Raw genomic sequence first — 214564 nt, forward strand, 5'->3', positions numbered from 1 at the left:
GGTTGAAAGAGCCGGCAGGTATGCACGCGAGCAGCAGCACTGACATGTCAGCTTAAATGATGTGGGGAGAGGGAGGTATGTTCCTGTTGTATGACGCTTGATTTGACTTCCTGAATTAGCTCAAAGGCTTCGCTTTACGAACTGAAACTATGTGCTTACGTGATTCGGCTGTACTCAAATAGGACATATGACATGTACGCAAAATGTTTAAATTCTTAAGTTTGTCACTTTAAGCCAGTTGCTTTGATTTTTTTTGTTTACAGTGTGCGTCCCATTTATTGAGTGTCTTTGGCAGGGTGCCATTTTCATTTTCTAAAGGCAAATCAACCTTTTTTGATGCACAGATAGACATTTTCAAAGGGGAGTGTGTGTTTAAGATGAGCAAATATGAAAAGTGTGATGTTAAACTGTTAATATAAATAATGACACTGCAGCTAAACAGTGAAATAATTAACTGTTGATTTCAGAGAGAAATATCATATTTAGTAAATCATTTTTAGGCAGCCTTTTTCCCTGTTTACTTTTTTAAATCTATTTTTTGTGTTTGAAGTCCTGAAGGCCACAAAGTCCCCAAGGGAGGTCACCTTCAATTGTTTCCCATTAGATTTAAAATCCTGTTGTTTTGTCATCTTTGTCCTTTCCTGCTACTGTTCTCTAGTGCACACTGACTCCAGAGCCAGGAGGAATGTTGGAGTAAGACTGGCCAACAATGACCAAAAAAAACAACAATCACAAAAGCCAAAGGGCCAGATGCGACTTAGTCACCGCCCCTACATATACAATGCCCATACTTGCCTCAATGCTTCACCCTGCCCCGCCATTTCAACCCAATCCTTGCCCCCCTGCCAGGTCAGGAATGTTGAGGGACAGCAGCCCTTTCCCGCAGGAGTCCCACCTGGGTTTCTCAGGAAGATTAGGAGGTGGTAGAGGAACTGGGAGTGTCCCAGCGAAGCTCGCTGTTGTTCCCACTTAGAGAACCTTTTGGAGAAGGACCAAGTCTGGAATTCTCAGGTCTTGAATTTCATGCTGTATTGCAACAACCTTGTAGGCTTTTTTCCGCTTCACTGGTTTGGCGACCATTCAAAAATGCGAAACCAACGCAACTGCAACACAGCAGTTTTCTATTACTGAGCTTTCCATTATGAATAACTGAACACAGCCTCATTAAAGGGGCTTCTCCTCAGTGGCAGCAGACTGTTAGCAAACATAAAAGTGTGATTGCTGATTTTATGGGCTTTGCTTTCAAATTTGGTTTCCCTTGACTTCCGTGTTGGCGTTGGAGCGTTGCTCAAAACCAACGTTCCAGCCGTCTGCCAGACTCCCAGGAGAAAAGAACCACAGGGAGCACCATCAGGTGTGTTCACCGTGCTGAGGCACTCATCAGGTGGCCTGAGGCTCCACAACAGCTGTGTGGGTGGCAACACAGGGCCACCAACTGCTGACATTACATGAGCACTGCTGGTTACACAGGGAGCATGACAGCATATCCTCAGCCCCCGCAGACTGTGTGCTGAGCATGAAATGAGAACACACACACACACAGCGTGTATGGACAGCATGTACAGGAAAGTCAGTGTGTGAGAGTGCGTGGGTGTTTAATTCTTATTAACTTTAAAACCCACTTATATTTCCTTCCTTGTGACTATAAATTTCAAAATGCTCTACTGGATGTCATTGACTAGTAAAGTAAAAATTCTAGTTTGTCGAAAAAATGTTAAAAACAAAATGCCTTAATGTTAAAAGAGCAAAGGGGGGAAAAGTGCTGTAAGGAAATCTGCTTACATCTGCATGGCACATTTAAGGATTACCTCAACCATATAAAGTCTCACCATGTTACACACTGGCGAAAAGACAAACAACAGCAATAGTGGCAAGAAAAGCGAACTGAGCGAACTCCAGATTTTAAGATCGCTGCTACAGCTGGGTGTTACCTCAGCAAACCAAACCAAGGAGCCAAACTTCAGAGTTTTCCACAATTAAACTGCAATGTCTGAAATTCCAGCGCTGAGATAAAAAAGTAATCCACATCCTTCGCTCCCGATAGCAAAAGTGTTACCAGACCAGACAATGTGATCATCTGTTCTCACATCTTTGCACTTTAAGTTTTTTCATCTCACACTTTCCTCAGCAACTGAGTGTTATTCAGTTGGTAGCAGTTTGATCTGAATATGAAACTGGGTTCTGGTGTTTCCTAAGCATAGCTTCACATGAATACATTTCAGCTATATAATAATAACACTAAGTACATTTCAGTGATCAAGGGAGAAGCTCTGACTAGTAATTGTGCAATAGTCTGCACTTTTCTCAATCTTTCTGTGAACTGTAGGAAGATTTAAGGAATCTTTTTTAAGCTGAGATATAATCTTGCACTCCTACAAGTGAGCCACTGAACAGCATACATTATAATATAGAACATAAAGCAGTGAGATTCAATTTCACTCATTTGAAGGCTGTATGTGCATAATTATACATTTAAAAATGAGGTAAATAGCTGGAACATCATATACTTATTTTACAATAAAAGCATCAATTTTATTGCCTCTTTCAAGATTAATTGTGTTTCAACTTGTCTGATCATTAATAAAATGTGTCATAAATGTCCATGCTAAATTCCAGTAAGGTGCAGCTAGATTTACAAGCATGAAAAAGTATTTAGATTCAAAGCTTCACTGTACGGTAATAGACTGTAATAGACTTTAAGTCTATTAAAGTGATGCATTCATAACCTGTGTGCCAATAAATCATATCCAAGGGATACAATTTTAAGACCAATTAGTTAGAAAACCCAAACAATCAATAAAGGTTTTTAATTGTTTTCGCCACAAATGATTATACCATACTTGCTGCGTAAACAGATTAGTGATTCCACAGTGTAAAGCTCATCATGCAAATGAATTGCCAGTCAAAATCAATAACTCCTAAAGTTGCCAGATCTTATCCATTTAGACGTCTCTTTTCAGATATTGACCATGAACACAAGACGGGTTTTGGCTTAGGAAACTTAACATCATAATAGCTACCTTAAAAAGTTTAAGTAGTGTAATGCATTGCTCTCGAGTGGATATCTATTTTCTCCCAGTAAATGATTAATCTCAGCAGGACATAGCAAGTTTGTTTGCATCTAGGTGAAACGGAAACCCAATCCATCAGGGCAGGGTGAGGCCGGTGGGCCTGTGCTGTGTGACATAGTCCAGACTCCTTCCTGACAAATCTGGATTCACAGCTGACACATGTGTTACTAACAGCAGACACTGAGGGAAACAAGGGCACCAAGAAACCATCATAAATCAGGACTGACCATTATCTTACTCTGCTTTATTATAGCTAAAACAAATTAATAGCTAAATTGTTAATTTAGAAATTGAAACAAAGAGGGTATATATAACTATCCCAGCCTCTCATAATGTGTTTTATCATAAAGCTATTTAATAAAACTGGTTGAGAGCAGTTTATTAAAATGCTAATTTAATGACTTACTATTATGATTACTAATTGTAATTTAAAATGTTTGCAACAGCTCTCACTGCCTCTTTATCCAGGCACTGCTAATCCACAGGATCCTACTGCAATCAATCCTTTGTAAACTTTACAACTTAAGCAAGTTGGTGTCCTCTGCTGTTTTATCTCAACCTCTCTGTGACCACAAATAGGTCTAAATCAACCCAATTACTTACTGCTTCCTTAAATGCTTAAATGTATGCACTTACTTGCCGTAATCTTACATGTTTAATCTATATGCCTTTGTCACAAAACCAGCCATGTCTCCTTTGGCATCTATCCTACACCTCACTTGTCAAGGGTCACATTAAAATGTGTTGAACAAGCCTAATTTTTGAACATACTATTGTGAATGGGTTTGTCAAATTCCAGACCACAACCTTTTTTTAAACTTAACCAATTTGTTTTTGTTACCTACACCCCAAATATAACTAAACACCAACCAAATAAACTCTCAAACTGGAAACTGAACCAAGGTAGCTTAGTTGAAAAAAACGTACTCTAGACTTACTCTACTGTCCTCTCTGCAAATGGACTTTAACTGCATTTAAGCATGGGGATATTGTGTTAGGCCACCAACATAGACGGACACTTGTGCACATCTTTGAGATGCCGGATGTATTAATCTCTCAGTAACTCAGAGGTTCTACATTCTTTATAATGTTTATAAGATTCCATTTTCCACAAAACTTTCTATTTAAATCCTCACTGAAGATATTTTAGAACACGCTTGCACATAGTTACACCATGCAGTGCTGCATAAACAGAAAAAAACAGAGAGACAGTGAAGGTGACAGATGAGATTCTCCTCTCTGAGTGGGTTAACATATGGTAGCAATCAGAGAAAGTGAGGGTCTGCCGGCCCAACAGTAATTAGCACACGGCCTCATGTTCATGTTTCTTTTAATAGCTCAACATGGCCCACTGTGGACTAAAAATAAACAGGGCAATTAGAGGCGGCAAGGAAGGCCGTCATTTGAGGGTCTGACCTTTGAACCTGGGTCAGAACCCATATAGAGGTGTCCATGTGGACCACCTGCATCCCCTTGGGTCACTGGGGAAAGGAGCCCTGTAGTGTTTATGTTAAGGGTCAGACACAGAGGTAGGCCTTTGTTGGGTAAACTAGACGTGTGAGTAAATACTGTCTATTTATATCATATGAGGAATCTATAAAGCCTTGTTGTGCTTAGGATCCAAGATGCAACAGTTGCACCAGCTGTCTGCAAGTTCGAACTTGTCCAAGTTGTTTACTAAGTGAAGATATATGAATTATTAAATTAAACTATGCCATGCATTAATTATTTGTCACATGCACACAGGTGTAACTGCTGCACAGCCATCTGAACCACATAACACAGTTAATGTTAGATTGCTTGTGACCCAACAGTAAGAGGGCGTGGTCAACACTTCTGACCGGACTGTGGACCCTATTGCTAGAGGATATTTCACTGTATTAAAATAAAAAACAACAAAAACATTACCACTAGCCATTACATAAAGATCTGTTATAAAAATTCAATGTGTTCTCGTCAATGCAAGTAGTACTAACTCAATGAACACCAGCCTTTGCAGAATTTTGCATACATAAACCTGTACCTTGTTTTGCAAAATAGGTTTAAAGTTACAGTTAAGTAAGTTATTAGTTTGGAGTTTAGTTAGAAGTTTTGTAATGTAACTGCACATATTGTATCCTTTTATGTGATGCTTTTATTCACCCTGTGTGCTCTTTGCCTGTTTGAGGCCACACGTTTGACTGTCATGTGTCCTAGACTTGGTTTCTCTTATAAAGTGACACAGAATGTGAATGAATCCAGGCTCAGTTCATAGGCTATGAAACATCCCTGCAAGTAAGAGAATATGCATGAAGAGGGTGTTGGGCTTGGGTCCAATAATCAACAGAATACAATTCTTTAACAACCAACTATATCTCCTTCTTCCTTTCCAGCTCAGGACATGTCCAGACATTTGAACTAGTTTCACATATGAATTCCAGAAACTGTTCAGAGAATCAGGTCATGACATTGCCAGAAGTTGCCTTTTCTTAAATGCAGCACACAACAGGCAATGGCAAATGTGAGTCAGGTGCATTCACACTTCTGGAACTACTCAGCTTGGTTTGAGCAGCGGTGCTTCCTGGATGGGACGTACAGGAGGCAGCAAGCACGACGCCTGCTTGCACACTTTGAATTCAGAAGACACATATGTGCCCCGTTCTCATGTGGACTCAATCAGATATTACATTTGTACTCTGGAGCTGGCAAGGTAATGAGCGTCTTGTGTCCAGACCTCCTGCATCAGACATTTGCATTTTCACATGAAAGGAGGGAAACTTCTGGGAAAGGTCAGGGCTGCAGAGCATGTGTGAAAACAGCTTGGCAGTCCGGCAAAAGAACTTTAAAACAGATATCCTCGGTTAGAACAATGAGACAGAAAATTAGGAAAATATCAGCCAACATCCACAGCTCCTAGTATCGGCTGTTAAAAACCATGAAGTTGGTTGCTGTGCAAGTATTACTGCAGTAGGTAAATGTTTTTAAACATTAAATCAAATATTAGATTTTCATATTTGATATTTTTACTTGTCAGATTAAAGATCTAACGAGTGAAACACTTTTCTCATTTGGGCCTTAGTATTTGCTTTAGTGTGTATGGCCTCTGACAGTGGACTCATCTCTGTGCTTGTCCTGCTAGACCTTAGCGCAGCATTCGATACTGTTGACCATAATATTCTATTAGAGCGATTAGAACATGCTGTAGGTGTTACAGGTACTGCACTGCAGTGGTTTGTATCATATCTATCTAATAGACTCCAGTTTGTGCATGTAAATGGAGAGTCCTCTTCACACACTGAGGTTAATTATGGAGTTCCACGGGGTTCAATGCTAGGACCAATTCTGTTTACATTATACATGCTTCCCATAGGCAGCATCATTAGAAGACATAGCATACATTTTCACTGCTATGCTGATGACACCCAGCTCTATCTGTCCATGAAGCCAGATAACACACACCAATTAGTTAAACTGCAGGAATGTCTTAAAGACATAAAGACCTGGATGGCCGCTAACTTTCTGCTTCTTAATTCAGATAAAACTGAGGTTATTGTACTCGGCCCTGAAAATCTTAGAAATATGGTATCTAACCAGATTCTTACTCTGGATGGCATTACCTTGGCCTCCAGTAACGCTGTGAGGAACCTTGGAGTCATTTTTGACCAGGACATGTCCTTCAACGCACATATTAAACAAATATGTAAGACTGCTTTCTTCCATTTGCGCAACATCTTTAAAGTTAGAAATATCCTGTCTCAGAGTGACGCTGAAAAACTAGTTCATGCATTTATTACTTCCAGGCTGGACTACTGTAATTCATTATTATCAGGATGTCCAAAAAACTCGCTGAAAAGCCTTCAGCTAATCCAAAATGCTGCAGCAAGAGTGCTGACAGGGACTAGAAAGAGAGAGCAGATTTCTCCTGTTTTGGCTTCCTTTCATTGGCTTCCTGTTAAATCCAGAATTGAATTCAAAATCCTGCTCCTCACATACAAGGTCTTAAATAATCAGGCCCAATCTTATCTTAATGACCTTGTAGTACCATATCACCCTATTATAGCACTTCGCTCTCGCTCTGCAGGCCTACTTGTTGTTCCTAGAGTATTTAAAAGTAGAATGGGAGGGAGAGCCTTCAGTTTTCAGGCCCCTCTTCTGTGGAACCAGCTTCCAGTTTGGATTCGGGAGACAGACACTATCTCTACTTTTAAGATTAGGCTTCAAACTTTCCTTTTTGCTAAAGCATATAGTTAGGGCTGGACCAGGTGACCCTGAATCCTCCCTTAGTTATGCTGCAATAGACGTAGGCTGCCGGGGGATTCCCATGATGCATTGAGTTTTTCCTTTCCAGTCACCTTTCTTACTCACTATGTATTAACAGACCTCTCTGCATTGAATCATATCTGTTATTAACCTCTGTCTCTCTTCCACAGCATGTCTTTATCCTGTCTTCCTTCTCTCACCCCAACCGGTCGCAGCAGATGGCCGCCCCTCCCTGAGCCTGGTTCTGCCGGAGGTTTCTTCCTGTTAAAAGGGAGTTTTTCCATCCCACTGTTGCCAAAGTGCTTGCTCATAGGGGGTCATATGATTGTTGGGTTTTTCTCTGTATCTATGAAGCGCCTTGAGGCGACTTTTGTTGTGATTTGGCGTTATATAAATAAAATTGAATTGAATTGAAATTGTATCATTATGGTTATATCCTTTCAGGATAGGCGTGGACAGTATAAAGCTGACAGCAGATCGTCACACTGTACCCATCACAATTAACCAGTCATTTATCTAATGCCACTGGAGGACACAAACTCCTGTAGCTCACCAAAGGGCATCTCTATGTAGTTTATTCGATGCCTGTGAAGACTGCATTATGTGAAAGTGTCAAAAAGTACTTTAGCGAAGAAATGCAAAGAGGTTTAATTCCCTAGCCATTTCTCCACCCATAAGTGTATTTTCTCAAAATTACTGTGTGTTTAAGGGGATTTCAAAGTCTCGAGCTTCAGCGTGACTCTTATTCTCTGCACTGGCTAGTAGTCCGACGCAGATGTTCATAAAGGCCCAAGAACAACAAGAAAAGCTTCTCACACATGGCAACTCTCAGGCAAAACTTGGCACCAGAGAACATACAAGGTTGTCCCAGATTGACCTTTCACCTCTTGTGATGTCAATGATCCTCTCGACCAATTAGATGCTGGAACCTGCCCTTGGATTTGCCGGCTCCAGACACAAAGACAAATGATTCTATCAGATTAAATGTTTTTTAATGGCAGACAGAGAGGCCAAACGTGGGTCTTTCACTTGAAGCCATATGTGCATTTCTCGGGTTATCATTCAAAATGAGGCTCATTTGTAACCAATATGTGAATGAAAGGCTAAGTTCTGGCAGACATGCAGAGGAAAATTTCTTGTTTGTTAACTCAGAAGGGGACAGCACACAAAAACAGCAATGTAACAATTTATTTCCTTTGGTCAATATTGCTGCCTCATCTGCATGTTCTCAGATTTGATTGACTGTGAGAATAACTGGCAGGCTGTAGTGACACGGAATCATATTATGCAGCTTTGCATATGAAGCGGATTATGGGTAATATGCTCTGACCTCAATCTGCTAAGAGAAACAGTGAGAGCAAGCCACACATCACAGGCCTCTCTATTTTTAAACCCACATTTGGACTTGGCGCTCAGTTCCTACCACAGCAAAGGCTGCTGGAGCCATCATTGAACCCAAGACGAAAACATTGTCCCTGAGGCTGGAGCTTCAAAGGATCAGCAAGGTCAAACACTGTAGTTTTAATTGTTGGTTCTGGGCCGCGCTGTAGGGCCAACTGGACCTCACATTGATTTTCCATGTACACAGACGCAGACCTCTCGTCTCTCACTCATTGCGCTATTATGAGGGAGTAGGATTTGGGGTTCTTTACCTGAAGATGTGGTGACCCAGTCACTCTCATGGTCCTCTGTCAGTAGATTAGCTGCCCCTCCCCCTTTATGAGGAGTTTGTTCTTCCTTGTCAGCCTTCAATTGAGGATAATTGTGTCCTTTAGATCTTGAGCGCCTGTGATCAGCCATCCATTCAGCCCAAAAGGGGGTTATGTTTCACCTCAGGTTGGACAGGGTGCTATTGGAAGGCAGTGATTTCAAATTCAAACAGGAATGCCTTGATATTATTAAGAAAGCAGAGTCAACACCAATATGGCAAACCTGGAATGTTAAGAGAAAAGTTAACATCTGGGACTGATGATCCAAACATTGCACACGATCTTCAGAAGAGGGTGATTCATGGAATTATTCAGGTTGAAAGTCACCGGTACTTAGTAAAATGCACGTTTTATTGAGGTTTTAGTTTTCTTCCTTTTTATATTCTGTTTGTTTTATTGTTGCTCAGACACAGCCATATGCTTGCACACACATACAAACTACTTCCTTTCTACTCCTTCCCCAAGCTGAACATGCTCTGCATAGCAGTCAGTTAAAATTTACATTCCATGTCCAGGACTGCTGACATCAGAGAGGGTTTCCTGCTCTTCCTGCCTTTTCTCTTACACCTGCAGCTGCTCGGGTCACATAATCAACTCCCAATGGCAGTCCTGTAGCAGAACAGCTGTGCACCACTGTGGGAAATTAGCATAAGTTGAGCGTCTAAGATCATCTGTGCATCTGCACAACATAATAATTTTCAAACTCCAAGCGCAGCCTGAATGTTGCCTCAGCTGTCGTCATGCATGCACCCACACAACATATAAACACAACACCCCTCCTTTCTCTCTATCTCTCCATCGTCCTCTCTCTCTCTCTCTCTCTCTCTCTCACACACACACACACACACACACACACACACACACACACACACACACACACACACACACACACACACACACAAACACACACTACCTGAATTGCGGGGCAGTACCTCATGTGGTGACAATGTGTGCACTATGCTGTGGTGGTGGAGGCAGCAGCCAGTCTGCAAAAAGAGGAAGTGGTGCTGTATACCCTGGAGGAGTAGGGTCCTAGGGAAGAATGTTTATCCTGTCCACCTCCTTTGATCTTTTACTGTTAATCACTTCCTGCACACTGTATATGAACTAAACAGCCACCAGTGACAGGAAGTGGAGGATTTTTGGATATTCTCCACACTCACTTGTATACTTTGTTTAATATGTTAATTTTCATGCAGCACACTATGTACACAATGTACTTCCTTACATAGTGAATGAATTTCAACACGGTAGTGTTGTCTCAAATTAGACTTCAGTTTTGCACAATTTTTGACTGGGCCTGTCCCTAGTTGCTAATTTTGTGCAGCAGCTTTGTGAACATTTGGAAATTGAGTATTATGTGAGGTTGGACCACACATAACACTCAACTATTCTGTGGCAAAGATAAGATTTAAACCCTTGTAAATACTAAAAGAAATCCCACAACTAATATAGTCTATAGTTTTATCTGCAAAGCCTGAAAATAAATCTCCGGATGTTTGCTAGCTTGATAAAAGTACACCTAGACGAGCTGCTTGGCCATGGCATGAAGCTTCTAGCACAGTGTTTGCGCTGATGTTAATGCCAGAGGAGGTTTGTAATTCTACATTTATTGACTAAGCAAAGTGTTGGTGGCTTTTACTAGCTAGCTAGGCGCCTCAGAACTCAGTGGCTCTTTAACTTTGTGGCTGAGTTACTGGGCTAAATACTTTCATTTTGCAGTAATAACAGTTACAGTTGATCAGGAAATTTTAGAAGACACTTGTTGAATTCAAATTCCATGAGCTCTTTCAACTCATCTGTTCACAAATGTTTCTATTGGTAGACTTTGTTGCACAGTGTCCAATTTTATTATTGGAATTCAGGTGTTTGGGAGTGCAAACACCTGAATTCAAAGATGAAGAGGTGTGGCCCAATTTTCTATATAGTGAAGCATTGGCATCATCATCGGTGCTGAGGATGAATCATCCTCTTTTTCGCCCATGTCGCAAAGATAGCTCTGTTTAGAGGGCAAGAAGTGTATAGTGTTCCTCTTGTAGAATACCTCGTGTAGTTGTACATGTTAGCATGCAGTGAAAATTGCAAACAAAGAAAAATGTCTGACAGCAAAATAGTTAAAAGAGTGAAATATTTCTCTGTGTTGCTTTATAGACCACTAAGAACAAAATATATCAAAGTCCAGAGCTGCACAATTGTCTTTTAACATGTAACAGCACTCTGTGGGAGTTCCAGGAAGAGCAACCATGAAGAGTTACAGTAATTCTGCCGTGCTTGAGACTTACGAGGCCCTTATTTGCATCTACCAAACCGTGTGGTTTGACTGGTGGTGACAGTCTGTGGCAATTATAATCCAAAATCTCTGCCTGTGTTATGAAAGTCTCCAAGCCAATGCCACCAATCGCATGAGGAACAACTCAGACGTTCTCTCATGTACAGACTAGTGGCCTGGATTTTGCTTTCCATCTCTGTCTCTTGCTGTCTCACAGGACCCTGTGCAGCACATCCAACCCCCTGCCCATTTTAACCCCCAAGCATCTGAGAGCATTTATACAGCTTAGGAATTCAGAGGGTCTAAACCCCACACCTGGCAACTAAAATTAGGATCTGCAACCAAGGACATTCAGACTTAAATAACACCTTCCTGACCTCTTCAAAAGCCACAGCTTCATGTCTGACTTAAGCTGGGTAGGGCAGAAAAAGAAAACATTAGTTTGTGACAGGTTGAACAGCACCCATTGCCTGCTATGGCAGTTGCCAGTTGGTTGGCAATTGCCAGTGGGTGGATGCACCGCTGAGAGACAAGGCACGAAAGCCTTTGTCAAGTCGTGACCGCTGTGTATTGTGTGTTGCCATGGCAGACTGCATGTGTCATGAAATGCTGTGAACAAATAATTGTCATCGCAAGACGAGCCGACACCAAACAAGGTTGAATTGAGGTGAAGATTTGTAAGGATTTTGCTCTTATTTATTTTGGATAGCATGTGGCAGTGTATGTATTTATGTTTGTGCAGATGAGCGGGTGTGTCCGTGTAAACTGTGTCTGTGTTAGAGAGTGAGTGTGTGTTTGGAGCTTTGTTTTAAATGTGTCTCCTATCAGTCATTCAGCAATGCCCTGCAGCCTGTTCTGAAGCATGTATCCTGCTAGAACAGTCCCTCCTCTCTCACACTTTGTGCTTCTCACACATTTACTGAAACTATGCAGCACGCTCAGCGACGCTCCACAAGGGAAATCACAGTAGCAGTGTGTCGTTGTTACAGTACTTCCAGTAGATGTGTGAACTCAACTGCTCATGCAAATACACAAATCCTAATTATCCCCACACAGTTCTCACTTCTTCTCTGAGGCTGAGACAGCCAAGAAGTTCAGAAATACAAAAATCACGGCCACAGAGAATACGAGAATTTCCAAGAATTCCGCATAACCACACAAGCCACAAATATGGCCTTACACAGCATGTAAAACTACCATTCTGAGGTACTCCTTTGACTCATTTCATTTAAGTGTGAGGTTTTCGTCTGCGAGCTTTCCTGTGACTGTGCAAGTGTGCGTGCATGCACCTATCTCTGACAGGGCTTGCGTGACTAGTGAGGGAGTGTGAGCAGAGAGTGGAAAGGTTCCTCTTCTGCCTAAGGGAAATAGCAGTGTGTTGTGTGCATCTAACCTCATTTAATCCCACAGGAACTTTTAAAAGGCCATGTAAAACAGCGAGCCCCTCAGGTAGCTGCACACACATGCATTACCATAATGTTAACATGCGTGAACACTACAGCTCCCACAAAGCCTTTGAGCCACCATGTCACGTAAGTGTAACGGCAGTATTGTTCTTCAGTTTATAGTCTTAAAAACTCTGTTAAAATCCTGCAATTCTGCAAGTAAACTTTTACAGATTTAAAGCGTTGCGTGCAGCTCCGTACTTTTCAATAACAGGTTTCAGCAGCTCTCAGCTGCTTGGCACCGCGGCCGTGAGTCAGAGTCATGCTGTTCACGGTGACTCACTGCTTGTCATTTCTCCACCAAAACATTTATTTCCTTTTAAAAATAGTAGTTACTTAATGAAAATTAACCAAGCATGTTCACTTTTCCTTATTCAAATTATGTAATATTCATACCCTCAGGCCGCTCGCTATGTGACCTTTAGCTGATGCTGAAAGGTAGCATCCATCTACCAGAGCTGGCTGGATAATCTATACCCAACAATAGGAAAGAGTTGGTTTTGTTATAGAAATAATGTAGAAATGAGTTTTAAAGATGAGGAAAAAACGATATAGAGCGTTTCAGTAGCATGTTTGGTCACTCTGTGCTAAGGAACAGCTTCAGTACTTCTTGGTAATGAGTCTCCAAGTTTCTGGAACCCTATTGGTGAGATCTAACACCCTTCGTCCAAATGACAGTTTTGCATTTGGTGTGTATGGTAGCGAATGCAGTTCAACCCAAAAGCATAATTCATCCACTTGCTGCACACAATGCCACTTACTGCACATAGTGTCCCCCATGTATATTCACTTAATGTACATAATGTTCTTCTCTCCCCTTTTGCACATTCGAGGAGCGTGTCAGGATACATTTCACTGCGTGTTATAAAGAATAAAGAATCTTGAATCTTGAAGTTTCCAAAACTGGGTGTAGACTGCGAAGACCATGCATTATGATTCATACAATTTTCATATTGTACTATTTGATGACACCTAATCCCCTTCAGATGATGTCACTGGCATCCTAGAAAGGACTACTCCCATCAGGTTAGGAATATTTCACCATTGGGAAAGGTTATTTTCATTTGCAGTAGCCGTTCCCACCAAGCCAGTGGTTTCTTTCTGGCCCCACTTCAGAAAGCAAAAGAATTCATGCCCCACAATTTACTTTTTAAAAAGTAAATAATATAACGAGAAAAAAAGGTCCAAGATGACCAGCAACCACCTTCTTTGTTTATTTATTCATTCCACTTATTCTCCTGATCCCCTGGTCATCCACATCTAAACTGCAGTAGCTCCATACACCAGCCCTAAAGTTTGCAGAGAAATAATGGACCCAAGCCTTGCCAAACAACCCCCCACACACCACCACCAGCACCTCGACACATACACAAACCCGCACCTCCCTGCAATTAATACTACCACATTTTAGCCCCTGTTGGGCTAAGTAGCTGTAGTGTTTGTGTACTGCAGTTACTCAGAGATCACTTGCTAATCAAAGGCTGTGGGCAGGACTGCGGTGTCTTTTTGGGATTTGCTGTTAATGTTGTTTGTGTTTCTTTTATTTGTCTGTCCAAAAGTGGCAGATGTTGCTGCTCACGCTAACTGCACAGATCAAAACACTGCTGCTGCTTCTGGAAAAAGGAAGGAAAATGGTATACTTGCTGAGCAGACCGTGGACAGTTTTCAACAGCAGAAAGAAAACTCTGGGCACCTTCAGAAAGCTCTAAAGCTGGATGTCTGGAAGGCAGCAGTAAACTATAAAATTTACTATTAAATTAAAAGCCTGCAGAAGAACAAATAACAATTTATGGTAAAAAATAAAAATAAAAATTGCAGCGCAGCGAAGCAGTTGGCCTTATATGAGAATGGGTGGGTGTAACAGAGATGGAGTATGTAATAGAGGGTGGAAAGGGTGGAGGGAAGCACCCTGCTGGTTCTTAGTCCAAGTGACAGAGTGACAGGTGGAGCTGTGTGTGTTTGAATGCAACAAAACAAGAGCAGGCAGGGCCTTAGGGACGAGGAGGGGGGGCTCTTACCTGTTCTGCTCGTGTCCTGACAGGTAAGATCCCCTTTCTGCCAAAGACCCCACCCCCAGCTCAACTACTGCCAGACCCCACAGTTTCTTTTATTTCTTCTCAGGGTTCAGTTTGGTCAGCAAAGCCCCCCCTTATGTTCTGGTTCGTGGGCAGATGTTCTGAAGCATGTAGATGGCAGCTTAAGGATTCCCATCTGCTGTCCTTGACGCTGTGCCAGAGGAGCTGGGAACTGGCTGTCTCTGTTGCAGGAGGTACAGGGAATTGTTTTCTTACACAGGGTCAGCAAGGATTTCAGGACATTAATACAGCAGGATGATGAAAAACAAAAAATCAAGATGCTTGGAATATCTGATGTGTCTGTGATGAATGTATTGAGACATTAAAACCTGACAAAGTCAATAACACTTATCATTTTTGTTACAATAAGAAGCCTTTAAACAATGTTGCAAGCACACATAGCCGCATTACCAAAACTACACAGAAATGGCTTTGAGGAACTTGAAACTTAAAAAAGAGCCCAAACCCATGACCCAGCATCCAAACTGCCCAGGTCCATGAGATGCACAGGAATAAGCCTCATCCACCACAGCACCCAAAGGATCTTCCTGGTGCCAGACATCTAAAAAAGGATGTGCCCCAGAGGTCCTGTGTCCATGCCACAATGGGTCTGAGCTGTTTCAGCAGCACAACGGGGACATATTAGACAGATGGTTTTAATGTTTTGTCTATTCTGTCTCCACATCATTTTTTATTTTATTTTTTTAAGAGAGTGAAGGTCTGAAAATGCGGACCCAACCCTTCAGTTTGGATTAATGTCCCTGGGGTTGAAGTTAGATTAAACTTGATATGGTTTGGTTTTGGGTGGTTGTGGAGAGGTTTTGGACACAGTTTCACGTTTGGTCTTAAATGCCACCCTGGTGGAGCTGCTTTTTATATGTCATCCTATGAAAAACTTTCATCTTCTCACAAAGAAACTCTGGGATAGTCCTTGATGATAAGAAAACATCCTGACTTCTAGGTTCTCATGCCTTTCGAAGGTTGCTTTTCCCTTTAGTTGTTTTAGCAGTACCATGATACAATGACTGTTTTACTTTAATTGCTCTTTGTAGATACAGCAATTATAAGCAAACATCCAAATGGCATTATGACAAATAACCACAGCTACGTGCTTCTCTGTTATTCTGTCTGTTATATTTCTGTGTGTTCCCCCTGGGGTAGACAGGGAAGTGGTCACTTGGTGCCAGTAAACACAGAGCTTTTGTTTGTGGGAATCGGCCTCAGGTGCAGTTGACCCCTGACCTGTAAGCCTGTAGGTTGAACAAAGGGCCATTAAGGAGCGCTGGGTATGTCTCCACTCCAAAATGACTGAAACAGAGAGGTTTGTGGAGAGCATTCAAAGGGTCAAGGCTTCAGAAAGGCAGGTTAAAGACATTTTGGAATTTACTTTTTTAAGATTACAAAACAGTCATGCAGAGAAAAGGAAATGCCATGCAGAAAAGCCTCCTGTCTTGTTTGTAATATTTATCAGTTTACTGGCATTTTTGAGGGACACCCATCAAAGAAGTGCTGACAGCTGCCATCAACACTTGTGAATCCAGAGCAGGACACTTCATCATCAACCGATCTCTAAAACAAGGTTCCCTTGGAAGTATCTCCTTGTCCTCGTGTCACTGTTATAACAAATTAGAGACAGAGGCCCTCTTCTTAGGGCTATAGCTGGTGACAGGCAAGTCCCTCAGACCCAGCACTCACAATGCCTTCAGTCTCTTGCAGCCCCCGAGGAAACAACTGGGTCACTTAGGAATAAAAAAGTTTTGTGAGTAGGGTGGCCTGTCCTTACACCTGAAAATGAACAGGTGAACTACGGCTGAGAAATCATTTAATGAAAACAGAAAAAAGAAAAATAGGAAATCTAAAACAATTTCTCCCCGTAGAGTTGTTTTAATGAACTTATTGTTGCTTGTCAACATTCACATCTCGCCTTTTGAGAACATACTGTACTGTATGTGCTGTATGTGCATGGAGCCACAGTCCTCCTCTCATCTTTTCCCTCCTCCATCTTTCCCTCCATTTTGGCTCAACACTGCCACCCAGTGATCCAAACCAGCGGGCTTCAGTTCCAAGGTCTGTGGTTAGGCAGACAACATGACCTCACTGTCAGGGAAATACAGAGGACAGGACAGATTGGGATTTTCCATTTCACCCTGAAGGGAGTATGCTCAGACCCCTCTCAATCCTCAAATGATGAGCTAACGCAGAGAAGTGGTTGACACAGCCAGAAAAGTCTGCAGCAGACACCTATGAAGGTCTGAAAATGTGATTTACACCACAGAGCTGCTTTTTGTCTTGAAGCTGCTCTGATTTTCTTTCCCGTCCTTCTATCAGTCTTTAAAAAACAAAAAAACCCTTTCATCACAAAAGCCAAAATCAAGGTAGACATCTCCTTACGCTGCTTTCAGATTTATTCCAAGGCGCAGTGGAAGGTTTGTGTGTCTGTGCCAAGTGTGATATGCAACAAAAAAGTGCATCAGTGGCGCCAGCACCAGAAGGTTGAATGGCACGAAACATATATTTACATCTGTCATGTATACAAACAAACCACTCCAGGAAAATAGGTCATATCTCAGGGATGACTGTGCAAGTGACTGTTCCCTCCGAAGTAGACATACAACTAAATCACGGTGATGTGGATGAAAGGTTGTCATTAAAATTAAATATATAACATGCTAAGATGTTACTCCACACTGAAAGGTAATAACAGGCAATCTTCACTTTTAAACAGGCCAGTAAAGTAATTTGCGAGGCATTAACAAACTGTCCCCATACCCAAAGTGCTTTAGATTATCATCTTCTGCTATTATCCTAACAGGGAGCCTTTCAATAGTGGTTCCTCTGAGAAGACAAGGTATACCATGAAAATGTAGATGTAATTAGTGCTGTGGAAACAGGAGCTGACGGGGGGCATCGTACTTCCCGGAGATCAGCGGCAGTGTCTGTAAAGATGTTTAAATAATTCAAAGTACAGCAATAAAGCTGCTGCTCCCCATACCCCTGCCTAACTTGTTAGTCGATGAATGGGGACTCAAGCATGCAGGTCAGAAACGTGCATGCACAAATAGATGGGTGTTCTAACATTCACACGTTAAAGAACTTGACTGAACAGTAAGTTATACACTTTATTAACAATGGCGACATACAAAGTCATAAACTATTCTGAATACCATTGGGACAGCTGTCATTGTTGTTATCGGTAGTGGGAAGGTTGAATTCAAAAACCTACCTGTCGCTTTCTCGCTGTGAGTTTTATTTTCATACACCTACACTATCCTGTAAAGAGCCTTTTTGGATTAGAAAATAAATCCATAATAATTCACACAAATGACTTGGCGAAATAGAAGAAATTGTGAATATATAACTTTGCAATTATTTTGTTGAGTTTTTCTTTGTTATTTTTACTTCTTTTTTTTAACTATCAACCTTTTTCCGCAATTTCCATATGCAATATACACCAAATCTACAGGCCTGCATGCACAGATACTGAATGTTTGCATGTTTTGAACATTTAAAAACATATGAAATTCAGAGCGGCGTCATCCTCCTCCTGCTCGACACCTTGTAGGGATTACAGGTGTTGGTTTTCTTTCCACTGTGCAAGAAGAACCAAGGTCCTACTCCCCATGCACTGGAGGATTTGTATGTATACAAGAGCACCGGAAACCTGATCCTATTTAATAATTCATGACAACTCTGAAACCCCTTCACCTCCATCCATTAGTTCCTCTAAGACCTCTGGCCTAACACTACTTTGTAACTTTTGAGTGTGTCTTCCCACGGCTTTACATTTAGAGTGACTAATATCAGCTGTTGCTTGCAACTCTGGGTCCCACTCATCAGCTGTGTGATCTTGCAATGCACATTTTCAATGATATTTCCAATTAAACATGCACAATGGGGGGTAGAACGCCAGTATAAATCAAGTGCCATGCTGTCCAGCTACACTTTGTCTCCATTTCCCTAATTAATGTGCGCTTCTTGCTCCTGCCATGGACACCGGAGATATAAATCCTAGCTGTCACTGACAGTGCGCATGTGGTGATGCTCGCTAATAAATAATTCACACAGCATACCTAAGAGTGTGACTAATCCAAAGCTCTTGACACGAGATGGCCCAGGCTTAGCCGTGACAGCCGCTGACAACGTCCTGCGCTCTGGCGCCTCTTGGCCTTGGAAGTGCATGCGTATGTGCACCTTGTTCCAGAATAAGCAGAAAGAAAAAGAAAGCATAATAGATGAAATCACAAATCTCATTTTCAACATGGACTGAGTCCATCTGCAGTAACAAGCTGGCAGCACAACAAAGGAGAAGACTGTCACTGGAATTGTGCCCTGAGCGCTCTGTAAACTCACGAGTTCGTCTGAGGTGAATAGCTGATTACATTCATCGGTGCATTCGTTTTAATCCAGAGTGCCACCCTGTTCTTCTACTAACACCCTCAACACACCCTAAACAAACATCTTAAATATTAAATAACTTTCTCATGTAAAATCGACTATTAGAAACTCTTTTTTTTGCTCTAGAAAAAGCGAGAGGCACTTATTTAAATTGTTTTTCAGGGTAATCTAATAAGTGCAGTCATAACAGTCGGCAGATCCAGGCTCACGCTGCACCTGCTGGAATGCAGGTTTCCCTTGATAATTGGAGCAATTAGAGATTCCCCCTGCTTCAACTATCACTGGTCATGGAGGAACCCTGTTATTATTATTATTACACAAGTCAGCTAGGAAAGACTTACCTCAGGGTCTGTTACTAGTTCGTGCTAATTATCATATCAGCTTTCCTGTTAGCCAAATGTAAATTATTGACAAAAGGATGTGGGGCCATTAGCGCATAATGAGTGCTATTACGAGGTAAATGAGGTTGCAAATGTGTGAAACACTTATCTAATTTTAACTGGCAAGAGACTGGATATGGGGATACATTACATTAAGTTAGTCTAGGCGTAATCAGTGTACGTAACTTTTTTAATGGACTATATATTTTTGTTTTTTATGTTATTTTCACTGTTTAATCACCTTCTCACTGCCAGAGAAACTCTTGAATAAAAGTGTGTAACACTGAAAGTAAAGAACACTTTCGCTGCTGTTCATGAAGCCAAAAAGTGACAACTGAGATCACAAAGAAGGCAGCGTTTAGGTGTGGCTGTCCTAGAAGTGCAACTGTAGGAGTTGCTCTGGCATCTCTCTCTTGAGCAAGTGTTTCTTCTTGTACCTCGTGACAGCTGATGGCAATCATTCACTTTTATTTGCCAGCTATTACTTAAAGACCCCGCAAATTCTCACGCAGGACGGGCCTTTCCTCTCAACTGCCAAGTTAGATTAATATTCTTCACCCACCTTTTTCCACACATTTGAGGCCTTGTTGTTGTTGTGGCTTGGCTTTGGGAACGCTTCACAGAAAAGTCTGGGGGATGATATGGGAGAGAGAAAATACAAGAGGAATATTGTGAGTGATGGAGTTGTCGTTTCAACATGAGCAAAACCAAAAATAAACACGAGATATGTAACGAAAAGCTCAGGCCCAGGTAGGAGACCAGGGCTACCTGTCAGATCCACTGTCTCCACTAAAGCTCTTGTTTTACAATACACAGTGATGGAGACAGCAGACACAGTAAGTAAGTGTTTGTGTCGGGCAAGGCTAAGCCCCTTAGACTCCAATAGTCCCCTGACGTCTACTCAGGTTCCTCAGGTTCTCAGGGTTGGACCTGTGTTCTGTTCCCTGAGTGCTATCATGACACTGGCCCTCAATGCCCACAAACACAAACAGTAATTGTGATAAAGTCACACAAACAGGCACAGTAGCGCGCATGTACACAAACACACTCGGTGTACCACCCCTCCCTTTGGGCAAAAAAAGCATCCCAGTGGAATGTAGTGGTGTGTGCGTCTGACGCCACGCTAAGCCACCTCAGTCCTGCTGAGGAGTCTACTTTTGCAAGCCCTGTCGTCTGCGTCTGGCCATCACAATCATGAGAAAATCACTAGGTGCCTGCAGGGCACATCTCCCTGGTTACAGGTATGCCTGTTGACACATGCCAAATCCCCCTCTTTCTCCCAGCTTGGTGGTGAACGCGCTGGAACGCCCTGTCTAAACCGCAGACATCACATAGGCCGCTAAAGCAGGGCAGGACATGTCGGGTCACGTGATGGAACCGCTGCCTGCGTCGATGCCTTGTAAACATGCATGAGTGTAGACTTGTGTGCTGATCTTTACCTGCACAACAAACACACACACACACACACTTGCGCATGAGCATTCTAGCTGATTAACCAGGTAAGGTGCTGCTGCCCCGAAGGCTCTCTGGGGCCTACAGCGAGCCACGGCTCTGCCTGATCTAGTTGAGCTGCTGATGGATGGGAGTGCTGGCACATTCCTCTGACAGGTGACGGGACCGACTCCTATTTGATCTGCCACCGAGTGCAGAGAGAAGAGGAAGAGGCAGAGAAAATAAAGCTGGCCTGCATGCAAATCTAATGACAAACCTGTTGGGTGGTAGCATGTTGATCTTCAGTAGTTGTCGATGAAAGCTGATATGACATGTGAAATAGAACCCAGTTTCCCCCCCCAAAAAAATTGGGCTGCTGTATAAAATATTAAGAAAAACACAGCGGAGTGATTTGCAGATCATTTAAAAAGCCTCTGTGTGTTTGAAAATACGTAGCACTTGTTCTCGGAAAATGTCACGTCCTTTTGAAACTGATTCCAGTTGCATACTCGAAAAAAACAAAATAGTTGAAAGAGGAGCATGTTTATTAGAACCTGTTGGGACGCGTATATATATCAGTCAACTTTAGCGGGGCCTTCAAAGAGTTGCACCATTAATGTGCCCGCCCATGCTGTGCCACTCTGGCATCAGATTCAGAGCAAGCATTTATTTTTCAGATGTCTTCGACGTGTGATGTGACATATGCTGTCTAATTCTCTGGATTCCATGAATCTTTTCATCGTATTATGCAATGTAGATGGCCCGGAATGAGTTAAACAAGATATTTTCCCATTTTTGTCTTCAGTTTTAAAAGACCCAGCCTCTCCCCAAAGTTGTTTTTCACTAGCTGGCCTCACGTCCTCATTTTAGTTTTGACAGCGTCTTAGTAGGGAAAGGTGAATGCTTGGACATGCATTGAGCTGCGGTTTGGGGAAGGCCTCAAAAGGGACTGGCGACGGTTCCCGGGCCTGGTTTGGAGGCGTGGCCCCGCTACTGAAATTTTGATACATAATCTCCAATTATATCCAATTCATGCTAAGTGTGAGATGTTTCAATTTTGTTTTGTTTTTTTCTCTGCTATTTTATATTAAAAATTATATCCGTGCATCCATTGTCTTCTGCTTATCCAATTCAGGGTCGAGGCTTGGAGTCTACCCGAGCTGTCATAAAGCAAGAGGCAGAGTACACCCTGCACCAGAAGCCAGTTTTTCAGGGTGAAAACAGTGAGGAAGACAATCATTCAAACTCATGGCCAATTTTAGAATCACCAATTAACCTAACGAGCATGTCTTCGGCCTGTGGAAGAACACCAGAGTGGCTGGAAAGAACCATGCAGGCGCAGGGAGAACATGCAAAACTTCCACAGAAAGGCCTGAACCAGCTGAAACTAAAACCCAGAACCTTCTTGCTCTAAGCATTACTCACCACCACACGTCTGTATCCTGGCATTAAGTCATTAGTGGAGGAAAAAAAACAAAACAAAAAAACCCAAGTACATTCATTTACATATTATACTTTTAAATATGTAAATATATAGATATATAAATGACCTACAGATAAAAATGTGACAATTTATGTGCTATCTTTGTTATTCTAAAATCTTCCTACAGATTACATTACCCTATGAATGTTCCATTATGACCGCTCTGATCCCGTACAACAAAAATGTCTGCTTACATGGAACAATGGAACAGTTGTAATATATAATAACATACCTAAAATATAACCCAGAACTTGGTCTTTCAACATGAGTGCATTTATTCATTTTGCTGTTTATCTCCAGTTGCATTTTGAATACACCAGTACAATGACTGACTGGACATAAACACTTACAAGGTTGAAAACTGATCTAACAATTATATTTCCTCGTAGCCAGACGTGTGGGTACTTCTAGTCAGCTCACGTTTCAGAAAGTCATTTAACCAACTCTGCCAGCAGCATCTTAACATTTCACCGTGGCCGTGACATCACAAAATTCTCCCATTTATCGTCAGTTGTGCTTGAAACCGCACTGTGTACAGCACAATGCACTCTAAGTCCAACAACCACAAATGCAAGCAGTGCCACAATGCATTCTGTACACCTTAATGCACTATTGTCTCCGCTCGCAAACCATAACATCCTTTAATGTGGGTAAAAGACGCCGCTTTTGTGACTGAAATGCTACCTCTAATGCGAGTATTTGTTTTGCCGCCATAGTGACAGAATCTAGGCGTAGGAGGGAACATGAACAAGCATGGAAACAGGAACAGGGAGACTCAGGTGATCAGTTTGGCATTATATAAAAAACACAGGATCAGACTGTTATCATCACACACTGCAGAATATGCCTGGCACATTATGCCAAAGAGAGAAATGCCTATTTCACAGCACACACTGTCCTGTATGTGTTCCTATCAGCACCAGCTCTACTTGTTGGTTAGCCCCTTGCAGGTATCTGTCATTCTAGCACTAGAGACACAACAAGCTTGTTCACACCCCTGGCGAAGTATTGCATTTCAAAGCCAGGCTTGACATATAGGCAGGCAAGAGCAAGTCTGAAGCAAAATGAAATTCAGTGGTGAGCAAGGGGGGAAAATTTGATTAAAAGTGGATATCATCAAACAACTTATTCTTCTTTGAATGTGAAGTGTTTAATTAAATTTACTCTCTTGTGGCATCGGCCTCTCTGGTGCGTGTAGCTGCTGCCATCACGTGCTATCCTTGTAAATAAGGCTGGCTTGTATTTGCTGCTGCCTGGCTGGCACGCCATCTTTCTGCATCCACTGTGCTGAGGAACTTGTAAGAAGAGAGGAGGAGATGAAGTTGGTGAATTTGTGCAAGTGTGTGTGTACTCATGTGCTTTTCTGTGAAATGCGCTCACTCGTACGTGTGTTTGGGGAGTGGGCTGGATTGCGGAGGGAAGGTGGTTCAGCCACCGCCCTAACTGACTTCCAGGCTCCCGGCAGAACCGCAAAGCCCGCTTCCCCCCTCTCTGCTCACCCCTGCAGAGGCCGCTGCCAGATTCAACACAGCATCCACGAAACAAACACAAACTCCCACTGTTCTCCTCTACGTGGCTTGCAGCGGTTGTGCAAGACGTTTGGTAGAAAATCCTTGTTTATATCTCAACCATAAAACAGTAGATCTACAAAGAGAAACTCCGGCCCACGCCAGAACCACTCAAAACATTACTGACCACCTTTTAAACACTGAAATTGAGCCTCATTGCAATGTAAAGGTTTGGGGCTATGGAGGTTTGGCTCACCCTTGCACAAATTCTGTTCATACTTTTAAATGCGTAAAAATATTAAGACACACATTTTTAAGTTTAAAGTTTTTGAGAAATTTGTTGGAAAATATTAAAAAAGTCTTTGGGTATATGTCATATTTCTGCACCAAAGCGTGACATTTAAGACTATATACATCAGGTTGTAAGAGCCTCAGGAGGGCTGGTTACCTCACGTCCCCGCTCCTCCATGTCCCCCTCTATAAACCTCCAGCACGCCTCTCAGTCTAAGCACTGCCACTCTGTAATTGTGGGGAAACCACAGCACACAGCCCCATATATAAATACTCTATTCTCCCAGCCTTGTCAAAATAAAGGTTATGTGGGGAGAAAGAAATAGGGCTTTTTTGGTGGCCCTCTCCCCCACTTTGGAGCTATTTTGAGTAAACTAACTCTTTACCTTTGGGTGAAGCTGCACAGATTGAATATGATGCTTGAAGACAAAAGTGAGGAGGTTCCTTCCGTGTGCGAGTATTTTTAAAGCATAGCTCAGCATCAAAAGAGCTAAAAATAAAATTGCGTCCCTCTCTTGCAGTCGAAAAATTTTAACAGTTGCACGAGAAAGGTGACTGCATGTAAATATGTTGACACAGGCAGTTCAGAGTATGTGTCATGGTGCTTGTGGGACAACACACAGGTGAGCTGATGTGACAGGTTTATGAAAAAAAGGTATAAATCCTTTGACACAGTGACAAAGAAAGAAATACAGTGATTTGTAAGCCAAGGCCTGAACTATGTACACAGTGCAGCCTGTTGATGTGCAGCCAGCTTTGATCTACGTTTTCAGTGTGCCGAGACTTCCTCATTGTCTTTCCAGCCCACTCACCTGTCTGTGTCTACAGCAGGTCTCGTCTCTTCCAAACACTCTCTCAAAACCAAAACTTCTCCAAGAAACCTGTCCAATGTAGTCTCAGACCAGGTGTCTCAGAACTAAAACCACATTGTTTAACTTCTGCTGTAAAGCAAGTGGGGCGCAAACTTGCAGTCACTGTCTGTCACAAGCAGCAGGGTTCAGATTAAGATCAGAAAATTGCATGTTACACTAACAAGGCATTGTCTACACTGCATGACCTGCCAGCTCAGTATGGAAACCTGTTAACTTAGCACTTAAATGCAGACAGGTTGATGTTAAATGGTTAAAGTAGGCCTTGATAGATTTTAAGCACTTTCTTCCTTCTGTAATACAAACTCACACACTTTGATTAAAATGATAGAAACTGAAAATGTTTAAAAAAAAAAAGCTGTAAAATTGATGCTAATCACAATTACAGTTTATAATATGTCAAATATCAACGTACTTTATATTTCAGCTGCACTCGTTACACTTCTGGAAAAAAGTGGGATGCTAAGTAGTAAATAAAACAGCAAACAAAAAAAATGTATCGTTGTATAAATGATATAAAATTGTGCCAATAAAAAAGAATTTAGAATTGTATGCCAGCAACACATCTCGGAAAAGCTGCAACTGTGCCATATTTAACATCTGTTGCATCACCTTCTCTTTTAACAGCACTCTGTAAGCATTCAACAACTGAGGACATCAAATGTTGGGCGTGCTTGCACAATCTAGGACTTCTAGTCTTAAAGCCTCTATTCTCATATTTTTTATTCCATTTTGATTGAAATCAAGGTCTGGACTGCAGGAAGGCAAGTTTAGTACCCAGTTGAGTACTACTATGAGCCATGCTGTTGGAAGACATACAGAATGTGGTTTTGGCTTTTTTCTTTTCTTTTTTTTCCAAACAAGCAAGGCTTCACCTGGAAAGGCAACATCTGTATGGCAGCTATGCCAAAAACTACAAATGTATATTCATTTGGCCCTTAATATTATTTCCAGTGATTTAAATGATTTGCTGATACTCATATTATATTTATATTTCCATTCAGTGCCTTAATCTTAAGCTATATCATAAAATAAAGCCAAAATGCTATCACCAAGGACAGTTAAAATATAAATTATATGTTATTTACAAACGATTTTAAAAAGTAGGGGGAAAGATGAGGACAATTCTGAAAAGTATTTCAAACAACAGCCTTTCCTGTTCATTTACTTATCTAAGATTTTATATTAAAACTGCAATTTAAAACAAACATATAGGCATGGTGGCAGCAGCATTATGTGAAAGGGGCTTTCCAGATTTAACAATGTGTCTTAGTCTGTTAAATGTTAAATCTGCTAAATTAAAGCCCATGTTTCAGAGGATTCGTGATGCTACAAATTCATGTTTTCTGACTTCTGTCTTTAGCACAGTTTTTCATCCACTAAGAGTGAAACTAAACTGCTTTGCTTTAAATAAGTTGCACAATAATAGACTGCTTGGTCTAGTCAAAAACATTCAAGAGCAACTCATGTAAGTTTTCTAAAGATGTTTGTCTGTACAGTGGCTATTTAATCAAGTTGGTCTTCTCCTTCTCAGCCTCAGATATCACCACAGTTACTGCTTGTTGTCACTGATCTGGCCCTGTTTTTGCCTTTGCTGCACTATCCACTCAGCAAAAGATGTAAAACATGCACACATCCTGTGTACATATGTTTATGAACATGCAAACATATTGGATCTTTCACACATCTCCTTCCCTTGCTCTCTGTCTTATTCATATCCACACATACACATACAGGCAGGCAGGCAGCCATGGGAGGAGGGAATGTGAGGAATGCTCCAAACCCCGGGCTGGTGTTCTGACTCGTCCCAGACTTCATGCCGTCACCGCCGGGGTCTGTGGCCAGACCTCCCTGTGCCAGACCCACTGGCTCCAACACCCGCCCAGGCCAGCCGAGCAGCAGCTCGCGACCCATAATTAACCAGCAAGCCGCACTGCAGAGCATATCCCCGCCCCCTCCCCACACTAGTAAGCCAAGGGCCCCTTGGAAAATCAGAGGAAGACTATATGGACTCATACTGCAAGAAGGGGAGAAGAAGTGGAGGTATCCGTAATGCATATATGTGTATTAACATCCTTACACGGCAACAGTCTCAGTCATTTGCCTTCGGGTGTCACAAATTCCCTGGTTGTAATTTAGCCTCTGCTGCTTAACTCATAATTATAGCCAGCAATCTTGGCAGAGATCAAAGTCGCAAAGCTAAATGGTTTTCTGAAGAGTTTACCAACTGGAATCATGAGAAAACAAGAGTGTAGAACCTTTTGATACAGAAGAAGCAAGTGTGTGTGTATCTTAGCGTGTATTAGAGGTAATGCCAGGGTGCCTGTAATTCTCCTAGACTGGCATAATTATGACTGAGACGTCTGGAGTTGCACTTAAAGAGTAAGCAGTGATCATCTTCATTCTTCTAAAGGCTGATCTCTTGTTCAGGCAGGAAAGACCTTTATTCAGGGTGAGGTTTCTTTAAATCAGGGTTTTATTCACGAATCTCATACCAGCCAAGTTTGGTATGTACGAACATTTGCGCTAAACCGTGACAGAGGTGCTTGACGTGTCTGATTTATCGCTTTTTTTTTCTTTTGAACTCAGAGCCAAACTCAGTACTTTGATTACTTGCTCTGAATCTGATTAATAGACAGTAAAGATTTTTGAAAAGCAACAAGCTAGCTCCATCAAGCGCTAGACATCAAGTCATAAACCTCCATCCATGCCTCCTCTTCCCTGTCAGAGGAGTCTCCTTCCCGCTGATGTGGGGTCATGGCTTGTAAATTTAACAGGGCTTCCTCGAGGAATACCTCATCCTTTGAAAAAGAAACAGGAAAATTACACACTAGACAGCCCACTTGGTTTTTCACCCCCTTTCTTGCACTGTAATTTGCTGCTGGAGCGGGTCGGCCTAAAATAACCTTAACCTAATATTCACAACATAAGAAGACTTTGAGTGATGCTGGAGGTCTCCCCTTGGGTGGCAGTGCACTGTCCTCGTCCTGTGGGCGTCAAGAGATTGTTTACTTGCTTACCTATCTCAGATACATCATCAAAAGCACAAAGGCAAGGTACTCATTTGAACTACTGATTTATTACAAAAATCAAATGACTTTCCCACTTCTCAGTACAAGTCATGTTTGAAAGAAGTAGGCGTGATGTGATTTACTGCGAATACAGTATATCGCATTCTCTGCATCTCGGTGAATGGCTCCAAGGCTCCGTTTCAGCATTATTTCCCGAGTCTCAACCAGAAAACCACTAAACCAAAGTGATGGGCATCAAAAGAGAATGCCCATGATCTCACTTGAACCAAAGTTTCCTACAGGCAGGTTTCTCATTAATCTGAGGCTCCGCTCTTCTCCATATCCTCATCGTATTTCCATGCTCAGCAACCATGACGCCCCCAGATGTTTATGCAGGAAAGGTTAGAAAAGGATTGGCTCGATTGCAGCTCCAGTATTGTCTCTTTATATACAGTATCCATAAATTTGAGAGGGACTGATGATTTGTCATTCACAAAATACCAACTTGTAGCTCCTATATATTGCGTAGCATGTGCCACATGAATAAGTGAAGGTTACTGTTTTGTTTGTTTCAGGGTATAATTAAAGTGCAACGTAGACAAGGTGTAAAGTTTCTGATTATAGAATAGCATTGTTTTTTAACAACGCTTTAAATATAAATGCTTTTGAATGCTAAGCCACGCCACACATGCCAGCACATATAAGTGTAAAGCTAGCATTTCCTCATAAAAGTATTCACACACACAGGCACATACAAACTTGCCCCACCACCCCCTTCTATTCCTCAACCCCCAACACTCACATGTACCACAAGTCACCACACACACACTGATTCTCATATGGAATATCGTGGGTGGTGCTGGACCGGTAGAGGGCTCTGTAAATAGCTCGGGAGCAACCCCTCCATTTCAGCGACCCAAATTTCCTTTTCTGAGGTCGGCTGCCTGGGCTGGAAGTGCTGTGCAGCAAGCCTCCAGTCGCCACGGGAGACCACAACAGCCACGCTGACAGCACTTCACAGGGACCACGGCATGGCATGGGTGACCAGATGGCCCTCCATGCACATCACATGACAAAGGCGGCCTGAGCCCTCAAACACACCTCATGCGTGCATACGCTCCATGCTCCGGTGCTTTTAGCCATGCACTCATGCACCTTCATGTCTTCAATTCTTTAAACACTCATTAATTCTGATCTGTTGTTAAGCTTACTGGGAAATATGTGGGACATGCAACAGAGATCCATGCACAAAAGATATGCAACTACATTCTGTCTAAGACACTGTCAAGGAAACAGTGGGTGGGAAGATGGGAGGATGCATGTGGTGCATGTTTGTGTGTTTGGTTTGTATCTGTGAGTGTAGGAGGTGATTAGTTTGCTTTACTTTTTGACTCTAACTATTTTTGACATTGGTTTGTATTATATATGTGTGTTTGTTGTGAGGGTAAATCTCCACAGAGGAGAGATGGAAAAACATTGGAATGGAAGAGGTTCTTTCCACCACCACCACAGATTGCTTCAACTTTACGGTTATATGTTCACATTGCAGGTATGCTGAACACTGGTAAAACTGGTAACTCAACTCATTACTGGCACTTTAACTTTTTAAAGTCTGACAATGTTTTCAATTTTTTCTGGTTTCATATGTTTCATTTACACTGCTACTTTGAGCACTAAGCTTTGATTTGTTTACGCCCACTGGAGGGACTTCATAGTTTGCATTTACATGACCCTGAAAAGCAAAAACACCATTACAGCTAACTGGCCAATGCTGGATAGTAATTTTTCCAGCAGTTTCAAACAAGCATATTTAGACCACGTCTTGAAAGAAGAGCAACATTTAAGTATTTATAATCCACATACTGGATCTTCCAAAGCATTTCCATAGCTAAAAACAAATTTACTGCCAGAGGAGTGAAGAATCCCACTTCTTACACTGTCACTAAGATAAAAGCAAAGTACAAACAGTCATGCATATTTCTGTCAGGATGTGTCAATAATGTAAAAGCTAATTAGCTAAGCATAGCTAGTTATCAAATGTTCATCCATTTGTCATTCAGAGTGCTTGGGGTAGTAGTGACAAGATGCCAATATGACTTACTCCTATAATAATAGGATATGATAATACTTATTTCTTATGTAAGTATGACTCACCATTAACAAACTGGGATTCTCTGGAGAAGGAGAGATTTATGCTAGTATAACAGCATTCCTGCATATAATGTAATACTTGTAAATAAACGGTTTGGCTTATAAATGTATCTTATTGAACAACTATTCACCCATTTGAAAAGAAAGGCAGCAGAAGGAAGCCTTGATTTCCTCCTACAGGTAAGTAATCCTATAATAAATCACTGTAACGTAAAATCAAACCATAAACACTGCTTAACACAAACAGTTTTGATTAGGCACAGGTTCCAGTGGTGTTTCTGAGGGATGAAAGATAGTCATGAATTGTTTTACCCTCCATTATGGATGCTACTAAATTGCAATATCTCTCTATAAGAGAAGACAAATACTTGTGTCCTGTTTTTATGGAAAATATTAGTGGTAATTTTACAGAAAGGCAAATAGAGACAATGTCTGCCTTTCTGTAAAAAACAAAATAGAAAAATCTTTGTCACAGAGTACTCATTTACCGGCTAATGCTGGGCCAGTTTCCACACAATGTGCAGATTGTATTGTAACTGATCTCAGAGTGGTGAAAGCTGTGCCAGCAGCAGCTTGTCTAGCACGCTAGTCTCCCATGAATTTCACGTGAAAGACCAGAGGCTTATCCACAAAAACTTGTGTCTCTTTGGTAACCCATCAAATGACAAATATGATAGATTTTAGTGTGTCAGAGTCAAGCTCAGTTCCACAAACATTAGCCAACTACAGTGATACAAAAAATGGCAGTAGTTCAAATAATGAAACTAGAACTTTTATGACCAGATCATGTTTGAGCTCTAAGAAAGGAGATCATTTTTACTTAGGTTTTAATAGGTTTTAATTTGATGCCTTTTAGATTTCACTGGACAAGCACAGCTGACTTTGCTTGCCCTGACACAATGATACTGGTAAATAATATGTAATACTTTTTTGAGTTTGATCATTAGCATTTAACACCTGAAAAGCTTGGCTAAAGGAGCACCACGAAGCTACATCATTAATTTTTCCCAAACACATTTGGCTGTTATGCAAATAGTCTGGGTTTTATCATATACTTTTACTATATTTCCAACTGATATAAAACTGTTTAAAAAAAGCAATCACGTGGATTTCACAGACCAAATTTTATAAGTGATGATATTTCCAATAATTTGAAATCATTACTATACGGAGGTGATACTAAACAGTTAGAAGTACTATTCTTTGGGGTTATTAAACCATATCATGCACAATATCTCTGCAAGAAAGCACAGAGCACTTACTAACAACATAAAATGAACTATGAGAAAAGCAAAGCATAAGCGCCTGAGCAGCAAAGGAAGAAAAAATAACAATGACTACCCAGTGTCTGTACTTCAAAAACCCCTTTGTTTGTAGTGGAGAAACTGAATGTTGCCATTCACCTCGGCCATTTTTACCCGGGACAATATTTTATAAGCCCTTCAGAGAGAACCTTTTTGCTTCCTTTTCCTGTGGTTTGGCCTGGGCTGAGCTGTCGGTAGAGGGGAACAGCCAAACCCAAATGTAGATGCTCAACTTGGCAGGCTCTCCATGGAGTGTCCTGACCAGACAAAAGCAGAGAGAGAAATACAGCCATTTATTTATATTCACTGTGGTTTTGCGTGCTGCGTCCTAGACTTCCAGACCCCGGGTGGATATTCCGTCTGAAGACGAAGACAGATGGATAGCTTTCCATTGACATACTTAAAGGAACCTTGAGGATTAATGTCAGATCCATATGTGTTAATCGAGTGTGAGCATTTGATGTGTGGTCCACCCTCATCCACCAATGCCATCCTTTTTTTTTCTAAACAGAATGCTGTAGGTCTATCTTTAAGACAAGCTTATGGCTGACGACAGACTATCCTCTTGCTGTATGATGGTCTATAATAACAGCACTGCAAAAAGTATGAAATTTGAGCATTGTCAGAATCACTGGCTCTTTTTTTTCTGTGAGGGATGACCTCATCACTGTCAGCCTGTATGGAAGCAATTTAGAGGAGCTCCCCTGAATTGCCTGTGTTCATATTTGTCAAACTCCAGTACATCTGGGCTCACTTCCACTTAAGTTACATGCATACTTTACTATTGCGGAGACTGTGTGTATGGATTGGGGGTTATAACAAAAACTGAAAATTCTTCCAAAAGAAACTTTACTCGAGCCTCTCTGACTCACACCTGGGTACTGTGTCTATGTGGGAGAGCCCATAAACGAGGCAACCGTAGCTATTTCTATATAGTCTTAGAAGCTGGAAGGGGGAAAGGGTATATATGTTCACACACAAACACACACACATACACACACAGTGGCTGCGGCTAGCTAGACCTCTCTGGTCAGGAGTCGATGCCAAGACCAAGCCGAACAGTGGAACACTGGGAGTCTTGTGACTGATTTTGGAGCCTCTGGCTCTCTCCCGACCTTGCTTCAAAATACACTGCGGCTTCGAGGAACAGCACTCTCAGCAGTAGGGAGGCCAGGCATGGAAAATTTAGACGCAACAAGAAAGAAGGAGAGAAAAAAGAGGCCGGCAAAATTTATGTGCTCATTCACATTTGCGGCCACGGGCATTTTCTTAATGCTTTTAACACACTTACTGTAAAGAGAAAAGCTCACAGAGGAAATTTCAAATCTGAAAGTGAAAGAATAAAAGTGCACTGTAACAGCAGGCTGATTTGTGACTTTATCCAAACAATCAAGAGACTCTGTATATGCTGCAATGCGATGACAGGTTTCATAACTAGGCATTTCAAAATGTCATTTTGTATGAATTTTGATTTATCTTTGAATGTTTTATTCCAAAACCAACCATATTTTCTCCAGAAAATATCAACTAATCAAGCTATGAAAACAAAACATTACTTTTCATTTAGAAAAGATTTATATATTTGCCTCTTTGTTAATGTATTTCAGAGAGCAGGTTGACTCGTTACTCGTAAGTCTGCTGATCTAGCAATTGTAAGCATGACACACAGCCGCTGCTCTGACATCTCACCTGACACCAGAGGCATAATAACACCTTGTCTTGCTAATAGTGTGTGTTATTGCTGCTCTACCCTGTAATCTCTTCCCTTTCTGACGCTCGCAATGGCTTGAAATATCAAACTGGCCTGCAGTGAAACAATCCATACAAATGCATGTAAACACAAATAGTATGTCATTCAATGATATAAACACACACGCACACACACACATACATGTGAGTGTTTTAGCAGCAAGTGAGCTCATCTGATGAGAGAAGGCCACATATTTTGGTCAACAAGTGACGCCTATTTTGTTTTGTATCCTCGGGAGTGTTATTGTCGTAATCTAACTCTCAGTAGTTATCTGTTTTTTATTTTATTTCAGTATGTATAAAAGCATGTACTCAGATTTGCATGTTGACTAAAGAATCTGCATTAAAAGCACTTCACTTCAAAAGAATAAAACCAAATTTCAATCTTAGATCCAGTATATCTCAGTTGGTTATCTCAACTCACTTTTAAGATATGCAAATGGAAAATGTAGGGAAACAATGTATTTGTATTTGTTTTTTGAGATAATACTAATAATACGTTCTGTTAACAAGGTTGCCAAATTTGTGTGCACATGCCAGCATTTTGAAGCCATTTTCTTTCTTTGGAGCTCATTTAGATCAGATGAATTGTTATCAGGCTGCATTAGCTAGCTTGGTTAGCAAGCTACATCCATAGAACTGTGGGCTAATGCTAAAAAAACTAAAAATTCACTCACCAAAAGAGTTGCCAGGTACACTTATCAGCTCTAACTAGGGAGAAAACAATTTATTTATACATTTTTTGTGCTAGGTGGTTTAGTTCAATGCTGACGTTAGATATTTTAACACAATAGTCAATATGGATTTTGTAAGCCTCAAGTGGCCACTGGCGGAAATACAGTTTTGCTGCTTGGCATAATATATGGTGTTGCATATGGTCTGCAGAAAAACAGACTGTGAGTCACCACAAAGGAAATGCAGCATGATTTTAGACCTGACAAAATAGATAAAGATGATGCTTAATTTTATGAATGATGAGAGCCAAAAATGAAGCCACTGTAGCTGTCTGCATTATAATTTATCAAAGCATAATAGAGTCAGCTAGGGCTAAATGTAGTAAGAGCTACACTTAAAAATACAAACATACTAGTGAGTACACTGAGGCTCAACCAAAACACTCAGTAATTTTGGATAAATTTAAAAGCATGTCAGTGTCTCTTTGGGCACTAACCAGTAAATCTTTGATCACAGCTCAGACATTTTAAAACTCTGTCTGTGTTTTCATGTGTGCTTTACATGTGTAACTGATATGTCACTGCTTTGAAAGAGCACAGGTGAGAAGGCAGCCACAAGAGTGGTGGTGTGGTTGTTAGAAGCACATATCAAAGTTAGTGGGATTTTTTTAATGCCACGGTGAAGACTTCTGTCTTCCTTTCATCATTTTATTAGCTTGATTTGGAGAGTCACTGTGAGCGTCTTCTGTTTTCTCTGTGAAACAAACAAAGGCAAGACTACCTCTTTCATTCACCAGAGCATATCTGACAGGATGTTTGATCATTTGTGTGCGGCCCCATCCTGTCTACCTCAGTGCTAATCCCATTGCTCCGATACACATATTAGTACACAAACCACACATTCCTCCAGTGGGAATATAAACAGTTAAATACCTGAAAGCCCAGATCACATTTGCTGGTATTTTATTAGGATTTTGTTTTATTAGCCTTGCTCTGTGGGAATTTTACAGTTATTTTAATGGCACCGGCTTTGTGAAACATAGCATATTAAAATGCAGTGTAAGGCATGTATGGTAGCTATGTATTCATGGAAAAAAATACACCTAGATTTTTTTAAAGGAAAGATGAGTAATACCAAAATCAAACATGTTTTGTCTGCTAGTCACTGACAGTTTACACCTCAACACACCTCAACACACCTCAGCACACTTCAACACCAAGTGAGTTATGATGCACAGGCACGCCTGTGGGTGAGGAAGACAGACAAAGCGAAAGAAGGGGATGAAAAGGAAAAAAAAGACAGTTTACGAACAGAAACTTGGCCCTGAGAAGGGAGAGAAGAGGTGCAGAGAGGGAGGTGGAATAGGAAAGAGGAAAAAGGGGTGGCGAAGCGGGGAAGACATGAGGAGTGAGCGGAGAGCTAAAGGAGGGTAGGAGAGGATGAAGGGAGGAAGGAGGAGGGGTTGCTTCCTGTCGCCATTCCTGCCTGCCCACATAGACAGCCCGAGAAGGAGAGAGAGAGGGAGAGAAAGAGAATATCTGGGCGGACTGCAGGCCACATGACATTCTCTCTGGGTCCCTTGCTTTTCCTCCGCGCCGAGTGATGTGCTCCTTCCCTTCCCGTTCCCTCCCCCTCTCCCTCCCTTCCTCTGCCCTTCAAAGCTTCGACATGTCATCTCCCACCACAAAAACAGAGGTGGGAAGACTCGCTGGCGCTACCGCTGCCTCAGGGTGTCTGGCACTAAAGCTGACTGCAAATACAGCAGGGAGAGGAGGAGGAGTGGGAGGAGTGAAGAGACAGAGAAAGACAGAAGGAGGGAGGGAAAGAGGAAGAAGGAGATGGAGACAGAAAGCTAAAGAGAGAGAGAGAGACTGAGGCAGCAAGCAGGACAGTGTGAATTAAGCAGGACTCATAAAGCCGTGGGCATCAAAGTGTGTGTGTGAAGAGGAGCTGTTATTAAGGTGGAAAGACTGACATGAGTCCTGTCTGTTCTTTGTTTTTTAAAGTGACACTGTGACAACCGTGCTGGCTGCATCTTCTGTCTCGCACACAAACAGAGTGAAGTTTATGAAGAGGGATTTAGGGACACATCTCAAACTATGTGGTGGGAAACCTGTCAGACACAGAGCTGGGACACTTTTCTAGCTGTGTGGTCTCTCCCACTATCAGAACCGCAAAAACACAATGATGCCCTTAAAGGTTAACAAAAAGGATGAATTGTACTAAGGCTAATATGAAATGCATGGAAACCACAGGCTTATAATTGAATGTATCATCCCCAATTCACATGTAATTTCCTCCAGGACGCTGTAATATTTTCTGCGACTCTAAATGCATACTATGAACAGCTGTTCCTTGTGAATAAACGATTCCAGGCCAACTTGCCGCTCGGATACCACGAAATTTGCAGATTGATTTAAGGAGCAATTATGCACTTGGCTTTTGAACCTCTGAGGCTTTGGGAATGAATTGGTGATTGGCTCCCCGACAAAGTAAGCAGATCTGACCAAAAGAGGCCTTGCCATAGGCTGAGAGTGTCAAAGAAGCCACAAGAGCCCAGCAAACAAGAAGACCAGTAACGTTGTTTATTATGGGCCTCTGGAGACCAGTGGGCACTGATCGACCAACTGATGTTGGAGAATGCTAAAGAGAGGCTGGGAAAAGACAACAAATAATCACACTGAGACAGAGGAATCCAACATATAAATGACACAGACAAGTTCAGTACAAGTCTAAAGCCTTAATACTAAAAATGAAGCTATTCTGCATCCAGTTCATGTCAGAGTTAGCATAATTTCCAGTTCTCCCCACTGGTGAATGGGGAAACAGCTAGCATGCTTCAAGCCAGAGCTATATCATGAGCACACCTCTTTGTTTATATGAGTAAAACATGAAAAACATCAATTTTAGAGGTTCTAACATGTAGATTTAGTTGTCTCGGACCGAGCAGAGCTGAGGCTCAAAAATTAGGCTAATAGATACCAACCCAAATGCTAAAACTGCAGTTCATTGTGTGGCCACTTGGGGCTGGTGTCAAGAGAAGACAAATCTCATAGACTCTCATGTTCAAGTTTTACAGTATTAAAAAGTTAAAATGCTATATACATAGCCTGGTGCAAAGCTGTCACCAAATCTATGGCTCACAAGAAAACTTCATAAAAACTCTTCAGAGGTTAATGTTTTTCTAAAGAGCTGTTTAGAAACCTTTTCAGTGTGAATTAGAAGGTATCTGCATACCTGGGTTTATCTTCCTAATGAAGTGTGTTTATGTTAGCAACATCCCTCTGTTGTAGATAAACAGAACCAAGTAAACTGGTTCCCTTGTGTTTAACTAAGAGCTAAATTATACTTTCCACATCTGCAATTCCAATAAGGTCAGCTTGAGTCCAAGTGACATAAAATGTATTATCAATTAAAATCAATGAAGTATCTGTACTTTCACAATAAGCATACAGATGAGTGTGACATTTATCCTCTCTTCACAGGGCACAATTGACAAAATGTTAGCTTATCCCTTAAGGCAAAGGATGTGTAGTTAAATCCAGTGAACAGAGTAAAACAAACCGATTTTGAATGGAATCTAAATGATTTGACCTACCTCATATGGAAAAGAAATAGTAAAAACTTGTAAGAGACTTGCATAAGATGTGGCCTACTTCATATAGTGAATCATATAAGGCTTATATGATTTACTCATGAAAGTGGCCACTTTCTCATTGCTTTCATATATTGTTTTAGTAAAGTATCCAAAACATACAAGTTTGATTTATATAATTTTTCAAGGGATCTTATATCTGTTTTCACTCTTGTATGCTTTTCATACAAGTTTCACAAAAGACAGATACAAACTTTAAAAGATTTATATATATCTTTTCCATATGGGACACATCTGAAAACTAGTATTAAGAACACTTTGTTTCCAACAAAGGTTAATCATTATAATGATCAGAATAACCCAGTTGTGTAATGTTTATTTTTTAAAAATGTGAGGATTTTCATAATACTAAGGGAATGATGATTTCTTTTTTGATGATTTTATGCGGTAACACTGAAACACCTCTAGTTGTGATTTTGAGGAGCTCCAAAGTAAACAATCAGCTGCTTCCAGCACACGCCTCTCAGAGAGAACATGTTTCTGTCTTTGACAAAATTTCTCCACCTGACATCACTTCCAAAAAAGCGTGACCACTGCGATAAGATGTATGTGTGAGGCAGTGGAATGCCTTTATCATCTATCAAACAGGAAACGGCTCTTTATAATCTGTTTACATTGAAGACTGCTTACTTTTTAAGTTGTGTGAAATGCTGCCATCAATCATGGCAAAGGTATCTGTACTTTTATTTTTTTCCAATTTTTTCAAAAGAAAGTTGAGATGACAGTGCTGGAGCAGCTGGTGTGGTAGAATCAAACACATCTTATGCTTCTTTTGGTTCAATCCCATGACACCAGGCTGTCTCACACTACTGGAGAAAGCTAGAGCCACCACGATCAGCCTGAAGCCCCCAGTCTGAACATGCAAAGGCAGACAGTGGTATTTCATTCTCAGAGAGCCTTGAAGAGCCAAATTTATGCCTCTCTAGAGAAACCACAGTAAAGTGCCACAGGGCACCAAACGAGAAAAACAACTTAGGGAACAAGAGAGTTAAGAGAGGCGTTCAGACTAAGTGAAATAGTGAAATGTTTAATATTATTTATAGTTACGTGTATACTGCTTTGTAATGCCTAACGTATGAGTGGACTCTTTCACACAAAGGTTGTTCCTGTGTGATTCATGAAAATGATGGGCATCAGGTCTGTGTGGGAGTTACTGACAAAACCTGATCTCTCTTATATCTTAACAATATTTTTATATGCACTTGTGTTTTTGCTTTTAGTTGTGCCTTAGTGTGCTCAGAATCTGAGCGAAATATATAGAATAATTAGCATTATTACATAATTTCCTACCGGTGCCAGTTTTGAAACTTTCTGACTCGGAAAGTGTTGAAATGTGTTTCACATTTATCGACACTGCGGCCTGAGCAGATGCCATCACACAAAGTCTCAAGCATTTATTTATGCAAAATGGGTACTTTCGCAGCAGCAAAAGTTTCATGTTTTAATGGATGTGGTTTAATGCCACTTCACAGTGTACAACAACGCACAAGCAGATGTCTTTGTAGTGGTAAAATATTGTTTTCATTAAAAAATGAAAAAGGAAAAAAGACACAAAAAAAGACAAAAAAGAACCACAAAAATTAAAGACAAATCATAACATGTGTGATGATGCCCCTGACCAAAACAATACAATCACATTCTTTCATTTTTGACTATGTCATATAAATAGACAAAAACAAGCCCATGGGGAGGAAAATATACTCATCAAGCCTGGTCTCTCCAGTGAGGTTCTGGTGCTTTGAATTTATGTGTTAGACAACACTGACACCTGCTGGATAAGATGTTCACTGTATACAGGTACACATACGTTTATATAGATGTAACATGACTTCTTCAAATTCATACTTCTGCTTTCTAGTCAAATTGTTCCAAGTCCTAATGTATGATCATGATCATTTTGTAGGAGGTAGTTTGTAATAAACTAACCATCTTAATTCAATGAATTCAGTTTAATTACATCACTTTTTATGGAGCTACATGCTTCATGAAAAAAATACATTGTGATGTGCAGTACTGTGCAAAAAATTAGAAATAGGTGAAATGATTTATTGAAATATGCAAACATTCATGAAAGTCCAATTTATTTATATAGCACATTTAAAACAATAACTGCCCCTTGAGTTAAGTGCCTTTTTATACTTGAATGAATCATAGATCAGTGTTAAATGGCTTAACAAACAAGCACAAATCATTCCTTTGGAAATGATCAATGCAAGAACTGAACTGAAAATAAGTGAAAAAGCAGCCAAAGTCCAAAGAAAGAGAGAGAGTACCTTTGGAGAAGTCTGAAATGAGGGGCAGCCAAAGACTTTTGCACACTATTGTAGCTCCTACACATATTATACACTATTTTATTCCAGCACAGTGACCATGCTTTGCCACATTTTTTAAAAATGCATTCACTGGTTCATTCAGTTCAACAAAACCCACTTAGTTCCAAATGAATGGACCAACTTGTTAGTATTAAGACGGATTAAGATATGCAGATAAGAACTGTGACAACCATAAAACCACCCCAAGGCAGGAAGAGATAGTATCAGTCCTGATGACTAAAGTTACCACAGCGAGACATCTTACAATACAGTGTCTGTCAGCAGGATATTATGACCCCCAGCTCTAATGAGAGATCCGTAACTGGTGTTGTCAGGTTGCACCACCTTGTTTCATGTATTGGCATTTAGGTATGTGCCTATAGCCTTTTAAAGCCACTTTAAAGTCTATCTGAGCTGTCTCAGAAAGTACCATCCCTATTAAAAGAAGAGCGTGGTGACATGTGAACACCATATGAAACCAGTTATGTAATGGACTCAACAATACAAAAGAGTATGGTTTGCATTAGTTCAGACCACTGATAAATTATCCACAGACACAGCATATTGGTTTCTGTCATGCATAATTTCCCTGCCTGATGTTGATTAGTGTAATACAGTGGATGTGTTTCAGTGCTAATATAAGGAATAGCCCCCTCTGATTACTGCTTGAACTTTTTTGATTATTGAACAATGTTTACACATGTGAGGAAAGTTCTAGCAGTCTTTGTAATGCGGATAAAGAAGTAGATGAAGAGGATTTACTGGGAAATGCTGAATGCACAATTAGAGGCCTGGGTAAACATGACATCAGCATGGTTACTTGCTGTAGAAAGCTCCCACCAGAGACACAGAAGACATTAAAAATGGTTTTCAGAGGCTGCGTAGTACTAACAACAGTGTGTGTGTAAGTTGTAGTTGTATGTCTCTTTTAATATAATGAAAAGATAAGAACAATGAGAACAGTCCTAACCCATATTTCACTTATTTAAAGGTGAAATGGATCACAGGTGAAGTTCAAACTCAGCGCCCCGCAGTGAATCACTGTCAGAGCAGCGCAGATCCTGAAAAGGCCTCTACCACTGCGTCACATACAGCGTTCTGTCATTACGGGAGCTCTTTGTGACTCAACCATTTCATATGCAAATGCCGTGCCTCTGATTTCTTTTGATTCGCCTCTCCACGTTAGCCGTGGCTTAGACTACGTGCACACGAGGGCTTTTCAGGTGTAATTGCCTTTCAGGGATAATTGTCCTGGGCTCGTCTTCCTACAGAAGCACCTGTGTGTGGATCAAAGCATTTGATGTGTGTGTCAGCTTTGTTTCGAGTGGGTGTCTTTGGAGCACACAGATTGTCAAGTAATTGCCCCTCCAGAAATTTCTATGACCAGAGTGTGTGTGTGTGTGCGGGGGGGGGGGGGGGGGGGGGGGTCAGCTTTCATTAAAACAGAGCATTTAAATGGCTAAGTAAGTAAAGAGTATCAAAAGGTTTAATAACAGTGTAATTATCTCAGGAGATGGAAAATAAATCACCCTGCTGACATATCGCTTAATGGAAAAGTTACAAATATTGACATTGTCAGCATTTTCCACACATCTGAGGTCACAAATGTCATGTAACACAATTCATACAGTCTTCATTGCGCTTGAATTTCATCTGCGTTTTTGAGATTTCATCCATCACCTTGTCGTGTATGACTTCTGACCATCAGGTGCACTACACAACCTTCAGCGTTTCCACATGTGTTAAATCGTAATAAGTCAACGCACTTTTATTTCAGTCTACTTGACCTTTGAGGTCACCGCTGTGCTCTCCTGCTTAATAAATTCCCAGCTAAACATTCACCAAGTCAACTGGCAACCCAATAAAACCTTCAAAGTAGACGGGTATATTTACAAAGCATCACTCAAAGACCCGACACACCTGCCCTCTTCCTCTGTAATATCAAAGAAGCATGTGAACATCACAAGGTCACAAATGAGCAAGAGGAGAATATTTTTAGACCAACCACAATCTAGACGTCTAATAAAGATGGAAATGAAAGGCGACCTTCTCAAATGTAAATATTTGATATTGAAGAGGTGGGGTTTTTTTCTTAGAATTGACCCCTGCCTGTAAGTTTTTAGATGACGTCTTATAGGTCCAACTATTTCAAAAAAAAAAAAAGTTTAATTGTTAATTCAATCACATTTTCTCCCATTTAATGACTACAAAGTATGAGGGAAAGAATTTAAAAGCTTGATCTTTTACAAATACTCCAATACAATAAATTAGGGAGTTGTAATAAATTGAATGGTGGCAAGTGAATAGTCCTGTTTAGAGGGGAGGGGTCTAGTAGCAGGGGTTTAGAGGTATAAAGGCGCCATGGATGCAGTTCGCACAGACTGAATAATACGAAAACCCATCCTGCCAACATCATCTGTAATGTATTATTAGCTTTGCTGGGATAAACAATATATTTGATTAAAAAGAAGTAGAAGCAGAGCTTTTCTCTTTGAGATAGCAATGGATAACTGGAAGATCCAGCTGGTTATTGTGACTTTTTGTGCTTTGGTGCAAACCTATCAGAGATTCTCGTGCAGTGCAGAAGAGCAGAGAGGACTTCTGAAAGAGTGGAAGGTGAGAAGCACTATTGTTTTTATAATGGGTTGAGCAATGGACAAATTTAAATATCAAAGCATTGAGTTCATTCACTTATTCTGTTCAAGCTTAGGTGAAGAGGAGAAAATCTTAGATGATTGTTGAGATTTCTTGCTTATATACAAGAAAAAAATATACTTTCAAAGAAGTCTGAAAGCTGTGTGTTTTAAAATTCTGCATTTGTTTTTGTTTTTTACAAGAGGCAAAGTTCTGTAAGTAACACATATTATAATGGTGCATAAGTATTTTTAACATTTTTGCAAATAAATCTGTATTTCTTTTTTTTTTTACTAATTTGAAAGAAGATACAGAAAGAAAACTCAAAATGTTAGACGACCATTGCATTAACAATGCGTTTGCTTGTAGACTCTTGTAGATATACTTTTTAAATATAAAAACTGGTTTACTTTAAATAAAATAGTGAAATGTTTCTTGCAGGATGAATCACTGCAGACAAGCCTGACCAGTCCAATGTCCAGTGTAATAAAAAGATCCAAAGCCCTTCGATTCTACGGACTCATGGGGAAACGCTCAGGTAACCTTGAAACATATCCATGCATAACATAATGTCTCATTTTTGTGCTTATCACCATTTTTATGTCTCATAATAAGTATTAAAGCCTGTTGCATGACAATAAATTTATCTCTTCACAGATGCAAAAAAACCCTACCAAGTAAAAAGACGTGAGTGGCTTGATCTTATTGAAGCAGAACTCTTATCATACTAACGGTTTTGAAAACTAGTAGTTCCAGAAATTGGAATCTAATATTTAATCACAGCATCATTGCATATTTCTTATTCTTATAGGAAATAAAGGAGAAATGTTTGTGGGCCTGATGGGAAGAAGCATCTCCAGTGGTGGTAAGCATAAAATCATCAATAGACCGCATGTAAATTGTAGATATTTCAAAATATCAAGGCAGCTTTATTGATATTAAAAATATCAAAGTGCTAATACACATTACACAGCTATGATTCAAAGTACAAGCCGAAAACCATCCTAGTCAAACGTTTCCTGTTTATTACAGAATCTCTACCCAAAGTAAATCGTTCTGCAAAGACCACTGCGATCCATGATTCAGAGAACCCATACAAGCAAGGTACGATTGTACCAGTATAAAAACCTGAGGCTGTTTTGTTTCTATGTGCATTCATATAGTGGTGTTACATTTGTATTTTATATCCTCAGCAAATTAAAAATCTCCTCTTTCCCCTCATCATTGGCAGGTTCAGCAAAGGAATGGATCAGAATCCTGTATTGATGGAATTAGAAAAAAAAAAGACATTATGACGAAGATCTATACAATTTTATACCAACCAAAGGCGTGTTGCCATAAATCATACTCATTAAAAGTACACCCTGCTCAATTTCATGTTTCGATTCATGCTAACAGTTACTGTATTAACGCTCAAAAAGAATAACCACCATTGTCAAAAAGCACATTTCTCATAGTAAATAAAAATAACCTCTAAATGCACTCAAATGTAGCTATTCTAACATTAATGTTATCCATCACATTGGACCGTTCATCATTTAACATTCAGCACACAAAGGCAGTTTTAAAGCAAATCCTCGACACTCATTTTTCACAATGCTGACAAAAAGCATTTGACTTGGAACGTATGCTGGTTTGGCTAGAAATGACAGTAAAATATAAAAAGGTGTTTAAAAAATTCACATTACAGACAAGAAGAAATAAACAGGGTCAAAGGGATGAAAGAAAAAAAAACACTGATCTTTATTGACAGTTCATAGGTCTAGGCTACTTGTGGCTGGTGAGGCTAGAGGCGAGTGTTTTCAGTAGCCTGAGCTTCTCAGTGTTTATGTCCCTTTGGGAGGGGTCCATTTTAGCGAGCTTGGGTCGATGGTTTTGTTGCTATTGCCTCGCTTGATCTCCTTTGCTTTCCACTCATCAATCAGGTCCTGGGATGAGAAACAGGGTAACGAGCTAGGTTATCACATCTAATTTTTCCAGTAAGATAGAAATAGAAAGAAGGGCCTGGTATAAAACGTGTTTTACAGCATTAACGTAAAATTTTACTTCCAAAATTAATCAAAATATTAGAAATAGACAAGTAAATGATCTCAGTAACCCAAATAATTTGATACAAAAGCAATTATTTCAATAAATAAATACAAGCATAAATAAAATGGAGAGGAGCCAGCTTACCTGACGCTTCAGTACTAAGTGCTTTCCCTTCCAATACTTCAGCATCTGAAGAGACTGCAGGGTGCTCACAATGTCCACCGGGTTGACAGCAGTTTCCTGACTGATCTCTGTGCAGCACGCAAATATTAAAACAAATATTAATTGTATGCATTTGTCTTGTTTATTAAATGCATGAATCTTCTTGTGCGGATTCATTATGCTCTTCCTTTTATCTATCATCGATATACATATTCTGAGATCAGTGTATGTACAAGTAATCTTTAAGGGCCTAAAGCTCAAGCTTCAGACTTCTCTAAACACTCTGGTTTAGGCATTTTTTCCTGCTCTTGACTGTCAATGAGAGGGATTTTCTTTAATATGGTTATCTGAGGCACACAGCTCAGACTTTGAGCGCAGCACTCCCACCCAGCTGCTGCTGCGCAAATCTTTTACTTGCAAGGGACAGCCAAACAGAAAAAAACATAGCTTAAGAGGTGAGCTAAGAGGGAAAGAAGCTAAACTGTCTTGTTACTAGTCAGAAGATGGACTTTGGGACTTCACCAAGGCCAATATAAGCTAAAATTAAGATTATTTTAAACTGGTAATTGGTAACTGGTAACAAAGTACAGAGCCACTTTCAGCTTTTTTTGTAAACATATAATTTAAGCTGCCAAATTATAGGGTTTGTGCTTTCACTTACCTTTGATGGAGATCTCCTTGCCTTGAAAGTTGTACATGTATCTGAGTAAAACCTCCTTCCAGTAACTCCTGTAACTGATGAGGCCCAGATCAGAGAGAGGTCTCTCTGGCGAGCCCACCTTCTCCTCAACTTTTGACAACAGATAACCTAAATAAAGCACAGGACAGTCAGAATGAACGCTTTCAGAAGGAAGAGAGAATTATCTGTATTTCATTATGCAAAAAGACTAAAATGCAATTTAATGATTACATTGAGAATAGAATAAATTAACATATAAACATACTAAAGTCAATGAGCATCTTTCCAAAGCCTTGTCTCATGTACTGTGGCATTGTCAGGATACAGGATACATTGTAGTTCAGGAAGGAATTTTTCTCCTTAAAGAAATAAATAGAAGGAAAAAACACTTTTTAGACATTTCTGTTCTGGAACATAAATTCAATCATTGTGTGGGTAAAAACAATAACCTTGTTCTTCTTTACCTTTGAAAAATAGCCTACTAAATGGCAGCCAGTGTTGTCAGCTTCAGTCATGACATAGAAGAGAAAAGGCTCCACGTCATAGTAAAGTGTTTTGTGGTCCAGGAAAAGCTTGGCAAGTAAACACAAGTTCTGACAGTAGATCTGGGGATGATATGGCCCTTGATTACTTTAAAAGTGGCTTATATATTTGATTACAATTTAAAAAGAAAAGAAATGCCAGTGTTCACTAAGTAAGACTCTTACCTTATTCTTTTTGCCATCGACTTCAAAAACAGATATAGACCCCTTTCTGTACACCTCATCTCCTGGAGGATGCTTCCACACACATTTGGCCTGAAAAGACAAATTATATACAGTACTTCCAAACCAGTGAGTTCATAAAGATAAATTATTCTTATTTAAAGGCCACCGTGCAGTAAAAATATATAATGTAATAAGAGCAACGGCTGTTTGCCAAAACTGAACTTTAAAAAATGAATGTTTAGAATGTTTTTATAAAAATCATTTCTAAGTGTAGCACGACTCCAATGACTTGGGATTAGTCTCTCTCACCATGTGTCGCCTGAGGATGGTCTGGCTCTTCATGTATTTGAGGCAGAATTCACAGACGTACAGACGACCTAGACGCGCATACTCCTCAGGATAGGGCGAGTGGTACCAGGTGTCCAGCTCGTAGCGACCAAACAAGATAGTCTTGATCATGTTACTGCCCTCGGTGATCTGACCCTGGATGCGCAGCTTCTCCTGCAGGCATGAAGATGGGAAACATTAATGTCCAATGTGTGTGATGAGGTTATCAATCAAAAAACTAGAATGCTAACATACTGACAGTTTAAAAAATAAATAAATAAATAAATAAATAAAACAAAATAGTGACAACTCAGTTTTTAAAGAAAAATAATGTACCTGGAACAATGAAAGGCACCAGTTCTAGCTTCATTTCCTTTTATCTTATTCTAAAATGCTAAAAAGAAAGTACTTATGGAGATGTGAAACCCCATCATTACCAGGTCTTCAGATGCTCGGGCCTGTGCTTTCCTGAACAGCTCCAGGTCATATTCACTGGTGATGTTCTCCAGCAGAGGCTCTCTGGTGTTGCCGTGTGTTTGCCGATGCTCCTGTGGGCCACGAGAAAAGGCAAGCAGGAAATGAAGTAACACGCCAGCTATGAGGTGGAATAAGCTTAGAAATAGCAAAACAAAAGTACTGGTGACGTACCACATGCTTTTCTTTCTGCTCCTTCTGCAGGCCAGAGTTTCGACCCTTCCTTATCTCAGCCACTTGCTCCTTGTATCGAATCTGTTTCGGTGTTGGTGTCTACAAATAAGGATAAATAACCAATTCACTTTCCTGGTATGAGAAATTACTGACAATAGTTAAAATAATAAACAGATAATTAAGCAAAGTGTAAAATTCAATGTCATGCTCTCATTTCTAAAGCAGACCTACCTGGTGACGAGTTGCATGGCGCGAGTTGCTGTCCTCCTGTGCCTTTACCTCCTCCTCTTGTTTCTCACGGCTAATGGCTTTTACCTGACAAATAAATAAATAAATAAATAGATAAATAAATAAAGCATGGATTATATCTCTTCTTGGTCTCTCATTTCTCTCTGATACGGCTCAGGCAGCCAAATACTCATACCAGCCACTTCAACCTACAACATTAATAACATTTGCTGGGAACATCCCTGTTTAAGTGATGCAGTTTGTTACTTGTGGCTGTTTTTACTGATAGCAAAAGACATTGTGTACTTGTACTACAGCTGAAATTGTCATTTACTACACTCAACCTTTGGAGTATCAGTTATGTCCCAAAGAAAGTTGTACAGTCCAGCCACTGCCAGTGTTTCAGGTTAATAACTGTATAGATAAAGTAAATTCACATAATATTGTAAAGTATTCTGAACATGATTTATAATAATCACCTTGCATTCATCAGCAGAAAGATTGTGGTAAAGAGGACAGCCTGACACAGCAAAATGACGTTCATGCTTTCCTGTGAGGTGACCTAAGAAAAAAGAGAAAAATAAGGACAATGTTTGCTGATATGCCATATTTCCAATGTTCAAATTTTTAATAACACTTTTGACGTTTGGCAAAAAAAGTAATATATTTTACCAAGGGAATTGCACCCCGGGGTTGGACATTTCATGTTGAAATTATAGGTTTCGTGACAGCGGCGGCGTTTAGGTCGGTGGGAGAGATCTTTATCCGAATCTCTGTTGGCTTGGTCCTTGGCCTGGCTCTCATCATGTGAGGCATTGGGACTGGAGATGTCCAACTCTGATTCAGAGGAGGGTGCATTTCCAGTGGGCGTCAGTGGTGGAGATTCATCGTGATCCACAGCTCGCTTTAATTCCTGAGTATCTAAGGGAAAATAAAATAAAAGTAATCTTCAAATCACTGTAAAAGTATATATATACATATGTGTGTGTGTGTGTGCATATGTATAGGCTATGTTGCCAACCCTGAGAGCTTTGGCTAAGGCGAGTAGAGGCTCTGGTGAGGCGCTGTCTCTTGGGCACAGTCCCTTCACTTTCTGAGCTATTGGTCTGTTCTCTTTCAGCAGAGGAGTCAGAGTCTTCAGTTCCATCTGAACCACTCCCAGCCATGTGTCTCTGTCAGGGGAACAAACGGTAAATGAAAGGCACCTTTTACTAAATAATGTCAAATAGAGGTGCGGAAAAAAACAAGCATGGATAACACTGATGGTGTCCACAAGCCAAAAAGACAGAGTTGTTCTGGCGATAGCAACTACAGTTTTACAGAGCAGTTAATTCAGCATTCACAGTATATCTATTCATTGTTGAGTCATAAATCCACCAAATTAAAAGCGTAGCTGAGGTAACACTGTAAAAGTGCTGTTTGTGGACATTTTTCTTTTCGATTTCTGACTGGCTACAATCAAATGATAGCTCTCCATTAGCTGTTTAATTATTATTATCAGCATAAACAGGTCTTAACACCATCTACCCCTTACTAATACCAAAGCAATATATTCCGCCAAACTAGTGTTAAAAACTGGCCAAATACTGTCACACGTGTAGTAATTACCACGACAAAGTAACCAGTCTGCTTAGCACGTCAACTGTTATTGTTGTTAGCTTAGCGTTAACGGTTAGCTCTGCTCTTGGTTTTTAGTATTTGTTTTTTTCCCAGCCAATGTGGCACAACACTGTATTCACAAACAGCAATTTAAGCAGGACTGGTCTTGTTTTAGTCTTAGGGCAAAGCCTACATATACATGAACCGCAAAGCGCCGTTACATTTCACCAAACGTGAAGTAAAAGTTTTAGCTTCTTTTAGCTGCTTTTAACTGTACACTGGGTGTTTAATGAGCTCGAACAATACCGACACAAGCTGAATGTGGCAATGCAGTTAAAGTCAGTATGTTTAAATTATTCTGTGCAGATTTATCAGCTGATGCTAACACCGTGTTTTAGCGCGTTACACTGTCAGAATATTGAATGGAATATGGTGGAACCTCCTGGTTAACCATTAGCGCTAACTTAGCTAACGTTACCCTCTTGTGCGACCTACATGCACTCTTACCTGTCTTCTACGAGGCATGTTCTTCTTGATGGCTACTACTTCACGATGGTCTAAAGCAGCAAATGTAAACGTTACGTTTAAAAAATAAACTGTTTAATGATTTATAGATTTTTTACTTTATTAGTTTATATGTACACAGCGTTTAGTAGCTCGAGCTGCATTCCTCGCTCAGACAGAGCGAAGAAATGAATTTCCGGTAACCAGTAGACCAGCAGGGGGCGACTTCCGGATAAAATAAATGTATTACTAATGCCTGTCTAAAATCTGAAGTGGGCTGGGTGGGGGTTAATTTGAAATGCACTGTCGTAGTATCGTGTCTTTTTTTTCTTTAATAAAAATATGACTCCCAAGGAGCCAATCTTTATTGCCATTTTGAAAAAAGTGTTCTTGTTCAATAGATCCCAAGGCTTTCTCTGGGACATTTTCAGTTCAGTCCTTGTACCTCACCATTTTCAGAGGAATGCTTTTTTGTTTGTTAAATCACTGAAAATTGAGATTTACAGCAGATGAACAGTATCTGAAAAATCATGTGCTTAAGAAAAAGGGGGGGGGGGGGGGGGAATCCATCAAGGACCTGACACAAGACCTGATATATCTGTTACTTCAGCGGATCCATTTACTGTTGGCCTCAGAAATTGCTTTAGTGCTGTGGTGGCTGTCAAGAAGTTATTCTTAAGGAATAGTATTGGATAACAGCCTTTATCCAAAGAAGAAGCCTTTAAAAACCCCGGAGAACTCATCCTGAAGGTTACTTTAAGAAGTTACAAGATACAGTAGCTTGACTAGGAGAGTTCAGGCTGTGTTGGAGAATAAAGATGGCCATACCAAATATTGACTTTCAAACTCGTAAAAATTATCCAAGCTGCCTTTTAAACTTGTTGGATTTTTACCAACTCTGTTTTTGGCCTATCTATGTTTACACATGCTCCAGTCAGTTCCTGCACATAGTTCCAATTTCCTTACCAAAATATAAAAAAAAGGCTGACTCAAGACTTTTAAATTGTATCTATTAAATTTTGCTTTGTCGAATTTACTGATTTTACTGAGCTGTTTCACTTAGAAGAGCCACGTTCTTGTATATTCATATTTTGTTTGGTTAACTTCAATTTGGTCATATCGTTATTATCATATATTGTATTTTATCAACATGTTTACTTATTGAGCCCTGTTATTTCATTTGACTGTATTTTTCCTTTTTTTTTTTTTTTTTACTTTATTAAGTTATTGTGTATTTGACACATACTTTATTGAAATATTCTACTTTATTTAAACTTTTATATATATATATATGTAGTGGATGTTCTGGCTGGTCTACCACAGGATTTTTTTTAACTTTTGGAAAATAAATAAAGTATTTTATCTTTATTATATCTACCTTCCTATATATAAAGTTTACATTTACAATTCTACTCTTTAAACAATATTGATGGCCAAAATACTGATTTTAAGTAATTTAATTTTGTTGCATAACTAAGATTTAAACTTAATGAAACGCTGTCAAATGAAATTCACTTGATTATTCATGTATGTGTATGTTGGTAAATGATTCATAAATTCAGCAAAATCAATTTTAAAATTATCAATGTGTCAAGATTTTGTCCAAAATTCTTAAAGTTCCATTGCATCCCTCAGGCAATGTTGGTCAACAACCTCCCAAGTGTTGAAGTGGGTCCCATTAGGTAATTTTCTTGTTGGATTCTTCCTGCCCCCACCTCCATCCTCTTAAACAATCAATTAAAGGTGGCTGAACCACTTTGAGAACCCAGAAAATGCATCTGTTTTCCCGAGTGTTCCACAGTCAGGCTATAAAGGGCACGGAAGGGGCTGTGGCAGGCAAGTCTCCTAGCAGCTGATACCAGATGGTCTATATATAGCTTTTAGGGCCTGGCCGCTGCATCAGGGCACACTACTAACTCAGCTGGACACGTGTGAGTTAGCTTTCTCTTGGTAAAAAGGAATTGTATAGCAACTTCTCTTTTATTTAAAAACAACAACAAGAATGAACAAACCTAAAATTGTCAGACCAGAGGAAAGGTAAGTGCTGCCAAACTCACTGAGCAATAAAGCATGTTTTTTTCCTAAATCTTTCATTATGAAAAGGTTTCAGGTTTGATTCCTAAGCAGTTTCTTGGTGTTTTAACAGCAAGCCAGCACATGCGCTGTGGTTTGACAGGAAGAAATACGTCACCATCAACTTCATGGTTCAGAAACCTAAAGATGTCCAAGTTGATATCCAGCCAGACAAACTGATTCTGTGGTGAGTTTTTAAAGACGTTCCCTCTCTTGAAGTCACATGTGATTCAGTTTAGAAAATGTCTAAAATGGTTTCTTTGACAACCCCATTGCCTCTCTGCAACAGCTGCAAAAACGAAACAGATGATGTGTACTACAACGAGCTGCACTTCTATGACAAAGTCCAGATCCACGTAAGCATCCGCATTATATTCTGTATTCTTCAATGTACAGAAAGCAGGCTGTTAAACGCTCCTTTAACTTGTCATCACTTGAAAGGACTCCAGAGAAAGGGTCTATGACCGCACCATCAATGTCTTGCTAAGGAAGATGAAACCTGATTGTGCTTGGCCTCGTCTTCAGAAAGATCCAGCTAAGGTAAGCACACGTGTTTGTGTCTGTGTCCTTAAACCGATCAGTATCAAGGTATTCTATTCTTCTCATCTGGTATTTACTCAGGTTCATAAAAATAGCATGGCTCATGTTAAGACTGTTTTTATGAGGCTGAATAATTTTTTTTTTTACCAATGATACTTCCTCACTATTCATTTACCAGTTTCAATCACAAACCCTAAGTTGAAAAAGTCTTAGCTCACTGTTTCCGTCTCATAAAAATGCATTATATAAGCAAAGAGAAGCTTTATATAAGTATTAATAGAGTGCCTGAGGATATTACAACTAACTAAGTAGGATGTTCTGTAATTCTTGCAACTTTACTTTTAGTAAATAATACCTAAAATGGTGCTGTTATGTCTTCATTCCACAGGCCAGTTGGATTTCAGTTGACTTTGATAACTGGAGGGACTGGGAGCACGAAGACGATGAGGGAAAGGAGGAATATGACCGTTATGTGGATGTGAGTGAATTCAGTCTTCTTAGTAATAAGATCAATCAAATTCCAATATTGCTTCTGATCCCAGTGCATGTAATATGCAATACCTTCCATTATTTTTTTGTTTAAATGGCTTTCCTTTTACAGATGATCCGAGAGATGGCTAACAGTGACAAAGGAGAAGCTCCAGATATGGGGGATCTTAGTGATGTAAGTGAAGTGTTCTCCATATAAGTGAGGAGTGTACAATGTAAAATTGGGAATTGCTTCTGCAATAGTCTATATTTAAGTATTCTACAATCAACGCCGACTGAAAATCTGTAACTTATATTGATCATTTTATTGCGGAGACTGACCATTCATCCATTTTTTTCCCTTTCAACAGTCTGACTGATACTTTATCCTCTCTGGTGAAGCCTGCTGTAAATGTATAACTCAGGATACTGAGGACAACAGTTTGTTTACTGAAAGCTGTATTATATGCTAAAAATGGATGTGCTATTGTCCAAAATGCTGTTTTTAAATGTATGATGATATTTTATGTGAGATTATTTATTGCTCTGTAATTGTTTACTGTACACCGGCATGTGATTGATAATAAAAGTTTTATTAAACACAAAATTGCATTATGTTGCTTGAGGTAATAACACTAGCTGAATGAACTGGGGGATATAGAACATGATTGTGTCGGTAACTCCAGAAGATGGCAGTAACGTTGCAGTAAATTTAAAAGTCTCAATCAGTAGCCCAAATTTAGTTTACACTCGTAGTAATGCACTAAAAACACAGCCTCGCTTTTTATACGTAGTCATATTAGTGACCTGTTGCCGGTTAACATAACTAGTTGTAAAAAAAAAAACGTTTCCAGCCTTTTGTTGAAATGCTGTCTAATTTGAAATTACCCCATTTCCTCTTAAATCGGTTCATTTCATCACTTTCAACGTTTGGTATGTTGTCTGCGTTCTACTGAGAATCATTTATAGCTGTATCAGATTTAAAAAATCATTGCATTCTGGTTTTATTTACATTTTACAATTCGGGTTGCAATTTATTCGATTTTATAGAGCACATCCTAAGGTTTTCTCTTCCTCCTGTTAAAAAAAAGTGCATTTAAAAGATGATTAAATAATAGTGGCTTAATTAATCTTTTTCGCTTAAGTTAAAAAAGTTATGAAGCGAAAGTCGAAGTCATTAAGTTTGGGCTATTATGGTACCCGTAGGCGTCAGCTGACAGCTGTAGGCTTCACCTCCCCGTGCTCGTGCTACCGGCTGGCGCAGTTTTCCTTTCAAAAACAGGACAAAATGGCTTTTCAGTGTCAGCGAGACTGCTATATGAAAGAGGTGCGAAGCTTTTAAAAGCATCCGAAAAGACCTCCCGGAAATTTATCAGCAGTTCGGTGCAGAAGTGATTAGCATGCCTGCTAACTGATGCACCTGCTAGCTACCTTTGTAACCAGAGCAAGGGCTGGCAACTGATTTATAGGTCGTTTATATATAGTCTACGAGTCGCACTTTTATCTTACATAACCTTAGATTTATTCAGTTTTACTTTGTTAGAGGTTGTAATTGTGTAATTTCCACACTCTATATTTCAGATCGTATCATTTTTCTCCTTTAAAACGCCGCTTAAAAGTAATAAATCACCTTAAATGCTATGCATTTAGAGAATTTAGGATACTGTCTCCTTTTTTAAGTCTTCAGTCTTTGTACTTGCTGTCACATAAATTGTCCTTTACAAAGCCAGACCTTTATAAAGTCTTGTATGAGACTGAAATCTTGCACACACTTAAACAACTGCAGTCCTTTAAGAAGCATGTAATGTTTCTGGTTGTAAATTTTATATGACACGATTATTATCGTTATTTCTCTGGTCCCCTTCCAGTTTGTTACCTCTGTAGTCTCCTGCTGCCCGGCGGAACTAAAACAAGAAGTAAATGGAAAGAAAGAAACTATTAAAGGATTCCACATCAAGCTACAAGATACCATCTTGTTTCCTGAGGGAGGTGGCCAGGTAAGCATGTTCATTTTCTTTTTCTTTCAAGTTCTTACTCCATTATTTAAATGTGTACGTCACATGTTCCTTCATTGCAAATGTTTATGCAAATGCGAGACTGTACAATGTCACTTGCAAAATTTGCATGCTTTACGTTGTCCTCCTGCAGCCAGATGACCATGGATTCCTTGGAGATGTCCCAGTTTTGAGAGTGACAAGGCAGGGACCGGACGCCCTGCATTTTGTGGCCTCACCTCTGGAGGTGGGTCAGGAGGTTCAAGTGAAGGTAGACTGGGAAAGGAGATTTGATCATATGCAGCAGCACTCGGGTAATAATCACCACAGAGACAGGAAAAAACGCCATCGCGCATTTTGTTTTACCTGTTGCCTAAGCAGTAATTGTTTTCTTCTTGACTCTTAGGTCAGCATTTGATTACAGCTTTGGCAGACACAATGTTTGGATACAAGACCACATCCTGGTACTTTACCACTGCATATGTTCTTTTCCATGTAGCCACTAAGCCTTGTAGGATTACAGATTTTCTGGGTTTTTATCAGGGAACTGGGTCGTCAAAGAAGCACCATTGAGCTGGACACTCCCTGTGTGAAACCTGGCCAGCTTCAGGAACTGGAAGAATGTGTAAATGAGAAGATCAGAGCTCACATTCCTGTCATGGTTCAGCTTCTCTCTATAGATGACCCAGCTGTGGAGAAGGTACAGATATTGCACTTACTGGTTGTAAAAGAGACCTGTTGCCCTGTGTTAAGTGTATTACACAATATGTATTTGTACAAATCAGGTGAGAAGTCGAGGGCTGCCAGAGGACCACGCAGGACCCATTCGGATCATTGATATAGAGGGCATAGATGCCAACATGTGCTGTGGAACCCACGTCTCCAACCTCGGTCACTTACAGGTACAACATTGACACTTTCACAATTATATTTAGTGTTTGTGCCATTAACCGTTGTGTATCTAATTTCTTTGTATTCAAATTTAAGGTAATAAAGCTGCTGGGAACTGAGAAAGGAAAGAAAAACAAAACCAACCTAATTTTCCTGGCAGGAAAAAGGGTACTAAAGTATGCAGAGAAAAGCTACAACACAGAGCGTTCACTGGTGTCACTTCTAAAGTAAGTTCTAAATCTGAATAGTCAAAATTTAACTTTGAATCATTCAGAAATTTGAAGTGAAAACTCCTTTTGGTCATTTATCATCAGAACGGGACCAGATGAGCACGTTGAGGCAGTCGACAAGTTGCAGAAGTCTGTTAAGCTGCTACAGAAAGTAAGAACAGTTTCTTTCTAGATTACTGTTTGACAGATTTGGTAAAAAAAAATGGTATGGTAATAATAAATTAATAATAGTAGAATTAGATTTTTTTTACAGGGTAAATATGCTTCAGCTTAAGATATTGCATATAAGGCTCCTCAACTACTACAAAACTGTCTTTGGCAGACTAACCTGGGCCTGCTTCGTGATATGGCGGTTCTCATTGCTCAGAGCTTTAAGAATGATCCTCACAAAGACTTCTTCACCTTCCACAAGTAAGAGGTTCTGCTTAGAGATATCATGGCACACTGCACTAACCAGTTAACCATTTAAAAAAAACCCTCAGAAATGATCCATTCTTTACAACCTGGTGACGTTTTGGCATCAAGGTGAGTATGTCAATAACAAAACGGTGTTCTTGTTCTTCTTGTAGAAAAGAGGGAGACAATGAGTTTATGAATATCATTGCCAATGAAATAAACACTGAGGTAAGATCACAATTTCACTGCTTTACTGCTAGGCATTACCACGTCAGTATATTTATTTTCAATCCCTACTCTGGTTATAGGAAACACTGGTTTTCCTGACTGTTGGAGAGGAAAAGGGACCTGGTTTGTTTCTGCTGGCTGGACCCAGTGAACTAGTCACTGAGATGGGACCACAGTAAGAGTTTTCATATTTATGTAGCTTCTACTGTTAAAATCTTAATGTAGGTTGGCACTGTATCTGTGTGTTTACTTTCCAGAGTGTTAGAATTGCTCCAAGGGAAGGGAGCAGGGAAGAACGGGCGATTCCAAGGCAAAGCCAACAGCCTGGCACGGAGAGGAGAGGTGGAGGCTTTACTGAAGCAGCGCTGCAATCAACGCAGCTCACAGGAAGAATAAATTTTCATTAGAAAGAAACGTTTTATACTTCCAAAAGGGGAACATTAAGGTTGGCTTACATGGCTGTTTTATACACCCATAATCTGTGGTAATCACTAAATGATGTGTTGGGTTACACATCATGAGAAAGTGACCATTTTGTGAAAATGTATATAATTCAACTTCTGTACAACATGTGCTGTACATATTTCAATATTAAATGTAAAGTGCTGGCTTTATTCAGTCAAAATCCAAATTTTTGAACAATTTATTTTTTTAATCCCATCTTTTATCCAGGAAGGAAATCTCAGAAAGTTGTTTCTGTCTTTGTGGTTGTAGCATTTTCAGTGGGAGAAACGTTTCATCACTTGTTCAAGTGACTTCCAGCTGGATAATTGTCAAAGCTTGGAAGGTACCTAAAGAATGCTCCAGGCGATCCAGGAGGGGAAAAAAGAACAACTGCTGCCTTAGTAAAATCTGTAGTGAGTCCTCAAGTGTGAGGAGTATCAGAACATCTAAGACACATTTTCTCAAAACACAGCATCTCTGTGGCTTTTAAAACCCAAAACACACTACGCCCTAAGGATCAGGTCTCCATTGCGAGATGAGAAAGATGGAATTTTCCACATTGCAATTTTGCAATTTTTGAGCAGTCAAGTAATACAAATACACTTTAAGAAACTTTGAGCTATTAATTGTGATCCCATTTATATATAATATCCACAAATATGGAAACATTTTAATAAAAAGGAATATTCTGTTTAATAAAAGTAATCCCTAAATATCACCCAAACTGGGCTAATGGGAAACACCTTTTCCATATAGTGTCTTAAACAAAACCCTTTCAAAACTAGACTGTAATGGACTGTATTGTCACAGTTCGGTGGTGTAGAAAATGTGTTCATATGTTGAAATAGTGCAAATGTGCAAGCTCCCCTTCCCATTTGTTGAAAAAAACTAAAGTTAAAAAAAGGTACAAGTTGAGATAATCTGGCAGTATCTGTGTGGAGTTCGTTGCTCCTGGTGGTCCTTATTGCTAACTTAAGGGTTTCACGATCTTCATTGAGATGTAGTTCTGTAAAATGCAAGAAAGAACAATCAATCACACATTCACAAGTTTCCTATAAGTACAAAGATGATAAGACTGAACAATTTTATAATATGAGAAAACTTTGGTGTCCAGTGGTTCGCTTTTGTCTGTCCTTACCGGTAAAGAATACAACAGGATGGCGATGAAGAGGACCACTATGATGAGGATGATAAGTCCAATAAAGACCCACTTGAACCTTCTCCACACAATGAACTTCATGGTCTTACATGGGTTGGTGAACCAGAAGAAGGATGTTTCTGGGCGACTAGTAGTTGACAGAAAATGTATTTAGTAGACATCATAGCCTGTATACCTTTCAAAATTCAGCCCAGCTAATCTTGTAAAGCAGGCTCTTACTTTGGAAGGTCCAGTTTTGGATTCATGTTGGGTTCATCCCGACCTTTTCCTGCAGGTCGCTCGTCTGCATCCACTTCACTCACAATCTCCAGTGTCATCTCCACTTTGCCCTGAAAACCCAACACAAACAGAGTGACAAGACGACAAGGACCTGTGATATTTTTGGAATACTTCAACTAAATTAAGACCAATTTATCTGACAATCTTCTGCAGGTAACACATTTCCAATTTAGGAATTTAGGACTAGTCAATAGAAAATAAAGTAGAAGTATAATGTTGTTGTCCAAAGCTCTTAATCTTTTCTCTTCATGGTACTTTGGGAATATTGTATTTTAACTCTACATTTCCAAATGTCTTGTGGTTCCATCTTATCAAATGAAAACTGAAGTTTCTATTCATACTTACACCCAGGACCTTCTTCCCGTCTTGTTCAATAGAGCAAGGCCACCAGCCTCTGACTGACTGCTGAGCAAACAGAGACTTGTTCTGCTCTGCCTTGTGTGGACCTATTTCCACATTATCCATCATATCCAGAGAGCATTTCTCTGGGGTCTTCGCAGGAGCAACCAGGTTACGCAAATCCAGCTCCACAGTACCTGGGATCACAGCACATTGTACTCAGGTTTTATAAAGGTTAGGCATAGACACACAGGTTGGACTTGAAAGTTTCTTACCTAGGTAATCATCCAGTGAGAATTTGTCATTATCCCAAATCTGAACAATCAGTTTGGGAGGAATCCGGAACTCTGTTTTATCAAGACTCCAAAAGTGTTCCTGTTATAAAAAAGAAGAAGAAGAAGACATTCAAACATGCTTTAACTTAATTCCAACAATACCTGTGTTATTTTTTTTAAAAATGGTATTAAAATAATCTTTGATCTACAGTATGATAAACCAACTGTCAACAAGCCTCACCTTCTTGGATACAAGGCAGAGTTGTTCAGCTGGCAGGTAGTCAAGCCCAAAGACGAATCGCCAGTTAAAGTTACCATCGCCATCCAGAGACCTGTAGTGGACATCAGTCTTCTGCTTGTCCTCCTCCATTCCTGGCATCCAGCTAGCACATAAACAACAAGCATGAATAATCATTGGCCTTTGACAGTAACCCTCTAACACAAAGTGCTGCTACCTCCTAAAGGAAGATTTTGGAGAAAGTAAACAACAATAGATTTGGACAAACAAGGGCTTTGATGCAGAATTAACACACCCTTTAACATAGATGTCGCTCATGCGCTCTCCAGTGATACTGGTCTCATCCAGAGTCACATCTGTGGTGTTCCAGATGACAGCACGCAGGAAATACCTGAATATTTGAACACAGTCATTGTTAGCTCTCAGTGACATCCGCAGCGATGAAGTACTGAAGAGAAACACAGCACTTACTTCTTTGGTTTGCGTGGTGTGATGTCAAAGGGAGGCTCGGGGAGGCCTAAGCTTTTGGGAAAAACATCCACCCACATCTGAAGTTGTCCCTAAACCAATGCAATATATACATTTTACAAAAATAACTGAGCCTGAGTCATTGCAGCCAGAAACAGGTACAGTATGAGATGTCTAACCTGAGAGAGGTTGGGCTGAAAGGTGCTGTAAAGCGTCCTAGTTTCCACATGTTCAGGGACGAGACCCTGTGTTCTGAGCACGTGCAGACAGAGGCGTTCATAAGGTGGACCCAAGTGCTGATGAATTTCCTTGTTGCTCTCTTAATGTAGAAAAAGAAATCGATCACTAGATTGGTATTAAAACAATCTGGTGTTATAGGGGCAAAACAGTTCAGTCACAACAATATTGTGTTGTTGTTGCGACCTACGCATCTACTAATCAGAAGGTTGGTGGTTCGATGCCTGCAGTTGCATGGCAAAGTATTCTTGGGCAAGATGATGAACCCCAATTTCCTCCCAGTACATTCATCGGAGTGTGAAAGTTCGATATAAAGCCCTTAAATGTAGAATAAAGTGCTTGTGTGAATGTGTATGTGATTGGATGAATGAGACATGCTGTACAAAGCACTTTGGTAGCTGAAGTAGGATACTAATGTGCTGTATGATGATCAGTCATTTATCATTTAAACAGTAAGAGATTCAAATGAACTGATTCATCTTCTTGAAATCTGAAAGTTGGAGACACATCTGAATTTCAAAACAATTCTGCTGTTTTAGCTGCATTCAAATAAATTTTGTTTAATTAATAAAACATCTAGTATTAGATGTTTTAGGGAATTAAACTATAACAATATGTAGCAATGTGAAATGTGCTAAAGACAAAACGTACTGTTAATCTTTGCCAAACAATGAGGGCATGTAGACGGGCATAATAGGGCTTAATTGTTGCTCATTTTTCAACACAAAACATCTAAATCACTCATTTATACTATTATACTTCTAACCCCTTACCAAACTGAGCCAGTGTGTATTCTTTTCCATTGAAGGTGAGTGAATTTCCATTATCTTCCGTCCTGGGCTTGGAAAGTCCTTTAAGACGAGCCAGATTCTCAAGAATCTGAGATGGCTTCAGCTGGTCCCGCCACTGGTTGATGCCAGAACTAGATGACAGGACAGTTGGAATTAATATTTCCTCAGCTCTGACTCCATGTTTTCCAAAAAATATTAAAAGGTTTCCCACTCAGGCACATCTGCTTCCTTACATGCAGTAGCTTTGAGGCAAGCCGCAGTATGAATTATATCGAGACAGGAAGCGGTTCTCCAGGTCGATCACTGTCTCGCCGACCTTCTCGTCACGAGTAAGCAGATCATAGTCATAAACAGAGATCTTCAGGTCCTTGTCCTGGGGCAGGAAACACGTCATCTCAAACATCCTAAACAACAAAAAGGACAGTTATAGAAATCTTAAGATGTAATAAATTTTCTATTTATACCTGTTTGAATCCATTGACACATAAGGTTTACCTTCCAAACACAGGGTTGAGGGTGTTGGGTAGGTAGTGGTCTCTGTCATCGATCGTGTTTTTTCCCAGTGATATCTTTATGTATGGATCGCACTGAGCAGAAAAGACAAGAAACGGTACTGACCGTACTATGTTTGACAAGATTTGTATTACTGTAGGTAATGCAGATTAACACTCACACTGCCATTATTGTCTTTGGGCTGGAGGTCCATGCCCCGAACCACATAAATCCTAACCAGACACTCCTGAGGTCCGCTATCTGGGAGTTCTCTGAACTGACGCGGTGGAGGAGCTACACCTGGGTCATCTGGCAAGGGGTACACTTTGAACGAACCCTGCAGGTACAAGAGTAAACCCCACACTCAAACAAAGAAATCAAGTTCACTGTAGTCCCCCCGTTGTAGTTAATTAACGTTTTTCTCTATCTCCAAATATTATTGTTCTAAATGATGTTAGACAACCTTAAACTCTCCAACCACAGTGGGATCATCATCGCCATTGTCGTTCTTGCCTTGCTGGAGTTTGAAGGTGTCGCAGAAATCAGTAAGCCCTTTGAATTCTGGGACATCTTCCAGTTCGCAGTCATAGATCTGAAAATGAACAACACTCACATTCAAGTTGTCTGTAACAACCAAAGAGGAGCGTACGTACTATTTGAAATACATAGACCAAGATGAATGATTAGTTTATGAGTGTTGTGTGAGGAAATGGAGCTGGCTTACTTTGAGGGTATCGTATCCTTTCTTGAGGTAAGGACCACATTTCTCCTGGTCTCCTAGCGAGACGTAGAATTTACTCCACCAATCAACTGTCTCTTTTTCCTAAAGATGGAATTGTCCTGCATTTTAATCTCACTGCATTTGGGAAAAGAAGTTGATTTGTCTGCTATTAAATCTTATTTCATCAACTACTAATAAGTCTTACCTTCTCAGCAACCTTTGGCGATTGAAGATGCACCAAAAACAAAAATAAAAACAAGTCAAAAATATTTATAACAGTAACAAAAAAAGTAAGAAGACAAACATTAAATGGAACAAAACTGAAAAGATAGCAGAAAATCGAAATGCAAAGAAGTTGATAAAGTGCTTTCAGCCACAGTTTGATGACTGACAGTGATTCTGTGAAAGGGTGTAGCAACAACAATGAGCTTTTAACACAGCAGACATTTTGACATATCAAACTGAGATCTAAATGATTCATTTCATTTAGTGTATACCTTAATATTCGACATTGCTGTTTTAATATCTTGTGTTAACTTACTGAATCAATATTGATTTTATTTTTCATATATGCCCTTCATGCTATGCCAGTTTAAAATGTCTGCTGTGAAAAGGGTGCTAATAGCAGGTAGCGTGGCTCTGGTGGTGACTGACATCTGTTTTTAAATAAATCAAAGGACTAAATTTTCACGTCATTCATAGATTTCATTTTTCACTAAGTTTCTTTTGTGGTCAGAACAACAATTTATTTATTGGTCAACTAAAAAAAAGACATTTTGGGAAATACAGTATTGTCTAAATGTCTTGAGCCACCCCTCATTTCTGCATATTTTACTTCCAAGGATAATTGTCTGCGCTGTGTCCTTAAAGAAATTTAAGGACACAGGACGAGTGGAATACAAAACAAAACTAGGTGCAATGCCTCTTCTAGTATCCGAAGCCTCATTAGAAATGGTCTCGATGTAAGGATGGCTGTCAAGAAGCCATTCTTAAGGAAGGGAAACAGGGAGAAAACATTTGGTTCAAATCTTTGTCACCACAAACAAGAGAGAGGTACAACAGTGGCTGTCTACAGCCATCTGTAAAACATGGTTTGGAGCTGCATTTAAGCCAGTCAGGTTGAGCATCCTGTCAAAACTGATGGAATTATAAATGCAGAAATATAGCTTCTGATTTTGCTCCCATATAAAATAGCATGTGGAAAGCACTGAATCAGCAACAGCCTCATATATGAATGAGAGGTGGCTTTTGCACAATACTGTACCTTTATTTTCTTGAGTCACACGATTTAGATGCAAACAATCATTATGATTCCACACACGTCTATGTGCTAAATTTGAGTCTACTGCCACCACCCAGTTATCTCTGCATAAAGACTGCTGTTGTTAGTAGTATTTTTTTACAGATTTAATACTGGCTACTGTTTGAACTGTTGAATGAATTAATAATAGCACTTAGACTGTACCCACGGATAATCCCAGACTAGCTTTTTCTACCTAATTTGAGTCTGAACTTGAGTACTAGCAGTAGCATCACATTTAGCATTTAGAGCAGTTTCATTTTTAAACTCCATGCAGGAAAATATAGGAAAAATAAGGGTATTTCCCAAAGTATCAAACTTTCTTTAAGTAGGAAACTTGTAGGCATGTTCTTTTTGAGGTTTCAGTAGCAGCACTAGCTTCTAAGTTTAGATGCCTGAACATCTATGCTACAATCGATGCTACAATAACAATGTGCTCAATAAAATATGCCAGATAAGACTGCAGTTACTGTGGCAACTCCCCTGTAGATTCATGGCTTTGTGATAGGATTTTTGTTCAGCTTTCTTTAGCTCTGTGATTGTCAGCCATTCAGCATCATTGGAGCCCCGCCTTATGAATTAGAAAGCCATAATAAGTAACCATACATACAAAATGGGAGGTAGGGGATGCCATTTTGTCGACAGCAGCTGACATGCTGTACATAAACTGTAAGCCAGAGTAATCAGAGTAAGTTTGTCAGATTTGACTTGATAGTCAAATTCTGCTCTTAGGTGAACAGAGGAAACGTCTGAGTGTTAGGAAAGGTGGTGGGGCGTACCTGAGCTTCTAGCAGTGGCCTTGTCTCCTCCATGGTGATAGAGACATGTTTGTGAGGCGACGCCATCATCAGAGCCACTGTTAACATTGAGCAGTTACTTTTATCTCTGTGCATAAACTGTATCAAAGTTTGTACCTAGCGTTTCTCTATTAACATACTACAGGCTGTATAAACAACCCTAATTCAAAAAAGATGGGATGCCGGGAATAAAAAAGGATAAATAAAGATTCAGAAATCTCATAAGCCCAATAAAACATATCAAATGGTATAATTTAAGAAAGAAAATTAGTTCCTTTTGAATTTGGTGGCAGCACTGTTCACCACTGTATAGCATCCCATCTTCTTTTAACAAACAGATTGTAAACATCTGGGAACTAAGGAGACCAGTTGCTGAACTTTTGGGAGGGGAATGTGGTCCCACTCTTGTCTGATGTTAGATTCTAGTTGATCAACAGTTCTCAATCTTCTGTGTGGAATTTTTCATTTCATGATGTGTCAAATGTTTTTAACGTCTGGACTGCAGGCAGGCCACATCCAGACCCCAGATTCTTCTCCTAGGAATCCATGCTGTTGTTATAGCTGCAGAAAGTTGCTGCCATCAAAAGTAATTTTTTTCTGATAAACACTTGATAAGTTTTCTATTTTCTGTTGTGATGAGATTTTGAAATCATCACATTATTTTTCTATTACATGGTTGCACAGTGTCCCAGCTTAAGTGCCTTAAACTTAAATTCCTTCTAATGGCCGTAGGGACCAATTCCTCTGGTCGCAAAGCAAAAGTTAACTGCTAGTTTTTCAACATGACGTTCATTGCAGGTTGCTGCAGTCTATGATCTGCTCTTACTTTTAGATGACATTGCTCCTTCGGCGGTGATGACATATGGATCACATCTGAACTGCTCCAAAGAACTGATAGTGCACTGGCCTACCACGGGCTTCCTGCCAAATGGACGGTGGTCTATTACCTTCAGCACAATTGGAGGCGTGTACATCTCTTCCTTCGGAAGAAGCTGGATGGAGAGTAATGAGGAAATGGAATAAATAATCAGGGTTTAAATCAATAATAAATAATAATTGAATATTAAGTTGAATGATTCGGGTGTTGGTGTTTTTTTTAGACTTTTTCAGAGCAAGAGTAAAGTTTCCTTTTTTTGACAAAGCGTATAGTTGGTGCTTGATCGGGTGACCTCCCTTAGTTACACTGCAAGAGGTCTAGGCTGCTACGGGCTACCCATGATGCACTGGTTTTCTTCTTCACTCACTGAGTGTTTATACACAACTCTGCATTTAATCATTATTTACTTTTAATCTCTGGCTCTCTGCCATAGTATGTCTTTGTTTTGTCTTCCTCACCTCACCCACGACACATAATAGCAGATGTGCCTGGTTCTGCCCCAGGTTTCTTCCTGTTAAAAGGGAGTTTTCCCTCTCACGGTTGGAAAAGTGCTTACTAATAGCGGGTCTTCTTATCGTTGGGGTTTTCTCTGTTTTTTCTATTTTATTGTAGGGTCTTTACATTAAAATATAAAGTGTTTTGAAGAAACTGTTGTGCTTTTGGGCTATATAAACAAAACTAAACTGAAATGAATCGAAAAAAGTTTCAAAATTAAAAGTTAATTTAGTTAAATTATTCTTTCTTTCAGACACTTATTTTCCTAATTCTTATGCATAACATAGAGCTTGTGTAGTACTGCCATTACCACTTTGATGAAGAGGACAGAGCTCGGGAAGTTTGGATTCTTCTTCATGTTCTTGATGACGGCCGACTCTACCCTCTGCCCCCCACATTCCACCACGAGGCTGGGTGACGATATTGCTGCCAGTTGGTATGGCTTCATTTTCCTCAGGCCCCATGCAAGAATCTGAAATCAATTATAGATTGGGGAGTTTTAATGAGGTCAAATTCCATGCGTGTCCATCACTTTAGAAGGGAAAGTTATATATAAAGCTGTATTTTACCTCCACAGCAGTCAGCTGCACCACAGGCCGAATGCCCTGAGGTACCATGTAGATGTTCTCTCTCTTTGGGGGAACTAGTGGAAGATCTGAGTCTCCTGACTACAGAGACAGAGGCATTCATTAGGCTTTATTTTTTTCTTGTTATTTTTCCTACAAGATTACACTTGGTTCCATGGGAGTTATAAAGGAATGACGAAAACAACATTACACCTTACATTTCATATAAGAAATGTCAACAGTAATCACCAAAACTACATGGACATGATAAAAGGAGACGAAAAGATGAAAACATTGTTTAAGTTAAGGATTTATTACTCAGTATGTATGTATGACAGACTGCGTGCGACGGAGGTAACACAGTTTTGAGGACGTCTCACAGACCTGAAGGCCCAGAGAACAATTTTTAAACAATGCTATAAAACAGACTATTGTCCACTACTTTCTTTTCAAACCTTGTTTTTAAGAATGAGTTCAGCAGCCACAAGAGCCTCCCCGGCCACCTTCCCCTTCTGGATGATGGGATGCCACAACAGTTTTGGTGTCTGATCCATAGCAGAATTCAGTTTTACTATTGGGGTGCAAATACTGCGGCCCAGCATTTCGTCCTTCCCCTGAAACAGAAACTTCCAAGATTACCATGCATATTCTGATATGTGTGCATAATTAAATAAACATGAGTTTTACAGAGGATGTTGTAAGAGTAACAGATGAATGATGTATATTGCTTTAAAGACAATTAAAACTGTGTAAAGGAAGATGTCAAATGTTTTTTCTTATAATTTAAGCTGGAAAAGTAAAAAGTTTCACTGAAGTCAACTTCAGTGTGATTTCAAAATACAGTTTTACTGTAAGTATCTGCACAAAATCATCAATCAGGGATCTTACAACACTGTAAGCACTGAACAAACAGATTCATTGTGCAGAAGACTTCTCTATATACGCTCTATATCCCTCAGCGTACCACTTGGTCACTATCGTAGAACTCCAGGACAACATTGGGAGGGCGGTAAGCAATCTTCTGGGGGTCTCCGTAAATCTCTACATCATTAAAAATCAGAGTCTGGTCCCAGGTTGGGTTCAGAGTTGCTCTTAGCTTCTCTGTTGTCTTACTGACATGCAGGAAGGAGACATGTGCATATGGATCTGTGGTGGGAAAAAAAAGTAGTTTTACCATTTTATTTAACAAAGGGCTTTTGCAGTGATACTTATTTAAGTTCAAATCTAAATCCACTCGAAGTCTTAGGTTTTATATGCATTAAATTTCATTCTTGATTTAATCTTACCAGAGAAACTATCTTTGTCCATGGAGGTCATGTTGCGTGCCTGATGGACGTAGACACGGAGATGGTACATATATGACCCTAAAGAGGAACACAACATGAATGAAGCGGACAGTCAAAAATCCTTCTATGCAAATGCGAAATGCATTCATATGTTCACTTGTATGTGCATCACTCACTGTCAAAGGAGCAGGACACAGTAGGCGTGTTGGCACCAAATAGCTTGGTAGCGTCACCCTTGGAATCTTTCTCGTTCTCCTCTGTGTCAATACCCTGCCAAGAAAACCAGAGAGTTATTACACATTCATATTTCACACGCTCCCAGGAACAAAGAAAACACACACACACATGACAGCTCTGTAGATGGGGTTAATTCATAAACAAATATTTGGTGACTCAGCAAGATCAGGTTGACTTCCAGCTTTGTATAACATCCCATCCTCTCTGGCTTATTCTCGCACTATTACTACTATGCCATTTTCTCATTCTCACCAATGCTCCCTCCAGCTGGAAGATGGCAGCTGCTCCGAGGCGACTTTCCGGTGCCATTTTTCTCCTCCAGCGCCTTCGCCGAAACGTATCTGATGACCTCTCATTTCTGTGGAATTTCCAGCCAATCAGAGAAGAGAATTCCCAGCCCTCAGGGTTGCCTTGATCCCGTCTCTGCGTGCAAAAAGGGACTTGTAGTTAACAGGTAGAAACATTTGTTCTACCTGGATCTAAGAACTAAATTGAGCATAGCATTAGTTCAGCCACAGCCCTGGCAAATTATCTCATGTATGTGTCAATACGCATGGAAGTTGCAACTGTATTTTGCAAAATTAGAATCAATTATAAAAGAAATGGCAAAGCAGTACATAGTCCTGCCCTACTGTGCAGTGCTGACCTCCACAGCTGTTCCTCCGGGGACTTTACTCCTCTTGCGGGGTCGAATCAGCCTTCTTCTGCGGTGAACGTGGTACATCTTCTCTGCAGGAACCCAGGACCGAGGCTTGTCATCTGGAGGAATGGTGACTCCATATTCCCAGCCTTTAAACACCAAAAATGTCCTTAGTTATATGGTTTAAATTTTTTTTTTAATTATGCTGTGAGGTGAGTGTCTGCACCTTGATCATCCACAGCTCTGTTGATATCCACAGTCCACTCATCCTCCCAGTTCCAACCTGGGGGACAATCAAACTCTGTAGGGTTGCGACTTTTCTCTCCATTCTGCACAACCAAAAAGAGTCACTTAGTGGTATATATATGCTTATAAATGTATCTATATTAAGAGTGTGGGATTATTATCTATTCCAGGCATTTGGGTGAGTCAGCAGTTAACGTGTATGGTTACATTAATGCCTCGATATTTGTTTATCAAGAAGAAAAGAAAACTGTGTTCTCACCACATCAGTGAAGGGTTCAGAAGCAGCCTTCCAGTCTCCACCTGGGAAGCGGGTCTCATTCTGGAAAACCTCATCCATGAATTCAGTGTGTCCTGCATCAGCTTCTGTTAGCAGACTGAATATGAAATAAGACTAAATATGAAAAGAGAATTCAACAATGAGAATATCTACCGTTGCAAACGTCAGTATCAAAAACACAAAACACGCGGCAACATCAGTGCACTGTAGCGTGTGTGCGTGTGGTGTGAAACACAAGGAAGCGTTTCCATAGTTTGTCAAGCAGTGTTTACATGTTGGGAGTTTCCTAACCGATAAGTTAGCCTAACAAACCCTGTGCTCATCTTACTGAAAGTATGTGCTCCATATTATTACTGTTAGACTCACGTCTGACACCCTCCATCAAACAATGTTTGGGAGTTCTGTTTTTCCACTTTACTCTGCTTTTTTTGACAGCTAGAAGTTTGGGTATACAGTGAGAGGCAAAAATCGGCTGGTAACACTTGGAGTGCAGAATGAGTTCGCCTCTGAGTTTACAGATAGGTTAAAAAGATTACGTGAATGACTTCCGTCAGTTTGATACATTTCCATTAATTGACTGCTCTGTGGCATGAGGAGAATGTAAACATGAGAGAGTCCATGTGGCTTATTTCCTTCACACTGCACCACTCAGTGTTTACCAAGGTAAGGTAGTGGTGAAAACATCAAACAAATCCTGCTTAGATGACCAATTCCAATTACACTCACGCTTTCTCTGGATCAATGAACCACTCAGACTCCCACTCCCATCCTCTGGGTGGAATGAAGTACTCCTTTTTTAGCTTTAGTTTGCCGGTTACATCAGAAAACTTATGGCGCCCCACCAGTCCCGTAGTCCCCCACTTCCCGAACACCTGAGCCTGATTTTCGTACTGTAATACACAGGAAGACGGGCTTGGTTTTAGGAGCTGAGAACACTTGTAATAAGACACATGTATTACAATGTAATACTTGTGTGTGAATCCCAGGTATGTGTGGGAGAAACATACCAGTTCGGCAAACACACTGAAGCTTCCCTCGGAGTATGAGCTGAACTTTTTCTCATGTGCAGACAGACCCAGCCACATGTTAACTCTAATCTGAACTGGCACCTTTAAGCCCTTGTTCTTGTCCATGGGGTACTGTGGAGATGGAGAATAAAAAGCATAGAAAAGCAGCTGATTACTACATAACATTCAAACATTTCTTTTATTTATTTATTTAGTCTGTTTTTGACAGTTCATGTGTACCTGTAAATACACAGTCTGTGTCTTGCCGCAATGCTGCCCACAGGCCTGCTCACTGAATGTAGAGTAGAGGATCTGATGAGCTGGGATGCGACTGCAGGCCACTCTTTTCTCACCCCGTAGCATCCAGATGATCACATCAGGCATGCTGATCTGGGGCTGGACACAGTTAGAAAAACCATGTGAACTTATGCAGTGCTTATGGAAAGACTGTGTATCATGCCTTAGCACACAGATTTGTCCAATAATTAGGATGAATGTCTTGCATTCTTTTGACATGTTACTGCATCACGAGGCTTTTGCATGACACAGTGTATATAATCAATGCTGTACAGATTCCTACAAATACTATTTTTCCTACTAATGCAATTTTTTTTTAAATCAAAGAAGCATTTTTGCTGTGTTTATACCTCTTCAGCCAGCGTTTTGAGCTTTTCTACCCAGGACTCCAAATCGGACAAAGTGTCACGGATCTCTCCGGCCTCCTCTCTCATGCGTCTGGCTCCATCTTTGATGCTGGTCAAAGCCCTGTCTCGCAGCTTCTTGATTTGGATGTCCAGAGTTGTCAGGTTGGAGTGGCCCTCGAGCTCAGGTGTTGGGAAACTCAAGGAAAGCAGACACAATCTTACTCATTTCAGCGCGGCCAAAAAAGTTAAATAATTAAGCAGTTAACTCTTCATAACTGAAGCCGGTTCTTTCTCAGCCTACTATCATCTTATATACTCAAAATCCTCTCAAGCAAATATGTGGCATATCTCAACTGTTATGAATTGCTGTCAAATTAAGACAGTGTTTTATGTAAAATCCTTTCCCCCCCCCATTTTTACCTAATATATAAATCATGTACTCTCAATAGTTTGTGTACTTCATGTAGGAATCAGGCCGAGTAGTCATTATACACTGCATGTTTCTTAGGCAGTAGGTCACTCTAGAGTTAAAAAAGGACCATGATCTCTAAACAGTTGCTACACATTAGAGATATGACACAGAGAATTCATTCACAAATTAATCTAAGCTAGTGAGTCTAAAGGGAAACTTTTCAAGTGTATGTATCCATAAAATGTTACAATTTTTTTGAACAACCCTCCATGCTTATGTCTTATGACCAGTACTACCACATATCTAAGAGTGGCTATAGTAGAGGATAAATAAGACTTGAACTAAAAAATGCAATTCAAAACGGGTGAGATAAGTCACAGGTCCTTTGATAAATGGATTTTATATATATATATATATATATATATATATATATATATATGGAGGGTGAAGGTAACGGTGGTCCCCGTGGTAATCGGAGCACTAGGTGCGGTGACTCCCAAGCTAGGCGAGTGGCTCCAGCAGATCCCGGGAACAACATCGGAGATCTCTGTCCAGAAGAGCGCAGTCCTGGGAACAGCTAAGATACTGCGCAGGACCCTCAAGCTCCCAGGCCTCTGGTAGAGGACCTGAGCTTGAAGGATAAACTGCCCGCAGGGGCGTGCTGGGTGTTTTGGTTTTTTTTAATATATATATATATATATTTATTTATTTATTTCTATTCAAGGGATCCATCCCGTGAATCACCAGGATGTACTTGTGCTTCATTTATTTGTATTTCTCACAACGTGCTCCATTTACCTTTCTAGGTCTTCAATCAGCTGATTGAGTAACTTCAGCCACACCTCAGCTAGCTGGTTGTCTGAGACTTTTGCCAAGATTGCCGTTTTAAATTCCTCCAAGTTTGATTGCTGCAACAACAAAACAGTGGTGAGGATTATGTTGGATTATGCTCCCACCTCACGGAGTTACAAACACATGTCAAACATTAGCAGAGCCGTTTCAAAGCAGGCTCTGTACAGGCCATGAATCCTAAACTCAACTGAAAGCATTCATTGCAGTATTACCAAGTGGTGAGTAATGTAGAGGATGATGTTGACGGAGTCCAGACGGTGGCTGATGTCCTCCCAGTATGAGGTAACCACAACCACTGGCTTAGTGTTTGCCCAGGGCAGGTAGTAATAATGATTACCTGGAGAAACATTACATGCCATTAAAAATCATGTGGTCATTCAGTGCTTGAGAACATCATGTATTCAGTGCAGATTTCACCACTCACCATCAAATATAGCACAACTATATTGTGTGGTGGAGGCCAGCGGTTTGCAGGTGGTGTCCAGTTTGTTGCCATAATTACCGATGCTGACCTCAAACTGGATTGGTTCTCCAGGTTCCTGAATCATTGAGGCGCTGTGGAAGACTGCACAGAGGCAGTATTTTCTCCTCCTCTGGTATTTCTGATTAAGGAGGAGACGCAGAACAGAGAAAGAGAGGTAGAAAGTTGTTGACTATAGGCTGTATATAAAAGATGGCCATAGCTTCTGGTCTTAAAAACTGAACCCAGCGCTAAAGGTGCCTTAAAAATGCATTCTTCCTAATGGAAAGCAGGGGGTGACTATTGGTTCCAAAAAGAAACCCAATTCTATGTCCATGAGAAGTCTCTGACCAAATTAGTCAGCCTTCCACACGATTCATTGGCTCATTAAACTTTTTTCTAAAGATCTTATGATTTCAATAACTAGCTTATAATCTTGTTGTTTATTTTCTAACTTATGGGCTCATTCAGAATAACATGGAAGATAAAGCAGGGTACGCCTTAAGCCAAGATTGACAAGTCACTCATATAAGGGTGATATCCAAATATGCATCCATCTTTTATATACAGTCTATGGTTTTGACCTATGAAAAAAGTAACAGGAAAAGTGAAAATTGAAACCAGCCACACGACAGCCAATACCTGTACCACCAGGACGTCATCACTGTGGATTTTGTCTACTGCTTTGTCTGCTTTCCCCTCTAGCTTAGTGGACAGCTCGACCAGAATCCTGCCTCTGTACGCCACGCCTTCTCCCTTTACAAGGACAACATAATGAAATCTTAAAAACCCAACAAAGGCGGTTGAAGAAAAAGCATGAAAGAGAAATTCATAAGATAGCAGTTATCGTGTCTTCTCCACTACCTTGCCAAAATTGAGATCCTCATAGGGGTCTGGGAAGCCAGTGAACTCTCTGGGGCTGCCATACAAGTTGATATAACAGGGCCCAAACGCAGGCAGGAAGCCCACCTCAGACTCCCCTGAGTTACCTGGAGAGAGAAAATGGCAAAACAGTCAAGCTGATATAGTGAAGCAAAGTCAAGCTAAAGCGAAAGGTTTGATGCCACTAGGTGTTACTAGGTGACTATTGGAGGTGGCGGCTGGAGGCAGTGAATGGTGGGGCAAGCAGGTGCAGAGACTGTGACAGCAAAACATTCAATATGAAAACAGAGAAACGCACAGTTATATTGGCAACAGGGAACAAAGAAAGTTAGACATAATCAACATTGTAGCACGAGCGTCATGCGCTATGACCCATGCAACACAGAGCAAAAAGAGAAACCTTCATAAGACGCCGTTGCCCCATATTCTGGATGTTCCTCTATTCCAGGAGAAGAAAAGGACAAGTCGAGTACCATTTAGAAGGGAACACAATGAGGCACATTGGTATAATGCATTTTTCATACACTCATACAACAACATCTAGATATGTGAGATGAAGAAAAAATCAACTTCTCTGCTGACGTTTTAATTTAAAGCTAAAATGTTACGTCTTGGTCCTGTTTTCTGGGATAAAGTAGACATAAATAAATGATTACCTTCTATCTCTCCACCAGAGGAGGCTATGTTGGCCAGATTCAGGTATGTGGTGCCGATGGCATCATTTCCTGTCAAACGATCCCTGCAGTCACACATAATAACTTCAGGCCCAGTCCACACAAACATGCACACATAGACACATAGCCCGCACTCGTGCGATTAACTGTAAAATGACATGCAAATGTCACAGTGTATCTGCGGTGCTACGCTCTGCTTTGTCCACTACCACTATGAAGTAGGACATTGAACAATGGCTCACGTTTTATTGCTTTTTGTTGGAAGTTTTGGGATGTTTTCTGTTTTTTCTTCATTTTTTTCACAGTGGACTTTATGGCCCTCTCAGTATATTTTCAACACCTAACAGACTTTTTTCTAACCTTTTCCTCTGGCACTTTTTTTCTATCCAGCCTTCCTGGAGCCGAGTTATCTGACAGTTGCTTTTCTCAGAAACACACAATGATGACCCGAGAGTCAGTGCCAGCCGAGCATGTTATTCAGGGAAGGGTGTGGCTAGCACAGCATTATTCTCTTAAAGCTAGTATTAGGACAAGGATATGCACACACCTGCGTGCACACACACACTGACCACACTACACAAACTTTGTGCAATACTGTTTCAGCCAAAAGCAAGTGCCTCATATTTTCTTTAGTAATAATATAAAAAAAGAAGAAGAACAGAACATTACAGTTAAACCGTAATTGCATTTAACTTACCAATCAAACACCGTTAGTTTGACACGCTCACACATGGAGGGGAACTAGAGACACACGCACACACACACACACACACACACACACACACACACACACACACACACACACACACACACACAAAAAAAAAGCTTAAACACAGTAATTTCTCTGTTACTTTCTGCTATTTAGCTTTTATCTTAAGGAGCACTACCTTGACTTGAAGGTTCAGTACTTCGTTCCACTCTGGGTTGGCATTCGTCTCAATGATTTGTGTGCACAACTGGAGAGGCAGAATAACACACATCAGCATTTTTTTCTCTATAGGATAAGAATAAAAAATCTAATTTTCTTAATCTAACATTATAGCCCAAAAAAAAGGAGGAAAATCGAGAACCTTTCTGCCAGCAAAGCTAGCCTCCAAAAAGGGATCCACCAGGTTTTTCTTGTTTGCTTCTCCTCCAAAAAGTTCTTTCAAATTCTGGACAAATGCATCATCCACTGTAGCAAGAAAACAGTTGTTAGGTAATAAATATATAATCTTAAATGCTTATATGCTGATTATTATTGGTTTATATGAGAGAGACCCAGACTTCAGTGTAAAACTAGGTTACAGGCTGACCAGAAACTGCATGTTTTTGTAGAATATGAGCTCCAGACAGAGTGAAACTAAGTTCAGACAGAAGGGTGACAGGTTGCCCTCTCAACAGACTTTAGAAAGAGGAGGTTATTGCAAGCTGCACAGGAAGTTTTAGTGCACAGGCATATCAATAAAATCAGACACAGAAAAGAGGAACTGAATAGAAGAAGTGTTGTGTGTAATGAACAGAGATGGGCAGTAACGCGTTACTGTAATCTGATTACTTTTTTCAGGTAACGAGTAAAGTAAGGGATTACTATTGCAAAAACGGTAATTAGATTACCGTTACTTTCCCGTAGGAACGCTGCATTACTGCGTTACTAAAACCGTGATTTTTTTTGCGAGAATGTCTCACGACAGTGACGTAAGCGAGTGCGATGTTCGTGACAACAGCTGTCTGCAGATCAACAATGGATCATATATCAAGTGCGGGAGAGAGTATGAGCGTGCAGCGTTTAAAGCGTGAAAGTACTGACCTTACTTTAAGTTTGATTCCATAAAAAGTGACAAAAACATTAGTGTCCGTTGTGCGTGGGAAGAAAACTTCTTTTTACAGCGAAAAAAAACCCCTAAACTTCCAAGCAAGCACCGAGTGCGCTACGACGTAATGGGAAATTCACAGAGAAACTCGCGGATTCTTCCACTGACCGCTGCGGCACACCTGCACCAGGGTAAATCTCCGCCTACCTCACTCCTGCTTTACAGGTGAAAAGAGAGCAAAAGGACCGCTAGTCTTTGATTTTATTTATTCTCTGCTGTGTTTTACTTGCATCTATTTGAAAGACTGAGTGTAAACACTTTTTATGTGCTGGAATGTGCAGAAAATAGGTTTAAATATTAAACAAATTTCTTCCAGTCAGAGAGTGTTGCATATAATTAAATTTTTGCTTGATGCATAAAGTTAAAAGATTAAAACTAATAAAACAAGTTTTAAAAAGGGACTTTTCCATTTGATTACATTTTGTATGATGGATTGTAGAAAAAGTAGAATTGGGCTGAGAGATCTATCGCTTTATCACCTATTCAGGTTGTAAATCGTGTTTTTAAAAAGTAACTAAGTAACTAAGTGATTAATTACTTTTGAAAATAAGGAATCAGTAAAGTAACGGGATTACTTTTTTGGGGAAGTAATCAGTAATTAGTTACTGATTACTTTTTTCAAGTAACTTGACCAACACTGGTAATGAAACTGTGTGTGACGTATGTGACGTCGAGAGGTACATAAATAACCTGGCTTCCTGTTTTCTGTTTGAGATTGGCTGATGTGAGCAGGCGTTTCTGTGTGTGCTCAGTCTCCATATCCCGGGATATGTAAATAAAGATCATTTTTTAAAGTAAAAGACCACTTTTGAGCTGTGTCTTTTTGGCCCTAAGAATCAAAAGAACCGTTTTTAACACAGTGCAAGAAAGAATCAGTCTTAATTTATTTAAGACAATAAAAACATCAGTTTAATAGGGTTAACAAGGAGAACTAAACTTCATTTTATTATGATTTAAATGACCAGTCGGTTTGGTATAAATGCAGAGTGAATGCTGATCTAGATCTGCTCTTACTCTGGGGAATGTCCTCAGCTCTGAACACCTTCAGTGACAGCGTGGCCCATCTAAGAGTCACGCCCGCTGGAAGCAGCAGATTACTCTCTATGTCATCATGGTCATCATTGGACTCTCTCTTTTCCACCTGCAGCGTTTGAGGCAGAACAAAGAAAGAATGCATGAGAGAAAGCGAATCGTGTAAGCAGCCTATTTACATTGTGGAGGAGGAAGCAAAGAGCTGCAGTCAAAGTCCTCTGAGAGCTGCAGCTCATCGGTCATACCGGAGGATCATCGCCAGTCCCGACAACAAAGAGGCTGACTTTCAGGTAGCCTTTAGCCCCAGAGCTGGAGTCATCTAGGTCATTCAAAAGGATCCACTTCCTCATGACACAATGGGCTGTAAAAGGACCACACACATAAAAATACCACATAGGATAAACAGACTTTACTAGGGCACCATCAGGGAGAGTGTGTGGAGAAGTTAAAAAGCACTTCAGACTTTGTAACTTTGAAAAAATCTCAGAAAAAGTAAAAGAAAATTAGTTTTCAGCATTTTAGATGTGGAGACATTAAATAACATAGTGGTTACTAAATCTGGCACAAGCTTTTTGGCCCCTTGTTGGCACCAGTAACACAATACTGACATTTTGCCTACAAAGTTGTAATTGGTCTTAGTTTTTTGTCTTGATTTTGACCTTTAAACTGGTCACTTTGTCTAAGATTTTCTCCTCCACCATGCACCATGCGACACTGACAGCAGCCCACTGCATTATGATCTCCACAAAATAAACTAAAGTACCGTCTGTGTGGATGCAAATGACACTCAAATCTGTGGTTGAACCAGCTTACCTGGCTCATCATAAACATAACCAACGTCCACCTGTTTGAGAGAATAAGATGAGATTAGCCAGACTTGTTTGTCATTTTAGATGTTTCAGCATTTTGTATGGAGGAGAGTAGACCGGGTACCTTGAATTCTCCCATAAGACTGTCAGCCCTCAGTGAACAGGAGTTATACACCTGCAGAGAAGAGTGCAACCATCAGCAGGTGGTATAAATGCTAACAGAGGACTTCAACATTTCCTATTAATACTAACCCGAAAACTAATGTTCTCATCAAACAGATCGGACGGTAACATGTGGACATTGTAGAAGAATATCTGCAAAAAAGGAAAAAGGAAAAAAACATCATACAAGGTTCAAACAAAGCAAAACATTTCACATCTCTGTAGAATCTGGTGTGGCATGTTTGGATAGACTCGACTTTAATTAGTTATAATGAGATTGATAGAATAAGAAAAATATTTTTATCCATATCTGAGTTTTGTGTAGTCACTCTGTGCAAATAAATGGCAGTACCTCATCGAAGAAGGGGTTGTTTCCCCTCTTAATCCTGGTCCTGTGGGTGTGCCCACAAACGTAAACCTTGACTACTGGTTTGATGTTGTTGCCAGGCAACTGACGGGCCTCGATGATCCGGACTCGAATCTGAGAGACAGAATGAGGGAGGATAAATTTACAGGTACACCACACAAGAAGCCTTTTGACTTCAGACCTGCCTTAATTCTTCGTGGTACAGATTTAACAAGGTGCTGAAAATATTCCTCACAGATTTTTGTCTGAGGAATATATATCTTGTCTATAAACAATCTTCTCCCATGAACATAGAATCAATGCACTGTACAAATTTGTACACCACCAACTACATAAATATTTTAGTAACATCTCACTCATGAAGGGCTTAATTTAAAGTTCACGATCCTCGTGTTCTGATCCTCACCAGCACATCCAAAGTTTTTTTCTGCAGTTATTGATCTTTATTGATAATCAAACTGACCTGAAAGTCCTGAGGTTTATTTGCAAGTCGATATCGACTCTGTGCCCTGGCCACACCCCGACGAAGATTAACCGACTGACCACCGGATGGGGACGTCCCTGCAGGGCCGCTTTGGCTCCCATCTGGAAGAGTTCCATTGCCCTCCTCGCCGCCACCACCACCTCCTAAAAAGCACAAAGACAGGGCGATCACAGGTCAAATACCTGACAAACCTCTAAAAAAATGTAATACTCTCAGTAGACACATGCTCTATTGTGCAGTATTACTGGAAATTACATAAACATACCAGCATCCACTGTAGTTTCTCCTGACTGAGGATCATTGGGGTTTGGTACAGCGTTTGCTGGAGCATCATAGCCGACCAAAAGATTGATTGTTGCCTGAAAGGAAATTATTGGCTAGTCTTCTATTTTAAATATATATTTTTTATGAAATTATATTTTGCTTATATTTTTGAGTTCATATCAAAGGATGAAAACTTACTCCAATATTCTGTCCACTTTCACTGACCAGGGGAACATTTTTACACGGCAGTGATCTCGCTTGACCTGAAGCGAGGTCTTTCAAATAGATTTTAGCAGACCCGAGGAATCTATTGGAAAAAAACAAACAGTGTCAGACAGCATACTTTTCAATACATACAACACACACACAACTTGGAGGACTTTGCCGGGTGACCATTCTGTTTCAATGTCCTGATTGAATCGGGCAAAACATGTGCTACCATTTTAGTCGGCAAATTTACCAGTAATCAGATTACACAGATTACACAAAAATTAAAAGCTGCATGTGTGCACAGTGAAGTCTACATTCACACAAAAAGCCATGGAGAAGGTCACCACCCAGAGCTAACAAACCATACTTGTTCAGATGCACAAACACAACACTATGAGCTACCACACACTCAATACTACCAGCCTCTGTTTTAAACAGCAACAACTTTCTGCACCGAGGACGGAAATGAATTAACGCTTCCTATTTGGGAGACCTTTAAAAAGTGGGAGTGAAAAAGTTTAAACTTCCAAATAATAATAAATGAATAACACAATACAACTCTACAGTATTAAAATGTGCAAAACACCACTGCCATATGTATCATGCAATGATCGAATAAAACAGGTTTTCTGATAAATCTCATGCGTCTTTGAAGGCATCAAACATCTACTAAAAGTAATATTACTTACAGCATTACCCAATTATTTCATCTCCAAAGTCAAGTAATTATTAACCTGATTAATGTTCCTTGGGAAAAACAGAATTGTTTTCCTCAGTTAACGTGTCCTTTAATGTTTTAAAGAAAACAAATCAAATGAAACTATGTGAGCTGTGAGCTATGTGAGCTATGCCCAAAACACCAGTGTCACACAGTGTATCTCAGCATTTCCAGCATTGTCCTTTCATTGCTTATTGTGTCTGTGTCTGCCTTGGCGCGCAGTCAAAAACTACACTGTTTCCTGTTTATCTTGCTTATTCTTTCACAATTACAAGAAATTTGACAGCAACTACTAAAACTGCAAAACTTGCAACTAAATGTATAAAAGGCCAGAATTTCAAACCCATGTTTTCTCCTCCTGATATAGACAGAGAAAACATTACTGTGTCCAAAAGGAATACAGCTAACCCAATGGAGTGTTATGAACACCGTGTAAGTTGTCTCTCTTTGGGTGGACACTCATTTTATTTTGGCAGCATTCCTGGCGGAGGAATTCCTGCAACATAAACTTGCTGCTGACCTACATCTGACACCAAAGGCTACAGCATTTAAACATCTCGTGTGAAAGAGATTTAAATATACTACTATCCATGCACTATAATAGTGTACTCAAAAAACCTCAGCAGTGAGTGTGACATGGTGATACGATGAGCAGTAACTTAACTTGTCGAGATGACTTTAGGACACTGTACAAATACTTGGACAGAATTTATTGTGGGGAGGAGATCCAGTCATTATTCCACATGAGGAAGGAGACCAACACTGGTACTCCCTAGACATTCAGTGACTCATGAAACTGGCATTTAACCTCATATTAAACCAGCCCTTTTTGTGTATTTTATTACACAACAGAATTTAAAGCTCTATCAAATAGTGTTTCCAAGCAGGAAGAGCCTGTGTTAGAGCTTTTCCTTGCATAGCCTGACCAAAATCTCTTGACAAATGAAGGCCATTCAGCGGAGAGTTTGACATGGTTCAGCACATGACTTTGCATATCTGCTGTTTTTAGAACATTCAAATACTAAGTAGTGCCGTACTAACTGTGTTAGCGTCCTCACTGAGCAGTGGGAAAATCATTAGAGCCCTGGTGTAAGTGCAGAGTAGGGAAATTATACCTGGAGTGCCAACTTCCCATTTAAACAAATAACAACCAGCAGACTTTGTGACCATTGTCGAGGCTTGGTGATGTCATGTTCAAAATATTGCTCTCGCCTACATGCAGGATAAAATCTGAACTCATACTGAGTTATTATTGTAATAACTCAGGGTTTTTTTCCACTTTGTCAGGATGTTAAATTTTTCTAAGAATACAAATATACAAGGGTGCCTCTGACACAATGACGTTCTCACTTATATCAGTTCAATCACTATAATTAACTATGTGTTAACGGGAATGAGTGACTTACAGTACAAATAACCTTGAATGTCTGCCACCCACCCTCTGTCAACATTCATTTCCCTTTGCACGACTGCTCGGCTTTGAAATATTGCGGCTCATCTGAGATACATTTGTGACAAGAGTGTGAAAATCACCCATGTTGCACTTAAAAAGCTTAAAAGCCCAGAAATATCTTTCATCGGCAAGTGAAAAGTGGTTTGAAATATTTGCACAGACCAACAGGAAATGAGACTACTTAAGCGTTTGATATGAAAGAATTCCCTCAGCCAAAAACTGTGACAAACTGGAAATCTCTGCATTTCAAATATACAGTCAAATTTTATACGCTTACATTTTAATTTTTTTATTGTCGAGTCATGAACCATTCAGTGATTTCTAAAAGCCTACAGCTCTATTTGAGCCTCAACTGCATAACAGGGGAAATGAAAAGTTCTATCAGGGATGGATGCAAAGCAGGTAAAGGGAGGATAGTTAAGACCACAAGCTTTCAAATGGACTTCAAAGGTAAGTTATTAACCAGAAGCTGTGGAAAACAGTGTCGCAGTTACAACGAAATATGCTGTAGATATTCATTGTCTGCAGGGTATGAACTATGATGGCTGTTGATACTTGGACTCTTTTTTTCTTCAGTTTCATGTTAAAGACTGCATCGCTGTTTGCACTGGGAGACTTTATCCCACAATCTTCTGATTCCTCACAAAATCAAATTAGTCAGGAAGAATGCGTATTTTCCTCCCTCCTGTTGCTACAGCGACAGGGAATACCCATAACAGTATCTGCAAAGCTATCTGAGAAGGACAAATCCTCCTCTGCTTCCACTCTGTAGCTCTTTAGAGAGTGTGTCAGACGGCCAGCTCAGTGGAAAACTTTACTCTGTATGGAGACACATTTGCAAAGCCCCTCCTTCAGTTATGACTGTCCCATGCACAAGGGAAACTTTTACTCAGTTTAGCACATATGTGTGCATAAATCCACAGGAAATCCATCTCAGGACTGACATGTTTCATACAAAACAAGAACTTTTAGCATCATCGGTTTTCTTAGCATAAAAAAGACCTTGATCGTGATAATTAGTGATGTTGGGGAAACATTCCTTGTGGTTGGCCTGAATCAGTCCCATATGGGATTCTGGCTTTAGCTGGAAGTGAAAACCTTTTAGCGTATTTTTGGAGCAGGTTCAGGCTTTTTTTGGCATTACAGCACATCTCACTCAGACAGTATTAAAATAGCTCATACCACTACATCTACTACAACAACTCCACATTAGCTTTGAGAATTTGCTTTGTTCTCTATCACACTGTGCTACACAAATCTCAAAGACGGGGGAAAAAAAGACATCCATTGTTGCACAAGAAGGCATCCCACACAGCTCTGCAAGTCTCAGCATGGCAAGAAGGGTGTAGCAGGCCGAGGGGGTTGGAAAAAACGAACTACATAGCTGCAATATTGAGTTATTATGAACACATCAAACTTCTTTTTGTTTATATTGGTGTGTCCTTGTTCTGACACACACACACACACACACACACGCACACACAATATGTTGATGCTGTTATGTTGTTCTGATCCTGCTTCTAAGCAACTGGTAGTAGCAGCCTGTGACATGTGCAAATAGCAGGTAGCCCATGCACAGCTCAAGCTATGATGGCTCTGCAGTAAGCGAATAATCAGTTTCTTAAAAGCAACATAAAAGAAAACGGGACACACACCTCTACCTGTGTTGACTAATCTGCTACCTGACTAAACAGGCTCAATTCTTACAAGCTCCTGTTTCAGACAATACTAAGCTTGTATTGTAATTCAGTAAGGTGAGGCAAAGCTTTTCATGACTTGTTGCACAAAGCTGAGAGGGGATCTCAGTTTCCAGGCATGCAGTGTACTTACTTATCTTTCCCAATAGTTTCATAGTCTTTCACAATCACATCGATGAAGGAGCTGGAGTCCAGTGCCTTGCCTTTTAGATCAAATTCAACCAACTACAAGCGAACAAATGTGAGAAAAGCATGCCATCAGATACAGAACCTAAACTGCTGTCATGTCTTAAATAAGCACATTTTATCAAGGAACAACATATATATTACAGATAATCATATATGTGTGTATGTTAGCCATGTGGTGTGTGGGACTGCAATTGCAGTATGGAAAGTTTGCATTAAGTATTGCTACATTCCTGGCAATTCATCTTAAAAAATAATAAAAACAGGTAAAAGGGAGTGAAGTATTGCAGAGTGTTTCTTTGTCTGCGTGATTTACCTCATTCCACACTGGATTCAACTCTTTGTCAATCGATTTTGTTTTCTTCTTGTCATCTGAAAGGGGAACACATTTTTTTTCCTTAATGCTCCCTTTTTATTGAAAAGTTAAGAAAAGTAACATTCACATCTTATTGTTTTAAATCAAATGACACGGTACCTTTATAGCAACAGCAATGCTAGGATCAGTACTGTAAGTCAGTACTGTGTCTGCTCTGTCTTGTGCAGAACTGTCATATATGATTTTAATTCTGTGGCTGAAGCCAACTTTGAGTACAGACTCAAACTTGTCTGTTCACTTCTTTGCCCGAGTTCATTTCACTGTATCACACACATGCAAACAAGTCACTCCCCAGCTATGCGTCAGGAAATTAAATTATTCTTGGATTAAAAAAAAAAAAAAGCACTTTTGTTTTTTAACATTTGTAATCTGGCCAGTTCATCTGATGAGCTCAGCAGCACCTCTGTACCTCAGCTACCACAAACCAGATGAAAGAATATTAAATTAGATGCCTAAAAAACTTCAAGCCCTGCAACAATCACTATTACAAATTATTAGGCAACATTTACTTTTTACTGAAGACAAGAACACACCCAAACTGTTTTACGTGTAGAGAAAAGAGACCTACCTCTAAAAATCACAGTGGTAATTGGATCAGGAACTCCAAGGGTCTTTTTAGGTAGACCCTTAGCCGACTCTACTACAACCCGCAACATGACACCAAATGAGTTTAAATGAAAAGAAAACTAAACTAATCAGTTTAAAAGAAGAAATGTCCACGCAAGACCGACATCCTCACGGCCCCATCACAGAAGCTGTCAGGGCAGGGCTGACAAAGTCTAGCTCCAGGATTCAGGAACAAGGGCGGATCACGGGTCTATAATTATGCTGAGCAACAGCCTTAACTATTGCTGCCTTCTGTTGGTGTGAGTGGAAAAGAGAAAACGCAGCTGGAAAACGGTTCACTGGGAAATAGTTGTTTCATAGGCTACAAAAGTGTATTCACATTCCTGAAAAAGAAACGGATAATAACTTAAAAAATAAATCTTTAAAAACGTTTCGCAAGTGTCTTTTAAAAAATAAAATAAAATAAAAAAATCCAGCTCTTATAGCCAAGATCATCATTGCAACCGTGGTTGGCTCCATCTGGTGGCAGTACCCGGATGCACGACCTGGTCTCTCAGCAGTCCCTGAAATAGTCACGAAATGTCTATTGGACACGAATTTTCATGCATTTATGGATTTTAACCTAACTGAAAAAAAATCGGGATCAAACGTGTGAATACGTGAGTAGTTTTCATAGGTCAGTCCATCGTTGTTTTTGTTTTTTTTTTCAAATTATGGCTTTAACTACCATATTTGTGTTTTTGAGGTCTAAATTGCTATTTACAAGTTTGTAGTTAATTCTCCATGTCGATGTTTGTGTTAGTTTCAGAATCTTACGTGTGTGTGTGTGTGTGTGTGTGTGTGTGTGAACATCTTGTTGTTTAAGCCTTGTAGATAAAGGAACTACAAGGCGTACAACTGAAAGTTTCGGAGCGTCCAGGTGGTAGTTATGCAGGTATGCAGTTAGTGGGGTTGGGTTAATTGGTGATTCTTAAATTGGTGTGAATGTGTTAAGCTCCAGTCTCCCTGACAGGATGAGTGAGAGACAATGGATGAGTAGTTCTGGGTAGTTTTTAATAATGTCTACTAACAGTATATCATATTTTAAAATATATATAATACATATACATAATGTTTCCTCTAACAGTTTCTGCCTGTGCAGGTTATTCATTCTGGACACACCAAAACCAAAGTGGGGGTACTTAATAATATAATTATTAACATATGTGTTATCATTTCCACTTGTCCCTTTTTATTTTTACTTTTTACGTGCATTATAAAACACTCAGTGGGTCAGTTTGAGCTTATTCATTATTATTGACTTCTTGACTGTTATTGACTCTTTTATCAGATGGATAAAAGAAGGTTGCTTTAAATGACATTGCAAGCCTAAAAGGAGATCAAGTTCAAGGACTTGCTCAGCAGACTGTGAAACACTGGGACTTGAGTATATTCATTAAACATAGTAAGACAGCACTTTTGATAGCTCATTATAAGGAAGAAAACTGCTGCTGGTTGCCTGGCAATGATTAAACTACATCAGTTGAAGAACGGTAAGAATAGCTGAAAATATGCCACCATATCATGACTTTTCGCTTTTACCCTCTCTTAATTTTGAATATAGATGTTCCTGATTTAATATCTAGGATTTCTGGACAGTCCTACTTATGGTAGAAACTATATCCCATATACATAGATTCTTGATAAAGCTCAGAAAGCTCAGCCTTTTCTTGGTGGTGAATAACTTTGCTTCTTTAAATGATTAACCCACAGAGGTCTGTGGGGTTTGTGGCTCTGTTGCCCCAAATAGACTTTGGAAATTCTCAGGTCTCCTTGGCAGTCTCTTCAGAGATGTGTTGACTATCTTTTGTCGGTGTGGTCAAACATTTGCGACCGATAGCTTCTGTGGATGTGGACATTCCTTCCCTGTCTGAAGACAACAGGCTTTGTTTGAGGACTGCATGAAAAGCGAGAGGAGTGGACAGAAACAACGGCTGTGCATGGTTAGGCTCAAGGCACAGCCAGGATCGCGGAGTCGACTCAACTCATTTATACAGAAGTCTTGGCTTCTCTCTTCATTTCTTTTTTCATGCTCACCATAAAAGAAGAGTTTAAGGAGGAGTTCAGACTGTGATAAAGGTAGAATCGGGCTATCACTATGGATACTTTTAGAAACAAAAAAAATTTGTGGACACTTTATGAGAAAGAGGTGCCACACAGCAGGTTTTGGTAAGTTTTTTTCCCCTTGTTTGGTCTTGGCAAACATAAAATATTATTTTTAATTAGGGATTGCTTTATGTAGAAAATCTGTTTTATAAACTTTGCACATTGATATGGATTTTTGTCACCTCTGGATAGTAGTGCCTGCTAACACATTCTTATATCTGATTCTGTCCTATATTTTCTAATAAGCTAAAAAAAAAACAAAAAAAAACAAAAACATTTTAACTTTCATTATTTGTACTTCATTCCATTTTTCCACCTTAAACAATTCATGAAAAGTCAATAGAAGCTGAACACTGGTATCAAACTTTCAAATAACTTCTTAAATTCACACATTTCTCCATTCATTTCTCTTCCATCCACTCCACACAGTTTAAACTCAGAGACAACAGCTTCTTTATTACTTAATTATTTTATTGTTCCATTTGCTGATTGTAAGTAATGTGTATGATGTAAAGGACCACTCATGCATGCCCCAATGGACCAGGAAAATACCTCACAATGGTAAGACATGTGACTTATTGTTAGTTTCCCTTAGCAACAGGCCCACACCGGAGGTGCTGGTGGCAGGGAGCGCTTTTCTTAAAAACACATCCCCCTAACTTTACATATTCTTTCATTACTTATTCCCTTTATTTGAAAAAAAAAGTGTGTTATATCAAAACTACCACATGGGAGTGCTGCACTCATTCTGCAGTGAGCTTTTTACTAGCTGTCAGTGATGTAATGGCTTCAATAAAGAATCAGAAATAAAAAATAAAATAGGGGTTAGACACTGAACTTAACAGTTCTTTAATGCTTAAGAAATGATCATGTTTTTATGCTCAGTTAAGCTGGGGTGCTGCCTTATTGGCAATGTCCTCCACATTTTATTCTACTTCTGCTCTTTCGTTTCACTGATCATTGATGTGCTGCTTTCTGCAGTGATCCGGCCTGCGGTGTCAGTCCTGCAGAGAAACTGAGCCCAGAGCACCTACAGCTTCTGAGAAATGCTTTTACCTGTTCAAAGGCTGGACTTGAGACACAGGAACACAAGCTGAAGGGAAGCAATAGAGGTACAAGTGAAGAACGTGGATTGACGTTTGAGGAGTTTTGGGATGTTCTGAAGTCTGTCATCGGCCCAAATATTGAGGACACGTGGTGCAAGAGATTCTTTTATGAGGTAAAAAGTAATAAAGTTTTTTTATAAGTCTTGACAAAACTGGATGCGGGTTATATTGTAATCCACGATTTAAAAAAAAGTTTATAAAACAGCATCCTGTCAGTCTATTACTGGTTTGAAGTGACTGTCCTATTAAAAGACAACAGTGGTGTATTGCTGACTTGAGTCTTACATTCTTCATGTCTAGGTAGATATCAGCTGCACTGGACAAATAAAATGGCAGCAGCTGTGTTCCTACTTGCTTTTGGAGTACACTGAGCGACAGCGGGCCTCCAATCCCACAGCTGCTCTGCTGGAGGCCCAGCCTCAGATTAGACACTGCTCTCATAACAAGGTAACTCTGGTGCATCGTGGTCAGATGGTCTGATTTTTAGACAGTTTTTTTTAAATTACTTACCAGAATTAGGCAACTACCTAGTCAAAATTAACATTTAGAGAATTCAAGTTTCAAAAACCTCCCAAAAGCTGAGTGCAGCAGAAAAAAAAACTGTCTCAAAGCAAAATTGCTATCCAAATACTAAAATGAACAACATTATAATATGACTTAAACAAACTTGGGGAAAAGAAACTCAAATGGATTAGAGTATTTTGTATCTCTAAAGGAGAAACAGTTATAGAGAGTAAATGGTCAGTGACTCCAAGTTAGTATTTGGAAAAGGACATAAAACTTAAAACAATATGTAATCACTTTTTAAGAGTTTAATGGTATATTACAAAATGGAACATTTATATTTTACTACCCAGTAAAAAGAAATACAGAGGAAATGGAATTAACCATTAATAAATGATTTGTACAGTATAAATATATTAAAATCAATGACAACTTACAAGCACTCAATAAAAGTCTCTTTTGAAAACATTTTTCAATTAATTAGAAGTAAGATTTTTTTTAAAAGATTTATTTTTGAAAATGTAATTTAAAAGCGGCATACACATATACATTAATAGATATGATACCAAATATACTACTATTATTAATATAGGCTACTTTTTCTAATGTTAATGCTATATTTATTTCCTAAACGTTTGATGCTTTCTAATAGGTTGTTTATACTTTCATGTAAATAAAGTAGAAAATGTATCAAAATATTTTGGCATGCTGTGTATTTGTAGGAGATGAATATACAAGCTTCTTTACAAGAAAATCCAATACAGCAAGTCACTTTTACTTACTTTAAGCTAGTTTAACTAGTTTAGGCAAAATTTATTTGATGAATTAAATTACTACTTTTAATATAAAGATTATCACGCATATAAATAAAAAAAATCAACACTGCAGCACTACAAAGCCTTTGTCTATTTAAAGCTTGTTGGGTTTTTTTTTGTTTTTTTAAAAAAGGTTTTATGTCCCTTGACAACTGTGTAAACCTTTTCTTCATTTCAGCTAAGCTAACAGTCTCTAGTAAAAATAACAATGGCACAAAGATAAAGTTAGCAACTATAGAGTTAGCAACGAAAAAAGACAGAGCCATTGTTCATGGAAGATGACCAACAAAGGTAAGAGAATATAATAATGTTGGACTGTATTAATTTATTACCTGACTTCAGAGAAAAGTATTAGGTGGTCATATTTTTTATAGGTTATTTAGCTTGTTAGCCTAGCTTAAAGAGTTCTTCTGTGGCCAAAAATTGTGTCTTAGGGCTCTCTTTGGCTACGTTCACACTGCAGGCGAAAGTACATCAAATCTGACTTTTTTGACCCTATGCGACCCATATCCGATCATGGTATGACAGTGTGAAAAGCACAAATCCGATATTTTTAAAAGTGATCTGGGTCACTTTCGTATGTGGTACTGAATCTGATACATATCTGATGTTTTAGAAAGCCACTGCTGTTTGAACGGTCATGTCGCATTAAATCCGTCTTTTACGTCACCGACACAAGACAGATGTCTTGTTATTATCAGCGCCGGAGAAGACATTGCAAACGTAGATGTTAGTGAAACTGTTGGGAAGACAACGTTGGAGAAACGTGAACATTTTATTTGTACTGTATAATCTGTAGATTCTGACAGAAATCTGCAACTATACTTTGAAGCACCGCTCCTCTCTAAAACCGCAATAAGGATAATTATTAGGCCATTTGTAAATAACAAAATAACTTTATAACTTAAAGCAAAATTGGGAAAAGTAAAGTCTGAAACAAGTCTTTATATTAAGGGCCATCAGTCAAACAATATTGTTTGGTCTGGGTCTAAACAGAGCACGTTGTGTGTGACGCCTTCTTTTGCGCATGCGGGCCGCTTTGTGGGTGTTAGGTGACGGCTGTGTGCAAACAGGAATAGGACCCAAGATGCAGACTCCGGAGACAAACTTAAACCAAAACAGCTTTAATGCTGAACGCAAACATAACATAACTGGGAAAAACTGAAAATAAACTAACACCGGTGGACTGGCAAAACACACAGCAAAATAAACGGTAGATCACGACACAGACACAGAGAAACACAGGGCTTAAATACACAGAGGGAGCAATCAGGGAATGAGTAACAGGAGGGAAACACAGCTGGGACAAATCAGAACTGACGAGACCAAAGAAGCGTAAACTGAACACACTGAGATAAGACAGAGACCTTCAAAGTAAAACAGGAAACACATAACACAGACTCACATGCAGGCACTACAGAGGGAACAGAGACGTGGGACCAGGGCAGACACAAACACTGACTGGATGTGGGGATACAGCAGACAGGGAAGACAGCAACTATGGAACACAGACAGAAAACCAGAACACTAAAACTCTAACCAACCCCACCCAGAGAACCTAAACTAAGAATGATCCTAAAACCCATAAAGCAAAGCTAGAATATAATGAAATAACAAAATCAAAGAACCAAAAACACAAAACACTGGGTCAACGACCCAGGGACCCTAACAGTGGGTTCACACTAGAGCGCGTTTGCTGTCACATTTTATTTGTAGTGTGAACAAGCAGACAAAAAAATCGGATTTGATCAAAAAATGGGAATTGAGCTTTAAGACCTGCAGTGTGAATGTAGCCTTTGAGACATTTTGACTGGTTACAGTAGTGAAACACATGATTTGTGATGACTTTCTTGCCTCAGCCATAATGGTTACAGGCTAACTGTGCTGCACTAAATGGCTAAAGAAGCTAAACAGACCTTGGAACTCATTATTTTAATTATTTTCACCTGGCCTGTGAAGATATTCTCATATATTATTATAGTATCATTCGCTACTTTTGGATTTCACCCTGCAGGAGTTAAGCAGGGCAGTTTGCCAAACCTTTTTAATAACTCTAGGGTTCATCAGGGTCTGTTAAATCTAACCAATGTAAGTATAAAAGAGTGCACTCAGCTGCTCCTATAAATTATAATGAATAAAGTGTTCCATTACTATAATAGATGAAAGATGAAGCATCTTAATTTTTCTGCCCTGAGTTATATGTTATTTTCGACAACCATTACTTTTTTCCTCCTGTAACCTTTCTCTAATTGATTACACTTGTCTCATACTTATTGCTCTGCAGCGGGAGCCAACAGTTCGTGTGGTTGCTCTTTCCCATCCTCCTCCACTCCGCTATATTAGCGTCAGTAAGGGGGGTCAGATCACCGCCTGGAACAGCAGCCTACACACCCTCAAAACTTTAGGGGTGAGTGACATCATGTTGCTACTTTAATATCCACGTGGAATTACAGCACACTCACTCACGTTTTTCTATTTAAACCAGCTTGCTGGAGACCCAACAGAGGAAGTGGCAAACACAAGGAGATTCAGGGGTTGGACCACCGATGCGGTGTACATGGGCAACGTCCACAAGATTGCCATAGCAACTGACTGCAGGGACTTGCGCTTTGTTACTATTTCTTCAAACTGTTTGTTGGAGGAAATTCACTTATATGGTACTTTTATTCCTAACAAAAACCAACTAAACCACGTGAAGCCCGGAAATATTGTTAACTCTTTGTCCTATAATTGCTCCCAGGGTTTCGCAGTGTGCCGACCTGTCTGTGTTACTGGTATGATGTGCAGGTAGGACAACTGTTTGTGTGAGATGTTACTGTTTTAGCTGGATGTCTCCATTTGGAAAGCACTAAATGCATCACTTCAATCTAAAGGGTTTTCACTCCAAGAGTCTAGAACAGCCTCCTCTGCTGCTACTGGGGGATGAAAAAGGAGGAGTCCACCTGATGTGGTTCCTAAACTCATCCAAGGGACTTTTTAAGAAACCATCAAAGAGAGACAAAGGTCCACAAAGGATCTTTTTCCAAGTAGGTTTTCCCTCCTCTATTTACTGAATTCTGTTATAGAAGCATGGAAGCAAGAAGCTTTGAAGTGTTGCTGCTTACACTACAACTTTTCCTTAAACATCATTTGGACTCACTGTTTTTTCTTGTTTCACCCTCGTTCCTCACAGGATCTTGGTGAACACAGCGACATGGTGTCCTATCAACACATCCCCAGCATCCACCAGGAACCAATTACCAGAGTAATGTTTGAACCCAGTGCCAATGTCATCATGACATCGTCAGAAAGTAACACCACATCTGTGGTCTTTATGAATGTGTCATTGAAGCAGGAGCCTTACATTTGGAAATTTAACCAGGTAATTAACAAGGTAACAAGGTCAGTTTGATTGATAATACACTCATTGGCCACTTCAAAAATACATTTTTCCAGCACCAGGTTGGACCACTTTTGTGAGCATTATTTATTTATAATATTTCATAATTATTGTAGTACTGAACATGTAATATGTCATCTGCAGTGAAAACAGTTGCTATAGCTTTCATTTTAATGTGGCCTCTACATGCTAGAGTGAGCCAAGCCAGGGTCAACTCCGTTGATGTCAGGAGATAAGCTCATTAACATTACCTGTTTTATTTTGAATACATTTATTTTACCTGAAGAAATTAAATCAAATGTGTTCTTATCCTCCCCTTTGCCTTCTACATTTTAGTTGAATTGTTTTATTTATAAGATCTGGTAACATCACTGACTTCAAATCAACTTCTCATGTTGTGGCTTTTAGACTTTGTTGTGATTTTCATAGTTATCCACTTCTGATCTGGATCAATGTCAGTCAGACCTGTGTGTCACAGCACTGGGGACTGGGTGACACAGACCTACGAGGGCAGGTTGACATGTGAAAATAAACTCTGTTTAAGAGAGAAAGAGTTTTATATAGTATTAAATGTCCTAGTGTGACAGTGTTACAGTGTAGTAAATGCTGTTATAACTGGCCAGTTTTATCTAGAAGAGCAAACACAGCAGTATGCAGAAACAGACAGTGTCACCGGCTGCTGTGAAAGGAGTAAAACTGGGTGGTGATGCTTCCTGTCACTCACAATGGGTTTGTTTGTTTTTTGTTTGTTTTTTTGAAACCCAAGGTTTACTCTCCAAATAACTGTCTGAACATTGTAAAACAAAAATCTCAGTCATGTATCTTTGAAAGGAAAGAAGCATTTACCACCACTTCATTTATATTTTCACCTGCATAAAACACCATCTTCTGTATACTATACGATATTAATGCTTTTGCCTCATGTCAGGGAGCCAAGTGTTTCGACTACAACGCGTCCCTACAGTTGATGGTTACAGGAGGCTCTGACCGAAAAGTCAGACTGTGGTCACAATATGTGACTTCAAGTCCTGTGGCTACACTGCCGGGTCACCACACCACGGTACTAGATGTTGCAATTTACCAACATGTCGGGCAGATCTTCAGCTACTCTAGAGATGCTGTGAGTGAATTAGGATTTACCATAAATGCATACATAATTGTATATTTTATGTGAATATATGCTAGTAGAGCTTGTTTATGTTCGAATTAATGATGATGCATTTGTCTTCTTTTGCCAGGAACTGAGAGTTTGGGACATTTCTACCCATCAGTGTTTGAAAGTTCTCCGTCTGCAGTTTCCCTGTCTGCAACCAGGTCGCATCCCAGAACATGGAAATTTCCCCTTCCTGTTGCTTAGCCCTCCTCTTCCTGATGAGATGCAACCTCATTTAGTGGTGGCCTGCAAAGATTACCTGGCAGTGCTCAATCTGTCAGAAAAGAGAAGAGGAGGAGGTGGTTGGTTGACTGATGAGGAATTCAGGACAGAATTTAAACAGGGTCCATACCTCTCCTGCGCCTTGTACAACCCCACCCTGAGGCAGGTGGTGACTGGACATGCTGACTCATCAGTCTTTCTGTGGGATGTAGAGACAGGAAGGAGGCGGCTTTACATTTTAAATGCTCATGGAGAAGAGGTGCTCTCCTCTATGGCACTGGACTCCTCTCACAGAAGACTAATCACGGGAGCTCGTAATGGCACTATTAAGGTTCAATACATCTTATTACTTATTATTATATAGAGAAAGAAATTTGGCTGTAATGCATCAATGTGTAAAATACTTAAATCAGAGTGTTGGCCACTCCCCAAGCAGGTGTGGAATCTACTAAATGGCCTAAACTTACACAAGCTGGAGCCCGTCACCAACTCTGAAGTCACTGGGTTGACCTGCCTCCATGACAACCATTTACTGGCTGTGGGGTGGAACCAGTGCATCACTCAGTACAGCATTGCAGGAGACAAGGTAAAATCAAGGGTGCGTTAAAGTTATAATCCACACATAAATACAGTTTTAAGGGTTACTGAACACCAGGCTGGAAAACAATGTTTTTCTTCCCGCTCTAGTTTTGCAGAGAAGAAAGAAAACGTATTTTCAGGGAGGATTATAGTTTATCTTTCCATCCTAAAATATCCTAAAATTAAGATTGACTTGGTACTCTGGGTTTTACTATCCTTTTCGGCTCTGTCTTTTATCTAAAAAAAAGCTCCATGGATGCCATTTATACAGTCAACACCCATCCATCCATCCATCCATCCATCCTCTTTACTGTTTCAGGGTCAAAGAGCCTATCTCAGGTGTCATAGGATGAGAGAGGCCAGGTACACCTTGGACAGGTCACCAATCAATCACAAGGCAAACGGCAAAGAGAGACAAGCATTCACAAATGCACCTAAAATTATTATATTCAACGTAACTTATATGTAACGTGTATATTCAACACAGCAAGAAACCAGCTGGCCTGTGGTTTTGACAGGGATAACTGTAAGTTTTCCAAAAGCAGTAATGTCTAATCGTCACAGGAACACGCTGAATTTGTAGGCAAACAGCAGAATGTGAGCTACTGGAACTTTTCTGTTGTGGCTTGCAGTATTGACCAATCAGGTTTGATCAGGCATTGGTTAGGTGCAGATAAACAGTCCTGTAAAGAACAACAAGCACTGAGAGTTTGAAAGAAGAAGGCAGAATGTCCTATATCTTATGCTGCTTGTATGAATATATAGAAACATAGGTAAGGTGTGGTAGATGAAGCACGTAAGACAAACGTCACCCTCATCACCAAAATTCAACTGTACCGCGCACTAGTATTGCCCATTCTTCTCTATGGATCCGAGACCTGGGTCATCCTCAAGCATGACCTCAACAAGCTTGAGGTCTTCCACGTGCGCTGTTTGCATCAGATTATCCGGGTGTCCCCCCGTGACCGTCTCAGCAACAGCACAATGCGTAGTCAATGTCACCATCAGCCCTAGATGGAAGAGCTGATCCAGAAGCGACGACTGCAATGGTTTGGCCACACACTAGGGAATCAAGCATGACGCTCCCAAGAAGACTTGGATCAAGCAAACTGAAGACGATCTTCAACAATGACGTCTAATCCTCAAGCAAGAAAAGGTCAAGGCCAGATCGCAAGTCTTGGAAGTGCATCGCTGACAAAGATGAGAACCCTGCGGCACCCACAGCGACGTATTGGCTTGGTGGACGACCTTCCCTGCCGACCGCCAGCTAGGGACAAAAGAAAAATAGTTGAATCACGTGAGGGCTTTTCAAGCTCTCAAAACTACTGTGATCTGGATGACTGAGAACCTCCATAGGCAGCAAAAGACACGCTAAAATGTGTTCTCAGAACTATTTTGCTGTAACTTGATAATGATTAACTTTTATATTTGCTTTTTAAATTTACCTGCATTTGTAACACTGACCTTCATCTCCACACTCTTAGTCATCTGACAGTAGCTGCTGGTTCTCAGATTGGAAAGGCAGTGAAAAAAATTCATTAGCTGTGGGTCAAGAAAGAACAACATAACAAAGTATTAAATGCATTACATAAACTTTTGATTGACAGGGGATTCTGGGTAATGCAGTCCACCCAAGAAGCTCAGATATATTAAGATGCTATAAAATTAGTCTCACAGAGTTTTAGCCTTGACATATTTTTTTTTCTTGCTACAAGTTCTTTCCCAGATGTTTAAAGCAGCGTGATGAGTCCTACACAAACAGCTGTCACCATAGTGACTAATCTAGTACAGACTCAGAAAACATTTAAGTGTTTTTTTAAGAATGCCAACAACAACTTGGCCTTAAGAAGACTGTGGTCCAAATTAGGCTCAGAAAATATTTCCTCCAACTTGTCCCATCATATTCAGTATAATAATTCAGAAGTCTTGTGTTTTCCTGTCAGTAGTGAAGAAAGTCTCTAAAGTCTTTTCAGCGCATAAATACAAACCCACATCCACCTACAGCTATGCATGCTGCTGCACAGGTCTCAGTGTATAAATATATAACAGTCTGCATTTGCACATTATTCTCAAGCTTCAAATTCTTGTGTTACATTTTACCTTTCAACCTTCAGCTGCCATCTGCTCTGTGGCTGGAGTCATCTGTTAAAGCGAACAGTAGTAGCACTGAGTATTTATGCTTCTGCAGCAGATTCTTAATGCTGCTTTTTTAGTTTCCTCTGCCCAGTTACATAATGTTTCTCACTGTAAAGTCCCTCGCTTAAGCAGAACTTAGCTTGTCTGTTTCGTTATATATTTTTTTCATTTCCAAAACCTAGAGGGGCAATCACAAATCAGTAAATTGCACTTATATATATGCATACGTTATATACGCCCCTGGTAAGTTCAAATTCTTCACACAGCCATAATTTGTTTAAAAAAGTCTACTGCAACATGGTACACTTTTTTATGAGCAACCTGGGGAAGTAAGTAGAGCTTCTACAGAAGAGACAGGTTATTTCACCTCATTTATAAACACAGTTTATAAATGAGGTATATAGGTATATAGTTATCATCATTTCAACCAAAATGCTTGTGCACTAAGCTGTGCTTTATTTTTCTTTTACTCGTGCACTGAAGGACTTGAAGGTGAGAGCAGACATGTCCTGGAAGTCCAGCGGTGTCCACAAATCAGACATCTTGGCTGTGTGTCAGTGCTCCGCTCTGAGCGTTGTTGCTACAGCCAGTTATGATGGAGAGGTAGTGATCTGGAGCATGGAGACACAAGGACCGATGCTCCACCTGCAGAGAGGGACGCAGGCACGGTAAGGAGATGCAGCTCCGAGTGCTGTCTTGCAGTCAGTGAGGGTTTACTATTAAACTTGATGTGTATGACTTGCAGGTTTTGACACAAAACAAATCAGCATGGATCAGTTTACTAATGATTTATCTACTAATTTACATCGTGTTTCTTGTATCCCAGATCAAATTTTGTTGCTGGCGTGGTAAAAAATTATTTATCTTTGGCTCTCTGCAGTCTTTATTGACGATAACACACAATAAAAGCTTAGATTAACAAATGTTTAAATAACATGCAGATTATTATTGAAATATCAAATAGAAGTAAAATGTCAGAACTCAAAAAAGGTATTCCTTTTATCATCATGCATGAATGATAAAGGTATAAAAGAATAAGTAATTAAAGTAACGAAGACATAATCAAACTAATTTCTCATAAATTTTCCTGACAGTTAATTAAATGATGAATAAATGAAGTCAAGTATCTTGCATCCTTAGCTGATAGTGACATATTCATGATTGTGGTTTTCTTTCTGCTTGTGTGCGTCCAGGTCAGCTCTCCCCGTGGATAGCATCTTGTTCCTTCAGCATCGAGCTGGCAGGAAACAATTAAGAAACAAGGGTGTCCTAGTGTCATCCCAGGGTGGTTGGCTGTGCTTTTGGAGCATCACTGATGACAATCACAGTTATGGTGAGTGGGATGCACAAGAAAAAGCTTAAAGAAGAGATTGATGTGAGGTCCTTTAAAAAAAAAAGATGCTGCAGTAGAAAACATTAATCTAAGATAAAAACTCTTAATCATCCGTCACTTCTAATTCTCCTCCTCCCATAAGAAGGATTTACAAACAGCCCTTGCAAGCAGTGACAGTTAGGCTGAACTGTCGACTTGGCTGCCAGCCGGTACCATTCCTGGCAGCCCACAACTATGTCTCTTTCCAGATCCCATCTGTGTTTAGTGGTGTGGGATTCATGCACTGTAACCACTGCATATGGGTACAGGCTTGCATGAGTGCATTTGAGTGAACTGTATGTCTGTATAGATTTATATATGTATCTATGTGTCTGTGCATGCTTCCAGCAGAGAGGGGGATTTGAAATCATGACATAAGAGGAATGCAGGTGACAACTAAAATCTGTTGAAGAGTTTGCAGTTTGTCTCAGAAGTACTTTTGTTATTGAAGTGAAGAAAGAATTCTTGAAAATGGTACAAAAGCAGAATATAAATAGATTTGCTTGCATGCACTTTTGAGTGAACCAGCAGACTTTTTAACTGCCTATAAAGATATATCCAAGCCTATTGTTACAAGAAAATTTATTTTAGATTGTACTTAGTACTTTATGCTTGGATGAGTTTATGAGCACAAGTCTATTTTTTCTGTGTTTTTTCCCTCCAGGTCATTTCTACGCTCCAGAGCAGCCAGGTGAGCGTGTGCTTAGCCTGAACTCAGATCAGTCTAAAAACACCTTTCTGGTCTCAGGTGACACAACAGGCTCACTTCAGATTTGGGACATTTCTTCCTTTGCAGTGGACATCCAACCTGAGGTGTGCTGGGAATAAGATTGCACCTGGTGCACTGCACCTCATATCCCCATATACTTGACATATTTTTCTTCATACAGGCAACTTGTGAACAACCTCCACTGCTGCTGCAATCTTGGAGGGCTCACAAAAGGGCTTTGATATGTGTGGAAGTCCTTGAAGTGTTTGACAGACTGTTTGTCCTGACAGCATCAGTTGATGGTTCTGCTGGACTATGGACAGAGGACGGCAATCATGTGGGGTTTTTTGGGCAAGAGGTGACGTGGAATATCGCTGACCCAGGAACTTATCATAGGTAGGTAAACTGGCTTGTGTCTTCATTAATTATTAAAAAAAACACATAAAGAATTACAGAGAGCATTTTTGGATGATGGTTCTGGATCTGCTATTTGAGTTATTTTGGCTTGCATCCTCTGCAATCTACCTTGCAACCCACCTCCTCCATTTCATGCTGTTCATGCTGTATCCAACTTAATCAATGTCAGGTCTACCGTGCATTCCCATGCCCCTGCTCATTTCTGCATCTTTCCATGCTTGTGCATGGTATGGTGGAAGGTCCCAGCAGAGGGCCGTACATCCAGATATAAACAGCTGTAGATGGAAATAACATTTTTATTGTGACTAGTGGTCTTGACAGAAATGTGTTTAATACACACAGGGTAAGAGGTCAGTAGAGAGAAAATAAAATTGAGCCAAAACGTCACTCCTTGTTCATTAGAGGCAATAAATGCTAAAAGTGATTGCACACATAATAATTTGAAGCACAATTTTTATTATACATGCCAAGTTTCAAGATGAGGCTTGCAAACATGGCAGTCTTTTGAGATTAGATCATTCAAGAGTATCAACAACTAGAAGAGTGGCAAATTAAAGCTGCCAGTATCAAACAGAAGACAAGTCCAATAAGTGATAATATCAACAGTGCAGGGTTTGTACCAAATCTAATATAAGTATGAAATGTAAGAAATGTACGTCATGATTGAACATGTTCTCCAAAATAAACTTCCTTCACTGTTCCACAAACATTTGAGTCTTTAATAAAAACTTCATTTTGGTTAAAGGTCGTAAACTCTGGCTTGGCTCACATCTTTGCTCTCTGTATTTCTGTCACATGCTGGGTAACATGGACCATGAAGGAGAGAGCTGTCAGGAATAATTTAATTTCAGGGGATGGAAAAAGCACAGTTAAAGTTAAAGACAGAGTCAGCACATGCTTAGAAATATAAATAAATGTCTGCATAAACCTCACGAGGAGCAAAATCATGACAACAGTATTGTTTAACTTATGGAGAGTGTACATTTAATGTCTGTGTGAGGAAGAGAGTGACAGAGCCAAAGTGTAAATAGAGTGCTGCAGGGATGATGTTTTTTTCATTAGTCATTGTTTCATATAAAAAAGGAGACTTTTTTGTAGGTTTTTAAATTTAGAATAAGCTTTATGTGAAGTTTGTGACATTTACAACAAGATCATCTTTATGAATTATCACCAATATTAGGCTATAAATAAGCACATCTGGAGATAAAAAATCTTGGATGCAGTAAAACTTGCAGTTGCTCCAATAGTAGAAACAAACAAGCTCACAGCCTTTTTTCCCACCTTCATAAGATCCAAGGGGTGGGGGTGGGGGGGTTAGGAGTGAGGCCACTTTTAGTGATAAGTAGTGACCACCGACAATATAAAACCTGGATGTAACTTCCAGGTCTGTCTGAAGACCAACTATTAGATGTGGTTGCAAAAAACAGAATCAATGGGAAAATGGACTATTTTGGACAATTTTCTAGAAAGGTTCAGTCACTAATTTTGGGTCACATTGAATAAAAAAACAAAACAAAACCAAAAAAACTTGCTTTGTAAACACAGTACTAGCTTCTTGCCTGTCAATCGTTGTGATTGACAAGCGAGAAAATGGTACTGTGTTTACAAAGCATGCACAGACACATATACCAGGGCCAATGAGCGTGGAGTTCCACAGTTACACCCGCCCTTTCTAATCACATGTAGAAAACCAACACGGTGACAGAGGAAATGCTCATTATAGCAGTAATTACTAATAATTATTTGCGTATGTGCATTGTGAAATTTTTGTAGCAGCTTGCTACTATAACATTAAGTAATAACTTACCATGAGGCCATCTTTTATATATAGTCAATGACTGTGATGATGTTTAATAGGCCTAATAACATCCATAACCTCATTTAGCCACTTCTTTTTTTTTTCTTTTTTTTCTTTTTTAGCAAACTACAGGTTTGGGAAGTGTAAAAGATTTAAAATTGTGTTTGTTTTGTTTTTATAGATTTTATATTATAGAACAAAATTGGAAAATCTCCTACATTTTTATTAAAGACAGACCTTATTTCAGACAGAGAAATTAATAATAATAATAATAATAATAATAATAATAATAATAAAATCCCATTAACTTTGATACAACAGAACTTGAAGTGGAAAATAATAACTCAGTTCTGAGTTTTAGCACTCATTCAAGCAGCTTCTTGTCAGTTATACTCTTTATATGGATGGCACTTCACCACTCTCTGCTGCTGCCACTTTGGCTTCAAATTCTGTGGGTGGTTTAATCAGCAACCCACAGAGCACTAGACAACACGCAAGTGTCCTTTAGCATACTCTGGTTGTAAGGGCAGGTTCACAAAGCAGCTTACATGTTTGCTTACCAGGTTTTAACCCAGCAGTATGACCAGGATTTTTCCATTATTCCAGCCCAGCAAGCTCAACGAGGAAGTAATGTAACACACCATACCTCATTCAACCACAGTGCAGGTCATACTATGCATATAACTGCACAGACTGAGACCTAGGAAACAGTTTTCTTCCATTCGAGTCATCCTAGCTGACTAAACCTTTATAGCCCTAATTAATAGAGTTGGATTTTTAAAATGTAGTTCCCACCTCAGCAATGATTATAAACATGTACAGAAGTGACAACTACTGACATAAGGCACCATCCTTTGAACAACCGAATTCAAAACAACTCTTTAGGGCATTTTTACTGTGCAGCCATAAATCAAACACTGGCTCCCTAAATTGTCACTCAGTTATTGTAACTTTGAGAATTCATCTTTTATATCTGACACAGCAAGTGTAAACATCGTAACTTCACAATATAGCAGTTTTTCATGTATGTAACTGCGTCACAGATGGTACCAATTAACTTTTAAAGTATCTTTAGCCTCATTTTACCACTAATGTCAACTGCTTATCACAATAAAAATGCTCTGCCGGCACTTATTAGCTTGTAAAGTTGTGAAGTTGAAATCTTGCATATGTTGAAGTCATTATGTCAGTTTTAACTCATCCACTAAAGCAGCGCACGCACAAACGCACACACAGACACACACACACACAGAAGGAGCACACAGAGTACTCAAATGCTTCACCACAGAGATCGAGAGCAGTAACAGCTCTGGTTTGAATCAAATCTAACAACAAACATCCTCACAGATATCGGCCTCTGTGACAAATCTTCATCCAATAGGATCACTGACCCATGTCTTGTCTATCAGGAGCTTGACGTGCATGAAATTGGCAAACCCATATCTCAAGTAAACACTGGTATTGTTTTGCTCTGACACTCTCAGGAATACACGGAACAATCTGAGAGAAGAGAGGAGGACTGAAGATGAAAATATGGAAGGCAGTGACGTCCAAAATCAAGTACCTGACCCTACTAGCCGTGATCAGACTTCACAGGAAGAATGGTGTTCTGAAGGTAAACACACACACACATACAATCAAGGCCGTTTCCAGTAACATTTGGCTACCCCTTCCAGTAATTAGCCATTTCATCAGATAACCTTCTGCACACATATGTGAGTTTGCACAGCTGCTGCTGACAATGTTCATAAAAAGGGGTTAAACAGTGCAGGTCAGGATGACCTTCTAAGCTAATCTAACCTGATACTCAGATTCTATCATGTCCAATTTCTGCACATTATGAAGAGAAGAGTCAGAGCATTCTTCACATTCTCCTCCTGCAAAGTTTGGAGCTCGGCTCTGGAACATTTGGGCAATGTTCTCCTTTAGACACACAGGCCAGAATGTTTTTTCTTTAAAAAAACCCACAAATACTCAAGGTTGGTGTGTGAGGGTGTGTATCTGCGAGACGTTTCCTACACTTTCCTCTCACAGTCTGCCATTGCTCAGGACTTGCCAAAATAAGCGATTAGCTGTGCTTTTTCTGCACACACACCCAGGCAGACATACACATGTATGCTTTTACCCACTTTTCTTTGTCTTTTGTCATCCATCCTCTTTCAGCTTCATCCACCCAAGCAGGAGTGAATGACCACGAGCAACCTCAGCAACCTATGGTAACCTGGGAGGACAACATCAGCTGCTGCTGAGTGCATTTGTCATATTTAGCTCTATTGTTTAGCTACCCCTCCCTCATGCAAACACAGTTTTTCATCCTCCATCTGTACCTGTCTATGCGTGTCTCAGTATTCATGTGAGGACCTCTGCCAGACAGCAGCTTTGTGTTACGAGAGGAGAGGACTCTTTGAGGACATCGACCACAGCAATCGCTGCTGATTGGCTGTTTCTTGTCTCTTCAGACTCAGGTGGTCCTGCTGGTGAGATTTGTGCTGATTACTTGATCTTATCCCCTCTCTTCTGCTCCTGCTAGCTTCATGAATACCTTATTTTATGTTCTGTTGGTGTCTTGTGTCTGCAGTAAGAAATAACTCATCTTTTTCATCCTTTTTCTATCCACTCTGTCCCAGACAAATGCCAAAAATTCTGCAAATCGAACTTACAAGAATAGTTCCACATTTTTGGAAATTCATTGTTGCCAAATGTTCCATGAGATGATTAATATTGTCCATTGCTATTCTAAAAATATTAAGCTACAGCAACCAAATAGCTGAACTTTTCATAAAAGCTGTGTGAATTTGGAAGCTCTCTCCAAAGGTAACAAAATGTGCTCAATGAACCAATAATGCTCACTACTTAACACATCAGCTTGGTGATCTGTACCTTGGTTGGGGAATTACTAGAAAACTGCTGGTGTTTTGTTTGAGGGTTTGTTTGTTTTTTTCCAGTCTTTATGGTAAAAATAGTTTGGTATACTAGACTAGAATGAGGACAAATGATGCCCTGTCCAACCATGTCAAAGTCTGTAGTTCTTCAAAGCAGCCAAACCTCATGGTGTGGTGAAAGGCAGCAGTCATAAACAAGAAAGAATACGTGATATAGTTTAAATGCTGGAAATTTTTAAACACTCTCACCTGGAAAACATTCATAGTACTGCATTTGTTTTTGTTTTTAAATGGGACGATGTTCAAAATACAGATATAAAATATGTTCAAACCCTGGGTTCCTATATTTTACAATTATTTGACCATTCACTAATCACTAATCACGCCTGGCTGTTGCTTCTTGTTGTCATGGCAATATGACCACCACCCTCGCCCATGTCACGTGTGGCTTGCTTTTTGGAAAATGAGAATATACACTCATAGGGCATTTTATTAAATACACCTTGATAGTACTGGGTTGGACTCGTTTTGCCTTCAGAACTGCTGTAATTCAACAGGGTGCTGGAAACATTCCTCTGAGATTTTTGTCCATATCAACACGACAGCATCATGAAAGTGCTGCAGATTTCTTAGCTAAATATCTTTGATGTAAAACTCCTGTTCCACCACATCCTAAAGGTGCTCTGTTGGACTGGATCTGGTAAGTGTGGAAGCCATTTAAGTACAGGGAACTGACTGTCACATTCAAGAAACCAGTTTGAGATGATGTGAACTGACATGACATGTTATCCTGCTGGAAACAGCCTGGAGAAGATGGCTACTCTGTGATCATAAAGAGATGACCGTGTTCAGCAACAATATGGAGGATATTGGACCAAGAGGGGCCAAAAATTTGCCAATATTGATACGAGGCAGGATGAAGTTCTGACCCCACCATCTGAATGTCACAGCAGAAATCAAGACTCATCAGAGTCTCAGCTTCCTCTTCTGTGGTAACATCAGTGATATTTGGTGTAGTCTTCTGCTGCTGTAGCTCATTATGTCGTGTATTCAGGGACGCTCTTCTTACCTTGGTTGTAACAAGTGTTTTTTTGAGTTACTGTTGCTGTCCTATCAGCTTGAAGAAGTCTGGCTATTGTCCTCTGATCCTGCATCAACAGGACATCAAGTGTCGCTAAATGGATATTTTCTCTTTCTTGAAGCATCCTCTGTAAACCTGAGAGATGGTTGTGTTGGAAACTCCCAGTAGATCAGTAGTTTCTGAAACACTCAGAGCAGCCTGTCTGGCACACACAACCATGCCACGTTTATATTCACTTAAATCACCTTTCCTCTCCAGTCTGATGCTCGGTTTGAATTTCAGTATGTTGTCTTGACCATGTCTACATGCGTAAATGCAAAAAGTTGCTGCCATGTGATGACTAGATATTTGTATTAATTTATATTACAGCAGGTGAACAGACAAGGCTTCCAGATCTGAAAAGTAAGGCCAAAGTGGAAGTGGCATAAACGTGCATTCGTTGTCCAGCAGGGGGCGACTCCTCTTCTTTCTAATTGTCTTGAAGTTTATGAAAAAATGCACCCACTGTTCATGTTTCTCTAATTATGTTGTGCTTTCATTTGCTAGTTTCAAGTTGCATTGAACACGATGTGTAAATTATGGTTCCATGTAGAGCAAAACAGACAATAAAATGGGGTATATTATAGATCACAGCTACTGTAGCTTTGTAGTCTAGGTTTCTGGACAACACAGATATACTGGTCAGCACTGGTCAGCACATGCAGCTATAAAAGACTCGATCAATTTTGCAGGAATGCGACAGCTCGGTTTCACCTCCTTTTTAACCGAAGTCAGTCTAAAGTTTTCCAAAAGAGCTTGATTGATGGGAAAGTAAAATGGGACGGAAACAGAAGCAAGAAATGAGTTCTGCTACTCTGTTTAGGATGCATCTGGTGAGAAATTTGTCTTTTCTGATTTTCTTGCTTTTCTCCCTCTGTTGATCTTCTTCATCCTCTCTCGCCCTCTTCTTCTTCTGCCAGCCCTGTCCCTTTCATAAAACTACCACATTGTGCATTTGTGGCCTAGACATGGAGGATGTTTTTTCCTGTAGCTGCCAGTTCAGTTCATGTGGACTGACCGTTGAGAGGTCAAGAAGAAGGAGCCCTGCACTGATTAATCTAACGTCTTTATTTGTGATCTGAATTAAGAATGCTGAAAAATGTCTTCCCGATATCGATCTGTGAAGTCTTATATTTGTGTTTTCTGATATTGAAAAGTCTGGTTTTGATTTTTTCTTCTTTTCTTTCACTCATTCCTTCTCCAGGAGGCTTTATTGAAGATTTGCCCACAATCGGCTGTGTGTTTTATCAAAATAAGACTGGCAGCTCAAAGCTCAGCGTGCAGCGTCTGAAAGAAAAAAGTGAGTCAGATGTAGAAAGAGATTCAAACGTGAACATTGTTCCTTTGTGTTCCTTTTATGAAGTTATTTTGAAACAGCAAATTGAATATGTCCTTTTGAATATGCGATGAACTCACTGTGCTGGAAGGATTTTCAGTGTCACTGCACTGTCTCTTCTGCATTTCATATGCTGTATTATTTTTTTTGCCCTTTGTCCCTCGCTTTCAGCTTTCGTCTTATTCCACTTTAATGTTTGCAAACTAATGTCTGTTGTTTGGCCCATTTATTCATAATATACTTCTTTTATATGCAAAAAGAAAAAAATACACATTGGGAAATATCAACACTGTGATGGTGGTGTGCTAGCCTAGCATAGTAGAGTGTAAATTATGTAAATGGATTGCCTGGCTCTGTGCAACAGTATTGAAATTTGCCTAATCAGCACCTCTAAAAGCTCACAATGTGTAACAATGAGAAATAACTTTATGGAGGTTGGGGTGGGATTGTTCTCTGTGCTATTCTTGTTTTTGTTTTTTGAGTGGGTGCAACTTAGAGTCGTCCTCCCAGGAAATGACTATACTCTATTTCCATTTGTGTTTGTATCTATTTCCCATTTTCCTAGCAAAATATGAAGAAATTATGCGCTTTTGTACAGTATAGTGGGATGCTTAGCATTTTGTTACCTTTGGAAAAAGCTGAGCTGTTTCGCTGTAATTCCCCACTTTATGCTAAGCTATAGCAAAAAGAATGATATATAACTATGGAAGGACAGAGAGCTGAAGTAGTTTTAAATGAAGTCTAGCTGTCTGACTTGTTGCAGCTCTTTGCAGATAATTTGAAGCTTCCTGATATGATACTTCTAGGTCATCCAAACAGTCATCTAGACAGGAAAACATCAGAGCCATCGCATCGCTTTATCTCAACAAAAGCCACCCTGTACTTATCATCACAGTTTGGCTAAATTGCAGAAATTGGTGACACAAGACTCAATGTCCTATTTTCATGTGTTTTCTTCATACATTCGATTTTGAAACATCTTTGCACGCACTTTTCCTGTTATTGAAGAACTGGGTTAGTTTAAGTACCGGTATGGATGTTCAAGCGGGGGTGGAGGCATGCTCAGAGCTTCTTCCCTAGTGTGCTTCCCGGGGATAAATGCGAACAGACACAGCTTGGACAAACAGGGCAAGTCATCCGCAGAGCATTTTGCCCCCTCCAGCATCTTCAAGTCAACAGTGCATGAGTGAACTCCACCAAATGTGTTGTCAGAAATATCTCCAGCCTGCTCATGAACACGGATGGTTTGATTTTAAGTCATTACAACTTAACGTTCCTGTCTTTTTTATGCGTTGGCATAAAAGCATAAATATGGCTTGAATTTCGTTTTGTTGCCTTGAAAGCTTCCAATAAGACTGTTGCCTTAAAAGTTAAGTACAACCAGGAGAAACTTAAATAGATGATTTAGTCAGTTATGAAAAATGTGACCTCTCCTTGTACTCTTTACGCAAATACGTAATGTAAAAATACAATACTGTGCAAAAGTCTTGAGCCACTCTCATTTGTTTAGGAGGTGTTGCTTTTAGCAATAGTTCTCCAAATGTTCTGAAAGTCTTTTGAAGGTTTTATTTGGACATTGACTGCTTTTTCACTCATTTTCAGTTGAGTCCTAGTACCTGACCATCTTCAGAGTAACATAAAAAAAACATTTTTTTTCCTGACTCTGTAAAAATTGTCAAAGATAAAAAGAGTTTGATCAGTATAAAATAATATTATTACACCAACAAGATGATTTAAAGCATGGTGTGAAGTGTGTTCTTAAAAAATTTGAGGAGACTGGAGAAATGGAGGGCAAAAGAAGTAGTGGCAGAAAACACAAATGTTGAGTTTTCAGGGCAGTTTCTGTGGTATGAATACAAATAAACCCAGAATCATTTGTCTTATGGAGTCCATGCTTTCCTGGGTCAGGGCTGTTCTGGCAGCACAAGTTCATGTTTCTTGTAATTCTGCATACTACATACTGCATACATCTACTACAGATTAACAGTATCTGAAAGTCATGTTCTTAAAAAATAGAAAAACAAATCCAGCAAATGCCTGACACAGGCCCTGAGAGATGCATCTGGTCCTTCAGCTGATCCATCTACTGTTCATTGAAGACTCAGCAGAAATGGTCTCAGTGGAAGGGTGGCTGTCAAGAAGCCATTTTTAAGGAAGGAAAACGGGGAGAAAAGGCTGAGGGATGCCAAATTACACAAGAACAGAGTGTCTGCAGCCATCTCTAAGACACGACGGAGGCTCTGTTGTGGTTTGGGGCTCTATCTCAGGCAGTGGTGGAGATGTTAAAATTGATGGAATTATAGAATCGGAAAAGTACCATCAGATTTTGATCCACCATGCAATACCATTTGACTGGCAATGGCTTCGTTTTTCAGCATGACAATGATGCCAAGCACATCACCAGTGAAGAAAAGAAAAGAAACATGACATAAAATACAAGAACGCTTGCCTGAGAGACTTTAGGCTGTGTTGAAGAATAAATGTAGTCATGCCAAATCTTGGCTTTCAATGTTAGAATTGTACAAACTATATTTTTCCCTTAGATATTGTATTCCCATGCAAGTTTGTGTTGCACCTATTTCTCATTTTCCTTGCAAAACATAAAGGAATGAGTGGTTCTAGAAATGGTGGCACAAAACTTTTGCATAGTATTGTGTCTGCTTTTAGACAACAGCATCCCCTTTTCTTTGACTCGTAAAAAAGACCAAAAAAAAAAGGAAACTGTGGTTGTAGTGGCAAAGCTCATCTACAGTCTGGCTAATTGGCAGGTTAAAGCTTCCTGTCACTGATTTCCAACATCAGCAACAGCTTCTCTCGCCCTGCTTTCTCTTCTGAGAGGGTAAAACACCCTGGAGAGCTGCTCCCAGACATCAACACATCACTTTGCCAGAATTCCACACACACACAAACACATACAGCCAAGCAGACGACAGATGTTCCAAAATACCACAACAGTGCCGATGCAGGCTGGGAAAAGCCCTGTGAGGTTTACATTGCTTCACTATAAAGCTGCCTAGGGCTTTTACGGTTGACGTGAGCGACAAGCAGACTTTGTGAGTCAGGAATCAGGAAGACAAAGAATAAGGAAAAGTGTCCTAACACAGTGAGGTATTTGATTTCTTTTCATTTCCTCATTTCAAGTTGTGCAACAACTTCTTTTTTCCCTCCTGCGCTGCCTTTTATGAACGTTTGTATCAGTGTGGTTCAGGGCAAGAGAGGTGAAGGAGTCGTGTGTGGGAACTACAGCAGGAAGGAAAGCGCAGCTGGGAGTTTTTGCCTGGAGCGAGACAGACTGGAGGTCTGTAGCATAAAAGGAGGCAAAAATAGAGGCAACATAAAGAAGAAAAGGAGAGAGAAAGAAACGAGCAAGGAGCGCAGACGATGAAGAGAAGATGAGAGGACGTAATGAGCTTTGACAAGAAGTGAAAGTGGACTTCATGAGGAGGAGTAGGGTGGAGACAAGAAGATAAGATAGGGAAGGGAAACTTTCCTCCACACCCCTCTTGGGGGAAAAAAAGAAAAAGAAAGGATGGCAAGGCAAATAGCACAGTCACGCCACCTTAACTCATTTCTACACCTGTGCATTTTAAACATGTAGATTTAAATCTTCCTGTCAGAAATCACGCAGGAAGGCGGCCAGCTTAAACACACGATAATGAAAACCGGACCTGGACCTGCACACAAGCGCTGGCACTGCCTTAGACCCGCCACGCCAGCTGGACGGGGTTTTATTCAAATCTGTTGTAATAAGCAGAAGTGCGTTGTGTTGCTTCCGAGGACTTTGCTCTCCAACAGTGTGTGAGAGTTGTGCTTTCTGCACCCCCATCTGCACTCGCCACTCTCTCCCTCTGCTAACCTGTAATTTGATGTTTGTGTACATACCTGCACATGCACACCCACACGCTCTACTCTCTCTCTCTCTCTCTCTCTCTCTCTCTCGCTCTTGCTTATATGTACACTTGCACACGCTCTCTCTCGCTCTTCCTCTGAGCAGCAGGTCCCTGGAAGCAGCCAGACTGTCACTGACTGCTGCTAGCACATGCTCGCTCTCAGCTCGGCACTTTCTTCAGTAGCTGCCAAGAGAGGAGGAGGAGGAGGAGGAAAAGTGAGGCTGGAAGAAACAGACTGAAACACAGATAGAGAACAGAAAGAGAGAGAGAGAGAGACTTGGACCAACCTGTGACTGCTTGCCTCTGCCCGGCTGACTGTGTGTGTGTGTGTGTGTGTGTGTGTGTGTGTGTGTGTGTGTGTGTGTGTGTGTGTGTGTGTGTGTGTGTGCGAGACTGGAGGGAGACTACAAGTGATGCCTCACACAGTCCCGAGCAGCACATAGCCAGGACTTTGCTCAGCTTTCTTTGCCCCCCCTATACCCCCCTCCTTCTGTTTCAATGATGAGAAGAGATCGCATCTTATTAGCTGTGACCCTCACGGCCGTCTTCTCCGCCGACCTCTACTTCATCCTCTTGCCAAAGATGCGGAGCAAGGGCCTGACATCGGGACACTCCTGCTCATGTGGCCCCAACAAACTCACCCTCCCCCCCAGCCAGGGGGGTCTGGCCACGCCGCAGCTCTCCAACTGGACTTCTGCACCACTCCTGGACGGCACCACGTCTGAGCCTGCGTACGGAGGCTCAAAACTGGTGAGGCTTTTCTCTCACCCTCTATACAACATCCAGACTCCGGCTCTGGGGCCAGAAGAGAGACTGCTGCAGGTGGAACAGCTGATTGACTACTATAGGAGGAAAGTGTCGCACTGGGAAAGGTCAGTTTCTGGTGTCATGTTTCATCATTCTAAATTAAGATAATGTTTGTTGTGACAATAATGCCACTGATTTTGCAATGCGTGACTTGACGGAGTTACTTCACTTTATTGTTAAATTGCGTGTTCGTTTTGGCTCAGAGTTCCCACTGTGGTAGCACGTGTTGAGGCTTGACTGTGGTCAGGAGGCAGGGTCAGTGACACTGGGGCCAAACCCACCCGAGGCACACACACAAACACATATCCATGAACTTGGATGCACTTTGTTCGTGGTGACAGGCATACACCCACAGACAGACATCCGGATCTGTAGACAATTCTGTGCGTCATAAAAACTCCAGTGTCATGTGGGCTGGGTCAGAAAACCCTGACAAACACGTCACTTCTGAGAGCCAGCATCTGGAACGGTTTCTTTAAGGTAAACAAGGATTTTTAAAACTGCCGGGGCCCATCTCAATCTTTGGGAGTTGTAGCCGTCTTGGCTTGTGAGGCTGTCTGTCTGTCTCCCTCAGAGAGATATAGATATTGGGCTCTCACAGTGGAAAATAAGAAGAATTATGAGCAATGGATCTCCCCGCTGTGCTGCCTTACAAATGTGCACTAAAAAAAAAGGCAGCTCACAGGCTTGTTATTGCAAAATATTGCAACAGCGTCTAAACATCACATCTACTGCATTCGTTGTGTGCATTCGTGACTTATCTGTTTCCCACAGTGTGTGTTTGGATACACGCTCTGCTGTCTGCACTTGTCCAGCGGCCTGATTACTCTGTGTCACGTCAAATTAAATGAATGAGGTGGTAGGAATGACAGAAAAACAAACTTCTATTCTTAGCGCTTTGCTCCATTATCTCATTTTGTTATCCGGTCTGTGATGGAGTTTGTTTGGGTGGAGAAATGGCAATCCCACTCACTGTGGTCAGCCCTTGTCATGTGGTGCCCCTCTTACCACAGACAGTATTTCTTTTGGTATCAGTTTATTCTTATTCCTACTTGGAGGGGAAAGGGGGCTGGGCAGTTTAGATTTGTTAAAACTCAATTTAGAAACAGTAAAAAGCCTGTATATAAGAGACTAATAAAACTTGGCTGACTATAAATGACTAATGGAGGCAGGAGTAAAGTGGTAAATAGAACAAGTACTTTATAACACAACATGTTTTTCTTTCCTTTGCTTTAAGCATGTCATCTTAGGTTCAGTGTAAGCATCTCTTTAAATCAGCTACTCTGTTGTTTTAAATAACATAGGATTAACAATGGCTTTACAGAAAATTGATGTGTTTACATATGTTAACCATTTATTTAGGGCTCTGATAATAGGGAGTTGACAGCATCCTGTATCCCACAGCTAACATCTGTCCTATGTGTTATTCGTCTTCCTCAGACATATGAAGCTCTACAGTCTGGCAGCGGCTCTGGCTAACATCACTGTGACTAATCATGAGGTGACCTACGACCCTGATACCAGCTGGCTGAAGTTCCACCTGGGAATAAACCGCTATGCTCTGTACTCCCGTGATGACCCTACTGTCCTTCAACTTATCAAGGACATGCAGAGCATGACAGTCATCAGTGCAGGTGAAGGTCAGATGGGATTTGGAGCGTCTAGCTCGATGATGTCAGGGAAAGATTATCGGCTTCCTGTGTTTATGCTGTACTGTCATATCCCTCATGGGGTCTAATTTTGTGAACTGGGTGGAATTTTACATGTAGTGCAGTATAATTGAATAAATATGCAATGAAAAATGCTTCTGTTAATATAGGACAGATGTAGGAAAGATATAATATAATATCAGTACAAGAGCAACCAAACAGCTGATTGTATTGTATTGTAAAGCTCCTTTACAGCACAGGACTCTAATGTTTTTTACAGTAAGGACTGTTCAGCTAGCGTTTTATGCAGATGGCAAATCTAGCACCCATTACTTTTCTGGAATTAGACAGGTACATTCCCTGCACTAAGTGTGCTAATTTATTACCTAACAAGTTCATTGTCTTACAGATTACACTCAAGATGAGAAAGCCCTAAAAGGAGCGTGTGATTGCACCCAAGGTATGACAACGTCATCGCCACCTGTAATGAGCCTTTTATCCATTCGGGGATTTGGGCTTTTATTTTCTTTACCTCATATCTCATGTTGTGCAACCGCATGAGTCTGATTTCTCACTAGCCTCTTTGTTTCTCTTTTTGTTTGTCTGCCTCTCTCTCACTCTGCCTTTTCTGCTTGGCAGTACCATGAGAGACAAACACACTGTTGCCTTTGTGATAGTGAGGATTTTTGGTTTTTCTATTGGCACCAAAATCCAGATTTGTCTTTCTGTATAAGACACTTTGCTCTGGGGGCAAATAAAACCCAGGAATTAGTCTGCGTTCAAAGGCAGAGCTCCTAATTAAGCGTTTGATGTCTGCACGCGCCGAGGGAAGCCAGCGTTTCTTACCACCTACGCTGCCATCTCCTACTTTACTTCTGAGCAGCACGCAAACCAAAGCTACGGATGGATAATTGAAAGTTAGTGACGTGCCAAACAATAGATGCTACTGAGCTGTTCACTAAGCAAGTGCTGTAAAAGCGTCGCAGGTAGAAATGTAAACATTAAGGGGGAAAAATAGCTCATTATTGGTTTTATATGTTAAATTTTTCTCCCAGCTATGTTTCTTCTTCTTCCACGCTGACTTGTCTGACCTGTCTCGTCTGTGCTTTGTCAGCATCCCTGCGCAGTGAAGTGCATGGCCACACAAACATCACTCACTGCCAAGAAGAAACAAGCAACAAAACAATCGCTACCCCCCACAGTTTAAATTTAACCTTCTCATTATTTCACTCACCAAAGAGCGACGTAATTCATCGGCCACAGAAGCTGTTTGTGCCAGTTGGATTCGCGTTGAGTCATTTCCAGAAATGGTTTTATATTATAAACCTTGCTTGATTGTTAACTATTAAGAACCTGGAGTTTCACTGAGCACTGTGGGGAGGGGGGTGCTTGTATGTGCTGATCTGGACTACTGCTGTGACACAATATGGAGCCAGTCAGAGAAAGCGCAGGGTGCATCCAATTACCTTATTACTCGGGCGAGGCCAGACAATGATTCACATTTTGCAAATCTAAAATCTTAAAATAATGAGTCAGTTTGCATGCTGCTCACTGTTTGCTTTTCCCTGGCCAAAAACATTGAGATAAGTGTGGAGTGGAAGTCATGTAGGGCAAATGTTGTGGTACAAAAAAACGTCTCGATCTCGCACCACACATCATGTTTCTGTGTGTCTTCCCACAGTGGTGAAGCCCAGCGGACATCACCTGAAACTGGCCCTGAAAATGCGCAACCTAGCTAAAGCCATGTTTAAACCAATGAGGTGAGGAAATCTAGTTGGTTATTTTCAGTTGGTGAAATCAATGAAATCACACAAAAACATGAAATGCTGAGTTAGGTAACATAGACTGTGTACTGTAATAGCATGCTATGTCATGTTCTGTGTGAATTTATGTCAGTCAAAAGCCTCGAGTTGGCCACCTGTAATGTCTTGATTATATATTGCAGAGTGTTGGAACTGACAGTTTGATCGCTCTGTGCACGTGTGTGTGTGTGTGTGTGTGTGTGTGTGTGTGTGTGTGTGTGTGTGTGTGTGTGTGTGTGTGTGTGTGTGTGTCAGGCAGCAGAGGGACGAGGAGACTCCAGAAGACGTCTTCTATTTCGTTGACCTCCAGAGACACAATGCAGAGATTGCTGCTTTTCATCTGGACAGGTGCAGCCTCATTATCCCTCACTGTTTTCACGTCTTCTCGGTCATTGCTGTTAGACTGGGTAATTTTAGTGTCCTCTCACTGTGGTTATATGACTGCTTGGCTTGCTGGGGGTAATTTTAGTGTTGATTGCACACATGTTATTTTATTGATCTCAGTTACGTCCTTGTATATATAAAGGTACTATGACTGTTTTTGGAGGGAGGACGAATGCGACCAAATGGGAGGAAAAAAAGCTTATTTATCACTTTGATTCATTTTCTTTTTTTCTTAGTCAATTATCCAATTCATTTCTTGAGGGGAACGATAACATCTGATCCAGATTTCATTATAATCCATAAAAATGACCAAAAGCCAGCCCCAGCTTCCTCCCACAGTCAGAAGACTTGCATGTTAGGTTAATTAGTGAGTCTAAATAGCCAGAAGGTATGAATGTGAGTGACAGCTGTGGACAGATAGCCAGTCTATTGCAGTGCCAATACACTGCAATAGACTGGCTATCTGTCTGTGGTGTACCCTGCCTCTAGCTGTATGCCAGCTAGGCTCTGCCACCTCTGTGCCTCTAAATAACTTCAGTGACTGATGTCATCACAGCAGGCGGCATGGTGGTGCGATGATTTGCACTGTTGCCCCACACCAAGAAGTTCCTGGGTTTTAATCCACCATCTGGCCATGGCCTTTTTTGTGTGGACTTTCCACATTCTCACCATGTCTGTGTGGGTACTTCAGCTTCCTCCCACAGTCCAAAGAACATGCTATTAGTGGGGTTAGGTTAATTTGTGGTTCTAAATTGCCCATAGGTGTAAATGTGAGTGTCTGTGTTGGCCAGGATGTACCCCACCTCTTACCTTAAGACAGCTGGGGTAAGCTCCACCTTGGTTTGTGATTGGTTACACTAAGAATGTGAATATAGTAAACAAACAAGCTTAAAATCCGCATGGTTAGATGACAGTATTTGGACACTCAACGATAGACTGTATATAAAAGATGGATGCATGACATCACATTTTTTAACTTCTATTCTAAAGGCTCAATTTTGTTATTATGAAGCCAGAAAAAAATTGCATTTGAGGGAGGTGACAAAATTCTTAGTTATCCCAAATGCTAGCTAGCTAGGCTAGCAGATGTGTCTAGCAACTACAACTGCCGGTGTTAACATCAAAGTGTCATGTATCAATTTGTGGCTGGCAGTTTTGCGGACCCAAATTGCAGACATGCAGATGAAAATTAAAGAATTTGCCCCAAGTGACCTTTCACAAAATTCTTATTTTAGATTTTTCCATTTCCATGCTGAAGTTTACATCCTGATGTTAGGATCGGGTCTAAACTTTGTGAAACTCTTTCTAAAACGTATAAAACAAAAATCCTAAAATTGACCAAAAATGAATCCAATTTAATTCAGTTTTTTTCTATAGCGCCAAATCACTACAACAGTCATCTAAAGGCCCTTATGATTTTGTAAGGTCAAGACCCTATAATAATAATCCATTTTTAGATTTATGGATCCATCCATTATGTCTTAGAGAGAAAGTGATGAAATTAAAGAATCCTCAGAGACGATGTGGCAGCATTCTTGTAATAGCGAGATTCAAAAACATCCTTAAAATCCCAAACCGTCTCCAACAATTAAGTCTAAAAAAACAGGTCCCCCTGTGCGAACGAATGTATCATGGAGCCTCGAAAAAGATTGCGACATTTTGGCACACCCTCAGATTTCCCAACTTGCTGATCAGTTCGAACCACAGTGTTTGGACACAGATGAGGACCCACTTATCTTTATGCAATTACACATTAGCTGAGGCGAGGTGATTCACTCATCTGAACTAGACGGTATCATTAACAGACCCACACACACACAGTGTTAAGTCACAGACAGAAAACAACTCCAGCACCACGTCAACAGCTCGAACAATTACTGTAATTACTCTCAAACAGTGCCTTTTCTCCTTATCTGCTCATACTTTATCAGTTATTCTTTAAAAAGTGAGAATGTTGTACAACTCCTGTTCCTGTTTTCTTTTTTTAAATTTTAATTTGCTATGTGTGTAATCTGTGGCAGTGTGTTGCCTCTCTCTCTTCGTTGTGTCTCACTTGCCAGAAGCCCTCATCATTATCACTCGCAATCAGGGGCTGGGGAATGCCAACCATTTTAGAAACAGCAATTCGGCATGACACGCTGATTGTTGTTTGATTACTATTTGCGAGACATGACTAAAACTCTGCCTCTGGGGAGTACAAGCTCTCGATAGTTTATATGAACGCAGCCAGCTGGATTACACAGCACGGCGGCTGTCAAGCGGACTCATTCACTGATAAGAATCAGTAAAATCAGTGAAAGTGGAGCGTGGGCTCCTGTGAGATGAGGATTTAAAGTTAGATAAGACTACCATCACCTTTGGAAGGTTTACACTGCAATAATATTTATGCCAGCACGAGCTGTCTCCCTACACGAGTAAAAGGTTTTCCTCTGAATCACATCAATATATTTTCTAGGATCCTAGACTTCCGGAGAGTTCCTCCAGTGGTTGGCAGGCTGGTGAACATCACTAGTGAAGTCCTAAAAGTAACCCAGAATGAAGACCTACGAGCTGTGTTCTTCACCTCCCCGGGTAAAAAAAAACCCCACATCAGTTCCTCAAAGTAATACCTTTAGATTAGACTCAACGGTTATGCCTGTATGTTAAATATAAACTCCTTTACAATAGTTCAAATACTTGATTGACACATGAATAGTGTTTCTCAGTAGCTGTGCATCTGATTGGGAGCTTGTTTATCTCTGCCCTTTGCATATCTTTGCAAACAAGCATGTCTGCGTGAAGCTAAGATGATCCGCGAGTTATTTTTTACTCAGTTTGATGTTTGTTTGTGTTTTTCCTTGCTGTTGATATGGCATCCAGCTAGAGGGAAAGGCAGAGCTGATTGGAAAGCATGTAATCGGAAGTGAACAGAAAAACTCATTTTGCATTCTTCCGTTTTTGTTCTGCTTCCCAAACAGCAAACAACACTTGTTTCTTTGCCAAGTGCCTGTATGTGTGCAAGACAGAATATGCAGTGTGCGGGAGCCCCGACCTGCTGGAGGGCTCCCTGTCCGCCTACCTGCCGGGACTCAGCATTGCTCCCCGCATCTCCATCCCCAGCCCGTGGATCCGTTCCTACACCTTCACCGGACGGGAGGAGTAAGACCTCGTTTTTTTTAATGCAGCACAAAACTGTTTAACTGCCAGCAAGCATTCTGCAAAATGGTGAGCTGGCGGTTGTTGATGGCAGTTGTTCAGCTTGAGGCTGAAGGGATGAATTTTTCAGCAGTTTCAAGACAAGCTGGTTGATGCACGAGCCAAATTCTTAAATGATTTCAGCTTTACTGACACCAGTTATTATGCAGAATGCTTGTAAATTCACTGGTAAACAGTGCATTCAAGTTCATTCTTGGCACACAGTCCACTGTTGCCTGCAAGATTTTAGACTTAAAGTCTGTTTTCCAGTGACCAAGCCTGTCATCAACTTAGGTTAGGCCAAATCTTGCCAACAGAGAACCGGTCCAAACATCACTTTAGTTATGAGAGTCAGTTTCATTTAGTTTATCCAGACAGGAAGCAATAAATTCCACATTATTATTATTATTGTACATTATTGTACTTTATTGAGCCCCGTGGGGAAATTGCTCTCTGCATTTAACCCATTCACTCAGTGAAGCAGTGGGCAGCCATTGGGCGCCCGGGGAGCAGTGTGTAGGGACGGTACCTTGCTCAGGGGTACCTCAGGGTAGCTGTTAAGGGGAATCGAACCCCCGACCTTCCGATCATGGGGCAACCACTCTACCTACTGAGCTATCCCTGCCCCCTGCCCCCACATTTATCAGAAGCTCCTTAACCAACACACTCTTCCTGTCCTGCCTAGATTCCAATCAGTCAGCAATTTTTATGGACGATGATGTACTCTGTCACACTGCAAAGCAGCTAAAACCGCTCCCTTCAACCTGATAACGTTAAAATAATGAGACGCTTGTCTCAGAGTCTTTATCTTAATGCAGTCGAGAATCTGTGGAAGCTCACTGAGGACAAAATTAAGGCTCCATCCTGCAGGAACAGATGTCCTCAAGTCATTCCAAGAAAGTGGTGTCCATCACATCCTGCCGGTTTTTGAAAACTGGAACAATAATAATTTTCTGTATTTTGCTACTAATTGCTGCTGTGGTTACTGTTCTGTGACTCCGATCACAATTCTTTATAAAACTAACCATTTAAGTTTTTAATTCTGATATAGAATATTATAGTTTTGTTCACTTTAAACAGAAATAAGTAGTGGCGGTGGAATTCAGGAAAATATAATAATAATAAGACAACAATATTTCTGCTGTGTATATGCAGTTAATTTAATGGATATTTCTTGCTACTAAAACATGAGTGTCATTTTCCATAAATCAGAGTGCAAGATTTCAAAGACTCTTTTATTTACTATAGCATCCATTATTTTTAAGGCCTCCAAAGTCAGATTGCACAAGTCAAATGAAAACCACTTCCTGTTTTATATCATTAAAACACCTCAGTGACTTTGTCACACAAAATAAATGAGAGGCCTCCTGACTCTGTTATCTGGTTACATCATTGTAATAACATATTAACATTGTACTGTATAATGCATTTTAGAGCATCCTACATCCAGTTGATGCCTTTTAAAGGGAAGATTTTGCTTATTTTTGCAAGACTAACCAGATTCTGCAATTACCACAGGTCTGTAGAGTTATTACCAGTTAATTACATTTGGGGCCTTGTGAAATTAAAAAATGTGGCAAAGCAAGCACTAAACTGTTAAGATGTAAATAAAATAAAATACAGCATCTGTCTACTCAGTTCTGAATGCTTGCAGAGTGTTAAGAAATGAGGGAGGTAACACAGTGTTACACATCAACCCCTTTGTTTTGCTGGAGCATCACATTGAAAGTGAGCAATAAAAAGTTGTGGCTAATTTATTTTAATTGCTTCATTTTCCAAAGAATATTCTCCATCGGCTCCTTTTAATTTCCTCTCGTTTATGCTTCTTTCAAAAGGTGGGAAGTGAATCCTTTCTACTGCGACACAATAAAGCAGCAGTACCCCTATAACTCAGGAAACAGGCTCCTAAACATCATAGACATGTCCATCTTCGACTTTCTCATAGGTATTTCATTACCTCTGCATTATAAACTGTTCATGTAGCGTCAGATATTTTATATTGCGGAAATCTAGCTACACGTGTAGAGATTTGTTCCCCTCGTTAAAGTCACGCCTTCGTTACAGGGAACATGGACAGACACCACTATGAGATTTTTACCAAGTTTGGGGATGAAGGCTTCCTTCTTCACTTGGACAATGCCAGAGGGTGAGACAGAACCGCTGCTGAGCACTAAATGATGCTGCTTTTGTTCGCTGTCGGGGTTTAACGTGTGTTGTTTATGCACCAGGTTTGGGAAGCACGCTAAAGATGAGATGTCCATCCTGTCTCCACTGTCCCAGTGCTGCATGTGAGTATGACTCAGTCTATGGAAGTTGTGTACATAAGGGCATAAGTAAAAAAAATTTAATAAAATCTGTGAAGGAATTAAGGAAACTAATTTCTCTTCTCCTGTTGATCATGTGTTCTGCCCTGTCCTCTTACCCCCAGGATAAAGCAATCCACACTACTAAGGCTGCAGCTCCTGGCCCAATCAGAGTTCAGGCTCAGTGATGTGATGAGGGAGTCCCTGCAGGAAGACTCTTTAAGGCCCATCCTGACAGAGCCCCACCTCTTGGCCCTGGACCGCAGGTTGCACAAGGTCCTCCGAGTGGTCCACCGGTGCGTCCGGAGGCTGGGCAAAGACGAAGTGATCACTGAGGACTTTTTTAAATCCACAGTGACTCCCGAGGCTGCCACAGACGGGACGATGCAAAGGTAACAGAGGATGCGCTCGGCTTCTGGCTGCTCGGGAAGAGACTCGTATAAATAAGACTCGATAAATTTTTAGGAAAAAGCCGTGAGTCTTCATCACAGAAGGAAGGAATCTCTGACACCTTCACATTTTTAAATAAAGACCCTGTTTTTGTTTTTTTTTAATGAAATAAAATGAAGCTTTGTGAGTGGAAACTTACAGCATCTGATATGTAGAGCCACCACTGGATCAGCTTTTTTTTTTTAATGATTGTTGGTTTACACTGTGGATGTGGAAAGAGAGCTCTGCGTGTCCGTGACATATAATCAGAAAATAAAGTCTTTATGTGATGATTCTGCAAGTTCTGAGGAGAAGTTATCACCTTAGAGCGGCAGACTGTGTGTGTGCGCGCTCAGCCATATGTTTGTGAGAAAAGTGCTACCTATTAAACAGCCACTTAGTTTACTCCACCCTGTTTTCCAGACTTGTAATCCTCCGTCTCATCAGAGTGTTTAAACAGCTTCACAACGTCACCGTCAGCTCCGCCAGGCAAGGATACAGAAACAGCAAACCCAAAACAATTAGCAAATATGCATTTCGTTGCACCACAGTAATAACTCTCACCCAAGCGGACTTGTGTGAGGTTTTCGTCTGAACATGTCAGAGCTTTGACCCGTTCATTCCCTTTGTTCTCCTCCAACTAACCTGATAGTCTGCGTTGCTCTGTGATGTAGAGTAAGATAAATAACCACAACTATTTTTAAGAGACTTTAGAGCCAAGTGGAGTCAGACTTGAGCTTGACAAAGCAGAAAGAGTGGCTGATAAGGATCCTTTACTTAAAACAGGCCCTCGAGCACAGGTAAATCCCTTCATACCGAAGCATTTTTACAATACGCCTTCTCTAAAAGCTTTCAGTGAATGAATGTCTAAAATAAAAGATTTACCAAAGGAAAGCACAGAGAGGATTTGCAAATAACCAGTAGCTAAAGTTTAGAGAAATATAAATGTTGGGTCATAGTGCCAAATACAACTTTAAATGTGCTCATTTGAATAATATCTGCTAAAGACGGAGTTTTAAAAAGCTTGAGAAAAAAACAAATTTATTATAAACTGGACAAAATTCTCAAATGAGGAATGAAGAATTGTATCTGTTGTTTAAATTGTTTAATTTAGGCTTTTTCTTGTTGAGCAAATCAATGTTGTTTATTTTTCTGTGCAATACCTCCACCTAGTGTGCAAATTTGATATTACATCTTTTTGAAAATACAGGGACATGGCGGGCAGGTGCTTTTCTTAAACTTTACTATTAGATATTTCGAGGTGTTGAACTGCTGGTTGGGTATTTTATGAAATAAAGGACATTCAAAGCTCTTCTTTGACTGGCTTTTGTTCTGTTCTCTGTGTCAACATGATCCCACACTGCTTCAAAAATGTTGCAACCCATGCTTGAAGGAGGCCGGTCCATGACTGATAGTGCTGCACTGTGTGTTTGGTACGTTTTCCCAGCATCGTATGTTTAAAAATTAAACCACTGGCTATCAGATTCTGATATTGAATGGTGGATCAAAATCTGACAGTACTTTTCTAAGGTCATAATTCCATCAGTTTGGATAGGATCTCCCACACCACTGGCTGATAATGCAGCCACAAACCATGACAGCCTCCACTGCGATGGCTGTAGACACTCACTGTAGTACCTCTCTCCTGACTACTTCCAACACCTTTGAGATAATTTGAACCAAAAATTTTAAAGTTGGATTCATCACTCACATCAGAGCTATTGTCACTGATTTTAGTGCAGCACTTGTGTAGTTTGGGATGCCTCGGCTTTTTCTCTCTTTCTTAAGAACACCTTCTTGACAGCCACACTTCCACTGAGACCATTTCTGATGAGGCTTCAGTGAACAGTATGAGATACATATTTTTCTTCCTATTTCTTATTAGGACACGTGACGTTCAGATACTGTTCATCTGCCGTAGGTAGCTTTTGAGTCAGCAATGCCTTCTTCTGTCCTCTATTTGTCGAGTTTCCTCAATGTTTTAAACACATTTGACACCATGCTGAGATATAGCAAGTTTCTGGGTAAAAGCTCAGCTTGTTGGTGCAAAAATACTATTGTACACCCGTCAAACTGTGTTTTATCTTGGACATTTTTCATTCAGTGAACTAAAGAAATGAGAACAGATTAAAAACAAACAAAAACAGGCTGCTCGTAACAAAATGCCCAGAATCTACAAGATTTTGAAAGTTATGTTGTGTAGACACGACACTGGCCAATCCTTTTAGTTTCATAGGTCCATGTTAAGTGGCTTAAACAAAACCACTCTTCTGAAAATGGTCAGGTATGAGGACTGGACTGGAAATGAGTGATCAAGCAGCCAAGAAGAACCCTGCACAGTATTGAAAGTCTGCAAAGGAAGAAGTCTGAGACAAAGCAGAGTTTCTTTTTTACTATTTTATTGCTTAAACTGCCATCTGGAACAATCTATACCAAAAGGATAAACATCTTTGCACATACAGGAGGTCAAACTAAATACAGGACAGAATAGAAAAAGAATGGTCCTCTTATAATCTGCAGCTCTCTGTGCTGCAGGCCTAACAAACTCACTGAAGGTCGGGCTAGCAGGAGTGACTGACTTCTACTGTAAGCCCAGGTTAGGTAAGCTAAGGCAAACTGGGACGACTGCAGTGTGGCTAAAAACGTTTTGGACTCAAACCAATGATGCAGCTATTTACACGAAAACAATATTCTGACAGAAAGGTGAAACCCTCACCCCTAACGGAGCCATTTCCCAGATGTGTTGTCAGTGGACACAAATCCACAGGTAAGCCACATCCGCAAGGTTTAACCTGAGGGTTAGGGGCATGATGATCAGATTTAAGCGTGAAGAAACATACACTCACATCCATGAGGTCTTCTCACCAACCTGACTACCCTGCAATCGGCACATAAAACCAAACACACATCTCAGCTGTAAGAGAGTACAAACACTCTGAATGAGAACCAAAAGAAACATGATTACAGGTCATCTCTGCTAACAGACAGTGATGCAGGAATGTAGAGTCCAGAAGTCAACATCATGTGATTTGGTAAAGGTTTTTTTTTTTGTCCGTTTGTTTGTTTTTTTTAAAAAGAAATATTTCATTTTATTATGGCATCTAAATAGTTGTGAAGCAGTTCAGCTAAGGAGTAACAAACCAAATATTCGACAGGGTTCCTGCGTCTGCAGGACTTTTTTTCCTTTCTTTTTTTTTTTTTTAAATACACACTTCCATTCATACCAGATCACTGGATGCCTAAAACATCATGCCAGGTAAGCATAGAGAACAGGTCACAAGCTACTCTGATGAAAAGACAGCCACCTTTTCAAATAGGCAATAAGCAATGACACTAGTTTTAAATAAATATCCGCTCGCTCTGCCTGTCAACTCGCCTGTGCCGAGCTGTGAAACAGAAATACTTCAGATGTCCTGAAAAGTCCTTTAAAACCGCTTTGTACTCCCCGCTTCGATAAACCTTTAATTATCCCTTTGATCTATTTAAAAAAGTTTTTACCCATGACATTTTACACAATACAATTACATACTGTTTCATCAGTTGACAAGAAGAAGCATTTATTTTTACTTTGTGGCACTGGACACCTAAAATAGAATTTATGGAAAAATAAGTGTTTACAAAAAGACAAAGTTCAACATATTTTTTTTTAAACAATCACCATCACTCCAAACCATAAGTTTATCATTTAGTCAATGATAATAATATAACTAGGATCATTTTAACTATACTATAACATTTTGATTACAAACCATAGCAGAAGAGTGACCAAGTTATTTGGTATATACTAAAGAAACTGAATACTGAAATACACTTAATACTCTTTTTTTTGTCTTCCTTTCTTTTTATTTATTTATTTATTTTCCTCAGAGTAGTCAAGGCAGTTCTTGTATGGTCGTCCTATTGATTAAGATGACTACAGGGTGATAACTACTTCCTGTTTGGAACAGAGCACGCATTGCATTCCCACGGCTATGCATCTTTGCATTGAATGACAGTAATCAACATTTGGCACTAGCCTGGTAGCTGCACAATAAAAAATATTTGTTGTACAAGCTCTCTCGAACTAAAAGAGACATTGTTTTCTCGTCGTACCAATCAAACGGTAACCAAAGTCGAGCATTAGATCTTCACGCCCTCTACAGTTTCTCGGTTCTGCTCTCTCTCTGTGTAGTCAAGCTAATTGATGTCCAAAAAAAAAAAAAAAAGCCCGACAACAAAGGAAACTTTTCTTCACTTCAGTCTGCAACAAAAAAATAATAATTTTACTGAAAGCGCAATGTAAAGTCTGATTGTCTGTCTCATCAGTCTGAGAACCTTTCAGATCTCCCGCTTCGTATCGAAAAAAAAAGAAGCTTAATCAGCAAATATATATATATAACATAAGTTACATGTGGTGTAACTGTGCCTACAAGGTAGCATACAGCAGCTGGTACAAGCGCTGGTGAATGGCTTAAAAAAAAAAAAAACAACAAAAAAACAAAAACAGTCACAGCAGCGTGACCGGTGGGAACAATAAAATGATTTGTGTGTGAAATTAAGAGTGGGAATGGGGGAACTGAAATCAGAAGAAGGTGACAGAAAGCAAAAAAAAAAAAAAAAAAAACTAACAAAAAAAGAAAAGCACTGGTGGACCCCTGGGTCTGAAAGGAGAGAAGAAGAGGTGGAGAGGGTGCGGCGGGGGGCGGAGAAGTGAGTGTGAGGAGAAATGCTCCCTCAGACAGACAGCGACACAAAGCTGTTGTACTGTTGGATGTTGCGTTTGAGGATGTCTGAGCAGGGACCCAGGACACGCTCAAAGCGAGGCCGATCGAGCTTGACGCACTTCAGGGGGCCGCGGGCAACCACGGTGGCGGCGCGGGGGCGGTTCATCAGCAGAGCAATCTCACCTGGGGGAAAAAAAAAAACAAGTGTCACAGACTTAAAATTCAAAATTCATGAAAACATCCTTCAGTGTCACACACAGAGACATGTATACAGAAATAGTGTTGGTCATAGTCACAAAGATCTGTTTTTCCACCATTTTTAATGCTCCCTATCTTTTTTTTGTTACTTAAAATAAAAAACTACTGAGTTAATGGCATGACACATACTTACATACATGCATATGGGGCTGCTCGATTATGGCAAAAATGATAATCACGATTATTTTCACTGAAATTGAGATCTCGATTATTTGACGATATTTATTTAACAATAACAATGTATTGAATAATGACTTTAAAAATTGTCAAAAAATAATATAAAATAGTGTGCAAATACTGATAACAGTGCAAATGTTTGCAGTATAAAAAATAAATGAAAAATGTAAAGATCTATGTTTAGTGAACTTTGCAGTGTTGCTCTGTGGTGCAGCTACGACACTGTAGCAAAGTTTACACACTATGTCTACTTGATCCACGACTGACTCCGCGAACCCATAATGTTTCCACACCACTGAAGTTTTTTTTTTACCTCTCTTTTTAACCAGCAGCAGTCACTTTCCTCTCCAAATAACTTCTGCTTAGCTTTCCGAGCTTCCCTCGGGTCCTCTTAATCAGCTGTCCCCAACCCCCGGGCCTCGGACTAGTACCGGTCCGTGAGTCGTTTGGTACTGGGACGCGAGAGTTGAGGCTCAGGTGTGAAATGTATAGTTTTCAGGGTTTTTATCGGTTTTCAGCGTTATTTTGTTATTGTTTTTATCGTTTACTCGGTTTTCCTTGGTCTTTTCACTTGTGTTATGCATAAATTTTCTTTTTTTCGGTACCTGTACTAATTTTATTTTGTTGTATTTATCCGCGACATCTTAAAGGCTGGTCCATGAAAATATTGTCGGGCATAAACCGGTCCGTGGCGCAAAACAGGTTGGGGACCGCTGCTCTTAATTGTTGTGACACGTGTTCGAAATGCAGAGAGGTGCGCTCGATTTGCCACACGGAGCAGCGCGAGAGTAAAGCACGAGGGAGGGGCTAATAATCGGCTCAGTCATTTTTAATGATCGTTGAAAGCCCAGATCGTAATCGAGATTAAAATTCGATTAATTGAGCAGCCCTACATGCATATATATGTAAAAGACTCCTATGTAACACTTTAGTTCTTACCAAAGTAGTCTGATGGTCCTAATCTCCCAACTTCCACAAACTCCTCATTCTCTGAGCGACGCTGCAACACAGCTGCAGAGCCCTGAAAACACACAAACATCAGCTTATCATAAAAGTGCTTTTAATACATTGATGAATCAAGACTGCGACTAATGAGGGTTTCAGTTGTTTAAACCAATGCTTATTTTGTTCAGTGGTACATTTTTATAAAAACTACAGTAAAGAAAAAACAAAAACGTTGTAACAACTTCATAACAACCTTAAAGCTAAATATGTTCATGTTGGAATAATGCAGATAAAGAAAAACTAAGCTGGAACTGAAATATTCCACAGTGTGGGATTATTCCATTTTTTCCTGTGAATTAACTTTCTGACACTAACCGATCATCTGTCAATCACATGCATGACCACAAGAGGGAGTGTGTGGAAAACAGAGGTCAACAACTGTAGAGCAGCTTTGCATGATTCAGTTTAAAATTAGTCATATTTATGTTATTTTGTAGCTTTGTGCGGCTCATTAGTTTATGTAAATATGGCAGAAAACCAGGAAAAGCAGGAGCAGACAAGGTCATTCAACTCATTGACAAATGTTTGATAAAGTAGCCATTTACATTTACAGAAATGTAAAATATTGCTTGCTGCCAGCATTACAAGATCTAGAAACCAGGTAACCAAAGGAAGCTGAGCAAAAATTCACCTATGATCCTACCCTTTCGCTGCTGGCATGCTGCTAACACTAATGCTAAACATACTGGTGTGCACTACCAGCAGCAAGACATACTTTGGCCAAAAAAAAAAGAAAAGAAAAGAAAAAAAGATTTCAACTGCTGGATATATTTAAAGTGTTGTCTGGGCGTACGCTGCTGTCACACAGCTCTTTCTGAAGAGGAACTGAAGCCTCCATCTCTCTTAAAGTCGTCAGACTTTGATGAAAAAGAAAGCAGTAATTTAACACTGCTGAACACAAAGCTGCTGAAGTTTGTTTGTGTGACTTTAAGATATGAGCACAATTATTGAGTATCGCACTAAAAGCTGTTAAACATCAGAGCTGCACAGGAAGCCAGTGTTTGCCAAAGTTAGTTTGGGTCATTTCTGGAATCTGGTTGCTTAAAATAAAGAAAATATGAAAAAAGTCTGCGTGACACCAAGCAAAGCGTTGAAAATACAGCCCACAACTAACCAAACTAACACTTTCATGTATTCCTGTCACCTTAACAACTGAAAGCTCAGTGAATTACATTAGCCAATCATGTCACCATAGGAAAAGGAAATCCTGTTGTTTCCTAGGGAGGGCTCATGTGACCTAATTAGTACACGCACAGGTCAGAGGTCTGGGGGCAACATAACGATGAGAGACAACCACAGAGTGTAGAAAAAGGACTGATTCATAACCAACAGAGAAGTAGAGAAGTGCGTGTTCATGTCATTTTACGTGTTTCCGTTACATTCAAATGCTGAACAGAAATCCAGCTGAGTGTGTCTTCTCCTGTCCTGCACTTCACACTCATGTACATATTTATCTGTTTCCGTTTCCAGAAAACATTGTGATCAGAAAATATTGAGTTTAAAGACACTAACTACAAGGGGAAACTGCTAACATAGTAATGCACTGCACTGCTGAAATTTAGATTTTTATAGCTGCGAGGTAGTCGAACAAACTCTGCATTCACAAACACTGTGCTGAGAATTTAGCTCTATTCAAAAGTGAAATATCCACACACAAAGAAAGAAGCCACAGAGTGTCTCGTGCATGAGTGTCAGCAGCCGTGCACTCTGACCTCACTGAACTGAATGAGCGCCAAACCACAGATATACAAACGTGTGGCTCAAAAAACAAAATGACACTTTGAAACTTGAAATATTCTGGAGACAAGTGAGACTAATACTAATATGTCATAAAGCAGTACAACACGAGACCTTTAATGTGTGTAAAAGGAGACGAATGAATCAAGTGGATACCTCTAAGATGATGAAGAACTCATCTCCGGGCTCTCCTTGCACAACAATCTTTTGTCCATCCTCAAACTGGACAGGCTCCAAGGCATCGGCGACTGTCAGACGCTCCCATTTGTCAAGCGACTCTGAGGAAGGAGAGCAGAGCAAAATTTAATAATGAGACATAATGATGACAGAATAAAAAACAAACCAAAAAAGAAAAAAATCTTCTGAAGGCCTGAACCTGTTACTGTTTTTCTTTTAAAAGTGAGATATTTTTAAAGTTCTTTTCAGGTTATTTTAATCTCAGCAACAGACACAGGTAATGTGCTTCCCTTCCTCTGCTTTAATTTCTGATATGGTTAATTTAAAAACAAGTAACCCACCTAAAATGGAGACTTTTCTGAGGAATTCCTCATACATCTTCCTCTTTCTCAAAGTGCTTCCCTAAAAGAGAAGGACATTTTTTAAAAGTGTAAATGCTTAAAAAGAAAAAAAACAAACAAACATAGTGTCAAGAATATGCTGGTGGATTAGAAGTGTGAACATGAGAACGATGGCACACCTATAAGAAGAAATTAGCTCAATACAACAGCAACAGAAAAAAAGAGCAAACAGTGAATCTACAGTACAAGAATAGATCAAAAACATTTCAACTTCAAGCTTTAGAAACGCTGGTCTGCAGCCGCACATCTCCTCACCATAAGTATTCTCCTGTAGCTGTCTCTGTCGATGCCCCACAGTTTAACGTTGGTCTTGGCTCTGACAGTAGCCGCTCTTGGGGTGCCGTAGATCAGTGCCAGCTCTCCAAAGCTGCCACCTTCCCCTATGCTGGTCACCCATTCATTGTTCACATACACCTACCGGATTGGAAAAGGGACAAACCAAAATAAATACTTGCAAATGTTAAATGTGATTTTAAATGAGTCATTTAACAGAGCTACTTGACAATCCAAACACTCACATCCATCTCTCCTTGGTCGATGACGTAGAAATTGTCACCTTCGTCACCTGAGGGCATAAAGCCGAGTCAGTTAGCATGACAGAAAGCAGTGCTATGATTTTGGTTAATGCTTTTTTGTGATCAATGCTGACAAGCTGTAATCATACCCTGCAGAATAACTGTTTCCCCAGCAATGTAGGTGACTGGAAACATTGCATCAAATATGTCACTAAATAAAGAAAAGAAACAGAGAGGTGAGCCAGTCATCCAAATCATCCCCACGAATATACTTTTTGAAAATTATAAAAAATATTAAGTCTGGTACCTCCGCTCATTGTCATCCAGGTGTGAGAAGAGAACATTCTTTTCAATAGCTTTGGCCAAGGCAGCCATTGTTTTGTAGTCTTTTGGAATGACCTTAGGAATCAAAAAGAAAGCAATGTCAGGATGCTGGCACAAATAGAAATCATATGTGCCATAGCGTCGTATCTGCTGTATGCATTTACCTTTCTGACATATGAGGCGGCATCCTCCTCTGTGTAAACCTCTGCGCTGAAGGCGCCTCTCCGCCGGCGGCCCTTTACCACGGGGTTCATGGGCGGAGACACCTCTTCATCACGAGAGTCTGAACGGGAACTGCTGGCCTTCTGCTGGTTCTGAATCTGCTTGGCCTCCTCCTAAATAGGAGGGACAGGACTGAGTCAGTCAGGGAAACAAGATTTATACAGTCACAACTAATTGTATGATAGAAAGCAACGCATCCTACACTCAGGACTCATGGTAATGTTTTCCTCCAGCATGCATCAGATGGGTGTGTTCCTCTATTGCAGACACTACACTTTTGATTTATATGCAATTTATTTGGACAGCAGTTCACATGAGGTGAAATCAGTTTGTTGCATTTGGTTGAATCTGAGCACACAAAAAGCCACTGTGTACCCCTACACTCATCCTGTTGTTTCTATGAGCAGTGAAATGATCAATACGTTTTATTGTCCCAGTTCCACTGGCAGTCACATGTGCACAAGCCACACTTTCCCCTTTCCATCGTTCTGAGGTCGATTTTTGCTTCATCACTCCATATAACACTGTGAAATCTATGAGTTCCACTCTCGCCCTTTTGTTTTTGTAATCTGGACTGTAGCCTTTATGTTGTGATGATTTCACTGGGTCTGAAAATTTTAATAAATCCTGAGAGGTTTTGGTGCAGCCCATTATCCAGTTGTTCCTGTGTACGTAACAAGATTTTTAACGTTTTTTGTTACAGGCAGTACAACTTTGAAACATATGCATTTCAATAGGAAGTATGTTTCCTGTTTGCACCATGCATGCTGCTGAGACTCTTCAGAAGGAATTCATGAAACCACATTCTTTTTATAACAAACACTAAGTATTTGTATTGCCCAAAACTGAGGCCCCTAGTGTATAGAAACACACAAAAAAAACCAGACAAACAAATTGAGTTTAGAAAACCAACAAAAGTAATTAATATTGTAACTATTTTATGAAATTGTGTTGTCTGGTCTTATTTTAATCATGTGCTGGACAGAAATCTAGACTAGCCATGGAGTTATTTGAAAAAATAAACTAAAAAGAGTCGTCTTTCCCATGCAAATTACATCAACAGTTTCTCTTTTAGATCTAATAGTTTATTTGCATTTGGCTATCATTATTTTGTTACTCTTCATATTGCCAAGACAATTAAACTCATTCTAGGTCGAATAAATCATCTCTAAATCACCTCTGGGCTACTCCTGAGCTCTTTTCAGCAATGAAAACAATGAAATGACACGGCTCAAGAAACACTTTGGAGCCAAGCGTCCGATTACTTTTTAACCTTTTATAATTCAATATTGACAAAAGCCTCATGTGACAGACTGGCGACCTGTCCAGGGTGCACGCTGCCTCCCACCCTGTGGCAGCTGAAATAGTCCACAGCCACACTGCCATGGTGATTTGGATAAGCGAAAGAAAATAGATAAAAAGATGGACGAAAGCCTCAAATGTTCTGAATGTTGAACGTAAATAACTGCAAACCTGAAGAAGAAAAAACTCTGAAACTGTCCATCTATGTATGATCATGACTACAGTTGAAGAAAATAATAATATAAGATAAACAAAATAGTAGCTAAGGTATTATTTCATTTTCCTGTCTCTGGAAGATAAAAATCTGCAAAAGATCTGACAGTAACCAGACTACTAATTAATTGTTTTACTTATTCTCTGTTCCTTCATATGAGCTATTGCTGACTCTGGCTGGCAATATTTTACTAATATTTAGAGTAAACTATAGCATCCACTTCTCAAAGAGTTTTCTGGAAGTCTGTTCTCCAAGTGTGCACGCACATTTGGTGGGTCTAAATATTTTTCCACAAGATGTGCTTTGAAAAAAAGAAAGAAAGAAAAGAAAGGGGAAAAATGTATAATATAGGGCTTGTCTGTTTTCCCCCATTGCATGCTGAAAAAATTAAAAATCAAGAACCAACTGTAAATAGAAAAAGGTCAATGTGGGAGGTTAAGTGCTGTCAGCCTGCTGGACCAATAGCTAATCATTCTGCTTTAAAGTGCTATGAATTTTGGCGTCACTGTAAGTGACACAAATCAGAAGGTAGGTTACAGTAACTGGCAGTAGTACAGTCCAATACAAGGGTATAAGATGCCCACCCATCACTGACAAATGGCTTGCATTTGTCCAAGACACAAACATACATTAGCACACAAACCTTCTCCAGCCTCTCAAAGTACTCCCTGAGGAAAGCCATGGGCCTATCTGGCCTGGAGGTGCACAGCTGGACAATGCAGTCCTTCAGCAGCTGTTGAATGTTGTGTTTCTGCACGTACTGCTCACACTCCCTCAGGCTCCGCTCCTCCTCGCTGCTCGTACTTCCAGATGCCATGACGACAGCCGCAACCCTGCTCTGTGACCTCTAACCTTTGTGCTGAGAGGAAAGGAAAAGAAGCATGGTGTCAGATCATCAGCGCACAACACTGAGGACAGAGAGTGACACGGGGTAAAAGAGCCTGAGCGTCTCAATGTGAACTGGACACACAGAAAAATGTGAGAATGTGAGAAAAATGGAGCCGGAGTGAGAAAGCACAGCATGTTGTTTTTGTCACTATGGAACCCGAGTGCTCCTAATTGTCTGGAGCGAAAAATGGTCATATGATGTGATCACACACAGGCAGACACAACAAAACTAAAACAAGCACACCGTTTTTCTTGGTTTTATTTACACAAAACAGTTCAAGTTTTTTTCCCCCAGACTGAATTAAGCCCTCTATCAATGACAGAGCAGCTGGCTAGGGCTGAAACATTATCATAGACAAGGCCTAAATTTAGACGAATGGTGAAATGTGAAACAGGCCAAAAGCAAGCGCACATGATTGAGGTTTCAACATTTCACGCCACAATACTGGTGCTGAGCAAGACAGCCTGACAGCTCCTTAGATCATCTGATCAGCCTCTGTGATATAAGTTTCTTCAGACAGCTCTGAGCTTGATCTGGCTATGTAGTCTAAATCAGGAAGGCCTCTAAAGTCCTGATGTAACCCATCTCTGCCATTTAGAAGGATAAATGAGTAAACAAGTCCTGCGGAGTGAGAGTACAATCTATTCTGTGCCTGCAAGTGTATCGTGCATGTGCATCAGTATAATAGGATTCGGATAATTTCTAATCTGACAAGGCCCAGGGGAGATTACTAGCCATGTTATCAAAGATGAAGCTCGCACAGCCGTTATGCACAACTAACTACGCTTGTAGTGGAAACTTGGCAGGCTTGCTTTAATCTAAACCCAGCACAGGAATAACTATGTGGTAAACGATACTGTTTTCGGACCAGGTGGTATAAATTAAGAGCTACGGCAACCTCTACTAGGAAAGCTCTCCTGTCTTATGCAATAAGAAAGTCTTACTTTATTTGAAATGTCGTAAAATAGTTATTTATATTTAAATGTCGATTCTTTGAATCAGCTACTATCCTGCAGCATCGCCTAAAACTAACTATGCAATTAAACAAAACAACAGCGAGGCACAATGACCTTGCTAAACAGCAGACAAATGAGCATAGCTGATGATGGATTGTAATAACGCATTTAATGGTTTAAAAAGTGGCGAAATACCACCGTTAGAGTAAATATGAAGCAGATGCCCTGTCTGTAACACTGTCTAGGTCAGGAAGGCTTCGCGAGAAAGCTGACGGCTGCAGTCAAGTAACTTACACGAGCAGATTAATGCTAATAAAACGAGCAACCCGACATATGAAGAAGCAGCAGAAAACTCCTCAAATGAGCAACACGCGTATCAGAGGATTGCTAAACTACCTTCGGCCTAGTTTATGTATGTCAGGTTTGATGCCTAGCTCGCTAGCTCCGTGCAAAGGCAAAGCGCTCCTCCAATGACGCCATCTTGAGTTCTAGCATAAACAAACGAGAGACGGAGGAAACAAATTTCACCTATACAGAGGTCATATGTTCCGCGAACCAAAACAACACGAATACTCACAAGAAACGGTAAAATCCTGCCGAGCCTTTAAACGGTGACTCGGAATGTAAGATATTTCTCAAAGCGCACCGTTACCAGATCTTCCTCCTCTTTTCGATTTTTTTCCCCGAGCCCTGGACCGCTGCCCCACCGGATACGGCTGAGAACCAATCAACAGCCGTCACTGACGTCAATTCTCTTCGTTCTGACATGTGAGCCGGTAACCCGTGGCAACCTTAAAGGAGACCGCACGGAAATCCTGACGTCAAGGAAAAGGCAAAGAAATTGATTAATATTTGATTTCAAAAAGTGGTCGTGGTGGCAAAAGCAACAACACTACGAACCACAACTACAAGAACAAGTCTTTCATTTAACTTGTAACGGTAAACAACTTTAAAGAAGTAGTATCAGAAGCTGAAGCAGCTACTCATTAGGGAGAAAAATGTCTCATATGAATGTTATTCGTTATTTTTTACAGATATAGTGTTATACCTTATTGGGTAATTCAGTAATACTGCATGTATCCACAGATGATATTGTGATAGTGATCTATGGTGAGATTAGGGAGCAGGTGGAAAAGAGCACGGAGAGGTGACCATATAATCTGGAGGAAAGGGGAATGAAAGTCAGTGAATAAGAGGACAGGTGTAACAGTGAAGCTGCAAGGAGCAGAGATAGTGAAGGTAGAGTGAGTTTAAATAGCTGGGGTCAACGATCCAAGGCAAAGGACAGTGCACAAGAGAGAAGAAGGGCAGGGTGGGGTGGGTGGAGATGAGTGTCAGGGATGATTTGTGACAGAAGGAGCAAGAGTGAAAGGGAAGGTTACAAGATTTCAGTGAAACCTGCTATGATGCATGATTTTGAGATGGTGACAGTGACAAAAAAGACATGAGACTGAGCTTGATGTGGCAAAGGTGAAGATTTTCAGTGGGAGTGACCAAGATAACCTAAATTAAATGCTATTATATGCTGAACATGGAGGTGCTGCTGGGCAGGAAGAAAAGGAAAAGACTTCAGAGGAGGTTCATGGATGCAGTGAAGGAGAGCATACACAGGGTTGGTGTGACAGGACGCTAGGGATAAGGTACAATGGAGGGAAATTTATTTTATTTATTATTTATTTAACAAGATTACTGCATGAATACATTGCCCTGAAATAAAATCAGTGAAATGTTCATACATGTTTGGGTACTGACATCACTTTCAGGTCACATTTGTATATAGGGCTTTGGAGTTGAGGTCACGCAATGCATTGTGGATATAACCCTTATTTCAATGGAACCGTGTGTCACTTTAATGCGGGTTTTTTTTAAAATAAGAAATGTATTAATTAATAGGCTTCCTGTTTCTAAACTCTGTTGCTGTTTCTTTTGCAAGACTGGGCTATTTATTCACTATTTCAACATCAGTTAAGTATTTAAAAGTCTGAAACTGATGCCAAGTGTGCCACTGAATTTGAAAGCTATTGCTGTCAAAAAGAAAAAAAATCCCTTATTATCATATATTAAATTAAAGCAGGAAGTCTGCACTTCAACTTCATCTAGACGTGGCTCACAGAGCCAACAATAATGACTCAGTAATGTATTGCACATCCAAGTTTTTAATTTACATTTTTATTTTTGTAAGCATGACAAACGAACATAGACACGACATAGATGAACAGCCACCGCAAGTAGGAACTGAAAGAGGAAAGACTTTCTTTGGGTCACAGTTTTAGCTTAATAGTAAAAGCGTTAAACTACTTAATCTTTTGTTTGTTTTTATGGTTAATTAGTTGTTTTAAAAACCTGAATTCACGTCAGTGCTTTAAACCGAAACTTTGAAATAGAAATATTTCCGTATACGAATAAATTAAAAATGTTCTTACATAAAAATATTTTTACATAGATATTATAGTAGTATATTTAATTTCATATTACTTTGTTTAAAAAAAAAGTAAACTATTACCAAAAATTGCGTACTGTAATTTAAGCTGTTTGCGTGTCACTGGGTTTTCATCCAATCAAATCATCAAAACAATTCCTCATGACAAGACTGAAAGCAAAACTGGCCAATCACCAGTTTTTCCTCTTAAACAAGCCGCTCGGTTGATTGATAGCTGTTTGCTAAAACCATTCTTGGATTTTATCAACTTGACCAATAGAAAAGCCAGAGAGGCGTGCAGACGTATGGTTGGAAAGCCAATCACGATGTACCTCAGGGTGACGCATCCTCCCATCAGCTGTTTTTGTTTTCCTGTGTGGACACTGGAAGTTAATAACACAATAATAACAACGGGAGTGTAGCCTCTCCGAAGTAAAACGGTCGTCAGTGAGCTGTTCCTGTTTATCTTTGCTCCCGTTCCGGTTAGCCATAGCAGCTCACGCTCCTGTTTACGATGTGCACCATCTGAGCCAGCCTGCCCGGACATTCCTGTCCCCGAAGAGTGTGAGCGTGGCGCTTACAGTCGGGGAGCAGCAAAAGGGGAAGCGGGTTCCGGCGGTGATCGACCCGGGCCCAAGGCCTCCGACCTCTAGAGGAGGGGGAATTCAGCTGCTGGGATGGAGTCACCGGACTTATCCGACGACCCCGGAGTGCATCGAGGTTTCATCTGTGCCTCGTTTAACCAGGACACCACGTAAGCGACCTGCGAGCTGGGCCCTGCATGAACTCAATCTCCTTGATACACCTGACCGTTGCATAATTATTTTCAGCTGCATTTCTATAATGTGGTTTATTTTCTGATGGGACCTGCAAAGTGAGCGCATGCAAAATGAAGTAACCTTTTTGTGTGCACCATTTAAACTTCTAGACGAGAGTCCCATAGAGCTGGATATGAAGTAGGCCACTGTGTGGCCTATTGCACTTTTGAGTAGTCTTTTAGTATTATAACCAAACTTGTAGTAACACAGTTTAACAGTCTCTTGACAGTCTCTTGCTTACACTCCCAGTCAACGTGCAGTGCTATTTGTTAATAATGAAAATAAAGGAGCTTTAAGAAAAATCTGCTTTACAGTATCTCATACTGAACCAAGAATTCACAAACTCTTGATTTTAATGTGTGTCTCCTTAAACAAACAACTCCTTTGGGTATGCTTCAGGCTAAACAGCCAAATAAGCCTGCTGACCACAATGCTCCTCTCATCTCCAGCTGAGCTAGGAAGGCAGGCATCTTTATGGAAATTAACCGCTTTTAATGGTAATTGCTTTAAGGCTTTGTTGCCTAAGCATGATAATGACTCAGGTGCCAAAGACTTATGCACATAAACAGATGTTTGCCTGAAATTCTTTGTGGCAGGCTTAAGCTGCCCTAAGCCTAACAAAGTAGTTCTGTGATCTGATAACCATGTCCTAACCCTGTTGTCAGTTATGGTCATGCTACTATTGCATCATGGACAATGATGGGTTAGTTATCAGTAGAGCTGTAAGGAAGTCAACTGAGGCCACAGTGTATTATTTTCTTGCTTAGAAAGTAGCTATTACAGCATTGGTATCTATGATCCATTATAACCATTCGCAATGGTTTACAGTATTATACTAGTGACCATATGTGTGTGTTGGTGTATAATACTAAAGACATTATTTTTTTAAGGTATTCCAATGTATCCAACTTAAATTAAAGGCCGATGGTATACTATGTAACTACAGTGTTACTAAAAAAAGTATTTGGGTGTGCTTCCATTGTAGCTCTCTATCAGTGGGCACTAAGACCGGCTACCGGCTCTTCTCAGTCACAGCTGTGGACAAACTGGACTGCATCCATGAAGGGGGTAGGAGTGACACTGTTCTTCACTCTCTTTAATCAGCAAACAAACCAACCTGCATTCTGCCCCCTAAATATGACACGAGTACACAGTGACAGAGGTCTGCACAGCATAGTTTGAGCTGTGGTCATGTTCAACTTAATTTAGGCTGTTCAAGTCATGTTTAGTCTGATGTGCAAGGTAGGTAAACGCAGACGGAGGCACTTCTTTTTTTTTTGTACCAAAAGGCTGCTGCGAAGACTGGCAGCAAGTCTGCTACAGGTCAAACCATTCTCACAGCTCACAAATAGATGGGATACTGTGAATGTACTATGAATGAATTTTGACATGAGGTACTTTCCATAACTTCTCTGAGTAGAAGTACAGGGAGTGCAGAATTATTAGGCAAATGAGTATTTTGTCCACATCATCCTCTTCATGCATGTTGTCTTACTCCAAGCTGTATAGGCTCGAAAGCCTACTACCAATTAAGCATATTAGGTGATGTGCATCTCTGTAATGAGAAGGGGTGTGGTCTAATGACATCAACACCCTATATCAGGTGTGCATAATTATTAGGCAACTTCCTTTCCTTTGGCAAAACGGGTCAAAAGAAGGACTTGACAGGCTCAGAAAAGTCAAAAATAGTGAGATATCTTGCAGAGGGATGCAGCAGTCTCAAAATTGCAGAGCTTCTGAAGCGTGATCATCAAACAATCAAGCGTTTCATTCAAGATAGCCAACAGGGTCGCAAGAAGCGTGTGGAAAAACCAAGGAGCAAAATAACTACCCATGAACTGAGAAAAGTCAAGCGTGCAGCTGCCAAGATGCCACTTGCCACCAGTTTGGCCATATTTCAGAGCTGCAACATCACTGGAGTGCCCAAAAGCACAAGGTGTGCAATACTCAGAGACATGGCCAAGGTAAGAAAGGCTGAAAGACGACCACCACTGAACAAGACACACAAGCTGAAACATCAAGACTGGGCCAAGAAATATCTCAAGACTGGTTTTTCTAAGGTTTTATGGACTGATGAAATGAGAGTGAGTCTTGATAGGCCAGATGGATGGGCCCGTGGCTGGATTGGTAAAGGGCGGAGAGCTCCAGTCCGACTCAGACGCCAGCAAGGTGGAGGTGGAGTACTGGTTTGGGCTGGTATCATCAAAGATGAGCTTGTGGGGCCTTTTCGGGTTGAGGATGGAGTCAAGCTCAACTCCCAGTCCTACTGCCAGTTTCTGGAAGACACCTTCTTCAAGCAGTGGTACAGGAAGAAGTCTGCATCCTTCAAGAAAAACATGATTTTCATGCAGGACAATGCTCCATCACACGCGTCCAAGTACTCCACAGCGTGGCTGGCAAGAAAGGGTATAAAAGAAGAAAAACTAATGACATGGCCTCCTTGTTCACCTGATCTGAACCCCATTGAGAACCTGTGGTCCGTCATCAAATGTGAGATTTACAAGGAGGGAAAACAGTACACCTCTCTGAACAGTGTCTGGGAGGCTGTGGTTGCTGCTGCACGCAATGGGCGATCGTGGCTCAAGAGTTGGGAGTTCGCCTTGTAATCTGAAGGTTGCCGGTTCGAGCCCCGGCTTGGACAGTCTCAGTCGTTGTGTCCTTGGGCAAGACACTTCACCCGTTGCCTACTGGTGGTGGTCAGAGGGCCCGGTGGTGCCAGTGTTCGGCAGCCTCGCCTCTGTCAGTGCGCCCCAGGGTGGCTGTGGCTACAATGTAGCTTGCCATCACCAGTGTGTGAATGTGTGTGTGAATGGGTGGATGACTGGATATGTAAAGCGCTTTGGGGTCCTTAGGGACTAGTAAAGCACTATATAAATACAGGCCATGTTGATGGTGAACAGATCAAAACACTGACAGAATCCATGGATGGCAGGCTTTTGAGTGTCCTTGCAAAGAAAGGTGGCTATATTGGTCGCTGATTTGTTTTTGTTTTGTTTTTAAATGTCAGAAATGTATATTTGTGAATGTGGAGATGTTATATTGGTTTCACTGGTAAAAATAAATAATTGAAATGGGTATATATTTGTTTTTTGTTAAGTTGCCTAATAATTCTGCACAGTAATAGTCACCTGCACACACAGATATCCCCCTAAAATAGCTAAAACTAAAAACAAACTAAAAACTACTTCCAAAAACATTCAGCTTTGATATTAATGAGTTTTTTGGGTTCATTGAGAACATGGTTCAATAATAAAATTATTCCTCAAAAATACAACTTGCCTTATAATTCTGCACTCCCTGTAAGCAAGTATTCAAGAGATTCATCTGTTTTTCTTTCCCCAGTGGAGTGTCCAGATGTCTATATAGTGGAGCGACTGTTTTCCAGCAGCCTAGTGGTTGTGGTCAGTCTGTCCATGCCACGACGAATGAACGTCTATCACTTTAAGAAAGGCACGGAAATTTGTAACTACAGCTACTCCAACAACATCCTCTCTGTCAGGCTCAACAGACAGGTAAAGACAAGAGTGACAGCTTTGCATACCCCTTTATCATCCCAGTTTGTGCTGATAATTACATGTTCTTGTGCTCGTGTCTCTTTCAACATCAGCGGCTCGTGGTGTGCCTCGAAGAGTCGATCTACATCCACAATATCAAAGACATGAAGCTCCTTAAGACGCTGCTCAACACACCCACCAACCCCTCAGGTAGACTACAGCTTTTGGAAGAAATTAAAGCTTTGCCTGCTGAAACATGACAAAAAAACCCCCAAAACTCCCAACTGTTAGAGAGACAGCCTGATGCCCAGATGTTGCCAAGTTGTTCTGTGGGCTAGAAGACACTGAAGCATTAATAATAGTACAGCACCTTTAAAATCTCTTTAGAAAGTTTTTTAATGAAGGCAAAAAAAGGATGCTTAGAAGGTAAAGCCAGTCTGCAATCGCAAACAATAATAGATTAAAAAAAAGAAGATATAATTGATACAAGGAAAAGGGGCATAGAACTGAATGCAAAATGTCAGTAGAAAAAGAACAAAAAGCAAAGTAATATCAAAAAGACAAACAGACACATCGCATAAAACCTGGTCTATAAAAACATGTTTTCAGAAAAGATCTAAGGGAAGTCAATGAAGCTGCGAGCCACAATAGCCGAGAGGCCCTGATGGCAGACACATGGTCACCTTAGAACAGCCAGAAAGGGCTCAGCTGAGATTTTAAGGTTGCCATACTGTTTATGAGGGCTGCATACAGTTCAGATGGGATCAGCATGTCTTTTACGTAGCCTGCCGGAGATTCCAGTTGGCTTTAAAGGTGATTAAGTGATTAAAGAGAGAGTTAGAAGTTACTGTGTGCAGAGAAAATAAATGCAGCTACAATTTGATTTGACATTATGCTATCCAATGCAATGAAATTTATGCATTTTGTGACACTTGAATAATATATGGGAATATTTGGGGGACTGTAAGGAAAAGTAGTATCATATACATGTGTGTTAGCTGTGTATTTAATCATGCAAGTGGAATTTACATTACTTTTTTGACTGGAAGCCACTGTGGATACATTTTCAATTTACAAAACAAGCAGACAACAATCATAAAGTCAGCAAATGGACTCTGCTATATCAATACTGATTAAATGTGACAAGGCGCTTCAGTTCCTGTAACAGTGATAAGAATTTTGCATTTCATAGGCTTTCCAAAGCACTGTGTTTAAAAAAGCATGCAACAGTTGCTTGATCCAATGTATTCACAGGCCTAACACATTATTCTTTATAAGTAATAAGTCAGATTAGATAATGCATGTTAACTCCAATAGGCAAAAAAGCCAAATCAGTGATTATGAAAAGAAAAAAAAAAGATAAAATAGTAAATAATCCTCTTGTCTCCTTTATAGGTCTCTGTGCACTCTCCATCAACCATGGCAACTCCTTCCTGGCGTATCCTGGTAGCGCCACCATGGGAGAGATCACAGTCTATGATGCCAACAATCTGGTGAGGCAACAAAGGAAAGAAATGCAGCTGTTTTCATTTCACCTGGAAACCCCATGGGGGAAAAGAGCAGCCTTGTGTTAAAGAGCATTGTTGCCCCTTTAGAGCACTGTGACGCTGATCCAGGCCCATGACAGTCCCCTGGCAGCTCTCACATTCAACGCCTCCGGCACAAAGCTGGCTAGTGCTTCGGAGAAGGTGAGGGTTTGATTTCCTTTTTCACCTTCCTTCTCTTTTATTACACATCAGTCCCTCCTGACCACGCTTTCCTCCACAGGGTACTGTCATCAGAGTTTTCAGCATCCCTGAAGGACAGAAGCTGTTTGAATTTCGCAGAGGCATGAAAAGGTTATTATTATTCTTTTCACGTAGTTTAGGCATTAAGTACTGACCAGCAGTCAGAATTGAAAAGAAAAAAAATCATTGAACAAACATGATTCATAATGTAGGAAAGAGGTTTAATAAATTTCTCGTGACATGAAGGTGAGCAGTGCAAATAAATCTGGTAATATTCACCACTTACATGTTTTGGTGAGTAAGATACTTTACTGCTCTTCCGCTCAACAGCCAATGATACATGGCTGTGAATGTGCTGAGCAGGTTCCAGTGTCAGTGACTGACTAACAGTAATGTGAGTGGTGGGGTCATGGAAACATTACACTGTAAGATAGCATGGAGGCTGTCATACACAGCGTTTCAACACTCACACTGCTGTGACCGGACTGTGTCCAAAGGTTTGCAGAGTCATTTCTTATCTCAGACAAAAATCCTTAAAGGCAAAGTCGTGCACGGGCTTTAATAATACATCACTGTAATGTTAGTTTTGGATTACTTAAAAGAAATTAAATCTCACTGTTTTGTTTCTCTTTCTATTTCCTGTGTGTGTTCCAGATATGTTAGTATCAGTTCGCTGTCCTTCAGTGCAGATGCACAGTTCCTGTGTGCCTCCAGCAACACTGAGACGGTCCATATCTTTAAACTGGAGCAGCACAGCCCAAGGTTGACTCTCTCTTCCTTTTTCAAGCTTCTTTTTTCAGTTACTCACTATCTAATTTTGAAAAGAAAATTGTGTTGAGAATAATATTAATCCTATTATATAAAGTCATATGTTAATTAATGTAAATATTCACAGTCACTTATTAGGTGCATCTATAAAAGTAGTTGGCACTGGATTGGACCCACTTTTTCTCTTCAGCATTAATTCTTAATGGCAGAATTTCAACAAGGTGTTTCTGTGTGGGGTTTGCATGTTCTCCCTGTGTTTGCGTGGGTTCTCTTCAGACACTCTGTCTTAATCCCACAGTCCAAAGACATGCAGTTAGTGGTTAATTGGTGATTCTAAATTGTGAATGCAAATGGTTTTCTGTCTCTAAGTGTTAGACTGGGGACCCTGTCTCTTGCCCTAACAGCTGCAGCCTTGTATTGGATAACCAGAAGATAATGGATGGATGCTGAAAATATTCCTTAGGTCTTTTGGAGCATATTGACATAATAGTATCACACAGCTGCTGCAGATCTGCCTGCTGGTCAGCTGTAAATCTCCTGTTCATCAGATCCCAAAACGTGTGAGGCTGGAGGCCATTTGAATATAGCAGACTCCCTGTCATGATCAAGAAAGGGATGGCTTGAGCTTTGAGATATAGGGTGTTATTAGACAATGGTGCACCGTGTATAGGGATGTGCATGCTCAGTAACAATACTTTGGTAGGCTGAGTAGCATTTAGATGATGCTCTGTTGTTTCTAAGGGACCCAAAGCTAGCCAACAAAATACTCCTCCACACCATTACATGTGTGGAGGAGTATTTGGCCAACTTTGCCTAAACCATTGATAAAAGGTAGGAGGAATCAATTTTTTCATGTTGTTTATGCCAAATTCTGACCTTACCATCCAAATATTTCAGCAGAAATTGAGACACGTCAGATTATACAATCTTCTATTGTCCAGTTTTGAAATGTAGCCTCAGTTTCGTGTTCTTAGCTGAAGGAAGTGGCACCTAGCGTGGTCTCCTCCTGCTTCATGGTTTGATGTGTTTTGTGTTCAGAGATGCTCTTCTGCCCACCTTGGTTGTAACAAGGGGTTATTCGAGTTGGTTTTTTTCGTCCTGTCAGCTTGAAGCAGTTTAGTAATTTTCTCCTGACCTTCTGACATCAACAAGTCATTTTCACCCAGAGAACTGCTGCTTACTGGACATTTTCTCTTTTTCAGATTTTCTGGAAATTCTAGAGATGGTAGTGCGAGAAAATCACAGCAGATCAGCAGTTTCTGAGATGCCCATCTGGCACCAACAACCAAGCCTCATTCAAAGTCACTTAAATCATCTTTTTTCCTCTGATGCTCGGTTTGAACTTTAGTAGAACTGGTGTACCTAATAAAGTGGCTGGTGATAACTGATAATAAACCATTATTTAGATGAGTATTATCCTGCTTCACCATTACTATTATTTTATTTTGCACGGGGGACTCACTGACAGTTGAGATGCTTTTGTCTCAAACGTTGCTCTTCCTAACCAGAGTAAATGAATGCCTCGGCCTCTCTGCTGTGTTATTATTAAAAACAGCACTTTTTTCTAACTCTCATTGCTCCATTATATTATAAAACTGTTATCTTTAGTAGTCTTTTATTCATGTTAAATGTTTTCTTTCTCTTTAACTACAAAGCATCTTGTTTGATTCCAGCCAAGAGGAAGAGTCCCCTACATGGTCAGCATATGTGGGGAAAATGTTCACAGCAGCCAGTACCTACTTACCCACTCAGGTATCTGACATGATGAATCAGGACAGAGCCTTTGCCACAGTGCGACTCAACATGTTCGGTCTGAAGAACATTTGTGCCCTCGCTACGTAAGAGAACTACAACTATACAGGTATATTGAAAAAACACAAGTCTGTATCTGTGCAGGTTCATTTATATTGTGTGTGTGTTGTTTTTGTTGATGTTGTTGTCAGGATTCAGAAGCTTCCTCGCCTGCTTGTGGCATCTTCAGATGGGTTTCTTTACATCTATAATGTGGATCCACAGGATGGAGGCGAGTGTGTCCTTGTTCAAAAGCACAGGTGTGTATATCTTAGTGGGATGTACAGGTTATAAATATGGCAGGAAATCCTCATTCTAAATTAAAATGTATACTTATTTTGGTTCCCCTTGACTTACTCTAACTGAAAAGTTAGACATCTTGAGGCAGATAGAAAGGTGAAGATGAAGATGTAATCATTAGAGATGGACCGATCCGATATTACGTATCGGTATCGGTCCGATACTGACCTAAATTACTGGATCGGATATCGGAGAAAAATAAAAAATGTAATCCGATCCATTAAATATCACGAAAGCACCTCACAAAACTTGCAACACGCCGTAACTCGCCTCAGAACGTTAGCACGTCGGAGCAGTATGCATCACGTGATAGAGCGGCTGTGGCATGCGGGACCTGTCGGTGGTCTGGATAGCATTTGGAGCTTCGCTAGCAACCCGGCATTTCATCTCCGACAAAGTTATCCCGAGAGAAGTAAAGCAAGTGTGTAAGTCCATCTCTGAATGTTTGTAAAGCATTCCTGCGTTAAGCTTAACAAACGATATATGGAGCAACTGCCTCTTCTTGCTGCTACTTCAATCATGAAACTGCTTAATGATCAGCTGATCGGCTTTTCTGTCGCAATTCCGTCTCTCTGGTTTGTTTTTAGCCCACTTTGCACCAGAAAGAGGAAACCAGTGGATAAACAACAGCAGCACGTTTAAGCTTGATAAGCTGTTGTTAGAATTTATTTAATATTACTTTCTACACCAGGATCTTTTTTTACGTAGCTGACGCTGGTAACTGAGCAGGGGCGGATCTAGCAAAGTTTAGCCAGGGGGGCCGATAGGGCATTAACAGGGAAAAGGGGGCACAAAGACATACTTTTCTTTCTTATTCTCATTTAAAATGTCGAGCTTTTAATAAATAATTATCTGACACGCAAAGTTTTAATTTGATGTAAAATGAATAGAAGTCAATTACTGTATATAGTGACTAATAAGTCTAATATATATACCCTAGTAAGCTATAGTACTTTTTACTTTGGGAAGGTACCATCTGTGCAGTCTGCAATTTTGTTGAAGAAAGATGTTGAATCTATTTAATATTTCTTGAAAAATAATTGATTTCTGTGCATTTTTTTTTCACACTGCATCAAATTAAGGTTGATTACGTCGATTAAGCATCATGAGGTGGAGCGTGAGGGGTGGTTCCTTATTTTTTATTTATTTATCTTTGTTGTTGCTGGGAGTTGGAACCCTATTAGTTAGGTTGCTTAATATTTACGCTAAGTACTCTTTAAAATACCAGAATAGGGAGGATGGTGTAGGTTTAAGTTTATTAGATTGATCAGTATTGCTGAACTATGAAATTTATTTTTTTTTTGCATACAGGTATAACAGAATAGCTTTAGTGTAGTTGTTGTTTTAAACTTGAGTATGAACTTATACAAAATGCAGCAAGATATTTAAAAAAACAGTTTTGTTGATTAAAAAACACTATATCGGATTCATATCGGTATCGGCAGATATCCAAATTTATGATATCGTATCGGTATCGGACATAAAAAAGTCGTATCGTGCCATCTCTAGTAATCATGTGCACTATAATCACATGTAGGAGCTGAAAACGCTTGAATGCTATTTTTTTGTATCTGTATGCATTTAAACAGTTGTCCATTTCCTTACTTCCATACTTTTCCATCTTTTGTTGCTGTTTAGAAATCTTACATTGTTGTGCATTCCTGTTGTCGCATTATCTTAGGTGTTAAATCCTATTCAGCCCATTTCTTCCATGCTTCCTCAGGCTCTTTGAGTCCAATGAGGAGCAGGTGGACCAGAAGGAAGAGGAGAACCCCGAGAATGTCCCTCCACAACCACCAAGCCAAACATATGCTGCCACCGTGGCTCTCCCCACGACCGCACCCTCCTCCACCACTCTAATGGGTAAGATTTAAGGCTGACACTTTAAAATGAGCATAGTCAGTATACTTTATGTTTAATGGCTATTAAACACAGCTGTAAATAGTGTGTGTATGTTCAACTCTTAGTATTGTTGTCAAGCGACTCCTGTTTAAATGAAGCTTGTTTCTTTATAGTTAAAACCCTAGCCATCCAAATATGATCAGAAATATTTGAAATTTTAAAATGCTCTTTCTTTGCTTCTTTCCAGGCTACTCCGAAGACGGTGGAGCCCAGAAGGGTGAAGTCATCCCCGAGCACGAATTTGCTGAGGGCCCCGTTTGTCTGGATGATGAGAATGAGTTCCCTCCGGTTGGAAACCAGAATAACTGACCAAATTCCCCAGGGTACCCTCCCTGCCCCTGCCCCTGCACACAAACCAGACTTACCTGTTTCTAGTAGGAAGGTTGGACAAAATATTCCTAATGTGTTGCGACATTGTGGCTTCCCAACCCTCTCACAAGTTACCCTGCACACCTAAAGTTAAATCTTGGAAGGATATTACCTTCTTATATTTCTGTATTTTGTGCACCCATTGTTATTTGTAAAGGATATAGAAAAAAACACTAAAACAGAGCAGAAGGTCCACTCATTCTAAAGAAAAAAACATCAACAGAACATTTGTTCTTTAAGTCAAAGGCTGTCTGAACCATCCTAATGTTAACTCCCATATACTACCACTAACAACAGTGTTAAACATGTTGAAATAATCACTGTGCACAGCTAGAAATTCTGACTTTTATACTACTGTTGAATATATGTATTGTCCAACGACAAATCATTACTATGGTAGCAACCTAAAGAGCAGGTAAGTAGTATGAGCTGACCGACAATACTTAAGCTCAATAATATCCAGGGGTTAAAATAACAAAAGTGCTCCTATGGCCTCAGTCACACTAGGAAAAAATTGGCAATTGGCAAGTTTTTTTTGGGACCAAATACAAATTGTTGACCAACTGGTCACCCAGAGGTTGAGTGTACAGTGCCCCCAACCTCTGAGCGATTGCTTTTGATTGCAAGGCATTTGCACAGGTCATCTGGGGGGAAGCAACCTGCCTCCAAATTATTTCAGTTATTTCAGATTTCCAAATAATTGCCAGCTTATTTATAAATGCAAATAGAACGCCAAAATGTTGCAGTAAGTTGCTGCAACCCGGAGTCAGTCTGCGTGGATGAGGATCTCGTCTGCACCATCATGTTTATTTCTCCAAGTGAGGATACAATGAATCGCGTCAGTGTCAGTTACAAAGATTTGTGGTGGGCAACTCACTGCAAGCTGCACTGAATTCAATGCTGCAAAGCATGTCTTATGTTCAGACTTTCAGAAGGCTGTAGGAGAACCACATATGAGTATACAGCTTGTCATCCTTTTTACAGTGAGTTACAGTGTTTAATCACATTTCAGCGTTGCCTTTTCTCAGCAGCGTGCACACAGAGCAAGATTCATTTTTCTTTCTTTCTCTTTCTTTCTTTCCCTCGACAGACACTAATACATACATTACATGTGTCTTTCAAAATTGAGCTATCAGTGGGACTGTGCTAGTGTATTATAGCAGTGTCTGAATGTTATAGTATGTTAGGATTAGTTAAATTAATATTTTATGCTTAACAGATGCCTTAATTCAAGGTTTTCTAACTGTGGGATGTGAGACAGCAGCCCTGGTGCATAACTCCAATTCAGGTTCACAAAGTGTACATAGATTTCAGGTATATGAAGGAAGTGTTTGCAGTGAAGTAAATCTCTGGATAAAACCTGGGCTCCGCCTGAACCTCAGTTCTCAGGGCCACACAGTCCCCAGTTATTCATAACAAAATAAGAGATCACCGTTATCCTTTTAAAGTCTGAGCAATGAAATTAAGACAGAAAATTGAGTGTTTATTGACCCTTCTAACGCTTTAAAATTAATTAAATATTAATTTTGATATATGAGTTTTAACTTGTATCATGCTTACCACATCTGTGTTTTTCTTTGCAATTTATTTCTTAAAAAATGTGTTTTGCAATTTTTTCAGGGGGGAAAGAAATCACACTGATGATGTAAGATTCTCTAAAACTCATGTATCAAGTTTGACACACTAGAAGTTAATGTGTTGTAGCATAAACATGTTGATTCTCCTTCCGCCTTCTCTCACTTTTCTCAACTGTCCCACTGTTTTCAGAGCAGAACGTCCCTGAAACCTGAATTCAAACTGTATCGTGTTGTTATTACATTTCTGGTATCCTCATTTTTGAGCCACACAGTTACGTTGCTCTTGATATAATGTTGGTCATTGATGGAATGAATTAGCTGCAGCTGTTTGTTTATAAATTTATAAAGTTTTCCCAGTCCACTTGTGCTGAGTCCACCCTTGGCTCTGGTAGGACTGACTGAGGACTGAGGTAGACAGCAACAGATTTCAATTAGGGTATTATTGCATACAGCGCTTAAGTGCCAACTTAACCCTGTTTAATCAAAAATTTATAGCAGACTGACTTCGTCTTATTACCGTTTTATCCCAGTTTTATTGCCAAATTAACGCACCAAAGTTGGTTTAAAGACAGCAGCTGAGCATTGCTTCAAAATGATCTGTCTTTGAAGAGACCATTTCAAAGGCAATACCACTGCAAGTTAATTGCATACAGGCATAATTTTTTTTTTCCGCACAGCAGTCTCCGACCGCTGTTTTCCCTAGTGTGACTGGTCCCTGGGAGGTATGCTTAAAACTCACCTAAGATTTTACTTCTTAACAAGCCAAGTGCAATGTTAAGTCTTAGGACATTTATCAGGGCCATTCCTGTGTATGGGGCTCCAGAACATTTCAATCAGTGGTCATAAAAATGTATGATACCTCAGGAGAGACAAGCAGTAGTTCACTCAGAAAGAAATTATACATAGATATTATACAATACACTATTTAAATCACGATACATGCCATAAGTATCATATGACTTGCCGATGCAGCTGTGATACTAATTATGGTAGCAATACACGAGACTGAAAAATCCTGCAGAGTCACAAATGTAACCTGATGAAATATTTTGCTCTGTAGGTGCAGCAGTCGACAGCTAAATGCAAATCCTGGGACGAGCTGTACACGACAAAGCTACAGGTCCATTGTTTTCAGTGCAAGCCTAAAAAACGTGTTATTTACTTAATAATTCTGAATATGTTAACATATACGTCAAGTTATTTTTACATTAATGCATTAAGTATCCTTTTTGTGTAATGTGTTACACATCAACACATAGACTTAACATTCGTAAAATATATGTTAATGGGTTTTTACAGTGTATAATGTGTATATAACATTTCTTTATAGTACTGTTGTAATAAGTAACATAGTAATATGACTTGCCAGAAGGTGGCGCTGTTAGGGCACCTGTGAGCTGCATTGAGCTGTTCAATACTGGACATTTACACCAGAGACTCATTAAATCTTAGAAATGATTTGACCTCTGCAACAAGTTTTGTTTTGTTTGTTTTTTATTTGTAATTATATTATAAATGTTTGAATATTATAATAAAAGCCATCAAATATTCAACAAGATAACAATAAGGATCTATTTTCAGATGTTTGGTCTCCAAAATTTGATTGTCGCAACAAAAGTCTCTGCCCTAAGCCCAATCCTATCCACTAAATTTAGTATGTCTTATGATCTGATATAAGATGTGTTATTTTTCTAAAATTACTGAGAATTACTCCAGCCACTGTTTTACTAACAGGCCAAAGTTCATCCACCTACTTCTCTTTGCCCTCTCATCTTGTTTGTACATGTCCTGTAGCCTCTGGCCATTGAACCCCTTCACTAATGGCTTCTTCTACAAACAAAGTGCTAATCACATTTTTTTAAAGAGTGAGACTTGTTTCTCCAGCTGTGAGCCTGTCTTATCAGCCTCTTGTGTGAGTGTTTACATGTGAATCCCACCCTCAACCCAGCCTGGGGCAACGACAAACAGTCTGTGTCAGGTCACAGCACGGTGCTGCTGACTCGTCTGTCCTGTAATCTGCGATGGACACTGACTTGTCAGTGGCGATGTCCCATAATAGCTTCTCCCTCCTCCGAGCGATCCTCTCCGCTACCACCTGGTATTCAGTTGTCTTGACATCCAAAGGTGTTTCCTCAGCCTCATCACGCTCAAGATCAAATATTAGTGGAGGATCGTGGACCTGCTGCTTTCCTGTTTCTCCACCGCATGCTTCTGCTGCACCTATAAAGAAACAGGAATACATGCATTCCCCATAAGCCCCTTTTCGCCTACATTAAATTGAAGAGTGTTCTGAAACGCTGCTGAGTTACTACTTTAGTTCAGGGTTTAGAATTATTTAAATAAATGCAAAGATTTTTGCAAGATGATGCTTCAGGATGAGAATGAATCTGCTACAATGTAGCCTTTAGGGTTGTTTTTCTCTTTTAAACATCTGTCTGCAGAGCAGGGTCACCAGTCTGGTACCACCATGATGACATTATGTAAACCATCCACCACAGTGGTAGGGCATAACAAGCAGCACTGCAAACATATGTGAATAAACACGTCATCAGCATTAGAGAAGTTTGTTTCTCAAGCTGTTTTAATAACATGACATCATGCCCGACTGTAGTGTAATGGATTGTGGATGGTGGGCACGCGTGCCCTCCATTTGACCAGTACCTGTGATGTAGAAAGCTTTGTGTCTCCCACTGCGAACTGTCTGAAGGTCACCAAACCTCCCTGCAGCACCACTGTTAGGGTGGAAGAGAAACTACAGAAAAGAAGGATTGATGTCTGCAGGCAACTCAAAAATACAACATCACTGTGAAAAGTACACTCGCAGGCCACTTGGTAATACAACTTGCTAATACCAGGCTAAACCCTCTTTGGGATTCAGAACTGCCCTAAATCTTCACGGTATAAATAATCAAAGCATTCAATAAGTTGTCAAAACTCTCAGAGATTTTGGTCCACGTCGACACGATAGTGTCAAATAGTGGCCCAGATTTGTCATCTGCATGCCCATGATGCAAACTGCTTGTTTCACCACATCCAAAAGGTGTAAGAGATTGTGAGGTTTGCGACATGGCATTTTATCCTACTTGAATGAGCTATCAGAACATGGGTACATGTGGTCATAAAAGCATGGATATAGTTAGCAACAATACTCAGGTTTTGGCATTTAAATGACTGGTACTCAATTAGTTCTCAGAGAATATAAGAAAGCATCCCTCACACTATTACACTACCAGCAGCAGACTGAACCATGGAAACAAGCCAGGATCGTTCAATGCTTTTATTCTATTCAAGCCAAATTCTGACCCCACATTTAGAGATGCTCTTCTGATAACCCCGGTTGTAATGAGTGGTTATTTGAGTTACTGTTATCTTCCCATCAGCTGGTCATTCTTCTTTGACCTATGTCATCGACAAAGCAGTGTTGACCAAAGAACTGTCGCTCACTGGATATTATCTCCTTTTCCTGGACCATTCTTTGCAAACCCTAGAGATGGTTGTGCAGGAAAATCCCAGCAGATCAGCTGTTTCTTAAATACTCAGACCAGCCTGACTGGCACTAACAACTGCTGAACAGGTGTACGTAGCAAAGTGGCCAGCAAGTGTATACAGCTAAATATAAATTCAAAGTGAATTTTTTTTTCACCTCATGGCCCAACTGTTCACCATGTAGGAGGATATTTGTGGCATCAATGCCATCATAACGTCTGTCAGAAGGGAGTGTTACCCCCGCCAGAGACAGAACAGTTGGGAAGATGTCCATACCACTGCACAAAGAGATAAGGAGTGAGTAAGCACTGTTTTTAATGGCTGGTAAAAGACTGTTGGGTGAGTCAGTAAACAAGGTTCTTCTGTACTCTTTGGCTTTATGACCGTGTAGGGTAGTCATATATTTTATAGGATCTATAAAATTGCTCATCTATATTCACAAATATATTGTATGCATACTGTATACCTATTTAAATGATATAAACTAGCCTGTGCACGCTACTAAAGTGGTGCACCTGAGCAGGGACGAGCTGGTGGTATTTGCAGGAATCCTTCCAGGCCAATAAGCCACTGTAGGCACTCTGTGACCACCCTCCCACGTAGTCTGCTTAGCTGAACCGCCACCTAGTACACAGGCAGAAAAAAATGTAAATATGATGATGCAAAGCAATAAAGTGGACGTTATACTGCTCAGGAAGCTTATTTTATTTACCTTTGCTGGTCTGCCATTTGCCTCTGAAGGGCCCTACGCTTCCTGCATACTGGCATTTCTGTTCCCATGGACCGTTGTCACCTGTAAAGAGTGTGCACACAAGGCAAGACATTCAAGACAGTATTACAGGCTTTGTCAGAATATCAGACATGAATCCAGGTGACCAACCAGTGAACCAGATGAGTGTATTGTCTCTGTCTGTGGCCTCAGAAGCATTCTTTATTGCCCCAACCAGACTATCCAGCTCTCGCAGACTGGCAGCATACACTCCACTATTTGGGTGATTATCAGTGGTAGGGGCATCTGGAGATAGTGGAGGGGCCAAGGGGACGTGCATATGAGCAAGTGCTATGTAGAGCAGATAAGGTTGTCCTCGCTCACTGAAAATACAATTAATAAAAGGAAACTGTGTCAAAAAAATAAGGCTGGCGGATGCTGCATTGAAAAAATAAACTATTGGCTTACAAGCAGATTTGTATTAAAGGTAAATGACCTGACAAACTCTTCATTCACTGACTGCCAAATACTATTTCAGACACTTGTCACAGCAACATAACAGTAATCCTGGACAAACACAGTTATGGGGTACTTGGAGAGCAGCCATCAGCGGTGTATTTCCTGCTGATGATGCCTCAGGATATCTGCCATGCTATTGTGCTGTATTGTGCTTCATTCAAAAGCTCCAAACCAGCTTCTACATCAGAATTACCCATTTTTACTCATGCTTAAACTGAAACAAAACCATGTCTGTCAAAAAACAAGCAGTTCTGTGCTTGCAATTAAATTTTTCCATCCAAAACACAGCATTATCAACTTAAAAGAGCTTCACTGATAAAAAACAAACAAACAAAAAAACCCTTCTATGTCTTTACAGCTCATTACTTACAATCACAGCTACACTCGTTCAAATGATGCAGTCATGTAACATAAAGGCATGTTTTTTGTTATGTTTGTAAATTTAATATAGCATATTTCAAAAATATATACTCTACTGCTCTGTTAGCAGGCTATATTCTGTTATTAACAATTTCCATCAGGAATGGTTCAGAAGTCATAATGCACACCACAGAGCCATACTAAAACATTGTGGTAATGTTCTTTCATTACGATAAACATAGACAACTGTGTAGACTGCAGCAGTTTCTCCTTTTGTCATCCAAGGCAATCAACTACAGATGTCTGCAAGAGCTACCTGGTTTCACCCCCCCACCATGTGTCGACAGAGGATCCACAGTACATGCATATCCTCAGGCAATAAAGCAGCATTTTGAAACACTGTTCAGATCAAGCCGATGATAAAAGCCTCACGTGGAATCATTCAAAGAGAATCATATGCACAGACATAGTAACAGACAACAGTTTCTATTGTTGTGGAAGTAATGCGTGAAACTCTAAATCACATCAGATTTCACTTCTTAACTTTCACACACACGCATATTGTCTAAAGAAAGATGTAACATACCTGGCTGTAGGGAACTAGGGCATTTTTGGCTCTGACACATGGTTGCAAAATAAGGCTCAGGAAACGCTGTGCTGCTTTAATGTACATTTTTTTACAGCATATTTGCACTACAGTAACCTTTCTAAACTTAACACAGGTAACTCAGGAGGTGCAAATATGTTTTTAGCTCATACAGTTCTGTACTGGGTTCAACCCAGTACTAGGAAGGTGTAAGGTCTGTGTAAATTAGTGCAACCTCATTGTACCTTGCATTGTGTATAATCCGGAGTGCAGCAGACTTGTATTGCTCTGTTAGTGTCCACAGGTCAAGCGGCTGCTCCACAATAGTGCTATTTTCAATCAGAGGAAGGCCGATTCTGGAATAACAACCTCCATGTATGTTCCTCTTCAATCTAGAGCACAAAAGCAATAGATTGTAATAAAACTACATTTCGCTTGGTGAGGCCTTGGAAGAAAGAACTGGCATCCATTCATGGTTGTTATAGTATAGTAAAAAAAAAATACTTCTAATAAATAAATAGCTACTTGCAAAGTATTGCTAGTCACTGTGCAACCTATACTTTCATTATTGTGTGACACTGTCACAGTACTACACCTGATCACTTGTGGTCCATGTGAGTCACAGGGGAGGCACTGGGGCAGGTTATATCCTGGGATATCAGTACATCCCATGTCATTACTGAAGGGAATACCTAAGTAGTAGTCAAAACCTGCACAAGAGATATAGAAAATATTGCAAATATTGATCAAAGTATCAGCATGTTATCACCTTACCATAAAAAAGGTCTTATCTCTCAACTCTCTACACATGTCCTTATGGTAACTAGAGTAGTCAGGTATTTTTCCCTGCACTACCTGTTTATACCTGCCTGAGCACAAGGCTAGTCAGTGCTTTAAAGATGCTGATGTGAAACTTTTGTGGTTGTGGTGCAGGGAAGGGGATGGGACAGGGGCAGTTGTAAGTCTGTCCTGTGTGTTGTCAGGTGCAAATATGTTGTCTCACTAGACACAGCTGGTTGGAGGACGTGATTAGTGACCCTGTGCAGTCTGCTCCCTGCAGTGAGGTTGGGAAATGTTTCACAGATACCAAACAACAAAACTTAAGTGGAAAGATACAGCATTGTGCAACAGGAAAACTGTCTACATTAACCCACTGATCACTGTTTTATGTGAAACACACAAAAAGTATCGAATGCTCAACTGCTAGATAAATTCCTGCACATTAATTTTTTCAGCATTTCTTCTGGCTGTACTGCTGCCGTTTTGCTAACTCTTAGCAGCTCTTAGCAGCTGACTATACACTCTTATACTTCTATAAATTCTCAAAGTATAGAATAGCTTGTGGTTTCCAGTTGAAACATACAATTTACTGTGATTTAGAACAGAGTTTTTGAAACCTTATCAGTACATTTAAATAAAATTGCGTATCAAATTGTGTATCAAAGGTTTACATATTGAAGTGACAAAAGCAAAAGTCTAATATACTGTCATGGTAAAAGAAAGCACAGTGTGTGTCGTTTCAAAGGTTTTAAAGGTAGAATGGTTTAGTTTTGTGATGTTAAATGTGAACAAAGACTTCTGCATTGATGTACCAAAGTATTGCAGAGTGAAATGTGAGGCCATCTGTCTGACAGCTTGTCCAACACATTACAGTGATCCCACATGTAGCAGCATATCCACATCAGAATGACTGACAAAGACAAAATCAAGATGTTATAATGGCCCAGTCAAATTCCAGACCTCAACCTGACTAAAATACTATGTTGGGGCATTAAAAGAGCTGTGCATAAACCTCAGCAACCTTTGAAAGCGAGGGAAGACAACATGGGGGACAAAGTCACACAGAAAATGAATATTTAAAATTATTGCTGCTAAAGGTGATTTTATAAGCTATTAAACCATGGACTACACTTATTTTTTAAACACTGCTTCCACATTTTGGCTCAGTTTTTGTTAAATGAATAATGACACAGTGTAATATATCATTATATTATTTTATTATATTATATTATTATGCTTATATTTTGCACTTAAATAGTTCTTATCTAAAACTAACTGCTATTTTTTCCACTACATGAAGTTGACAGACACTTTGCTTAAATGTCCCACATACCTCTGTTAGTTGGACTGTATAGTCCATTGTGTCCAAGATGCCATTTCCCAATCATGGCAGTGTGATATCCTGCCTTGTGTAGTAGCTGGGGTAAGGTAACTTCAGACAGAGGCAGGCCAGCTAGAGAGTTCACCCCGAAGTTGTGAGTCACCCCGTTTCTTAGGCCATAACGACCTGTCAGGATAGCAGCACGGGACGGAGAGCATGTCGAGGCTGGGGAGTGGAAGTCGGTCATTCTAGAGAATTAAAAACATAAAAATATTTTATCGTCATACCATCTTGTGGTTTTGTGTTATTCTTGAATTTTTTAAGTTTCTGTTTAGTTTTCATTATTATTCTAACCACATCAAGCTTCACTTTTTCTTTATTTCACTGTCATTTTAGTGAAATTTTCTTGCAAAATCACTGACTTCTGATTTTATTATTCTATTTCCCAGACTGTGTTCCCTGTTTTGTTTATGTATCTGTGCTTCATAACTTTCATTGTCTCTTTCATCTTGGTTAATGTGCAGGAGTCTTCTTGTCTCAATATTATCTGACTTTTGGTTGTTGGCAGGTTTACAATGGAGAGTTCTTTTTAGTGTCTAGTTCTAGCTATCCTGCATGGCTTTGTGACTGTATGCATCTCTCATACTGACTCCTCTTGTTATGAACCGTTTCCTTGTGTGTTCTGCTCTGTGTTATCTGTGTAAATACATGATCAAGATGCTTTTATGTCCTGTGTTTCACGTTTTCTGGATTTCTGTTTGTTCCGGTGTTGCCTGATGCCTTCTGTCATGCTTTCTTGTTGTTGTGCTTCCACTTTTGTTCCTTTTCCCATGGTCTGTGTGAGAACTTTGTCTTTAAAAGGACTCACAAATAAAGGCTCCACTTGTAACTTAACTTCCTGCCTCAAAGTCTTCCTCTAACATAATATCCCATATATTTTCTCTATGGACTTCAGGTCAAGCAAACTGGCTTGCTAATCAAACAGTAATAACATGGTCAACAATTTATTTGGTAGTAGTTTTGGCATTGCTGCTGTGACGGCCAAATCCATGGCCACACTCTAAAGTCGGTAACGCTTGTGTATTTTCATTTCTTCATTTGAACACAATAACACATTTTAGTTTCCAATAAGTTTATTGATTGGTTTGGATACATTTGTTCCATTTGCAAGCGCGCACATTTAGGTTATGTATTCATACCAGTTCATTATTTTGTTTGACTTCTGACTAACTACTTACCTGCCATCATCCCTGGGAGTTGCCGGACAAAAGGGGGTGGACATGGTTTGAAACCACTAAAAAAAAGAGCGATAATTGGACCGCACCACCACTTCCTGCTGAAGGGGAGAATGTGTATTTTCTTTAATTTAAAAAAAGCTTTTGTATTTGATTAGATATTTGAGTTTAGGGTTCAGTGGTTTTGATTTTCTTCTTTGGTGTTTAGTTTATAAACAAACCACGCAGTACTGCATCATTTTCGTGGTTTATAATTGTGTTTTGTCTAGTTACCCCTCGTGTGTCATAGTGGTCTGATCAGCCATTATATATACCCTTGTGTGTCATTTCCTGTTAGGTCAGTTATGTTTGTTTGGGCAGTTGCTTGGTTTGTTAAATTTGCAGTCTTTGCCTGAGCTTCGATTTGTTTCTTTGATCTCTTTTATGAGCTCAACATTTGGTATTTTTGTAAATATGATTTTTGGGGTTAAATAAATGGAAACCCTATTTTCTATTCATTCCTTTGAGTCCTCCTGCTTTTTCAACTTGGTCCATCACAGTTGCCATGTGCTATGCCTTGTTGGAAAAGGAAATCAGCATCTCCATAAAGAATGTCAATAGATGGAGGGCTCAAAAATGACTAAGCTGATTGTGGATTTCATCAAACACACTGAACCATCCGCCACCAATATGAGAAGATAGTATGGCACTCAAAATCACAGACTCCCACCGGACTTGTATTCTTAATCTCTCTGGTGTTCCTCTAGAGTGCAGGTCCTCGATTTCTAAACACAATATTGACTTTTGTCTAAAAAGAGAATTTTGGGCCACTGAACAACAGTCCGCTTACTTTTCCCCTGAGCTCAGATAAGATTAGACTTAATTAGAAATGCAAAGGTCACAGCTCTTTTTCAGAAGACAGCAATGTGTGCTACCTCTTGATGCACTGACAAAATCTTCACTCCACTCCTTGTAATGCTCTGGAGGTTGGAACCATCCCTGTTGCTTGTACATCTTTTCCTGTGACACTAATTATTAACTAATTGTGGTAGTGTGGTTAATAATAATTACTTATTATTAATCTCTAGCTCAGTTCCAGAGCATGCCTTCATCCTGTGTTGCTCACCTCAAACCCAACCGGCCGTGACAGATGGCTGCCCCTCCATGAGCCTAGCTCTGCTAGAAGTTTATTCCTGTTAAAAGAGCATTTTTCCATCCCACTGTTGCCAAAGCGCTTACTTAATTGAATTGTCCCCTCCAGTCCACCTTCCATTAATATTCTTTGATACAGTACCCTGTGAACACCAAGCCTTTTTAGCCTTAATGACTGTCAAAGCAGCAGTATTCTCCATCACTGAGTTTACTAGTACTGAACTATACAGTGGGGCAAAAAAGTATTTAGTCAGCCACCGATTGTGCAAGTTCCCCCACTTAAAATGATGACAGAGGTCAGTAATTTGCACCAGAGGTACACTTCAACTGTGAGAGACAGAATGTGAAAAAAAAATCCATGAATTCACATGGTAGGATTTGTAAAGAATTTATCCGTAAATTGGGGTGGAAAATAAGTATTTGGTCACCTCAAACATGGAAAATCTCTGGCTCTCACAGACCTGTAACGTCTTCTGTAAGAAGCTTTTCTGTCCCCACTCGTTACCTGTATGAATGGCACCTGTTTGAACTCATCATCTGTATAAAAGACACCTGTCCACAGCCTCAAACAGTCAGACTCCAAACTCCGCCATGGCCAAGACCAAAGAGCTTTCGAAGGACACCAGGAAAAGTATTGTAGACCTGCACCAGACTAGGAAGAGTGAATCTACAATAGGCAAGCAGCTTGGTGTGAAAAAATCAACTGTGGGAGCAATCATCAGAAAATAGAAGACATACAAGACCACTGATAATCTCCCTCGATCTGGGGCTCCACGCAAGATCTCATCCCGTGGGGTCAAAATGATCATGAGAATGGTGAGCAAAGATCCCAGAACCACACAGGGGGACCTGGTGAATGACCTGCAGAGAGCTGGGACCAAAGTAACAAAGGTCACCATCAGTAACACACTACAACGGCAGGGAATCAAATCCCGCAGTGCCAGACGTGTTCCGCTGCTGAAGCCAGTGCATGTCCAGGCCCGTCTGAAGTTTGCCAGAGAGCACATGGATGATACAGCAGAGGATTGGGAGAATGTCATGTGGTCAGATGAAACCAAAGTAGAACTTTTTGGTATAAACTCAACTCGTCGTGTTTGGAGGAAGAAGAATACTGAGTTGCATCCCAAGAACACCATACCTACTGTGAAGCATGGGGGTGGAAACATCATGCTATGGGGCTGTTTTTCTGCCAAGGGGACAGGACGACTGATCCGTGTTAAGGACAGAATGAATGGGGCCATGTATCGTGAGATTTTGAGCCAAAACCTCCTTCCATCAGTGAGAACTTTGAAGATGAAACGAGGCTGGGTCTTCCAACATGACAATGATCCAAGACACACCGCCCGGGCAACAAAGGAGTGGCTCCGTAAGAAGCATTTGAAAGTCCTGGAGTGGCCTAGCCAGTCTCCAGACCTCAACCCCATAGAAAATCTGTGGCGGGAGTTGAAAGTCCGTGTTGCTCGGCGACAGCCCCAAAACATCACTGCTCTCGAGAAGATCTGCATGGAGGAATGGGCCAAAATACCAGCTACTGTGTGTGCAAACCTGGTAAAGACCTATAGTAAACGTTTGACCTCTGTTATTGCCAACAAAGGTTATGTTACAAAGTATTGAGTTGTATTTTTGTTATTGACCAAATACTTATTTGCCACCCTGATTTACGAATAAATTCTTTACAAATCCTACCATGTGAATTCATGGATTTTTTTTTCACATTCTGTCTCTCACAGTTGAAGTGTACCTCTGGTGCAAATTACTGACCTCTGTCATCATTTTAGGTGGGGGAACTTGCACAATCGGTGGCTGACTAAATACTTTTTTGCCCCACTGTATATGCTGGTGTACTGTGCCTCAGATAATAGTATTGAAATACTGACATCAAAAACACCCAAGGGTAGAAACATCCGTCTGATACATAATGAATATAAAATAAGAAAAGGTTCATAGATCTGAATCAAATTCTGTACCGTAGTCCTTGCAGGGCCATCAGGTTGAGGTAAGGTGTGTTGTTTGCCCTCTCTTCGAGCTGATTAGCATCCAGATCACCCCAGCCAATGTCATCTGCCAGTATGATGATGAAATTGGGTTTTTCTTTGGGTTTATCAGCTGTGGGTCCATGCTGGGACACTGTGTGGAGCAGCAGCCCGAATAGCAGCATTGCAGCAGGAGGAAGCTGGGGTGTGCCCTCCGCCATTTTGAATCAAAACCTGCAAAAGATTACTTGCAATTATAACCTTAATTCCCCAAAAAGGGATGCTTTGTAATAATAAAAACAGAAAGCAATGATCTACAAATCTAAAAGCCCATATTCTAATCACAATAGAAAAAATAGAGCAAAGAAAACATAGAAATATTTCACAAAGACTGTTTGTTCACTTTGAATTGTATGGCAGCAACACAGAGACTGAAAAGGAAGGAACAAGACTGAAAATCAATATGCTCGTGATAGCTCCTCCGTCATGGATCTTTTCACTCAGCATTTTCAGTTATGGACTAAGATTTATATTGTTTAGTATTCTGAGTTATTAGTTCTAATTTTTTTATCCATGGATTGTAGATATCAATGGTGTGCTGCTTTGTTTTTATCCTTAGGCTGTAGTTTAGTTCTTGGTTTTAGTTTGTTTACGTTCTCTTCCTTTTTGTTATGTCTCCCTCTGCATTTCCTGACACCTAACACAGAGAAGTCTCCTTTTCTGCGTTCAGTGTTCTCCCGTTTTAGTTACTTCCTGTTTTATTTTGGTAAACTTTGTCCCAGGTGTTTAGCTTTCGGCTTTACTTTCCCAAGTCTTGTTTCCGTGATTGGTCCCAACTATGCTCCCACCTGTTTCCTCTTCTTTGTCGTCGTCTGAATGTCCCCTTGTTTCTTGTCATTTCTTTCCCACTTGGTAGTGTGTTGTCCTTGTTCCACGTCCACTAGTGATTATCGGTTGTTGATTATTAGCTCAGCTTTTGATGTAATAGTTCCATAATAAACCTGCCTCTGGAGCTTATTTTCTATCAAGAGTCCTACATTTTGGTCCACATACTTCCCACCACACTGCCAAATCGTGACAGCCTCAGGAGGAAGTGCATTAAAATCTGCATATGCAGGTTAAAGCTCTACTGTACAAAGTAGAACCAGTGTTTGCACATGATCCAGAAACGCTGCTGTCTGCTCTGGGCAAAAGTGAAATTAAAATGGACTCAGGCAAAGTGAAAAACTGTTCTTTGGTCAGACAAATCAAAATTTGAAATTTTTTTTGGAAGACATGGACATCAAACAAAGGACTATCTGGCTTGTTATCAGTGCTTGGTTCAAAAACCTGCAACTCTGATGGTACATGGATGCATCAGTTCTTATGGAATTGTCAGCTTACACACTTTAAAAAGCAGCATCACTGCTGAAGGGTATATACAAGTTTTAGAGCAACATCCAGATGACATTTTTTTCAGTGAAGTCTTTGTATATTTGAGCACGATGAAGATAAACCACGCACTGCAACGATTACAGCAGCATGACTTCATAGGAGAAGAGATCAGGTGCTGAAGTGAAGACCTTTCACCAGCTGAAAACATCTGGCACACCATGACAGGAAAAATGTGACAAAAACGACCCAGTACAATGTGACCATATTTCTCTCTCAAATGTCCAGCAGCTGGTCTCCTCAGATTATGAGCTGTTGTTAAAAGAAGACTTGATGCTACAGAATGGTGAAAATGCTAGACATCCCTGTGTATCAACACAGCACATCAATAATACAGCTTTATTAACTATCAGGCATTGACCAGTGCTACTAGTTTTAAATCTGAGTGTTTGTGACTGTTGTGCAGTCTAGGATCAGAGTATTATAAACTAGCATGGACCAAGATGCCGCTATGTTTAAGCTTCTATGGAAAATTACTAACTACATTTCAAGATTTTGCAGAGTAAGCTTACACAGAATAAAGAGATCAGTCGATCCAAATTACCTTAAATCATTTCAAAACCTGTTACATATCCTGTAATAAGAGACGCGATCTCTCTAATCATGCAGGTAGTGTTCCTGTTGCAACCCACTTTTTATCAAAGCAGCCTAGTTTGTTGAGGGCAAATCAGTTAGCCTCTGATCACGACCCGTGCTCAACTTTCTGCTTCATCACACCAGCACGTGTGATGTTTGTCTAGTTCCTAACAGTTTTAAGATGGTGTCAGCATTTGTGGTTAAGAATTAATCAACAAAAAAGCTGAAATTTTATAGGTGCATCAAGAGTCGTCAGTAAGCCCACTGGGTCAGATGTCAGTGAGTAAAATCTTTTGGCATAGAGCAGCAGAGTTAGTTCCTTGGACAGTATTTGTTTTTTAAAGAATCCTTAAGAAAAAAACAAGTATTACATTATGTATGAATGGACAATGTAACTGTAGAAGGATACCCTAAAAAGTGCAATCCTTAATTCAGGTAAATGGCAGTCATCACTTTTTAACCAAACAAAGTTTAGGGATTTAAAAAACAAACAAACAACAAATCTGTACTTTTCTGATTTGACAAAACGTTTTTCAAATATTCAAGCCTGAGGTTGGGCACAAACTCCCAGTCTGTCTCTCTCTCTCTGGCCAGCTATTAACTCAGAGCACCGCTCAAACAACACCCCAAGTTAAAGAACTTTGTGTGTGTATGTGTGTTTAGTTTGCCGGGGTACTATGAAGAACTGGCTGCAACCAGATCTCTTTAACCCCTTCTTCCACCCCCCACCCCGTTCTCGTTCATGAATGTCAGCTTTTATCTGATACAGCATGCTTGTACACGTGCTTACATATATGTAATATATGTCAGTGTGGGTGTCTGTGTACACGTGTGTGTCCTTGTGAGAGAAAAAAAACGCCTGTGGAAATATGTGCACCATAAGTTAGCTTAAGTTTGAAAGTTTATTGACGTCGCTCGCGCGCCACTTACGGGACTATAGCAACGAGCGAAGACAGGACCCTCTGAAAGTAGCTTCTTACAGGTGAGACAGCTCACTCCGACTTATTACAGCCATGTCATTACAAACGAATACGTTCGCTTTTAATTAGCTACTTCAAATAATTATCCGGCCAACACGCGACGCACAAATACTTACAAACTATTTGTGAGCACTTATTTAGACGTTATTGCCCAAGGGTATCACGCGCCCCCGCAGACGGACCGGATTGCGTCAGTCGCACGAGAACGGACCGTTGGGGTGGGGCACCCAAAGGTTAACATTACCACCCGCGTCTCTGGCTCTTAATTTAAAGTTATTTCTTTACAGCTAAATATTGTTCAGTGGTCAATTTCCGGCTGTAATTAAACCGTTCTATTTTATGTTATTTAATTTTATGGGTGTGAATGGGTGGATGACTGGATGTGTAAAGCGCTTTGGGGTCCTTAGGGACTAGTAATAGTAACTAGCCATTTACCATTTAACCCTTGTGTGGTGTTCGTATTTTTGTTACTCAGCCAGTGTTCATGGGTCTGGTGGACCCGCTAGAGTTTTGGCTTTCCAAATTAACACTATCAAACAATTTTATGTTAAATTACTCAACAGATGTTTACTTCATCCCAATTACAAGACATATGAACAGCAAACATGGTTAATTTTTTCCCTTTACCTTTGTTAGATCACATTTATGAATTAATGTGCTTCTCGTTTTTCTTTTATATAAAATGTTATAAATAAATCAGTTATAATCAAGTGGAGTGAGTGGAAAGACACAACACATTTACACGTGAAAAAAAATTAATTGTTTAATTTTTCTTTTGAAAAAAACTGAACACGGGTCTCACAGACCCGAACACCATACAAGGGTTAACTGAAAATTTACAGCAGGTGTACAGAATGCCATAGTTGTTTGTTTGTTTGTTTTTCAACAATATATGACATGTAATATGAGAAGCCTGTATATCAAAAACAGGATTTACACTATGCTTAACATACCAGCACAGCTTATGAAGGCTAGGTTCAGAAATTTTACAAAATCTGGTAGGAGGGGGATACTTACACAACAGGTTTGCAGCTCTGGAGAGTTATGAGGTCAAACAAACCACGCTGGAGATTATAAATCCAAACACAGGTAGGTTGGGAGACCTGGAAATCCCATAAAAAATACTCAGATGCATGGAAAATGTATAATTCCTGCACATAATTTCACAAAGGAGCTGTATTTCTTTATCACCTGGTGGTACATTTAAGGATTTAGGATTTAATCGGTCATTATTGCTTCACTTTTTTCTCCCGTTCTTACAAAAATAAAAACATATTTGCTCAGCTTCATTAATAATTGATCAGGGAGAATGGAGAGACTGAACTTCAGCGGCTGTTGCCTTTCCCCCTCCTGACCATCTTTTGTTGCAGCACTGCCAGTGTTTGTACATTAAACAGATGTCCGTAAGAATGTACAGAGAGACTTTATTTAAGAGGCAAGCAGCTAAAGAAAGACCGATATAAAAGAGGGTGTAACACTATATGAACTTCTACTGGAAACACCAGCCAGTTATCAAGTCAGCTGATTTGAGTAATTTGACAAGGATCAGGCTTACCACCTCTTACTCAGACTGTCTGTGATCAGAAGAGGAACACTTCAAAAAGCTGTGACTCAGTCCTCACAGAGCTGAAGCTGGCTTTTGTGCGGCAGGTACCTACAGCACCACAGCAGCGCGTGCGCCCCCTGATGCTGGATCGTTTATTGCTAGAAGAAAAAAAAAGGCAACTCGCTTCTCCTTACATTTACCGCTCAGGCTGCCGAACGAGAGCAATTTCCAGTTTAAGATGAATTTTCCCCGAATGCGTCATTAAAGTATTCCTGCCGGTTTGTGTGAGCGAAACGGAATTGTGGGTTTGATCTGTAATTACTTACAGCGAGTCCCGGCCAGTGTCCTGCGGCTATGGGCGCATTCTCGTTCCGCTCGTGTTGACGCGTCAGAGCGCCTCTACAGTAACAGTCCAGCATTTGTTGCCACCCTACTTTGTGTTTTTGTCTTAATTCGATCATCCATTCAAAGTACGCACATTTGATTTATTATTATTATTACTTTTTTTTAATTGATTACTTTGCAGTTATGCTAATCCGCTGTTTTTCTTTCCAGGGCATGGGATTGAGTGGTTTCTTGGGGCCCAATGTGTACTCGGAGGTCCCCGACGGTGGCTGGGGATGGGTGGTGGCTGTGGCATTTTTCTTGGTGGAGGTGTTCACCTATGGCACCATCAAAAGCTTTGGCATCTTCCTCCAGAACTTGATAGATGAGTTTGGAGAGACCAACAGTCGAGTCTCCTGGATTGTTTCCATTAGTGTGTTTGTCATGGCATTCAATGGTAAGCACATGTGTTGTTGCTATGTGGCTGCAGCTTTAAAAAACTTAACATTACATGCGTACAAAAATAACATTGAAATAATGAGAATCGCTGTACCACTTAGCACCTTTTGCTTCCATGATGACCAACCGCTTTGGCTTTCAACTTGTTGTCATGACTGGAGGACTGCTTATTACTTCTGGCACCATCGCCACCATCTTTACCAGCTCCATAAACCAAATCTACATCACCTACGGATTAGTTGCAGGTATTCATTTAGTCACTTTTTCACTACTTTTCCACTTCAAAAAACTTTGCACACAATGCTGTTATTCTTTGAATTTCTTGTACATATTTATTCAACTGTTCAGGCATGGGTTACTGTCTGACCTTCCTCCCCACGGTGACCATCCTTTCTCAGTATTTCAACCATCGGCGATCTCTGGCCACTGCTGTCGCTTCTACTGGAGAGTCCCTGTCAATGTTTGCTTTGGCACCAGGTGGGATGTTTTTTATAAAGACGCTTTAAAGACAAGTGTGAGTGACAGGGGTTAGAAAAAACGTGATTAATATTCCCAAATAATATCAAGAAAAGATTACAGTTTGCAACAGTTTCAACATCACATTTTCATTTCATAAGCCAGATCTTGAACATTACATACTTAATACTCATGCAGATTTGTTTGTGGACACTCATGGAATGCCTCTTCTTCCCTCTTAGCCTTTGCAGCATTAAGGGACCATATTGGCTGGAGAAATACCATGGCAGTATTAGGAGCTTTGCAAAGCGTCATCATCATCTGTGGCGCATTGCTTCGGCCGATAATTATTAAACCCAATGAGACGCTGAAACCAGAGGCTGACACCTTAACCTTTAAAGATCTGAGCAAACATAATGACTGTACAGAGGGCACAACTTCAGGGGTCTCTGTGACAAACAAGGCATTCTCTGATCAAAATACCTTCTGCAGTTTGACTAACGAGCTAACTACAGGCTCTGTGAGCACTGCAGACTCTGGTGTTCAGTCTCTAAGTGACACTGACAGCGGCAAGCAACAGGAGACATCTTTACCTCACAAAGAAGCAAAGGTGGAGATTGAACGGGAACAACTGGAAGAAAGCAAGGGAGAAATAAAAACATCTGAAAAAGAGGAAAAAACAAGCAGAGATGCAGAAAAACAAGCGATGAAAGAGGAACTAAACAATGCAGCTGACAAAAAGTTATCTGAAAACAATTCCAAACTCTTGGACTTCTCCATCCTCAAAGAGTGCAGCTTCATTTTCTATTCTCTCTTTGGACTGTTTGCCACTCTGGGCTTTTTCGCTCCACAGCTCTACATCATCCAGCTGAGTGAGAGTCGAGGAGTCGAAAAGGACCACGCGACTTACATGCTCTCCACCATAGCCGTGGCTGAAATCTTAGGCCGATTCTCTATTGGATGGATCCTCACACGGAGGCAGTTTAGGAAGAAGAAGCTTTTGGTGCTTTTAGCCTGTGTGATTACACTGACTGTGGTGCTGGTGGGATTTACTTTGGTCACAGAGTTTTACGGCCTAGCTGTGTGCTGTGCTCTCTACGGGTTCTTCCTGGGAACTGTGGTGTGCACCCACATTCCTCTGCTGGCTGAGGATGATGTGGTGGGCATAGAGAGGATGACTTCAGCTGCTGGCGTCTATGTTTTCATCCAGAGCTTTGCTGGGCTGGCAGGACCACCACTTGGAGGTACTGAGGAATGACATATTTACTGGACATAACCTCCAGGATCAACTTTACTACAAATGATACTATATCTTAAAACAATATATATTTTAGTAGTGAAAAACACACATGTTCATTTATGGGATTTATGGGAATCTTATACTTGTAGTTACAACTCATAATCTTGCAAAATACACACAAACCAAAAGTATAAAGTTTGGCTGGATCATCTAGATCAGGATATTTGATTCAGTCCCTGCAGAACATGACAAGACACAATGCAATTGCTTCCAGCCTTTGTTTAAGATGAGTACATAGACCTTTTGACAAGCTGGCTTTTTAGTTCTTACTTCTACCTCTATTCTCCTTTGCTCCTCAGGCATGCTGGTGGACATGACCCATAACTATGGATCAGCCTTCTACTCTTGTGCAGCTGGCATGGCTCTGAGTGCTTTGTTCCTGGGTTTGGTGAAGCCTGCTAAGAGAGGATTTTCCTGTATGAGGAGAAGACGCTCTGAAAGCAATGCAGCCCACAAGGAGGAGAGTGAAGAGCAAACTGAGGAGAACTAGAGATCCATATGATTTCTCTGACTTTGACACTAAGTGATGTAGAGGGTGTTTTACCTTTTAAGCTGATGTAAAATGAGAGTAATAAAGGGTTCAAGCCATAGAACGGTAGTTAAAGGCTAATGTTGATAAACTGTAACAGCATGAATACACTGAAGAGAAAGACGCTTACTAAGTGCTTAAAATCTGCCTTTGTAGGTCTGGTTTCTGAGAGCAATCTCAAAAATTTTTAGACCACAGTATCTAAGTAATAATTGTGCCTTAATTACCTGATATACCAAACAGTGTTTTTAACAGTGTCAGTACCTTTAAATTATCTTTGAAGAAGCTTCATTTAGTCTTGCACTTAATGGATGGCAGTGACAAAGGGTACACTCAGAGTGATTAAGCGTTAAGGGAGGTGTCTTAGTTTGACAGGAGACTTTAACACTGACGCTCAATAATTACCTCAGTGATCAGTTCAATAACAATAGCCAGACAAAATGTGATGCTAATGTTGCAGCAAGAACAATCAGTTGCACAGATCTTTGTTACACTTGTTATGGGAAATACCTGAAGCTCAGGACAATTTGATTATATGTGTTTTACTTGCAATCAAATCAAACTGTCACTTAGTTAACGGTGCACTGCTATTTAATACGGGATGTCAACCCGCAAACAATTTTTGTATCAAAAACGTGTTTGTTCGTAATAAAGCAACACTGTGAAACAGACAGGTGAACATGGTTTATTCTCTAAAACCCAGCAGACAAACTGACAACATGTTCATTCACTGAACACAACATTTATTTGAAAACATGCAAATGAATCCCAGAATGCACAGATACACTGACAGAAAAGAAATTTGCTGGCTTAGTCTTCCAAAACCTGTAAACCTATAAATGCTAACATTATATGATAAATCTTATATACATACTACATGTTTAATTGAATTTACATTGTGCAAACACAGGTTTCCAAAGTGCTACCATCACGTCATTAAGTAAAATAGAGTTGTTTAGTGTTTTAGTCTATGATTTTAAGTGCTTTCTAAGCATCACATTGCACTGGGGGCAATATTTTTCAGATTGAAGGAGCTGAAAAATAAACCACTGACCTTCTGATCAGTAGATGACCCACTCAACCACGCAAGATGCCCATTACATATGGTTTTGGGCTTTAATCAGCACAGTTCAGTAGACTGTTTACAGTGGCTAGCCAATACTTGGACTTTTGATACATAAAATCTACTTTGATAATCAAACAGCAACACAAATGTTAAGAACAGAAAAAAATTGGATGGAGGGTGTAAGAAAGCACTCTCAAGTACCTTCATCAAAACACCAAATGACGGAGGAGGTACGGCTTTCTATTACTCCAGTAGTGTTAGACCTGAAGAATAAACATTTTTGGGATTGTAAAAAGTGCTTGTATGACTGAGTGGATGAATGCAATTTATAAAGTGCTCAAATAGAGTAAAAAAGAACTATTATTGATCCTTTTCCAGTATTTCCAAACACCTGCAGACCCAAAGTTTGGATGCATTAAAGGCTTCGGTGGGTTTTGTAAAGTGAGGTGTGGTATGACTGGCTGATGCCTTCACTGATGTTTGAGTCTGATCCTCGTCCATCCAGTGAAGTAAGGCCTGATAAACAGTAAAAAAAAAAAAAAAAAAAAAGGTTAACTGAGGTTTATTATATTATTTTATATTATTCAAAATATAAATATTATAAAAATATTATAAATATTAAAAATAAATATTATTTATTTTTTCTGATTTTTATTTGATGTATTTCTGTGTATCTTTCCATTTTTTATTTTTATATGCATTTTCAATACTGTGTGGGAGATTCTTGCATTCTTGCTTTGACAGTGACTGTTACCAGATGCTTCATAAACAACAAATAAGTGCAGTGTGATGACATTTCCACAAAACGTGGAAAACAAAATAAAGTACGAGAAAAAAAACGCCAAGTTAAAAATCAAGCCGGCACTGTGAAGCAGCCTGTGTGAAATATGTTTTTTACTATCTACTTGCTCAGCGCATTGGGGTCAAAATTCAGTCTGATTTAAAGGCCCACTGTGAACTCAAGCATGTCAGGTAGGCTGAGGACACAGTGCAGCGCATAGATTTAGCTAGAAATCTGAAATAATCAATATTTTTAACCCATGACCCCACATCAAATAAGTACTCAGATGAACTCTCACTATTCCAGCACAGAGTATACAAAGACTATATCTTTGTTAAAATAACAATGGTCTGATAAACTCCAATTAATGTCTTGCTGGTGCTGTATTTATTCAATAACCAAATAGTAAAGAGAGTAAAGGGATTAATATTGTAATTATCTCCTTGTCTTCAGCAATCAATGTGTCATTACCTTGTATCTTTCAGCTATATTGAAGCCGATTGCGAACTGCAGTTTGCGAAGGCAGATGGGACAAAAGTCCAAGGGCCTTCGATCAGACTCATCGAGGTGGTTGGAGCCTTGCATGACACAGCTCAACCACTGGCAATGTGAGATTCCAAACATGTGGCCGATCTCGTGAGTCATTGTCTGGAGCAGAAACACTAAAGTTACAATGAAGACTAAAAACAGACACAAGAGTGAAGGTTTACAAGGGTCTATGGAAATAAGTGCTTTGATAAGACATGTTGATACAAGTGGGCAGATCATGACCACTGGCAAACCAACAATAACTAAATACATTAAATAAACTGAGATGTTTCTTAGTAACCTTGCAGGATCGAAGCAGCAGAGAGCTAGTGATCGGTGGAGTGTAATAGCCGTCAAACACAGAATAATCCTTCTGCCTTGGCTGAAGATGCTTCTTCAGCCTTCCAGCATAACTTCTCTTATAGAAGTTGTCATCATATCTGGCAAAACTGAAAACGCCCATTCCTGTACACATTTAGGAAAAATTTGAGGAAAGGAAACAGGAAGCTATCTCCCCTCTAATGTATTTCACTTTAGCACTATCTAGTGGCTACTCAGTCACATTGCATCACACACAAAAAAACTAAGCATCTCCTCCCCAATGCTCATGGAACAAATTGCATCAAGACGGATTTGTGTTTGAATAACCTAGTGCTTTGCTTTTAGAAACCTCACCCTCTGTCAGAGAAGCTTGTCCAAAGACAAAGTTCCATGAATCTTTGGGGTAGAGGTCAATCATTGTGATTCCAACAATACAAAAAGCATCTTTTGGTTTCCTCTTCTTCAGAAATTGTAGCAGATCGCCTTTAGTTAAAGAGAAAAACAGTACTGACAAAGAAAATTGCACCAACCCAGATTGACACTGCAAGGAAAATGTCCAAAGTCACTAACTGATATGGAAAAATGTTAAATGTACGTTTTTTGTTTTTATTTTTAAGTCATTACCAGTAAGGATTTGAAGGTTGTAAGAGTTACTGTTGACCCTGAAAGAGCACTTTGTTTCAGACACTGCAACTGCTGGAAGCAACTTCACAGAAAGCCCGTAGAAGAAGGCTTGGCAGTAATCTCGCAGCCACTCCATATACTGGTCTGTCTGGGCAGCAACTTCTCCAAAAGAACCTACAACAAACAAAGTGCAGAATTAAGCCTAAGCAACCAAGTGGCATGCTGAATTTGGAGACCACACCCTTTTGTTGCACACACTAGACATACTTTACCCATTTGTAATGCCCAAAATTAACTGACTATAGTTTTTTCTTTCTCATTTTTTCTTCTCATGCTCTCTATGTCCACTGCTAAGGGCATCAACTGAAAGCTACTGAATCCTGTAAGAAACATTTCACAACTCCCCACACATACTCCGCTAGAACTGAGAGAAATAGAGATTCTGAGTACATGATATGCAGATATGCACACCTATGGTTTGAATATAAATAGTACTCTGGCTTTCATTTGGGGTCTTGCGATAAGGCTTTCTGTAAAAGGCCTCAAAGTCTTCGGGCTCCTCGGGGTGAGCGAGGATCCAGTCAGAGTCAGAGTGCACGGTGAGGAGTTGGAAAAGGGAACCCGGCTGCCCAGCGTGGAATCCTTCCTCCAGAAGGCGCTTTTCTTCTTTTGTGTACTTACTATAAACCTTAGTTAAATACTGAGAATTGGAGACCAAAGCTGTATGGAGTTTCTCTGGAGTGTACTGGATCACCTTCATCTGCAGGAGAAATGCATTGCATTAACTTGAATTACCCTGCAGACAAGACAATGTTTTTTCCCATCTTTTATCCCCCCATCACATAAATTGATTCTTTTTACTCCTTTTACATGGATGTCTTGCTCTCTTTGGATGCATGTGGCAAGGAAAAGTTTGACATTTTGAGAAATGTATTTGTAAATGTTTTTGCTTTCTTGCCGAGAGTTAGATAGGAGGACTGATCCACTCTAGTGTTTTGTGATAAACATTAAGCCACCAAGAGATCAAAGTAAGCTAAACTAAAATTAAAAGGGAGTGACTGCACCTGGCCAAAACAATTACAATTACGGTCCGACTACTTTGGATTCTCTGAAGGGAGGTACTGTGTGTAAAATGGCTGTACTTCCTGAACAGTTATTCTAACTCTTTTGTCAAACCCCTTCAATATAAAAGCTAAATACTTATGCACTAATTGTAGGCTAATTATATCAGGTCAGTCCAGTTCTGTCAGCAGCTAAATAGCGGAGACTGGAAGAAGAGAAAACCATTATCACACATTAATAGCAGCTACATTACATTACAGTAAATATAAACTCACAAGCTAGCTTAATGCTATATGATATTTTCTAAAGAATAGTTAGCAAACGCGTTTTTGCACTTTTGTTCGACACACAATAAAAAAACACTTAAAACACTTAAAAGTACAAATAAGGCAAATGGGTCAATAGGGAAGGATACAATAATGAGAAAATACCTTAACCGACACTTCTATTTGTTCACACCGGAAGCTATATTTACGTCATGTAAACAGAGGGGCGGGGTTAAAGAAAAAAGAAAGCTCGCAGTCGCGATTGTCTTCCAAAAGACTTCGGAGTATCACGTATTGTAGTGCAGACATTAAAATCAGATTTATCGTAAACTTGCCGGTCTGGTTTCTCGTAGCGGACTGTTGCAAACTAAAGAGAACAATTCAACACGCTTATTGGCAAGTAGACGTCATACGAAAGCGGAAGAACTTTCGGTTAGTGCAGCTAAAGTTAGCTAGATAAGTGGCTACTCAAACGGTAGCAGGTAGCAGCTAGCGGGCTAGCTTGCTTCTTTGCTGTCATGACCGGGGCTCCTCGAGATTTCACAGCGTAAACGAGAATACCTAGCAACTTGCTTGTTAGCTTTTATTCGTTCGGCTAAATTTGTGGCCCCGCCGAGACGCTGGCAGAGCGGAGATTTTTTGCTTTCCTGTGGCTACCGGTGCTTCTTCAGCCGGCTGAAGATAGCTCGTTTTACACACCCTGGACTTCCCAGTGAGATGAGAGAGAGCAGCATTGCCAAAGCATTTAAATAAGACATCTTAACCCGGCTGACAAGGAGTGTCAACCTTTCTGTTTGCCAAAAATAAGCATCCGATAAGACTGGAGAAATGCTGACTGACAGCAGGTAAAGACGAGAACATACATTTTCACAATATTTCACAATTATTTATTATAGGATCATCACCATATGGAAAAATACACTGAGTTATTATGTCATTGTAATTCAATGTTATGACTAAGTCACATTTTTCAGGCATCCAAGTTCTAGTCATATAATATAGCTTCATACAGACCCCAGTAAAGCTGTGTAAGTCTGTATGGTCTCATAGTACCAGTGCCACATGCCTGTTCATATAACTGCTTCAGCCTGTGTTGCTATTTTTGGTTCCTCGTCATGTACTCTCTTTCTGATACTCTTGGCTTCCTCCGCCCAATCTGTCTCCCCCTCCCTGCATCATTTCTGTCACACAATCTCTCTGTTCCTTGCATCGCTGTTTTGTACAGGAAAAGGCACCATAGCTGCGACAGCGAGGAAGACCAACAGCTGAGGCCTCAGGCCAAGAGGTCAGGAGGGGGTCCCTCGTTGCTTGTATCAGATTTGGACTCAGAGGTGAGACACATACATAGATTGTGGATTTGCTCCTGATTGTCTATAAAAGTTGACGTCTTTTACCTTATAATGTAAATCTTGCTGCATTTTTGCAGATAGAGCACGTGTCTTGGGATCACATACAGTGCGCCGCTGTCAGAAAGAGCTTAGACCGTCTTTATTCACAGGCTGTGCATCCATCTGTGAAGCTGCTGTTCAGACTCCAACTCTGTTCTGTGTTTGCAGTCTTCCAGCAGTGACAGCAGCAATGGGATCAGCAGTCCAGAGAGAGCAATAGTGGCCACCACCAGACCATGCATACACAGCCAAAACAGCTGCAGGACCCAGGACCCCGTCAGCCCAAAGCCCGAAGTCTCTGCCAGCTCCTTGCCGCACGGTTTCCATGGTGACGGAAGAAGTGTCTCATATGACTACATCAACAGAGTCCTGAGGGAGGCGCACTTCAGCAGTCTGCAGACCAGAGGACGACCAGGGTCGACATGACCGTGACCTCCGGCCCTCGCCCGACCTTGCCTCCTGACCATTTTGTCCCTCACCCATCAGTGTCAACACTGCTGGCATGATGGTGCCTCCCAGAAAGCCTCAATAACACCATGGGGTCAGGTGTAAGGCGATGATGTGTAGGGAATAGGGTTGCAACAGTATGAGATTTTCACTGTCTCTGAAAATATTATGGTATTACAAAGTTCTTATCATTATTATTATTAATAACAACTTTTTTATTGATTGAAATGTATGTGGCATGATAACTTTCAGTTGTCGTACCATCGCACACGACATATTATGAAAACAGCATACAGCTGCAACCCCACTGGGGAGGTTTATGGATCCTGGGCTCATCCCCACCTCGACATGTACCATTTGTCAAGATCATAAGCACATCCGCCTTTCCATGGCCCAGCCACTGTGGTTTTCTGTGCAGTATCGATGTGTACGTGTGGATTTGTGTGTATGTGTGTGTGTATGCATGCACCCCGTGCACTTTATGAAGAGGTCTCCTTCTCTTTACATGCGTGCGTCGATGCGTGGACATTTTCATTGGTGCTAATCACAAGAAAAGTGTGATGATGATGATGATCCAAAGTGCTTGCAGAACTAAATAAAGCTAAGCACTTTACTCTGGAAGTCTTTCTGTTTACTCTTGACTGGGACAGTCGGTCGCTTGTTTCCATCAGAGAAGTGGGAGTTATTGTGATCCCATATGGAGAAGGCCAATGGATTCACTCCTAAGGAGCACGATCAATACAATCCATTAAAGAATATTTTAGGCTTTGTTTTCTCTAACCAAAGCTATAAAGTTAGAGCATTCTACTTTTTGCAGTCACTGGCTAAATGAATCTAAAATGTCTAGGTGTGGTTGGTCAGTGGGTTTAAGAGGATGGAACAGAGATCCTCATAGACTTTTTGGCTGAAATCCAACCTTAGATTAAACCCTGGCTAATTATAGGTCCTTAAGAAGGCACTGTGGAAAGTGCAGGTCAGGCAGCACTCCGCTCGGCACAGCGCTTCTAACAAAAACAGACTCTTTAAAATAATTTAGAACCCAGTGTTTACTTGTTCCACATTTTCCACATTGTGTATCTGTGTGTCATAAGCCGGTCAGCCATACTTGTTTATGGGTGGTTTAATATGACCAGTACACTGTGTTTGGAATAAAATGAAATGTAAAAGTGATTCATATGTAATTTCCCTGAATCATTTGAAATAAAGTGTTGCCAAAAGTGATGTGTGCAAACATGTCGGATAAAAAAAACAAAACAAATCACATCAAGACTGCGTAGTGGTTAGTGCTGTGACAAAAATACAGCATGCTTTATTGTCCTGCATGTTGAACAGCTTGGCTTGTGTTCACTGAACTGAAACACATCAGTGGCGTTCATTATAGTACAATTACGCTGAATTACGATTTAGGCGTGTAGTTTGAACTACATTCCACTGCAATAAATATGTAACTGAAACAATGAAGGCAAACCTTTGCTGAAATGAGAAATCCTTTATGACTGCTTACATATGATCAAACAGTCGAGACATTAGTTATGCACACACAATAACCCAAAAATATTAATTCCCCCAAGTTTTTTTTTTTTTTAAATCATGCACTCTACAAGTCTCATTTTAGTCAACAGAGCAGACATAATAAATAAATTTCTAAATTTACACTTGGAACATTTACAATGACTTAATAGCTTAGTACCAAAAATAATGGAAGACAACTCTCTTTTGATTTGAGTTCATAAGAAAAGCGACTGTAGTGCAAATTTCAAACAGAGGTTCTCCCCCTCAGAGGTTCAGGCCGTGCTGCAGAGGTGGAAGTTGTTACATAAAAGAAATCCTGAGAAAAAGCAACCACCAGTGTGCCCCGCAAAGCCAAAACACAGTAACTGCGTACTTTATTAGATTTAAATTTAGGCCTACATCTGTCATTTTACTATTTAAACATTATGATTTCACAGAAGTGTCATTTTTAGGGAAAATGGAAAAGTAGCAGGTTGGAGCATTTTTGTTTGCAAATGATGCAGGAACTAAAACTGGTGCTGCTGAAGACTAGCCTCGCTTAGGCTTTGGTTTGGACTTTTATTTGATCAGCCTTCCAGATATTGAATAAGCCTTTTCATAAACCATGATTTTTTTTTTAAAGAAGTATTTATTCATTAGTTCTTTTTCCCCCTCATAACACATGTCAAGGCTGTGCTTTCCTTGCACTATGTAGAAAGGGGACCCATTATGTTTTTTATTTGCTTAAACAGATGGAAGTTTCAAATAATGAGGTCAGTGTTTGCTCAAGTAATTCTTGTAAGCTAAAAGCTCAGGCTTCAGATTGATCGAAACATTTTTTTCCTACCCGTCTCTGTATGACATCAGTGAGAGCAGATACCCCTAATGAGACCACCTCAGGTACACAGATCTGGCCATGAGCACAGAAGAGTAAAAGACAGCTCGTTTCTGACGGTGAGGATGAACTGATGAGCTGCACTGAGGCCCAGTATGACATAAATAAATGTGATTTTGAACTGTAATGTCATGCACAGCTGCACAAGAGTCTTGGATTAAAGATACGGAGGTGGAAAAACAGCTTAAGTTTTCTAAAGTAAATGTTACAAAGATCTCTCATTTCATGTTTTCTGCAGTTATTGTCCTGTAACTTTGTAAGGCAGAGTAAAGACCTCTTATCCAAGACAACTTCAGTCATTAAATACTTTTAAAATACACTGCAGCAGACAAAGACCTGTCTTTAAGAAGACAAACCATCCATAGATGGACATGATCTGCAGGCTCTATTTATGAGTCCCAAATCTCACTCTTGGCCCAATTTGCTGTTTAAAAACAGTTTCTGAAGAGGCACACAGATAAGAAAAGAAACTGAATTAGAATCTGCTATCCACTTACAACTTAACTGGTTGGATCTTGGTTTGGAACATTAAACAGGTTTCCAAAAGGATCAACGCATGATGACATCATTGGTTTAAAGTAGAACAGCTCTAAACGGTTGCCTGCAATCAAAAGTTGAGAAAGGAGAAAGCTGATACTGACTGGCTGCAATTAGATGCAGAGGAACTGCAAACTGAGGGAACATCCTCACTGGTTTTACTGGTGATAGATGAGTTCACTGAACAATCGGACTTATGCACAGCGTCCATCTCCTTTATCCTGTCGCCTATTTTGTCCTCCACCTCTTCATGTGATGTTTCACTGTTACACAGCGGCTTTCCTTTGGTCACCAGCTCCATGCCACTGAACAGAGACAGTCTGCTCTGGGGGTGTGGCTTACTCTGAGGTTCACATGAAGCAAGGGTGCTTTTATCTTGAACAGTCTCGGAATCTTCAGCATGCAGTCTCACCTCGCCTGTCCTTACTGGTTGGACCTGATCTTCTGCTAATTCGTGGCTCTGAGCCAGATCCTGACTAGGAGGGGGAGATGGGTGCTTTGGTGGTTGAATGACACCTGCAGATGAAGTGTCCGGCTGTTGAAGTTTGAAACTGTCAAACAAGTGTGTTGGCAGTAAATTGCTGCTAGAGGTGTGAAGCTGATTCACTGTTGCCTGATGGCTGTTCACTGCATCCTGCCTGGTAGCATGCAGAGATCCGCCCATCAAAGCCTCAAACTGTCGCAAGATCTAGTCAGAGGAGATATGCAGATTAAAAAAAAAGAAAAAGAAAAAAAAGCACAAATAAGTATTATTGGGTTTACTACTTGTCCTTAAGTAGTCTCCCTCTGCTTCGTTTACCTTGGTGGCTTTATTTGCCACCGGTCCTGGAGGGCCCTCGCTCAGCTGGCGAAGTCTGTGCTGTGTGGCTCCAAACATTTGTTCCAGAGAGAGGAGGTCAGAGGTCATCAGGGATGCGACAGCACACAGCGCCCGCTGCAAGAGTAGACAAACAACACTATAATCAGAGTAAAGTTGAAACAAAGAATTCTGATTTTCGATGTCTTCTCATTGTTACCATCTTAATGGTGTAGGAAGGATCTTGAAGCTTGCAAGACAGCAACTCCACCACAACCTCACAGTTAAGAATGGAGCACCTGACAGAGTTAAAAAAAAAAAAAAAAAAAAAAACAAAGAAAAAAAAAAGAGAGACTGAAATCGTGCCACAAGTCCCAACAATTTACTGCATCACAGAAACCAAAACAACCAATAAAAAAGCTTAAAATAGAATAGAGTAAAATAGTTGAATTAAATAAAAATAACACAAAAGCAGGAGCACAAAAATGTATAATAAGATGAAAATAGCTCAATTAATAATATTAAAAAAGGCAACTGAATACAATCAGGAGTTTACTAAAAAACTAATTAAAAATGAGAAACCAGCTTGTAGAAAAGAACCAGCCCAGGCTGTTGTGTTTTCAATGGGATTTTGGTGCACTGACTCTTTGATGAAGTGTTGGCTCTCCTCTCTGGAAAGGAAAACTTTGGAGCCTTCAGTCAGTTTATTGATGAGTGCCATCTCCTGACCACAATCCCCTAGCTGCAAGGCCTCCACCCTGGAAACCACACAAAGTATGAGAGGAAAGTAACAAACTTAAAGAAAACACAGGCTTATAATGCTCAGGAACATGGCTTACTGCATAGAAAAACTGACAATCCTGGCAAAAGGTTTATTCTTAGGTGACCAGTAAACAGTAAATTGTACAAACTGCACACAGAACATTTGGAGATTATGCTACAAGCTCCTAAATGTGACTGCACTGGAATAAAAACAGCTGGTTTAACAAACTACAAGCCCTCTTCAAACATGAACAATTTTCTGATGTTTCCTTTTCTCGTGTGTCACACAACAGGAGATTAAATGCACTGTCACTGTACAGGCATTGGGTAAAGTCTGTTTAAAATCCAGTACTTGCTCTCAGCTAATGCATTAAAAAGAAAAAAAAAAAGGCTCGAGGGCATGATGTGTTAAAAAGGTTAAACTTTTTTGACACTGACCGATCTGATAGGTCCCCACTGCTCTCTCTGCTGGCCCCTGATTGGCTTCCTGTGCCAGCTGACTTGCTGCCCACCGACGCCCTGCTATTGGCAGCGATGTCCTGAGAGGAGTTGTGAGAGGAGCTGTTGCCACTGTCCGTCTCTTCCCAGCCACCTCCTACCTGCCCCGGACACCACTTAGTCACTGGTGAAGTGAAGACACATGAGGAAAACCTTAATTTATAAACATCTGTTCGCTACTAAGGCTTCAGTTGATACTTTTTCCTCAATCTTGCCTCAATAAAATGCGTAATTGTGCCAGCTTCATTTCTGACCTTTCGGTCTACAAGCAGGCAGATTATAGGCACACGCTGGCACGGCCACCTCTATGGGTGCAGAAGGCGCCACCACGGCCCGGTAATGGTTGTCATGGAGACGGATCCCCTGATGCTCAGTAGGGGGAAGGACAGCGCTCGCCACCACCTCAGCTGCTTTCTGAATCTTATCCAGAAGTGAGTCGCTGCCTGCTGCAAGGCACAGGTCCAGAAATTTACACACACAGTAAGTTTGATTTGTATGTACTGTGCAGCTCGGCTTCCCTCACCTGTCCCCTGCTTTCTTGGACTGTATCCAAAACCCTGCATTCCTGATCTGTGGGAAGTGGCCGATCCCATACCTAAAGAGAATGAAACAAATTAACTATTGTACACACAATGCAATTTAATGACTACTTCTTTCATCCCATCTACAGATACCCATTCTCTTCTATTACTTGTTTATTACATGGCGCTAAAGTCAAACCTGATAGCAAAGTGATGTACAATAGTTTGGCATACAGGACGTAGTACATATATTTGGGTCTTTAAGTCTTTAAAGCTTATATCTTTCATCAGGAAAATTATACTTTCTAATTCATTTTTGAGTTATCACTTTCACAAACTTTGGTGTCCACGTCACCCGCCCGCCTGCCCATCTTTGAAAGATGAGTGCCGTTTATGGTCATAATCAATGTGTGTTAGCACTTACCCATTGTAGGGGGGGCAAGGTTAGTTGAAGTGATACTGTTTTTGGAGGGAATGACATCTGTGAAAAGTAAGCGGGCCACTTCCTGTAAATGGATGAACGGCAAAGAATAAAAGTTCTTATTCAAGCCACCTTCCCTTTCTGTGTAACTAACTATATTGAGATGAAAATACAAAACAACCCATGTCGTACCTGTGCTGTATTCCTCACTTTCTCATATAATGCTGTGCCATGGATGGGATCAGGAGGGCCGCTGTAAACTTATCAAATAAAAATTACCCAAAGTGAATATGTATGAACGATGGCAGCAGCAAAATAATGAAAGTTGAACGCACAAATGAGAAAAATCTAACCGGATGCTTGCTGGATGAAGGTGGAGTTCCTTCTGAGTTCTGTGAGGAAATGGTTGGACCCATGACCACAGAGGTGGACAAAAATCTTCAGCACCTGATACACCAGAAGCAAGAACAGAACCCACACTTACTCGTAAACTGCAATCAGCAATGTACAGGTCCTTTAAAGAGACAGAAACAGTAGCAAAAGCAATTCTCTCACCTTCAGTTTGACATGACAGGACTCCACTTGTAGCCTCTCCAGGAGGTATTCCAACAAACACTGACCACAACCTGAAGACTCATGGGAGATTTCTACAGTGTGCTTAGAATTAAGGATATAACACTTCATCACACAGATATTACTACTCCCATGGTTTAGCTGGTATAAACATTTGACTGATAACCCACGTGAGACCTTTTCTTCACACACACAAAAAATATAATTTTAACCTATCCTATCCTAGCCATGCTCAAGGTATGTACCCATCAGTGATTATGTAGAGTCATGGCCACAGCCTACTTATACAGCTCTAAGATGCAAAAGAGGCCAGCAGGAGTAGGAACTTTTTGCAGTCAACAGCAGAAGCAGCTAAAGGATACTTCCAATCTCCTGGAAAAGGTAGCCAGGACAGGGGTTTTCATCATCTGCTGTAGCCTTCATCAGGGTGGGCACCTTGGATAGTTAGACGAAATTGTGGTTTACCACTTCGGTTGACCGCAAACTGACCCTTAAACCAGTGTGCAGCATTAAGTTTTAACGAAACAACCTGACACGTCCAGTGAAAAACAGAAAGTAAAAAGCCAAAAGATGTTGGTTAAGGATGTTAGCTAGCAGGCTAAAAGAAAGCTATGGTTTCGCAAAAGCTAATAGATTTAAATAAGTACGTCAACGTTACGTGACATTTAACATGTTCGTTTCGGCTTCTCTGTGTTCTTTTTTTTAAAATAACGACTGTCGATATTACTTACTTTCTGAAGAAAGGCTAATCGTTCCATAAATGTTGCCATGATTTAGCAGTCCCAGCTGCGGGTTACTCATCTTCCTTCGAGGTGTACGATGGAAAGGCGGGGCTTGAGGTGACCGCTAGCCAATAACAAAACACTAAGCAGCAATCCTCGACTCTATTGGCGTTGTGGTTAAACCAGGAGTTGGAACATGACGAATCAACCTTCAGAAATGCTTTTTCTGACAAGGAAATGAACGAATCATAGTTCAGATTTTTTTATGGGCGTAAACAGTCGTCAACATGGCGCTGCCCAGGGTTTTCACCGGAGCTCCGTCTGTTAGTTGTATGATAAAAATAATTTCGGTTCTTTTGAGTTGTCAGAGGTTTTAAGAAACTATTTGACACGAAAATATTGCTGCTTCGTTTTTTTTTAAATCGTTGACTTAAAAAATTTACCAGATATTAAAACAAATCTATTTACGCCTGAACAGCATGTCTGGGTCAAATGTCTGGAGTCGCACTAGGGAGAAAATGAGACTTTTCCCGGAACTTTTTGCACAGTGTGCGAACGAGGTAAGTACATGGTGGAAAAATACTGCTTGGTAGATTATCCTTTGAACGGGTTCAACTCTGGAACCTCTCTTCTTCTCATTAGATATGAATAAACTTAGCTGCCTCTCCCATCAAAGCCAGCTGCCATCTCTACAGCAGCTCCCAGTAGGGGACATCCAAAATATTTCCTCATTTAAGCTTTTAACAATATACACGTGCTGCCATGTACTTTATTATCTCAAGATGTAGTTTACAAAAAGACCTACCAGTTAATTATTCTTTAAAGCACACATAAGCACTTGTTTGTATTGTATTATTATTTTTTATTACTAGATTTACCTAGTTAACATTTTAGAGCATGGTTTAGCTTCTGGTGAATTTTTGGCAATAAAGTTAATGTGCCAATTCTTAATAAACAAACAGTGGAAATTAAGTTAATAAAAATGGGTACATTTGTTAATAAAACATTGGTCCAAGTAATGCAGTTATTTATTACATTAACAAATGTGCTTCATGTGACGTTTTAATTTGTGTGTTATTCAGGCAGCAGTGTATGGAAAGTGTGTAGCTGCTACCACAACAGGCACACAGGAGCTGAGGAAGGATCTGTGTGCCAAAGAGTTTGAAGCACTGAAGATCTGCTTTACCAATGCAGTAAGTGCCAGTGTCAGCAACTGTCACACTGAAAGTTCTGTTTAATGTTATCCATTTACCTATTTATATATTTGATTTTATTACAGGCCAAAAAAAGAGCCAGATGAATGGAAATCATCCAGGCTTATCTGGACCAATCTCAAGAAGACCAAGTTGACTGACTTTTGATGCTAAGAAGTTTTTCACGTTGGTGTGGTTGAGATAAGCCATTAAGAACTGCCGTAGTCTTTAACGTGAAAACCTGTGCGTGTCTGTGTGTAAATAAATAAAACCCTGACTTTGATGTTTCGATATATGATCTTTATTAATTTTTATCAGCAAAATGTACAGAAATAACATGCATGTAGAAAAATAGTCACAAAAATAGCCTCTTTTATAAAGCAAAGGTCCAATATGTTGAAGTGCTAGGCAATGAAAGACAATACAGAAGTCCAAAATACCTTCCATTATTATATCTTCAAATAAGATCATTTAGTGGAAGAAAAAGACCAGATATTGAGGGGAAAAAAAACACATTTTGTTTGAATAAAATATACGCTGTAGTATGTTAAGTGAAAGGCACTAATAAATCAACCTGGAAGAAATACTAGGAATAAAGATGGAATGATTAGAAACTACAGGTATTGATCCAGGTTGTCTGGTTCGAGCTGCTCTGCTGTCCACAGTTTATGGAAATAGTAAGGCTACTCTATATCTCAAAACTCCAGCGTGTAGTTAAATACCTCATTTTGAAAGCATGAAGCAAAAACACTATCAAAGGGCCTGAAGCCACAGTACATTAAATTTGGGGTAACTGGGTTCTATAAGAAAATACATGGATCACATTTAAAAGCATTTACAACATTTACAAAGACCAAGGAACAACTGAATAACAAAAGGAGTACATGTGACTCAAATACGAATAGCGTCCTTTTCAAAAACACTCCACAGAAAGGTAATTGCATAGATGTATGTACACTTTAAACAATGACCTCTTCAAAATTTTCTCTGGAAACAAAAATAAGTTAATATTTACATTCACTTTTGCTCTTTGATAAAGACTTTGGCTTCCTGGCAGATTACACAGTATCAAGAAAAACAACACAGTCCACTTCTTAACAACTCCAAAGGCAAAAGAGAATGTAAGGCAGCAATATCACGGTCCACAGTATTAGAGGTTCTGCAGGTCTACAGTATGTGTTTGACCGCTAAATAAGAATGTGTGTGTGTTATTTAGCTTCTTCATCCTCTGAGGCCTGTTTAATCTGCCGTGTGTGTAGCCTTGCCCCAGCCAGTAGCTGCCCCTCCAGGGCTGCGTGCAGATCTTGCCCCCCCAGCTCCAGCAGGGGCTCCAACCCTGGAACCCCCCTGGACGCCTCAGTGTCCTCCAGGGGCCCTCTAGCCTCTCCAAGTGACCTACGCCTCCGCTTCAGATCTATCTCTCCCTGCTTCCTAACTTTCTCGTGGGAGCCCTGGGGGTGAACCTCGCCATCTTCCTCCCCTTCTCCGGGTTCTGGCTGAGCAGCAGCTTTCTCTTTGAGGTCTCGTCCTCCTTTCTTCAAAGCCTCACCATCATCTATCTTGCCCCCCTGTGCAGCTTTTCCAGCATTTTGAGCTTCTATGGCCTGCTGCAGCTGAAGCAGCCTCTCCTGAGCCTCCTGCAATGCCTCCTCTTTCTTTGCTTTATCAAGTATTTCATTGTCCGCTTTCTGCAGCTCCTGCTCATATCGCTCTTTTGCAGCTTTGTCGCGTGCAAGTTTCTCTTTTAATGCTTTTTCTTTCTCAAGCTCTTGCTCTCTGATCAGATTCTCTTTTATTTCCCTTTCCAGTCGTTCTTTTTCCAGCCTTTCTCGAACTTCTTTCTCTATCTTTTCCCTCTCCAACTCTTGTTTGGCCACCACTTCCTGTCTTTCCTTTTCTATCCTTTCTTCCTCTAGCCTTTCCTTTTCTTTTCTCTCCATTTCTAGCCGTTCTTTTTCTAATCGTGCCTGAACTTCTTTCTCTATCCTTTCTCTCTCTGATCTTTCCCTCTCTAACTCCTCTTCCCTGGCTAGCTTCTCCTTCATTTCCCTCTCCAGCTGTTCTTTTCCTTGTTTTGCCTGATCTTCTTTGCCTACCATTTCTTTCTTAAGTTTTTCAATTGCCTCTTCTTCTGGTAACTGATCATTCTGAGCTACAGGTTCAAGTTTTTGCTTCCCCAATGGCACTCCCCTCGCCCCGACCTCACTTTCCTTATGTGATTCTCCTGCGAGCGCAACATTTGCATCCTCCTTGTAAGCTGCTGGTACGGCTACTTTTGCAGGGTTAGCTTCAGCACCTTTATCTTCAACCTGAGCTTGATTCTGGGCCAGAGCATGAGCCTCATTTCCTCCAGCCTGTGGAGCTCCAGCTCCCTCCTTGGGCTGCTCCAGTCCAGACTCCTTAGGTTTTGCTGCTCCACCTTCCATCATCTCTGGTTGTCCTTGGATGCCTTTCTCACCATCGCCTTCAGCAGCGCCCCCTTTAAATGCAAAAACATTACATTTAAGTTAAGGGCCACCACTTAAATGTGGCCCTTAACTTAAATGGGCCACATTTAAGTTGTGTTTTCTTTACAAGTTGTCATGACTACAAAAAAAAAAAAAAAAAAGAAGGTATATACACACCAGCAGGTTGTTTCTGGTGGATTTCCTTGTGTTGTTCTTCTATGACAGCCAATAGTTTTTCCTGTTGGTCCAGAAGCCTTTTCTGTTGTTCTTGTTGCTCCTTAATGACCTGCAGAAGCACCGCGTGGTCCAGCTGACCCTCTACATGGAAACAAACCATTCAAAAACATTTAATTAAAATAAGTAACGACCTGTTCAGAGAACAGGGCATTAGTTAGGAGGCTTAATAAAACTAGGGCCAGACTCTGGGGGTGAGGGGGGCAGACAGGAAACAGTTAATAATCTACTACTTCCAGTTAACACGCTCTTCTAGACTGTAGCCTTAAACAGGCAGGTGTGGACACAGATTATGTTAACAGGCAATGTGAGTGGGTGCTTTTAGTTTACTAGTATTAAGTTTAAATATAAACACACACAAACATAAAACACACACAACTGTATAAGTAATAATTTAAAAAAAAAAAAGATGAGCCATTTTGTAAATGTTTAAAAATTTGAGTGACAGACAGATTGAGATAACCTGAAGAAGAGGCAAGAGGGAGTTCATACCTGCAACCAGCTTTTTTATCACTGCGACAGGAGTCCAGCAGAGACAGAAAGAAAAGATGGAGAAAAAAGGAAGAGAAGGCAAAAGTAAACAACAGAATAACAGAATGAGAAAGTCAACAAAAGCCAAAAAAGAGGATCGAGCTAAGTCAAGAAGTGAGAGGAAACATCTGTACTTCTTTTTCTTTTTTAACACCATCAAACAGGGAATAATAGGCAAGAAGGGATCATTCAGATAAAACAAGCGAAGCAGGAGAAAAGAAAGAGGAAGTGGGCTACATAGCAGTCTAAATTAGCCAATAAGAGGAATACTGCACTCTCCCACCCAGAAAACAAAGAGGTTAAATTAAGTGTTTGTTATTTATTTATTTATTTATTGAGCCTTTCCTGTAACCTGACTTCATATTTGGATTTTTTTTTAAAGTCCAGCATTTCATTTTTAAATAAAGTCCTCATATATCACTTAGTTAAAGTTTCACAATTTTACCAGTTTGACATTTTTAATGTTCAAAAACACATTTTTTCACATGCTGATTTTCCTGCAGCAGGAACTCTGAAACAACGTTTTACCTCCAGTCTCTTCAAATCCTGCCTCTGGAAAGCTCAGTCTGCTCTGATTGGTCAGTTGATACCACATTAGCGAATCAACATTGGCTACATACATCCAGTACAGCTCTCTAAGAGCTGGAAACTGCTAAAAACAACAAATCGTCTTCTAAATATAACCAACACCAACACACCTGCTGCCTTAAACACGTCTTAACTTCAGCAAAGTGATTTTGTAAGAAAATATTTGATATTTGAAAATTAGAAGAATATAAATATAAAGATAAATGTACTGGGATTTTCCCATTAATGTTGGGACAATGTTGTGGCCATAAAGGTGATTCACTAGGTCTTCAGCTTGTCAGATGCAGTGAATGCATGGAGACTCTTGTATTGAGTCTTGCTGGAAACAAGAGAACGTCTCGTATGTGTTTCTCATAGCGGAAGCAATTTAAAGTCAGAGTTGGCGGAAGTGGCTCTAGTGGGACAATTAGGGTGCATCTGGATTCCATTCAGGCAGCAGCTCTTTCCATGCTTAGCAAGCTCTGCTACAAACTTAGTATGTCAGTGTTACACAGTGACACAGATAAGGAAAGCCTGGACCACATTTTAGCAAACTATTAATATAAAATAAAAACCCAAGTCTGTGTCTGCACAAATGTGAGGGCATTTCCCCCGACCGAGAGCAGGTCATGGTTTACAAAAAAAACTATCAGCCACTATAAATGCGAGTGCAAATTGATTTAGGCTGATTTTTAAATGTGGACGTGATTAAGGTTTTTCACAACATGCTGAAAAAATTGGCAGCTACTAAATAAATGAATTTAACTTTGAATTTTATTGAACATGTCTACTCCACTTACCTTCCATCTTGTCATCTGCTGCATCTTTGCCTTCAGCAGCTGGAGCCTCTTCTCCAGCAGGGCGATGCTCTCCTTCAGCAGGGCGATGCTCTCCTTCAGCAGGTGGAGCTTAAAGGTCATTACATATCACAAACACTCTCTTAGAATGCCTTTTTCATCATTTTGCTTAACCAACAGTTAAACAGCTTGAAATGCTCACCTTTCTCTGCAGCATCTGCAGCTTTCCCCACTTTATGGACTTGGGCTGCTGCATCCTGATTGACTTCTGCAGCCTGATTGGCCACTACACCTGCATTATCTGCAAGGGGCTCTTTAACAGCGTTGAGATTCTCACCCTCCTTTAATGGGGCAACTTCCAACTTTTTGCCTGCTTCTGCAACAGGCTTATCAACCAGCTCGTTCGACAAGACTTCACCTCCACCCAGATCCTCTTCTTTTGCAGGTTTTTCATCAACCTTGTCATCTTTGTTTTCCACTTTCAAAGCATTCTCGAAATCTTGCTCGTTGCCTCTTAGAGGGTTTTCTTCAACACCTTCTGCAGCAACAGGTTGTTTGTTTTCATCTTTCAGCTCTGCAATGTTCTTTCTTCTGTCTACCATTACTTTGTCATGAGGAATGGGTGGTTCATGACGATGGGCCTCTCCCTCTGGCACTGCCACACCTGGATAAATAAGAAATGGTAATCCTTACAAGTTCGACATCCAGTTAATGTTCCGATTTTGGTTCAGTTTCCTTACCCGCATCAGGACGATCCAACTGCACCTCCTCGTCCTTCTTCTCCTTCGATAGATCAACTGGTCCTTTAATCTGGGGGGGCTCACCTGGGTCCCGCTCCACAGGCTGCACCACCTCCACAGGCAGATGATTGTCAGGCTTTTCTATCTCCACTGGCTTCTTGTTTGCAGGGTTGTCTGCATGTAGGTGCAAAAAATGGAACGTCTCATTAATGCTACTGTTCTACTGTTTCACTATGGTCAGCTAATCTAATGCCAGATATCATCCCAAGATATCCCCATATTTTCATCACAGTTTTCTGACACAAACAAGACGATAGGTAAACAAAAATTTATGCAGACAAATATATGAGGACAAAATCTGTGATCGAATGTATTGACACTTTCGTCAATGATTAAAAATGAGTTGAAAATTTTATGGAGAGACGAGATCAAATCAGAACTAATTAAGTTGCGAATAAGGCTGGGACGAGTTTAGTGATCCAATTAGAAGTTCTCTTTTTGGAACAAGGCTAAACAAAAATTTGATCTGCCCCCAGGTAACAGTACAGGTTCTTTTGTTTATTTCCCTGATTATATTCACTTGGGAGGAAAAGAAAACACGACACATAGCCAGATTTCAAAAATAAGAAAAATAAGCTGCTTTGTAAACTGTGTGGAGCAACCATCACCGGTAAAAACATGACAAACTTTACACTTTATCTTTTAGTCGACCGAATCAACTTTAGATTTTAGCCCACTATAGTCTTATGACATTTAGTTGATTAAAAGTCTAAGATTAAAACAGTTAATCTTAGACTTCATTTCTTGGTGCTATAATTCTCATACCAAATGCCATCTGAAAATATGGACATTTTTGGTTTTGGACGTGTACAGCCACTAGGGGGCAGCAAATACTGAAAATGGCAAGACTGGCATCAGTGATGTGTCGAATTAATGAGGGTGACGGGAGAGAGAAATGATATCAGAGTGTGGCAGAAAGAAAACAAGTTTTTATCCTGGCTCTTGTGAGTTTAGTGTGAAGCAAAGCTGGGAGGGAAAAACAAAAATCCACAAATGAGAGTTTCTGGATGGGAGTGAACAAGAAGGAACTGCACAGTAAGAAAAGACCACGAGAGCTGAGGATGATTAACTGTCAGGACTCCCTCCATGCTCTTCTTCTTTCACCCTAAAACTGGAAACATCAGCTCAGAAGGTTTCCTCTGGGTCTCGTCTCCATTTTTTTTTCATTTATCCCCAAACCCATATCATCATCACCCCACACCCCATTTCCTTTTATACAGCCAGCGCTTGCAGGCATTTTATAGCTGCCATGTGAGATATGCGGGGAGAAAGGGGGTGTAGACAATGTATTTTGGGGGGGAAGAGGTTTGGAGGGGGGTGGCAGGAGAAATGAACAGAGGTAGAGGGGTGGAGAGAAATTGCTGGAGTTTGAAGGGCATCAATCTCGCTTCATCAGTGTCAAGCACTCAACACTGCTTTCAGATATTATCAAGAGGTTATCTCCTCACCCTGCCTGTCTGTCTACCAGTCACTCTGTCTGTCTCCATCTTTTCTTCTCCGAGAGATAAAAGAAAGCCTTTCTTCTGCCGTGGCTTTGTGCTTTTGTTTTAGTCTCACTGGCCCTTTGCTACTGGTTCACATTCTCTTTACAATGCGCCTTCAAGGTGCTGCGAGCAGTCTGTGACTTTAAAAATAAGACAAGAAACAAACATGTCTCTTGTACTGCTGGTGCATTTTAAAGGAAATAATTACATGCAACTCTGCTGTCCAATCTCAGATGCTACAGACAGCTCCGGCTCTGGCCCACTGAGGTAAATGTTTCCATGGCTCATTAGTAAACCACTTTCATTTACAGCCCATCTAGTTCCTAAGTGATTGCCAGCCATTACAGAAACTCGCAATCTTTACCGTGCAGTTCAGGGATGTCTGGTAGTTCTTGCTGGCTGTTCTTGCCAGGTGCAGGAGGAGGAGGTTGGATCCTTGGACCGGGGCTACTGGCCGAAATTGAGAGAGTGGTAAAGGTGCTGATCAGCAGGATGCCCAGACCAACAAAAAGCACCAGCTACAGGACAGGAAGTGGAGAACAACAAATTGTCAGACAAAATATTTTCCCCAAATAAATATACTGGAAAAGTGCAGATTCAAAGCTTCTAACCTGAGCAATGATGCTGTTCTTTTGGATCTTTCTGTAGATGAGAGCAGGACAAATGAAGCAGATGAGGCTGCCCATGGTGGCTCCAGTCAGACCCAGAATAGTTTCCACTAAAGACAGGAAAACCGGTTTAATAAAAAATCTGCGGGCCTGTAGTGCACTAGTTCCAAAACAGAGGTGCTCACCAAATGTTAATGGATAGAGTGCTGAAAGAGTTAGCTTAAATGTCTGAAATGGTTATAACAAACTGGACAAAAGTTAGCTCGACAAGCGGTACAACAACTAAACTAACAGGAAAATGATCTGGAGATCCAAGGTGTGCCTCCCCAGATGTTGCAGTACAATGAAAACTTAATTAAACCAACCTAAACACTGTTAAATCAACATGACACCAACGTTACCAGAGCTGAAGCATTTCTGTCTGTTTCAGTGCACTGGTTCTGTTTCTTTGTGCCAAAAAAAGACTGGGTGAAAAAAGACTGCTAGAGTCCCAGATCTGGGCTCCTCATTACAAACTGGATTCATAACGGCCCCTCACAGACGCCATCCGTGGCACACTGCTGCTGGCAGCAGCGAGCCGTGGCCACACCCAAGTCACAACGAATGGGCCTACTGGGCGTCAAGCCCGGAAACCCATCGTTCATCTAGAGGACGGACACCATATTGTTTCCCTCAGATTTAGTGCCCATTCCCCCCAGGGTCCTTACCTCCTTTCTCCGCAGTCTATTAGCCTGATTAAATACACAAAGAGCCAATCTGACCGGCTCTGTGTGTGTCTCCGTGTTCACCCAATCAAAACTTTAACAAACAGTGGGTGGACAAAACACAAAATAATGCTAACCTTTACATCTATGCAATTTTGGAGCGTTTTGTGAGAGAGACAAGGACTTAAGGAAGCTGACGGAGAGCCAATACTGGTGTGTACTGGACGTTTGTTTGTGTGCGAGTGTGTGAGAAAGAGTCCGGGAGAATAATAGCCCTATCTTCCTGTCTGCCCATCTAAAAGGAGATAAAAGTAAGGGCCCTGATTTAAGGACTGTGTTAGAGTGTGACAGTCACTGACTCGTAAAGTCACATTCACACACATCGTAAAGCTCCCCAGCTACGCCCACATAAAGGAACACATGCACCTTAAGACCTCCAGCGAGCAGCACACATACACACACCATTTTATTTTAGTCCATGCAATCCACAACCAATTTTTCTCACTCACTCACTCACACACACACACACACACACACACACACACACACACACACACACACACACACACACACACACACACACAAAAAGGACGTACCGTTGGGGATGAGAATGCCCCCCAGCATAGTGCCAAACACAATGCACAGGGTGATCATCTTGAAGCGCAGAGGAGGCATGTAACCCCCAGCGGCAAATGTCCCATCCTTCTGCTGTAAGACAAAAATGGTAAGATAGAAAAAAAAGAGCTAAAGAGGGGATTTAGTGATGTAACAAATCTCACATTTACAAACTGATTACAGATTCAATACATTTATGCTGCGCACAGCAGGGAAACACCTGCTGTTTGTGTTTACACGAAAAACTTCTAAATGCATCTTCAAACTGCATGAAAGAAAGAATGGGAGGTCCTCTTTCACAATCTAATTTGTATCCAAATTCTCATCCCTCTACTATTAACAATTCAGTAAAGTGAGAAAACCATCAAGCAAACAAGCATTAAGACTTTCTTTTTTAAAATGCAGAGGACAAAGGGAGCGTCTGAGTATATCTGAACTCACTTGCTGCTCAAAAAGCATAGTGTTGATGGCCTGGCGGCAGGGCAGGATCATCATGGGAAATCCAACAGCTACAGACATCATAAAACCAACGCGTATCATCTCTGTCACCAGGTTGGATGGAAAGTTCATCAGCACGTTCCCTGCGATGTTCTCTGTAAAGCTGACGTACCCAAAGAAACCCACCTGGAGACAGAACCAAACATGGTGTTTGGGGAAAAGCAAAAAGAAGGAGGAATTTTTATAGTTTCTGATGCCAATATCAGCCATCAAGACTGTTTTAATATCAGGATAAAGACACATTTCTGCCATAAATAATATAAAATACCAGAAACTCCATCAAGAGTGTGTACTGTAGGATGCTAAGCTCAGAATACACATTGTTGTTGTTTATAATGAGGTCATAAAATCTTGTTGTTTCATGAGTGAGACCTATGACAGACTAAAAGCTGCTCTCTGATTAATCACGCTTACCAACTTACATGCAGGACAATGTCACTGCTCTTTCTCTTCATCATGTTTCCCTCACAGAAGTGACAAAACCATCATGAAAGACTGCAAAAATCTAACATGCTAGTCTTTCTCTCAGGACAAGATACAGTGCAAGTTTTGTCCATAAAGACCAGAGGCAGTATGTACAAGACTGATGTAGCCTCAGTGTCTGAAACATGAAGCCGGTGTGGAAGTGCCTCAAGACCTAATTTTTTTTGTCACATCCGGTTTTAAAAACAGCAAGAGAGCAATGGCTAAAACTCAGCGGGTCTTTGGTAACTAGTGAGTGAAGTTAAGGTAGCTGTTTGCATCTTTTATATACAGTCTATGAATAACTGACTGATTTGCAAGCTCCAGATTCAAATCAATGCCTTACACCATCCAGATTAGTCTGATATTGTGTAATCTAATCCCATTAAAAGACATTAAAAAAAGTGAACTCATGTCATTAGCTTTTTTGGCAGTGACCTGTTAAAATTTTAAGATAAGTAAACTCAGATACTCTTTAATATTACAAAATAGGAGTGATGTGAACACAACTGAGAAAGAGTGGTTCCACTCACTGTGATGTAGAAGATGGTAACAACGTTGAGAGATGAAGTGAAAATGGTGCTCATGCGCTTAACAGACGGCTCATCGAGGCTGTCGTAGGTTGGTAGCACTTGCCTGTAAGAGATAGTAAGCCAAAAAACAAAACAAAAACACCCTGTATACTGCATGGCACAACACTATTGTTGCAATGTGATCTTATACTGTCTGAATTATCAGACATACAAATTCTACAATGCAACAGTTCTAGCAGGGAGATCGAGGAACGTAGTCCTACAGATGTTTCATTTGATTTTTGTCCCCCCAAACAGCTGGCAATATGACAGTCTTCACGGCCACTTACTTCAAATTTAGAAACCGCTCTGTAGCGTTCCTTTATTAAGCAGCCATATGGGGGTCCATTTGCGATGCTCAGTAATCAAATGATGCATCTCTTCCCTCATGTCCTTGTCAATATCCAACTAACACTGGATGGTTTAATCTACACGATTTCATCTTCTTTGTTTAGCCCATTAAAAATATATGAATGCAATGCAATTATCAATAAACATTTGAAATTAATACTTCAATCTTCTACTTAGATATAATCAAACTACTTTAAAAAGTCATTCGACTCAATCAATCATACAACATCATATAAATGAAGGTTTTTCAACAATTGGAATCTTCATATTGAGAATATGAATCTTAATTCATATTAATATCAATTCATGCTTAAAGTTTTATTTTTTTATTGCAGTCATTTCTCACGATGGCAGTAGATGAAAGTAATGTAATGGGAGTGGTAGTGATGTACGGTATGCACAAGTGTTTGTCTAGATACCACTGCATATGTGTTTGTGTGTGTGAGAGACACAGTATGGGTGACAGTAGTGAAGGCCGGCTGAGGCTGAAATGCTCGTCTATTAACACAGGTGTCGACCTCCTTTCATCATTTCCTGTCCTGTGCTTTAAGGCGAGTGTGGGAGTGTGGAGGGGACCATCGGCACATTAACCAGTGAATTTACAGGCTTTATATATAACTGCAAGTGGCTGGACAGGTTTTAGAGCATTATAAACTTTCCTGGCAGACTCTTTTTACTCGCCTCCTTTTTCTCTCTCCCTCCCTTTCTCTTATACATGTGAGAGGCGAAAGACAGAAGAGAGAGAGAAACCATAACTTTCACTGGCCTTTGTTCTCCCTTTGCCTGACTCTCTGTTCACACACTCGGTTTTATTAGCTAGCATGATGCCATTCCTTGTGCTTGTTTAATGTGGAAACCAGTTAATGTTATAACCAATGTTAAATAAAACGTTATACTGCAAGCGCAGTGCAAAAGCATCTAATGGTTGCTCAATAGACCTGACTCGGAGGCTAGTCCTTAAACACAATGAAATCTCAAATATGATGCAGACTGACTGTGGGAGAAGTGAGTGTGTGGAAGACAGTGTCATTAAATGGGACTGGAAAACACACCAGCAGTAGCATCATAGAAAGATGTTTCTGCCATACATGTTTTTCTTATGTCCCTCTATTATGAGCTAACTGCTCCTCGCTGTTCAGACGCTCAGCCAAAAAACAACAGGGCCAGCTCCCATCCCATCATAATGGTGATGTTAAGTAATGTTTTAACTGAAAGTAAACACATTTCATGAATGTAATAAAAATCCAATGTGCTGAGAGCTGTTTAATCAGCCTGTGAATACATCAGTGTGTCTGTGAGATGGCGGCAGTCCAATGTGTTGATTAGTGGTTTGGCTTAAGCTGCCTGCCGCCTAACGGAGCGCTTGCCTCGCTCAGCCTTACCACAGGCCAAGAAATCGCCATGCCAAATATCACTCAGCACTACTAGTGGGACGACGGAGGAAGCACACATAAACACATACAAGCTCATACTTTCTTCTTGTTGGATCACATGCACACCTCGCTTGCTAATGATCACGCCTGTCTGCCATACCATAATGTTATGTTAGCTTTGTGTGATTACATTAATTAAAAAGTCCTGTTTCACTCCCAAGGCTACAGTCGCCCACTTCTATCACTTACCTCACTCTTTCTCGCACAAAACAAAACCATACACTGCCACCACCCAAACATCTGGCCCCTGATGACCTCACCGTAACACCCTACAGCCCTCTCCAGCACCAAAGATTAACTTGCTCCTGTTAGACATTCATGTCTAACAGGATACTGGTGCAGTGAGCTGAACCCCCCGCTCAGCTCACTGCACGCCCAGAGTGGGCACTGAAGCGTAGAGGACAGGACAAAAAGAGGCAGTGACAAAGCATGCAAATGAGTGAAAATGGAGGCAGTAAAGAAGAAGAAGCTGTGATCAGTGAAAATAAACCAGTGAGCATTGTGAACAGCATGCAAACGCTGTGTTGGAAACCTTCCTATTATTTACTGTTAGTAAAGACTGCAGCACAGCATTCATTATATATAAGAGCCCAACCGATAGGACGCTCAAACTTTGCTAGCTCTTTTGACCTAATAAATACATTATTACCATTACATGTAGTGGTATAGCATCACAGCTGGGCACACAGCGGTCTGGAGTCAAACAGGGTCTTTACACTAACACGTTTCTTAATAAAACATTGCTGGGAAGTGAAAAGAACACCTCATTTTCCCCCATCATTTTTCACTTTCGCTAATATTAGGGTTGATATCAGATGTTCACCACATGAATATCAAGGCCAAAAGAATTCACTTTTATCCTTAACCACTTATCCAATTCCGGATCACTGGGGCTCCCCGAGTCTACTCCAGCTGTCATTTGCTAAGAGGCGGGGTACTTTATTTAAAGTGCACTTTAACTAGAGCACCAGACTGCTGTGACTCGATCAGGTGAGTAACAAACTGAAGAAACCTGCGACTTAAAGCACAATAACGGAGTCTCGTGTGGCGTTAGTGTTAGCTGACGAATGCAGAGGAGAGAGGAGGAGCAGCGGCACAAGAAGGCAACAACGCGGAAGCTAAATTAAGAATTAATTCCTCAACAGCTTAACTCTCCCTGTGTGAGCATCGCAGTTTGATTTAGTGCGATTGTTGTGGAACGTGAATCTCTCTCTGCGTGTAAGGGAGACGTTATCACAGCTACAGAAAAATTCATGGATTATTAAAGTAAGGTGACCACCTCACTTTAAAAATGCATAATATGTGTAGGCAAGAAGAAGCTAGTGATGGATTGCTCACATATATTATCAATTGCTTCTTCTGTATGTCATGATTATCATCAATAGCCATATATTTCAACACCTCTGGTGCATATTTATAGACAGCAGCTAATGCATAGTCAGCTTCAAAAATCCAACATGCCTTCCCTCTCAAAAAGCATCCAGTACTTTGCAGCTTTTGCAAATCTAAACCATCCACTTGATTTTATTTTTTCTTATAAGTGTCCGCTCATCTTCTGTGTCAGATTCCGTCATTTTCTGACTGAATTAGAAAACACAAAGCGAAAAGTAAGCGCAGATGGTTAAAACTAAAGAAAGCACATCTAAGCAACAAAAGCAGCTTCTTTTTACAAATAGCGATGCCTTATCAACCACCTCCACCACAAATCTGTTTCTTTTTACCCCAAATCCTCCACTGTGGCTTTAAAAAAAAATGCTGTGAGTATTCATGCACCAATTGTGAAATTTTCTCTACATGCAGCGATAAAACATTTAGTTCCCTGTGTGGAAGAGCGGAAAAGCCCACGTTTTGGGAGTTACACTGCACATATTTATAAGACTAATATCGAACGTTCACTATAGGTCACTGAGCTTCCAACGTCAGAATTCTATTTAGTCGTGGTTGACATTACTTTCATCATGTGATCCTGCACAGGTGGAGGAGTACTTACGACTGGCAGGCGAAGGCCATCCCACAGATGGGGAGACAGCGAAACACACCCTCCCAGCGCACCATATTGATGTGCCCTAGCCACCAGCCGCTGAGCAGCCCATGTTTGAACGAGGACAGCACCATCTGAGGGGAAGGAGGCGGGGGGAAGGGGGAGTTACAGCCCAAACCAAATGGAGAAAAGTTGGGGAAAGAGTGAAAAGAAGAATGGGAACAATACCCTCGCTTATGGCTCACAGACAGATAATGAAAGTAATAAATGGGGAGAGAAAAACCAGAGAAAATGAAGAGCTGGAAATAACAAAGAGACGTGACAGGAAATCCCACACTGAACAAAACCTGCTGTAGTGGAAAAACTGGAGTAATGAAGATGATACAAAATGAATAAAAGCAAAAATCATAAATTTGCAAGAAATAAGAGGCATATGAAAGGAATATGTAGACAAACACTAATTCATAGGTTTTCATCAGCATGTGCTCTGTCTTGCTCCTCACAGCACCTGATAAGATCCCAAAGGAAAACCTGCCACACCCACACAGACCAGGACTGAAGGTGGAGGGCAGCAAAAATGAGCCTGTCACTTCCCTATGTTCTCTGCCTTATTACTACTGCCACCAAAAATACACACACAAACACACAGAGCTCAAATGGCTCAGACCAGATCACAATCAAAGGTGAGATTGTGGATGATTGAAAGAAGGAGGAAGAAGGCTCAGGTAGGTCGGAGGAGGGAGTAAGGAGTGTCACACTGCGGGGGAAACATCGCGCTTCCTTCACTCACCCCCTCTCCGTCCCCACCGCCTTACAGTGGTATGTTATATTTTTGGGGAGGGGGAGGGGGGTGGATTCTATGGTTTACTTACGGGTGACAGCAGAAGGTTGTGGCGATAATAGGCAGGCACTGAATGACCCCCTTGAAGCGCCACAGGTGAACTCGCTCCACCCAGGAGCCCGAGATTATGCCGTAGCGCAGAGACGACAACACTATCTACAGCACCAGAAGCAGAAACAGCAGTGGAAAAGGAGGGGGTGGGAGGGAGCAAACAAAGGGTGCGGAAAGATGAGGAGAGTGGAGTGAAAGAGTGATGGTGGGCAGAAGGACGAGAGAGACAAGACGGGAAAGAAAGAAGTAAAGTAGTACAATGGAGAGAAATGAAAGAGGGGGACAATTAATGGTAGGATGAAAAAGGGAGGGAAGCAGGTACATCACTGTTAGATGGTTAGGGGTCTGGGCCAGGCCGGGCCTGGATCTAAAGCCGGACACACACCACACCACTGTTCCACCTTATCGACATGCCACAGAGCTAGAACTCACATCACACAGAAATAGTACAAACAGCATTTTGAAGTCTGTGGAACCAGTACTGCAGGTCAGTAAAACAGAGCTACCCACACATGCACGCACCAACTGTGTGTGCATATTTAAAGAGTAAATGAGTTGAATCACATGAGCCAGAAAACTGCTGCTGGATAGTTTCTACACTCAAACTTTTCACCTCTGACCACACTTCAGACTAAATGCATCTTGTGCAGGGGGCTGTGTGCAAATGCAAATGGCAGCGTGCTCCTGCGGTTCTATCAGAACGTGCTGCATAAAGCATCATTTCTGGTCCCACCAGAGTGCATGTCTGCATACACGTTTTTGCTTGGATGGGGTGCAGAGAGGTTTTTACGGACCACACGTGCTTCCGTGTGTTGTTGTGTGGGCCAAAATAGTGGCGCGAGCAACAGCGGAGGTTATCGCGAATGGGAGAAACATGAAATAACTTCAAAGATCAAAAAATAAAGTATGCAAAGCACAGATAGTGTCTCAAATGGACACTTTTCATTGTTTTTAACAGTTTGGCTTGTTGTATGCAAGAACTTTGCTTTTCTCTGAGTTGGCCTGATAGACCAACAACAACACAAGCAAGAGTGGCCCACAGACCGGTTGTACCACATTCTCTGTTGTTAAAAGGAGAAAACGTGCATAGCTCCCTGCAGGCCAACAGGCCATCTCCGCCCTGCCAGCGGACTGTGAACGCGCTCTTCCTGCTGAATTTCGCCTTCGTGGCATACAACTGCACTTCTTTTAGAAACTGTTCAAAATTCTGAAATCTGTTGCAAGAAATGTGCTCCGTGCTGCACTGACGCCTATTTAGACTGAACTTCACATGCATGACATGCAGTTACTGTGGCCAGAAGTGAAGTTTGATTTAAACATTGGGCTTGGCCACAGAGCAAAAGTTGTAATTTATGTAACTTCACAAACTTGAAGGTTATATTTTGATTTCTTAAAGGAAACTATGTCCCAGTAGTTACTACCGCAGCCAGCTGATGTGGTGGTGCTGTCAATCAGTGCTGACTAGCTGCTCCAGAAAGATATGCACACACACTGTTTTGTCTTTAAAGAAAAAAAAGCATTTTACATGCTGCATAAACAGCCAAAAGTTTAAGTTTGATATATGTAAAATAAATCGGACATATGTGGGAGTTTCTGTTCTACAGTTGAGTTTGATGTTTATTGCAACTGACCATTTATTCTCCACTTACTTTCCATTAACACAACTTTTAATGTCTCCTGTGGCCATTTCCAAGTAGTGCCTTCCCAGGGCAGAGCCTTTTTTCAGTCTATAACGAGCAGCGCAGCAACTGTTCTCTGTCTCAAATGATTTCATGCAGATTTTCTCTTTAAAAATAGGAGCAAGACAATATGGCATTGCACAAGGATGTCACAGCTCTGTACAATGGTGCGCGTAAGAAAGAATTAACAGGGAAGACAACAAAACGACCACTTGGCCAAATAACATTTTGAAAATCAAATAAGCAACCATGGCTAATAAGCTGTGCTGCAACTTACACATGCTTTAAATCTATTTGTACTTTACTTGCTGTACTAACAGACAGGCAACAAAAACAATCTTTTTTAATCTTTTTTACTGATAATTATGCTTCAACTATTTGCTTCTCAAGATCTGCAACTAAAAAGAATTTCTGCTACAGCCTATTCACATGCACTGTGTAAAGTTTAGATGTATGTGTGTGTGTGTGTCAGTGGGCTAACCGTGAACATGAAGAGGGTGTAGAACATCAGCGCCATAGCTGAGAAGGACTGCAGAGTGGCCATCATGTTCCTCTGCAGACTCAGAGGGAGTACGATGAACAGCGACACTATAATCAGCAACAGCACGCGAAAACTGCCGGTCACCTATACACAACAGAGTGACAAAACAACACACTTGCTTAGTTTCAGTATTTTTCCTGTTTTCACAACATCTTTACAAGTGTTGGTCGCAAAAGCCTAAAATTATGAAAAAGTAGAAGCGAGTAGCAACAAAATCATGATATCAAACCTGTAAACCCAACAGCTGAGCAAAGAAATTTGAGCCCAAATCAGCAATGACAACATAGAAGGCAATACAGGTCCCCAACATCAAACCGATCATGCTGCAGGGACACAAAAAGAGAGAGACAAGAGAAACCTTGTGAAAATGTGTTTTTAAACATGACCTACAATGCATAATCTAAATATCCATTGTAATGGATCCATTGTTTCCACTGAACATCTAAAATGTTCCAGTGATCCAACAACTGTATTACTGATAGGCAGAAACTAAAATTTGTCAATGAACTTGCCTCGTTTCCACCAGTGCTTTTCCTGGTTTCCCGTAAGCGTGGAAGGCTGCGAAGAATAAAAGTGCCATCAGTGTGAGCAACATGCAGTGCACTAAAAATATTCCGTCCTGATAAAACTAACAATCAAACAAGATTAAATGTCCTCATTCATCGTTTGTAACACATATGGAAGCAGCTTAAATATTGTCCTTGTGGGCAGAGATTTGTTTACTTTACTGTTATTGACACTTCTGCACTTGATGTCATCTAACATTGTTATAAGCAAATAACGTTCTGCAAACAGTTATTAACTGTTCGCAGAACTAGTGACAAGTAACAACTTCTTTCGCCACTTTAACCAGGAATCAACTGTTGCTTAAAATGGGCACCATTCAGGCTTTTCCACAAACATACTGGCGACTGAAAACATTACATAACAGAACAAAATAAATACAAGTAAATATTTCTCTTGTTTGCCACTTTAGCTCACCCAGTCCAGCATAGGTCCTTCGTTTGGTGCTGCTGGCCGTGTGGACCAGAAACATACAAGACTTGTGGGTCATCCATGAACAGAAGAACAGCAGGATAGTTCCCAGCACTATCCCACACTGTGAGAAGACAGATGGAAAGTTAGCAGGCGTGTCCTCAAGCCAATTCAAATGAGATCGTTCTTAAACTTTAAACAATATTTCTTCCTTCAAACTACTTAGAAGCACAATACGGGGGAGGAAACCTTCAGCCAGCTGGAAAACAAGTATACCCTGGAAAAGATTCTGATGCTAGGCCTACAGAAAGGAACAGCCAAAACAAATACAAGCTCCAAACATGTAGTTGTGCTAAAAAGGCATGACAAAGTTAAAAATTTGGGAATAGCTTCGTTGACTAAAAAGAAAAATCATGTAATAAAGCACTAAATGCGATGTGAAGGCATTACATGTTCATAGAAAGTGGAGATATCCTCCAAGATAAATCTGCTAAATCTGCTCCATCCCTGCTGTCATAGGCTGAGAACCTAACATTCGAGGAAACCAGAGTACCCGGAGAGCACTGATGAAACCGAGCACCACTGAGCTCCCCAGAGGGTGAAATCCTTCACATGAAAACACCTCCTAATTTCATATAGTGATAGTGATGATATAAATTCATCTCTCTATGAAAAGTGCTGCTGATGGATGGAGATGCTGCTTACCAAGTGCTCACTGACATTCTGAGGAAGCTGGTGATTCTCACAGTCACTCATTAATATCCCGTCATGCTTATTCACTTTTATATCTCATTTTGTTGTTATTCTTCTACTCTACTACCTTTAAGAGGCAAATAATGTACTTCTTATTCAATCACATAACCCTTTGACATTGATATATATTATATTTGTACTGGTAAAAATGAAGCTACCTGACAGTGAATAACACTGTTAATATGTTAAAATGAGTTTTCCTTTTAAAAATTAGAAGATGAATGCAGTAACAGCAGATCTTTTTCCCAGCAGTCCCTTTCTTATGAAAGATGTATAAGTTACTAATGTTACTAATGATATTAATAAAGGCATTGTTCACTTCAGGTGCTTAGTAACACCTGTTTACCTGTTGTACCTTACTAAAACTTTGTGAAACAAGATTATGACCTAATATGACAAAAAGAGGAGAAAGGGATTTGAGCATTCCCTCTGATCCTGCAAATATTTTAACAGAGAGTGGGGATTTTCGGAGAGACTTAAGGACAAGTCCCGCAAGGTAAGCGTCGCAGCAGCAGACTCACCTGTTTGAAGCAGAAGGGCATGGTGAGCACACTGACTCCAACGATGCTGTTCACCACGTTCATGATGAGACCCGAGTTGGACGCAGTCATCTTTAATCTCCTAAGCGACGCTTCTTGCTCCTTCGGTAAGAAAATGTCAAGCAAAGCCGGACAGCAGCAAGCTGCAGGCGAACGGAGTTATAGGAGTGATGGCAGAAACGGCAGCGCACAGCTGGAACCAAACTCATCCGCCGATTAATGACGTGGCGCTCTGAGAGGAAACACGGAAACAACAGAGCTTAACCCGCGACACACTTCCAGTCTGTCTTCCTTTCAAATGTTACAGTAAAACCGATTCACACCGCCGAGCTCAATGTTTACAATGCGACCGGATAAAAGTATTTTAAGTCACAGGTTGACCCGTTAGTAGTGGCACCACTGTAGTCTCATTAGCTCACCTTTCTCTTCCACTTCTGTTCCTCGCCCTCCGCCTCGCTGTCCTGTTTATGTTATCATTGGTAATTTTGTGACATTAAAGGTCAACTGTCGTCTTTTTGTGTATATAACCTGCGAGTTGATTAAAAAAGGCAGTAAGTCCACCAAGGCTGTTTTTCTAAACGCGTTTCCAGGAAGTACAGATGGCAGCCGAGTAGTGATGGGTCGTTCGCGAACGAAATGGCTCTTAGAGCCGACTCTTTGACGTGAACGACGCGAGCCGGCTCCTTATCGCGAGCCGTCACGTGGGTTTTTTTTTTTTTTTCTTTCTCTCAGCCTCTCTCTCGCACTTTTTTTCCGCTTCACTCTGCACGCGAGCCTTGTGCTTTACGCTGGGCAGAGGGGGGAGGGGCGGTAGTTACACTCAGTAGCACAGGAACAGAGCCAGAGAGAGAGAAAGAGAGGCAGGGACAACAACATTAGAAAGGTATAGTAATCATCCACAACTATTTTCGGTTGCAGATGATAAAGGATTGAGAAAGTTTATTCATGCAGGTCCATATGACAGAGAATATGCATGTTCTTTTAGTTTTCATATTATAATTTATATTTAATTGTGTTGTGGTTTGCAGTGTTTTGTGTTCTTTTCACTATTTGTGAAAGGAAAAAGCTGAAAATTTAAATAGTTAAAACTTGAAATGTGAATAGTTGATTTTTGTATTATATGATTTATTTATTAAATTTTATGTGGAGTGAATAAATAAAAGTATATTTACGGTGGCCCCTAGAGACAAAGCACATACAAACTTCAAATCACGTACGAACTCTGAAGCATGTACAAACTCCAAAACACGTAAAAACACGTACAAACTCCAAAACACGTAAAAACTCCAAAACACGTAAAAACACGTACAAACTCCGAAGCACGTAAAAACTCAGAAGCATATAAAAACTCAGAAGCACATAAAAACTCAAAACACGTACAAAAGACAACAGAAGTGCTCCAGGATGCTGGGCACAGTGTTGAGCCTTTGTTATCTTGTGGCTACACAAGCCAGCAAGTACCAACGACCGGATTTGGTGTGTGGTAATAACAGGTAAATGAACTTTTTTTTAAATTATTTGAATATATATATATGAGTGCCTGTGTATAAATACACAAACAATACACACATGCTTTCAATTGTGTGATTTAAGTGATCTAGTAGCTCTGCTTTGGAAGTTCAGTTCATGCTAGAAATGTGTTTTGGAGTTTATACGTGTTTTGTCTCTAGGGGCCACCGCATATATTTATATATAAACATATATAAATAAAACCACTTGTTTTTACGTTAGTAATTCCTTTTGTGCATAATTTTATATTATTGTTAATAATAAATTAATTAAAGCAACAAAACAACCTGAAGAGCCGGTTCGGAGCCGAAAGAGCCGGCTCTTTTTAGTGAGCCGAACCGAAAGAGCCGGATCTCTAAAAAGAGTCGGAAATCCCATCACTACAGCCGAGGAGGTGAGTGAAGACAAGTCAGCCTGCTAGTTTCAGTACTGTGGAAATGCTTGGGCGCCCACTAGTGGTCACTTTGTTATTTTATTTTTTCTTTATTTTTTCCTTAATGGATAGATAGATAGATAGATAGATAGATAGATAGATCTATCTATCTATCTATCTATCTATCTATCTATCTATCTATCTATCTATCTATCTATCTATCTATCTATCTATCTATCTATCTATCTATCTATCTATATATATATATATATATATTATATATATATATATATATATATATATATATATATATATATATATATATATTTATATATCCTATCATCTAGTCCTATGATACATTTTTCCAGAGTGCTTTCAATACTATTTTTGTTTCTTTTCCCCTGAGTATTTTGGCATTGTTGTATTTGCACTTTTACTTAACTAAAGAACCTAAATAGTTCTTCCGTCACTGATGAGCTCTGTAACCACAACAGTGCCAACAACAGACACGCTTGAATCCTGTTTTTCCAGAGCCCTCAGATATTCCCGTCAGGAAAGGGAAGCAAGCAACAAAAGCCTAAAAGAGAATAGACCAAACTTGAATGACGTTGGAGAAAATATTCAGCCTTGCACCTGAAACATTGCTGGCAGTATGGGCGGTTTATTTCCGTTAGCTTTAGTGCCTGCCTGGTGCCCTCTCTGATAGATGACTATTGTGTTGTATGACCAGGAAAGAGAAGAAGGAGCCCCAGGTTGGACGGGGGGAGAGGTGGGGGTTTGACCTAAGAGCGCTTCCCCCCCACTCACCAAATTCGGGTGTGCTTCCCCCCGGGGACAAGGGATTTTCAGCAGCAGGGATGTGATGAAGCTTTAAGAGGCGCAGGAGGGGAATTTTGAATTGTAGAGAGGTATGTGTGTGTGTGTGTGTGTGTGTGTGTGTGTGTGTGTGTGAGAGAGAGAGAGAGAGAGAGAGAGAGAGAGAGAGGAATTTCCAGCCTTTCAGTATCACCTTCATCTGAAAACACACTTTTATTTGAATATATTTCTCCATTCTCCTTTAATTGTACTTATTTGTCTATTTTTTCAGCACTTTGTATATTTGCCGTTCATTTTTTAAAATTTAGACGGTCTAATGTTTATTATGTATACATGTGGATGAGTGCGTGCTTGTGTGTTTATGTGTGTGTGTGTGTGTGCATATGTGTATGATCAGAGAGGTTAAGACAGGAAAACCCTGGCTATTGTGCGCCAGTGACCCCTCAAAATCAATGTGACAGACCGGCTGATTGGCTGGAGGGTCCTGTCTCTCTGCACATAATCCCTCAAGGTAGACCCTCAGCCAGGCCTCCTGCGCTTGTGTGTGCTGTGTGTGTGTGTGCTGTGCATGTGTGCGTGGCAATATCTCTGCTCGTATATGTGTCTTTCTGCACCTAATCCCTCTAGATAGACCAAAGGCCATGGGATGGAGTATTAGTGCAGTTACAGCAGGTCGGTCCTGTGTGTGTGTGTGTGTGTGTGTGTGTGTGTGTGTGTGTGTGTGTGTGTGCGAGCGTGTAGGAGATAGAGAGCTTGAGTGTGGGGACTACTTCACAGTAGCCCAATTAGGCTGCAGAGTGCTTATGTATTTCAGTAGGGCGCAGTTATGTGTGGAGGCAGTAGTGGGTTTTAGAGGGAGAAGGGGGGCAAATTTTAGGGCAGATTTGGACGGATAACCCGGTTGGGGTAAAATTAGACGCAGGCCTCTGAATTTGACCTCAGGCCCTCAGCATGACCCCAGGTCACTTAAGGGTCACGGGGCACAAAGCAGAGCACTGACCCTGCACAGGTCAAGCATGCAGGCGGCTGAAAGGACGCCTTTGTGGGGCCTGGCATGCTCACTATTTCCCATGAGCACCAGGGGGACTGTGTCTGCCCAGGAAACTGGACCAGAGAGTGAGCCAGAAAAAGGTGTGTGCGTGTGTGCATGGAAACCATAATTGATTTGTGTTTATATTTCTGCTTGTTTGCCTTACGATTATCACCAGTGAAGGTCATAGTTAATGCTGATTTCTTATGAAAAAAATGTAAAAATTATTTACCTTTGCATGCTGTGGTATGTGTTTGTTTTTGTGCATTTGTAATAACACAACTCAACTAAACTTCATGTTTTAAGTTTCAGCTGAAGGATCATTTGGTTAAAAGAAACATTTTCAGTTTCTCAGCCAATTAATCCTTTGGGCTTATTCCCTGTTAAATCCAATGGTGCTTTTCTTAGTAGCCGGATGGTTGAAATTTTAGAGTTAAGTGATATTTTACTTGTATTTGAGTTTGTGTCAGAGTGAGAGATGGCTGAGAATTTTTAGGTACGCCTGTGGTTGTTGCTCGTGTACATCTGTTAGCGCCTCCTTATTGAGCGCATGCACGCAGCCTCCAGTCCTGTGTGTGGCCCTCAGAGAGGGAGAGAGAAGCCCTCTGCTCCAGTAATCACATTTAATTACGCACCAGCATTAGACAGCCTATGAATAGGGTTTTTAGGCAGGCCTCTCACACAGAAATTGGCTGCATCCAGCTGAACATTGCCCACCTTTGTCCTGCCCGTCCTACTATATTCTATTAAGACTTTGTCATTTGACCATCATCAAAGCACCATGCTCTAGCACTAACAACTGCACGACTAATGCTACACATAAAAAAAACGGGAAGGTAAAGGGAACAATAGGCGTTTTCTTGGCTGAACGACTAGCGTCTGCCCCATTAATGAAGCAAATGGACCACACATTAGACTTCATCCACAATTACGTAGCACCTAAAATCGCAGATAAAGAACACATAGTCTCAAGAAAATTCTCCATGTCTGCTTATCTGAGGTTTAAGCAAAAATCTGTGGGTGCTTCTTTCAGACACAAGAAGTGGAATTTACTTTGTTAATCTCCAGGAGGAGGGGAGGGGTCGGGTGCGGGGGCGTCCTGCACTGTGAAATCAATTTGAAAGCAGAACAATTTTTTTTTTAAGATGATAGGGGATTTTGTGTTGCAGAGAGGAAGATGCCAAGTCACCATCTGCACCGCTCAGCTCTGTTTGCATGCGTGATGCGTGTTTACGTGTTAATATCGACTTTAATCACTGTGTTTACATGCGGTAAGAATTCTCGGTCGGCGCCTGTAAACATCACAACTCAGACAGTTTGCAGCCTACATTAAACATGTTACTGTCCACTGTGCGAGGCTACTGTAGAATTAATGGAGAAAGTCTGGATAGCAATGCAAATTAAATATCTACGCATTAATACTGATAAACAGCAAGTCACTGTACTTGACTTGAGTCTCGGTCTGTTGCCAGGATCTGCTCATATATGAGCACAATCGTGTTGCATCACGTTGCACTATACCTCATTACCATGCAGGTGTACAACACTGCAGCAACCTGAGGAGAGTCTCCCTCTAATTATGGGCAGCTTTGTGCTGGCACATGCAAAAAACTTATGAGAGTGTAAATGTTAGATACAGATAGTTCATTTAGTAGTACCGTGATGGTTATGTGATTGTTGGGGATGTGTGATGTGGTTTTCAGTGTTTGTGCAGGCAAGAACAATAGGTTCAGACAGTAATTGGCCACCATGACCAAGACTCCTGGAGCCTCTTAATCAGAGCCAGCATTCATCCTCAGGGTGGGTAAAAGATGTTGAAAACCGATGCAAGGTTTTAAAGATTCAGATCTACAGGATTTAAGACATTTTACAGTATGAAACCATCTATGAAGATAAAGCTGGCAGTGTTACTGGGGCCTATTATAATTTTTTACAGCAATAAACTGTTGTGGTATGGGCACATTGTAAATTAACAGTTTTATGCTGCTACTTTTACTTTACTGTAATTTCATGGGGAAACTTGTTGGTGTATGGCATTAAATCATTTTAGTGCTTCTCTTGTACTCTTTTGTTCTTATCCCCTTTTTGCTGTTTAATATGTTGTTTTTTTAAGATCGAGTTACTATTTTTCCTGATTTTGCATAAATGAGAGAGCAGTTAAACAAGCATCCAGTTGCATCGTCTAATAATCCTTTTACTAAACCAGAGAAACTTCAAATTGTGATCTATATTGCAAGAAAATATAATATTCTAATAAGAGAAGGATGTAAGCACAAATGGCAAGTAAATGTATTCATATAGTCCCTTTCAAGATAGAAATAAAAACCAGAGCATTTATAAAGCAACATTAAGAAATAAACAGTAAAACGAAATTAAAGCTTCAGCTGTTTTTGAAAGAACTACACAATAAATTAAATATTGCACAAAATAATTATAGCTTTGCAACTTTTATATTTAAAAAATCCAACACAAAACATCTCTTTACTCCTTTTTCCCCCCTCAGTGAAACACGCTGTGGTGTTGAAGTAACACGTGGCGCTGCTAATGATCTCGCCACTTTAAATGTTTATGTTGTTAAATTCACTTCTCTTGACAGCAAACGAGACAAATTCTCTACTTGAGCCCCACACACCGTCTCTGAGATAGTGCCCAAACCTGCCATAAATCCAGTGTGTTTTTAAAAGGCCAGACTCATAAAGAGAAGGGGTGACAGAGCAGCACTGATGGGTCAATATTACCCCCCACCTCGTTGCACACACACACACACACACACGCTAAGATGTCACTTGCACGGTTAACGTCCACACATACAGCTTAAGTACACTCACACAGTCACATTTGCATGAAAACACCTTCAGTCAGATTCATATACGAACACTGTATATATATCCAACCAGCCCCCCACACACTCACAGTGCATAGTGAAGCGCATAATGTGCAGTATGTTCACTCCTGTATGTGTGTCTATTAACATGCACACACTGGCCCAGTGTGTTGTGAATGGTGTGTTTGACTGGAACAGAATGACTGTGGGGATTCATGCTGGGTTTCCTCTATTAAACTCTGCAATAAGGCTCACTGTGTATGAGAGTGCTGACGTCCCTGCCCACCTCAGTGATCTACAGCCTGTGTGCGCATGCTAAACTCTCTACCTGTTCCCAATGATCTATGGCTCCGGGGGATTTTATATAGCATATACGAACATTTGTGTGCATTTGTGTGTGTTTAAATCAATGTTTGCGAGTGAGCGTGTCCACATGGGCGTGCAGCTGCATGCTTCACAGACTCCGTTTGCAATGGTTTGGGGTTTGGCACACAGAGGGAGGGAATTCCTTTAGATTCGGACCGAAACAGAGGAGGGTCTCACTGGTGACTCCAAACTGCTCCAAACCTCGGATAGAGGGGGGTGATAATTTACAGTCCGAGTGGGCTGCAACTAAAGGGGACTCAGCAAAGTGGTTGAAACAGGCCGGCCCGTATATCTCCCAGTAATTGACGGCATTTAAGCCGAGTGCAGAGTTCAGAGCCAGGAGAGATGGTGTTACCCCAGGTTCTCTTCAGGTTCCTCCACTCCTCCTTTCTCTCTGGCTGCTTGCGGCTTGCTCGGCAGAAACAAGCTTTTCATTTGAAACGCTCCTTTATGTGGCTCTCTGGTGCCAGCGGCATCATTAGGATTTTAGGAGGGTACTTATCACATGAGCAGCCAGGTCCTTACCCACGAATATGAGGATTATTTTCTGCTTTTTTTTTCTTTCTTTTTTTTAAGTGCTTTACTGATTTATTACGGACAGCGATAGAATAGACAGGAGTCTGAATGGCCTCAACAAATCTAGTAAACAGCTTTTATGATAGGATCCAGACTAAAAACTTTGCTTGTTAACAAATATGTATGTGAAACCACTATCAATTTAATGGTTGAAGAGTTTATCATCACTGCTTTCAACTCTGTTGACCATTTATAAATCGTACAAAGGACTATTCACTGCAGAATATAGTAGGCTCACTGGGGGGTGGCAATCATGGAAAATATTCAGGGATGATTCCTTTAGAAGCTTTATTTCTGGTTTTGTTTATTTATTGTATTTGATTTATTTATTTTTGCATTTTTTGCTTTTATTTCGATAAATGCAGACAATCTCAGATCCCTGATTACTGCACTAAAATTCACAACAGCAAACCCTTCCACCAAAAAGTCACCTTCTTCTTACTAGCACATGACAAGGGGGAAAAAAGATTAAATAAAGATTAAACTAATAATTAAATAAATACACATTAGGAATGCATGAAAAGGAATGTTTTTTAAAAGGGAATTAAAAAATTGCTGTCTCTGGGTGATTTTAAAAGTTAAACTGGAGGTAATATTTCTTGTAGGAGCAATTCATTAGGCACGCCGTTTACTTTTACTTTCATATCTAAAACTTATATAACAACAAGCTGTTCTAAATGGTTGTTAAGTGTGGTTGTTAGTCTGTTTTGGTTTGGTTTAGTTCAGATCGGTTTGGTTGTCTGTCTCTGTGCGCGTGTGTTAGCCCTGTTAATGGGACCAGTCCAGGATCTGTCCCACCTCTCACTCTATGACAGCTGGGATTGCTTCCAGCCCCTTTGCAGTTCTCCTTCTAGGGTGCTGAGGCCTTAATATGAAAAATCTGAGCAAAGATCGTAGGTCACAGTCAAACTCACAACTCCAGATATGTGTTAACATCCCCAATAACATCACGCCAGGATGGAAAAAGAGTGACTGATGATGCAAATCTTAACTAACAGCTGCTGGGTTTGTTTTTTCTATTGTTTTTGTTCTTTTCTGTCTCTTAATACTTGTGTGTTAATGGATGCGGCTCCTCGCCCTATAAACAGGAAATATCTGTTAAATCCCAGCAAATAAGACACATGCACAGCCATTCATTTGTCAGCACAAACTATGGCCCGAGTCTCACAGTTATGAATGTCATCTCAGTCTTGCCAAAGCACACATCCAAACACCTCAAAACGCACTCACTGAGGTTCGTTTTCAGCATCATAATCTTATTTATTTAATTTTTAATTATTTCTTGCTCTATTTTCAGTATCAAGACTCGGAAGGGCCTACGCACCCTCGTTCAGTCCCCTACATACTTTTCCACATTCCTCCCATTTCTTTCTCTCCCTTGAACGATAGATATACTATCCTCCTTCCCTCTCTCCCTTTTCACATGCCTTCCCCGCCTCTACTTGTTCTCCCTTCCTCTTCCTTTCTTCTGCTCTCATCGAAATTCAGCGGTGTAATTCTCTCTCCGAGGACACCATTGATCTCTCCCTTCCCGCATGTTTGAGAAACACTGGGCGGGCAGAGCTGGGATTTTTAACGTATGAGGGGAGCAGCGGGGAAACGGTGAGAGGAGAAGGACGAACAGGAGAGGGGATGACAGAAGCGAACTAGAGAGGAACAGGAAACAGAAAGAGAAAAGGGGGGAGAGAGGAGAGAGTGAGAGAGAGAGGAGAAAAAGCAGTGGGGGGAGAAGGGGGAGGCAGAAGAGGACTGCCAGGCCCCCCTCCCTCACTCCCTCTATAGTGACTGCAGAAGAAAAGACACGGGCTTTCCTCGTGATCACATCTTCCGCCCCTCTTTTTGAAGCACAGAGAGACAAGAGAGCAGCTATTTACTGGAGCACACACATAATGGCCACTTTTATTTACTTTCGTCCATTTAGCTTCTGCCAAGGACTCTCTAGTGTGTGGGCCAAAAACAGAAACCCGAGGTGTTTTACAAAGTCCCCCTCCTCCTCCCCCTCCTCCATTTTCTCCTCTATATGCATGTATTTGGGTTCCTTATTTACTTGCTTATAGCTAATTCTTAACCACCCACAAAACAAAACAAAAAATCCAAAGCAGAGGTGATATCCAACCCCTGCTCAACATGTGGCCACATTTATATATGACCTGCCTTCAAATCTCCTTCAGGCCAGGCCACATCCAGACTCACACACACACTCCCCTACTCTGACATCAGAAAGGTCACTAGTACTACCCAGGCGGTGATGGAGCTGACCCTCTGTCCCGAGGCGGGCCGATGACCAACCAGCCTTCAGCAGCAGCAGTCGTCCTCTCTTCTAAGTTCACCGCTGACCTTTAAGAGAGTTTCATTGCTACCAGACCTCAGACAAACTGCAGCTCATCAGGCAGAAATGCGTGATCCCCCTCAGCCTCACGCAAGTCAGACTTTCTGTCTTTACACAGGTTTCGTTTTTGTGTTTGTTTCTTTTCCCCACCTTCATATGGAATTTATTTAATTCCTTTAAACTCAACATTAAGAAATAGCTACAGTTATTTATTTATTTTAGATTTTTGTAAAAGTTTGCTTCTTAGTACACCAAATCTGATCATCTCCTTTTATTTTACACATATACATTTGTTGTATTTATTTATTTTATCTCTGCACATATTGTACATTTTATTCTGTATGTTATTTATTGTGATCACTGCTTGCCTTTCTTTTAGCACCAGCATGGGAGAGTACTCTAATTCTGTTGCACTATTATACAGAGAATAACAATAAAGGGGTAAATATTTAATTCAAGGAAATTCCACATTTTTAAAATTTATTTTTAATATAATTTTAATATCAAATTTCTACTAGTCTGAATAGTTACAGTAAAATATTTTAGTTCAGGTCAGGAATAAATTATTTGAGCTTTTAGTTACCCTTTTAAAAAAAATGAGATTTAATAACCAAGGAAGGTGACACTTTTTTATTTTAGTGCATCTACAGACTTAATATTTCAAACGTGTCGTCTTCACTGGTTGAATAATGACGCAAAATAATTTAATATTTCATTTAATTTCTCAACTGCTGAGCTGGGGTAAAGAGTTTTCTTTTAAACGTCTGAACAGCCTTCATTTATTTATTTAGAAGTGGTATAAGCGGTCTTAATACAAAGTGCTCGTTTTGCAGCCTGTAAACTGCCCTCACCCAAAATTACAGGTTTTCTGACCATATTTTCCTCTTGGTTTTGTAACCGGATCGCATCCATTTCTCACTTCTTACTTTTTTTCCCCACTCATTGTGTTCTTTATCACCGAAACTTCATCTGTTGTGTGACTAATCATCCCGCTCTTGTTTTCTCTTTCGCGAAAAAGAGAAGCCACTTTCTCTCAAATGAAGCTCACAAGGGGGCTGATCACAAGACGGAGCAGGTCGTGTGTCTTTCTCTCTTCCTGCCTCGTTGTTCTGTGTGTGTCTGTGTGTGCGTGTGTGTGTCTGCTGACAGTACAGTGACGGATGCCCCTCTTGCCCTGTGCTTGATGCCTTTACTTAGGGGCCTCTGAGCCTCCTGCATTCAAAAACAAATAAGCTGCCACATAAAGATCATCCCTCATTTCTTCTCAAGTCACTCAGAGCCTCGTCCCCCGACACAAACACACACAAAGATGTACCAATCACTAACGTACCAACTTCCTTTTCAAAAGTATCCCGCGTTCTCTGCATTGCATTTGTGAACCAGGCACACACGGCTCAACGCACACACACAAACGCACACATACACACAAGCACACTAGGGGCTAACATCTGTAAGGGATTTGTACAGTGAGATGATACTCAATAATAAATAATGTGAACATTTGAAACTCATTTCAGTCCCCCTCTGTGCGACCCCAAACAAGGTCAGAGAAAAATGTGTGTGTGAGTGTGTTTTGCAGGAGAAAGGCAGAGAGAGAGAGAGACCCCCACGCGCACGTTTATGCTATATCTGAGTATTATTCATGCATGTCTGCGATATGACGACTCCCAGAATCCCACAGGTGTTCCCAATTCCCAGTTACAGCAGTGACCTCGCCTCGGTGTCCCCACTCTCACCTTTCACCATTTCCTCTCAAAGAACTGGGGGAAAAAGTCATGTATCATGTTTTCTATCAAATCTCACCTCCTCTGCTAACTTTTAATCTTACGGATCCTTTAATTGGTTTACTTAACGAGGTTCAGATGATTCAGGATCAGACCCCTAGCCCCCTTCCCCCCTCACAGTGTGCTTTGGTATGTGGCCAGTAGGGGAGGCTGTGGTCCATCCTATAAGGCTCCACAGAGCACAAAAGCAGCTGATGTTGCTGGTCAGAGGTCAGCAGACAGCCTCTGAGAAGCACCAGGCGTTCCAGTTGAGCTGACTCAGAATTTAACAGGCCAAAGAAACCTGAAGAAAGGCAGAGAAGGGGTGTGAAGTCACTTTACACTAAGAGAGAGGAAAGGACTCCTCATCTGTCCTCCACCTACTCCTCCAGCCTTTGACCTCCTTGTCCTCCCTCCCTTCTTCTTCTTAAAGGATGGCCGCTTGCGTATTTTCTTGTGGCCGTGGAAGCTGGAGGTCTGCTTAAAACTGTGACGAGATCACCTCATCTGACCCCACTCTGAAAACACTCAAGTCTAATGTGATGTCATCTACAACAAGACCTCACCAGCATCCACCACCCTTAAAATGAAGCTCCGATTCAACGTGAGCGTTCATGTGTGTGTTGCACATGTGCGTGTGTGATTGCATCCTATAGAGGAATGCAGAAAGGCAGGAACTGAATGTGTGTCTGTGTCCAGTTTCTGGTAGGTGAGGCCGGAGAGGTGGGAGATGACGTGTATGTCAGCTAGGGGTGCAGGGAGATGGAGTAAATCTGACTCTGACACACCTCACCACGTAAACACACAAGGGTAAATGCACACACACCTTCACATCTGGTGTGGTCATCGGTCCACTTCTCAGTGGATGTGCCCCTCCTCCAACACACACACACACACACACACACACACACACACACACACACACACACACACACACACACACACACACACACATTAATTCTCCCTGTAGTGCTGCTCCTCACCCCTTTCTCTATCACTGGCAAAGTAAACCCACCATGTGAGAATGATGAATGGGCTATTCTGCACCGGAAGCACACGTTGGAAACCTCCTGCCACCCCTGCCCTGCTTCTCTCTCTCTCACACACACACACCTGCACACACACATGCTCC

The 214564-nt window shown here is 40.5% G+C and overlaps 16 protein-coding genes across 33 annotated transcripts; 9 read left to right on the forward strand and 7 right to left on the reverse strand.

The window, feature by feature from the left end:
* Nucleotides 1-42524: 42524 nt before the first annotated feature.
* LOC309713184 (uncharacterized protein) lies at nt 42525-44549 on the forward strand (the record flags this gene model as incomplete). Its single annotated transcript, XM_082544587.1, has 4 exons — nt 42525-42638; nt 43098-43194; nt 43314-43343; nt 43468-44549. 4 exons carry the CDS (start codon nt 42525-42527, stop codon nt 43590-43592), a joined length of 366 nt encoding a protein of 121 aa, XP_082400713.1. The 3' UTR covers nt 43593-44549.
* kat7b (K(lysine) acetyltransferase 7b) lies at nt 43552-49754 on the reverse strand. Its single transcript, XM_082544282.1, has 14 exons — nt 49545-49754; nt 48460-48610; nt 48111-48359; nt 47918-48000; nt 47442-47525; nt 47211-47309; nt 47000-47110; nt 46545-46736; nt 46236-46325; nt 45993-46133; nt 45794-45887; nt 45511-45657; nt 44832-44938; nt 43552-44584 (listed from the first exon to the last, which is right to left on the reverse strand). The coding sequence occupies exons 1-14, from the start codon at nt 49560-49562 to the stop codon at nt 44483-44485; spliced, it is 1668 nt and encodes a 555-aa protein (XP_082400408.1). The 5' UTR covers nt 49563-49754; the 3' UTR covers nt 43552-44482.
* Nucleotides 49755-51440: 1686 nt separating this feature from the next.
* Nucleotides 51441-53181, forward strand: ptges3l (prostaglandin E synthase 3 like). The gene is made up of 7 exons (XM_082545104.1): nt 51441-51578; nt 51688-51801; nt 51904-51970; nt 52056-52154; nt 52543-52632; nt 52756-52818; nt 52994-53181. Exons 1-7 carry the CDS (start codon nt 51544-51546, stop codon nt 53000-53002), a joined length of 477 nt encoding a protein of 158 aa, XP_082401230.1. The 5' UTR covers nt 51441-51543; the 3' UTR covers nt 53003-53181.
* A 628-nt stretch (nt 53182-53809) lies between these two features.
* On the forward strand, nt 53810-56992 carry aarsd1 (alanyl-tRNA synthetase domain containing 1). Its single transcript, XM_082544004.1, has 12 exons — nt 53810-53949; nt 54491-54619; nt 54771-54930; nt 55023-55080; nt 55160-55316; nt 55402-55518; nt 55604-55734; nt 55822-55888; nt 56060-56148; nt 56307-56361; nt 56442-56536; nt 56619-56992. Exons 1-12 carry the CDS (start codon nt 53911-53913, stop codon nt 56755-56757), a joined length of 1236 nt encoding a protein of 411 aa, XP_082400130.1. The 5' UTR covers nt 53810-53910; the 3' UTR covers nt 56758-56992.
* On the reverse strand, nt 56987-83910 carry LOC309712851 (myoferlin-like). Of its 2 annotated transcripts, XM_082544002.1 has the most exons (54): nt 83636-83910; nt 83008-83063; nt 82639-82730; nt 78626-78734; nt 78429-78522; nt 78143-78306; nt 77665-77793; nt 77403-77465; nt 77275-77325; nt 77155-77185; nt 76587-76702; nt 76324-76450; nt 74527-74630; nt 74344-74412; nt 74154-74197; nt 73439-73521; nt 73183-73221; nt 72765-72889; nt 72543-72656; nt 71865-72042; nt 71653-71777; nt 71387-71496; nt 70180-70372; nt 69773-69928; nt 69533-69664; nt 69252-69415; nt 68508-68622; nt 68229-68331; nt 68009-68151; nt 67615-67785; nt 67302-67395; nt 67126-67203; nt 66804-66985; nt 66295-66453; nt 65843-65941; nt 65584-65745; nt 64728-64893; nt 63884-63960; nt 62010-62021; nt 61808-61906; nt 61547-61675; nt 61265-61420; nt 61087-61178; nt 60825-60995; nt 60574-60722; nt 59743-59882; nt 59567-59655; nt 59391-59486; nt 59099-59240; nt 58858-58957; nt 58589-58779; nt 58184-58293; nt 57944-58091; nt 56987-57811 (listed from the first exon to the last, which is right to left on the reverse strand). In XM_082544002.1, the coding sequence occupies exons 1-54, from the start codon at nt 83721-83723 to the stop codon at nt 57773-57775; spliced, it is 6168 nt and encodes a 2055-aa protein (XP_082400128.1). In that variant the 5' UTR covers nt 83724-83910; the 3' UTR covers nt 56987-57772. The 2 variants fall into 2 exon arrangements, with proteins under 2 accessions (XP_082400128.1, XP_082400129.1); XM_082544003.1 differs by lacking the exon at nt 73183-73221.
* A 1652-nt stretch (nt 83911-85562) lies between these two features.
* On the forward strand, nt 85563-105254 carry LOC309713576 (cilia- and flagella-associated protein 337). The gene is made up of 19 exons (XM_082545317.1): nt 85563-85842; nt 86761-86998; nt 87186-87332; nt 90489-90611; nt 90690-90861; nt 90945-90991; nt 91078-91230; nt 91377-91565; nt 92512-92703; nt 92822-93289; nt 93395-93544; nt 96157-96341; nt 96867-97006; nt 97710-97858; nt 97936-98150; nt 101454-101584; nt 102133-102185; nt 102316-102446; nt 105176-105254. The coding sequence occupies exons 1-18, from the start codon at nt 85772-85774 to the stop codon at nt 102403-102405; spliced, it is 2913 nt and encodes a 970-aa protein (XP_082401443.1). The 5' UTR covers nt 85563-85771; the 3' UTR covers nt 102406-102446; nt 105176-105254.
* Nucleotides 105190-121040, forward strand: fam20a (FAM20A golgi associated secretory pathway pseudokinase). Its single transcript, XM_082545316.1, has 12 exons — nt 105190-105271; nt 109302-110069; nt 111445-111638; nt 112063-112113; nt 113335-113413; nt 113711-113803; nt 116295-116410; nt 116797-116977; nt 118849-118958; nt 119078-119159; nt 119242-119301; nt 119442-121040. Exons 2-12 carry the CDS (start codon nt 109696-109698, stop codon nt 119710-119712), a joined length of 1611 nt encoding a protein of 536 aa, XP_082401442.1. The 5' UTR covers nt 105190-105271; nt 109302-109695; the 3' UTR covers nt 119713-121040.
* A 1087-nt stretch (nt 121041-122127) lies between these two features.
* prkar1ab (protein kinase, cAMP-dependent, regulatory, type I, alpha (tissue specific extinguisher 1) b) lies at nt 122128-133352 on the reverse strand. Of its 2 annotated transcripts, none has more exons than XM_082543215.1 (11): nt 133203-133352; nt 131424-131639; nt 129207-129377; nt 129026-129117; nt 128868-128929; nt 128722-128768; nt 128459-128617; nt 128144-128204; nt 127782-127903; nt 125823-125904; nt 122128-124631 (listed from the first exon to the last, which is right to left on the reverse strand). In XM_082543215.1, exons 2-11 carry the CDS (start codon nt 131595-131597, stop codon nt 124459-124461), a joined length of 1143 nt encoding a protein of 380 aa, XP_082399341.1. In that variant the 5' UTR covers nt 131598-131639; nt 133203-133352; the 3' UTR covers nt 122128-124458. The 2 variants fall into 2 exon arrangements, with proteins under 2 accessions (XP_082399341.1, XP_082399342.1); XM_082543216.1 differs by lacking the exon at nt 133203-133352 and adding an exon at nt 133022-133124.
* Nucleotides 133353-135256: 1904 nt separating this feature from the next.
* On the forward strand, nt 135257-149248 carry wipi1 (WD repeat domain, phosphoinositide interacting 1). The gene is made up of 12 exons (XM_082544370.1): nt 135257-135798; nt 136848-136930; nt 139205-139374; nt 139470-139566; nt 140752-140849; nt 140952-141044; nt 141124-141194; nt 141738-141845; nt 143525-143689; nt 143795-143902; nt 145666-145805; nt 146032-149248. The coding sequence occupies exons 1-12, from the start codon at nt 135722-135724 to the stop codon at nt 146151-146153; spliced, it is 1332 nt and encodes a 443-aa protein (XP_082400496.1). The 5' UTR covers nt 135257-135721; the 3' UTR covers nt 146154-149248.
* A 99-nt stretch (nt 149249-149347) lies between these two features.
* On the reverse strand, nt 149348-164806 carry arsg (arylsulfatase G). Of its 7 annotated transcripts, none has more exons than XM_082544365.1 (12): nt 164750-164806; nt 163895-163980; nt 159885-160124; nt 155564-155799; nt 154046-154160; nt 153696-153842; nt 152157-152368; nt 151989-152069; nt 151792-151900; nt 151434-151554; nt 150452-150542; nt 149348-150010 (listed from the first exon to the last, which is right to left on the reverse strand). In XM_082544365.1, exons 3-12 carry the CDS (start codon nt 160109-160111, stop codon nt 149730-149732), a joined length of 1620 nt encoding a protein of 539 aa, XP_082400491.1. In that variant the 5' UTR covers nt 160112-160124; nt 163895-163980; nt 164750-164806; the 3' UTR covers nt 149348-149729. The 7 variants fall into 7 exon arrangements, with proteins under 7 accessions (XP_082400491.1, XP_082400492.1, XP_082400493.1 ...); XM_082544366.1 differs by lacking the exon at nt 164750-164806 and adding an exon at nt 164433-164739; XM_082544367.1 differs by lacking the exon at nt 163895-163980 and having other exon boundaries at nt 164750-164786.
* On the forward strand, nt 162373-168156 carry LOC309713030 (monocarboxylate transporter 7-like). 2 transcript variants are annotated; one of them, XM_082544360.1, is made up of 6 exons: nt 162373-162879; nt 164979-165204; nt 165308-165451; nt 165555-165683; nt 165905-166906; nt 167262-168156. In XM_082544360.1, exons 2-6 carry the CDS (start codon nt 164982-164984, stop codon nt 167450-167452), a joined length of 1689 nt encoding a protein of 562 aa, XP_082400486.1. In that variant the 5' UTR covers nt 162373-162879; nt 164979-164981; the 3' UTR covers nt 167453-168156. The 2 variants fall into 2 exon arrangements, with proteins under 2 accessions (XP_082400486.1, XP_082400487.1); XM_082544361.1 differs by lacking the exon at nt 162373-162879 and adding an exon at nt 164818-164893.
* A 4-nt stretch (nt 168157-168160) lies between these two features.
* amz2 (archaelysin family metallopeptidase 2) lies at nt 168161-172392 on the reverse strand. 3 transcript variants are annotated; one of them, XM_082544373.1, is made up of 7 exons: nt 172305-172392; nt 171493-171571; nt 170812-170985; nt 170542-170670; nt 170168-170331; nt 169810-169986; nt 168161-169073 (listed from the first exon to the last, which is right to left on the reverse strand). In XM_082544373.1, the coding sequence occupies exons 2-7, from the start codon at nt 171569-171571 to the stop codon at nt 168918-168920; spliced, it is 879 nt and encodes a 292-aa protein (XP_082400499.1). In that variant the 5' UTR covers nt 172305-172392; the 3' UTR covers nt 168161-168917. The 3 variants fall into 3 exon arrangements, with proteins under 3 accessions (XP_082400499.1, XP_082400497.1, XP_082400498.1); XM_082544371.1 differs by having other exon boundaries at nt 171283-171571; XM_082544372.1 differs by lacking the exon at nt 172305-172392 and adding an exon at nt 172149-172298 and having other exon boundaries at nt 171283-171571.
* On the forward strand, nt 172360-174587 carry LOC309713035 (protein VCF1). The gene is made up of 3 exons (XM_082544374.1): nt 172360-172984; nt 173365-173470; nt 173696-174587. The coding sequence occupies exons 1-3, from the start codon at nt 172968-172970 to the stop codon at nt 173951-173953; spliced, it is 381 nt and encodes a 126-aa protein (XP_082400500.1). The 5' UTR covers nt 172360-172967; the 3' UTR covers nt 173954-174587.
* A 661-nt stretch (nt 174588-175248) lies between these two features.
* tepsin (TEPSIN adaptor related protein complex 4 accessory protein) lies at nt 175249-181317 on the reverse strand. Of its 4 annotated transcripts, none has more exons than XM_082544357.1 (13): nt 181200-181317; nt 180831-180903; nt 180451-180542; nt 180249-180342; nt 180088-180155; nt 179899-179980; nt 179477-179548; nt 179208-179396; nt 178894-179077; nt 178338-178451; nt 177914-177992; nt 177697-177831; nt 175249-177585 (listed from the first exon to the last, which is right to left on the reverse strand). In XM_082544357.1, exons 1-13 carry the CDS (start codon nt 181236-181238, stop codon nt 176968-176970), a joined length of 1839 nt encoding a protein of 612 aa, XP_082400483.1. In that variant the 5' UTR covers nt 181239-181317; the 3' UTR covers nt 175249-176967. The 4 variants fall into 4 exon arrangements, with proteins under 4 accessions (XP_082400483.1, XP_082400482.1, XP_082400485.1 ...); XM_082544356.1 differs by having other exon boundaries at nt 179208-179399; nt 181200-181316; XM_082544359.1 differs by having other exon boundaries at nt 179208-179399; nt 180831-180958; nt 181200-181302.
* Nucleotides 181318-181444: 127 nt separating this feature from the next.
* On the forward strand, nt 181445-182666 carry ndufaf8 (NADH:ubiquinone oxidoreductase complex assembly factor 8). Of its 2 annotated transcripts, none has more exons than XM_082544825.1 (3): nt 181445-181750; nt 182273-182395; nt 182481-182666. In XM_082544825.1, the coding sequence occupies exons 1-3, from the start codon at nt 181670-181672 to the stop codon at nt 182538-182540; spliced, it is 264 nt and encodes an 87-aa protein (XP_082400951.1). In that variant the 5' UTR covers nt 181445-181669; the 3' UTR covers nt 182541-182666. The 2 variants fall into 2 exon arrangements, with proteins under 2 accessions (XP_082400951.1, XP_082400952.1); XM_082544826.1 differs by having other exon boundaries at nt 182273-182383; nt 182470-182666.
* Nucleotides 182667-182726: 60 nt separating this feature from the next.
* Nucleotides 182727-202867, reverse strand: slc38a10 (solute carrier family 38 member 10). Of its 3 annotated transcripts, none has more exons than XM_082544823.1 (18): nt 202266-202867; nt 201829-202078; nt 200561-200678; nt 200092-200137; nt 199809-199902; nt 199520-199663; nt 197340-197464; nt 192664-192766; nt 191612-191794; nt 191152-191263; nt 189855-189961; nt 189608-189761; nt 187700-187873; nt 187162-187623; nt 186963-187070; nt 185557-185577; nt 185008-185148; nt 182727-184862 (listed from the first exon to the last, which is right to left on the reverse strand). In XM_082544823.1, exons 2-18 carry the CDS (start codon nt 201916-201918, stop codon nt 183592-183594), a joined length of 3453 nt encoding a protein of 1150 aa, XP_082400949.1. In that variant the 5' UTR covers nt 201919-202078; nt 202266-202867; the 3' UTR covers nt 182727-183591. The 3 variants fall into 3 exon arrangements, with proteins under 3 accessions (XP_082400949.1, XP_082400948.1, XP_082400950.1); XM_082544822.1 differs by lacking the exon at nt 197340-197464 and adding an exon at nt 196477-196601 and having other exon boundaries at nt 182728-184862; XM_082544824.1 differs by lacking the exons at nt 185557-185577; nt 197340-197464 and adding an exon at nt 196477-196601 and having other exon boundaries at nt 182729-184862.
* Nucleotides 202868-214564: the final 11697 nt, after the last annotated feature.

The sequence above is a fragment of the Aulonocara stuartgranti genome (assembly GCF_965226115.1).
Source record: "Aulonocara stuartgranti genome assembly, chromosome: 8".
Classification (NCBI taxonomy): domain Eukaryota; kingdom Metazoa; phylum Chordata; class Actinopteri; order Cichliformes; family Cichlidae; genus Aulonocara; species Aulonocara stuartgranti.

Bases quoted from the DNA above. Each gene is read 5' to 3' on its own strand.
- slc38a10 (XM_082544823.1), bottom strand. From the start codon at position 201,918: ATGACTGCGTCCAACTCGGGTCTCATCATGAACGTGGTGAACAGCATC. The intron at 191,264-191,611 runs GTGAGTTCAGAT...TTTGTCTTACAG, and splicing joins CTATGCTTTTTGAGCAGCAA to CAGAAGGATGGGACATTTGC. The intron at 187,624-187,699 runs GTAAGGAAACTG...TTATTTATCCAG, and splicing joins GTTGGATCGTCCTGATGCGG to GTGTGGCAGTGCCAGAGGGA.
- amz2 (XM_082544371.1), bottom strand. From the start codon at position 171,571: ATGAAGGTGATCCAGTACACTCCAGAGAAACTCCATACAGCTTTGGTC. The intron at 170,671-170,811 runs GTAATGACTTAA...CTTTAACTAAAG, and splicing joins CAACCTTCAAATCCTTACTG to GCGATCTGCTACAATTTCTG. The intron at 169,987-170,167 runs GTTACTAAGAAA...TTTCTGCTCCAG, and splicing joins TGCTGCTTCGATCCTGCAAG to ACAATGACTCACGAGATCGG.
- tepsin (XM_082544356.1), bottom strand. From the start codon at position 181,238: ATGGCAACATTTATGGAACGATTAGCCTTTCTTCAGAAA. The intron at 179,400-179,476 runs GTGAGGGAAGCC...TGTGCCTTGCAG, and splicing joins TCCAAGAAAGCAGGGGACAG to CAGGCAGCGACTCACTTCTG. The intron at 179,078-179,207 runs GTCAGAAATGAA...TCACTTCACCAG, and splicing joins GCCTGCTTGTAGACCGAAAG to TGACTAAGTGGTGTCCGGGG.
- LOC309712851 (XM_082544002.1), bottom strand. From the start codon at position 83,723: ATGTTGCGGGTTGTAGTAGAGTCGGCTAAGGGTCTACCTAAAAAGACC. The intron at 68,623-69,251 runs GTGAGTGTAATT...TTTCATATTCAG, and splicing joins TTCATTGATCCAGAGAAAGC to TCTGCTAACAGAAGCTGATG. The intron at 58,958-59,098 runs GTGAGGCTTGTT...TTTTTATAACAG, and splicing joins TCTGCCTTGTATCCAAGAAG to GAACACTTTTGGAGTCTTGA.
- arsg (XM_082544365.1), bottom strand. From the start codon at position 160,111: ATGGCGGAGGGCACACCCCAGCTTCCTCCTGCTGCAATGCTGCTATTC. The intron at 155,800-159,884 runs GTACAGAATTTG...TTAATTCTCTAG, and splicing joins ATGGCCCTGCAAGGACTACG to AATGACCGACTTCCACTCCC. The intron at 151,901-151,988 runs GTAAATAAAATA...CCTGTGTACTAG, and splicing joins CAAATGGCAGACCAGCAAAG to GTGGCGGTTCAGCTAAGCAG.
- LOC309713030 (XM_082544360.1), top strand. From the start codon at position 164,982: ATGGGATTGAGTGGTTTCTTGGGGCCCAATGTGTACTCGGAGGTCCCC. The intron at 165,684-165,904 runs GTGGGATGTTTT...CTTCCCTCTTAG, and splicing joins AATGTTTGCTTTGGCACCAG to CCTTTGCAGCATTAAGGGAC. The intron at 166,907-167,261 runs GTACTGAGGAAT...TTTGCTCCTCAG, and splicing joins GGCAGGACCACCACTTGGAG to GCATGCTGGTGGACATGACC.
- fam20a (XM_082545316.1), top strand. From the start codon at position 109,696: ATGATGAGAAGAGATCGCATCTTATTAGCTGTGACCCTCACGGCCGTC. The intron at 111,639-112,062 runs GTGAAGGTCAGA...ATTGTCTTACAG, and splicing joins CATGACAGTCATCAGTGCAG to ATTACACTCAAGATGAGAAA. The intron at 119,302-119,441 runs GTGAGTATGACT...TCTTACCCCCAG, and splicing joins CCACTGTCCCAGTGCTGCAT to GATAAAGCAATCCACACTAC.
- ndufaf8 (XM_082544825.1), top strand. From the start codon at position 181,670: ATGTCTGGGTCAAATGTCTGGAGTCGCACTAGGGAGAAAATGAGACTT. The intron at 181,751-182,272 runs GTAAGTACATGG...TGTGTTATTCAG, and splicing joins TTGCACAGTGTGCGAACGAG to GCAGCAGTGTATGGAAAGTG. The intron at 182,396-182,480 runs GTCAGCAACTGT...GGCCAAAAAAAG, and splicing joins CCAATGCAGTAAGTGCCAGT to AGCCAGATGAATGGAAATCA.
- wipi1 (XM_082544370.1), top strand. From the start codon at position 135,722: ATGGAGTCACCGGACTTATCCGACGACCCCGGAGTGCATCGAGGTTTC. The intron at 135,799-136,847 runs GTAAGCGACCTG...CTTCCATTGTAG, and splicing joins TCGTTTAACCAGGACACCAC to CTCTCTATCAGTGGGCACTA. The intron at 141,846-143,524 runs GTTGACTCTCTC...GTTTGATTCCAG, and splicing joins CTGGAGCAGCACAGCCCAAG to CCAAGAGGAAGAGTCCCCTA.
- LOC309713035 (XM_082544374.1), top strand. The intron at 173,471-173,695 runs GTGAGACACATA...CTGTGTTTGCAG, and splicing joins TATCAGATTTGGACTCAGAG to TCTTCCAGCAGTGACAGCAG.
- ptges3l (XM_082545104.1), top strand. From the start codon at position 51,544: ATGAACAAACCTAAAATTGTCAGACCAGAGGAAAG. The intron at 51,971-52,055 runs GTAAGCATCCGC...ATCACTTGAAAG, and splicing joins ATGACAAAGTCCAGATCCAC to GACTCCAGAGAAAGGGTCTA. The intron at 52,155-52,542 runs GTAAGCACACGT...TTCATTCCACAG, and splicing joins TTCAGAAAGATCCAGCTAAG to GCCAGTTGGATTTCAGTTGA.
- LOC309713576 (XM_082545317.1), top strand. From the start codon at position 85,772: ATGGATACTTTTAGAAACAAAAAAAATTTGTGGACACTTTATGAGAAA. The intron at 87,333-90,488 runs GTAACTCTGGTG...ATTGCTCTGCAG, and splicing joins GACACTGCTCTCATAACAAG to CGGGAGCCAACAGTTCGTGT. The intron at 98,151-101,453 runs GTAGGTAAACTG...TGACACTCTCAG, and splicing joins GACCCAGGAACTTATCATAG to GAATACACGGAACAATCTGA.
- prkar1ab (XM_082543215.1), bottom strand. From the start codon at position 131,597: ATGGCATCTGGAAGTACGAGCAGCGAGGAGGAGCGGAGCCTGAGGGAG. The intron at 128,769-128,867 runs GTATGATTACAG...TTATGCCCTCAG, and splicing joins GGAAACAGTTATTCTGCAGG to GTGACGAAGGTGACAATTTC. The intron at 125,905-127,781 runs GTATCCACTTGA...GTGTGTTTTCAG, and splicing joins AGTTCTTCATCATCTTAGAG to GGCTCTGCAGCTGTGTTGCA.
- aarsd1 (XM_082544004.1), top strand. From the start codon at position 53,911: ATGGCTTTTCAGTGTCAGCGAGACTGCTATATGAAAGAG. The intron at 53,950-54,490 runs GTGCGAAGCTTT...GTCCCCTTCCAG, and splicing joins GAGACTGCTATATGAAAGAG to TTTGTTACCTCTGTAGTCTC. The intron at 55,889-56,059 runs GTAAGAACAGTT...TGTCTTTGGCAG, and splicing joins CTGTTAAGCTGCTACAGAAA to ACTAACCTGGGCCTGCTTCG.
- kat7b (XM_082544282.1), bottom strand. The intron at 47,310-47,441 runs GTAGGTCTGCTT...CCTTATTTGTAG, and splicing joins GCCATGCAACTCGTCACCAG to ACACCAACACCGAAACAGAT. The intron at 47,111-47,210 runs GTACGTCACCAG...CGTGGCCCACAG, and splicing joins AGCAGAAAGAAAAGCATGTG to GAGCATCGGCAAACACACGG.